Here is a 261,707-nt window from a genome sequence, read left to right as displayed (position 1 = left end):
GGCCTCTCTATCGCAGGTAATTTCGAGTAGCAAGGGAAAGGAAAGGAAAGGAAAGGAAAGGGAAGGGAAGGGAAGTTCAGGCTTCCCTAGGGACAAAATGGTAAGCTCACACCCTATTAGGGGTATATTTGTCATTTTAAGGTATCAAAGGCCAGCCAACACATCAGCAACTAACGAGAATGCTTTAACGGATGCGGGCTGAGTGTAACAAGTACCCTAAACTCAGGGGTGCTGGTTGTATATTTTCAAAACACTAGGAGTCACTCTGTATTTAGGATAAACCTCAGAGGGTCACAATGTAATTTTCCCTTTTAATAATCCATATCCAGATTTCCTCAAGGCACTTGAGTTATCAGAAGAAAAAAAATTCAACTTGTTATGGAAGAGTTTAGGACAATAATATAGGATCCGAAGAAGTACCCCGCGTGCTTAAGCTCAGTGCTTCCCTCACATAAGAGGAATTTGGGCCGTTAATTGAACTATTAAAAGAATATAAATAAGTGTTCCCATGGTCGTATGACGACATGCTCAATATTAGAACCAAAATAGTGCAACATCGATTGCCATTATATCCTGGGGCTAAGCCCATAAAACAGAAATTAAGGCGCATAAGACCCAAATGGACATTAAAATCAAAGAAGAGGTCACCAAGAAACTCGACACTGGTTTCTTGGAGGTTATAGAGTACCCGAAATGGTTGGTTAACATAGTTCCTGCACTAAAGAAAGACGAAAAAGTGAGGATGTGTAAGGACTTTATGGATTTAAACAAAGCGAGTCTAAAAGATGACTTTCCTTTACCCCACATAAACATCTTGGTAGATAACACTGCAAGGCATGCCCTCTTGTCTTTCATGAATGGATTTCCATGATACAACCAAATAAAAATGGCTCTTGAATACAAGGAAAAACGTCCTTTATCACTCAATGGGTAACCAACTACTACAAGGTTATGCCCTTCGTCTTGAAGAATGTCGAGGCAACCTACCAAAGGGTAATCACTACTCATTATCATTCTCTACGACATTATACACAATGAGGTGGAATTATATGTGAGTGATATGATTTTCAAGTCTATGGATAGAAAAGGTCACCCAATAGCCTTGAGAACACTCTTTGAAATAATAAAGAAATATAAAGTATTAGGATTCATAGATAGCCAGAGGGGAATAAAATTTAATCCCTCTAAAATAAAGACAATAATGGAAATGCCTCCACCCAAAACTAAGAAAGAAATCAAAGGCTTACTAGGAAGGATTCAAGACATTATCTGATTTATAGCTCAGTTAATCATGGTATGCGAACCTGTCTTTAAGCTCTTTAAGATGGATCGACCCAAACAGTAGAATGATCAGTGCCAAGAGGCTTTTTATAAGATACAAGAATACCTAACCAATCCGCCTATCTTAGCATTGCCAATTGCAGGATAACCCCTGTTATTATATCTGTCAGTGACAAAGAATGCAATGGGAGCTATGATGGCACAATACTACTCAAACGAAAAGAAAGAAGCCATAAAATTATTTGAATAAAAAGTTTATAAATTATAAAATCAAGTATTTAACGATTTAGAAGACATGTGCCACATTGATGTGTGCCGTAACACGGCTACAGTATAATATGCTCGCTTATTTAGTGATCATAATCTCAAGGATGGGTCCCATGATGCATTTGTTCGAAAAACCTGCCTTGATCGAAAAGTTAGCAAGATGGTTTTTGCTCCTATCAAAGTTTGACATCAAATATATAACACAAAATTAAATAAAAGGATGAGGAATTGTTGTTCATCTATCGGTCCATCCTACCGTAAAAACAAGGTCTCTAGAAGATGTTTTTCTAGATAAAGGCATCATGACCTTGGAAGTGGTAGAAGATAAGTAATAGTTACTCTTTGATGGCGCAACCAACCACAAAGGATGTAGAGCAGGAATCCTACTGATGGCACCCTGATGGGTCTCACATCCCCTTTGCATTCAAACTGAATTTCGAATGCACTAACAACATGATTGAGTACGAAATATGTGCCATCGATCTAAAAGTTACAATCTTTAATTATATGTCAATTATAAGGAAGGTGGAAGACCAAATATGAGAAGTTGATACCATATCAGGAATACATAGAAAATTTGATCACACACTTCCAATAAATTTCATATGATTATCTCTAGAGAGATAAAAACCGGTTCACCGATGTGTTCGCATCTGTGGTGAAAGCTCATCAGAAACCCAGGTCCAACCTTTCATGATTAAAACAAAAGAAGCACCGGCATATCATTCAATATGTGCCCTAACAGCTAATGGACGAACATGGTGTGCAAACATTGTTGAATTTATTTGGGATAACCGATATCCTTAAGAAGCCACTAACAAGGAAAAGTGATTCTTAAGGAGATACATTATCCAATTTATCTCTAGTATTAAGTCTAAGAGATTGTTCCTTCAGTTGACTTCTCAAATTTTTTTTTTCTAACTCTAGCCTGGTGTTAATCTCACTATGCTTGCTCAGCTGGTCTTCAAGAGCTTCAAATCCATGAATGTCACATCTAGTATCTATCACCTGTAGGGTACAAGACATCTCAAATTCTAATAGTTGTGCTCTGGTGGAGTACTCTTCTTCAAGCTTGTAATGCATATCATCCCTTCTGATGATCTAAGTCAAGTTCCTCATAAACTTGAACTCCCTCTGTTGAGTTCTTATAACCATATATCCCATCTTCGGCATCTCTGAGATCAATGTTGCATTTTCTTGACTTTCTTTCTTCAAAATTTCAAGTCCATAAGAGTTGACAACAACTCCCCTTCCAAGTTAATTACGCCCTTAGCTTCTTCATCCTCAAACTCTGTAGAACCATCTATAATTTGGCGTTCTGTTACATCATAAACCATGAATGTTGGTTCAATAACCTCTGTACCTGACTGACTGCAAGATCACTCCTCAGATATACTGATACTTATCCAGAGCTAAATTATCACATACTAACTAATCACTGACACTACTGTCAACACTTTGCTCATCCCCATAATGTCTGCAAATATTTTTCTAGATCTCTTTGGATGAGCTACATGATTTGACTCTGTGGTCTCACTATCTGCAAGTCTAGACAAGATGATGTTCTTGGCTTTGGAATCAATCTTTAATTTCTTCTTTGATGTTCCACATCCCTTGACAATAGCCTGCCAAATATTGAACCCTGAATCCTACAATTAAGCATGCATTTTGATCCTCCAAAAAGAAGATTTGGACCCTTTTAGAATGGGTACTCTAGTAGAAGAGTTACCAAGAAATCCACTAGCTTCCATCTGTCAGTCTCTCAGTTCAAAAACCCGTAGTTGTTAAGCTTAGTTCCAAGGAAACCTTGGTGCTCTTTTACCACTTGATATTCTAAGGTTGACATTGAGAGGGGGGAGGGGAGGGTGAATCAGGCTCACAAAAAATCTTCCAAATTTATTCCTAATACACCATGCAATACACCCTAGGTATTCCGAACACTGATGGCACTATCTCAATTAATGCTTACGCCATGATACTCACAGCACAATCTTGTTGATAATTTCACTGACAATAATGTCTCACTTTCGGCACACATATAGATGTACATACACAAATACTGACTTACTGGATCCCCCAAGCTTATCAGTCCCACATACTGTCTCAAACACACAATCATATAGACTTCTACCTCGCTACCACAAAGTGGCCAAGTCTACCAGATAGCGCATACTCATCCGATCATCATACATAACACTCCAAAATGTGAAAACAAATACAAATCATAGAGACACAAGATATACATAGTTTGACAGTGTGCCTACATCCCCAGAGTAATGCCTTTACTAGGCTCAATCCACTTGTGATTTGTAACCACAACAATGGCTCAAGAACACTCTATATTGCTTCAACTCTTGCCTAAATAAGAGCAAGGGTTACAACTCCGAATGGTGTGTTTTAGCCACAACAATGGCTTAGGAGCTACATCTCTTGCTTCAACCCTTGATGATCACAAAGCCCAGGACAACAATCCCAAACCCCTAGACAAGTCCAAACTTGCTAGGTTTACAATTTTTGTGAAACCCGGTCAAATTTTCGAATAAATTTGAACTTTTGAAATCTGTGTGATTTCAGGTTCTGGTTCAATATTTGGCCATGCTAGCCTCTAAGTTGTGGGCCGTCTTGATTAAGAAATTCAGACCTATCTCATGACTCGTCTGTAAAGGCATTCCGATCAGCCAACTACCGTGGCCTTAAATGAGTCTGAGGTGTCTAGCGGAAGACAACACATAAGCTTGGCATGCTGGATTGATGGCCTGCGAAGCCTCTCTCTGTCTTAGGCCGAATCCCAGGTAAGAATCCCATTTTACATGTATGTATGTTGTATTTTTAATTAATTAGTGTATTAGGGGCAGAATAGTAATTTTTTCCTTGTGGGACCTTGCACCAGAGCTACTTGTGTCGGGTCTGCTGGCTGGACAGGCTGCAGGACCTCCCCCTTAATTAAACTCAATGTAAGTATAATTTAAAATATATTTATATAACGTTTTGTACGATCAAATAGGGTTAGAAGGGTATTTTAGTAAAATTGTCACTGTGGGACCCAGTTCCCCAGTGGGGAATGCTGTTCCAGACAATTACCCATGTTCGGATGACCTTTAATGTCGCCCGCATCAAGTTATGGATAGAATAGACCAATAAATACGAATTCGATTTATAAACTATTTTAGAAATTAGTTTAAATCTAATTTCATCAAAAGACATTTACCCCTTAGTGCTTAAGTAGTTAGATAAATATCAAAAGCCTTTCCAATTGATCACTATTCACAAGTCTAAGGGAGCTAAAAAATTCGTTCCAGCTTGGGAGAGAAGGAAAGAAAGAAGAAAAGAGAAGAGAAAAAGAGAGGAAAAAAGGAAGCTTACCTTAGGGCTTGTCTTCAACACTTGGAGCTGAACCAAGAATCTCCATTAGAAAGTCGCCGCACTCTAAATCTGTTCTTATAATCGAGGTAAGCCTTGGATACTTGTCGTCTTCCTCTTTATTTCCCTTCTTCTCCATCTCTAGTTCACCTATTAAGAATTTCTGCCATTAAAGCTTGGAGACCAAGCTTGGGTTTGTGAAATTGAGCATAATTAGACTAATTTGAAACAGTTTTTGACTCTCTAAGACCTGAAATTTGGAAAATTACCAAGTCTGAAAGTTGTATTGCTGTTCTTGATGGCAATTTATAAACCCTAAACTAATTAATTAGGTTTAATTGAATAATTACCAAAATTATGAAGTTATTTATGAAATTGAACTCCCATATAGGTAGACCCACCTTTATATAATGTTAAAACACTTAGTTTCTTCCTTGCATGTGAAGATCTACCCAAAAATAGCAAAAACCCCAAATTCGGACATACTCCCGGATGGAATTGCAGGTCCATGGGCGGTTGACCGGCCCTGTTGGAGTCTGCATCCGGCTGGTCCTTTTTGGTGCCCTTGCTGCCCTGTTATGTTGGGAATTGTCCTGACTTCAAATTAGACCTAATATATATTGTGTTGTTATGATATTAGGGTCTGTTTCTCTGCTGTCCTTGTGTGCTTTGCTGACCTATTGGAGAATTACTTAGTTGAATTAGACTTCGATCTAGGTAAGGGGATTCGACCTTAATTTTCTGCATGTTTATCACATTAATTTCAACTTTATGTTGAATGCCATGCTCATGCATCATTACCTCTATACTTGGAGCATGTAGTTTTTTAGCTTTTATTTAATGCATTAGACTGCATGTGAAATAGGTTGCACAAAGACATACTGCATTGCATTTGCATTAATTATTTATATGATGTGAATTTATGATGATGGAATTCGGTAATTTATAACTCAGATCATGGTTGCCTCATCATGTTTAGACTGCACTGAGCTAGGATGATATTCATTACCTACGATCGCCCCTTACCAACAGGGGAAAGGTGTTGGACAACCCGTGGCGAGAGACCGATGTGTTAGTTCCGGATGCCATCTTCTCGTCCCCATGTTAGCGGGTCCCTAATTCCGCTGTGGGAATAAACAGCAGGGTTGGTCATTTGGGGGTCTGTCGGGTCCGATGTGTTAGTTCCGAATCGGCGGGTCCTCACCGTGGTAGAATGGTTTCGCTGATGATCGAAGGGTTAGTTCCGGGACCGAAGTTAGCATCTACCACTAGTAGTAGTACTTATACCCCATGAGACTTAGTATCTGTGCTAGGAACATGTTAGTTTAGCACATGCATCATGGATTTATTGTGTTTGTATGCTTGTAACCCCCTTACTGGGCTCAGTTGAGAGCTCACCCCTGTGGATATCCTTATTTTTCAGGTGATTTAGTTACTTCTAATGTTGGATTTGCGGCGCTGGAGTTTGAAGTGCACGATACTTCGTGCGCACGTGATGATTGGGCAACCTCCTGATCTTGGCTTGATAGTCCAGGCTACCTCCCCACTCTTTCATGCTTTATAAATGCTTTATATAGTTATAGAATAGTTTCTTGTATACTTTTACTCTGTGCTACCTTTGAGAACTGTATAGTTGTATCACAAGCCTTATCATTTATATAAATGAAATATCATTTAGACTTCTCTTACTAATGATGTTATCTCTATTAATTAAATTGTTTTCGCTGCCTCTGATTACTGTATCTGTGAACAATGATTGTGAATAGGGTACTGCACTTGTGATCCTTGGGGATTGGTTGGATGTCAGAGACATCCCGCCACACTTGGCCCTTAATAACCGGGCCGGGGTGTGACAATTTTAGATCAAAAAATAACAATTCGCCCAAATACATTGATGGTCTAGGTTTTTCAACATTCAACACAACCTAGAACAATAAATTTTGGGATTTACGAATGCGAATTACCTCAACCTGTGTAATCTCATTGATGAATGCTTGCCTCGATGTGTAGAAATAAAACCGAATGCGCTACGAGTAATAATGCAATCATCTCAAACATCAGACCCATAACCACCATAAATTAAGGTTTTACAAATTTGGAATGCCTTACCCTGTGTATTCCCACCATGTACTTCCTCTTCGATGGGCAAACAATACCTTGCGTACATAACATCAAAGTACATACCATAAAGATCAAAGCATCTTTAATAGCAAGAAAGGGGATCTTTTGCTTACTGGAACTTCATTCTCATTGCATATCCACATTTTGGCTCATTTTTTGAGAATTATGCAAAAAAAAAAAACAAACAAATTGCTACCAATTTGGACTTAATACAAGCTTAAAAACCATACTTGAAGTTGACAATCGAAATAGGGGCAAAAGTACATTTTTCCAAATTTTTCATGACTTTTTCCCAAGCAGTGATGTGACAGTTTGGCATGTAACAAACTTGACGGCTTCAATAATAGTCGTCCGATTGAAGATTCCACACATGGGTCAATTTAGATCCGTCCAATCTTTATAATTGTGTGATAGAAACACATGCTTCACCAGAGCGAGTTATTTGTAATCTTTGTAAGGTACATGGTACACGTGTGATACATCCTATCAGGGTCCCACAACGACAGCGTTCTGGGAATTTCAATCATTGGTCAAACTATGGGTGAGACAATGACTGTCCGATCATTTTCAGTCCGTCAACACGGGAGTTGGGAAGCTAGAGACCAAGTAAATGGAATCTTTATCCATGATCATCCGATCAGAATCCCAAATGGCGGGACAATCCTTAGTTGTTTGATCGTCTTCTTCATGTTGTGTGACATTTGGATGCACAGGATTACTCTCGATCGGTATCAAACCAAGGCATACAATGTGTTCGCATAACATCGAAAACTCCTCATACAACAACTTGATTGTGATAACATCGAAAACTCCTCATACAACAACTTGATTGTGCACATCGCAGTGTATAGATTCACGCCGAACCAACAGAAAGGCTCGTGATGGGATGTTTATCGTCAGCCGAGTCTGCGCATATGCATGCCTCACTCTCAGTGTTGGTGCTATGGTTGAGGGCATCTCTCCTCACCCTTCTTCTCTATGGAACATGAATGAGAGAGAGAGAGAGAGAGAGAGAGAGAGAGAGAGAGAGAGAGAGAGAGAGAGAGAGAGAGAGAGAGAGAGAGATTAGATTTCTAGAGATTTATAGAGATATTGGTAACATAGTCTTAAGTATCAAATATGGAAAGAATGAGAACTAGGATGAAGAAGATATGAATAGATCAAGTAAACTGATACTTGACTAAAAAACCAAGGATCCTCCCAACCTTAAAAGCAAGGAAGAAACAATGAAAAAAAGGAGAGAATCAGAGGAGAGAGATGAAGTGAGAGATAGATTTTGATTAAGAAGAAATCAAATTAGAGGGATGTGTCACCCAAATTAGAATAAATGGTCTCCTACAAGAAGGAACCAACAATCTAAACTAAGAAATTTCTATTAATTCAACTCTAATCGTGGGGAAGAGGGAGTAGGTACATACTTTTATCTATTTGCGAAACAAAAATCAACTCAGCGGAGACCATCAAATGCATTCCCTTGTTGTAGACGGGGCGAGGTCGACTAATAAGAAACTTGATCAGGTCGACTGGGGGGAGGCCAAGGAGAGATTTGATGAAGAGACTGATAAGATTTGAATGGAGGTGATTGGATTTGGAGGCCACAAGGGAGAAGAAAGAGGGCCAATAGGATGGTAAACCAGAAGCTACCATCGCTGCAGATTTCTAGGGTAGAAAATGCACCTCTCTTCTCCATCCTGTCCCTCTGCTCCAACTCGTCTCCATCTCCTCACCCATCCGCTATTTATCGTCTCACTTTCCTTTTGAAAGACTCTTCACAGAGCCAAGCCAAACAAACACTGGGAAAATCTAAATTTCTCGTAACTTTATTTTTCTGTTATTCACCCCTACCAACATGTGGGACTCAGCCTAACAACTATTCCACCCCTTTCTCCCCTTTATCCAAATGGGCCATTAGAGAGTAGGGTATGGACACTACTAACTACTAAGCCTTATAGAAGGTATTATTTTATTGCATTTTCGAAATTCCAGTAAGTTTAACGGCTATATGTTTTCAAATTACCACGTGGAAATCTATCATTCGGTTGGCGCTTTCTTGCAAATTCGGAATGGCAAATTTGAAAAACGTAATTAGTTTCCCGCGACTGACATCGTCATTACATACGGTACGATCCGTCTCCAAGCCAGCGTCTCGTACGCGTACGTGCTGCTCACATGCACACTGTAGATAATCTAATGTGAGTATCTCTTTTTCTCTGACCCTTAGATCTAAAGATCCTCTTCCCATTGGCTGTTACTGCTGCAGCTCCATTGGCCACAGTGAGCCGTCAGCCTTCGTGCGTTCAATTTTCAAGAAGTAGGAAAGAAGAAACAAAAAATTTGTTGGTCGAAGAATAAACAATTAAATAAAGAAAAGGAAAACAAAAAATTTTCCCAACAAAAGGGAAAGTCTCATTTGCCAGTTACTGAACCGAAATACCCCTATGCATTATTTATATTTCATAACGGCTGATGGTAGAGTTTTACGGGGACGTGTGTCGGTAAAAAGAAAAAAGTAGGTGGCTTTTTTAGTCAATTCGGCTCTGGCTTTTCTTATTGTTTTCTTCCTTAGAAAATAATTTACGGTTTTTGCCCCTTGAAGCCGCTTATCTCCTCTTTCCGTTCCCCTCTCTCGCATCTCTTCGCAATTCCTTCAAGGAAACTGGTGACTTTAGCGTCTATTCCTCAGCGATCTTAATCGTTTTCCCTTCTGTCGATCAAAAGATTCATGCGTAACGTTGATTTTCCCTCACCCGGATCTGTTGCAGAGGATCTTTGATTTTGGGGTATCGATTTCAAGACATTGAGATCGAAAGCCAAAGAGTCTACTATTGAAGTTTCCCTGTCGAATTACGTTTCTGGTCGACGAAAAAGGGTTTCTTTCTCTCGTTTTTTAGGGTTTGTGGATTGCAGAAGCCCCTTTTTGGCCCTGTAGATGTATATTGGGTAGCAGATCTATCGATTATTGAGCCAGATGGCTAACGGCACGGATGCAGAGCAATTCGTGTTGTTGTCCGGGGTTCGAACTGGTCTTAAACGCGAATTCGCTTTCGCCTTGAAGGTTCAATCCGAGCTGTCTGGTTCACTTGGTCGGACTAGAGCGAGAAAGTTTCAAAATAGCCCCACTGCTAATGCAGTTTCCGAGAATTCAAACAACAAGAGATTTAAGAATTCGCATGCGAAGAAGGAATCAAAGGATGATGCTGCAAAGCCTCAAATTGAAGAGGAACAGAAGAGAGAGTTGGACAATTCCGTACCCGGGGAAGAGCCCGAGGTCGATCTGGCTAAAGTTTTGAGCGAAGAGGAGCGGAAGAACGACGGCCCAGAGGAATCCAAGAACGATCAGGTTGAATTTCCAAGCGAGAGGGAGAAGATTGAGATTTTGAAACCTCTGAAAGAGGAAGGGAGTAGCATGGAATTCCCAATGCTGATTGACGACGGAATAAAAAATCAGCGTGCATTGCTAGAGAAGCCACTCAGGCGATTTACTCGTTCGGCATTGAAAGCTAAGGCAAAGCCGGTGGAGGTCTTAGAGACGACAAATGGTGGGTCTGTTGCGTCGGAAGATCTCAAGGAGAGAAAGAGTAATGAGCCAAAAGAGGAGCCAATGAGTGAATCGGTCAAATCTCCGAGCAAGGAGAATCACCAGAGTGATCTGGTGAGACCGGCGACACCTGCAAGAGAAGTGAAGGCCGTGGGAGAGGTTTTGTCGGAACGTAATACGGACCAGAAGAGATCAGACGTAGAGGAGCAGCCAAAGAGTGATCCTACAAGACCTCAAACGGAGGAAGGGACTTGCGCGGAATCCCCAATGGTGATTGATAGTTGTAGCGAGGTACCGAATGTCTCGCTGGAGAGGCCACCGAGGCGGTTTACTCGCTCAGCCTTAAAGCCAAAGGTAGAACCAATGGAGGTTTCCGCCTCTGCAGGTGGTGATTCTGTCGTACCAGAAGATGCCAAGGATGAAACATCAAAGAAAGGTGGTTCTGTCATATCAGATGATGCCAAGACTATTGCTATTGTAGGAGGGGAGGGCAAAATTACTGATGTTGTCAGCCCATTGACAGCATCACTCAAGAAGAAGTTAGAAATGAAAATGTCGAAAAAGATTGCCCTGACCAAATTCCCGTCAAAGGTCAGGGAACTCCTCGACACTGGTATGCTCGATGGACTGGCTGTCAAGTACCTCCTTCGGGGGAATAAGGTAAGTTTTGCACGTCCCTCTCTCAATTTTCTCACTCTCCATTGCCCCATCTTTCCACATGTATCAAAGTTATGGCATATATTGACTTGTTTGATGGAAATTGATTGTAGAGAGGTATTCGGGGAGTGATTAAAGACGCTGGAATTTTGTGTTCTTGTGATTCCTGCAAGGAGCGCAAGGTTAGCATACTTCTATATGGAATTTTATATTAGTTTGGTAACTTTGTTTTGGTGTAGCTTTTAGGAGTCAATGACGTATGTTTCTGTATATCAATTTATGTAGGTTATTACTCCTCTCCAGTTTGAGCAGCATGCTGGTAGTTTAAATAAGCGTCCGGCTGATTATATTTACTTGGAGAATGGGAACAGCCTCCGTGATGTAATGAATGCATGCAAGGATGCTCCCTTGGACGCGTTGGAAGCAACAATTCAAAGAGCAATTGGTTCGTCGCCTGTAAAAGATGCTACTGTATGTCAGAAAGATGCTGCCATATGTCAGAATTGCAAAAGTGAGCTTTGCACTCATACTTTGGATGTATTAAGATGGTGGGGGGGGGGTGCGGTTGAGATTAAATGTTAGGATAAGTTCCAGTAGTCTATTGAGTTGATTTTCTTCTAAATGTAATACTCTTGGTGTTTAATGTTCTCTAGGACCTTTTACTCCATCACGCACTAGGAGGTCAATGTTTTTATGCAGTTCATGCATAGTGGCACAGGAATGTCAAGAAAGTTCACCTTGTATGACTGGTGGTACTGCTAGGTATGCTCTTGCAGCCTAAGTGTCATATCCTGTACATGTGGTACCATCTTGGTTCCCCCCCCCCTCTCAAAGATCTCTTCCATTAAGGTGAAAATATGATAGAATTATATTTTGGTTCTTGCTGTTTCATTTTAGTTATATTAGTTATTGTTGATCCTTTGACGAGTAATTCTTTCTTTCTGAAGTCTTGTTTTCTTTCTTCTAATAGCCTATTTGAAATCAATGACGATCCCCATGGTTTGACCCCTTGTCCAGTAAAATTCGATGTGAAGTGTTAAAATCTTTCAAATGAGATGTATATCTATTTTAACTATTCCCTTTAATTATTATCTAGGTTCACGAAAAGTAGTTGATGGAGTTTGGTATTTGATAAAGTTTAGTAGAATAAAATGTGCTTTAGAATAAGTTCCTGTTGTATGGTTTCAATTTTGGATTATCTATTCATTTGATAACCTAGATGAGTCACTGGCTATATAGTTGGATTCTTTTTAGGAAGCTTGATACCAAGCCACCGAAATATGCCCACATTAAGTATTTTAATTACGTGCATCATTTTCACAGTTTCTTATACTATTTTCTATATCATTTTTATCTCTAATCACCTTGTGTATGGATTGCTTCAGGTCATCAAAGCCGTTGCTAACTCCAAAATCTTCTAACAGTGCTTCAAGGCCTATGTTATCACCAAAATCAAATAGCAGTAAAGGGAAGATAACAAGAAAGTTGGTATTTTGTTCCTGTGAATTTATATACGCTGTCGTCCATTTGTTTCATGTGTTCTTGTTCTGTTTTAGTAAGTCACTAAACAGCGTCAAACTATTATGTCTTTATTTCAGAGACTTGAGATTGCATAAGTTGGTCTTTGAGGAAGGTGGTTTACCCGAGGGAACTGAAGTGGCTTATTATGCACGCGGACAGGTTTTTGCAACTTCTGCAAATAAATCTAATTTTATTTATTTTTTTACTTGTAGATTCTCTTTTGGTGATGAATATTTCCCTGTTGTTGGACAGAAATTGCTTGAGGGTTATAAAAAGGGTTTTGGAATATTCTGTTGTTGTTGCAACAGTGAGGTACTTTATTTAATTCCTATACAATTTTATTTCATAGATATCCTAGTGATGTTAATGACATTTTTGGTTTTCTCAAGAGCAGGTCAGTCCATCGCAGTTTGAAGCACATGCTGGTTGGGCTTCTCGTCGGAAACCGTGAGTAATATTAGCAAAACTTTTTTCTGAACTCTAATTCTATCTGAGTCAGCATTTCCACTTTAACTTGGGTTTACGTTTTGACAGCTACCTACACATTTTCACATCTAATGGGGTGTCACTTCATGAATTGTCGATTTCTCTTTCGAAAGGTCGGAAACTTTCTTCTAAAGATAATGATGACCTCTGCACCATCTGCGCAGATGGTGGGGATCTTCTGCTTTGTGATGGATGTCCCAGGGCCTTTCACAAAGGTGAACTTTACTCTTTGTGGATTACTAATCTTGTATTTACCTTTTTTTATTGTTTCATAAACGAGGCCCTATTTGTTAAATGAATGTATGTGATAGTTCTCAGATATTGTGAGCTTTATAAAGGGGAAAATGAGGTAAATAAGGTTCTTAGTTTGTTGCTGTAATTCTGTTGTTACAAGTTAGAAGGTTTTGAGGAAACTGGGTCCATTATTTCATAGCACTTTTGGTGACCTGCTTCCAAAGTTTAGGATCTCCAATCTATATCATTCTCAGAATGTAGATACACTGTTTCCTAAAAGGTAACAACACCATAATGCAAGCTCGACCTCGAACCAGGGAAACCAGCGGGAGATTGATTGCAGCAGGGTCAATACAATAAAAGAAAAAAGTTGAATAACTGAAACTCTTTTTTTGTTATTGCTATTTTCTGTTTACATATGAAAGAAGAACACCAAAGGATAGGAAAGAAGAAGAAAGGGATATAGAAGGGGGGATGGGGTCGGCTCTTTCATCCTCTCATCCTCTCACCCATGGTCTCTCACCATTGCCGCGTCTCACAGCTTCATCCATAGTTCTTTTCTCTTCAATTTCTGTCCCTTTTCTACTCGGCCACATACTTATTTATAATAAAACCTAAGACAATTTCTAGGAATAAAATAAAATCCTAATACAACTTAATCAAATAACAAATAAGGAATCCTAAAATAGAAACTACCCATTATATAAAAGAAACCTTATAAAATAGAAACTTCTCTAGTCTAATGAAATCCCCTACGCAAGACATAAATACTTACTGAAACCTAGGACTAAAAAGGCTGTGTAAATCCTCAAAGGCTTCTCCACTCAATGGCCATGGGGCCCTCCAGATCTGAAGAATATTTTCCAAAGGATATTCCACTCAGTCACCTACTTTCCCAGAAAATAGTCAATACGCAAGACTGGAATTGTTTCCTAAATTATCTCCAAATTCTTCACCAGACTAGCTGGCTGTGGGGTCCACGAGATCTGGAGAATATCTTCTTAAATTCTTCTCTTGCAAGCTGTCCATAGGGCCCCTTCTGCTGGTCGATATCTCATAACGTGCTGGAAATAACTGCTTGATTCCAATTAAATATCCCAAATATAACTGATTGACTCTTACTTTATTTCTGGAAATAAGTCCCCTTTATGCTGCTGGACGATAACCTCTTAAAATCTGGAGAATCCTCCACAAAATATGCTGGATCGATGGAGGGAAATCAACTGGACAGATGGCCTTCTTAGCTGGTTCGATGAAGACAAAAATCTGGGCAGATTTCTGCCATTGATCGACATCACACCCACACTGAAGGACTTCAATTTGTGTGCTAGTTTAAGTGGTCGCCGTTTTCTGCTTCTTTTGTAGTCCCGTTTGTGCATCTTTATTTTTGGGAGACTAGTTTGTCTCTTTCTTTAAGTCTGTATTAAGCTTTAGATGATCCAACTTGGCTTTCTGTTTGGATTGCCAATTGGCTCAGGAAAACTTGAATGTTAGCTTTGCTTAAATTTACTAAGTTGAACAAGTGGGATGGACCAAATGTATGAAAAATATATCAGAAGCAGATAAACCAGAACCACAAGTTTGGAGAAGAATAAGAAGAAAGAGAAGGGGAAGAGTGAAAAGAAGATGCGAGCCTGGAAGAAAACTGCTCACGGTTAGGCAGTATATGCCCTAACTGTGAGCAATATGACATTTATAATAGAGAAAGGAAATAACTACAAGTATATTCCTTGTCCATAAAACAATACATATAATGGCCTATGATCCAATACAAATAAGCCCATATACCCAAACTCTAACGTCCCGAACCCAAACAGGATTCTAGGCACTGCTCTCGCAAGCGCCGACCCAGAAGGTTACAATCTTACATTAATAAGAATAAATAAATCCCAGTCTCGCTTACACCGTTGCGGAATTTATTTACTACTATAAGCCTCCACACCTGACTAATCATCTGAAAAACATCAACATATTTAGGGTGAGCTTTTACGCCCAGTGAGGTACACAATCTTATACACATAAGCATTCAAAAGAACAATAAAGGGAATGGAGACATAAATGGCACCCCATAAAACTTCACTCTGTATTTAATTAGATCAGGTCTTGGCCACTTGGTGAACTATCATAGTGCACAAACAGATGAGGGTGGTAGTCGACTACATACATTCCTAGGCACTTTGGCCTGGCATTATAGATGCGCTCTACTTCCATGTGTCCAGGCACCATGACCCTAAGGGAGGACCCCTCGTCTATTCTGTTTCTCTTTTAAGACCCTCATCCAGTACATAACCCCCTACTGGAAAGGGGTGGTAGCCACAAGGGTATTTTAAAAATTACCATAAACCACCAAGCATATATACTTCTTTTTCATTCACATTCTTCTTTTCTTTTTCTTTCATTCCATATTCATTCGTTACTTGCACATGACATATATATAAAATCATTCTCATACATAGATCAACACATAGTACAAATCAGAATTTCATTCCACATTTATTTGTCACATGCATCTTATCATTTCATCTTAACATTTCATAGTAACACATTAATCAATATACATGTACTATCATGTTAAGCATCCAGTTTAGATGGAACATAATATCACTCGTTAACATACAACATTCAATCATTTCACCACATATCATTTATATATCGCAACACTATATAATGTAGAAGAGGTTCAGCTAAGAACCACTCTACAGTAGCATCGATAAACCCATAAACCCAAAACTGAAACAAGAGGCAGAATTAGAAAGTATATGAAATCAACCAAACCAGCCAAATGAATTCCCCCAGCTTTGCATCGAATGATGCTTGTATAGGGTAGAAACACTGCTGAAGGTTTCAATTGATTCTGATGGTTGAACTGGAAGATAAGACAGCAACTCCCAAAATAGAGACTAATTCTCTGCAGGTCAAACCAGCCATGTGATGGTGATCAAACTTGGATTGGGTGTAGGATCCATGGAGAGGGGGCTCTGCTGCAAGTGCAAGTTTGATGAAGTTCTGATGGGTAGAAGTGAAGTTATGGGGGTGGAATGAAAATAGAAGGTGCAGCCAAAAGAGTTACAAAGATGCAGCAACAGCCCCAGTCGAAGGCACACCCAGTAGCAGCAATCACAATGAGGAAAGGATGTCTCCAGCAACAGCAGCACCACCCGATTGGTTTTCTGGATGGTTGGCCAATCTCAATATCACAGCAGTACTCAGAGATAGATGGAGAGACAGACAAGATGGAGAAATAGGTCTAGAAGGTTGGGGGATAGATGGATTAGGCTCTCTCAGCCAGGCTCCTTCAGCCCTATAAGTCAATCACTCAACTTGAGAAGAAATCACTCTTGCAGCAAAACAAAGCAATATTTTCATTCATCATAATCAAATCGTGGGGGGCTTCTAAAAGCCATTACAAATATAGAGTGGGCAAAACTTGCTCCTCAAGAAAGAAGAAAATAAAAACTTAACTAATTAACTTCAATCTAAAAAAATAGAAACTTTCCTAATTAACTTGACTGAAATAAAATAGTAACTAGAATTGACACGAAAATAGAAATTACTATACTAATTGATTCTAAAGCGCCTTCAAATCTCTTCAACTGAATCATTTGGATCCCAATTTAGATGGCTTAATAGGTGCAGCCGAACTCCTTGGTTGTGGTTCCCACCCTTTAAGTTGTCTCCATCGGTTCCGTTTAAAAGACTTTGAGACATTGACAAAACTGCCCCCACGGTTTCTTCTAGTAATTATCTCACCAAGGCAAATTAAGGGGCCTTGACACTGTTCACGTGAACAGTGTTTGGCCTCTTCTTCTTCAGGTTTTGATCTACATCACTATACTTAGACATGATTTACTCACCTTATAATCAACTTCTCTGTTTCTTCTTAATTCATGGTAACCTCTTGAAGTTTAATGGTTCAGCAACTTGAATCGCTCTCCTCTTCTTCAATTCTCTGCAGCCCTTCTTAATTCAGTAAAACAAGATCTCAAATACTCGATTCCATCCAGCTTTAGTTGTGGAACACCTAACATATATAGCAGTCGTAGATGCCAGTAACTATAGAGAGGACTTCATTCCGGTAGCAATACGAACACAAGCACACTAATCTCCCCCTCACGTGTAGCACTACATGTGGACAAATAATGCCAGGGGAGAACACCAAAGGATAATTCATCATCATATGGCAGCAATAACCAGCATCATGAAAGATCAGCTGCAGTTGAACCCCACACCAAAAATAATGGTAGCAAATAAAATCCCAGATAAGCCAGATTTACACAAATCGGAACAAATAATCTCCAATAACAACAACAACAAAAGGATGGCTTCACAAGGAAAGAACCAACATTCAGTATGATACAATGTGTAGCATCTACTTAAGAGCAACAACAACAACACCACTCCATGAAAGTTCCAATCTTCAAAAATTGCAACCCCAAACTGATGCGATCTAGGGGTCCAATACTCTAAATTGGGTGCTATGGGCGCACATATGGCAATAGAAACTCAATTATATTGAAGGAACGGCAATTTCATAATTTATTCCAAGTGTACCAAATAGGGTGGCAGACTCGTAAATAACAGGCTCTTAGAGGTCCATTTATGTAAATAAAAGGAGGGAGGATAAATGTGAAATGAACAATTAAAGCAAGGGTAATTCTGGAATTGAAATAAAATAAAGGACAACGTAGAAAAATGAAAGAAGGGAAGGGCAGTTAAATAATCGAATGGTTAGCACTGAACTCAGGGACTGGCGGTAGGATGAAAAACAGTTCTAGTTGCAGGGAAATTTCTCACAATTGAAAGTGGTCACCATCAATAGGACAGTAGTCACCATCAACACTGAAAACCCGAGTTCTTCTTATGTTACCAACTAGGGTTTCATGGTAAAGACGGGAAGCAATAGGAGCCTGCATGATAACACTTCTGTTTCTGGGCCTTGTTTCTATTACAGAAATGACTTTTTGTATTTCTGTTACTGAGACAAATTTCTGGGCAAAAAATTGCGTTTGCTAACGCATAATAATTTATGTTTCTTGGTCCGAAAAGAAACAGAAACGTGTTTGTTATGTACAATCAATTCTGTTTCTGGACCTTCTATAAGATTTCAAAAAGACCATTGAATTACCAAAAAAATTGGTGGAGGTAGTGGCGGTGGTGGTGGAAGTTGCATTGGAGGTTGTGTTTTATTTTGAACATGAAATTACTGCTTTGCCCATCAAATTGACCATGTGCTCAATGAAGAGCAACTCCCCCCTTAGTTTTTCCTTTTATTTCAGGGACAGAGAAGCTTAAAATTGGAGTTTTTTTTCTTTCTATTTCTCCGCAACTTTTTTGTCCCGGTTCATTCCCAGGAACAAAAAAATGAACCGGTGTTAAAAAACGGATTTCTCTTATTTTTTTGTTCCCAGGAACAAAAAAACAGAGAAATAGAGAAACAGAAGTGTTATCATGCAGGCCCTAGGTGGCTGTGAACCACAAGAAGAAAACTTAAGAAGATACTCTCAAAACAGGTAGGAAAAAGGTAGCAATCACTGATTAAACCTGTTCTGATACCATGAAACAATATCTAAAGAAGATAAACCAGAACCGTAGGTTTGGAGAAGAAGAAGAAAGTGAAGTGGACGAAGAAGAGAGAAAAGAAGTTGGGAGCCCTAGGGAGAAAACTGGCTCATGGTTAGGCAGTACACCGTAACCGTGAGCAATAGGACATTTATAATAGAGAAAGGAAACAATTACAAGTATGCCCCTGGTCTATAAACCAATTGATATAACCAATACATATAAGGCCATATACCCAAATTATCCTCTACAGTAGTACAAAACAGAAGAATCGCAACAGTATTCCATAAATTTCTCAGCAAAGTCATAAGGAGACTGATTAGGGTCTGTTGTGAATTATAGGTTTAGATAGGAAGTGCAAGTGTAGTGTTGGTATTAAAAAAAATAAAAAATGAAAATTTCCTATGTAGGTTCTTGATTGCTGTGAAATTTTGGGCCTTCGTCTGGCCTTAATCCTATGTAGGTTCTTTAAAGGTTCTCTAACTGTTTTGTTTATGATTGTATTTTAGACAAATTTTTTTTATTGGCTTGGGTTGCTTATTCTGTTAAAGTTGCTTCGTAGCTGATATTGTGGATTGTGGCTACTTGATTCATCAAATACTGACCTGGAGTATAAACCTTGCATCTTATAATAATTGAACTATGGCCAGTGTTTATGAGTGGTCATGTTGTTTTTTTCCTGTCCTTTCGCTTACGAATGCTTTTAATGTGTTTTCCATAATGGCCTTTTGCAGATTGTGTGTCTCTGTCAAGCATCCCTCGTGGTAATTGGTACTGTAAATATTGCCAAAATATGTTCCAAAAAGAAAAGTTTGTTCAGCATAACATGAATGCTATGGCCGCTGGAAGGGTTTTAGGAGTTGATCCTATTGAGCAAATATCCCAGAGATGCATACGAATTGTCAATACCTCAGAAGCTGATGTTGGTGGATGTTCCTTATGCCGGTGAGCTAAACTATGTTATTAAGAAGAGTGCTCTACTTGTTCTGTCATAACGCTTCGAAGATTTAATATTACAATTAATAATTGATAATGGTTCTGGCTAGCTTAGTTGAATGAAACCCTAAGTTTGAGAGAAAGGAATGACCTCTACAAAAAGATTTTACAGTTGAAGTTATGTATGCTGGAGAGCTTTGGAGAAACTGGATCCAGTGCTTTAATATGGCCCATTGGACCGTACAATCTAAATGAACAAATCCCTGACCTGGATGATCCATTTCACCCAGTGGTAAAGTCTTGAGCTGATGGACAGGCTGTTCTAACTTATCAGAATGTCCCGACTGGTAAAGTGGGAAAAGTCTGACTGCTAGGCCAAGCTCGAAACTGAAATGTTTCGACAGAAACCTAAATTTCGGTTGAAACATGTATTTTTTTTGTTTCGATGATTGGTTTTGGGGGCCGAATCGCAAAATTAGGTCCTGAAACTTGTAGGACATCCTAATTTAGGCCCTCTAAACATAGTGGAACTCTTAGATTTTAAAAAATCACATCCAAATGGTAGTTTGGCTTCAAACCCTAAGTTGGTAGTGTATGCTGTTACATTCTCTAATATGGGCTGTTCCACTCATTGTTTAGTAGTCGGAACACATATAATTCAAGTAAAACAAGTTAAATATGTATTAGGAATGATTCAATTTCAAATTCTAATCCATTTCTTGAAACATGGATCATACATGGTTTGTTACAAAGAGTCAAATATATCCAAGTCAACAATAGTACAATACAAACAACGAGTCACCCCTATGCTCACCTAGAATCCTAGACTTCTAGTATTGAAACAAGTGCCGGGCTGGATGAAAATCACTAGAATGTTGCTGATTCTGAATCAAGTTTTCCTCTGATTGAATCACAATAGCTGGCCATGTCATAGTATGGCGGAAGAACGCTTAAAGTAGTCCACAACAGCCCTATAAATTGGAATCATTAATGATTAATGTATTGGAGGTAACCTAAACTAGTATATATATCTATATATATATATCCAAACTGTAAGGAACTTGATTGGGAGCCATTGGCTTTCAACATGGCAACATTGAATCCTAAAGTTGTTACGAAGGGATATTGGATGGTGCATGTGGAACCAGAACCGGCATCGGCATGTATGGCTGAGGACCGGGAACTCGAAGATGCTGTCCACAAAATCTGACTCAATGTGTGCTGACCCTTGTGCTCAGAGGCAGAGGATAATGAAGATGATGAGCTAAACTGCCCAAACCTAACATACCTAGTAATGTAGTTCTAGATAGGGTAAAGCCCTACTAGAAGCCAATTAAACCAGGACCAATAACATGGAACTAAGGGGCTGTTGGTTCTGCAGTTTCAGTAGGACAGAATTTAAGTTTTAGGTCAAATCTAGGGCTTAGGTTAGGTTAATGGAAGGGGGGCTTAGGGGGTATGGTTAGGCAGGTTTATAGGACTCTAATAATGTAAGTATTATAGAAGTTTAAGTGTTTTGAAAATTCTGTAAAACTGGGCAGTAAGTCAGGATCAACTGTGGGTTTTGGGGAAATTAATGAAGGATGAGGGGATTAGGGTTTTGATGGACAAATATGGCTGAGCAGCAAGATCTAGAGTTTAATGGAATTAGGGTTTAATGGAATTCAAGCAAAAATAAAGGGAGATCAATTGGGGAAGGGAGTAGAGGATTAGAAGAAGAAATTAATGAACAAGTTGCAGCAGAAATCCACTAACAGCAGCTTGGACAGAAGTGAAGGATAGAACCACCTTCGAATTGGGATCCTCCCGGCCGTCACGGCGCAAGGAGTCGATTGGATTCCACCAATCCCTTTCCACCTTGATAGAACCACAAGGATGCACACTCACAAGGAGCACAGGAGCAGCAACAATGACAGCCAACAAGCAAAAGTTTTTTTTATTAATCAAATTCGTATTCAAGGCTTTGCCCCCTTACAACCTTTTATAAAAGACTCAAAAATAGACTTCTACTTTAAAAAGGAAAGGCTTAACCCAATCCCTTAACTTATTAGGTAACTTAAACTGACTAGGAAACTAAAATACTAAAAGAAATAGACTCAAAATCTGGCTGGACTTGTAGAATCCTAATCCAGCCCAACTTACATATAACCCAACCCTAGACTTATTTCTAAAGAAATAAGCCCATTTCTGTGATGAATCTGCATCACCTAATATAGTCAAAACCAATGCTCCCCGTGCCATATCCATATGATGGTGCACGCCACTGCCCCCAACATAGCACTCTCCTCCATACTTAGGCCTCTAAGAGCGTTAGTCAAGCTCATGATATTGATGTCCATGGACTCCATGCTATCATGTTGCTCCTCAGGTGGTGGTATGAATCGACGTTGTGGTCATCTTGAGTGTAGCCTGCATGTGTGGGGGCATGCCATAGTTGTCATGGCGTCGCCATATTGCCGCCATGGCGTCATATCGCTGGAGAAGTGGGCATATTGACCATCGATATGGATGATGTAAGAATATCGACCGATATGGCCTCCATGTTGTCGCCATGGAGCCGCCTTGGACGCCATACCACGACATATGGCCATATCGGGCGACATGGTTGTTTCAAATTATAAAACTTAATTTTTTAACAATAATTTTTTTTAACCATTTTTTATTTTAATGCTTTTTCCTTAACATAAAAAAAAATAAAAAAACATCAAACAGAAAACACTAATACACTATTGGCTAATACACAAACACATATTCACATCAGCATTTTTTTTTTATTTTTTATTTATTTAGATGGGTTGTTTATTAGCTTTATTCACTCAATATAAATTACGTTCTTGTAATTGTTTTTTTGTTTTGTTACTTTTGTACTCACTTTCATATGAATCATATCTCAACTCTCATGATTTTTCAACTTTATTATCAGCAAGACTATTGCTATCAATTATTTGATAATCCATGATTTCTTATACACTAATGGATATTACACTTTCATGAGTTAAACCATAGTAGATTAGTAGTACACTTTCATGTTAATTTTTGATGTTATAGGGTATATATTATAGCATACTAAATGACATTTAAAATGGAGAAAATAAAAAATAAAACATGGTCGATATGATCGCCATGGCGGGGAACATGTCGATATATCGACATGACACCCCTCCACCGACTTGGATCGCCGTGACGACGTGACTCATCCTGTGTGGCATGAGTGAATTGAGTCTCACCTATGTAGCACACTGACACTCTAGATCCGGCTCTCGCTCCCGATAGTGGTACCCCTCGTGCATGCCCCCATCACCATTCCCATCAGACGGGGATGGTGCGCGAGTTTGGCCACTAGATTCCTTCTTCACTGCTAGGCTGCCTCTCGAAAGGTCGGGGTGTTTGTGAAATGAACACGGCCCTCTCGAGATACTCGTCCATATTAGTACCCATTTGGGGTTAGATCTACCATCAGCCTGATCCATAACAGGGTCACCTCCATCCTTGACCCACGGGTATAGGGGATCCTCATCATCTGAGTCAATTTGGAAAATGTTGGTAAGTTTGATCAGATCTTTATCATCATCATCCATGCCTTGGTGTATGTGTTGGATCCTTATTCTCATGTTATAATGCACATATACTACATACTAACTTCTCTAGTTGTTGTGACACAATCAATTTTGCCTCTTGGAGGGGTGAGTGAGAATGTACTCCAGTTACGCTCGCATCCAGAGGTGGAACAAGTTTGGGAGAGCATGTTGATTGCTATCTTTTTCAAGTTAGGTGCATCTCTCCCATAGAGCACCCACCATTCACTTGCATTAGAATATTAAGATTATTCATGTTGAGTGATTGTACTTGGTACATAAGTATAGGAATTCAATGGAGACAAGATAGCGAATAATGTAGTAGACTTATTAGGTTCTGTGTTTTCTCTAGCAGACTTTCCTGCTGCACAACTGAAACTCCCAAGAGCATCCCTGGAGGTCTTTACCTATACTCATTTCAAACTTGCCTCACATCAGTACAAAATCTAATAACTACATTCCTTATAAATACTGGAAAAATTAGGTACTATTCTTACCTCATTATTGCATTTCACCTATATGCTTGCATTAGGCTTCAACTTTTTTTTTAACCCGAACCTTACCCGGGACCCGGGCCAGCCCCTAGCATTTTATTTCAAAATCAAATGAAATAATAAAGAATACATGGGGGGGACATACCACCTTACCTCAATCCAAAGAGGGAAGACACTCAAGACTTCACAAAACCAAACCCTACAAAAAGTATCAACACTAAGTGTGCTATTGCTTGAGGATGGGCAGCCCAACCCTATCCTCCCTAAGAATCCCCTGGAAAGTCCCCGAAGGGAGGGAACCATGCTGAAACTTCGCCGACGAAACTGTTTCACAAGCAAGATTTGCCAGTCAATCCGCTGCCCTGTTACTTTCACGAAAAGCAAAGGACAGCAAGGCCCTGGTAGAAGACATATGATCCATGATCTCCTGGAGCCAGTACCAACCCTTCCACATCCCACACCTCTTTCTGTTCACCATTCTGACCGTAGTCTCAGAATCTGAGTTAACCACTAGGTCCCTGAGACCAAGCTCCTGACAAAGAGCCAAACCATCCCTCAATGCTCTTAACTCCACAATCGAGTTAGTGCAAAGGCCATAATAGTTAGAGAAGACAGCAATAATCACACCGGGGTCCTTAATGACACCTCCACCCCCGCCATGACTTGGGTTGCCTCTACATGCACCATCCACATTCAGCTTTACTGTAACAAAAGTGGGGGGGGGGGGGCACCAATACACTGGTGTAGGCCGTGGTAGCCTAGGGGCTGGAGCCTGAAGCCCAAGGCATTGAAGAATCAAAATGTCCCTTGCCGATCCCCCCTTGCCTACCTTGGTAGGGAGTGGTGCCTCCTTAACCCAGGTCCTAACCTGCTCAACAATTGTTCCAGCGGTGCGCCGTCGCTTCCCATGCCTTCTGTTGTTCCTCTCTTTCCAAAGCTCCCAAAAAATAAAGGAAGGTAGAATTCCTGTGATGTAGGCACTAAGACTTCTGCAATTCGCTGAACTGTGCCATTGCGTAAGTCTTCCTCTGATGTCCTGAGTGGGAACGGAGTCAATGACAAAAATGCTAGCAAAATGATCCCAAACCTTGGTAGCTGTACCACCAGTCACCAGGCAGGGATCAGAAGTTTCCCTCCAAGGGCTCCCACAACAATTGCATTTCGAGGCTAAAGGGATTCCCACCAGCATAAGGGAGTCGTCAGTGGGAATCTTCCCATTGAGAAGCTGCCAAGAGAAGAAAGCCACCTTCAAGGGGACCGATTGGTTCCATATCCACCTGGAGTAAGGGGTCACAGGAGAGACACTCCTCACCTCATTCCATGCAGACTTAGTTGTGAAACAACCATTACTAGAAGGAGTCCATGCCAACACATCATTCCTTGCCAAGAGGGCAAAGCTTGCCAGCGTTTCCCTGATAGCAGCCTAGTCAATGTGTACCACAATGTCTTGACTCCACAGCCCATTTGCATCCACGACATCCCTGACCCGTAGGTCTACATCCACAAGAAGCCCATTGTCAACATGATCAATCAGCGGGCCTGCACTTGTCCAATTATCTAACTAGAAGAAGACATCCCCAAAGCCCAACAACCACCTTGACCTGTCAAGCAGAAAACCTTTATGGCCCAGAGTACTGCGCCAAGACTTTGACCCAGCACCATGAGACTCTACCAGAGAAATGTGGAGATTTTTAAAGAATTTTGCCCTGAAAAAATCACTCCACAGAGACCGCTCAGAGAGCACCCTCTAAAGGCCTTTACGCCTGAGCGAGAGACCAACATCCTCCAGCCGCCTTATCCCCAGACCCCCTTCCTCCAGTGGCCTACAAATTTTCTCCCAACACACGCAATGTTTGCGCTTCCCCTACTCAGAATTTCCCCACAGAAAGTCAGCAAAGATCCCATAAAGCCTCTGAAGGACTGCCTTCCGAGGAACCAACGTTGCTAGAATGTGGATGGGAATGGAGGAGAGAACATGTCTCAGGAGTGTAACCCGGCCCCCAGAGGATAATAGTCTTCCCTTCAACCCCGCCACCTTGCTTCTTATTTTCTCAACAATGCCGTCAAAGAAACAAATCTTCATCCTCCCAACATACAGAGGGGCTCCCAAATAGGTAATTGGAAGAGACTTCCCAGGGAACCCCGTAACCGCCCCCACCATCTGAAATCTCGCCAAGTAGGCCTTTTCTCCCATCACATAGCAACTTTTTTGCTTATTTACCAACCGCCCCGAGGAAGCTTCATATCTACCAAGAAACCCCATAATCTGCCCGAGTGAGCTCTTCAAACCCCTGGTGAAGATAATAGTGTCATTAGCGATCAGGTTGTGCGAAATCCCAGGGCACCCCCTAAGCGGCCGGAAGTAAGGCGCATGCCCCTCCACAAAAAGGGACTTGATGCCCCTGCTCAGCACTTCCTCGGCCAAGATAAATAAAGCTGGAGACAAAGGATCCCCCTGCCTCACCCCCTTGGATGACTTGAAAAAGCAGGACTGACTACCACCCATCACAATTGAGAACCAGCAGTTCTCCACCGTCTTCCGGACAAGAGCAATCCAGGCCTCACTAAATCCATAACTGGACAAGACAAGCCATAAGAAACTCCACTCTAACCGATCATATGCTTTTGCCATATCGATCTTTAGAATCACATTCCCCCCCCCTTGTCTTCCGGTTCAAGTCAAGAGTAACTTCCTGCACAATAGAGATTATATCTTGGATGCTCCTTCCCTGCATAAAAGCTCCTTGTTCCTCCCCCACTAAAGATGGGAGTAACCCTGCCAATTTGGAAACAAAGATCTTGGCAATAATCTTGTAAGAGAAATTACAGAGGCTAATAGGGCGGAAATCAGCCATTACCTCCGGGTTTTCTTTCTTGGGAATAAGCACCAGGTTGGCCGAAGTGAAGCTTCTGGGAAGGTCCCCACCCTAAAAAAAGTCCACCACGGCAGCCCAAACATCAAGGCACACCACCTCCTAATAGGCCATGAAGAAGTACCCCGAAAAGCCATTAGGGCCCAGCGCACTATCACATGATAAGGAGAAAACCGCCCCCTTCACCTCCTCCAAGGTGGGTGCAAGAAGAAGAGCCGCATTGTCAGTCTCGGTCACAACCGTGGGAATCAAAGCCAGCAAGCTCTCGTCAACCAAACACCCTTGAGAGGTAAAGATCCCCGCAAAATGGCTCACCGCCTCAGCCTGTACCCTTGCAGGGTCAGAAATCCACTCACCATCTTCCCCTCTGATTTTAGAGACAGCAGCCTGCCTTCGCCTGATGTTCACCATGGAGTGGAAAAACTTTGTGTTTCGATCCCCTTCCCTCAACCAAGTAACTTTGGATTTCTGTTTCCGGAAAATTTCCTCCTGAAGCAGTACCCCTTGCAGATCATTCCTTGCCTCCGAAAACCCCACCCTCGCCTCATCACTGGCCCTCAAATCAAAAGCCACCTCCGTCCTGGACACTGAGTCCTCCGCATCTCTAACTTTTTGATGCACATTGCCAAAGACCTCCCTGTTCCACCTACGAAGCTCGCCACGAAGCCTTTTAAGCTTCAAGAATAAAACCATAAGGGGGGACCCACCCACTGATGCAGCCCATTGACCTTTGATGAAGTCGAGAAAATCTGGATGCAATAACCACATCTGCTGGAATTTAAAGGCTGAAAATCCCCGAGTGGTAGAGGTGGAGAAGGAGAGCCAAAGTGGAGCGTGGTCAGAACAAGTACGGTTAAGGGCATTAGGCTTCAACTTGGCCACCACATTTTCCTCTAAATCAGTGATTCATCCATTGCAAGTCAACGCTTGTAGTGATACTTGGGATTGAGATAGTATACTAAGTATTACATAAATAACTTGTCAATACTATGAATATGTAAATGGAATGTAAATTAACTTAAGTACCTTGACTAAACATAGAAAATGCACCAGCTCTATGTGTTGTTTGCATGAAGTGCTTCTCCCATCGGTTCACAACAATTTTCAGGTGAGCCTTCCCACCTCGAGGTAACGCTTCTCTCATACATTCCTTCACCATCTCCATGGCTGCATACAGATGTGGCAAGGTAGCCTTCTTCTCAAAGTCTACCATCCTCAGTACTTTTACATTGGCTCCAATATAAGGGCCTTCTTCAGGTCCTATCAGAACTGGTCACTAGAGATGGTATTGGTAGTTTGTGCTTGTTAGAGTTATTAGAATGGTTGTATAAGGGTTGTTCTGTCATTGTCTTATTATTAGACATGGTGAAGTTGTATTTCTGTTATTGCTTTTTATTTCTATTTACCTTCCTAGGGAGGTCTATGTAATTCTTAGAAATGATTAATGAAGTGAATATGTGTGTTGAGAATCACTCAACATACATAAACTATTATTCTCCCAATCTCTTCTCCTTTTCTTCTCCTTCTTTGTTGCTGTAAATTACTTCTCCCGTACTAGAATCTGTCCTCTTTTAAGTTCAAACTTGGTATCAAAGCCAGTTTCTCTGGTTTGAGAGTCGGCTTCTCAGTTTTATCTTGCACCTCTCTTTGGAACCCTAAAAGGATAGAGGGTTCCATTAGAGGCTGTACAATGTGAAGTAATACATCTCCTAGAGTTCCATTCTTGAACCAACATATGAATTTTGAAGCTGGAGATGCTGCTGCAGAAGTTTGAAGCCCTAAACTTTGCTCCTCAAGTTACTGCCAGCACCTCCACATTTCTCTTGGTTTCTTCCTGCTCCCTCAACCATTTGGGATGAGGTTTGCTGCATTTGGATCGCCTAGGGGGTATCCTCTCATACCCCCTAGCACTCGGTTGAAGTAGGTCACAGTTTTGAGGAACATAGCTCGATTTTCTGCTGCTCCAACAGTACCGTCTGCTCTGCTGCTTGTTTGCTCTCTTCGTTGTTGGCAGCCAACACATTGGGTGTTTATGAGGTTCTATAATGGAAGGTTTGCATTGTTTACATCTTGTTGCATTTGAAGGTTATTAGTGAAGCTTTTTTTTGGAAGTTTTTTTTTATGATTATGTGATGGATGACTACTAGAATGATGTTGAGATGCACCCAAGGTGTTTGATTTGAGTTCTCCTTAAGGATTTACCTCCTTTTTGCTGCTGGAACTGCTTGGGCAGTGTATTGTTCTCTTTGTTTGCTGGATTTCTTGCTTGTTTGTGGGTAGAGGTTACTCCCCAGTTGTGTAAGACACCAATCTGTTTTGTTGAGTATTTTGGTACCATGTCTACTATGTCTGGGGCTGATTATGAGGTCAGTGGACCAATTTTGGCAAGTGGTCTCCTCACTATGGCTTCCATTGACAATCCCAACACCCAAATATCTGTTGTGAAATTGGATAATAACAACTACTTGGATTGGTCCCGTTCTGTGAAGATGTCCCTGCGTAGTAGGGGAAAATTGGGGTATATTACTGGCTCTATTAAGGAGCCTGCTACTACTGATCCAGGATACCTGAAGTGGGAGACTGAGAACTCCACAATTATGACTTGGTTGGTTTTCTCAATGAAACCTAAGATCAGTAGGAGATTTATGGACAAGGAGACTACCAAGGATATGTGGGACAGTGTTGCCCGGACCTTTGATTGAGTTAGTGACTATGCAAAGGAGTACCAAATCCACCAAAAGGTCACCAATATGAAGCAGGGTGATAGGAGCATCTTTGAATACTACAACACTGTTATCAGCCTGTGGCAGGAATATGATCACTACAGGTATCTTCAATTATCCAACTCTGAGGATGAATCCTAGGTTTACAAGAATCAAGAAGTTGAAAGGTTCTTTTCTCTACTTGGTGGGCTCAATCTAGAGTATGAGCCCATTTGTCTACAGATCCTAGGGAGGTCTCCCTTTCCATCCTTGGATGAAGTATGTAGTTGCAAAGTGAGGAAACCAGGAGAACAACTATGGATGTTGCACCATCAACAGAGAGATCTGTTATTGTTTCTAGTTCCCATAGAGACTGGAAAAGTGGGGGGAAAGGCCAAGGGCCAACTTGTGGAGATCACCGTGAGAGATTTAAATGTGATCACTGTGGAAAGCTGGGACACACCAAGGACATGTGTTGGGATCTTCATGGGCAACCCCCTAGTATGCGTGGTGGTTCATCTAGTACCCATGGAGGCAAGTGAGGGGGGGGGGGCTAGGGCTCACTCTATGACATCTAAGTCTGAGACATCCAGATCCCAGCTTGCTTCTGATTCCCTTTCACAGGATGATATTGCAGCCCTCCGCTAGCTGATGTCTCACCTTTGAGGGTTAGCTATTGGTCAACTACTTCTGCCTCAGCTCTACAGGTCTCTTTTGCTCCTTTTACTGCACCCACCTGACTTATTGACTCTGGAGCCTCTGATCACATGACTGGTATGTCACAGTATTACGATTCCTACTCCATTTGCTCTGGCTGGGACAAGGTAAGGGTTGCTGATGGTTCCCTTTCTTCTGTCTCTGGTAAGGGTAATGTGAGAGTTACTCTTTCTATTTCCCTCGAGTCTGTGCTACTAACCTATTATCCGTGAGTCACCTAACCAAATCCTTAAATTGTTGTGTCACTTTCTTTCCTTCCTATTGTCTTTTTCAGGATTTGGAGACAAAGAGGGCTATTGGCAGTGGGATTGAAAAAGGAGGACTCCACCTTCTTGAACCAAGGTTACCTGATCAATCTATTGCTGCAACTTATATTTATGGTCGGGGTGACCGTAGTACTTTGGAATCTGTAATGCTTTGGCATCAACGTTTGAGTCATCCCTCTTTTGTTGTTATGAGGAGACAGTTACTCCACTTTTACTTCTTTTCCTTCTTCTTATGTTTTTCAGTGTGAATCTTGTATTTTTGCTAAACATTGTTACACATCTTATCCTTTCGTGGTAATAAATCTACTGCACCTTTTTCTCTTGTTCATACTGATGTTTGGGGGCCTTCTCCTACTACTTCTTTATTTGGATTTCGTTACTTTGTTTCATTTGTGGATGACTATTCTAGGTCTACTTGTACTGTTTTGTTGAAACAAAAGAGTGATGTTTGTGACGCTTTCAAGGATTTTTATCAATTTATCAGTACTCAGTTTGGTACTCGAATCCAAATTGTTAGGTCTGATAAGGGGGGGTGAGTACATGTATGGGGGGCTCCAACAGTTCTTTACTGTTAATGGCATCATCCATCAATTGGCATGTGTTGATACCCCTCAACAAAATGGGGTGGCTGAGAGAAAAAACCGTCACTTGTTAGAAATCACTATGGGTCTTTTCTTTGGTATGCATGTGCCTAAGACTTTCTGGTTTGATGCATTTTTTACCGCTGCCATTCTTTTTAACCGGATGCCAACTCCACTCCTTGGCTCCAAGTCTCCTCGGGCTCTTCTTTCTCCTCAATCCTCAGTCTTCTCCTTGCTTCCAAAATTCTTTGGTTGTGTTTGTTATGTTCATGTCAACAAATCAGCCCGCACCAAGCTTGATCCCAGAGCTCTCAAGTGCATCTTCTTGGGCTACTCTGATTCAACTAAAGGGTTTAAGTGCTACCATCCTCCTTCCCGAAGGCGACTTCTCTCCAAAGATGTCACCTTCTTTGAATCTATTCCTTAATTTTCTTTTCCTTAGCATCCTCTTCAAGGGGAGAGTACTAGAAGTGAACAGGATGCTGATGCCATTCCTTTTCTATCTCCCTTGCCTACCTCTACTTCCCCATTCCTATTTGATATTGGAAAATACAAAGAAGTGGATGTTGTTGATGCTAATGGTGTTGTTGATATTGATGCTAGTAGTGGTGGTGGTGCTAGCAGGAAAAAAATAATACAAGGGAATAAGATTCAAAGATGTTGTATTCACAAGAGGTGAATGCTTGTTGAAGGGAAAAGGAAAGCAACCCTGGTATGCGTTGAAGGGACAGCAACCCTGCCAAAACCCTTCTTTGGATCCACATCCTCAGTTTCATCCTCCTCAGTCAGGTAATACTTCTCCTTTTGAATTAGATCTTCCTATTGCCATGAGAAAGGGGAAGAGAGCCTGTACTAACCCTAAGCCCAGTTTGTTTCCTATGACTCTATTTCTCCTACATGTATTGTCTTTTCCTCTACCCTTGAGTCTTCTTCCATTCCCAAAAATATCACAGAGGTCTTATCCGATCCAAAATGGATGCAAGCAATGTCTGAGGAAATGGTGGCTCTGGAAAAGAACAATACTTGGACACTAGTTGATCTTCCCAGGGGGAGAACTCCAGTTGGATGCAGATGGGTTTATACCATCAAGTATAAATCCGATGGTACAGTGGAAAGATACAAAGCTAGGCTGGTTGCAAAAGGGTATAGTCAAGTGTATGGCATTAACTACCAGGAGACTTTTGCTCCTGTAGCCAAGCATAACTCAATCAGGGTTCTTCGTTCAGTGGCAGCCGATAAAGATTGGCCAATGTACCAATTAAATGTGAAAATGCATTTCTTCATGGAGATTTAGCAGAAGAAGTGTACATGCAGCCTCCACTTGGTTTTAAGTGTCCCTCAGTTGAAGGGAAAGTGTGTCTCTTGAAGAATGCTCTTTATGGCCTCAAACAGTCTCTTAAGGCTTGGTTTGAGAGCTTTAGACAAGCCATCCTGAAGAATGGTTATTATCAGAGTCAAGCTGACCACACCTTGTTTATCAGAAGAGGTTATGGTACAGTTACATTTCTCATTGTTTATGTTGATGACATTGTGGTAACTGGGAATGATGTTACTGAGATAAATAGATTGAAGTCTTATCTGGCTAAACAGTTTGATATCAAATACCTTGGACTCTTGAAATACTTCTTGGGTATTGAAGTATCTAGATCAAGGAAAGGAATCAACATCTGCCAAAGGAAATCTGTCTTGGATCTTTTGAAAGAGACAGGCATGATGGGGTGCAAACTAGCAACCTCCCCCATTGATACGAATTATAAGCTTGGTGATGAATGTGGTTCTTCTCTTATAGATGCCAGCAAGGACCAAAGATTAGTTGGGAAACTAATCTGTCTCTCCTTGACTCGACCAGACATCTCTTATGCAGTTGGAGTGGTGAATCTGTTCATGCATGGTCCTAGGAGTGGACATTTGGATGCAGTGTATCGCATCATTAGATATTTGAAATCCTGTCCAAGAAAAGGTCTTCTATTTGCCAGGCATGACCATTTGCAGATTGAAGGCTACGCAGATGCTGATTGGGCTGGTTCAGTCTCTGACAGGGGATCTACTTCTGGGTGGTAATCTAGTTACCTGGAGGAGCAAGAAACAACCAGTTGTAGCTAGATCTAGTGCAGAGGCTGAGTTTAGGGCCATAGCTCATGGAGTGTGTGAGCTTATATGGCTAAAGACACTACTTCAAGACTTGAGTTTGAAACTGAAGGGCCAATGAGACTTTATTGTGACAACAAAGCTGCTATAAGCATTGCCATAATCCGGTTCAGCATGATCGAACCAAACATATTGAGGTTGATCGACACTTTATCAAAGAAAAGTTGGATTCTGGGTGCATTTGTACTCCCTTTGTGAAGACAGGTGATCAAGTAGCAGATATCTTCACCAAGGGTCTCATTCCTAGTCTATTTAGTACCATAGATCTCGCCGAGTTTCTCGGTTTTTGGAAAAGCCGAGACGAGACTGCCTGCGAGTCTCAAAAGTGCAATATCTCGGTGAGATCTCGGATCTCGGTTTCGACCCTTTTTTTCCCCCACCTACCACTTAAATACCTTACCTAACTTGCCAAAACTCGACATATCTCGGCAAGATCTCGGGTTGACCCAAAGTTGAGGCTTCGAGTTGGGGAAAAAAAAATTCACCAACTCGGCGAGATCTCGCTGAGATCTCGACTCGTCTCGGTTTTTCCAAGAGCCGAGTTGGTACCGAGACCCGAGTTTTAGTACCTTGTTTAGTACCTTATTATGCAAGCTGGGAATGTATGACATTTATTCTCCAGCTTGAGGGGGAGTGTTAGAGTTATTAGAATGGTTGTATAAGGGTTGTTCTGTCATCGTCTTATTATTAGACATGGCTAAGTTGTATTTCTGTTATTTCTTCTTATTTCTGTTTACCTCCCTAGGGAGGTCTATGTAATTCTTAGAAATGATTAATGAAGTGAATATGTGTGTTGAGAATCACTCAACACACATAATCAATTATTCTCCTCATCTCTTCTCCTCTTCTTCTCCTTCTTTGTTGCTGTAAAATTGCTTCTCCCTTACTAGAATCGATGCTCTTTTAAGTTCAAACTGTGCTACCTTACACTGGCGAATCTGATCCCTTGAAGCAAATCATTCTTTTGAAGTGAACATGGACCTCAGACCAACCATCTTTGCCTTAAAACTCTTCAATGCAATATAGTTGGTGGCAAATCAAGTAATGCTAGGCCTCACCTAATCTCCATCACCTTCTCCCTCAACATCTATAAAGCATATCCATGGTTGTAGACAAATGTGGTCACTTGTCTTGCTCGCTCGACTGCACCCGCTACCATGGATTTTTTGCTTATTTCCTCAATGATGAGGCCAATGTAGTGGGCTGCACATGGTGTCTAAAACCGGTGGATTTTCCTACTATGCCTATTCATCAATTTCTCACATGCCTTCTTAAAGTGCGCTTGTTGTCCGTCACCACTTGGACAACGTTCTGTGGCCCTACATTGCCCACAACATCCTTCAGCAACTTGTAGATATACTTTACATCAATTTTATCCTTGATGCATCCACAAACTTTAAAAAGATAGTCTTACTATCACAATAGACCATGAAGTTGATGATGGACTATCTAGTGGGTCTAGTCCAACCATTACACATCATACATTACAGTCACTCCATAGTTCTCTCGTGTCCCCTTCAATGTGTCAATGTAATCGTCCAGCTCTTGCTTTTGTTGGGGCAAATAAAGATTCATCAATTACCATGGAGTGGGCCCTTTTACTCCTGGGCCAGCGTTCGCTGCAGTGTCAAGCATAGCGGTCCCAGAGCAGCATTGGCTAGGATGCTATTAAAGAAGAACAACTTCGGAACAACATCACCAATTTTCCCTTTCCAACCACTCCAAACTTGCTTTATAGTTCTGTCTGGTATCTTGAGTCTTGTATATTAGAGGATCTTGTTGAAGCACCTCAATGGGATCTTCTAAAATGCAAATCCCCCTGCCTTTGGTGCAGCTGCTCTAGAGCCAGAGGAACCAACTCCTTTCCCCATTTTTGCACCCCTAACCCTTTCCATCTGATGTGAGAATCGGCTCGCTGTCTAAGCCTGCTGGAACTATCGCCTCTTTGTTTCTATCTCAAAATCAGTAGGCATGTAGTCACTGCCAATCATCAGTCAGCCCTTGCTGCTGGTGGGTGTCCCTCTAACACTGCCTCATCAAACTCGTCTCTTGCCTTTTGCATTTCGGCCTTGTTCTGTCTTCCTCCCTTTAAGAACTTAGCCATGGCCTGCTGTACCTCATGAGGAACCTTGGTGCACTTGGCCGTATTCCTGTGGCCAAGGTTTAAAGTATTAGTATCGGGTATCGTATCAGAAAGGTGATTTTAAGAGACTTATCGTATTTGAGAGATGCAAGATACGCTAAAGATACACATGGAAATTCTTAGGATACATGTGAAATACAATTTTGAAGCACAAAACACTATAAATAAGTAATATGTAAAATATATCATCTATAAAGAGGAGAACAAAGTATGACAAGACAAGTGCATTCAATTGATTATGTTTAAAGGATGAGGTTTCTTACATCTACTAAAACACAAAATTGTCAGTTTCTAGTTTGGTGAAGATTTAGGGTGTAGATGCACACATCATTGCAAAAAACGAACCTAGTTTGATGGAATCATTCAGGTTGTTTTTCACTAGACTATTGATTCTACGACGCTAAAAATAATATTTGAGCAAAAAAATTCAAAGTATTGATAAAAATTGTTTTTGCGCAAATCTGGTTTGGATTTTTGATTGTAGGTTGTTTAATCACCAATTGATGGTGAAATCAATACTTCTAAAGTTGCTTTTGCCAGTAAAAGCAAGGAATCAAGTTGATTTTGCCAAAACAAAATTGACTTAGAATGCCTTATAGAAGCTCTCGGTAAGTGTTTTGCAATCATTGATTGTGTTATATAGTTTATGAGAGAGGTTTCAAGCATATCAATAAATATCAATCATATTGGGTGACTTATTGACCCAATCAACCGGTATCGTATCAGTAGCTTAAAAGATACGATATGTATTGGTTAGTATCGGCGGATACGTTAGGATACTTAAAACCTTGCCTGTAGCTACCGGCTAGATGCCACTTCAGTCTAGTTGGCCCCTCCTGAATTTATTATCTTGTGACAATAATTACACTGAGATTTTTTTTGTCATTTCCTATAGGCACTCCATGCCTACATGCTATATCTCCAGATCCACTCTCAGCCATGGTGCAATCTTCTTACTTCTTATACTGTTGCATAAAAAAAATGCATACATTACTATCTATTCTACATCATTTCAAACTCCAAAACAATTATATAGCTATTTCCTGTTTTCCCCTAACTCATATTTTTTTCTTAATTAAAAACAATTTATATTTTTGTTAGAAATAATTATCAAAACTAATAATGGAATGAGACATGAATCATCATTTTCAGTTGTAAATGCAGCAACAGTACTTCCATTAATTTTTAAAAATTTCAAACCAAAGCAGCAAAGTTTCCCTATTTCTCTGAAATATATGTACTTTTTTAAAATAAATTTTTAAATCAGAAATTAAAATAATTAGTTTCCGCACAGAAGAAAAAAATCCGATTCTGTGAGGCTGTAGATTGGCCAATGGATTCTAACAAATATAAACTCCAAACACCAAGTATTAACCCATTTTTTTTTCTTCTTAAAAATCAATCTTTTAATTAAAATATTTAAAAAGCAGAAAATGAAATCCTGCTCCATGAAGTCATAGATCGGGCTACAATGTTTAAGATATAAAAAATTGAATGGTAACCACCTAGCTTTTGGGAAAAGTGATATACCTCCAACTTTGGATCTTACACAAATCTTCCAACAACGCAGCAAATCGTCACTTCCATGGCATTCCTCTATTGCCAAGCACCGGTTACAAGCTTGTACAGTGGTGATTTGACCAAAAGAGCAAGAAAAAAAAGGAGTTTCCAAGGTTTTCTGGTGGAACTTCGACCAATTTCCTACAAAATTTTGAATTTATAATAAAGGTTTGAAACAGTTTCGACTGAAATTATTCATAAGACCGAAATTTCGGTCGAAACATTGTAAGACTTGTATATCGCATGCCATTTTGTTTCGGGACTTGTCGAACCAAAATTTCTTGCCGAAATTTTGCGAATTTTCACAGAACTTCGAACCATGATTGGGTCATATTATATGTTCAAAAAAATGTTAATGAAGACAAGAACCTATAGAGATTTGAACTCAGGACGGTTAGCATGTTGTGCTGAATCCTTACCTGTCACTGCAGTTCTTTTATTGTGCATAACTCATTAAATGAAGACAAGAACCTATTGAAATTTGAACCCAGGACAGTTAGCATGGTGTACTGAAGCCTTACCTGTCACTGCTGTTCTTTTATCGTGCATAACTCATTACATTTGGATTAGACTGATGACTGTTTCAACAGAATGTTGGAGCATTCAGTGTGGGGTTAAAACATTATGATTTGACAATTTATCTGTGACCCGAAAATGGTACAAGTTTTTGTCCCTCCACCCAGCGGGAAAAAGGGCAAGAGGTGAAAAACAATATTGCGTAGGGCTTGAGTAGGTGTGATTGGCTTAGTCATCTGGCTTCACTTTGGTTGATGTTTGGGGAGATTCTGTGTTTGTGTCCTACTAGCATCCACAACATGAAATAATTTGCTTATTAAAAGGAAAAATGCAAAGATCAACCAAAGTGATTTGCTCATCTACAAGTTTATTGCAAAGATCTTAGCTAGAAGACTCAAGAGTGTTTGACAGGAAAAATCATTCGCCTTCTATTCTCTTGAAGATTGACATTCACAAGGCTTTTGACTCTCTCAGATAGGATTTTATTTCTCAAGTTATGCTCAAGATGGGGTTCCCTATGCCTTTTGTCAACTGGATTAGTCACTGCATTTCCTCTTCCAAGTTCTCTGTTCTCCTCAATGGCAGCCCGGCAGGTTACTTTGGTGCTACTATAGGCATTCGGCAGGGGTGCCCTTTATCTCCATACTTGTTTACCTTGGCCTTGGAAGTCCTCTCTAGGCATTTGCAGTCCTGTACTGATCAGCAGCTCATTACTCCTATGCCCAAGTGCAAAGCTTTAAAGCTTACCCACGTTGCTTTTGCAGTTGACTTGATGATTTTCTCCAAAGCCTCCATAGCCTCGCTCGAGTGTATGTTGCTTTGTCTTTGTCAATTCCATGCCACTTCAGGGCTCCGCATCAATCCTAACAAATCCTTCATCTACTTTGCTGGTATTCCAGAATTGGACAAAAGATAGTTTCCGACAGTTCGGGATTCCTTGAAGGCCATCTGCCAGTCAAGTATCTGGGCCTCCCTTTGATCCCAGCCAGGCTCTCTGCTCATCACTGCACTCCCATGTTGGATCTCATCAGGAAAAGGCTTCAGTTATGGAAAGCCAAGCTCCTTTCCTATGCCGGTAGACCGGTCCTCATCAGATCTGTCCTAGAAGCTTCCTACATCTACTGGTCCGGCATCTATGGGCTGCCGGAAGCAACCATCAAGTCCCTGGAATCCTTGTTAGCTGCTTACCTCTGGAAAGGCTCTGACACGCCTAGGTTTCTCCACCCTCTCAAATGGGCTTTAGTCTGCCTCCCAAAAAAGGAGGGTGGTTTGGGTATCAGAAGGATCAAAGAAGCCAATCGGGCTGGTATTATCAAGCTCATTTAGAAGATAGCCTCTAAGAAAAAGAGCATTTGGGTTGACTGGGCTTACTCGAGACTCCTCCGGCAAGACTCTATTTGGACTGTTACTGTCTCCTCTGAGCTTCTTGGGTTTGGCATAAGATCTTGGAAGCTCGTCATCTTGTTCAAAGTCACATCCACAATCACATAGGTGATGGGCTCTCCACCTTGTCACCCCAAGGGTTATCTATGCTTCGGGTCTTCATAGGAAGGCTCGGGTGGCTGATATTCTCCATCTTGATGATTGGGCTCCCCCCCCCCAACCTCCTCTCCGCAGTTATCTCTTATCTGGAGTGAGCTTCAGTTTATTAGCAGAAGGTTGCCATCTAGGGGAGATAGTGTCTCTTGGAATGCGAACAGCTCTCCTACATTCTCCTCCAAAGGAGCTTGGAACCTTATCCGGCAGAAAGGTCCGATGGCTATTTGGAGGAAGCTTCTGTGGTTCAGGCATCACATTCCTAGGCACTGCTTCACTGCTTGGAGGGTCTTCACCGAATGTCTTCCTACGCAAGCCTTCCTTCGCAGGCGGCACATCCAGGTGTCCAGTTCTTGCTGCCTTTGTTGGAGCAACTCGGAAGACTTGGCTCATCTATTCTTTGATTGTCCTGTCTCCAAGGCCATATGGAAAGGCATCCTCTCCAAATGCTGGCCTGCCTAAAGAAGGATTCTCAGTTTCTCTAGAGAATGGATTTGGGTTGACATGACCTATGGAGGAACTTCTTTGTGTGATTCTGTGGGAAAGATGGCTTTCTGTGCTGCTCTTAGTCACATTTGGATGGAGAGGAATATTAGGAAATGGACCTCCAAATTGCGTACCTTTCAGCAGATTTGGGATTCCATTTCCTTTGAAATCTCCTCAAAGTTGCTGTATGCCCCTCCCTCTTTTTGTAAGGACACCCCAAGGAATAGGCTTATTGTTGTCTCCTGGGGTCTCTCTAATGTTTCTCTCTCTTCTAGCTCCTGTTAGCTATTGCTCTCCTAGCCGTGGGCTCTTGTATTTCCCCTTTGGGGGCCCCTTTCTTTTTCTCTAGTAATTATATTCTTTATTCACCCAAAAAAAAAAGAAGGAAAAATGCTTAGGTCTTGGGTGTCACAGGATCCATAACAGTCTATGGCACTTCTTTTGGAGCAATTGTCTCATTTATAGATGATTGGGAGGACATTGGTTTGCTGAGTCAAAAAACAAGTGTGATAATGTCTTTTTTCAATTACTTTCATGTGAAATTGGTCTTGCATCTGTGTTAGTAATTATCATCATTTGATTTTACCCCTTTTGAGGTTTTTTCTTTAATGCGCTTTCTATTCTGTGATCTGTAGAGGCCATGGATTTAGCAAATCAAGATTTGGTCCACGGACAGTTCTACTATGTGATCAGGTATATGTTTCATGTGCATATAAGCCTAAATGTCTTCCTTTGTCTACTATGGTCTGAATTTCATGGTTCTTGTGCTTCTTTTTCTCCCGATTTATCCATTATATGTTGTCGGTCATGACCTACTTCCCCCTCCCCCCCTTTTTTTCCTTCTTCATCCAAGACTTCTCCTGTTCTCTTTTCTGTTCCTTTTTGATTTGTCTTCTTTATTACTAAAAGTGATGTATATTTATTATTCAGTGTGAGAAGGAATTCCATGTTGGCTGTTTGAGGGATCACAAAATGGCAGATCTAAAGGTTGGCTCATGAATTATCTGTTAGCTTCTTTCCAGACGGACTATATATCATCCATTTATGTTGTGTATATGCAATTTCTTTCCCTGGATTGAAATACTTATATCATATATAACAGGAATTACCCAAGGGGAAGTGGTTTTGCTGCATGGATTGCAATAGGATAAATTCTGCTTTGCAAAAGTTGCTTGTTTGTGGGCCAGAGAAGCTGCCACACCCTCTTTCAAATATTATAAAGAAGAAGCATGAGGAAAAAGGTTCAGATGATACTGATCTTGATGTAAGATGGAGGCTTCTCAGTGGGAAGATTGCTTGTCCTGAGACTAAACTGTTGCTCTCCAAGGCTGTGGCTATCTTTCATGTAAGTAGTTGTCATTTGTGTATCAACATACTTTGGTTTTCAGCAGTTGGCTGCTATAGTTCCACCTCTAGAAAAGTAATAATAGGTTTATCTATAATGACTGACTACACTAAGCTGAAGTTAATCCTTGCCTAATCCAGGTAGTTGTGATTTGTATTTCATTGTGGTTTTTCTTTATTTTCTGACCGCAGGATATTAAAATTTCACCTGCTGATGGTCTATATTTTTTTTCCCCTTAGGACCGATTTGATCCTATTGTTGATTCAACAACAGGTCGTGATCTTATACCACCGATGGTTTATGGGTGAGCAGAATTCCTATCATATCTTCTAGTTTCTTGTGTTAAGCCCTCCACCTCCTCCTTGATCTCTATATTTCATTTGCTCTATTTTCCATCGATTTCATAGATACACACATTAATGTGGCCTTGGGCTAGACATAAAAAAATACTTTTGTAGATTTGGTATTGTGTTAAAGAGCTTTTGGCTGCCTAGCCCATTTTCTGCCTCATGGACTGGACTGGCCATTTGGTTATGCTGACTGTTGGATAGGAGAGGAATCTACCAGATAGGCCATGTGTCAAATTTGGTGGCCTATCTCAACCCGATGGTCCACCATTTATGGGAATTTTCCTCTTTTTTTTCAACAATCCCTGTTGAAAAGCCAAGCTGCTGGATCCGCACTCCCTTAAACATCAGAATCTAATAGTCATAGAATAATTAGTGCATGTCACCTTTTGAAAAACTCCGCAAGTTATCTTATGCTTATTTTTCTTTTATATGTTGCGATTATTATTTGTTTATTTATTTTTTCATTTGTTGCATGTTTTTGATAGGAGGAATATAAGGGATCAAGAATTTGGAGGGATGTATTGTGCAGTATTAACAGTGAAGTAAGAGAACAATCTTAAACTCCAACCTAAGCACTAGTTCACTTAACAGTTACCTTATATGGGCTCTGTTTCTGCTTTTGCAGTTCATCTGTTGTGTCAGCTGGAATTCTTCGGATTTTTGGAACAGAAGTTGCAGAACTTCCGTTAGTTGCCACAAAAAGTGATAATCAAGGACAGGTGAGGGTGTTCTGTTGCAGTGATATGCGAGGTTTTAAGTATCGGTGTATATCATCATACTGTATTGGCCGATATGTATCGGTATCGATAGGATACCCTCCCATGTATGTCCATGCTTTCCCCTCCGGTGGTCCACACACCCTTCTTTTGGTGGTCCTTAATATTTCAACACGTGCTCGTCCAGAATGTTTTTTAGATGAGCACATCCAGAAAAACCGATTTTGTGATTGAATCTAAACCTAAGTAAAATTTTAATTGGTAAAGAGGTGAAATGAAAAAGAAAATTCTCAATGGGATGGTTGGTTAGATGTTAAGTTGATATAGAGTCGTGGTATGAGAAAAATTTGGAGACCCTAGCACAGAGAAAGTAAGAATTGAGCATTTCAGTTTTATCTTGTAGATAATGCAATTTAGTCATATTAGGTATTATTATTACCCTCTGCAAAAGCCAGGGGTAAGGCTGCACACATTATGACCCTCCCTAGACTCTGCAGTGGCGGGAGCCTCGTGCACTGGGTACGTCCTTTTTTTTTTAGGTATTATTATTACCCATTGAGGAAGGAAAAAGTGGAGCCACAAAAATTTGCAGTACTACTAGACACATGGAAATTGATTTTCAATGTAAAATGTGTTGTATGTAAATTTTATTTTATTTCACTTTATATATAATTGAACAGAGCCTTAATTTCACAGAGCTGTTTATTTATCTTTTTTGTTTTGGGGGAGGGGTGTTTGCTGGCAGCTGAATTTTTTCACCTCATTTGGTATCGTCACATGTGAATATTTTTAGGTGTGTTTTTTAACTTTGGATTCTGTATATTGAACAAAAGCCTTGTCCCAAATAGGGGGTCTGTTACTTTAAGCTTTGGATAGGTGTGTTTTAACTTGGATTCTGTATATTGAACTCAACAAAAGCCTTGTTCCAAAGAGGGGAGGTGGGAGGGGGTCTGTTACCTTAAGCTTTGGATAGGTTCATTTCTTTGGTTACAAAGAACTCTAATTATATGGTGCTTTTTCTCTTGGTGTAGGGTTACTTCCAGTCCTTGTTCTCTTGCATTGAAAGGCTTCTGGGGTTCTTACATGTAAAGAAGTTAGTGCTCCCGGCAGCTGATGAGGCTGAATCCATTTGGACGAAAAAGTTTGATTTCACAAAGATAGCCCCAGATGAGGTGAGTGGGTAGTTTATGTTTAGTGAACAGGAACTAAGTTGTTTAGTGGAGAATAATATATCAACTCTTACTGTGCAGCTGAGCAAGCTGAGGAGAGAGTGCCAGATGATGACCTTTCAGGGTACTTCGATGCTACAAAAGCCAGTCCCCAAATGTCGAGTTGTTGGCTCCTCATCTGAGGACAGCTGATAGTATATCCCAGGCTGGGAACAAAGATACGTCTGCCTTCTGTTTTCCTTTGCTAATATGAAGTGCCTTGTACAGGGAGGGATATATAATTTTGTTGGTGTACATATAGGAATGGGACTCACTCCCCCGAAGAATTTTTGCTTTTTTTTTCTCTTTCTGTTTATTTGGTTGTAGAAACAAAAGGAATGAAAATAGAGATGGATGGAGTCTGTTGGTAGGTGAGGTAGGAGATTGTTAGCATCAAAGATCTGATCTTTTTGAACTGAGGGGATGTGAAAATGCCGCATCTTTTTGTATATTGTGGGAACTTTAGCCCCTCCTTTTACCCTGTTAATCTCTATTGAAGCAAATGTTTCTTTTCTTCATATAACACCCCCAGGTTGTAATGATATATCCTCCCAGTTATTTTCATGCACTTAAGTTGTTTCAGTCCTTAAATTTTGAATGTTTTGTTTTGCCAAATGGGTAACTTTATTTGGGCTAAAACTTGTCAGAATTACTCACTTGACAATGGTTTCTTTAGCCCAACCAAGAAAAACCTACTCCATTTTGTTTGACATCTGATTGAACAATCAGGTATCGAATAGTGACTGTCATCTACATCCAATAGGGTTAAAGAACTCAGAATCACCATCGGTCTAGTCCAATTCCATCGCTGACTACCCTTGATTTGCAGAGATGCAAACTCATCTGCTGACATCTTTAATAACACCATCACCACTATTCTCTCTCTATCTCTCTCTCCACAACCACAATCCTGATTGCAACCATCTCTTGCGAACCCATCTGCATACATCTATATAGAACACCATCATTGCCATTGGGGCTCTGCTACTCTCTTCGACCTCTAGAGAACGGGACACACTCACTCTCTTCACCATCTTTGTGACCCTATTTGCACCATCTCTAGCAATCCTTTCTGTGAATATCTTTGCTTATCACATAACCACTTTTGTGGCTCCGCTGCCCTCTCTCTCCCCAATCTCTGCAAAGAGCTGACCCCCTTTCTTCCACTCCTTGCAAAGATTTTTCCAGTCACCAACAATGATGATTCACTATCGCAAGGATCATTCCCTTACACTTACTCCCAGTGTCAACAGCGATGAGGACGAAGATTTCATGGTTAAGTTGCAAGAATTGGGTGAATTAGGATGATCCTTATCGGCCTGGATCGTATTGCCCCATCCACCCATATGCCCAAGAAATTGGCCAGACTGATTCCAAATCGAATATGTTGATTGGTATCTGAAGTTTGAAACCATGGAACTTACCCAAGCAAAAACTGAAACGCCCTCATGGGCTCATGGCAAGATAGAAACTTTGGAAGAAATGATTGGGAGAGAAGATAACAGGAGGGAGATTCAAAATTTGAAAATCAAACCAACGGCATTTTCTTTCAAATAGTACCCTTTGCATTATCCATGGCCAATGAGAGAGTACCACGCGTCTTAAAAGAATTAAACGTTATTAACGAATTAATAAAGTTTATCTATATAATAATCACACCCTCAGGCCACAAGTCTTTAACCTCAAACCTAACAAAATCCGCAAAAAGGTAAACGCATACGCAGGTCTCAGATTTTTCCCGCTCTCTCCGCCAGGTACTCTGACTTCATCTCTTTCTGCCTCTTCGTCTTCTTCGCTCTTTTTTTTTCCCTTTCCTTTTCTTAATTCGATAATCAGAGGACACCCATCAGTCTTTCATACATCTGTGATGGTGTTTTGTTCTTTTCTCTGAAGGTCATTGACGAAATCGAAGAGAGAACTTCCTTTTCTCTTCAATCTGCAAGCCATCGCAGTAGAGCTGCATCAAGAATAGGCAGATGGGTCAGATCCAGTACTCCGAGAAATATTTCGATGATGATTACGAATTCAGGTAGTACTGAAATTCCCCTCTCCGAGATAATTGCAAGAAATTAAAGATGTGGAATTCCATTTTCCCATTTTGGAACCCTATTTACGCCTCTTCCGATTGCGTTTTCTGCAGGCATGTCGTTCTCCCTCCTGAAGTGGCCAAACTGCTTCCCAAAAATCGTCTTCTCTCGGAAGTAAGTGAAAGAACAACCTCCTGCATCCGGAGTTGATTCTTTGTAGATTAAACGAAATAAGGGAAAGAAAACCTAAATATCTGTATTCTGCTTTTCTGTTTTGTTGGGGTATTTCAGAATGAGTGGCGAGCGATCGGGGTTCAGCAGAGCCGTGGATGGGTTCATTACGCGATCCACCGCCCTGAGCCTCACATTATGCTCTTCAGGAGGCCCATCAACTATCAGCAGCAGCAGGAGAACCAAGCTCAGTAACAGAAGAGCGCCAAGTGAACAGAATTTTACTCTAAATTCTCAAGATGCAGTTCTTTCTTGATTGCCTCTCAATATTTTCATCTAGAAAATGAAGAATACAGGGTTAGGATTTCTAACCCGTGACAAGTATCGTTCTCATGTTATAGTTTTGGATGGCAATGTAATTAAGACCCGTCGTTGGTTTCGTGTTGGGATTCAAGATCTTACTTGACATTGTCGCTACTATAACCCGTTAGGGTTTTCTACTTCGTTCGTTTAATCATGTGGGGTTGGTGTGGAGTTATAGTCTCTGAGAATGTTAAAGTTTTGGAATTGATTGCTTGTGTATTTCGTATATTTTTGTGTGGTTTCAAATTCTTTTCTGTATGTGGATCAGAAGATTAGGGTTTTATCTTTATCCTGGTTTTCTTCTGTTTTTCTTGTTGAGGATATACACAAACGAGGAAAAAATGGCGAATTGTCAATATTTACTAAAATTTTAAAAGCGTTGTTCACATAACAAGAAATTTAGCTCCTTCTATAACGAAAACGTTGCAGGTAAAACACACAGGAAAGCTACAAGAAACTAATGAAGATGTCGGCAGAATTCAAACCTAAACATAAGAAACAGAGAATTGTTATAAGCACACACAGACTACTGCCATAATTCGCTCAATCGTGAAGTGAGGAGTCAATCGCATCCAAAATCAACTTAGTTTGCTCCTGCACCAACTTAGCTCGCTCTTCCATAACCTTTACCTCTGCAATATGCTGCAACCGCCACTCCTCATTCAAACGTCTCAAAACCGAGCCGTCCAGAGAGCGTAGCCCCTCCCTGAGGACCGCATCCCAGGGTAAACGAGATACTTCTTGCATTAAGAAGGGAAAATTCTCCAAGGCCAACCCAGCAACAGCAACAGCAACAGCAACAGTAATAGTTTCTCCTCCATTTTCAGCGGGTGAAGCATTAGCCGTCATTTTCGCTTTCCCAGTCTCCGAGGTATGGTGGACCTGCGTTTCCCCTTGTCTATTTTCGATGGGCGAAGCTTGAGATCCTCCGGTTTTCACTTTCCTTTTCTCCTTAACGGCGATCAGGGGATCTTTAGCAGGAGAAGCGCTGGAATCGCTGCGGTGTGCAGATTCCTCATCTCCGTTGCCCCATATCTTTTGGGATAGATGGAAGACCTCCCAATCGTGGGTAGTTTTAGGGGTCTTGTCGTTGTTGATTTGTTTGGCATACTTGCGTCGCAGCTTACTGAGTTTATCGGTCAATTGCTTGTTTGTGAATAGACCTCTGAAAGAGTCCCCGACTTTGTCGAAGATCTGAGCAGCGGTGTTGGCAGGCGAAGGCGAGGCGTGGGCGGTTTTGCTGATGTCGAGGAAGGCATTCAGGAGTTTGATTTCGTCTTCTTCTGAGAACAATCGTTTGAACAGCTGTTGGTTCTTAGGCGCTACTGCACGCAGATCTTCCCGCGGTTCAGTTACTCTCTTCCGCCGCTTTTCGCCTGAATCTCTACTGCCGGAATTTTTCTTCTCCTTCGACGATGAAGATGGGACAGTGGAAGGCGTTGACATGGGAAAAATCGAAAAAGACACGCCACCGATAATGATGCACACACACACAAGACACTCCAATTCACCAAGTCACTGGAAGCTTGTGTGGTTGGGCCAGCCTTTAATTAACCCCCCCCCCCCCCCCCCGCGCCCCCTCTCCCAAATCAACCGAAAAAACCAGGTCTGATGAGTGCGTAGTAGCGCAGACCTCTAATAGAGGAATTTTTATCCTCTCAATTACACTGTTTGGGTGGGGTCTATCCTCTTTAGTAAAGGAACTTGAGGAAGTGAAGCATATAAAAATACTCGGCGAACCTTTTGAATCACTCCTTCCGCACTATGTTTTTCCTTACTCTATCTCTCTTCCCACGATTTGGACTTGGGATCTTCTCGGATTAGAAGAAAACCTAAAACTCCTCAAATTACCACCGCGTTGCCATCCTTAATAAGGAAGACGGCCTTCAATCTTGAAGTGAAACTTACTTTGAAACATTTTTCGTTCTTTCTATCTCTCTGTACCTCCAACCTCAGTCTGATGGAATCACCATTAGTTCATTTCTATTCAAGGAGTTGAGTTTAGATGGATCCATCATTCTTGCTAATGCTGACAAACCACCTCCATCTCCTCTCGGACTCATATGCACCAAGCGGCAGTACCACCACCTCCCCAACAACAAACCTCTCATCCATCTATGCCGTCCCTCTCCTCTTCTTCACCATTGCCTCGTTCCTCTCCTACACCGCATCCCTCTACTCCATCTCCTCCGCTTCCTCTTCCTCTACCTCTAGTAACAACAAAAACGATCATGAATGATCGCCCCACTCCCACCTCCTCTCCCCTTTCAACTTACTATAAAAATATGTCACTCTCCTTTCTAGTTTATTTTGTCGATCAATTGCATCTTAAACTCGTCAACAACGGATCCAATTTTTTCTTCCTCATCTCTTTTAATCCTTTTTCTTCATTAAAAGGAAAAGACGAAAAGAGCTGAGAGGAAATGGGATTATGTAGCCATCTGAACGACGTCTCCTCGGATTCGATCTTGATACTTGTGTTGGTAATCGTGGCAAACTGGTTGGGCTTGTTAGAATAAATCGATCCGAATAGGGACAAAATCCCAAAAATCAGGACCTCCATAGGGCGTTCAAGAACGCAATCAAATAAATAATAGAAAATAGAGATAGAACTACTGATCTTGTTTCGCATCCATAGTGATGATGATTGCAGCGGAAAAGAAAGAACAAAGATCTAGGTGCTTCCCCTCTAATCCCAAAGTAACTGGCTTGATGAGAATACCGTATGCGCAGGGACGATGAACACTGAATATCTCCCTCTCTTTCCAGAATGCGCTCCTCAATAGTGATTGAGAATAATTAGTTGTTATGGGTAGAGGGGGCACCTAGCTCTCCTTATATAGTAATCCTTATAGGGTTTGACTCATCACAGTCCTAATAGGTATCTATCTGGCCCACACTAAGCCAGTCTACATTAGACTTATAATATAACTTAATGACTCCACTTTATTAGACCAAAACCCTAACTAGTTTGGTTTAGGGATTTAATTATGTCCATATGAAATTTTATTAGAACTAAAATTCTAACATTCTCCCACTTGGACTTACATTAAATTCCTTATTTTTAAAAGGATTTAAAAATAGTTTTGACTAAAACAAATCACAGGCTAACAACTCTTTAAGAAAACTTTATGTGCACAATTTTTAAAATAAATTGGTCTAGAGGTCATATTAGAAAGTCAATCTTATCCCATAGAGTTTTAGATACCGAATCATGGCGGTAACTGCATCTATGATCAAGCGATACAGAGCATTCCATGGTCACGAGAGCCCTCAACTCTACTAATATGGATGTAATGTGGTAGTGTGGCAATACTCACATAGTGATTCCTTATGTATTATCAATTTGTCAGTCTAAAATTGCTCTTCTTTAAGTGGCACAGACTCACTAGAGAAATAATCTTTATGATTCTAACGAATCTGTATGTCTCATCTTGAATAACTCGAGTTTTACTTTATGTGTTGCAAGACATGCCTTTAGGTTAATAACTTAATGTCCCGGCCTTGCTTAAGGTTAACACATTCCTTAAGTCTTTAAAACTAGATATATATATATATATCATGTCAATAAATGAAACACCCAAGTGTTCAAAAGAATTTTGCATACAATGACAACTGATACATATAAGTCAAGATTTACCACACGGTAAAAATTATAGATGAAAATAAACTTCATTTTACAATGGAGCAAAACAACTCCCACTAACCAACCGCATCCCATGATGCACCTAAACCCATGCTTATGACATGTCTTTCAAAACACAAGGGCGAAGACCTTAGGTTAGGGGATCTATAACCATATCATCTGTACCAATATGCTCCACTGCAATGTCACCTTTCTTTACTGTCTCCTTTATGGTCAAACACTTGACCTTCATGTCCTTAGACCCTCTAAGTTCTTTATTGTTGTTTATAAACAACACAGCAAAATTGTTATTACTATATATCTGGATGGGTCTATCCACAAAATCTAAAATGGTCAACTACTTTATGAGATTCCTGAGTCAAATAACCTGAGTAGCAGCCCCATGGCATGCTACAAACTTTACCTGTATAGTCAATGTGGTTACCAATGTCTGTTTTGTACTGTTCCATAATACTATCCTTCCTACCATCAGAAAAACATAACCAGATGTGGATCTCCTATCATTCTCACAGCTAGCAAGGTCAGAATCTATATGACCCACTAGCTTGAGTTCAGGAATGTGTCTTTATGTTACATATAATCTTTTGTCCCCTTCAAGTACCGTAATACTTTCTTGGCAGCAATCCAGTGGCTAAGACCAGGATCTGACTGATATCTGTCAAGAAGACCGGTCACAAAGGTAATATCCGGTCTGGTACAGACCTGAGCATACATGATACTACCTAGTGCGCTAGCATAAGGCACCTCATTATGTCATCCTTCTCAGCTTCATTTTTCGGGCACTGTGTCGAGCTCAGTTTGAGAACAGGAACATTCCCAGATTTGCAATCCAGCATACTGAACCTCTCTTGAATACTATCAACATAAGTCCTCTGAGAAAAACTTAGTAAACTGCGAGAACGATCCCTATGGATCTCAATGCCAAGGACAAAAGAAACCTTACCAAGGTCTTTCATGTAAAATTTCCTAGATAATAGTTGCTTTCATTTATACAACATCCCTAGGTCACCTCTAGCAAACAGGATGTCATCCATATAAAATATGAGAAAACAGAAGAATTTACTCCCACTGACCTTGTGATATATACACTGATCCGCTTTATTTTCCACAAAATCGAATGAAGTCACAACACTATCGAACTTCAAATACCACTGCCTGAAAGCTTGTTTGAGACCGTAAATAGACTTCTTGAGTCCACGCAAGATAGTCTGAACCATCCACCGCAAGACCCTCAGGTTTAATTCAACAAGCTCCCAAACATCATTATGTTTCATCGATTCCACCTCATCTCTCATTACATCTAACCACAAATCTAACTGAGAACTAGAAACAATGCCTGAATAAGTAACTGGATCAACCACACAACCATTGTCGTAGTCATGTTCTCTCAGATAGACCTCATAGATAGATGCAATTTTTGAATTTCTCCCCTTGATGGATTTTCGTGATGGTGCTACCACTGCCTCACCCTGAATCTGAAAAATCTCATCTGGAACTGCATCAATGATAGGATCCTCAATCGCATCCTGATTGAGAGGAATCTCATCAGGTGCTACATGAATGTCAAAGACCGTTATCAATATCAGGCTCCTGAACTTCAGCAAGTGTAACTAATGGCGTAGTATGCCCCACATCCGTCTGAATAGGTAGAAGAACATGTACCGATGTACCAACCATGTCACTATCTCGAACAGTCTGAGAACAATCATTCCTTTTGGCCACATCAAATTCCAGAAACTTCGTTGCCTATAAGTCCATAATTCTAGCATCTCCGTAGGAGTTATAATTCTAGTGGACCCACAGGGGCAGTGGATGCTCCAGCTCCCGCCACGACTGGAGGAGAGCCAAATTGGTGGTGGGGACGAAACTTTGTTGCTATTCGAGTTGTAAGAATATTCTTGCTACCCGGTTCTCAGCCAAAGAAATAGAATCTATAAGGGTATTTTGAAAATATTAAAACCTAGGAGGGTATTTGTGAACCAAAAGGGAAAGTGGATTATTCTTTTTGTTTGGCTGTAAGCCCAGGTTGCAGGAACATTCTTGCAACCTGTTAACATTCCTGCAACCTGTTGGGTTTGGTGGCTTTTATCTAGATCGGGTGGTTCAATTGTCTAGTTTGAGTTGTCCATTTAAATGAGAGGTGAAGTCTTCAAGAAGGTGGAGTCTTCCAAGTAAATGGAAGGGTAGACTGTGAAGCCTTCAACAAGGTTGGGTATTCTAAGAGAGTGAAAGAGGTAAAGTCTTCCAAGTGTTTTGAGTTTTCCAAGGAGATGAAGTCCTCAAGAAAGTGAAATCTTACAAATAAGTGGAAGAGTACAGTCTCCAACAAGATTGGTTCTTCCAAGGGAATGAAAGTGGATTGATGGTTAAAGAGCAAGGTATAGAAGAGAGATAGTGGTTGTTTCTAAGGAGAGAGAAAGCAACAAGGTAGAAGAAGAGTGAATTCTTTAAAAAGGAAAGAGGTGTTTACCAAAGAGAATTAATGTTGATCCAAGTGAAGAGCCAAGATGTGAGGATCCAAGTGAGAATCCAAGGGGTACAAAGTGAGAGCCACATGTGTACAAGGACTAAACAAGTAGCCAAGGTGAAGGTATGTAGAATGAATGGGAGATGAGAGAACGGTCTACATGGGGGCTTAGGTTTGGGTGTCAAATCGCAAGAATTGTACTAATTCTCTTCTCTTGATTCATAGTGGAAGTTTGATCTCACTCCGTGGACATACGTGGTTTTGCCAAACCACATAAATCTCTTGCTTCTTTCTTTATGTATGTGCTTGTTTTCTTTTTGTCTTTTTGATCTTGCACATACCGTTTTGTGCGTTGCTCACATCGCAAAGAGAATGTTGGAAATGTTGTTTTTCCAACTCCAACACAACCTGGATATATAGCAACAAAAATTTTCTAATGGACAAAGTATCATCCTTGTACAAGGATGTGAGCCACACTACTACACTCACACTCAGCAGTCATGGTTAGCCATTAGCCTACTGAGATATGATGTAATAAATAGCATAGTTGGAAAACTAGGTTTTTCGACTCGACTCGTCCTTCTCAAAACTTGGTGATTTAAACGAGTCAAACCTGATCATGGCAGACATGTTTTTTTTTTCCTTTGTATATACTATATACATTAAAATCCAGTAAGGGACCATTAAGGGAAACTAAACTGAAACAGACCAACCCAATAGCTGTTGGTTTCAATTTGGATTTTAAAGACCGATGAATCCGACCATTTGTCACTCCCTTTTTCTGTTGTACAAATCATCGTAAGGGTCCGGCTAACTCGAATTTTATATATAAAAAAGGGAAGTAGGTTTCTGTCCGGACACTCCCATGAGATATAGACATATGGGAGTGTTGGCGTAGGCCACACTCCTAGACGGAGTTCTTTTTCCCATCAAAAAAGTATTGAATAAGAATTCTTATTTCGATCAACACTAGATCTGAATGAAATGAAAAGAAATCAAACACAAAACAACCCCACTTGGTTCTGTTCACTTGAATTGGCCTTCTTTAATCCTATTCCAACTGTTCAAATCATCGTACAAGGTACATTGGATTTGGATCAAGATAAACAGTTGGTACAAGTTAGAGCTCTTGATCCAAGAATAGTACCACATGGTTCACTGGATCAGTATAAGAATTTAAAAAAAAATTAATCTAAAAAGAAAAAATCCAATCTGATTGTATCTTCCAAAAAAAAAGAAAAAGAAAAAAAAAGAACGGATTTACATGGTATGATCTAATCTAGAATATTGGTGCATCACCACATGAGCCTCCTTCATGGACCTTGTTCCAACCTATACAAGTCATCCTACAGGGTCCCCCTGGATGAAGATCAAAATAAAAAAAAACCTAATGATTTACTGTAGGTGTAGACACTGACTTTTATTTGCCCAATGAATCTGCTAGTTATAATTCAAACCCAATTTTCTCCTAGAAGTTTCCTTGCTGAAAATGATTATTTTGCCCTTAGACGAATTGGATGTCCGAACCTTATTAGAATGGGCTAAAACTATTAGAAAACTACATTTTATTATTTTAAGGAAAAATCTAGACCTTTGTACGAAGACGACACTATTTGTCTATCCCCTACTTTTGAGCATTGTTTTGATTTTATTCTTGTCCAAATTTGTGGTTAATCACTGCGTCACTAGATATTATTCTGAAAGACCTTTGCAATAATATATGGATAGTCAAACTCTGATGGTTGAGTTGTAAGATATCGCCATCCAAATTTTGCTAGACAAAATCAGGGTTTACTGGGCCTCTGCTTACCTTTTTGGACCAAGGGAAGGCTGCCACATGACAACCCCTTGCAGTTCCAAGGGGAGACCTGGTGGCATTTCCATGCCTCCATTTTGGAGACTCCAATGCTCCTTGGGTCTCCTATAAAAGGAGACCCTCCCCTCATTTTCTCACCAATTTACTCACCTCTCTTCCTCTCTCTTGACCCTCGAAAATTCAAAATTTCCAAAATACCCATGAAATGCCCTATCAGGAGAGGAAGAAGATGATAGGGTTTTTGGAAAGAGCACTAGATAGGTAAGCGAAAGGCACACATAGGTATGATCATTTTTTACTAGATAGTTTTGTTGAAGGAGAAAGATGAATAAAATGACCATATTTGCTGATTATGGCTCTAAGTATAGCTCTAAGTATATCAGGCATACCCAGCCTAATTAAAGTTAAAGAAGTATGGTCTTTCACAATGGCCATAATTGAGGGCGTTTCTTAAGTCGGGAGAGGAGAACATAAAACCTCCATCATTTGTCATACCACACCAGAGATTGTTGATAATCCTAAGAAGTATCCATTTTTTTTAAGGTAAGATTAGAGTCATTAGACTGTATTAGAATTATTACATAGTTGGAACAGTTTTGGCTAAGTTGTGTGTCTTTAATTTGGTAAACTTCTTTGGATTTTATTAGGATTGTACCGGTGCTATCGCTTGCATATATATATATATATATATATATATTGATGTCTCAATACCTGTTTTCAAACAAATACCTTATAGAGGAAGAAAAAGAGACATAACACAGAATGTCATGTGTGTATGCATGTTTACATGATATGAAATTCACATTTGTGTATAGCAGTTGGGAGGGCTCCGCAAATCATTATTGGGTATTTGCAGCGGCACTAGCAAATCTAACTTTACACTTTCCTCCTCCTCTAGGTATACTATCTACTTTTTAATCTTTGTAATTGATTTGTTTTATCAATATATATATGCAAGTATTATGTTGTAGACTCTGGATATCTATCTGCAACTAGGTTTTTGACGTCATTTAAAAGACAATGTTTTCATCTACAAGATTATAGAGGTAGGGGTAGACAAGCAAAGACCACTATGGAACTATTCAACCATAGATACTCATCGGTTAGGAATGTTATAAAACGGAGTTTTGGGGCGTTGAAAAAATATTTTTTTATACTGAGCAAAATGCCATGTTTTCCACTTAGAATTCAAAGCTACATTGTCATTACTTATTGTGCTATTCGCTACGAACAAATTGTTGACACAAATTTTGCCTGGTATAGTTGAAGATAGGATTGAAAACTGTTTGATGATGACGATGATCACCCCATCAGATGTACAATTTGATAGAAGTAACCAATGTGATAGGGCAAGAGAGATTGATGTCCTTGGAAAGAATATTGCATACAATGTGGCACGCCCCAAATTTGATTCTTAACTAGTAATGAGAAATTTGATATCTAAGTACATTTTTTTGATATGAAAATATTTTATGTATGTTTTTATTTTTTTATGAAAAAGAAAACTATATATAAAATTAAAGATTGAAATGTATTATATTATTATTTGTATGCTGACATTATTTTGGATATAAAACTATTATTGTTATTTTGAACTTTATTAATATTACAAACATTAAGAAATTCATGACCTATGTGTTCCTTTGGATAAGACGAGATGGTTTTAAAGATTGCCTATATGAAACACAACTACGGCAGTGATTTTATAATGCCCCTCAAATGAAGATATCTAAACTCATTCATGTGAGTTGACTACCATAAACCCGATGAGTCTTCCTCCACTCTTGTTCATGATATTGCTCCTAAGCACCTAAGGACAACTGACCCCAATATCTGGTGTTTAATATCACAACATTCAGTCTTGTGGCTTATGACGTATCTATCGTTGACTTGCTTTTACAAGGATAAAGAAATAGGTAATACATTTTTTTTTTTTGTTATGAGAAAGTTGGAAGTTTAGAAACTTGATCAATATTATAACAAGTTAACTCAACATCAATTCTACCAAAACAAAAAAAAAAAAAAGAAACTCAACATCAATGGACTTTTATCTTTCTTATGTGGCTAAAATATATGCTTTCAAACATATATGTCATGAAAATTATTTATAAGATGACATTTTATGAAATTTGATACAAACAAAAGAAATACTTATGTTAAGAGCATTTCATACATATTTCTGTTTTGTAATAGCGATTGAAATAATTTAATTCTTTTTACAATTTTACCATACATCATTTGTTGACACACAAGCACATGAACACAAAAAACTATTTTTGACTTGGAAACAATATTTTGAAATAGAAACGTTGCCATTAGATGGCTCAATTTCCATTTCGGCAATATTTTTCATATTCTATACAAATTTATGAAATCTTCATTAAAAGTACCCAGTTTGAACCAAAATCTCAATTCATACTACATTAAAAACACACAAAACTATTTTTGACTGGACAAATTTCACGGACATCTCTGGTAAGTATTCAATATATCAAGGATTTGTCAAACTTTGAAAAATTATCACCGACACCCCTTATTTTATGATTTTATTTCAACTTAGTCCACTCCGTTAGATCTGTACAGTTAAATTGTGTTAACTCTTTTATAATGACAAAATTACCCTTACCACATGGTGAACTTTCCATAACACCCTTAAGAATAAAACCCCAATACAAATCATTCTCTTCATCTTCTTCAATCTAACGGTGGGGGTTATTCTTCTTCTTCTTTCTCCTCTTGCAACCCCTTTCCTGCAACTCCACCCCCACGGCCCACCCTGCTCCTTCAACTTTACCCTTCTCACTCACCTCAACTTCCACTCCCAACCCTACCCCAATCACCACCACCGTCGCCGTCACAACTGCCTCACCCCTGCAACCCGCCCCGCCCCGCCCTGCCCTGCCTCGATCCCATAAAAAACAATCCTAATTTCTATGCTTCCTCCCTAGAAACAGTCGAACAGCCGAGCCTTGATCCTACCGATTAAACAAAGGTCACTGCAATTCAACCTATGAATTCCTTCCCCAACCTGTTTAGAAATCTCAAAAGGAAGAATAAACTACCTGATATTCTCAAAATCCTCTTTCAACAGTTACCCTATGTGGAAAGTGCTTCTCCTCAAAATCGAAAAACTCAATGTCTCCCATGTAAACTTGCAATACTTAATTACTTTCAGTAGGAACATATTTCGTTCTTCAATGTGGAATTATCATTGCTAACAAGTAATAAGCAACAACTACACCAATTTCTTTCTCTATTGTAAGAGGGCATAAAAAACATAAAGCAAAGAGAATTGCAGGAATTGGTGGAGAGAGAGATATCAATTCCCAGAACTCCTAAGGCAAAGCTAAGTTGATTAATCTAACTGGAAGTTGTCTACAACTTCACCATCTCGAATGCTCGAGATATCCTGTGGATTACAAACCCCTTTGACAAGACATCATCTAGCACAGTGATTTTTACATTGTTAATGGCCAAAATCCATGTGCAATCAAAACCTTTCGTAATTTCAAGATCATGACCGGGAACCAGTGTCATCAAGGACGCTTTCTCAGGTAGAGAAGCCAGTTCTCAATACTTAATTAGTTGAGGTGAGATATAGACCTTCATAATTGTTCCAGTAACGACAAAGATGATGCCAAACAACTCAATTCCAGTAGAACGAAGAGTGTCACAAAACACAAATCACTGTACTCTTGAAGAATCCCATCAAAAACTGTTTGCAATCCGATCGCAAAAGAAATAAACCCATTGGAGCCGAATAGTCGAATTGGGATTGCAGATATTTGGTTCGATAGGACTCCTTTCCAGCTCAATGTTCTCTAGAGTAATTTAAACGAAGGGCCCAAAAACTCCGTGAATTGACAACTGGCCTTAAACGAAGATATCCGGCTGAGTGATCAAGACCCGATTAATTTCGATCTTTCCTTCTCCAACATTCACCTTTAGTATTTTTTCTCCTTTTCCATTTCTACTGGTCACCCATGAAAACGAGGAATAGATGGGGTGGCAAACAAGATGGGTCGAAGGAGGGCAGGGGTGAAGCGGGGGTGGCGATGACGGTGGTGGTGATTGGGGTAGGGTTGGGAGTGGAAGTTGAGGTGAGGTGAGAAGGGTAAATTTGAAAATTAATTCATTTTAGGACACCTCAAATGTAATTTACATTTATTTAAATAAGTGGGTAAAATAGATATTTCAATTTTGATTGCTAATTGTGCTTATCGTCAAAGGGAAGGTTGCCATTTTGATCAAGTTTGGCACGTCCATGACATATTAAATACTTCGAGGGGTGTCCGTGAAATTTGCCCTTTTTGACTTATTTTGGAATAGAAACGTTGCCATTAGGTGACCCAGTTTCCATTTCAGCAATATTTTTCATATTCTATACAAATTTATGAAATCTTCATTAAAACTTAAAAGTACCCGGTTTGAACCATAATCTGCTGAACTATACTTCATACTACATTAAAAAACATAAAGAAACTGATGAAATCAGACAGTTCAATAATCCCCCAGGGTTCTTATCACCCCTAACACATTAAATTTTTTCATTGTTTGCTCAAACCTACCAGAGCAATCTTCAGAATGATGCAATTATCATTAAACGTTAGACAGAGAATGAACTCAAATCTTCTTCACATCCTAACAGATCCAGTTCTCAAAAATTATGGAACTCAAATTAAATTGTTAATTAAAAAAAAAATCTAAAATTTAGACGGATGACAACATAGCGAATTCCACAAGCAGCTGGTGAGCACTATATATACATTCCTATAGTGGTATACAACAATGTAATTACAAAATCTTGAATATATGGAACGTTGAAATAATTAAATGAAAGGAAGAACTAACATTCAGTTTGAAGACGAGGTATTTAACTACACGAGAAGCTTTTTTTTTTTTTTTTTTTTTCCTGAAAGCGGGTTGAAATGTTTTTTCTGAAGTTCTAGTATATACAGTCTCGGAACAATATACAACATTTCAAAACCATTATACAACATTACGATTACAGAATCTAGAAAAGATAATGAACAAGAATTACACAAATACACATTATTTCCCTCCTTAAATGCGAAAGTACAAACTATGAACAATGATACAAAAAATCTGAACCGGATCCCTGAGGATGTCGCATAATTTTGTTGCACCCGCAGGTTAACACAAGAAAAAAATCATCACTATTCTATAATTGCCTTTTCAGAAACTTGTGACAATTGTATGCTTTCTTTTTCCCGTGTCTTGGATTGCATAATTGACCTTTTAATTGACTAGGAATCCTGACTCCTCCGAATTGAGTCAACACGATCAAATTGTGATGCCCTCCATGAAACTAAATTAGTGCATTTCAGCAACATGCCTAGGGCAGAGGAGCAAGTTGCACGAACAACTGTATCAGGCGACCGACTCATTTTACCTACCAGCATTCCAAACACCTGAAGAGAAGACTTGATTAATGACTCTATTTTAGCTGGAATTCAGAAATAATGCCATTGGTTATTGGCGAAAGTATTTTGCCCCTAGGATAAAAAGAGAATCTCTTCATCTACAGTAATATGATGCTATGATTGGACTCCTAAAACAGTAAGTCTCTATTATTAATTCCCACCCCCTACTAAGATCTGAATTTCCTGGTTTCAATCAAAGGGTCAGATCTCGTGGCTGAAGAGATTTCCTCACCATGGATGAATGAATACACCATCCTTGGTTATTTATAGTTACAAGAGCAGCATTTCCAAGCAGGTCCCATTTCTGCCAAGTGGCATGTGGATGGATTTGTAGCTTTGTAGACAAGTGGACCTCAAGGTCCCCTGCTCACAAGTCAATTTGGCCAAATCGAAGTTGGCTAAGTGGCAAAAATAAAAAAAAAGACTGCAAAATTAAAGACTACAAAGAGGGTGCACAGAAAAGCATGGATGACTCCACATACAGGGATGCATGGCCACACGGGTATTTGATTGAATGAGTCTGAAACATGATATATGGCTAGTCCAGACCAGTTCCTATGTATCACACGGTCAGAATTGCCAGATCACTTCCATGTGGTAGAAATAGGCGGGCCCACTAGTAAAACTTTCAGCTATAGTTACTGCAAATCTGAAGAAGTTCAAATTTAGAGACCTGTGTACAGAATGGAGCTAAAATGCGCTGATCATCTGAAAGTGACAGCATGCTGCAAGAGAAGTAAATGGCGTTTGCTTGGATAATTGGCCAAGGAGCATCAAAAGCCTGCATAGGTATCATCAAACAATTCAGAATACTGTCAAATTTCAATCCCACTGTTTGTGCACACTATATTGTTCAATACAGTGGAATGTGGGAAGAGGGGGCCTTGGTGCAATGGTAAGGTTGCTCCATTGTGACCAAGTGGTCACGGGTTTGAGTCTGGAAACAGCATCTCTGCAAAAGCAGGGGTATGGCTGCGTACATTATGACCCTCCCCAGACCCCGCGGTGGTGGGAGCCTCGTGCATTGGGTACGTCCTTTTTATACAGTGGAATGTGGGACCCAGTCCACAAAGTTAGAAAGAGTGCTTGCAATGTACAAGGCTGTTATTCTTCTGAGTTCTGAAAAGGAATTAACAATAGACAAACCTGGACTAGTGATGTCATGTAAGCATCAGTTCTTGAGGGGAAATTTTGACAGAGTTGCCTGGTGATATCCCTAACAAAGTCCTCATAATCGCTTCTGAGAAAACACAAAGAAACTTCAATGCGATTCTTCCACAGTAAAAGCATAATGTTGGAATAACACTGAAACAGTGGATTATGGATTTGCTAATACGCACCGGTGGTCAGAATTGAAGTAGTGTGTGCTGAATAGGGCAGCCATGCTTTCTACTTCCATTAAGGGCACCATCTGTCTAAGAGTGCACTATTGCAGAAACATAAACAGAGTATTAAAGGGTTTCAAACACAGAACTCATGAAAATAAGCAATGAACATGAAGGAGAAGATCATCTTACCCGGCAAGCCTGCTGGACACTAAAATCGTCATCATGAACATGAAGAATCAGGCGCGGGAGGGTTGCATGCACCTGATGATTTACAATTAACAAGCCATTAGTTTTCTCAGACCATTAAGAGTGTAGGAAGATATCCAAGAAACCTTAGAATGGACAAATTACTAAGTCATGAACAAAGTGAACACTCAGCACATCAAGGCTTGGGGCGGGCAGTGAAGAAGCATTGGTCTCTGACGCTTATGTAGGTCCCATATTATATGCTATTCACCAACAACAGTTGACAGGCCTATAGAGGGGTAAATGACAAGTCGGAGACAGAAGGATGTTTCAGAATCAATTAGGTAGTCAGATGAACATTAAATTTGAAAGCGCATATGGGTTTTTATCCCATCAGACCATTGGACCACCGGCTGCCAACCCGGAGTGGTCCAATTTTGATTCATTTTCCCAAAAAAAAAAACAAAGGGGTTAAACTTCCTTATCAAATCTGTTGTGAGTTGATATACATTGTTGTGACAGCTCGGGGTTTTGGGATAGTATTAGAGCCAGGAGGTCGGGTGTTCGATCCCTGGTAAGTGCGAAGGGTTTGTGTATGTGTTTATGTGCCCCTTTGGTGACACGTTATGGTGCAATCACATGTTGGTGTGACGTGCAGACCTGTGTGTGAGTGGACCTATACGTGCGGGGGCATGGTGGTGTGTGTCGATATACATTGTTGTGTCCCTTACTTAGTAGCTCGAGCTTTTGGGATAAGCGGTTGTAACAAAATCATTTATGTTATCTATGCAAGAAGAGGAAACTTAGTTTACCGAATTCTATCAAGAGTATCTTCATTTTCTTTGCGTAGCAAAAGAGAAACAAATAACCAGTCCACACAAGCTTGAAGAAGAGAGGGAGACAAGAAGAAAGAGAGAGAGACGAAATAACCAGTCTAAATTCACAGCTAAGGAAATAAGTACACAAACTGAATTAAGACGAGCAACCAGAGAGAAAGTCTAAAAGTAATTTACACCAAAGGTCTGAGTATAACCCTTTGCAATTAAACGGGCTTTAAGCCGTTCAACTAAGCCATTTGGATTGTACTAAATGGTGTACACCCCGCGAGACTGCACAAGATCCTTCACCAGGGTCCATGTTTGGTGCGAAATCAAGGCATCCATTTTTGTTTCCATAGCCACTTTCCACCCAGGATGAGATAAAGTGTTATGATAAGTTTTAGGAATAGAGTTGGTAGATAATGAGAAGGCAAAGTTATGTAATGGAGATGGAAGGTGAGTTTTCTTGACACATGTTGCTTGCACACCTCCCATTCCTACTCTCGTGCCTTTTTAACGTTGCTCTAGTTGCTACATCATTGAAAGTGTATCAACGATGTAAGAAGACAGTGCAGTCTACTTCACAGCCCACCACACGATCTGAACCTCTAGTTGAAGCTTCTACTTCGTCCCCATCTCCTAATGACTTACCGACTGCTCTTTGCAAAGGTACCTGTTCTTGCACTCAAGACTTCCATGACTGCTTATTATGGAGATGGAAAGATAAGCAGTCATGGAAGTCTTAAGTGCAAGAACGGGTGCCTTTGCAAAGAGCAGCCGGTAAGTCATTAGGAGATGGGGACGAAGTAGAAGCTTCAACTGGAGGTTCAGATCGTGTGGTGGGCTGTGAAGTAGACTGCACTGTCTTCTTACGCCATTGATACACTTTCAATGATGTAGCAATTGGAGCAACGTTAAAAAGGCACGAGAGTAGGAATGGGAGGTGTGCAAGCAACATCGGTGTCAAGGGAAGAGATAGTTGAAGGAGAAGAAAAATATGGAGTATTTTCAAAAAATGTAGCATCGGCATTGACAAACTACCGATGAGTAAGGGGATCATAACATTTGTACCTTTCTAAGTTCTTAAGTAGCCACACAAAAAAAACACATTTGTGATAGCCCTAGGAGACAATTTATCAACCTGAGGTTGCAAATTAGGAACAAAGCACACACATCCAAAAACTTGAGGCGACAAAGAAAACAAAGGTAATTTTGGAAACCAATTAGAAAAAGGTGAACGGTTAGCTAAGACAGAAGAGGGCATTCGGTTAATCAAATAACGAGCGGTGAGCTCAACATCAAAACAAAAATGTTTGGGAACATGCATATGAATTAAGAGAGAACGAGCAATCTCCAATAAATATCTATTCTTCCATTTAGTAACCCCATTTTGTTGGGGGTGTATAAGAACAACTCGTTTGATGAATCATACCATGAGCAAAGCAAAAGACCGAGATCTCATGTTGAGTATATTCAAGAGCGTTATTAAACCGAACAACTTTAATAGATTCATCAAATTTAGTCTTTCATTATAAAATCTTTATAAACAGAAAGAAACTCTGAAACGATCTTTCAGCAAATACACCTAAGTCTTTCAACGATCTTTATTTCGCAAGGCTTTTGACTCCCTGAAATGGGATTTTATTATCAATGTGATGATTAAGATGGGGTTTCCTCCGGCTTTTGTTCATTGGATTCATGCTTGCATCTCCACTACAAGACTCTCTGTTCTAGTAAATGGCAGTCCGGCAGGCTACTTCTCAACTTCTAAGGGAATTAGACAAGGGTGCCCTCTTTCTCCCTATATTCTCACTTTGGCTTTAGAAGTTCTTTCGAGGGATATTCAAATTTGCATGGATCAGAACCTCATTTCTCCCATCCCCAAGGGCAAAGCTCTCAAGCTCTCCCATTTAGCTTTTGCGGGCGACCTAATGATCTTCTCCAAAGCTTCCATCAGCTCCTTTGAAACCATCATGTCTTGTTTGCCGCACTTCCAATTAATCTCGGGTCTATGCATAAACCCATCAAAGTCTCTTCTCTTCCTTGCTGGGGTTTCTGATTTGGATAGAGCTGCTCTTATTGAGAAAGTGGGATTTACTGTTGGCCAGTTCCCTGTCAAATATTTGGGTCTTCCTCTGATTCTTGGTAGGTTCTCTGCGCATCACTGCACCCCTATGTTCGATCTCATCAGGAAGCGTCTTCAGCTCTGGAAAGGAAAACTTCTCTCTTATGTGGGTCGTTTGGTTCTCATCAAATCAGTGTTGGAATCCTCTTATATTTTCTGATCTGGTATCTATAGGTTGCCTCACTCTACTATCAAGGCTATGGAATCCCTAATGGCCTCTTTTCTTTGGAAGGGCATGGACTCCTCCAGATTCCTTCACCCTATTAGTTGGGCTTCAGTTTGTCTCCCAAAAAAAGAGGGTGGCTTGGGTATTCGAAGAATCAAAGAGGTTAATTTAGCTGGCATTATCAAGCTGATCTGGAAGATTGTCTCTAAAAAGAGAAGTATTTGGGTTGACTGGATCTACTCGAGGCACCTGCAACAAGATTATTTCTTGGACTGTTTCTCCATCCTCTGATGCTTCTTAGGTATGGCACAAGATTTTAGCTGCTCACTCCCTAGTTCAGGGATCTATCTGCTCCCGCATTGGGGATGGCACCTCTACTTCCCTTTGGCTGGATTATTGGCACCCTATGGGCATCCTTCTCCACCTTGTCAACCCCAGAGCTATATACAGATCGGGCCTTTCTAGACAGTCGAAGGTTGCTACTATCCTTGGCATCAATGGTTGGACTCCGCCGCCTTCCTCCCATCAGTCGCTTATCAGCATTTGGTTAGCTCTTCCTTCCATCATTAGAAGCCCATCTGGGAGAGGTGATTGTGTATTTTGGGTGCATTCCTCTTCGGGTTCCTTTATTGCTAAAGCTGCCTGGGATCGCATCCGCTCCAAAAATCCTTTGGTCCCCTGGAGAAATCTTCTATGGTTCAAGCATCACATCCCCCGGCACTACTTCACAGCCTGGAGAGCGCTCTCCAATTGTCTTCCAACGCAGTCCTTCCTCCGTTATCGTCAGATTGATGTCCCCCCTTCATGCTGCCTTTGTTGGAACAATGTTGAACATACTGACCATCTTTTCTTTGCGTGTCCTTTCTCTTCGGCTATCTGGAAGGGAGTCTTAGCTAAATGTTGGCCTAGAAGTCGAAGAATTCTTCCCTTCAGTAGAGAGTGGCTTTGGATTGATATGACTTTTACTGTTTCTTCTATTTGCGACACTGTTGGAAAGTTAGCTTTTTGTGCGACCATCAACTACATCTAGATGGAGCGTAACCTAAGGAAATGGACCTCCAAATCACGAACTCATTAGCAGATTTGGGACTCCATTTCCTTTGAGATCAATGCTAGGCTTTCTTCGGCTCCCCCCTCTTTTTGTAATGACTCCCCAAGGAATAGGCTTATTGTTGTCTCCTGGGGTCTCTCATCCAACTCCCTCCGATCCTCCTCCTCTTGAGGATTTGGCTCTTCTTCTCTGTTCCTCTTTGCTCCCTAAGGGAGCTGCTGTTTTTTTTTTTTTTCTCTCTTTGGTAATGAATTTTTTTATTCACCCAAAAAAAAACAAATACACCCAAGTCAACCGGAATGATTGTTCACAAAAGTAACAAAATAAGAAAAACCTAACCTACTTTTGAAATGATAAGGACCCCAACTATAATAATGAACTAAAGAAAATCTAGAGGGACTTCTAGACACACTATGAGAAGGAAAAAATGACCGATGATGCTTCCCAGGTTCACACGCCTTACATTCAAGCCGAGATACCGATTTGCAGCTAGGAACTATATGCTGAAGTTTGGATAATGATAGATGTCCCAACCAAAAGCGCCATTGAGTAGGGGAAAGGTCACCAGAAGTAGTGGTAGTAGTAGAAGAAGGTCCACTGCAATTCAGATAGTGGAGTCTAGCTTGCTCAAGTCCGCCACCAATCGTCCTCCTTGTCTAAAGGTCCTAAAATCCATAATAAGGATAGAAGATAGCGGAACAATTAATAGATTTAGTCAATGGACTGACTAATAAAAGACTTAAAGGTAATTGCGGTACATAAAGGACAGAGGACAAAGTCATGGATGGAGTAGGAGAAACTGTACCATGACCAATCACATGGGTAGAGGACCCATTAACAAGAATTACAGGTGAAGGATTATGAGTGTTGGATAAAGAAGAAAACAATTCTGGCTTACTAGTCATATGGGTAGAAGCACCAAAATCAATTATCCAAGGAGTGGAGGATGTGGTAGTAAGAAATGTTGATATACTTGTGTGTACCAGAGTGGTTATAGAGGAGGAAGCAACGGTGGATGTTTGAAAAGTTTGGAGAAGTTTAAGTAGTTGATTGTAGTTAGAGACTCATAGCTTGATAAAGAAACTCCAGATCAGGATGCAATAATGGTGTTGCCAGAAGACACGTTCTCAGTATTACCATCAGACACAAGGATATTAGCTAATTGTTGAGCCCACTCTGGTCTACCATATTTAGCCCAACATGTATTAATTGTATGGTTGGACTTGCCACAAATGGAACACTATCTAGAGGATCAATCAACCTATTGTCCACCTGTACTGCGACCACCATGGCCACAACCTCCCCATGAACCACACCCTCTCCCAAAAAAGGTAGAACTTCGGCCACGACCAGCAACAAATGCAGAACTGTCCTTAGAAGAGGGTGAGGGGTCAGCTTTGGAAAGAGTACCAATACGATGAAGATGGGCACTAGTCTCATTGAGTGAAGGCACCTTCTCCCCAACAAGCAACTGGCTCTTAATAGACTAATAATCTGAATTCAATCTGGTCATAAACTTTGCAACTTGAAATTCCTCCCGCTGAATTTTCAACTGTTACAGATTAGTAGTAAGAGGTTGATGAATATTGACCTCCTCATACATACCTTTAAAGGCACTGAATTACATTCAAAGACTTGTCCCCCTGCTTGAAGTTAAAAATTTTGATGTATATAGATCATAAATAGGGACATATTCTTCTCTTGGGAGAAGTTTTGCTTCAAGTCATCCCAAACCCCTTTTGCAGTGGTGTGGAACATGACATTTGCTACAATAGCTGGATCCATACTATTACACAACCATATGAGAATGGTGTCATTCTCACACATTCACTCCTCATAGGTTTTGACATTAGAAGGTTCTTTGAAATCAGCAGAAGGAGGTTCGGATTGGAGGTACTTCAATTTCCCTTTAGCATTAATGTAAACCTTAATTGCCTGATCCATAACAGATAATTAGCATCTCCATTGAGTTTGATAGTGGTGATATGGACATTAACATTGTCCGAGGTAGATTTGGGATCAGCCATCATGCAAAACGGGAAAAACAAGTTCATGAATCAATACCAATGCTGGCCAGCAAACATGCCTTGTAAACAAATGGGAGATATGTAGCATAGTAGTAGGGGATACAAACCCCACAAGGATGCACTTGGTCTGATAAGAACTCACAAAATAGCAGCACAACAATAGAAAGGATAACCTCGAAAACCCAGAATTTGGGTGATAAATAATAGCAGCAAGATCTGGTCTCAGATGAACACCAAATTAGGATTGAAGGACCCACCATAGATGGGGAACAATGCTAAAATTTGAGATAGATCTGATGGTCAGATCTATTATTTCAGAAATCGTTGCTGTGAAGAAACAGAATAAAACAGAGTATCACACAGCAATATGGAGAAAATTGATTACCAAAAATCAGGAGTTCTGATTGGCTCCAAAACTGGATCGAGTAGCCTTACCAGTTGGGCGAACAAACCTCCAAAACATGAGAGGGATCTGCTGGCTGGATGTAAAGTAGGGAAGATGACTATACTGCCAGAAAAAAATTCCAGAATATGATGCCGCCAGCTTTTAGAAATATAAATATTGATTCCAGTCGATGAATAACCCGATGGAGGGCAAGATCAAAGTAGTATATGCAAAGAGACCCTAATTTATCTTTATTTAATCATCAACTAGGGCCTTAGATAGAATGTAGGCAGCATAGGTTGCTGCAACCACAAGAATAAACCTTTAAAAGACTTGTCAAACTAGAGTTGAAGCAATGGGACTGATTACAATCGCTCTGATACCATGTAGCAAAAGAGAAACGAATAACCAGTCCACACAAGCTTGAAGAAGAGAGGGGGAGAAAAAGATAGAGAAAGAGACGATGGAAGACAGGAACAGAAGATGTATGCTGAACCACGATAGATTCAGTCTACCCAATCGTGGTGCCATGCCTTTATTTATAATATCAGGCTATCAGCTATTAGACTCTTAGTAGGAAACTTACTAAGATTCAATATCTAATTACAAGCAATACAAGGAAACAAACTAACAATAAAAGACTAAGCTCTATGACCAAACATACATCACGACAGGGACACTCCCCCTATCGTGACTAAATATAAAGAAACTAAGTACTGCAGGACAGTAATACTCATGTGGTACGGATCTTAACACTTCTATAAAAGCAACAAAAAAATTTCATGGAGTAGATATCAAGGAATTCAATAACGGAAGACAAAACCGGATTAAGAGCAGAAAGAAGCAAATAAAAGCAACAAAATAAGATAGTGTACCAAAATTTGAAAATGGATATTGAAGTAGCATAACTTAAGTTTTCTGGACTCTGGAGTGTTTTTTTAATTCCACAGATGAAAAAATGAAAAAAGGCATAGCCAAAATTATTTTGGAAAGCCCTGCGTTCAGTTTATTGTCTACTAAAAAATGAGTATCCGGGTGGATATGTTATACCTGATCAATAAAAGATTCATGTTGTGCACCAACTCCATAGTTGCACAGTGCTCCAAATGCTGCAAATGCATTGGCTCGCATCTTCCCGTTCATGCTTATCTGTTCATGAAACGAGATAATAAATTTATCCAAAATTCATCTTGATATGCTTACAAGCATTCATCGCTTTTACAACTTGCATCAAATAATGAAATGTCTGATCTACATTAAGGGTATTGCCAATTTTATTTAGAAAACTTCAATGTTTCATATATTTCTTGTTACTACCTGCTTTTCATAAGTCATCTATATAGTTTCTAACGTAAATCAGCTTAGTCCTAGTACGTTATTGCATCCATGTTTCAGGTTTTCTTTCTGAAACCCCAAGCCCTAAATTCTTTACAGATAGATTCCCAGCCTCCACTATAAGAAGGTTGAGCAAGAGCAATTTCACTAGGCTGTTCCTTCCTTTCCAGATGTTCTGAAGATTTACACTTGCAATTAAAGCCTACAACAATCTTCCTCTTTCTACTTCTGTTCTAGACTTAATAAGTAATGCAGTCAAGACTGCCTGATTGGGTACAGAAAGACCTTATGTTGGGCCATGGACAGGTTCTATGGGTCTTGGATTACTTGTTTATGAAGTTAATCTTGTAACAAGCCTATATTATAAGTCCATAAGGTGGGGGTGAGGTCTGACATGGGAATCTTAGTAAAAGGTGTTAATTTCTAAGTTATAAGGGTTTGAATTAGACTAGGATACTTATTTTTTTTGGGTGAATAACTAATTCATTGCCAATGAGAAAGAAAACAACAGGGACTCCTCAAGAAGAGGGGAGAAGTGATCAAAGAGAAAATACAATTTCAAAGCACTGCCTTTACAGGAGGGAGGAGGCATTTGCTTGTAAAATAGAGGGGGAAAGGCCGAGAGAATTAACAACCCATCTATTTCTGGGGGTGTCTGCACATCTGGAGGGGGCAGCATCAATCTTGGATTTTGACATAAAAAAGAATGGAACCCCAAATCTGCTCAAAGGATCTGGACTTGGGGGACCATCTGGGGAGATTGCACTTGAACGAGAAATGACAGATTGTGGCTCTGAAAGCAACAAGCTTACCCATTGCATCACAACAAGATTTGCCACCAAAGGATATGTCCACCCAGATTCTCTATAAGAGTGATTAGGAAGGAGTCCTTTTATGAATCAGATAAGTCATTTCCAAAGGTTACAAATATGTACTTAAACCCCCCCCCAAAAAAAAAAAGAAAAGAGACTTGCTTAGTAGAATTGAGTGTTTTTTAATATTATTTTTAGATTGTGCTACTGAGCCATGGCTGTGGTTGTGCGGATTGGCTGGATCCATTTCTAGTTGATTTTCTTCTTCTTTCTCAATTCTGGGTTTACTCTGAAACCAGTTGCTTTCTTTCCTTACTTTCTTCTTCTATTTTTCTCTCCTCTTGGAGAGACAATAAGCAGAAATGGGGAATGCAGTGGATTGGCTGGATCCGGTTCTATTTTTCTCTCCTCCTGGCTCTGATTATCATGATAGAACCACTTATCCCAAAATCTCGAGCTTTTAAGGGTGGGCCACAACAATGTATATCAACACAATTTACGTGAGACAACTGCAATAGTCCTCACTCCTCATTGTGGCTTGTTTATTTTTTTGGTGTGATGATTATTGAATACTGCCATTATCATGGTACAAGGTCTTGGCGAGATCAAATCTCAGTCGAGATCTTGTGACTATCTAGGTCTCGGTTCGACTCAGTCGAATGACTTGAACCAGACCAAACCTAACTAATATAAATACACTCTCTTGCTGAGATTCGATCCCAACTCGCAATTTCGCTCTGTCTCGCCTCTCTTGGTCTGCAGTGAAGGGAAAACACATAGAAGAAGGTTGTTTGGTGTTTTTTTTTTTTTTTTGTGGCAATTCTCACCTTCAACTGAAGATTAAATCTTGTCAATTCAAGATTGAGGCTTCAACATAGAAAGAGGGAGTTGCATTGCATCTCAAGAACACTTTTAGGTAAAAATTACTTCTCAAAAACAATTTTTTTCATAGAAACATGATCAATGCTTGTTTGTTGACTATGTAGTTATTATATATGATACAATGTCCACCGATCTATGAATTGACAGAGGCCGAATTATTTTTCTTCTTTTAAATTATTTATTTATTTTTCTGTAAATAAAATGATTTTCTTACCAAAAAAAATTTTGAAAAAACATATTTGAAAAAATATGGTTTATACTCATTGTTTGGAACTCAATTTAATATATGTTGGACACCGTTGGCCGATCTACGGTCTCATGGTGTCATTTTTTTTAGTTAGTAAATTATTTATTTAATTTCTGAAATTTAAATATATTTTAACAAATTATAGACAAAATCCACAAAAATAGTGAAAAATATCTGTTTTGTTTTGAAAATTATTTAAAATTAATAAAAGCGCATTGTTAATGCATTTTAATATGGAAAGTGATGATTCTTGTTTCAACCATTATAATTTTGTATTACTTATGGTATATAAAAAAAGTATAGAAATCATTTTGAATTAAGAAAAAAATACAAGAGGTAAGGGGAAAATAGGAAATAGCATTAATTTAGGACTTCGAAATGATGTTGAATAGCTAATAATACATGCATTTGTTGATGTAATAGTGTGCCAAGGTTTAAAATTGCTGCACAATGGCTGAAGGTGGAGGTAGAGATATAGCATGGGTGCATGGAGAGCCAATGTCAAATGACAAGAAAAAGTCAAGATGTAACTACTGTAGAAAAATTCTAAATTCTGGAAGGGCAACCAGATTAAAGCAACATTTGGCGGGTGGGTACAAGGACGTGGCCAAATGCACACAAGTTCCTTATGAGGTGCAACAAAGCATGTCTAAACACTTAAAAGAGAGGAAGATTAAAAAAGGCAGAAAAGCAAAGGGCAGAGGAAGAGTTTCATGAGGCACTTAAAGAGACACCCACAACCACAAGATGATTACATGCCTAGGCGGAAGGATTTTGAGACACAGGCAGAGTGGAGTCAGTACTAGAAAGTCTTGGCTGAGAGCCGGATGATAGCCGAGATGGGAAGGATTAGGGTTACAGAGATGTGTAGAAGAATAGGTGGCTTTGGTTCTAGACCAGCTGGATCAGATGCACGACTGGCAGGGGAGAGGAGGAAGAAGCAGAGATAGGGGGATTTACCTTTCAGGAGAACCCAGAGTTTAAGGGGAGCTGCACCCTCATCCCATCCCCATCCCCACCCCATCCTTCGATGCTGATGATCCCATTGAGATTCTTTCATAGGATCCCCTTATATATAGTTAGCAGAACACCAAACAAAGAACTATAAAACAAGTATGGGGTGGTTGGAAACCAAAAGTTGGTGATGCCATGTCCAAGTTCTTTTTCTATCATAGTATCATCCTAGCTAATGCTGCTCAGGGGGCATATTACCAGGCTATGATTGACACTGCTGGGAAGGTTGGCCCAGGAGTGAAGGGGCCCACTCTATGGGAATGGTATTTGCCCAAACAAAAACAGGAGCTTGAAGAATATATCAACTCATTAAAGCTGAAATTGGAGAACTATGGAGTCACTATTATGTGTGATGGTTGGACTGGACCCACTAGACAGTCCATCATCAATTTCATAGTCTATTGTAATGGCAAGACCATCTTCTTAAAGTCAATGGATGCATCCAAGGAGAGAAAGGATGCATTGTACATATACAAGTTGTTGAAAGAAGTTGTGAAAGAAGTAGGGCCACAAAACGTTGTCCAAATAGTGACGGACAACGGGATTAATTTTAAGAATGCAGGAGAGAAATTGATGAATAGAAAAAGCAAGAGTATGCATCTTTTCTGGACTCCATGTGTAGTCCATTGTGTTGATCTCATGCTTAAAAACATGAGTAAGAAATCCTTGGTAGCAGGTGTGGTCGAGCGAGCAAGACATGTGACCACATTTGTGTATAACCATGGATACTCTTTACAATTATTGAGGGAGAAATATGGAGGGGATTTGGTGAAGGCCCGGTATTACTCGATTTGCCACCAACTACATTGCATTGCAAAGCTTTCAGGATAAGATGGTCGGCCTGAGACCTATGTTTGCTAGCGAGGAGTGGTTTGGTTGGAGAGAGTCGGGTTCACCAGGGGATAGGGCAGCACAGACTACCATCTCTAGTGACCAATTCTGGCATGAATTGAAGAGGGTCATTCTTATATTGGATCCAGTAGTAAGGGTCCTTAAGATGGTAGACACAGAGAAGAAGCCGACCTTGCCACATGTGTATGCTGCAATGCAACTAATGAAAGAAAGAGTGAGAGCAGCAATACCTAGAGGTGGGAAGCAGTATATCAAAATCATTGGGGACCTATGGGAGAAGCACTTGTCCCATCCACTATATATAGCTGGTGAGTTTTATACTTTTATATGTTTAGTCCAAGATATTTAATTTACATTAGATTTGCAATTTTACATATTCATAAACACCGACAAATTATTTATGGAATTTTCAACATACTATCTAAATCCAAGGTATCAGTACAAGTATAACCTTAGGCTTGATGATGCACTGATAGAAGCAATGGAGTTAGTGGTGGCAAAGTTGGTCCCGAAGGACTTTAGGGATGCAGTTGGTAGTTTTGGTTGTGTAGTGATCGGGCCATATTTATGCATAAAAGTGTTATTTAATATATGTTTTTAATTGGACATTCATAGTTAAATTGAATTCACTTGGTTATTTTCTATGATTGTAGGATTCAAATAAGTGAGCTAGAATTTTGAAGATAAATTGAATATTATTTTGAGTGCATAAAAGATATTCATCGAGCTGCATGGAATTTCGGTGTTCACTATGGTGCAGAGAAGATTGTGTGAAGGGCAAAAGTGGATTTTCCAAGAGGAGAGTATTGGGCGGTTTCTAGAAAAAGGGCAGCAAATCACATTTCAAAGGGGGGAGCCATGTGCTGCCTACGTATCTCTCCCATCACTCCTAAATCTCTCCAAAAGTATCTCTCTCCCATCTCCCCACAACTCTCTATGTCTTCTCTCAAATCTCTCTCTCTTCCCTCCACGGTTCCCCATCTCTCCTAAAATATCTCTCTTTCCTAAAATCCCTCCCTCCTAAACCCTCTCTCGTTCTATCTTTCCTAAATTCCTCCTAAAATCTCTCTCCCGTCTCATAAAAACCCCTCCACGATTTTCACTAAAAGAGAACTCTCTCTCTCCCAACTTTCCCAAAAAATCCCAATTTTCCTAAAATCTCTCGTCTGTTTTCTCTCTCACGGATCTCTGCCCCCATGCGCTCCAAAAATCCTATTTCTCTAAAAAAATCTCTCTCGATTTTCTCTCCATCTCTCTCACGCTCTCTTTGGATTATATTATTTATTTTTTTATCTCTCTCCAGCATCCACGATCGAGCATATAGTAGCCCCTTCCATCATTCCATAATTCTTCTTCTCTTCCCAATCCCTTTCTCCTCCACGGGTTTTTCTGGACAGCATTGCGTAGAGATCAGCACCATTGCTTCATTGCTGCCTCACCGTTGCAGCACTCCATCAATCCTGCATCACCATTCACTTGCGTATCACGTTCCATGGGAAGATCGTCTTCACTGTTACGTCATGTTGAATAGCACCATGAGTGGCTAAGTTTTCTACTGTCTTTAGGTGTAGATGAAACGTTGATTCTTTTTAATTAAATTTCTGGTTTTAGTACACTTGATTGCTTGATGTTAAGACTTCTATTTTGTGAATGGAACTTTATTGTTAAATCTAGTTTAGGGAATTTGTCTCTGTTATTCAGATTTTCTATTCAAGTAATTGTTTTTCCTGTGATTGTGATTGTACTGATGACATTCTATAATTGACCGAACTAAGTGTGCTAAGCGAAAGTGAAAGACGATAGTGATCGGCAAGATAGATTATAACTATGATGAATTGCAATTATTTTTCTGTGGTGTCATTAGGCTTGTAGTTGTAATGAACCGAAGTGTGCGCCAGAAATTAATTAATGGATCAATGTGGATTCGAAACATGAAGACAATTCTTCCTAATAGATTTTATTCCTTCATTATTTTCCAATTCTTTGCTTTCTTTTAATTTAATTTTTGAAACTCTAAATAGTGTTGCATCTTAGTCTTCTAGTTCCCTGTGGATACGATCCCTTCTTACCACTGTCCTAGTAGTAGTAATAGGATTAATTAATATTTATTTTTGATCTAATAACGACACGATCATGTAGCCGCAGTGGATAGTAGACAAATCGCAGACCCTGGTAGGTCCACTACATTATTTGTCATCTTGTCTCCATTTAAATCATGTACCTATAAATAATCTTAATATTCTAAACTTCTAATGCAAGCGAATATGGTGGGTCCTTTATGGGGAAGATGCACCTCACTTAAGAACATGGTTCGAGAACTCGGTTTCGGTACTGGTTTCGCTGAGCCAAAAAAACCGAGTTGGACCGAGATCTCGGCGAGTTGGTGTACCTTTTTTTTTTTGGGGAACTCGGTTGATGGTTTCGGTAGATTTTTTTTACCTAGTTTGGTCATGAAATTTGGTATACAACCTATTTTGGGCCATTTAAACACAATGGCACTATCAAATTTTGAAAAATCTTCTTTCTATAGTGATCGGCAAGATAGATTATAACTAGGATGAAATAAAATTCTATAACTAACCGAATTAAATGTGCTAAACGCAATGGCCATATAAAATTCTTCTTTCTATTGCTCCTGGCTGGTCTTTCCTCTCAAATTACTCCCATCATCAAAATGGCCGAATATGGCTTCTTTGGGACCCTTCAAAAATCTCTTAATTTGTTCATCTTTCCTTCTCAGACTGCCTGGGCCACCTCTCCTACTTCACTGTGGTTTATGCTCACAATAGCCATTCTGAGGATCCCCCTTTGGACTGACCTTCGTTCTATGGCTAGCCAATATGGGTCTCACCCTTGGGGCTTGGGTGGTGATTTTAATGTGATCAGATTCAGCAATGAAAAGCTGGGAGGTGTCCAATTGGATTTGGAAGCAATAAATTCTTTCAACGAGTGTATTGAGGATATGGGTGTGAATGATCTCAGATGAACTGGATTTCCCCTAACTTGGTGCAACAAAAGGGTTGGTTCTTACCGGATTTCTTGTAAGCTTGATAGGGTGATGGTTAATGAGGAATGGCTTTCAGCCTTCCCTTCTTCTCATGTTACTTTTGACAACCCGAACATATCAGACCACTCCCCCATTTGCCTTGCTATTCAGCCCTTCCCTTCTTTTGGCTCTAAACCCTTCAAATATTTTGACATGTGGTCCTCTCACTCCTCCTTTTTATCCCCAGTGAAAGAAGCTTGGGAAAAACCTGTCTCTGCTTTTTCTACCCCTCTCATTGCCTTCTCTAGAAAGCTCAGAAATGTAGGCTGCCCTCAAAGATTGGAATACCATTACTTTTGGCAACATATCCCAGCAGGTTTTGGATTGTAAGGATAGACTTGGCTATATTCAATTTCGGTTGCAATCTGACCATTGCAATAGTGCTTTAGCAGATGAAGAAAAAGTGACTTCTCTTGAGCTCGCTTCCTTACTTGCTCGTGAAGAGAGTTTCCTAAAGCAGAAATCTAGAATCAAGTGGTTAGAGCAGGGTGACTCCAATTCTGCCTATTTCAACAGATCTCTGAAAGCCAGAGTCAATGCCAACTCCATTGTTCAGCTTACAACCCAGGATGGTTCTATTGTCTCCTCAGTTAAAGATATTAAAGGCTTGGCAGTTCAACATTTCAAGGGAATCTTCAGCAGCTCTCAGATGGTCTCTTCCTCCATCCCGAATGACTTGCTCAACAAGTTCATTCCTTCGGCTCTCCTTGACTCTTTGAGCTCCATTCCCAAACAAGATGAGATTGTGGCTGCCATTCACTCTCTCAAGGTGACTGGAGCCCCGGGACCTGATGGGTTTAGTATGGGTTTCTTCTTAGCTGCCTGGGACATCATCAAATTGGATCTTATTGCTTCCATTGTTAGCTTCTTCTTCAACCCTTATCAGGTCAAAGGAATCAATCACGCTTTTCTTTGTCTCATACCCAAAAACGATGGTGCGTCTGCTATGAATGACTTCAGGCCCATTGCTCTTTGCAATCTTCTGTACAAATTCATTGCCAAGATTCTTGCTAGAAGGCTTAATAGTGTTGTGGACCTCCTTGTCAGTGACAACCAATCAGCTTTCATTCCAGGAAGACACATCTCGGACAACATTCTTCTTTGTCATGACATTGTCAGAGGGTTTGATAGGAAAAATCATTCCCCTGCTGTCCTCCTGAAGATTGACATCCATTGATCCACAAGGCCTTTGATTCTTTAAGGTGGGACTTTATTAGTCAGGTGATGACCAAGATGGGATTCCCTTTGATCTTTGTCAACTGGGTTCAGGCTTGCATCTCGTCCCAAAGTTTTCAGTGCTAGTTAATGGTAGCCCGGCTGGTTACTTTGGAGCTTCTGTGGGAATCAGGCAAGGCTGCCCTCTCTCTCCCTACTTGTTCACTTTGGCCTTGGAAGCTCTCTTCAGGGAAATTCAAATTTGCACAGATCAACAGCTTATTGCTCCTTTGCCTAAGTGTAAAGCTCTCAAGCTTACTCACTTGGCCTTTGTGGATGACCTGATGATCTTCTCAAAGGCTTCCATTGCCTCTCTTGAATCTATTATGCTGTGTCTGCAGCACTTCCATGAGTTATCGGGCCTCTGCATCAACCCATTAAAGTCTCTCCTGTTCTTTGTTGGGGTGTCGGAGTTGGACAAGGCTACTTTTCTTGAGAAATCTGGCTTCCAAGAAGGTCAATTACCTGTTAAGTATTTGGGGCTTCCTCTGATCCCTGCTAGGCTTTCAGCCTACCACTGCACTCCGATGCTTAATCTCATTCGGAAAAGGCTTCAGTTATGGAAAGGCAAGCTTCTCTCTTTTATGCAGGCAGGTTGGTTCTTATCAGATCAGTCTTGAAATCTTCATACATCTACTGGTCCGGCATCTATGGGCTGCCTCAAGCTACTATTAAGTCCTTGGAATCTCTATTGGCTTCATTTCTTTGGAAGGGTAATGATTCTTCCAGGTTCCTTCATCCCCTTCACTGGGCTGCTGTGTGTCTGCCGAAGAAAGAAGGTGGCTTCGGCATTTGAAGAATCAAAGATGTAAACTCGGCTGGTATCTTCAAGCTAATGGAAGATTGCTTCAAAGCATAAAAATATATGGGTTGATTGGATCTACTCGGGCCCCCTCCGGCAGGATTCCATCTGGACAGCTTCCCCTTTGTCTGATTCTTCTTGGGTCTGGCGCAAAATCTTAAGCTCCCGTCACTTAGTCATTCATGCCATCAAATCTCAAATTAGGGATGGTCTCTCTTGTTAGAGTTGATAGTAGATATGTATTAGGGATTCAGGGGTAGTTCAGGAACTAGACTTTGGACTAGTTACCTTATTATGTATTTTAACCTTCTTATGTCTTTTTACCTTTTACCTCCCTAGGGAGGTGGATGTAATACCTTTAGTAATTCTATTTGAGTAATATAGATGTGTTGGAGAAGTCTCTCCAACACACAACTTTCCCACCGTAATACACTCTTCTTCCTTCTCTTGTCTCCTTCTTGCTCCTCCTTGTCTAACATCTTCCTCCTTTCTCACTTGCTTCCTTAACCTGAAACTCAACTTGGTATCAGAGCAGGTTGGTTTGAGAGTCGTATTTAGCCTCTTTTCTCTATTCTTTTTCTTCTCTTTGGAATCCTAGGATTCAAAGGGTTTCAAGGAGAAGTCACCAATGTAAAAAAATCTGGTATAGGAGTATGAAATAGGTTGGAAATAACCCACTCAGATGTTTGAAGATGTTCTTTGAGCTTTGTTGAAGCTCTTGTGAAGTTTTGAAGCCATTCCATCAACTCCAACAGTTACCGCCAGCCTCAACTTGGAGTTCCTGGTTCTCTCTCTCTCGGCCTGTGTTTCAGCCTTGGAATGGCTCAATAGGATCGCCCAAGGGTGCTCTTTTCATCCCATCTGTTCTCCTTTGCAGCTTTACAGCCCTGTTTGAGCATTGCTCTTTTTCGTGGGATCTCTGTTCCTGCCCAGGTAATATCGTGACTGCAGTTTCTCTGTTCCTCTTGCATTTGGACTGCTATGTGTTACTGCCTTTGTTGAGAAATGCTTAGCACCAGCCTGTGTGAGGTGCTTAAGCTTGTTTCAGTTGTGTTATCCCTTGGTGGATGCTAGGGTGAAGCCCTTTTCTTGTGTTTTACTTGCTGGATTTTTCTTCTGCCTCTCTGAAATTCTTATTTGGGTAGAGTGTGTACTCCCCACTTGAATCGATAGTCTAAGGTATTGTCACAATGGGTGATTCTGAGACTTCTGGACTTGGTGTGGCTGATTCACAGCCTGTTTCTGTTCCCACAGCCCCTCAATTGGTCTATGAAAGCACACATTTCCAGATTTCCTTTGTGAAACTTGATGGCACCAATTACTTGGACTGGTCGCATTCCGTGAAGCTTTCCCTTAGGAGCAAAGGGAAACTTGGGTACATCACAGGTGCTATCAAGGCCCCAGAGCCGAGTGCGCCTACTTATGAGAAATGGGAAACTGAAAACTCTACAGTCATGACATGGTTGATCTTCTCTATGAAGCCCGAGATTGGGAGAAGATTTATAAGAAAGGAGACTGCCAAGGCCATCTGGGACAGCGTCTCTCAGACCTTTGACAGAGTGGGTGACTCTGCCAAGGTCTATCAGCTTCACCAAAAGATTCACTCCATGAGGCAAGGGGACAGAACTATCTCTGAGTACTACAATGCCTTGCTTAGTCTTTTGGAGGAATATGACCACTACAGAGATCTCCATTTGACCAACCCAGAGGATGAAGCAAAGGTGTATCAGACTCTTGAAAAGGAGCGGGTCTTCTCTTTACTTGGTGGTCTGAACCCTGACTATGAGTCCATCAAACTACAACTTTTAGGCCGATCTCCTCTTCCATCTCTTAGTGAGGTCTGCAGTAACCTACAGAGTGAGGAGACTCGGCGTGTTACTATGGACCCAACACCAGCATCACCTCATGAAAGGTCAGCTCTCAACTCCAGTTCCTTCCGAGACACCCTTGGAGGTGGTACAGGCCAAGGGCCCAACCGTGAGGCAGCCAGTGCAGTGGAGACAGTTGGTACCAGTGGAGTTGGGAGAGACAGGTTTAAATGTGATCACTGTGGGAGAACTGGGCACACCAAGGATAGGTGTTGGTCTCTTCATGGTCGTCCTCCTAGCACACGTAGTCGTGGTGGTCGTAGAGGGGGAGCTCGGGCTCACTCTGTGATGACTGAGGCAAATGCTACACAGGATGATCCTGCTTTGGTTGATACAGTTTGCCGGATTATATCCTAGTTGAGCACGTCTCCTACATCTACCGTGGCCAGCTCATCTTCGTCCTTAGCCTTGCAGGTCTCCACTACAGCTTCTACTGTAGCCCAGTCTTGGGTTATTGACTTTGGTGCCACTGACCACATGACTGGTACGTCCTATAATTATGATTCCTATACCATTTGTTCTGGTAAGGATAAAGTTAAGATAGCTGATGGATCCCTTTCCTCTATATCTGGTAAAGGTAGTATCCCTGTTACCTCATCTCTCTCTCTTACTTCAGTTCTTCATGTTCCTAACCTTGCTGTTAACCTTTTATTTGTGAGTCACTTGACTAAATCTCTCAACTGTTGTGTCACCTTCTTTCCTTCTCACTGTCTTTTTCAGGATTTGGTGGCTAAGAGGATTATTGGTAGTGGACGTGAGGAGAAAGTTTGAAACCCGCAAAAAAAAAAAAAAAAAAAAAAAAAAAAAAAGAACTTTTGGAACCCGATTGATTTCAGATTTTGGTTCAATATTTCCTATGTTAACCTCAAGCTATGGGCAGCATCACATCTTTTTCCTGTGCTTGGCATGCTGGTTTGATGGCCTGCAAAGCCTCTCTCTGTCTTAGGCCGAATCCCAGGTAAGAATCCCATTTTATATGTATATATGTTGTATTTTTAATTAATTAGTGTATTAGGGGCAGAATAGTAATTTTTACCTTGTGGGACCCCGCACCAGAGCTACCTGTGTCGGGTCTGCTGGCTGGACAAGCTGCAGGACCTCCCCCTTAATTAAACTCAATGTAAGTATAAATTAAAATATATTTATATAATGTATTGTACTACCAAATAGAGTTAGAAGGGTATTTTAGTAAAATTGCCTCTGTGGGACCCAGTTCCCCAGTGGAGAATGTAATTCCGGACAGTTACCCGTATCCGGATCATCCCTGATGTCGCATGACATCATTCTGTAGCTGGAATAAGGTAATAAATACAAAAGAATCAATTTTAGAAATAATTTATAACCAAATGACCATTCTGCCCCTTAGTGGTTAAGTATCCTATATATATATAACTTCTCTTAAGTTATTTACAAACCACATTACAACTTAGAGAAGCTGAAAAATCCGTTCCAGCTTAGAGAAGGAAGAAAGAAAAGGTAAAAGAGAAGAGAAGAAGAGGTATTAGAGGCTGTTCTTGAAGGCTTACCACCTACAACTGAACTTGAACTTGAATCTCCATTAGAAGTGATTCCAGCATCTGTTTTGCCTCTAATTTCTGGTAAGCCCTAAAAACTCTTGCTGTTTCTTTCTCTTTCTCCTCTTAATTTACTGGATTTCAATCCAAGTATACCTGAAATAAAAATTCTGCCATTAAAGCTCTAAGTTTGAGCTCAAGTAATAAGAATCTTACCCAATTGCTTGCTGTCCTAATGCTATTTAGGCTCAATTATGCCTGAATTTCCATGGCAGTACCTCTAATAAGCCCAATTTCTGTCCCCAATGACTAGTCCATGAACCCTAGATAAGAAATTTAGGTTTAATTAAAAAAAATTCCTAAATTAACTAACTAATTATGAAATTGGAACCCAAAATAGACTGACCCACCTTGAAATGGTATTAAAACACCAAATTTGACCCATGCATGTCAAGATCTGGCCATTTCAAGCAAAAACCCCAAATTCGGACAACGACTGGATGTCAAGCGAGCCTAGGGGCGATCGACCGGCTCACCGGAAGTCTGCATCCGGCTGCCCCTTTTGTGTGATTGTTGGATTGATTCCTTAGGGTTTGACCTAGACTATTACCCTCACTGATATATGATGTTTATTTAAGACTGTTTTACTCCATTTTTGGTGAGGATTACTCGGCCTTTTGGGTTTCTAACTGACTAGGTTTATCGACTATCTCAGGTAAGGGGATTCGACCTTAATTTCCTGCGTGTTTATCACATTAATTTCAACTTTATGCTGAATGCCATGCTCATGCATCATTACCTCTATACCTGGAGCATGTAGTTTTCTAGCTTTTATTTAATGCATTAGACTGCATTTAAATAGGTTGCACAAAAACATATTGCATTGCATTTGCATTGATTATTTATATGATGTGAATTTATGACGATGGAATTCGGTAATTTAGAACTCAGATCATGCTTGCCTCATCTTGTTTAGACTGCACTGAGCTAGGTTGATATTCATTACCTAGAACTGCGCCCCTTACCAACAGGGGGAAAGGTGTTGGACAACCCGTGGCAGAGATCGATGTGTTAGTTCCGGGATGCCATCTTCTGTCCCATGTTAGCGGGTCCCTAATTCTGTTGTGGGAATAAACAGGCAGGGTTGGTCATTTGGGGGTCTGTCGGGGTCTGATGTGTTAGTTCCGGAACTGGGCTAGTCAATCAAGTACAAATCTGACGGCAGTGTTGAGAGATACAAAACAAGGTTAGTGGCTAAAGGATACAGTCAAGTTTATGGAATTGACTATCAGGAGACATTTGCTCCTGTGGCCAAACACAACTTGATCAGAGTTCTTTTGTCATTGGCTGCCAATAAAGATTGGCCATTATATCAATTGGATGTGAAGAATGCCTTTCTCCAAGGCGACTTGGAAGAGGAAGTGTACATGCAAACTCCACCAGGCTTCAAAATGCCCTCAGCTGAAGGGAAAGTGTGCCTCCTCAAGAAGGCACTATATGGTTACAAACAGTCACCAAAGGCAAGGTTTGAGCGCTTTTGGCAGGCCATTCTGAAGAATGGATATTCCCAGAGCCAAGCTGATCACACTCTCTTTACCAAGCGAGGCCATAGTACCATTACAGCCCTCATTGTCTACGTTGATGATATTGTGGTCACAGGAGATGATATAGTTGAGATAGGTAACCTGAAGAGTTACTTGGCACAACAGTTTGAGATTAAAGATTTGGGCCCCTTGAAGTATTTCTTAGGAATTGAAGCATCAAGGACCAAGAAAGGAATCAATATATGTCAACGGAAGTTTGTTCTTGACTTGCTGACAGAGACAGGAATGTTGGGCTGCAAACCAGCCAATTCCCCTATTAAACAAAATCACAAACTAGGAGAAGATTGTGGTCCTTCCCTTGTTGATGCGGGAAAGTACCAAAGGCTAGTGGGGAAGCTTATCTATCTTGCCATGACACGTCCAGATATCTCTTATGCAGTGGGCGTGGTGAGCTAATTCATGCATGCTCCCAAGAGTGGCCACTTGGACGCCGTGTATCGTATTCTTAGATATTTGAAGTCTTCCCTAGGGAAAGGACTGCTATATGCCAGACACAACCACTTGAAAGTGGAAGGTTTCACAGATGCTGATTGGGCTGGCTCCATTATAGACAGGAGATCCACCTCCGACTATTGTACCTTTGTGGGGGGTAATTTGGTTACATGGAGGAGCAAAAAACAGCATGTTGTAGCTAGATCTAACGCAGAGGCAGAATTTAGAGCTATGGCATATGGAGTATGTGAACTCATATGGTTAAAAAGACTTGTTCAGGAATTGGGATTTGACACTGGAGGCCCTATGAGACTCTATTGTGACAACAAGGCTGCCATCAGTATTGCCCACAATCCTGTTCAACATGACCGAACTAAGCACATAGAGGTTGATAGACACTTCATCAAGTAGAAGATAGACTCTGGCTGCATTTGTACTTCTTTTGTGAAGACCGGTGATCAGCTGGCAGATATCCTCACCAAAGCTCTTGCCTCTCCTCAGTTTAGTACCCTTCTAAGCAAGCTGGGAATGCATGATATATATTCTTCAGCTTGAGGGGGAGTGTTAGAGTTGATAGTAGATATGTATCAGGGGTAGTTTAGGAACTAGACTTTGGACTAGTTGCCTTATTATGTATTTTAAACTTCTTATGTCTTTTTACCTTTTACCTCCCTAGGGAGGTGGATGTAATACCTTTAGTAATTCTATTTGAGTAATATAGATGTGTTGGAGAAGTCTCTCCAACACACAACTTTCCCACCGTAATACACTCTTCTTCCTTCTCTTATCTCCTTCTTGCTCCTCCTTCTCTAACATCTTCCTCCTTTCTCACTTGCTTCCTTAACCTGAAACTCAACTTCTCTTCCTATCTTTAGCTGGATCATTGGCACCCAAAGGGGATCCTCCTTCCCTTGATCACCCCTCGGATCATTTATGCTTCTGGTCTTCACAGGCTTTTTTTAGTAGCTGACATCTTGGATCAGTCTGGCTGGACTCCTCCTCCTACCTCCTCTCTAGATCTTGCCCTCATCTGGAATGACCTCCCCTCCATCCATAGAAGGCCTTTGGGCAGAGGTGACTGTGTAAATTGGTTGGCAAACAATACATCTCTCTTCTCCTCAAAATCAGCTTGGGATCTCATTCGGCCAAAGGGTCCTTTAGTCCCCTGGAGAAAGCTTCTTTGGTTTAAGCATCACATCCCTAAGCACTGCTTCACGACTTGGAGGATCTTCAACAACTGTCTTCCAACTCAGGCCTTCCTTCTTCATTGCCAGATTCTTGCCTCCCCCTCTTGCTGCCTATGCTGGAACAATGTGGAAGACACTGATCACCTATTCTTTGAGTGCCCTATTGCGGCAACAATCTGGAAAGGCATCTTGCTCAAATGTTGGCCAGCCTCTAGAAGAATCTTACCTTTCTCCCGTGAACGGATTTGGATTGACAGGACCTTTGCTCTCTATTTGTGACACTGTAGGAAAGCTTGCTTTTTGTTCAACCATGAATCATATTTGGATGGAGCGTAATATCAGGAAATGAACCTCCAACTCTAGGACATATCAGCAGATTTGGGATTCCATTTCCTTTGAAATTAAGGCAAAGCTATCGTTAGCTCCTCCCTCCTTCTGTCCTGACACCCCAAGGAACAGGCTTATTATTGTCTCGGGGGGGCTCTCTTCTGTCTCTCTTGTTTCTCATAGCTGCGGTTTTGGCCTCTTATTTTTTGTTTTGTTGCTCTCCTTCGGGGGCCCTGTATTCTTTTTTTCCTCTTTGGTAATGAATTTCTTATTCACCCAAAAAAATTTTTTTTTTTTTTTGAAAAATCAGAGTCCAAATAGGAGTTTAAAACCAAGATAGATACTTATGTAAGGAAAGACACTTATTTATGCCTAATATCATTTATGTAAATGTTTTTCATTTACTTAGGATATTTTTTATAAATAAGCAAATACCCCCCTATTTGAATCCAATAAAAATAGTTAAAAAATAAATTCCAAACGGATAAAAAGTCAAACCCCAAAGTCAAGAATAAAAACTAGATTTTCGGCGGTAGGTGCAAATTTTCAACTTTCTAATGCTGGGGTTTTTCTCAAATCTAAAAATTCCATAAATCTTAATATGGTAAAACATTGCTAAAAACCAAAAGTGCGGAAAAATATTCATTGTCCAAAAAAATATTTTCATATTGAAGGAGTTATGTACCGGTAAAACTTAATTTGGTGTGCGCAAATGCTATCAAAATCACTCTGAATGAAAATGTTTTTTTGGATATCAAAACAACTGAAATATTTTACCGCATTTTTGGTTTTTAGCAATGTTTTACCATATTAAGATTTATGAAATTTTTTAGATTTGAGAAAAACCCCAGCATTAGAAAGTTGAAAATTGCACCTACCACCAAAAATCCAGTTTTTGTTCTTGACCTGGAGGGTTGACTTTTTATCCTTTTAGAATTTGATTTTTTAACTATTTTTATTGGATTCAAATAGGGGGGAATTTGCTTATTTATGAATAATATCCTAAGTAAATGATATTAGGCATAAATAAGTGCTTGTCCTGGCATAAGTAAGTGTTTGTCGTGCTTTATGGCATAAATAAGTATCTGTATACCAAAGTTTGCATAAATGTGTGTCTGTATCATAGTTGGAAAACCAGGTTTTGACTCGGGCAAGTCACCCGAGTCGAGTCAAAAAATGGGAAAACCTGGTCATGAGTCATGTAGACTCGTTCAATCCAAAAAATGACTAGGCTCGGTCGGTGTCTGTCTGAATCGCTTGTGACTCGGTGTTTTTTACCGAGTCAAATAAACTTGACTGAGTTTAGTTAATCTTTAACTTCTCTCACAAAAACTAGTTCAGAGATCCTCATTGAACCTAACTTGCTCAGATCGCTCTGTGAAGCGTTGCTGCTTCTTTTTTTTCTTCTCTTACTCTCTCACTGTCTTAGAATCAAAACCAAAAATAAGTAGGATAAAAGGATAGAATGGGGGTGTTTCAGCTACAAAGTACAAAGCCTTGTTGATGGCTCTCATGGCTGTCGTTCTTATCATCTTATATGTCATTGAAGACGCCATTGTTGTTGATCTCCGGCCCCAAGTCCTGCTTCACCTCAGCACCCATAAAGAATAACAGAAAAACAACCTAATCGTTCTCCAGTCATCTCGTGAATCTCTCCCTCTTCCCCTACATCTTTCTCCCTCTATCGTCTTCTTCCTTAAATCCTTTCTCTGAGTCTCTCCATGAGTCTTTGCATCTGCTAGCATTAACGTTGGCCATTGGGAATCGTGAGATGGACAAATAGAGACATTGAGGGAGCATCTATGGCTGAGAGCATGAACTGCATGTTTTCAGATTTTTGGCTCGTAGAGTAGCCTTTGAGCTCCTTGAAGAAAGAGAAGGATGATTTTTTTGGGAAATGAAATGAAGGGCGATTAAAATATTCAATATATATTTGATTTAAAGCTGTGAAGTATTCGTGGACTTCAAAAGATAGAACATTAGGCCAATTCTCTTATTTTTTTTGGTAAAGAACGATTAGGCCTGTTCAACTTCTCGTGTGTGAGACTTGAACTGAAAAAAATTGAATGCAGACTTGTAGAGGAGCGTTGGATTTTGGATAGTATTTAAAATTTTGGGTTATCATATAATTAACTATATAAGAAGTCAAGGTCATTCCCATTATGTATTTTGATACGACTCGGCTTGACCAGGTTTGACTCGCCCGAGTCACCAGGTTTTGAAAAAAGCGAGTCGCGTCGAAAAACCTGGTTTTCCAACTATGGTCTGTATACCAAGATTTCCCACCGAGATGACCAAGACCATCGAGATCTCGTCCGAGACATTGCATTTTTCCATTTCACCTTCAATCTCATCTCGGTTTTTAAAAAAATTGAGATATTACCAAGATCTCGCCGAGATCTTGGTGAGTTCTTGAACTATGCTTAAGAAGGATAGCAATCAAGGTGCTTTCTCAAACTTGTTCCGCCTCCGGATGCGAGCGCAATTGGAGTACATTCTCACTCATCCACAACAAGAGGCGGAACTGATTGGGTTACAAACAATTGGAGCAGTTGGCGTTTGTGCATTACAACATGAGATTGAGGATGCAACACATACGCCAAGATATGGAGGGTGAAAAGGTGCCAATCAAGCTTGCCAATGTTTTCCAAATCGACTCAGATGATGAGGATGATCCCTTATACCAGTGGGTGAGGGATCGAGGTCAGCCAGTTATGGATCAGGTTGGGGGTAGGCCCAACCCCGAGACAGCTACTTAGATGGGTACTGACGTGGATGAGTGTATGTCATCTCACGAGGGCTGTCTGCATTCATAGACACCCCGACCTTTCAAGTCTTAGGCTGGTGGGGTTGATGAGAACCCTGAGTTGTCAGGTTCGGGTACTAGCAGTGATGATGATGATGGTGATGGTGATTGTGGTAATGGCGATGATAGTGATGATGGTGATGGGGATGATGGGGGTATGCACAAGAGGTATCACTACTAGGAGCCGGAACCGGAGCTTGAGCACGAGCTTGTGCACTTCACAGGAGGGACTCAGTACACTCATGAGTCATGCTACTCAGGATGAGGACCATGGTAGACTTGCCTACAGGAAAGGCTCACGTCGCCGATTCACACCATCAACTAGGGAGCAACAAGATAGCATGGAGAGGTTCACGATCAAGAGCTTTACTGACAATATTGGAGGCTTGAGTATGGAGAGTGGTATTCATTATGGGGAGCAGTGGCGTGCACCACCATCCATATATGGCAATGGGGAGCATCGGTTTTGAGTATAGTCACTGTACTGGGTATGGTTAGTTTGGGACCTATGGGCAAGCCGACTTTTCATCATCATTACCCTTTGCGTATGAGTATGAAGGTCAGTCACACACTGAGTCAGGTTTTGTGGAAAGCATCTTTGGGGTCCTGGCCCCCTAGCCATACATATCGGTGCCGGTTCGGGTTCCACGGGCACCATTTAGTAGCGTGGCTCTCGATCGAGTTTCTTGCGTTTCGGAGATATATAGCCCAGATTAGGGTTCCTCTAGTACACTGATGATTCAATTTATAGGGCTGTTGTGGACGACTTCGAGCGTTACTTGCAGCATAAGACGTCATGGCCAGCCTTTGTGCTTCAATCAGAGTAGAGCTTAATTCGACAACAACAACAACATAGTCGTTTTGATCATCCGGGCCGACACCCGTTTTAGTACTAGCTACTTTCAAATGGTAGGACTTGTTACACACTTACACTTGTACTTGTTTAACCTATGTCTCTTTCCAAGTGTCTAACAATTATTAACAAACCGTCGAACCATCACCATGTATGATTATGAATATGATGCCTAATGCTTAAATGATTTATGCTTTGATGTTTTTTAATTCCTAATGCTTATTTGAGTTGTTTTACACCTCTACTTTAATTATATGCATTCTAAATATTGTGTGGAATAGCTTTAGGGTAGACCTCATGTATGCTGTGACTACCAATCTAGGGACCGAAGTCAAAGTACCATTTTGGGTTTGAATTTGCAAAAACTAATGTTTCCAAATTTGTTTAGAAAGCCTAAAATAGGATGGATGTCAAGTTTTAGGACCTATCTTGCCCATATGGCCACCGTAGCCCACCACCGAATCAAGACGGTAAAAAATACACCATCTCGCCGAGATCTCAGCAGAACTTGGTTTCGTGGCCTGGCGAAACCAGGGGCAAAATCGAGTCCTAAAACCTTGGACATTATTGAGGTCACATACATGTTGGCAATTGGCATGGTTCTAAATCTTGGTAAAAAATTGTGGTTTCGACTAAGACAACTCGGTTTTGACTTGTACGAGACGAAACCAAGGGTCGAAACTGGTATGTACTAGGTTTTGACCTTGTTTCAACAGGTTTCACAAGTTTTGACACTTGGGTTTCGATCGGGACCTTCTTGTTTCACATGTTTTGACACTGCCAAGGGGAATTATCACTTGATTTCTTCCTAATTTTTGGCATTCTTCCACTCATTCTTCCATTAGTCATTGTAATTTCTCTTTTAAGATTATCGCTAAAATTATATCTACTAGATTAGCTGCTCTTTTACCTTCCTTGATTGTGGAGGAATTGGGGGCTTTTGTTCAAGGCAGATGCATTCATGACAACATAGCTATTGTCCAAGAAGTGGTGCAGGATTTAAACAGAAAACTAGAGGTAACGTGATCCTTAAGCTGGATATGGCAAAGGCTTATGACAGACTGGAATGGAATCTTCTCTATTTGGTGCTGTCAAAATTTGGCTTTGCAGACGCCTGGATTGAGTTAATTACAAAGACCATGGAAAACTGTTGGTTTTCAATAATTTTGGGAGGTGGTCCAACTGGCTTCTTCAAGTTTACTAGGGGGTTGCTTCAAGGTGACCCTCTTCTCCTGCTTTATTCATTATAGCGGAAGAGGTCCTTAGTAGAGGAATTAAAATCTTTTTGTGGAATGTTGATCGGGCTGCCTACTTTCAACTTCCTAGAGGATGCCCGGGCATTTCTCATTCCTTGTTCGCAGATGATACCATTATGTTCACCAAGGGATTGAAAACTCCTTGAAGCAAATTTTGGGTTTTATTGGCAGATATGAAGGCTTTTCTGGGCAGCTGGTTAACAAACAGAAAAGTTGCTTCGTAATGAGTGATAAGGCGCCTGAGGAGATCTCTTGGATGGGGATTTTAATGTGATCAGATACAGCTTTGAAAAGCAAGGAGGAGATCACTTGGATTTGGAAGCAATAAACTCCTTAAATGAGTGTATTGAGGATATTGGTGTGAATGACCTTAGATGGTCTGGTCTCCCCCTAACTTGAAGCAACAAAAGGCCTGGAATTCATCGCATCTCTTGTAAACTTGATAGGGTGTTGGTCAATGAAGAATGGCTTTCAGCTTTTCCTTCTTCTCATGCTTCCTTTGCCAACCCGGACATATCTGACCACTCCCCCATCCACCTTGTTATTCAGCCCCTCACTTCCTTTGGCCCTAAACACTTCAAATATTTTGACATGTGGTCCTCCCATCCCTCCTTTCTATCCACAGTGCAAGAAGCTTGGGACAAGCCTGTCTTTGCTTTCTCTACCCCTCTCGTTGCCTTCTCCAAAAAGCTCCGTAATGTCAAGGCTGCCCTCAAAGATTGGAACAACATCACCTTTGGCAACATTTCCCAGCAGGTTTTGGATTGTAAGGATAGACTTGGATCTATCCAAGTTCGGTTGCAGTTTGACAATTTGAACAGTGCTTTAGCAGAAGAGGAGAAAGTGATTTCTTTTGAGCTCTCCTCCTTGCTTGCCCGTGAGGAAAGTTTCTTGAAGCAAAAATCTAGAAGCAAGTGGTTAGACCTGGGGGACTCCAATTGAGCTCTATTCCTAAAGAAGATGAGATTGTGGCAGCCATCCATTCTCTCAAGGTATTCGGTGATTTAAAGTATCGACCGATACGATACGATATGGACCGATACGTATCGGTATCAGTCGATACCGATACGTATTTATTTTTTTAGAAACTAGTACATCTCGATTGGTATCGTATTGTATCGGCCGATACAGACCGATATGATACGATACGATACGATACGATACGATCGATACGGACTGATACATATCAATATGTCCAAGGGTTCTATGGGTGGTTTAATACGTATCGATATGTATCGGCCGATACAGCTCGATACATACCGATACGTACCGATACATTCCAATACATTCCATAAAAAAGCCATTTTCACTCATAGACTCTATACAACTCCTATTCGAACAGAAAAATGAAGGAAAACTCTCAAGCAAGAGACTAAAATCTTGCATTTAATCTTGGTTTTTCACACTTTTGGACTCAAAACTGAATCAAGGAGTGCTACAACATCATCCAATATTCTTCATGGCTATAGACGATTACAACATCTAAGAAACCTCATCTTTTAAAACAATTTCAATTTAATGCACTTGTTTAGTTAGACATTATTATCCATTTTAGTGTTTATGCATGACATCTGTTGTATATTGCTTATTTATATTGTTTTTTGTTCCAAAAGTGAATTTCCATGTGTAGCTTGACCATTTCTATGCGTATCTGTTGTGGTTGATACGTATCTCCGATACGATACGAAAAGATATGATACGTCTCTTAAAATCACCCGACCGATACGATACTCGATACCGATACTTTAAACCTTGTCTGGTGCTCCTGGTCCGGATGGTTTTAGTATGGGCTTCTTTTTAGTTGCCTGGGACATTATTAAGCTGGATCTTGTTGCTGCCATTGAAAGCTTCTTCTACAACCCTAATCAAGTCAAAGGTATCAATCACACTTTTCTTTGCATCATTCCCAAAAAGGAGGGTGCTTCTGCCATGAATGACTTCAGACCCATTGCTCTTTGTAATCTACTGTACAAGTTCATTGCCAAGATCCTGGCTCGAAGACTTAAAAGTGTTGTGGATCAACTTGTTAGTGATAACCAATCGCCCTTCATTCCTGGAAGAAACATTGCTGACAACATTCTTCTTTGTAATGACATTGTCAGAGGCTTTGATAGGAAAAATCATTCCCCTGCTGTCCTTCTCAAGATTGACATCAACAAGGCTTTTGATTCTCTAAGGTGGGATTTTATTGGCCAAGTGATGACCAAGATGGGTTTCCCTTTGATTTTTGTCAACTGGATTTAGGCCTGCATCTCTTCCCCAAAGTTTTCAGTGTTAGATAATGGCAGCCCGGCAGGCTACTTTGGTGCTACTGTGGGAATTCGGCAAGGATGCCCCCTTTTCCCTTACTTGTTCACTTTGGCCTTGGAAGTCCTCTCCAGGAAAATTCAAATTTGCACTAATCGGCAGCTTATTACTCCCTTGCCAAAGTGTAAAGCCCTCAAGCTAACTCACTTGGCTTTTGCTGACGACCTAATGATTTTCTCTAAGGCTTCCATTTCCTCCCTCGAGGCTACTATGTACTGTCTTCAGCACTTCCATGAGCTCTCGAGCCTTCGCATTAACCCTACTAAGTCTCTTATGTTCTTTGCTGGGGTTTCTGAGTTGGACAAAATTGCTTTCCTTGACAAATCTGGTTTCCAAGAGGGCTCATTACCTGTCAAGTACTTGGGGCTCCCTTTGATTCCTGCTAGGCTCTCTACCCATCACTGTACCCTGATGCTTGATCTCATTAGGAAACGGCTTCAGTTATGGAAAGATAAGCTTCTCTCTGATGCTGGCAGGTTGGTGCTTATCAGATCAGTGTTGGAATCTTCTTATATCTATTGGTTTTGCATTTATGGTCTTCCTCAAGCTACTATCAAATCATTGGAATCTCTCTTAGCTTCCTTTCTTTGGAAGGGTAATGATTCTCCAAAATTTCTTCATCCTCTAAGCTGGGCTGCTGTGTGTTTGCCTAAGAAGGAAGGTGGCTTGGGCATTAGAAGAATCAAAGAAGTGAACTCGGCTGGAATCATCGAGCTAATTTGGAAGATTGTTTCTAAAAAGAAAAGCATCTGGGTTGATTGGATTTACTCGAGCCTTCTTCGTCAGGATTCCATCTGGAAGGCCTCAGCTTCAACTGATTCTTCTTGGGTTTGGCACAAGATCTTAGACTCCCGACACTTGGTGCTTCATGCCATTCATTCTCATATTGGGGATGGCCTCTCTTCCTTCCTTTGGTTGGACCACTGGCACCCAAGGGGGATTCTCCCCCACTTGATCACTCCCCGAACCATATATGCTTCGGGCCTCCACAGACTATCCTTGGTGGCTGACATATTAGATCCGAATGGCTGGTCCCCCCCTGTTACCTCCTCTTCGGAGCTTAACCTCATCTGGAATGATCTTCCTCCTATCCCCAGAAGTCTTTTGAGAAGAGGCAACTGTGTCACTTGGAAATCAGGCAATTCAAGCTCCTCCTCAAAATCTGCTTGGGATCTCGCCCGTCTCAAAGGTCCTTTGGTCCCTTGGAGAAAGCTTCTTTGGTTCAAGTACCACATTCCTAGGCACTGGTTCACGACTTGGAGGATCTTCACTAATTGCCTTCCAACTTAGGCATTCCTTCGTCATCGCCAGATTGCAGTGACCCCCTCTTGCTGTCTTTGCTGGAACAATGTGGAAGACATTGACCATCTCTTCTTTGAATGCCCTGCTGCGACAGCAATTTGGAAAGGTATTCTAATCAAGTGCTGGCCAGCCCCTAGAAGAATTCTCCCTTTCTCTCGGGAATGGATTTGGATTGATATGACCTTTGCCGGCTCCTCTATCTGTGCTACAATCAGAAAGCTAGCTTTTTGTGTAACTCTCAACCATATTTGGATGGAGCACAATATCAGAAAATGGACCTCCAACTCTAGGTCTTCTTAGCAGATTTGGGATTCCATTTCGTTTGAAATTAAGGCGAAACTATCGTCTGCTCCTCCCTCTTCTTGTCCTGACACCCAAAGGAACAGACTCATTGTTGTCTCCTGGGGTCTCTCCTCCGTCTCTCTTGTTTCTCATAGTTGAGGCTTTGGCTTCTATTTTTTTGTTTTGTTGCTCCTCTTTGGAGGCCCTGTAATTCTTTATCTCTTTGGTAATGAATTTCTTATTCACCCAAAAAAAAAAGGCACCTGAGTCTAGGGCTCGCATGGTAGGAATCACTACAGGTTTTACCAGGAAATTTCTCTCGTTGATCTATCTGGGGGCGCTTCTTTATACGGGAAGGTTAAAGATTTGTTTCTTTGATGATCTTTTGGGGAAAATCAGAAATATGGTTGCGGGTTGGAAGGGGAGACTCTTTTCTGCAGGGGGCTGGGTAACTCTTCTAAAACATGTGCTTGCTTCTATGCCAATCCATGTTCTTGCACTTTGGATCTGCTAAAGGCGGTTATTGGAAAATTTTATGGAATCTGTTCTGATATTCTTTGGGGAAGCTCGGAATGGGGCAAAAGGCGCCACTGTGTGGGCTGGAAAGAGGTGTGTAGGCCTTTAAAGGAAGGAGGGCTGGGCATTAGACTTTTGGAAGATGTTAGCCTCTCCCTGAGGTTAAAGGGCCCATGGTGTATTCTATCTGAAAAGTCCTTGTGGGGTGCTTTTTTCAAAGCAAAATTCTTTAAAAATACTCATGTGGTGTTTGCTAAGCCAAGTAGAATGGGGTTGAAATCTTGGAGAAGCACTTTGGCCTATAAGGATTTCATTCTGGCCAGATCCAGGTGGCTGATTGGTTCAGGTAATGTGGTGTTTGCTAAGCCAAATAGAATGGGGTCGAAATCTTGGAGAAGCACTTTGGCCTATAAGGATTTCATTCTGGCCAGATCCAGGTGGCTGATTGGTTTGTTACTTTTTGGCTTGACAACTGGCTAGGGGTCAGCCGCCTCATCGACTTTGTGGATAATGCCCTTCAGGTAGACCTTTCGTTGTGTGTGGGATGTCGTTAATGAAGATGGTATGTGTGATCCAGATGTGTTAAATCAAGTTGATTCGACTGAGGTGAGGGTCAGCATCACCAATGGAAACTATGCTATTACCAATAAGAACGACAAGTTGATTTGGATTCCTTCCGGTGTTGGGCAGTTCACCACTAAATCTGCCTGAAAAGAAGTGAGGCAACAAGCACCTTTGGTTCCCTATGCTAAATGGATTTGGAACCAATCCCTTCCCATGAAGGTGGATTTTTTTACTTGGCATCTCCTCAACGGAAATCTCCCCACAGATGACTCTCTAATGTCCATTGGCATACCCCTGGCATCCAAATGTTTTTGTTGCGGGGACCCAAAGAGGGATACAACAACCCACTGCCTAGTAGCGGGAGGGACTGCATTAAAGGTATGGCTTTACTTTTCGAAATTATTTGATGTGGATTTAATTCAAACCCAGGAGGCGAGGAGCAGAATTTTGTTCTGGCAGAATTTAGCTAGCTCTAAAAGCCTATGTGACGTCATTACTGGCTTGTTACCTTCTCTTATTGTTTGGGAGCTTTGGCGTGAAAGAAAAAACAGAAGGCATGGCGAGGCCTATCGCACTGCGGGAACAATGATAGGAAAAATCAAGGAGTGGGTGAGCAGCATTCCATATCCTTCTAAGTTTAAGAAAACGGCAACCGCTAGAGAAGTTTTAATTTTAAGTGGCTTTGCTTTAAAAGCTACCATTCCTAAGAAGAAAATCCCCATCCTAGTTTATTGGTGCCCGCCTTTTGTATTTGTCAAACAAAATGTGGATGGTGCTTGCAAAAGTATTCCAAGCTTTGGTGGTAGAGGAGGAATCATTAGAAACAAGGATGGTGTCGTTCTGGAAGCTTTCTCTAATTTCTATGGGGAATGCATTAATTCGATGGCAGAACTAAGAGCATTGAGGGATGGGTTGAAAATGGGCTCGGACCTGGGCTTTACAGATTTTATGGTTAACTCAGACTCGGCCACAACAGTAAGAATGGTTAACCAGAAAAAGTGCAACCTTTGGAAGGGGTGGTACTGGTTCCAGGAAATCATGATGCTATGTAATTCCACTAGGCTAGCAATATCTTTTGCATTTCGGGAAAGTAATAGAGCGGCAGTTTGGCTTGCTAATTTTGCCTGCAAGACGGCTTCCAACAATGTCTTCCACTTTGGGGTTGATCCCCCAGGGGCCTCTGACGAATTCTTTGGGAGGACAAAACTGGTTTACCAGTTCTCAGGAAATAGGGTTACTTTTCTTTTTCGGTTTTCTGATGCAAGAGACTTGGGTTTTTTTTTTTTTTGTGAGTGGTTGAGAGCTTGTTTCTCTTGTGGGTTGGGGTACGGCGGCTGTCCCCCCCTTGTTCTTGCCATTTATTTCCACTTTGATTAATAAAAGCTTTGGGCCCTCCCCCGGGTCCCAGATAATCTTCGGGGTAAAAAAAAAAAAACTTCTACAGCTTGTATTTGCGTGATTGGAGCATGAAAGTAATGGTTTTTTTCCCTCAAATTTAATTTTTGAAAGAATTAGCACATAGACATAGTCTTGGGCACAAAATATGTCATGGGATACATAAGCGTTGCTTATAGAGGAGCGACAATGACATCTTCAGTCATACACAGCTCGTGGAATGGACCCACCAAGAAACTCCACGTGGAAATTGAGTGGTGAGAGTTGTATGCTTGTATTTCCCTAACCTAATGTATATTTTGATTGTTTTAATTGCATATTTACACTACCAATAGCTAAATTATAGGTAGACTGAGTGTTTATAATATGACTAGTGTACAACAACATTCAACGTACACTAGTAAACTTGGGTCCAAAGTCCAAACCACAAGTGCCATTTTTGGGTTTTTTTTTTTTTTTTTGGTGAAACTAATTCATGCAATAGGTGTAAAATGTTAAAAATAGGCAGCACAAAAAAAAAGGGTAAAATAACATTTTTCTACACCTCAAAATCTAGGATTTGACTTTCGCCCAGAAAATACCAGGTTTCGACCTAGTTTCGGTTGAAACTCTGTGATATCTCGGTTTCAAACCTGGTGGTTCGACGTGCCTCAAAACCAAGATTTAGAACCTTGCATGTTGGAGATGTCTAGGATTATTGATAATTGTCTCCATTTGGTTACTATTCATGGTATTGTCATGGTTGGCAGGAGAAAAATAGAAAGGAAGCCATAGAAGTTATAGCAGTCCTCTGTTTATGTTAGGCATGTGAGAAAGCCATCCCAATAGGCATGCACATTTTCGTTTTAGGCTGGGTAGGTAAAAATGGTGTTTTCTGGTCCGTAGTAAAGCCTATGTTGTATATTTCAATGAAATAACAGGCTAAAGCATTGAAGTTTCTGTTCATTTGCAAACATAGAACAGGGAAAACTTAGATGACCAATGACAGAGGAAAGGAATAAACAATTGAAAATACCAATTCAAAAGTTTCAGTGGATGCCGCAAGGTCGAAAAACTTACTTGAAGATTACGCAGTCGTACTGAAAGATTAAGCAAAACGGGATCCACAGCATCTTTAGGAGATGATTCAAGAAACTATGACCCAAAAATAAAAAAGAGAGGAGTGAAGAGTGCTATAGGAATTCAAATAATAGAACTAAATCTTATGGAGAAAAATAATTCACCGAGGTCAGACAAACAAAACAAAAACTCACTGTAAGCAAGCAGAGTACTGCAGTTAATTGAACTGATTCAACTGGATCTTCCAGTAGAGCTACAATTACACCAAGAACTTGAGTAGCATATTGAAGAATATGAATAGATGGGATCTGCAAGTTCAGATGCATCAAATGGTTATCCCTTATAAAAAAAAAAGAAGCATTAATGAACAAAGCAAACCAATTTTCAGATGAATGAGTAATATATGAATGACACAGATGTATGATGACACAAAATATATGAAAATGGTTTCAGAATAACAAACTGATTTGACTTTTAACGGTTCTAGGAATATGGCAACCTTGAAGTCAGATGAGTTTCTGTAAGAAGTAAGAACGGTGAACACAGATATATGGCAAGTACTACTACCATTTAAACCAACTTCTTCTATTGCATGCTCATTCAATGTAGTAACTGAACACTTTAATCCCTCTTAGGTGTATATAAATCAAATTTTAACATTTATATGTGTTAACAAAACAGTTTGGGGAATAATGCTTGAATGATCTTAGACAGACCCCAAGCCTTTATTTATAATAAAGAGATCAAAATTACATGGACAGAATTGTCCCTAATAGAGCCGACATGGCTGCACATAAGATAAAACATAGTAAAAAGTCCAGAATACCCCCCACTGTATTCTGGCCCATACATTCCAATACTCCCCCTCAAGTTGATGCATATATGTCATGCATGCCCAACTTGACTAAAATAGGTTGAAACACTTTGCCACTCAGTCCCTTAGTGAACACATCGGCTAACTGGTCAGCAGACTTCACAAATGGGACACAGATGAGTCCAGCTTCGAGCTTCTCCTTGATGAAATATCGGTCAACCTCCACATGCTTAGTACGATCATGCTGGATAGGATTATGAGTGATGCTAATGGCTGCTTTATTATCATAATATAGCATCATGGGAAGATGGACAGCAACACCAATATCCTGGAACAATCCTCTAAGCCACAAAATTTCACAGATTCCTTGTGCCATGGCACGGAACTCTGCTTCAGCACTGGACCTTGCCACAACACTTTTTTTCTTGCTACGCCACGTGACAAGGTTGCCACCCACAAAGGAACAATATCCAGAAATGGATTTTCTATCAGTAGAGCGAGCCCAGTCGGCATCAGTATAAGCTTCAACTTTTAGATGACCACTGGGAGATAAAAGTATCCTTTTTCCTGGAGCAGACTTCAAATATGGCAAGATGCGAAGAACTGCTTCCATGTGAGAGGAATAAGGATCATGCATAAACTGGCTTATCAAGCTCACGGCAATGGCTATGTCTGGTCGTGTATGACAGAGATAGATCAACTTGCCCACTAATCTCTGATAACGGCCTTTGTCAATAGGTTCACCTTCTTTCTCCCTAAGTCTTACAGTAGCTTCCATGGGAGTATCTGATGGATGACACCCTAACATTCCAGTCTCAGACAATAGATCTATATTTTCTTTGAGAAAGAAAGATTCCTTTTGAAGATCGAGCAACCTCTATCCCTAGAAAATATTTTAGAGTTTTAGATCCTTTATTTCAAACTCACGGCCAAGGAATAGCTCCAATTTGTGGATCTCATCACCATCATTGTCGGTCACTACAATATCATCAACATAGACTATGAGGATAGTTACCTTATCACCAACTTGTTCGATGATCAAGGTATGATCAATATTGCTTTGCTTGTATCCCACTGAAAGCATAGCTGTGTGAAATCTACCGAACCAAGCTCTAGGTGACTGCTTCAATCCATAGAGAGCATGCTTCAGTTTACAGACCTTGCCCTTGGTAGCATCACCTGAAAAACTTGAAGGAATGTCCATATATACCTCTTCCTCCATTTCTCTATGGAGGAAGGCATTCTTCACATCCAACTGCTGAAGATCCCATCCAAGGTTCACAACACAAGACAGCAATACCCTTACAGTGTTGAGTTTTGCTACTGGTGCGAAGGTCTCCTGGTAGTCAACTCTATATGTCTGTGTAAAGCCCTTTGCAACCAGACGTACCTTGTACCGATCCATTGTTCCATCTGCCTTCTGTTTGACTACAAACACCCATTTACATCCCACTGGTTTTTTCCCTGAAGGAAGAGCCACAAGATCCCACGTATTATTTTTGTTCAATGCTCTCATTTCTTCCAACATTGCTGCCTTCCACTTTCCATCTGTAGATGCTTCCTGCCAATTCTTAGGAACGGAAACAGAAGAAAGAGAGGATACAAATGCACGAAAAGAAGGAGAAAGAGAGCTATAAGAAACAAAATGAGAAATGGGATGCAGAGTACAAGTCCTAGTACCTTTGCGGCGAGCAATAGGTAGGTCGGAAGAGGAAGGCTTATCAGGAGGAGGAGGATTTGGATCCTGAGTCGACAATTGGATAGGTGTTGGTGCTACAGTGGACTGAAGCTGCCCTTTGATGGAACATCTCTTTTTATAAGTGAGAATGTTGGAGTTTTCACTGGCCTTCTAAAATTTACTAATGGTTCTCTGTACTGGATTCAGCTCCCTCTGAATAGGAACATCACCACCACTTGTTTCCATGATCTCCTCCTGTAAAGGATTCCCTTCGGGTGAAGGGTCAGCAGTCAAAGGAGGCTGGGCAGCAGTCAGAGGAGGTTGGGCAGCAACTATAGGTGATAAAAGAAGGAGAAACTCAAGAGAAGGAACTATATCTTCACTAGAATTCTCCCCCTGAAGAGGTGGGGAAGAATAATAGGAAAGGTTTTCATGAAAAATTACATCCATACTGACCATAGTACGACGGGAAGGAGGATGGAAACACTTATAACCTTTCTGGGTAGGAGAATAACCCAAAAATATGCACCGTAACCCACAGGATTCAGGTTTGCTAGGAGATTTTGAATCCCTAGCATAACAGACACAACCAAACACTTTGGAAGTAACTACAAAGGAGGAATCCCCAAGTAAAACTTCAGCTAGGCTACGGGAATCAAGAACCCGAGAAGGTAACCTATTAATGAGATAAGATGCGGATAGGACAGCATCACCTCAATATTGGGATGGAACATGCTGAGAAACATCAATGCTCGTGCCACTTCCAACAAGTGGCGGTTCTTTCTTTCAGCCACACCATTTTGGGCTGGGGCATCGACACAACTAGTCTGGTGTATAATCCCATTATCAACAAAGTACTTTTGAAATTGAGATTCCTTATACTCAGTCCCATTGTCACTCCTCAAAATTTTAAGAGTAGCCTGGAACTGAGTTTGGATCATCTTATGAAAATGCTAAAAACATGCAAAAACCTCATTTTTTGTGTGCATAAGATATACCCAAGTGTTTCTAGAATGACAGTCAATAAAGGAGACAAACCAACGATAGCCAGAAAGAGAAGTTCTACGACTAGGCCCCCAAACATCAGAATGCACCAAATGAAGACAAGAAGAACTTTTATTTGATAGAGAATAAGTTGAACATGTCAGTTTGACCAGAACACAAGCCTAAAAAAAAAAAAATCATCCTAATTACATTTGGTGACCAAAGCAGGAAATAAATGTGCTAAAATTCCTAATGGAGGGTTACCTAATCTAGAGTGTCATTGGTAAAGTGCAGAAGAGACCAAGGAGTTCTGGGGTGGAGAAGGTAATGGCGGAGAGAGACGGCCATCATCAAGTAGGTACAGTTCACCGTGTACTTTACCCAATCCAATTGTCTGCCTAGATGCCAGATCTTGAAAAACACAATGTGAAGGAAAAAAAGTTACTTTGCAGTTAAGATCACGGGTAATACTACTAATTGAAAGAAGATTAGTAGTAAAATTAAGAATGTGCAAAACAGAAGACAAAGGAAGGGAGGAAGTGCAGTTGATGATTCCTTTTCCAGATATGGAAGAAAGGGAACCATCAGCTACTTTGACCTTGTCTTTCCCAGAAACTGGAGAATATCTATGGAATACGCTAGAGGAACCAGTCATGTGATCTGTACCTCTAGAATCAATTATCCAAGGATGGGAAGCTACAAAAGCACAATGACCACCAAATGGGATACCTGACCGGGCAAAGTTTGAACCTGAAGGAGCAGTGGAATTGGCAGTAGCAGCGGATGTAGTAGAGGCAGCAGTAGTGGAAGTCCTTAGCACACGTAGGAAGGCCTGTAAATCATCCTGGGATAGACCAATGTCTATAGCCAGGGCTGTAGTAACAGATTCAGAATGGTTTGCTTTGTTTTTTGGCTTCTTCTTGGCGGCCCGATTGGCTTCAAAGTCAGCAGGTTTCCCATGAAGTTTCCAACATTTGTCCTTGGTGTGGTAAGGTTTGTGACAATGCTCACAAGTAATAGTGCCAGGAGTAGAACTACCAACAGAGAGAGTGCCAACAGGTGCAGTAGGAGCCGGGGCAGCAGTCTGGAGGGCTGACCTTTCAGTAACAGGAGGGTGTAACATAGCAGCCCTACGGGGTTCTTCAAAGGAGACCAGGGCATAGGACTTTCAAGTGTGGGAAAAGGAGAATGGCCCAACACTTGAATACAAATTTGGTCATACTCAACACTCAACCCGGCCAAGAAGTATTAGACCCTGATTTTGTCGACATGTTTCTTATAGGCAGCTATGATAGCAGCTGTGTCAGGGTGGTAATTAGAAAAGTGGTCCAACTGTTGCCAGAAGCTGCGCAAAGTAGCATAATATTTAGAGACTGACAAGTCCCCCTGAGTAGTATGAAGGACCTTCTTTCTGAGTTCATAAACCTGAGCATCATTACCAAGCTGCCCGTATGTTTCCTTACAAGCCGACCAAATCTGAGAAGCTGTATCAAGGAGAAGAAACCCATGTGCAAGGTCTGAAGTCATAGAACCAATCAAATATGACATGAGAACTCCATTGTTGGCAAGCCATCGAGTTTGGGCAACACCAGGTGCATCCAGCATAGTACTGGTGCCATTAATATGGCCAATGAGGCCACGGCCAGCAATGGCAAAGGAGGCAGACCGAGACCACAATAGGTAGTTTGTGCCATCTAGTTTGATGGGATTTGGAGGAAAACAGTGGTATTCTGATTTACCAAGGCCATCATGATCAGAAGTTGCAGTGGAAGTAACAGAGTCACCCATTATTGCAGAGAGGGGCTGCTGTGAAGAGAAACCCAACTAAAACTCCAATATAATGGCTGAAAGCAAGGTCGAGTAACCCTCTTGGAAGGGGAAAACACCTCCAGAAAAACAGCAACAATGAATAACCCTATCCCAAATATCGATGGTGTCAGGGTTTTGAAAAAAACCCAGAAAGTTGAGATCGATGTCGGGGATGTGCTTCCACATAAAATCCTGTAGGTAAAGTTGGATACGGCCTGGCCAGGAATCAATAGAGGACTCCCCTGGTGGTAGAAACTTGAAAAAAAAAATTGCAGCAATAAGCAGCCCTCAACCCAAAATCGATAATTGTAAGGGTTTTGGAAAACCCTGAACAAGGAAATCGATTGGGAGTAGGGGTCTTCAACCAAGTGATAGAGGGTGGATAGATGCTAGGAAGGGTGCAGATGAAGCTTCAATAAGGGGAAAACAGCCTGCAATAGTGGTAGGGGCCGATCTCCAAAAATTCTGGAATGCTTCAATACGGCAAAGGTAGACCCAACAGCTATCGAGCAAAGCTTAATACATGAAAAAAGGAGAAAGAGGTAGGGAGGAGGGCAGCAACTAGATCATACGATCACCTCATTAGTGCTGCCCTTGGGAAAGGATGAGAACCAAAGAGAAAGTGCGGAGACAAAAACCGATGGAAAGAGAGGAAAAAAAAATCAATGGGAGGGTGGGGGGTTTTGAAAACCTTGATCAAAGAAAGAGTTGGCTCTACATGGACAGAATTGTCCCTAATAGAGCCGACATGGCTGTACATAAGATAAAACATAGTAAAAAGTCCAGAATAACCCCATGGTATTCTGGCCCATTCAATCCAACAATATGATATCCATGATATAAGTTGGTCATGGAAAATGGTTGTTAATGGTCTGACCCAGTTCAGAGGCTCAACTGGCTGGGTTGGATGAGCCAGTGACCTGTCAATGAGTTTAGGATAAAAATTAGTTCGGGGTTGATCCATCCACTTTCAGGACCGGGTGATGGGTCAACTGGTCCAAGCCACTGACTCGGGCTGGGACTCAAAACTCTGTTTGACACCAGGTCTAAAGCCCTGCAGAATAATGATGAATACCAGTTCCCAAATAAATTCCTTTAGGACCAGCCAATAAAGTATTGCGATGAACCAGTGGCTAGGCTGGAAAATACCAAAAAAGGAAGGAGTTTGGCACATGGTTGGCAAGGCAACCCAAGGCGGTGGAGGGGTGTGTAAGCGCTTAGGCGACAAGGCACCTGCCTAGGCGATCAAGGCGCCCAAGTGTTATTTTTTTAATTTCCCCTCTTATGTAACATTATTTAGTATGCTAGAATATGTACCTTACATCATCAAAAATCAACATTAAGCCACACTAAGTCATCGAAAATCAACATCAAGCCACATCAAGTCAAAAAAAATCAACATAGAAATAGAAGACAGTAGAATTGAAGAAGCAAGCTATTGGAAGTTTAAAATAGTCAAAACATACATTTTATTTATATGTTCTTGGAATTGGTCATTTTCAGGGATACATAGTCTCACATTTGGTTTATACTGTTCTTAGAAAATATGATCTTTTCAATAGGTAATTAACCTGCTCTCGAATGATTTTATTTTTACATGAGACTTTTTGTTTTAGGTAGACCACAAAACCAGCTTTCTAACAAATCCAAGATTGCTTATATCTGATTTATATTGAAGGAGTTATGTTCTGGTCAAACTTTATTTGGTGTGCACGAATGCTGTCAAAATCGCTCTGAATGAAAATATTTTTTTTATAAATATCAAAACAAATGAATATGTTAACAGATTTATTTAGAGTAAGGCTTGAATGATTAATGATCACCCCAAGCTCTTTATTTATATCCTTGAGAATAGAGGACAGAAATACAAATAAGCAATATGGGACTAAAGCCCACATAACAGAAACATAAAAGAAACAAAAAGAGGGTCCAAAATACCCCTACGGTTCTAATCGTTCTAACACTTCCCCTCAAGTTGGAGAAAATATGTCAATCATGCCCAACTTGACTAGATTAGGATGGAACAATTTCCCAGACAACCCCTTGGTGAAAATATCAGCAACCTGATCAATAGATTTCACAAAGGGAACACAAATCAATCCGTCTTCCAACTTCTCCTTGATAAAATGCATGTCCACTTCAACATGCTTGGTACAATCATGCTGTACTGGATTGTGAGCAATGCTGATTGCAACTTTGCTGTCACAGTAAAACATCATAGGAAGATGAATAGGAACACCAAGTTCTTGCAGCAAGCCTTTCAGCCAAAGTAACTCACAAATGCCCTGTGCCATAGCACGACACGCTGCTTCAGCACTAGAACAAGACACCACATTCTGCTTCTTGCTACTCCAAGTAACAAGATTGCCCCCTACAAAAAGAACAATACCCAAAGATAGATTTCCGATCTGCAGAACCAGCCCAATCAGCATCAGTATATGCCTCTACTCGTAGGTGACCATGAGGAGACAAAAGAATGCCTTTTCCAGGAGCTGACTTCAAGTAGTGAAGAATCCAAAGAACAGCCTCCATATGAGAAGAATAAGGGTCATGCATAAACCGACTCATAGTACTCACAGCAACAGCAATGTCTGGATGTGTGTGTGAGAGATAAATCAACTTCCCCACTAATCTTTGGTACCGGCATTTATCAACAGGTTCACCCTCCTTTTCTTTGAGACGAACAGTAGCCTCCACAGGAGTATCTGAAGGGTGACATCCTAACAAACCAGTTTCAGACAACAAGTCTAGGACATACTTCCTTTGGGAGAGAAAGATGCCTTTCGAAGATCCGGCAACCTCAATCCCTAGATCTTTAATCACAAACTCCTGCCCAAGAAACTTCTTCAACCGGTTGATCTCATCACCATCATTGCCAATAACCACAATGTCATCCTCATAGACTATAAGAACAGGTTTTTTCCAGCCCTCTTTATAAAGAGAGTGTGATCAGCATTACTCTGCTTATAGCCCACAGAAATCATGGCCTTGTGAAACCAACCAAACCAAGCTCTAGGTGACTGCTTCAGCCCATAAAGTGCTCGCTTTAATTTGCACACTTTACCTCGATTACTATCACAAGAAAACCCTGGTGGAATATCCACATACACCTCCTCACCAAGTTCTCCATTTAGGAAGGCATTCTTCACATCCAGCTGTTGCAGATCCCATCCAAGATTGACTGCACAAGATAGCAAAACCCGAACTATATTCAACTTTGCAACAACAGCAAAGGTTTCCTGGTAGTCAATCCCATATGTCTGAGTGAAACCTCTTGCAACCAGACGTGCCTTATATCGATCTACAGTGCCACCAACCTTCTGTTTGACCACAAACACCCATTTACATCCCACTGATTTTTTCCCTGGACGAAGATCTACAAGATCCCAAGTATCATTTTTTTTAAGGCTCTGATTTCTTCCAACATAGCTGCCTTCCACTTTCCATCTGCATAAGCTTCCTGCCAATTTTTAGAAACAGAAACAGAAGAAAGAAAAGACACAAATGCATGAAAAGATGGAGAAAGAGAACTATAAGAAATAACGCGAGAAATGGGATGCCAGGTGCAAGTCCTAGTACCTTTGCGATGAGCAATAGGTAGTTCGGAAGGAGAAGTCTCACCAGGAGGAGGAGGATGAGGATCTGGATCCTGAGCCGGCAATTAGATAGGTATTAGTGCCACAGTGGATTGATGCTGTCCCCTTTTGGAGCATCTCTTTTGGTAGGTGATAACAATCGAGTTGTCAATTCTCTTCTGAAATTCACTGATGGTCTTCTGGATTGGAGTCAACTCCCCCTGACTAGGAACATGACCATCATTATTTTCTACAAGCTCCCTTTGTAAAGGAATCCCTGCGGAAGAAAGGGCAACAGCCAAAATGGGCTCCAAAGTAGGCTGGACCGCAGCCAAAATAGGCTCCAAAGGAGGTTGGGCAGCAGCCAAGATAGGCTCCAAAGTAGATGGGAGAGGAGGAGCCTCAAGGGGAGGAAGCACAAACACATCTTCACTAGAACCAAAATTCTCCCCCTGAAGATGTGGGAATGGATAGCAGGAAAGACGTTCATGAAAAACGACATCCATACTGACCAGAGTACGACGGGAAGGGGGATGTTAACACTTATAACCTTTCTCGGTTGGAGAGTAACCCAAGAAAACACACCGCAACCCATGAGAGTTAAGTTTACCATGAGATTTCGTGTCTCTGGCACAACACACACAACCAAATACCTTGGGAGGAACCATAAAGGTGGAATTCCCATGTAAAAGTTCGGCCGGACTGCGGGAGTCAAGAACACGAGAAGGCAACCGATTAATAAGATAGGTTGCAGTGAGGATAACATACACCTTACATTGGGAGGGAAACATGGTGTGAAAACATCAACGCCCTGGTCACTTCCAATAAATGTTGGTTCTTCCTTTCAGCCACACCATTTTGGGCTGGGGAATCGACACAACTAGTCTGGTGAATAATCCCATTATCAGCCAAATATTTCTGAAATTGATTTTCCTTATACTTAGTGCCATTATCACTTCTCAAAACCTTGAGATTAGCCTGGAACTGAGTTTCGATCATTTTATGGAAATGCTGAAAACAGGAAAAAATTTGGCTCTTGGTGTGCATAAGATAAACCCATGTATGCCTAAAATGACAATCAATAAAAGAAACAAACCAACGATGACCACAAAGGGAAGTTTTACGACTAAGGCCCCAAACATCAGAATGCACCAATTGAAAAAGTGAAGAACTCTTTTTATTTGAAATCGAATAAGTAGAACATGTCTGTTTGGCCAGAACACAAGAGCCTCATAAAAAAAAAATGGTCTTATCACATGTTTTGACTAAAGTAGGAAATAAAGATGCTAATATTCCTAATGGAGGATGATCTAATCTAGAGTGCCACTGATGTGGAGATGGTAACGGGGGTGGAGTGAGACGACCATCATCAAGCAGGTACAAGCAAGCACCATGCACCTTACCCAATCCAATCATCTTCCCAGAGGCCAGATCCTGAAACACCCAATGGGAAAGCAAAAAGTCACTTTACAGTTAAGATCACGAGTAAGACTACTAATGGAAAGAAGGTTAGTTGTAAAATTGGGAATATGCAAAACTGAAGACAAAGTAAGGGAGGAAGTGCAGTTGATGATTCCTTTTCTAGATATGGAGGAAAGAGAACCATCAGCTACTTTGACCTTGTCTTTCCCAGAAGTGGGAGAATACCAATGGAACAGGCTAGAGGAACCGGTCATGTGATCCGTAGCCCCAGAATCTATGATCCAAGGATTGGAAGCTACAGAAGCACAATGACCACCAAATGGAATACCTGACCGGGCAAAGTGTGAACCTAAAGGAGCAGAAGAGGTGGCAGGAGCTGATGTAGTAGAGGCAGCAGCTGCGGAAGACCTTAGCATTCGTAGGAAAGCCTGTAGATCATCCTGGGATAGACCAGTGTCAGTAGCCGGGGCTGTAGGAACAGATTCAGAGTGGTTTGCCTTATTTATTGTCTTCTTCTTGGCAGCCCGTTTAGCCTCAAAGTCAGCTGGTTTCCTGTGAAGCTTCCAGCACTTCTCTTTGGTGTGGTAAGGCTTGTGACAATACTCACAAGTAACAATCCCTGTAGTAGAATCACCAAGAGAAACAAGTCCAACAGGTGCAGGGGTAGCCTGGGCAGCAGACTGGAGGGCTAATCTGTTAGTAACAGGAGGACGAAGCATCAGAGGAGACCAAAGCATATGATTGTTCAAGTGTAGGAAGAGGGGAATGACCCAATACTTGAACATGAATCTGTTCATACTCCATGTTCAAACCAGCCAAGAAATCATACACCCTGGTTTTGTCCAGATGCTTCTTATATGCAGTGATATCAGCAGTTGTAGTGGGATGATAATCAGAAAAATGGTCCAGTTGCTACCAGAGACTGCACAAAGTAGCATAGTATTTGGAGACAGATAACTCCCCTTGAGTAGTATTATTGGCCTTCTTCCGAAGTTCATACACTTGTGCAACATTACCAAGCTGGCCATGTCTCCTTGCAAGCAGACCAAATCTGATGGGCTGTATTAAGGAGAAGAAAACCATTGGCAAGGTCTGATTGCATTGAGCCAATCAAATAGGACATAAGTATACCATTGTTGGAGATCCATCTAGTCAAGAGAGTGCCAGAAGCAGTCGGCATGGTGATAGTACCATCAATATGGCCAGTAACCCCGCGGCCAGCAATAGCAAAGTATGCCGAACGAGACCAAATCAAATAATTGCTCCCATCCAGTTTGATAGGATTAGGGAGGAGATCACGGTTGTCATTCCTACCAAGCTCATCAGCAGCAGAGGTGCCAGTAGAGACTTCAGAGTCACCCATAATGCAGCCAAAAAATCCAAATCGCAGAGGAGGGCTGTGGTGATAAGAAACCCAAGAAATCCTTCAAACTAAAGACTCAAAATTGGAGGAGAATCCCCTTTCAAGGTCACAATATGTCTCCAAAAATCAGCAGTAGCAGACAAGTGTAGCCCCTAGATCAATTTTTGCAGGGTTATGAAAAAAACCCTGTTTGGCTGAAATCGATATAGGGAAGAATAGGTCCAAAAACTAAATTGGAGTCAAATCTATCTTTCTAAGTGGAGAACCAGCCTTCAAAAAATAAGCACCAACAGAGGCTCAAAACCCTGAGATCGATTTTTTCAGGGTTTTGTTGAGATCGATGTAGGGAGAGAAGCCTACAAAAAGACACTGGATTGAGCTGAAACTTGGCTCGAGTGTGGGGTCTAGAAGAGACTGAGCACTCCTCCAAATATCAGCCCTAACAGAGCACAACAGCTCCTAGATCGATATTTGTCTGGGTTTTGTTGAAATCGATCTATGAGGTCTTCAAGGCAGATCTGAGATAGAAAAAGTATTCAACAAAGGAACCTGCTGCAGTTCTTGATCTTAAATAAGGGAGATTGGTTCCTTATACTTGAGGTGGAATCAATCAAATATGTGAAGCTTCAAATATCGCAGCCAAGGTGTTGTTGATATTGAACAGATTTATTTAACCATGGAATGAGGTGAGAAAGGGCAGCAGCCGGATCTATGGATCACCTCATCAGTGCTGCCCTATTGAAGAATAGAAAACAAAAGAAGAAAAGAGAGAAGAGAAGAGGAGATTGAGAGAGAGAGAGAGAGAAGAAGAAGCTGAAATTAGGAGGTAGAGGACCCTAATTCAAAACCTGCTCGGATGCCATATTAACAGATTTAGAATTAGAGTAAGGCTTGGATGATTAATGATCACCCCAAGCTCTTTATTTATATCCTTGAGAATAGAGGACAAAAATACAAATAAGCAATGTGGGACTAAAGCCCACATAACAGAAAAATAAATGAAACAAAAAGAGGGTCCAAAATACCCCTACGGTTCTAACAGTTCTAACAAAATATTTTACCACACTTCTGGTTTTTAGCAATGTTTTACTACATTAAGATTTATGGAATTTTTAGATTTGAGAAAAAAAACTCAGCATTAGAAAGTTGAAAATTTCACCGACCGCCAAAAATTGAGTGTGTTCTTGAACTGAGGGGGGGGGGGGGTTTGACTTTTTATACTCTTGGAATTTGATTTTTTAACTATTTTTATTGAATTCAAATAGGGGGTATTTGCTTATTTATGAACAATATCTAAAGTAAAATGTTACTTAAATGATATTTGGCATAAATAAGTGTCAGAACCTGGTTCATTACCAATTAAACCAGTGCAAGGCGCCCTACAATAAGGCGGCAGCCGCCTAGGCACCTAGAAATCCGCTCGGACGCCTAGGCGACGTCTTGACAATATGGTTTGGCATTCCTCATTCTAGGTAATTAAACAATCGAATTATTAGACATGGTTTTGTACCACATGCATCCTTAAATTCCCCCTTACAAGTAACAGAATTAAAATTTCTCTGGCCAAAACATCCTTGATATTTGCTAATTTGATGAGTAATAAAAGGGAAAAACTACTTTTCTAGTTGTTTGAGTTGGTTTCTTCCTTTTCCATCAATGTAGTATTGAGCCTCTCATATATATATATTTTTTATTTTAAACCATATTGGAGATACACTTAAGAGGCCAGGAGGAGAGCTAGATCATTTGCCTACCCTCACCAGACCACTCCTTGGGAGCAATGATTCTTCGTATAGACTCGGCCTAAGATCTGTGATTACGGAAGAATGTTTTTTGGTTCAAAACAATAAAATTCATCATAGGAACTGCATTTGATACCAAGTTGAGAGGAAGAGAGAAAAAAGAGAATGATTTGGCTTGTCTATGAGACAAAGGCCACCACTTTATTTAAAATCTTAAGAATATTACAAATATGGTATGATTGCACAATCACACAATTAACACATTAAACATGTGCACAATGAATCTAGATACTCCAATGTACCTAGTTACATTCAAGGAACTAAAACTCGTCTCGAGTATAGGTTTCAACCTGGCCAAATAGCGAGTTGGGGTATTTTTTTTTTTTCAATTAGATGGCTGGTTTTGGTGGGTTTTAGACCTAGTTTGGTCATGAAAGTTGGTATACAGCCTATTTTGGGCCATTTAAATACAATGGCACTATCAGATTTTGCAAAAATCAAACTCTAAATAGGAGTTTCACTAGTGGAAAACTAGGATAAACACTTATTTATGCCTAATATCATTTAATCATTTACTTAAGACATTATTCATAAATAAGCAAATATCCCCCTTTTTTTTGTTCTTTTTTTTATTATCAAAGTATCCCCCTATTTGAATTAAATAAAAATAGTTAAAAAAATCAAATTCCAAAAGGATAAAAAGTCAGCCCTCCCATTCAAGAACAAAAACTAGATTTTCGGCGGTAGGTGCAATTTTCAAATTTTTAATGTTGGGGTTTTTCTCAAATCTAAAAATTCCATAAATCTTAATACGATCAAACATTGCTAAAAACCAAAAGTGCGGTAAAATATTCATTTGTTTTGATGTCCAAAAAAATATTTTCATTCAGAGTGATTTTGATAGCATTCGCGCACACCAAATTAAGTTTGACCGGTGCGTAACTCCTTCAATATAAATCAGATTAAGCAATCTTGGACTTGTTGGAAAGCTTTCAACAAAGTTCGACACCGAATTCTTGATCATTGGGAGGCCCGTGACAACTATGATGAGTAATTACTCATAAGCCAAGGGACTTCTTGTAATATTCTAAACTTTATCTTTTATAAATAAGATGCTATGCTGATCGATTAGTAAATTCACAACCCTAGTCAATCAGCCTGTTTTCTCTCTCTCCCATCTCTTCCTCTTTCGGTTCCACTCTCTCCTTTTCTATCTTCTTCTTCTTCTTCACCTGTTCTGTGCAAGGACTGATTACTACTGTTCTGATTTATTCTGATTTACTAACAGTTGTCAAGGTGACTGGGTGATCCAAGGCATTGGAGGGGAACTAGATGCCTAGGTGACCAAGAAGGACCATAGGCAACCCAAGAAGGCATCCAGCAATAGGGGCTTGGACACCTAGGCACCGCCTAGACAATGCCTCGACAACTATGATTATTAGCAGTAACAGACTTTGGTGAAAGTAGCAAATCTGAAACTGATATAAGTAGAACAGTATAGCGGCAGGCTTTCAATAGGGTTTAGATCTGACCTGCAGCTTGATTGAGAGGTAAAAATATATAGAGAAATAGAAAGATAAATAGATTAGGAATCCACCAAAGCCTACAAAGAGTATCCACTCTTCAACTTCAAAGACACCTAGAATCCACCAGGTAACATTGTACAACAGCAAAGTTTTGGAATTTATGTGCTTGAATGGCTGACTATATATATATATATATATATATATAGAGAGAGAGAGAGAGAGAGAGAGAGAGAGTCTCAAAATATTACCCCTAACATTACTAGAAATAGCCTAAACCAACTTGTAATCAAACTAGTTAGTTGATTGACCAATAAAAGACTTAACCCCTCCAATTCTAAGTAGGAGTAAGCTAACTAATAAAGAAATCTTGCATTCCTAACTACAACCCTTATTTTAGGCCCATTAAAGTAGCATATTACATAGAAAACCCGTTGAACCAAGGCCCAACATTTATAGAACCAAACCCAAAGCTTATTTTCACTAAATAAGCCCACTTATGAGATTAATCTACAAACATTGCTATGATTTCCCATCTGATAAAACCATTCTCCTACAGCAATATCAAGAATCTACCTGACCAAACTTTGAAAAACTTGGTGAGTGACATACCCTCCCTCGTGACTCTTGAGTCTTATATACCTTCCCTTCTGACTCCTTTCCATTACAGTTGAAACTACATCCCTTTGATCCTTCAAACTATATCTAATGTTGGATTATATGGGACAGAATACCGTGGGGGTATTCTGCACTTTTTAGTCTTTTATTATACCTTTTATTATGTACAGCCGACTCTATATTAGGGTCGGTTATGTTAGGGGCAAATCTGTCCATGTAACTTTGATTGATTATTATAAATACGAAGCTTGGGATCAGTCATTGATCATCCAAGCATTACACTCTAATTCTAATCTGTTAACATCTGAGCATTACACTAGATTGGAAAGTGTTTTCAAGAAGTTGCACTGTGCCCCTATTCCACTTGATTTCAAGAATATCTGTACTTCCTGATCATCCGTTCTCTCAATAAAAACCTGGAGAAAACCCGGACTATTGTGCATTGCAATTTTTACTCTCTTGAGCTCCCTTCTCTGAACTGTGCTTCTACTTTTCCATCTGTCCTTCAACAGAACAGGTTTTTCATCGAAGAACAAAATGCATGTAATGTCAATCTGTAAGGACTTATAAAGTTATAAGAAACAACAAACAATAATATTAACTTCATGGAAAAAAAGAACATAACAAAATCTAAACGTCAAGTAATTGGAAGAGGAGATCACAAATAATTTCAGAAAATTCTGTTTAATTGAAAATTGGAACATAGTAATTCAGCCATGAAAAAGCAAATACGAAGGATGTACAATAGTCAAAGACCTGCACTAGCCCTCTCAGACAAAGGCGTCGAACGGTAGGTGACTCATCTGAAACATGTCGACACATTGCCTCGACTATCTGTTCCAACAAGTAACCAACCCCATCACTGCACAGACCAGAACCATTCATCATCAACTGAAATGCCAGTGCAAGAGCCCAACACGAATCTAAAGCACTATCTAATATGAAACCTCAATATTTGAATCATCTTACAAGAATGATATGCATTAGAAAGTAAATACAAGTGAGCTTCACAGATGTTAATTAATAGTACACTAAATCAGGATGACTTACCAAATGGAAATTACTCAAATATGAAAAAATGGAATGTTGTAAAAGAAACCAAGTTCATTATTGTGAAGCAAACCTGATCCGCTTCAAAGATATCTTGTAGTAGCGAGGGATCCTCTCTCTCTCTCTCTCTCTATAGTTTCTACTTTAACAACCTACAATCTGTGCTACTGTGTGAGGCTACAGAGACAACCTTGAGTGTCATCTGAGTTGCTGTTGATCCATTAAGGTTTGATCCATTGATAACTCTTAGGAGGCTACTGGTAGAAGTCTGTTCACATCCTGCAGCACTTGAAGGGTTTCTGGCAGCAAACTTCAGACTACATTATCTTTTCATATGTCCATCGTTTGAACTTTGAAGACCTCCTTTTGGTATTCTGTTGACCATATTCCTGCCTCCATTCAACAGTGAATTAAAGCCCATCCAATGGCTAGAAATCGGTGCATTAGTAAGTTGCCAAATCGGAGTGAGTTTTTAGTTTTGATTCATATTCATTACGGGTAATCTAGCCATCAACTGTGGCTAAGTTCTTGAAGAGTTCAAGTCATCCTTATCCCCTACACTCGAGAGAAATTTGAGGCCCATCAGTGGTGGCCTTGGGTCGTTACTGCTGCTCTCCTTTACTTACTATTTTTGGGTTAGCTTGTAACTTCCATTCTGTCCCGTTAGACTACTTTGAATCTGACATATGGTCATGCTACTATTGAGTGGATGATCTGTTGTAGATTTTCTGGTGAGCTACTGTGTTGATGAGAAGCGACAGCTAGGTTACTAATTCTGAAACCTAGTTACTATTTTGGTGATTTTATAATATCTCTCCATCTACCGTTGGATTGAGATCAACTTTTGGGGTATTTAGGGAGACCTATTATTACTGTTAATCTAGGTGTTCAAGCTGCTTATTTTGTGAGCCCTCCGATCTGTTGATAGGATTCTGATTTCTATAGTAATGATTGAATTCATCAGTAATATACACAGCATAAAAATAGCAGCAAGTACTGAAAGTGCATATAATTAAGACCTACCCATAATGGACAAATTCAGATAGTGCTGCAGCTGCAGCTTCCCTTTGAAGTTTTTGGTGTTGAGTCAAGGCTCTGGTCAGAATCATACATATTGTTGGAACCTGGACAATAAAATTATAAATAATCGTGAAATTACAGGAAAGCACTTTACACTCTAAATTTCTGTTCTACAATCATCCTCATTTAATTCCAAATTTTCCCTTACCTTTTAAACTTATTTACCCAATTGACCCAAAGCCCTTTTGTTCCTTCCAAAGGGATTCAAAGCTGTTCCCAGTATTTACAGAATATAAGAAAATGCACTACTAGAGAGTGAGAGCAATTATCAACTCACAACCACATGGTTGATGCACCTCCAATGGTCTGGAACTTCATCAAGAAGTTTGATCAAGTAAAGCAGTCCATATGGTTTCATTTCAGTCTATCCTCACGGGTATTTGGGATATGTTGGTTACATTTTGGTCCAATGATTTTAATCTTTGTGCAGTCAGTTCTTTTACTACCCAACAATGGTTACCATGGGCTTCCTAATCCAAGCTGCGTCTCTCCTACTCATAGTTGTCAAGGTGACGACATGCCTTGTTGATACTTCATGAGTTTATGTTGATTGCTTTGTTTTTTGATGAATATGCTTATATGATATCCTATGTTTTCTTATATTAGCCATTACTAGCATAATTACATCATATTGCATTGTTATGGCTTCTATGTAATCATAGTTGTCAAGGCGTCGCCTAGGCGTCCATGCGGATTTTTGGGGGCCTAGGCGACTGCCACCTTAGTGTTATTGAACGAGCGGATTTTTGGGGGCCTAGGCAACTACCGCCATATTGTTATCGACCCAGGTTTGGCCTTATTTATGCCAAATATCAGTTAGGTAACTTAAGATATTATTCATAAATAGGCAAATACTCCCCAATTTGAATCCAATAAAAATAGTTAAAAAATCAAATTTCAAAACGATAAAAAGTCAACCCCCCCAGTTCAAGAACAAAAACTGAATTTTTGGTGAAATTTTCAACTTTCTAATGCTAGGGTTTTTTCTCGAATCTAAAAATTTCATAAATCTTAACATGGTAAAACATTGCTTAAAACCAAAAGTGCTGTAAAATATTCATTTTTATATATAAAAAAATATTTTCATTCAAAGCGATTTTGACAGCATTCGCTCACATTAAATAAGGTTTGACCGGAACATAACTCCTTCAATATAAATCAGATTTACGCAATCTTGGATATGTTGGAAAGCTGGTTTTGTGCTCTACCTAATACAAAAAGTCTCAAGTAAAAATAAAATCATTTGACCAGTCAAACTTCTCAGAGAACAAAAATATTTCTCTAAATCGAGAGCAGTTTAATTACTTATAGATAAGATCATATTTTCTAAGAACAGTATAAACTAAATGTGAGACTAGGTATACCAGGACAATGACCAATTCCAAGAACAGTATAAACCAAATGTATGTTTTGATTGTTTTAAACCTCCAATAACCTGCTTCTTCAGTTCTGATGTCTTGTAGTTCTATGTTGATTTTTTATGACTTCTTGTTGCTTAGTATTGATTTTTTATGACTTGATGTGACTTAATGTTGATTTTTGATGACTTGATGTGACTTAATGATGATTTTTTTATGACTTGATGTGGCTTAATGTTTATTTTTTATGATATAAGGTATATATTGTAGCATACTAAATAATGTTAAAAAAGAGGGGAAATAAAAAATAACACTTGGGTGCCTTGGTCGCCTAACCGCTTAGGCACCCCTCTACCGCTTTGTGTCGCCTTGCCGCCTTGACAACTATGTAACATATAAACATAATTGTAAAAAATTATAATTGCTATATTACATATAGTCATTAATGCATGCCTAGGGCACCTAGGTGATGCCTCAGTGGGCGGCTTGTCGCGTAGCCGCTCCTCCAATACCCTGGGTTGCCTAGTAGCCTTGACAACTATGCTCCTACTCCATAGTATTTTCTTCTGTTTTCAAAAGGACTGCAGCTTCAATGGTCCCTCTGAAACATTCCAATTACTCTAGACATGAATTTCCTTCTTCACTATCTTGGTTAAAAAAAAATGTGGTTGTCTGAATATCTTCGAGCCTTTATCTTGTCATTATGTTTATAATATTTTAGTTAAATAATCATCAGCCAGGATAATGGTCAGGAGTCCATAAAAGCTACCCTCAGCGACCAAAGCATATTGTGTTACTACCTCTTTAGGTCTCTTTATAGAGATGCAAGCAGCCAAATCTCCAATAAGATTGATCCACCTCTCATTTTCTCTTTGTTCTCCATCTCTAACCAAGATCTGCACATAGAATCATTGAAATTTTCACCCTTGCAGATCTTCAACGGTCCACAGGATTACAACTGTCTACAGATTATGGTACCTTTCCCATTTCGAGATCCCCAACACATTCACAGAATGCCTGGAATGCTGTTAGAAGGCTCCTGTAACAAAGGAAGAAGAAAAAGCACCAAAGATAACTTCCATAATTAAACAAAGTTATCTAATGTACATAAAAAATAGAATAATAGATAAATGGGTGGCAGGTTATGTACCGTAGAGGTTCTTGCTGACCAGATGCAGCTAGACCATGGCAACTTCCTAAATGTAGTGTAAGAGCAGAGAGAACAGCCGCATAACTTTGTTCCACTGCTTTCTTCCCAATCTTACCACCACCTCTGTGACACATATATAAGCAAGGTTGCTATGGGCTACAAAAGAAAATAGGATGTTTTGAAATTGGTGCTAAGGATTGCCAACATAAAATTGTAAAAAATATAGACCTGAACATAGCAGTCAGAGCAAGAACAGCTGCTTGGACTATTTCATCCTTGATGTGACTCTCAAAGACATGACTAGAATTGTCTCTTCTCTCTGAATCACCTTTAATAATCAGAGTCTGGTTAAGTACAGACACCAGATGATCCAGGAACAGCACGGAAAGTACTGTATGCTGGGAAAAAGCCTGTCAGAAGAAAACCAATGGTTGGGATTCATAGTGAAGACAAATCTAAAGCAGGAAATCTGCAATGAGTTAAGCCAAGGAGAAACAGAAAAAATGAAAAGGCAAATACAAGAACACACATGCCATTTATTTATTAGAGAAAATCTCATCAGAAAATCAAAATATCAGAAGGTGAGCATGAATAGACACGCACATAAGCCCATGCACAAATGTGCAGTCAACATGAAGAAAGGCTGAGCAGGGTGTTTTTTTTTTTCTTTTGGGTGAATAAAGAATTCATTACCAAAAGAAGAAAGGGATACAAGGAGCCCCTATAAAAGAAGAAAAAGAAGAAACATTACAGAAGAACAATCTAAGGCAAAGCAAAACCCAGCCATCAAGAAGGAGGGACAGAGGGCTGCAGTAAGGATATGGGCAAGCCCTAGGATGCAACAATAAATAAGTCTGTTCATTTGGGAATCAGTTACAGTACGAATGGAGACCAAAGATGGCTTGCTACTGACATCAAAAGAGATGGACTTCCAAATCTGCCCAAAGGATCTAGAAAAGGCGGGCCATCTTCTGAGATTACGCTCCATCCAAATATGATTGATGGTGGCACCAAAGGCAAGCTTACCGACAACGTCACAGATAGACTTGCCGGCGTAATCATACCCAACCAGATCTATTCTCTCGCAAATGGAAGAACTCTTCTTCTTGGACAACACTTGTATAGGAGCCCTTTCAAACTGCAAAGGAGAAGGGAGTAAAGGGACAAGCAAAGAAGAGGTGATCGACATCTTCCATAGCATCCAATAGAGGCAGTAGAAGGGGGAAACGGGAATCTGGCTATGAGAAATGACTGCGTTGGGAGGCAATTGGAGAGGGCTCGCCAAACAGTGAAACTGTGACGGAGAATGTTACCCTTGAACCAGACAACCTTGTGCTAGGGGAGACAAGGGGCCACGAACTCTGATGAAGTCCCAAGCTGAAAAGAGCTAAAAAGGCTAACAGAAGAGTCTGACCATACAACAATGTCTTCCCTACCACGAGGTCGTCAGGGAATGGAAGGCAAGACATTCCAGACGGCGGATAATAGGGGAGAGAAGGAAGGGGGAGGGCCCAATCATCTTGCTGAATGATGTCTGTAACTGGGGACTGTTTACTAATACCTGAGTTGTAGATGGCTCAAGCACCGACTATGTGGAGGACGCCCAAAGGGTGACAGTTGCCGAGCCAAAGGAAGGTAGAAACACTATCATCAATATGGAAGCTTGATGGGTGACTAAGGCTGAAAAGGTCAGTTGTTGAGATAAAGTTGGAGCAGGTTTAATACATGAATCTGGTGAATTCTATATGGAAGCTTGATGGATGACTAAAAACTACAAGCCTATTCAGGATTGAAAAAGAATATTTTGTTAATTCTGAAGGAGATATAGCATGATTTGGCTCTTCAAAATTAAAATAAAAATGGGAAAAAGTACACTGCCTGGTTGTATGGCCCCTGCGCCCAGACACAGCCCCCCTGAAATGACCGCCCCGCCCCCTACAAAAAAAAAAAATTCCCCCTCAGTTGATGCCCCTGCACGTCCCCTCATTGGCCCCCACACTAGTGCAGGGGCCACACAACCAGGTAGCGTTCTTCTTCCCATAAAAAATTGACAAACCTTAATGATGCTTAAAGAAACCAAGAATTAACCCTTTATTTAAACAGATGATAATGATGCAGATGATCTGTTAGTGGAATAAAGATCGAGAGAAAGCATAGACTCATGATGGCTACAGAGCATGGAATCAAGATATTTTCCCAAAAACATACAATTGTGGTCTAGCTTTTTCAGGGCCAAACTTGCCCATACTCATTCAGATTTGGTGTCACTAGAAGCGCAGTAAGAATTTGCTTTTTTCTATTGGAATGAACTAAGAAGTTTAAAATACTTAAAAAATTGATTTGCTTTTGAAAAAATCATGAAAACAAAATGATAATTCTCTTATAGGGAACCATTTTTTCAAGATTTTTGTATTTTGAAAGCTTTAGAGTACCCAGTGCACAAGGCTCCTGCCACTGCGGGGTCTGGGGACAGTCATAATGTACGCAGCCTTACCTCTGCTTTCGCAGAGAGGCTGTTTCCTGATATTTTGAAAGCTTTAGAATCCTCAAATAAAAACTATGCTGCCTTTTGGAATCCAGATAATCATCAAGAATATTAGGATGGTTTGAATTAGCACCAGCAGGACTTTGTTTCCTTAAAAGAACACTGCATCATGACGATTTGAGTAATTTCTAAAGCATCTTTTCTTTGCATTACAAAATGAAATATTTCCAATCCATTAGTTGCCTAGGAACACCGTAATGTAACTAATATCCACTGTTAGTTATTATAACCAAGAGATGACGTATACCGGTCCAACTGGCTGCAAATCTCATGGCAAACCTTAGATTTTCTAGGTAAAAAAGATATCAAATCTGTATTATTCCAGTTACTTTGCCTTTTCTACAAGTGACTGATATATAAAGTTTAGAAAATGAATAACTGACTAAGCAAAGAGCATAGCCATACGGTACTGAGCACAAATAACAAGACATACAGTATTGCACAATGAAAAGGTCTCCTTCACAATGTATGCTCTAAAATCATATTGAAGCATTCCAGAAAATGAAGTAGATAAAACCTTGCAATAATAAGAACATAAAGTAATTGCTTTGTTAAGCACTATAGAAGAACCTTCAAAGAAAATTTCCAAGCATAACCTAAACATTCCATTTCCATAAATTGTTTTTTCTTAATAAAAGGATGAGACTCACATAGAAGACATCCTGAATAGGCCAGCCACCACGCAACCTCGATATGTCCTTTGTAACTATATCCCTACCCGCAGCAGCCAATAATTCATTGAAGACAACTTTTGAGTTTGTGTTCTCAGCCAGACAAGATATCTTCTTACGGTTAATGAAAAACTTTATATATGGAAAAAATGCAGATGGATTAATTTGCGCCAGTGACTGATGACATCAAACTCCAAGTGAACAAGGTTTTATGCTGTTCTAAATGCCACTTTCAGTGTAAAACTTGATTTGAAAACATACAATTCAAGCAATGGAAATATTACAAAAATTTTCCAAAGGACAAAAGAAAATGAACACTAAATGGAAATATGGAATAAAACTCAAATTGTAGGAAATAACGAAACATGCACAAACACATTCGCAAAACTTATTATTACTACTATTAAAGTTGATTATGCAGCAGTAAAGAAGAAAGAAGCATGTTATCACTCTTACTAGAATGGTGCACCTAAGCAAATCCTCTTTCTATGTGCTGGTTCCTGGTGGTCCACTAACCTTGTTACATTTTTCTTCTTTTTTTTTTTTAATATTTGTGGATGCTTAATTTTTTTGGCCCAGTTGATGTTAGTAGGGGTAAAATTATTTTTCTTTTTTTCCTTTTTTTGTAAAATGAAGCTTTGATCATCCTGCGACAATTCTAACTCTTATTTTTCTAATAGATGTTATTCTTTGACTATAAAAAACAAAAAAAGAAGGCTTAACTTCATTTCAGTTGTCATTGGAAGAATTACTTTTTCTGGGTGATTCGGTTTTGAGGAGTTATTCTAAGGTTACTTCTCTCTTAAGAACAGCAAAGAACTCTTCCGGGGATTCAGCTACCCTAGATATCAAATATCAGACCCGTCCTCCTTTGATCTGTTTCCAGCTCCAATTGGATCTCCATAGTTTTCTGTCATGTGGTTTTATTAGAATGCAGCTGTCATTTTATTCCTCAGAATGATTGTTAGCACCAAATTTTGGTACCAGAGCAGGTTCAGATCTGATGTCAATGGCAGGATGAAGGGAATTTGGTTGAGGCAGGAAAGTCAATGTCTTTCATTCTCAAGGGAAAGCTCAGTAGAGAGGACTCAGAGGAGAATACTAAACAACACTGAATGTCGATGGGATTAAAGATTGTAAAAGCACAACATCATCTGCATGAATGTTAGTTGTGCTGCAAAATGTATAATGTGACTATGATGCAAGGAGCAGTGAGAAGAACATCATTACGAAGGTTGGAAAGTCCTATATATTTTCCACACAGACACCATGTATTCATTTCGGTCGAAAAGAATTGAACTTATGTCAGAATAAATGGTTGGAAATTAGTTGATAAGCCTTAATGTTTGAAAATACAGATCATTGAAATAGAAAGGGAAGAGGGGAATTGCTAGTATGATGTGTTCATTTTACTATGGCAACTGGGGTTCCACCTCTGTGGTGGGACCAATAATAACACAGGGGTTGGATCCCAGAAGGTGTATTACAAAGCACACATTGTATTACCATGTGCTAGTAGCCTAGTACAACGCGTGATTTTTACAATAACAGACGGGATATGACCTATATGGTGAACAAGTCAATGAAGGAGTGGGATCACAGCCGATGTATTATAAAGCACAAATTGTATTAGCATTTTCTAGGGAAGAGTCCAATTATGATCAGCCAAATAGTAGAGACTTGAGATGGGGCACTCAATTTGACGTTTGTCCAATTTAGAGGGGATACCCTATCTATCCAATAGTCAGAACAATCAAATCATCTGTCCATTTGGACAAGGCCACAATAATAATAATAATAATAATAACAATAATGATGATGATGATGAACAACAATGACAGAGTAATGGTGACGCCATGACTGTGGTGGTGGTGATGACGATGACCAAAGACATTTTGCTTGTCCGGTTGATATATCTACCACGTGGCAGTTCTGTTGCTACTCAAACTTTCTGTTGGTACTCGCATGTCAAGCTTCAGTCCATTAGGACTCAGGCAAGTGTCATTATAAATATTTGAAAATCGATGGGGAAGTACATTTATAATAAAATATTCAAACTACCAAAAATAGAAAAGTAAGAGTTAAATACAAAAGCGAACAGTTGAGATGGGCCAATATTGAGAGCACACTACCTACAAACAGTCTGAATGACTAAACCACCCCTCCATGTAGCAGAAATAGCAGCTAAATAAAGAGAATTTTTCCTAGCATGACTACGACAATGACAACGATGCTGATTCTGATGACAATACAAATAATATGAAAAACCCAACGTCCAATCTCATGCAAATAAAATTGAATAAACTTAAAAAAAAAAAAAAAAACAAAATGTCAGTAACAAAATTGACCAGAAAAAGATACAGCACCCAGAATCTCCTGACGTAAGGGTTTATCAGGTACAACCACTGTCGCAGAGAGCAAAGACTGTGTTGTCCTGTATGTACAAATATGACTGGTATTAGAATTTACTAAGATAACATTTTCTATAAAAAGGTAGAAGATATGCTTTATCAGAGAAACCTTGAAACATCAGTTTCATTCAACTCATTTCCCCTCTTTGTAACAAACTCAATAACAGCTTGAATGGCACCTTCAGCTGACTGTTTGATCTTATCGCATATAGCAGTAGTGCAACCATGCAAAGTGGCAACAAGCTGCACCAAAATTCATTGAAACAACATAAGAAGCTACGTATTTAAATTATTTTAAATTCACAACTTTGGCTATTAGTGTATCTTTACCTCATCCTTTGTTAGCAAAGTACAAACAGAGGAAACAACCCTATTAAAGACCTCTGATTGATCAATGGAAGCATCCTGAAGATAGAAAGTACAAAGATAATAAATAAAAAGACAAATAGAAAATATCCCCCACCCACTTCAAAAATCAAAGTCAAAAATCAAAATAATAATAATAACATAAAAAAAAATGATATCCTCAAACTCGCTCACACTCTTCAAAATGGCAATGACATCCTCAAGGGAGGATAAAGAACTGTATGAAATCTCTATATCTGTGCTGATAGCTGATCCCGCTGGCCGTGGAAGAGAAAGAGATATACTGAAGAAGAGATCAAGAATCTACAGGAATCTCACATGACCAAGATTGTGTCAAAAAATTAACAGAAACATGATACAGCATAAACTATTTTTGTTTACCAAAATGATTATTTTTAACATGTAACATAACCTTTTGAGGCACAGATAACTGCTCATCAATTACCAACCTGGGCTGAAACCTTTTGAACTTCAGAATTGAAATCAGCACAACGTGGAAGATAAACCATGACCCTCTCCCCCAGGCATAAGGAATCTCGACTTGGTAGAACAAATGCAGCTGGAAATCAAAGTTGAAACAAAACATTTTAGATAAGGACACAACAAATACACAATTTGTCTTGCAAGGAAAAAATGATTACATGGCAGGTTGGAAAAATTCCCATGCAGCACTCGATCAATTTGCTTGCTGTGTATGGAACTTCCATGGCTCCCAAGGCCAGAGTATCCACTGGAACAAAGTATTCGGAACTTGAGAAGCATTTCATACACTGCAATACAAGCTCTCCTTCTTTGATGCTCCACTGAAGAGGAAACATATTGATCAATTTGCCTCAGAATGTGTAATAGCTGCTCTGCACGACTCCTTCCATCTTCTCCACTAGTATGAAAGAAAATTGTTTAATCAGGAACTAAAGGATAATACAAATAAGTAATATTAATGTTGTATACATCATGATAGTCAATTTTGTATACATCATTACAGTCAAATTCTACACAACAAAGACATATAATATGATTTGCAACGACAACTATGATTTTTTGCCTAACTTTCTGCAGAACCTCCAAAAAACCCTAAAGCTTTTCTTCTTGCTGAAAACCTTTGGCCGCCGCTTTGAAGCACAGTTCAAAAACTCGCGAAATCTCGGTAGAGATTTCGAATATTTCGAAAATCTTGACCACCAGGGCGAAACGAAATGGTACCTCGAATCAAAAAAATACCAAATCTCGGTCGAGATTTATCTCGTGATATCTCAAGATATTGCTACATCTCGCGAGATATCGAGATTCAAATCACTTAATCGAGATATTGTTTCTTCTGTTTTCTTCATTCTTCAAACTCTCTTTGCTGATTTGTGTACCGACCTTTAAATCTACGCCGGAACCACTTGGAGAACACAAGATTCAAACTTCTTAGCACATCTATGAATCCTTTCCACTATTTCAAGTAAAACCATTTTCTCTAAAATTGTTTTTTTTTTATGAAAAATGGATGATCAATACATGTTTGTTTGTGATGAAATTAATATAAGTCAGACACCGGAGGCCGATCTACAATTGTTTTTTTTTATGAAAAATGGATGATCAATACATGTTTGTTTGTGATGAAATTTGTGTCGAAATTTGTTTTGGTATATATATTATTTTTTTATTTTTCTGCTTCAAAATTTTGATTTTCCTACAACAAAAATCTAAAAATAATTGGGGTTATGTACATTGTATGGTGATCAATTAAATATATGTTAGACACCATTGGCCGATCTATGGCCTCACGGTGTCGAAAATATTTTCTGCCAATAATTAATTATTTTAATTTTTGAAAATTATGAAAATTATTTAAAAATTCAAAAAAAAGGAAAAAATAGGGGAAAATATGAGGTTTTTGTTTTAAAATTAATGAAATATATGAAAGTAAATTCTACATGTATTTTAATTGCTGCCCATTGTATATCACTTCGGTTTTGTTGTGCTAGGCCAATATTTATTTGAAAAATATTTTAAAAAATTGTTTTTAAATATGAGAAAAATATGAGGGTTATGGGAAAAATACTAAATAGCTATATACTTGTTTTAGTGCTCTCAAACTAAAGTAATTGATGTGCTTCAGTGATTAATGAATTGTCTTTTATTCATGCAACAGTAAACAAGTCCGATTATGGCGGACCATGATAGAAGACATAGCCAGAGGCAGGGGGCAATGGCAGGGGGAGTAGAGCCAGACGGCCCAGGCCCAGGGGGAGCAGAGACCACCCAGGCACACTAGGGGTAACATTGCATGGTTGCACGACACTCCAATTGATGGGGATAAAAGAAAAACACAATGCAATTACTGTCACCAGAAGTTTTTGGGAGGTGGGGCCACTAGACTCAAACAACATCTGGCTGGAAATTCTCCTGAAGTGGTCTCATGTCATATGGTCCCTGTTGAGGTATCTAGGGCCGTCAGTGAGTACATGAAGGGAGGGAGTAAGAGGAAAGCTGAGAGGGAGAAGGCAAGGGTAGACCTTGAGGATGCAGTGAGGAGTACATCGGGAGGCTACGATGATGTTGCTTATGATGATGATGATGGTGATAGTGATGATCTTGTCTATGTTCCTGATGATATAGAGACTGAGCAAGAGGCTAGGGATTGGAGATGGGCGACAGGGTTGAGCAGAGGCACTTATTACGAGGAGCAAGAGAGACAGAGAGTAGGTGGTAGTGGAGGAGCTGGTACCTCTAGAGCAGGTGCTTGTGGTAGTGGAGGAGCAAGTGGTAGGCAGCCTGGGGTTCCTAATCCCTTTAGGAAATCACAGAGTACGAGGGAAGCTCTGCCTCCACCTCCAGCAGTACCACCACGAGTTGACCCCGCACTCCAACAAGCACCTAGTGTTTATAGAAAGAAAGGCAACAAGCAACCAAAAATCAAGGGAGCATGGAAAAATCTGAAGGGGATGGTGAAGGAATCTATAGCTAAGTGGATGTTATACAATACCATCTCAGCAAACACTGCACAAGGCCCCTTTTATCAGACTATGATAGATTCCATTGCTGAGGCTGGCCCAGGGTATAAGGGGCCCACCCCACACTGAGATCACGAATGTGTATTTGCCCTAACAAAAGAGAGAGCTTCAAGAATATATCAATGAAATGAGGGGGATGTGGGAGAACTATGGGGTGACCATAATGTGTGATGGTTGGACTGGTCCTACAAGAAAGTCCATCAACTTTATGGTGTATTGTGATGGGAGGACAGTCTTTCTCAAGTCTGTAGATGCATCCAAGGAGAAAAAGGATGCAAAGTATATCTACAAACTATTGAAGGACGTGGTAGATGATGTAAGAGTGGGGAATGTTGTCCAGATTGTAACGGACAACGGAAGCAACTACAAGAAGGCCGGTGAGAACTTGATGTATAACTGTAAATATCGACTGTTTTGGACTCCTTGTGCTGCCCATTGTATAGACCTCATGTTAAAGGATATGGGAAAGATCAAATTGGTACAACATGTTGTGGAAAAGGCAAGACAAATGACCAACTTTGTCTACAACCATGGGTTTGCATTAAACCTCTTGAGGGAGAAGTGTGGGGGTGACTTAGTGAGACCGGGCATAACTAGATTCTCCACCAACTACATTACACTCAAGAGTATTGACACGAAGAAGTCCGGACTTAGATCTATGTTTGCTTCTGAAAACTGGTTTAACTGGAATGGGTCCAATACCCATGGTGGTAAGGAAGCACAAGTTACCATTGCATCAGATGACTTTTGGTCAAAGTTGCATAAAGTGGTACAACTTTTGGACCCAGTGGTCAAGGTTTTGCACATAGTTGATTCTGCTCTCAAGAGACCAACCATGCCACATCTATATGCTATCATAAACTTGATGAATGATGGTGTTTACAATGCGAATCAACGAGGTAGCAAACACTTTCTCAAAATTATCAAGGAGCGCTGAAAAAATCAACTTATGCATCCACTGCATAAGGCCGGTGAGTATAATCTTTTTTTTATGCAATTACATCTTTTAAAGTTAATTTGAAAGATATATCACTAACTATTAAGGCATTGACAATATGTAATGTCAATTTTCAGCATACTATTTGAACCCCAAGTACCAATACAATCATAGGCTTGGGTTGAATAGTAGTATTATTAAAGCTTGCCAAGTTAGAGCCTAATAGTAAAGTACAAGCTATATGCAACAATGAGGTGAATCTTATAATTCATTTGGAATTACCTCAGTAAATACTAAATAATAATGAGTCATTACTAATCTATTAAAAATTTTCCAAATGATTATAGTTGAAGACTTTTAGGGATGCATTGGGGAGTTTTGGAACCGATGCTGCAGAGCAAGGACGGACACGCGGTGATGCTGGTACTCATTAGTCATTAGTCATTAGTCAATTCAATATCTTATTCTTCTACCATTGTATCTATTGAAACTTTTGAAATCAATATAACATGTCTCTTTTGTTGTAATGCAGCTGAATGGTAGGTGTTGTATAGGGATTCGGCAGAGAATTTGAGGAAAATAGCAATCAAGGTTCTCTCTTAGACATGTTCCGCATCTGGCTGTGAACGGAATTGGAGTACATTTTCTCTCATCCACTCCAAGAGGAGAAATAGATTGAGTTCCGAACGTCTATCTGACTTGGTATATGTGCATTACAATTTGAGGTTGAAGATGCAACACATACGCATTGGACAAGAGGGTATTAGGGAAAATATTGATCTCGCCAATATTTTCCAGGCGGAGTTAGATGATGAAGATCCTATTGTTGATTGGTGAGGGATAGAGCTGAGGCAGTGTTAGATCAGCCTGGAGGTAGGCCTAACCCCATGATAGCCGAACATATAGAAGCTGATGTGGATGAGTTCATGGCTGAAGAGGGTGAGGTACATACACGGGACGCGTCACCCATACCGTTTCAGCCAACTGGTGGCAATATTGATGACGAGGAAGAATGGTTTGTGTCCTCCAGTGGTGGTGCTGGGACTCAGACTCAGGCTCAGACTCAGACTCAGACTTGTATAGATGATAATGGTGTTGATGGTAGTGATGGTGGAGATGATGAGGATGGAGGTGATGGTGGTTAAGCATATGAGTGAACCTGAGTCCCGTATGTGGTAGGAGAGCAGCAAGAGCCGGTCCGATTCACCGGAGAAACACAGTTTGATCATGCCACACAAGATACAGACCACGGTGCACGTGCCCCCACACCGGCCACCTCGGCCTACTCGAGACAGCGTCGTGGCCAGTCCCATCCTCATGGTACTACTAGGCAGGCTGATCTTATGGACATTGGTACCTTATCTAATTCTGTTGGTGGATTGAGTATTGGCGATAGGGACAGCAGATCGAGTGGGCATTTCCGTGCCCCATCTTTTCAGATAAAGAGCAGTCCATCTCTAGTACAGTTCATCTAATTCACATCCATATGGCCAAGGGCAGTTGACTTGGTCGTTTCACGGAGGTTGTACTTGAATTTGGAATGTTATGGTGTAATAGTGACTAGTCTGAATATCAAAAGCTTATTACGCGGAATCCCATTTTTTTGGAATGAGTTGAGGGGATGGGCATTATTGGTGGAGAAGAAGCAATAAATTGGGGTTTATCAGGACCAATGCTACGAGCTTCCGGAATCCAATGGGATCTTCGTAAAGTTGATCATTATGAATGTTACGACGAATTTGATTGGTAAATTCAATGGCAAAAAGGAGATTCATTAGCTCGTTATTTAGTACGAATTAATGAAATGAAGGAATCCATAAAAATTATTCAACAGGCTCTAGAAGGAATTCCGGGAGGACCCTATGAAAATTTAGAAGTCCATCATTCATGGACGTTGATAAGATCCTTCCATTTAGCAGCACCTTAGGATGGCACTGGACTCTCGCCATCTAGGGTGCAGTACTCCACCGCTTCGCCTAGCAGCACGACGCTTGTTTTTCTCTCCCACAATGATAATGTTGGTATTACTAGTTTGAAATCTTTTCTTCAACAGAAGTTTCAAACTAAGAATTTGGGAAAGTTGAAATATTTTTTGGGTATTGAGGTAGTTCAGTCTCAAAAGGGAGTTTCTATTTCACAAAGAAAATATGTTCTTAATTTACTTACAGAGACAGGAATGTTGGGGGCAAAACCACTTGATACACTTATGGACCCCAACTTGAAGCTTACTGCAGATGAGGGAGATGTCCTTGATGATCCTGAGATGTACAGAAGACATGTTGGCAAACTGAATTATTTAACAGTTACTCGGAACTCGGTACCAACTCGACCCTTGGAAAAACCGAGTCGAGTCGATCGAGATCTCGCCGAGTTGGTGCATTTTTTTTTTTTTTCGATTGAAGCCTCAACTCGGTGGGTTTTAGACCTAGTTTAGGTCTGAAACTAGGTATTCAGCCTATTTTAGGCCATTTAAATACAATGGCACTATCAAAATTTGCAAAAACAAAGTCCAAATAGGAGTTTCACTTAGTGGGAAAGGAGGACAAACAGTTACTTATGCCACAAACCAAGACAGACACAGGACAAACACACTTATTTATGTCTAATATCATTTAAAGTAAATGCTTTCTTAAGATATTATTCATCAATAAGCAAATACCCCCCTATTTGAATCCAATAAAAATAGTTAAAAAATAAAATTCAAACGAAAAAAAAGTCAACCCCCAGTTCAAGAATAAAAACTGAATTTTTGGCGATAGGTGCAATTTTCAACTTTCTAATGCTGGGGTTTTTCTTAAATCTAAAAATTCCATAAATCATAATATGGTAAAACATTGCTAAAAACCAAAAGTGCGGTAACATATTCATTTGTTTTGATGTCCAAAAAAATATTTTCATATAGAGCGATTTTGACAGCATTCACACACACCAAAGTAAGTTTGACCGGTACATAACTCCTTCAATATAAATCAGATTTAAGCAATCTTGGACTTGTTGGAAAGCTTTGTTTTAAGTAAATGAAATACAAATACAAAAACATTTACTAAAATGATATTAGGCATAAATAAGTGTGTCTTGGTTCCTAGCATAAATAAGTGTCTGCATACCAAGCTTTACATAGATAGGTGTCTGTATACCAAGATTTTCCACCAAGATCTCGATCGAATTGTTGCACTTTTTCAACTCATATGCCAACTCGTCTCGGTTTCTCAAAAAACCGAGAAACTCGTCAAGATCTTGCCGAGATCTCGCAAGTTCTCGAACTATGCATGTGAATTAATATGGACAAGGCAACTTCTAAAAGAGTTGGAGTTCCAAAATCCGTCTCCGATGGGTTTGTGGTGTGGTAACCAGGCAGCAGTGCACATTGCCTCCACTCCTATGTTCCATGGAAGGACTAAACACATTGAGATAGATTGTCATTTTGTTCGTGAAAAGATTCAAGAAGGGTTAATCTCTATTCAACATGTTCGAATTGGGGAACAGCTACCTGATATGTTCACAAAGTCTTTGGGGAATGGGCGGATCAATTATATCTGTAACAAGTTGGGCATTCTTGACATCTATGCTCCAGCTTGAGGGGGAGTGTTAGAATAAAAGCAGAGAAAGGGGCTCTGGGGATTAGCGTGATACTCCTAATATCAGATTTATTTTATTCTTAATTTTCTTTCCTGGTTTGCCCTTTACCCTATTGTGCTGTACCCTTTTTAATTATTCTATCGTAATAGAATCGTGTGCAGCCTAGTGTGGCTTAAGACTGCAAGTCTGCAACTCTCTTCTTCTTCTTCTTTCATCTACTGAAACTAACAATTATGAAAATGTTCTGTTTATTATTCAAATGTACACTTGCATGTATAGTAGCATGATCACCTCATTGGGCTTTCAGCTCACCCATTTATATGTTGATATTTTTCAGATGAGGAAACAGGAGAGCCTGAGGGCCTCAAAGACATCTGGTGGTGTTGTAAAGTAATATTTTGAATATTAGAAATAGATTTTTGTATGTACATAAATATATATACTTGCCATCAATGTACAAATAACTCTTGTAATGAAACTTAAGTTGTATGCTTCCGCTGTGTTATATCACTTATATGTGAGTCTAGGATATTTTCTGTTACTTTTATATGTTATATTTGTGAACTTCTGGGTCTGCACTCGCGAGGGCAGTGCCTTGAACCCTGTCCGGGTCTGGGATGTTATATATGGGAACAGTGGGCTCTTCCAAACAAATAAGACAGGAAACATTAGCTAGAAAAAGTTAAGGGAAGCTTACATAATAGGATTTAATACTAATAAAGTACCTTGTCAGAAGAATTGCACATAATAGAGTTATGAGGTTGTTTATAAGTGGGTCGATGATGTCTGAAGGATCGTTTGGCAACCCAAAGAAACCCAATGTGGCCTGTCAAGGAGTTGAGAAATTATTGGCAAGATTAAACATTAAAAACTTAAGGAACAAATTTACCAGTTAATGACACCTCATAATAACTACTCAGATTATACCTTCATAACATGATTCCTTGTTTCTATTGTCAGCTTTGGCTCCACAGAAACCAAAGTAGTGCATGCACTTAAAGCAAAGCTCTGCACAGTCATAAACAAACAGGACAAAACTAAAGTCCGAAGACACTGCTTTTGCACATAATCTTATACAAATCATTTGAAAGAAATAAAAGGAGACTTCTTTTTTTTTTTTGTGAAAGAGAAAAATTCCTGCCAAAAAATAGATGTAATTGAACCATAACCATTGCAGTGAAGCATATTACTACAAAATATTATACTATTAAAAAAAAAAGAACCTGAGTACGGAGAAATTCATTAGAATTGGCATATCCATCACCATCATCATCCTCATCGTCTCGACCCATCAAAGTCAGTATGTAATCAAGCAGTTGGTCTCTTCTTTTTAATGGGAACGACACACCATTTTCAGCAGCATTACTGACAGCTTGACCTGAATTTTTTTTTGGGGGGGGGGGGGGAGGGGGGGTGTGAATACAAAGAAGAAAGGAATTTATTAGAACTAAATAAAAATGGAAGGGGACAAAGGGAGAGGAGGGAAAAACACTTAATGCATCGGTTTTGAGTGTGATGTTTTAATTGAGGACTCAATTTGAGTGAGTTGTGGGATATTTAGTTTGGATGCCAAAGGAGTTTAAAGCATCGGTTTTGAGTGTGATGTTTGAATTGAGGACTGGATTTGAGTGAATTGTGGATGTTTAGTTTGGATGTCATTGGAGTTTAAAGTTACAGAAAATGGGGGCAGGAGGTGAGAACTGGGTCTTTAAGAATTACTTGCAAGAAATTCCAAGAGAAAAGACAATTATACTGCTTCTCATTTCTTTTTATACAATTTCATTATTACTATTACTACTACTATTACTATAACTATTTTACTATTACTATTACTATTACTATTATACTCTTTCACTCTTTAGTGGATTCAGTGTTTATTAGATAAATGCAAAATGATTTACATCAGGGTCTTAATCTATCAAACACCCCCAGTATCAGGAAGAGTGCATCGGCTAGATAGTTGTCAAAAGGCCTAAGCGCCTAGTTGGTGTCACCTTGATTTTTCCCTCCTCCAACGCCCAGGATCACCTAGATGCTGTGACAATTATGATCAGATTTGGAATTGTGGCTTGTAGGTCTGAATTCTGAACACAACTTAGTTTCAGCCATCATTGTCAACTTTAAGCTTAGAGAGCTATTTCTTGAACCTTTAGCTGTTGCCAATATGAGGACCTTGGGTATATGTCTTGCAAACCTTTTCTTCAGTTATTTCGACATGTTAACACTTGTTCAAAGTTAGTTAAAACTGAAAAAGGGTGTCCCCTAAATGCCTTCAAAAATATTTCTGGAAATTTGCATATTAAAGGCAAAAGGGAAAAACTTGCAGCAGTGTACCAAATGTCATTCTCAGTATGCTACTATGCTGTCTGAGTCTTGTAAATACCTAACAAATCAATAGCTGTAATAACAGCTTGCTTTGCTGTATGGTGGCGCACATGCAGAAGGCGTGAAAGCATATTAGTCCCCTGCAAGCACAAGTAGTAGGGAAGTAATTGACATGATCTGAGACTAATTATTCAACAAACATGAATAGAAAACAGAGCATGAAGACAAGAATTAACAGTTCAATATGTTCCATATTGTACCATATTATAAAATTATCTATGAATTAAATCCATTCTATTAGCATGAACAAAATCAGCATATACAAATGTTGCAAAGCAACTCAGTCTAAATTTTAAAGAATAGAAAGAATTGTTTTACCAATTGAAGCCCAAAATCACATTAAAGTAAGGCATAGATTAATTGGCTATGTCTGAAATGGGATTATTAATTTATCAAGTTTCCCACAGTACCGAAAAGGGGCACCCGTCCAACTTAAGAAAGGTAATTCTGGCAAATTAGCTTGGGGGAATTTGCCTTTAATAGAGAATAACTGAAAAAATATGGAACAAACACCTAAATTGGATTCTTGCAAATGCAAAGTAACATCTGAAATGGAATTAATGCCTTGAAAGGTATAATGATGGTGTTAGAAGAATGTTGAAACGTATGATGATGGTGTTACTCATGAAGCTGTGGCTCATTAATTTCTGAACACGGAGCAAACCACCAGAGCAAAGAACCAAGTTTTTTTTTGGGGGTGAATAAAAAATTCATTACCAAAAAGAGAAAAAAAACAGGGAACCCCCCCAAATTAGAGGGGGCAGATAACAAGACAAAACAGATAGAAATAAAATACAAAGAGCTCACCCCTTAAGGGTGGGGGAGCAGTACGATGGAGCAGGGAGATCATAGGAAACAGCAGTATGCATGTTCCTTGGGGAGCTAGCACATCTAGAAGAGATCCTCACAACTTTACTTTTGACATAAAAACTATGGAGTCCCAGATCTGGAGGAAGGTTTTAGACTTAGGGAACCATTTGCTGATGTTGCGTTCCATCCAAATATGGAAGATGGCCACTCCAAAATCTAGCAAAGAACCAAGTTAATATGAAATGGTTACTGGCATTTGGATTTTGGAATCACATTCCAAGAGTAGTCATCTACATTTGCCACCTCTGGCGAATTGTGTGGAAAGCACATCATGATGGATGAGAAAACCTTGTGCTCATATGGTACTCCCCCTCACTTTGGGAGCTTTTCTGATATCGAAATGGATATACTCAGTGTGGAGGGAGAGCAATGTCCAGAGATGGATTGCAAAGAAGGAAAGAGTACATGCCGTAGATGAAATCCAATTTACAGTCTCATGAAGTTGGTATGACAAGAGATGTTCAGATAATGACGTGTGTCAGGGAAGGCCCAGCATTAGGACATTTCCACTTCAAGTTGTTGCTCAAATTGTGATGGAGGGGATTATGATTGGCCTTTTCTGAAAGTCAGGGACATAGGAAACAATTTCAAGAAGATGTGCAGAAAGGAAAATAAGTAGAAAGATTTTTAAAAACAGGGCAGCTTAGTCATTCAATTCTGATTCTTTAAGTCCCATTCCTTCGGGTTAGAATAGATTTTATCCCCAGCTCTTGTCCAAGTCAGATTGAAGAGCTAAGGTGTAGACAGCTCTCTCCAAGATGGACAAGAATTTCTGCTGCCCACTATTACTGATTTACATATCTTCTTCCATTTCTTTTTCCCAGTCAAAACCAGCCTTTTTAAACAGTTCCCAGACAGTTTAAGTCAAAGAACCAAGTTTCAGGTGCTGACTGTAACTCGCAGCTCAATTTGGATCTCCGCCAGTGCTGAAAATGGGTTTTTTGTTTTCTGTTTGAACCTTATTCCTAGTCTTATTATGTTTATTTGCTGAGAATTTCAGCAAGTACTTGGAGTCCTAGTTGTTTCTTCAGATTAAGTTCGAGTTCTAAGAGGAATTTTCAAAATTTTCAGGTGTATAAATAGGACCAAAACATGGCCTGTTACTGACTTACTGTACAGTGTCACAGATTTCTCTCCAAATAAATTATTTTATTTGAACCTTTTAGCCATTTTTCTTCTTCTCTTTACTGGTTCTCAGATTATAAACCTTTAACTGCAGTTTTTTCTAGGTTGAACTGAATCAATCAAATAGTTTGGAGGCTCGCTGTGTCTGGAACCAATTTAACTACATTTAACCCTAGTTTCCTTATGTCTTGGTCCAATGATAATGGTCTGATTACTAGGCCCAACATATCAGACAGAATCCTTAGAACTGGCCAAATTTCAAATTGGAGACCAGGCCCTTGTCTCATATATTTGCCCAAGTACAGATCTCATCAAGATCAGATATTATATTACAGACAAAGTGAGCATCAGTCCAATCTGTGGGCGGTGAGTATGATGAGTGGTTCGCAGAAATTTCAGAAAAGAAAGAAGGAAGAACAATCTAATCAAGAACTCTAGCCCTTGTAGAATTGAACATTGACATAGGACAGAAAATGGGCCAATCGATTCAGACAAGATCTTATCTGAAAATCGACTGCATGAGAATCCCCTATCTACTACTCCCTTGGTATGGAGAAGGATATGATATATCAGGTAACTGAAATAACAATTGTAATCATTATCTAAAAAATGTAATCATCATCTTGAAGGTATTTTGGGTTTGGATGAGGCCCCTTAAAGCAAAGCAAAGCCAAAAAAAACCATCATAACTTACATGAAACAAAGCCTAAAAGCTCAAAAGGTAACTACTGTCAGTTACATAATCATAATGAGGGTAATTTAGCATTTGAATTGAAGACTCAAGCAGTGTCAGCAAGTGAGAAACTTGGTATTGTTTTCCTTGGATGTGCAGATTAAAAAAGAAGTCTTTACATAAGCCAAAGTAAGAAATAGATGTCATGGATATTGCTTTATTTCATCAGAACTCAAGTACTAGTACATTGTTGGCATCATAGGGTCTGGCTTTCCATTCAAACAAGATATTTCTTGAAAAGAGAATTAAGGGACAAAGTCAAAAGATCTCCACCTTCTCTTAGTTTCCTTCCCATAGAATTCTAGCTACTTTCTATCATTAGCATACTGATATGATGGCCATGCCGGTGTTGGGAGGTCAAGCCTCTCACGTATTAGTAGAGGGCCACTCTGAAATGGGGATTTTGTATGAGTTGGTTGTTTGGGTTCTAGGAGTGGAGCTCTTTGAGTCCCTTCTTTTATTCCACTTTGTCCAGTTTCAATAAATTTGTTTCCCTGCCTATCAGAAAAGCAAGCCATATTTTTTATTCTACCCAAATAGGGCATGCCAGATATTCTTTTCACTACTGTTCATATACAAGACATCACCATGGACACACAAAGAAAAGTAATGACACAGGTATTTATTTAGCCTTGAAATTTTCATGTGACTTGTGAGAGGTGATATTTGAGCTGTTTTATGTGGTTTATGGTTGGAAGTGGTGCCAAAGGTCTCGTGTTGTGGTATTGCAATTATGACTACCCCAAATTTTTAAAGCTACGAGTACGTTCTTTAAAGTAATTTAAATACACTGCTGATCAAGAAGAGGAAAGGATACAGTGACAAATAAATAATAAATTAAGAAATATGTCAAGGCCTCAAGGATGCTTTGAGGTTAATGAAGAAAGAAATTCAAGAACTACAACATCATACCACAAGTGCCTCTATTCTTGCTTGAATAACAGTCGAAGGAGCATATCGTGCTGCATATCCATACATTAAAGCTAAGGCAGCATGAATGTCATCAGCATCTTCCACTTTATCAGAGAAAAAGGACAACAATCTGCAAACATGAGTCTCTAAACTGTTAAAACAACTCATACTGTTTCTCAAGGACTTGTTTCCTTATAAGATTGTAACTCTCTTTTAGTGGTTAATAAATACACAGTGGAACACGGAAGATGATTATCGGCTCTGTTTTTCTCTTAGCAGAGTCTCCCTCTTCTACCTCAGTTCTCTTCCCATTTCATGTGATTACTGGTTGTTTAAGTCTCTGACATTGTTACACATTTCATTGCATATAACTAATTTAGTACAGAGTTGTAGAAAAACTGAAAATACGTTATGAACCAAATGGATGAATACCGAGGCACACATGCAGGATTTATTCACTAGCCAATCAGAGAAGAATATATACTTATACTAAAAATTACGAAAATTAATTCCCATTATATGAATTTGTAGTAACCTTTGAAGGAAATTTTGTCCAACATTGTCAAGAATGTCTTTCAGTTTTTCCAATACAGTATCCAAGTGTGAAGCAGCAACCTGAAAGAAAATTGAAAATTTTGAATCATAAAAATAGCTAGTGCTGTGACAAGGAGTAAACAACCTCAACAAAGACAAACAGCAACATACCAATCCCATGCCTTTTGCTAAACCAAGTCTATTTGTAGGCACTGCAATATTTGCTTGCTTGTACATCAAGTCAATTTTCTCACGAACATAAGCTCTATCATCAACTTTCTGAAGAAGCATACCTAGGCATCTGCATCAAAAACATGGACTTAAACGTACGGTGAGTTGTTCCACTTCCAACAATTTCAAAGGGCTACACAGAAAATATATAGGAGGAAAAAAAAAAAAAAGAGGTGCTAGTACAAATATTTTGTTTATTTTTTAATTCATGTATTTAACAATTTAAATAGACAACCATATATTGGAGCTCAAAAATAAAGAAAAACGCCAAACTCCCAAGAAAAAAAGAAAGATATTAAAGAAGAGAAAAGACTAAAGTCTTGTGGCCATACTCCACCCAAGAAATACCAAGGGACACCAGGGGAAAAAAAAAACCAACCAAAAGAATAAATTAACCACCAGACCTAAACACATCAACACATTATAGCAACCCTATAACCCTGCAGCAAGCATCCATCCTCCGATTTCCATCCAGTTCCAACAAGTTGCAGAATATTCGCCCATCATACTTTGTCCTACTCTATATTGGGGGGAGATGAGGTGTGAATCAGGAGGCTTGAACCCAAGACCTCCTGGTAGCAATGGGCTTCCACGCACAACATGCACTCTTCCTTATTTTTCTCACTGCTGTTGGTTATATTTATTTTATCTCCATTACAATATCCAATGGTCAAATTGCCACATTAGTCTTCCAGTCCAGATGATAAAATGAGGTCTGCCATCCACCAATTTCATACATAGCACAACATCGATGGAAACTTTTGCATAATCATATATTTCCAAGACCAAATAAAACAGGGAGCAACAAAATTCAACCAATATAAACATATATTTTATTGGAAAAGGAATTTCAACACTCCATCAGCAAAACCCAAATTCTGCAGACTTTAACAATTTAAGGAAAAGGGGAACAATTCAAAATGGTTCACAAAGTGATTAAAAACTCAATCAGGAAGAAGCGTAAAAGCAATACCAAGTAGTACCTATGAAGTAGTGCCGAATGCTCATCATCAGATATATAAAGTTCATATTGTTCGGAAAAAGCATTTCCTAAAGAAATCACCCACACAGTATCCTGAATGACATCCAAAGTTTCTGCAAGAAACTGTCGTCAAAATAAATTAGAACCAAATATTAATGCCTCAAGAGAAAAATATTATCAAGATAAAGTTCAAAGAATTCTATCTGCACTGCAAGGTTTCTCTGTCCAATACTGTAAATAATAAAAAAGAGAAAAGAAGGAGAAGAGAAGAGAGGTGGCTGTAACTTTGGGAGTCACAACCTCGTATTGAGACTGCCCACTTCATTCAATATATATACAACTAAACAATACACTGACTAAGAAAGAACTAACCAACAAAATAAATAAGAAAAGGACAAAACAGTCCCTGGGGGAAATCATGACTTGCACCTAGCGCTAGCCATAGTCCGAAATCTCGCGAGATCTCGCCGAGATTCTCGGTTTTTTAGAAATCCGAGTCGAGATGGAAGGGGAAACATAAAAGTGCAAGATCTCGCCAAGATCTCGTCTTGAAAAAGCTTCAAAAACAAGTGAAAAAACAGGAGGAAAAATGCAAAATCTCGGCGAGATCTCGGGTCGAAAAGTGGATCTCAGGTATGGGCAGATTTGACCCAAATGACTTGTTTTAAGTCTTAAAACAAGTCTGTTTTTGCCTATTCTGTCGACAGAGAGCTCTCCAACACTCTCTTCTTCTCTCTAACTCTCTTCTTCTCTCTTCTTCTCTCAATCTTCTCTTCCCATGTTCATTTTTTGGTTGGATTGAAACATTTGGAAGCTGAATTTGGGGGTAGAGTGAAGATTGCAGCTCAATTTTGGAGGATTGCTCAAGTTTGTGAAGGTTTTTTGAAAGGTAAACCCATTTTCCCTAAACCTATTTTTTTGAAAAAAATTTGATGAAATCTTGGTAGATGGGTGTGATTTTGACTTATGTTATACAAGTTTGGCCGATCTATCACTTGATGTAGGCCGAATTTTTTTTGGGTTATTAAATTATTTATTATAATTTCTGGGAAAAAAAAATGATTTTTTTTCGAAAAAAAAATTAAAAAAAATAGGATAAATACTTATTGTTTGGATGTGATCTTGATGTATGTTAGACTAGTTTGCATGCTCTACAGCCTCATAGAGTCATTTTTTTTTTTCACCCATTAAAAAAAATATTTTATTTTTTAGATTTAATAATTATATTATTTAAATAGTTAAAAAATATATAAAATTAAGGAAAAATACCTGTTTTTGTTGGAAAATTATGCACAACAGTTGTACATAATGTCCAACTTCAAATGATGTCAAATACATCATTATGTTATAATATTTATATTTGAAGGTATAATTATTTTTAATAAAAATTATAAATATTATTTTTAATTAATAAAGAAATACTAGGGTTAGGGAATAAATAAGAGATAGGTATTTGATTGTTCTAGTAGCTTCATATTATGTGTAATAGTTATAAATACAATACTTTAAGTGTTTATTACCTTACTTTAAGTCTGTAATAGTTACTAATACATGTTTTTTTATGTAACAGTGTAAAAAATCAGAAAAGGGTTACACAATGGGGGATATAGCATGGTTACATTAAGTCCCAATGTCTGAGGACAAAAAGAAGTCAAAGTGTAACTACTGTGGGAAGATTCTAAATTCTGGAGGAGCAACTAAGTTAAAGGAACATTTGTCTGGTCTGGGTAAGAATGTTGCCAAATGCCAAAATGTTCCGAACCAAGTGGAACTGGCAATGGCACAAAATTTAAGAGGAGTACGGACAAAGAAAGCTGAGAGGGAGAGACAACAAATAGCTTTCGATGAGGCAGTGCTAGAGAGGCCTGGTGTAGACATCCTTGGGGGAGTAGGAGATGATACTGAATATAGGCCTATACCTGGTGAGTTCCAATCAGAGGCTAAATGGAGGATTTACCAGCAGACTTTGGCAGCGAGTAGGCAAAGTTTTCATTTTGACAATATCAGAGCATATGAGCAAGCAAGAGGAGCTGGTGGCTCTGGCTCAGCTGCACCAGTGCAAGATGATGACAGGAGGAGATGCACCGGCACAAGAGATATCCCACGGCCCCAAGCCCGACCACGAGCACGATCCCCAGATACCATTCTTGAGTAGGATCTATCTATCTTTAGGCAACAAGATGCCTTCCAGCCAACCATCCCACAAGTGTTTCGTGGTAAACAAGAGGATGCACGGAAAGCCTTCAGCAAGTTCATGCTATACAATGGCATTCCAGCTAATGTAGCACAAGGAACCTATTATAATGCATTCCTTGATGCTGCAGGGAGGGCTGGCCCAGGATGGAAGGGGCTTACACCATATGAGTTGTATAATGTGTATTTGCCTAAAGAGGTAGAGGAGCTGAAAGAGTACATAGAGGGTCTGAAGCCATTGTGGGACACATATGGGGTTACTCTTATGGCTGATGGTTGGACTGGACCTACTAGACAGTCCATTATAAATTTCATGGTGAGTTGTAATGGGAAGACTGTCTTCTTGAAGTCTGTTGATGCATCAAAGAATGTCAAGGATGCATCATACTTGTACAAGCTACTGAAGCAAGTGGTCGAGGAAGATATAGGAGCAAAGAACGTTATCCAAATTGTGATGGATAATGGTTCTAATTTTAAGAAGGCTGGAGAGAAACTGATGAACAAGAAGAGTAAGAGGATCCGCCTCTTTTGGACTCCATGTGCAGCCCATTCTATTGATCTAATGCTGAAGGACATGGGGAAAAAAGCTTTGGTGGCTGCTGTGGTCAATAGGGCAAGGCAAGTGACCACCTTTGTGTATAACCATGGTTATGCTTTAGCCTTGATCAGGGAGAAATGCAAGGGGGATTTAGTGAGGGCAGGTGTCACTAGATTTGCCACCAATTACATTGCATTGAAGAGCATCCAGTCAAAGGTGGTAGGTCTGAGATCAATGTTTGCAAGTGACCAATGGTTTACTTGGCCAGGCTCTAGCACACAAGAAGGGCAGGCAGCACAAGAGATCATTGCAAGTAATGGATTTTGGAATGACTTGTATAAAGTTGTTGCCATATTAGAACCAGTGGTGGCAGTACTAAGGATGGTTGACACTAAGAAGAAGCCTACCTTGCCCCACATATATGCTGCCCTGCAAAAGCTGAAGGAAATAGTCCGAGCTGTAATACCCCGAAGTGCTCGCTCATACATTAACATCCTTGATGAGCGATGGGAGAAGCACTTGAGTCATCCCTTGCATAAAGCTGGTGAGTTCAACACTTCAACATCTATACACTTTATGTGAGTTTTACATTTACATATTCAAACCTCTAAAGTATTAAGTCACTAACAACTTATATTTGTGGTTTCCCCTTTACTAGCATACTATTTGAATCTAAAGTACCAATACTCGCATAATCTTGGGCTGGACACGGATTTGTTACTGGCAGTTGAAGCTGTTATTGAGAAGTTGGAGGTCAATCCCAAGACACAATCTGACTGCAATGATGAGGTGAGACTATGGGACTTTGGTATTTTGCTAGTCAGTAAAGGAATGTAATTACTAAATAGCAAATACTGATGCCTCTAACACTGTTTCAAATTTCAAATGTAAATAGATCAAGGCCTTCAGAGAGGCCTCAGCAAGTTTCGGTCAAAAATCTGCAGTGGAGGGTAGATAGGTTGTGTACCAATTTTCAGACCCAACAGAGCCCTAAAACCCACCGAGATGGGCCTCCGAGTCAAAAAAAAAAAAATTGCAAAAACTTGCCGAGATCTCGGCCCAACTCGGTTTTTTCGTGGGCCAAGTTGGCTCCGAGACCCGAGTTTTCGGACCATGGCACTAGCCACAATTTCCCTCCCCCTCAAGCTGGAGCATCGATGTTAACCATGCCCAGCTTGTTACAAATATAATCAACTCGACCACTCCCAAGAGACTTAGTAAAGACATCTGCAAGTTGTTCTCCTGTGCGAACATGACTTGTAGAAATAATTCCCTGCTGTAGCTTTTCTTGAACAAAGTGACAGTCGACTTCAATATGTTTCATTCTCTCATGGAAAACTGGATTCGATGCAATATGAATAGCAGCTTCGTTATCACACCACAACTGCATAGGAGACACACTCAAACCCAAGTTCAGTCAACAACTGCCTTACCCATATCAATTCACAGGTGACATGTGCCATGGCTCAATACTTAGCCTCTGCACTAGATCTGGCCATAACAGTTTGTTTCTTGCTCTTCCAATACACAAAGTTCCCTCGTAAAAAAGTGAAGTAACCAGTAGTTGATCGCCTATCAATAGGAGATCTAGCCCAATCAGCATCACAAATATAGTTATCAAGGCGGCAAAGCGACCATGGCATTGCAGAGGGTCTAAAATCAAGGCGACACCAACAAAGTGGCAAGGCGCCCACCCAGGCGACTAAGGCGACCAAGGAACCTAGACGCCTTAATAACTATGATCACAAAAACCTTCAGTATGTCCATGTCCATGATTAGAGTATACTAGACCACGGCCTAGATCCTTCTTGAGATATCTCAAAATACTAACAATAGCATCCCAGTGAGATGTACGAGGAGAGGACACACTGATAGGAAAAGCTATATCAGGTCGAGTCACAATCAAGTTATTTAATTTTTCAACCAACCTCTGATACTTCACAAGATCATCTAGAATATCACCACTTTCAGCTGCAAGCTTCATTGGGATCCATGGGAGGATCCAAAAGCTTGGATCTTAACATCCCTGTTTTTGTAAGCAAATCCAGAACATACTTTTGCTGTGAGAGCGAAATTCCTTTTCTTGACAGAGCAACTTCAATTCCCAAAAAATACTTCAATCTTCCCAAATCCTTAGTTTAAAACTTCTATTGCAAGTGTGTTTTCAAACTTTGGATACCTTCAACATCATCTCCAGTGATGACAATATCATCAACATAAACAATAAAAAATATCCTCCCTACACTAAATCGTCGATAAAATATCGAGTAATCACTGTCACACCGAGACAATCCCAACTCAAGAACAAATTCAGTAAATCGGCCAAACCATGCCTGAGGAGATTGCTTCAAACCACATAGAGACTTCTTAAGCTTGCACACCATACCAAGCTCCCCCTGAGCAACAAACCTGGAGGTTGCTCGATATAGAACTCTTCATGGAGATCACCATGAAGGAAAGCATTCATAACATCAAGTTGGTACAACGGCCAATGATGAATGGCAGCAAGGGAATCCAAAACATGAATAGAGGCAAGTTTGACAACAAGAGAGAAGATATCCAGATAGTCAACACCATAAACCTCAGCATAGCCCTTAGCAACCAAATGGACCTTCATAAGCAAGAGAGCCATCGAGGTTAACTTTGACAACATATACCCAACAGCAACCAATAGCAGACTTTCCCGAAGGTAAGGGAACAAGATCCAGAGTCTGATTTTCCTCTAAGGCCAATAATTCTTCCTCCATAGCCGTCCTCTAGCCAGGACTAGACAATGTGTCTGCAACAAACTTAGGAACAGGATGACAAGAATAGTAGAAAAGCAAGAATGAAAAATAGGGGACAAACAAGAATAAGACACAAAATTAGAAATGGGGTGTTGAGTGCAACGCCGAACACCCTTATGCTTAGCAATAGAAAAATCAAGATCAGAAGCAATAATACTTAACTCAGGATTTGCAGACGAAGAGCAAGAGGCAAGTGGTGGAAAGACAGGGGTTGTTGAACCTTCCCGAGAGCAACAAATATAAACCTGTCAAACCACTGGTGGAGAACGGGGCGGTGACGGTGCTGCAGCTTGCGAAGCCTGCAGAGCAGAACGGTGCACAACATAGATGGGGAGATCATCATCCAGTTCAGACACAACAAACGAATCATCCGGATAGGATGTGGATTCAAAGAAAGATAAATCAGCAGTAACAAAATATTTTTACAATGTAGGAGAAAACACCGATATCCTTTCTGGGTACGTGAGTAACCAAGAAAGATAAATTTAAGAGCTCTGGGATCCAACTTCGACAAACCTGGACGATGATCACGAATAAAATGCACCAAAAAATATGAGAAGAAATAATGGATCAGAGAGAAATTACAAGGAATGAGGAATACCACCAAGTAAAACCGAAGAAGGCATGCGATTGATAAGGTAGCATGCCGTCAAAACAGCAAAAGCCCAAAAGTACTTGACCACCTATATTTCAAATAGAAGGGACCAAGCAACATCCATTAAATGTCTATTTTTCTATTCAGCAACACTGCTTTGTTGAGGGGTGTCTAAACAAGAGGATTAATGAATAATACCATAGGCAGTAATACACTGAGAAAATGGGGAAGAAAAATATTCTTTTGCATCATCACTACGTAAGATTTTGATAGAAAAATGAAACTGATTTTGAATTTCAGCAACAAAAGCATAGGATAGAAAACAATTCTGAACGAATTTGCATTAAATAAATCCAAGTGACTCTTGAATAATCATCAAAAAAATTAACAAAGTTATTTAAATCCCAACTTAGATGTAACAGGATAAGGACCCCATACATTAGTATGAACTAAAGCAAAAGGGTGCGCAAACCGTTTATTGACACGAGGGGAATAACTCACACAATGAAGTTTCCCAAACTGACACGACTCACAATCTAAACTAGAAAGAGAACAAAAACTAGGAACTAACTTTTGCAGACTCTGTAAAAACGGATGACCTAGGCGGCAGTGAATCTGATGAGGAGACAAAACATTGGAACATGCAACAGAAGGAAAATCATCTTCAAGAAGATACAGCCCCCCCCCCCCCCTGATTCATCACCTCTATCAATCATCTTCTTCGTCGTAAGATCCTGAAAAACACAAGAATCAGGATAAAACGTTATGGAACAGTTATAGGCACATGTAAGCTTTCTTACAGATAAGAGATTAAAGGGAAATTGAGGTGAAGGTAGGACAGATGATAACGACAGCGAAGAAGTAGGATAAACAGTGCCAGTGCCAGTGCCAGTTCCAGTGACCTTTGCTAAAGAACCATTGGCCAAAGTGCCACTGGAAGAAGATTCCCAGAAAGAGGAAAAAATACCTGAAACACCAGACATGTGATTTGCAGCACCTGAATCAATGATCCAAGGATGAGAAGTAGAGAGACATGTAGTGGCATTAGCTGTCTGAACAAAGTAGCAGTGGAAGGCGGAGCAGGCTGAGAAATATGAAATTGGTTATACCGTGTAAATTCTTCATTGGTCATCATGACCATCTTACTCTCAGATTGTCCAGGCTGGTTGGAAGTCTTAGTACTTGCTGCCGAATTAGCAAACTGCTTCTGAGGAGGTTTTGCCATGAAGTTTCCAACAAAAACGTTGGATTATCCTGGTTTGCCACAATGGTGGCATGTCCATACTGGTCCTGAACCATCTGAAGCAGTGGAGTTACCAGTAGAGTGCCTTGTGCCAGTCCCACTGTCAGTGCTACGTGCATTACCACAATTGGTAATCTGAGAAACAAAAGCATAGTTGTCCGCTAGTGTAGGATCATGAGAACTCTCTCTAGAGACCCATAAGACACGGGAAAAGGTATCTACAAGGGAGGCTACCTTGTCGCCTCCAAGAATCTGAAAACAAACAGAATCATACTTTGTTCCAAGACCACCCAGAAAGCCCATAACTACGAATTGTTCGGATTGATTCTACATCTTCTACACATCACTACTAATAGAAGTAGATAATTTAATTCTTCATACATCCTCTTAAAATCAGCAAAGTACTAAGTCAGAGGGCGACCCTTCCGATCAACCTGATAAAACTCTTGGCACAACTCTTAGATACGAGAAAGATTATTCTAGCCAGAATAAAGGACATTCAAATACTACCACAATTACTTGACAATGTCGATGTGGGTAACAATATCAACAACAGAATTATCCATTGAATTCAAAAGCTGCCCAAGAATTCGGGCATCAACACTATCCATGTAGCATCTTCAGCAGGTTTCACCGTGCTTAAATGATCTTGTTGTTCACGACCAGTCAAAACCAATTGCACAATTTTCTTCCATTGTTGAAAGTTGGCAGCCCCTGCAAGTTTCTTCTCAGTGATCCAATGAGAGGATGATGATACAACCTCAGTCACCACATTCTTTGTCTCAGCCATTGAAATAAGGAAATCACCAAGCAAGCAACAAATCTGACCAAATATCAATCCATAAAACCCAGACAAAAAATCGACTTTCCAAAATCCTGATGGAAATTGACTTCTCCAAAACCCTGACAAAGGGAAATCGATACACAGTTGATGATCCAAACAGTAGCACCGAGCACCAGCAGCACCTTCAAAAAATCGATCTAATTGATTTCCAAACTTCAAAAAAAGAAAACCGATCGATCAATGGCACATATGTCTTGAATTGATCCTTCCAAAAAACTGATTGATCATCATCTTGAAATAATCAATCAATCCTTCATTGCATTCGAACAAAAAACCAGCAAACCAGGGGGTGAAACCACCCCCTCTAAGTGTAAGCACGACCTCTGAGTGAAACCAGTAACAACCAAAGAAGAAAAAGGGTAATTACGCTGAGAGAAGTGAAATCAAATTTGATTCGGTGTTCAAGGATCGAGCTTTGATACCATGTAAATAATAAAAAAGAGAAAAGAAGAAGGAAGAGAAGAAAGGTGGCTGTAACTTTGGGAGTCACAACCTTGTATTGAGACTGCCCACTTCATTCAATATATATATAGAGCTAACCAATACAATGACTAAGAAAGAACTAACCAACAAAATAATAAAAAAGGACAAAACAGTCCCTGGGGGAAAACGTGACTTGCGCCTAGCGCTAGCCACGATTTCCCTCCCCCTTATTCAATTACTTATAACAAATACATTTCCAATCAGGCTCTGCAGTAACACTGAAGAAGAACATAAAAAATATAGAACTAAGTACAGCATCAACCAGTAAAACAAGAACAGATGCAAACATAAAGAAAAACAGGCTTTAGGTGGCAATGCATCCAGTGAACATGTTTCTGGACAAACTCAAGCTTAGGCCATTGAAGCATGATAACATATCATGTCCATTTCTGACACCTCTGGCTTTCAGGTAAACCATGACTATAACCTGTGCAAACCTAACAAGTGGTTTCAGAAACTGGACACAACATCAACCATGTTGGGACCTGAACAACTCATTAAATTCAGTGGAAGTGGGAAAAATCAGAGATTGATATGGTGTAGATTTGGGTAGGGACTGGGAAGAAGGGGGAAAGCCTGTTTTAAGGAAGATGGAGTGGCTTAGGCTGGAGAAAGACAAGGGTTTGTGATCTTGCGGCAGGTAGCTCTGGATAGCTTCCTGTTGCTATTCCATTTCCTTTTACCTTCACTTTTAATGTTTCCAACAAAAAAAATCCTTGGCACGGCAGTAGTGTTTAGTGGCACTGAGTCGCTTTTTGCCGTCAAGTGGCAAGGGTTCTGCTGCCAGTTGGTCTCCCCTAGAGGTTGAACTGTTTTAAGGGTACTGGAGTCTCGATCAGGCGTGCAATATTTTCTATTGCTTTATTATCCTTTTTCTTTTGGGCAGGGTGGGGTGAGGGCCTTTACTTGTATATCTGTTTTGTCTTCAAATAAACCTTTTCTGTTGTCTCTCATAATAAAATAAATATAATATATTGAACTATTTAATTCAATAAAGCTGGTTTGACCCAATAGTACACATGTTCACGTTCTACCTGTGGACCAAATTCAAGATAGACTAGCCAATATGGAGGAACCACAGCTAAAGGGCTGAACAAAAACCAGTACAACCATGTAAAGAGCATGCAACTTCATCATCCGAACCAAACTACAACCGTGGCCCAACCACAGCTACACCTCAAAAGAAATTCCCTAAGATATAATCAATATTTAAGAAATATGGTGCCGAAATAAAACACAGTAACTTATAGAATTAATTCCATAAAATACTCTTAACAAAATCAAAATCAGTTCTCGTCAATCAAAGTATTCATAATCAAAAGAATATCATAAATTAATAAGTCCCAAACCCAGTAGTAGATCTTACATGTATGACCATGTTGTCCCAAGTTTCTTGACATGAAGGATCCTGCTTTAGGTCTTCAGCATCACTGACATATGCCTTCATTTTGGGAATCTAGAACTTACCAAAAAAAGGATCCAATAATATTTCCAAAGCATAGACACAATAAATATTATGAAAATACTGTACAGAAAAACATATAACACAATGAAATGTGACATAAGTCACATAACCATGAAAGACAATGTTGAAAGAAATTTAACAATCAGGAAATATGCAACCAAAGGAATTAAAATGCCTTTTGTATCCAATATAAACTTACCAGAACAACAACTGAAGCACTCAGAGTACAACTGTTCTTAATAGCTTTTTAAAGTAAAATTGCGCTGCCATTAGTCATTATAATTTTCTTAACAACTTTTAAAGTAGAAGTGGACTATCTTCAATCAATATATAAAAAATTGAGTCCACCTTTCAAAACCTCTTAAGTAGCTATTCAAATCAACAACAGCACTCCCCAGAAACCAGCAAGAGCCATAGTCCAAAATTTCGGCGAAATAATTTTAATAATTTCGCTAGTTTCGACATGCCCAAGATGAAACAGGAGGCGAAACCCAAAAGCAGCATAATTTCGGTCCCAAAATCCACTGTTTTGTCGAAATTTTGACCATTTCAGTCATTTTAGCCATTTACCTCCAGTATGTAGATGAGGCCATTTACAGGGCAATTGTGGAGGACTATGAGCGTTTCTTCTCACACGCTATGACGTGGCATACATTTGTCATGCAGTCGGAGGAAAATGCACGTCATCGAACCATGAGCGGACTCAATCCAGCACAATCGTATTAGCAACCAATATTGTTTTGTTAGGAGACGAAGCCACCCCCTGCTACGACTGCTACTGAATATCCGAAATGGGTATCTGAAAATGCCCCAGTAATTTGTTGGCTGTAGAACAGTATCGAACCTTCTGTGGCTTCCAATGTGATGTTTCATACCACAGCTAAGGGTGTCTGGGATGGCCTCAAAGAAGAGGCTTATTCTCAGGATAAGAGCATGTCCAGGGTATATGACTTACATGAAAAGTTCTTTTCATTCAAGCAGAACGATCCCTCTATCAGTGACTACTATGGTGCCTTGAAAGGCATGTGGGAATGTATACCAGCCTCTCTCTCCAGTGATATTCATAGTTGTCGCGGCATCTAGGCGACCCAAGGCATTGGAGAGGGTCCAAAATCAAGGGGACACCAACGAGGCGCCCAAGTCGACCAAGGCGCCAGGACGCCTAGGCAATGCCTTGACAACTATGCTGATATTAAAGTTCTTAAATCTCTACGGGCAGAGTTCTTGGTGGCCAAGTTTTTTATCTGGGATGAATTCTGAACTGCAAGAAGTGAAAAGCCAACTTCTGGCCGGTGAAAAGATACCTTTCATGAATGAGGCATTTTGTCGGCTCCAACATATCGTATCATGTCTCCCTCCTTCACCAAATCTGCCTCGACATCCTCTGCTAATAATTCTGCCCTTATCTCAAATAGTGGGGTGGCTGAGGCACTTGTTTCATGGGAAAAGGTCATGGTTCATGGGGAGGTTGAGGCCATGGCAGTGAACGAGGCTGAGAACAGCCCGTAGATCCCAGTATCCGTCAGTGCACTCATTGTGGTAAGATGAATCATACAATTGATACATGTTGGATGAGGCATGGTAGACCTCAATGGACTCCCATCACTGTCTACTACTGTAACTACTACATCTGATCATAATTCTATGGTGCCCTCATCCTCGGACACCAGTCAAGCTTCTAAATCTGGAGGTAGCTAATTAGTTACACCGTTACGCAATGAACTCAACCAGTTAAGTGTATTCAACAGATTGAGAAATCTGCCTCTACATCCACAACTACCAGTGCTCATTCAGGTACAGGCGCACTTTTTGCCTCTACTTCCTCTACACCATGGGTCATTGACTCTACTGCCACTTTTAATATGACTGGCAAGTTCCATGTACTTTCTTCACTTCAGAAAATTAATCATCCTTCTAAAGTCATACTTGCTGAGGGCTCGTCTACTCAGGTATCCGCTGTTGGTTGTGTTAGTTTGTCTTCTTTCCCAATGTTGAAATATGTTCCTCATGTTCCTAACTTCCTTTTAAGTCTTATGTCAGTTAGTTAGCTGACTAAATCCATTAACTGCTCAGTAATATTTTATCCTACCTGCTGTGTTTTTCAAGATCTCCAAACAAGGAAAACGATTGGTGGAGGGTGTGAGAAGGATGGCCTCTATTACCTCAACAACGTTGATCCTACCATTGCTTCTACAGCTTCTACAGTGTCTTCCCCTCTCCAGTGGCATTACTGGTTGGGACATCTTTCTATTCCCAAACTTCAGCGTACGGTTCCCAATTGCAAGCATATCTCTCGACTTGAGTGTGACGTATGCGAGCGTTGAAAGAATCACCGTACTTCGCTCCCTTCTCGTGATGTCTCTTGGAGTTCCTTTTTATTTTCTTTATTTCATTCTGATGTTTAGGGTTTATGTCGTGTCAAGAGTCAGGATTTTTCTACTTTGTTACCTTAGCTGATGATCACTCTCAAATGACTTAAGTATATCATTTAAAGGATCGATCAGATTTTTTGCCCATTTTTAAACAGTTTTATCATGAAATGTAGACTCAGTTTGGTGTCCATTAAAGTCTTCTACTCTAACACTGCTTTTGAATATACTCAATGAAAAATAAATGAGTTTAATTTAAATTGTGGGATATGATATATCAAACCAGATGTGCACATGCTCCTCAGCAGAATGGTATGGCTGAGAGGAAAAACCGGCATTTTCTAGAAGTTGCTCGATCCCTTATGTTTCACATGCATGTTCCCAAGCTTTATTCGAGTGATGTTGTTTTGATTACTTACTATTTGATTAATCGCACACCCTCTGCTATCCTTTACAATTTATCTCCCTTTTCTGTGATTTTTTCCCAATCTTCCTTGATTGGTTTACCAACACGGGTGTTTGGTTGTACACATTTTGTTCACATAGTTCGCCCTGGTCTTGATAAATATTCTGCGTTTGCTACCAAGTGTGTGTTCCTCGGGTATGCTCGTACTCAAAAAGGATACAGCAGTTATGATCCCATTATGCATCACCATTTTGTTAGTATAGATGTTGCTTTTTTTTTTAAGATACACCATATTTCCTGCTCTCATTCCTCTTACTGGCTCCACCATTACTCCTACAGTCCTACTACTTCCCCCACCTAAGCAATTGCAGGTCTACAAGCGACGAAATAAGGCAATCTACAATTCTGGCTGATCCGTTGATACTGTCTTCTACTACATCAGAGCCTTTGCTTGGGGATTCTATCTCCAATGACTTGCCAGTCGCTCTTTGAAAAGGTATGAAAACTTGTATGGTTGTACCCATAAGTCCAATCTTGTTGTCCTATATCTAAAATTGTTTCAGTTTCTCACCTTCCACTTTTACTTCGTACCCTTGCCTAATCTTTATCTATTGTGTCTGTACCTGCTAAGTAACAGGAAGCCTTATTACATCCTGGTTGGAAGAACGCTACGCATGTAGAGATGGATGCCTTATTAGATCATAAGACAAGGTCTCTTACTGACTTCCCCAAAGTAAGGAATTTTGTGCAGTGACGATGGGTGTACACTGTCAAGTATCTCCCAGATGGTTTTGTTGAGCGGCTGAAGGAGCTTGGTTATACTCAGACATACGGCGTTGATATTTTGAAACCTTCTCTCCCACAACTTGGCTAAACTCTGTTAGTGTTCTGATCTCCTTGGCTTTTAATCTTGTCTGGCCTTTGTTTCAATTTGATATCAAAAATGCCTTTTTTATATGGTGATCTCGAAGAGTTGTATATGGAGCAACCTCCTAGGTATGTTGCTTAGGGGGAGAATGCATCCAAGGTTTGCCGTCTTCACAAGGCTATTTATGGGTTGAAACCATAGTTGTCAATTGTCATGGCATCATGGCGATCCAAGTCAGTGGAGGGGTGTCTAATCGATATATTGAATGTCGCCCGCCATGGCGATCATGTCGACCATGGCAGAATTGTAATTAAATCCAAAGTTGAATGGCAAAGTTGAATGGCAAAGTTGAATGGCAAACTAGTAGATAAATCAAGATTTATAAGAGCAATGGCAGAATTGTAACTAATCTGAAGTTGTAAAGGAGTGGCAGAACTGTAATTAATGGAAATCAATTTAATAAAGAAAATAAACCAGGAAGTGGGATAGCACGTTTGATGGGTAAAGGGTATACTTGGAACAAAATGGAAAATAATAGATGGTGGGAATAAAAGTAAAAGAAAAGAGTAATGTTGGGAACTAAGGAAAATGGGTTTAATAGATAAGAAATCGAGAAACACAAAACAAAGGAATTCAGTCTTCTTCAACCTCACGACTCCTCAGCCAAAGAAGGAACCATAACCCAATGGCAGAATGGAAGTTATTTCGAAGGTGGACCTTCATCGCATAGTTATCAAGGCATCTAGGCGCCTTGCCACCATGGCGGTGTAGCCTTGAATTTTGACCCTCTAAAATGCCATGGTCGCCTTCCCGCCTTGATAACTATGCTTCCTCGAAAGAAACCAATCGATACGAAGCTTCAGGCAAGAGTCGCCACAACCTGTTCTCTTAAGGGCACCAAGAATCTAATTGAAAGAACCTGCACCCAAGAGATCGATGGAACGGAACCAAATCTGATGGTAGTAATGGAGGTGCAGGTCTGATGTGCGATGTAGCCTCAATGTTGAAAGGGGCTGAGTCAAAGGTTTGGAAGGATGAATCGCCCAGACCTACGAGAAATAGCCCCAAAATTCTACTGGCAACTGAATGGTGAGAGCAAGGCTAAAATAGGAGATTTAGGGAAACAGGGACGCCATGGTGTTGGTCGATATGCCCATTTCTCCAGTGCCAGGACGCCATGGCGACGCCATGACAACTATGGTTGAAACAGTTACCTCATGCTTTGTTTAACAAATTCAGCAGAGTCATTGGTAGTTATGGATTCACATAGTGCTTCTGTGATCATTCTGATTTTGTTCGTCAACATGGGCCCAAGATGGTTACCATGGTTGTGTACGTAGACGATATCATCATTTCTACTGATGACTCCACTGGAATTGAGGATTGTCAAGGCATATCTGCATCGACATTTTCAGATGAAAGTTTTGGGAATACTCAGATATTTCTTAGGTATCGAAGTTGTTCTTAGTACTAAAGGAATCAGTTTATTGCAGAGGAAGTATGTGTTTGATTATCTATCTGAGAGTGGGATGTTAGGTTCCAAACCTGTGGATACTCCTATGGATCCTTATTTGAAGCTAGGAGCATGTGATGATAAGGACTTTGCAGATAAACATCAGTACAGGTGTCTTGTGGGAAGACTTACCTACCTAACTGTTACTTGTCCTGATATTTTATTTGTTCTAGGTGTTATTAGCCAGTTTATGTAAAACCCTAAGCAGGCCCATTGGGATGTCGCTTTTTGTATTTTGAGGTATCTTAAAGGCAATCCTGGGAAAGGTCTAATTTATTGACATCATGGTCATACTAGTATTACAGGCATAGTTCAAAATCTCATTTCCTTTCTGTTGAAATTTCGAATATTTCAAGTATTTCGGTCGAGTCGAAACAAAATGCAACATCGAATTGAAAAAAGGCAATATTTCAAAATTTTCGAAAATTTCGGTCATCCCGTTTCAGAAATTGTGGAAATCTCGGTACTTTTGGTGATCTCGTTTCAGAAATTTCGGAATCTCGGTCATTTTGGCATTTTACACCCACAAATGGCCAAGAAAAACTCATAAAAAAAAATACCATAATTTCGACCAAATTTTGGTATCTCAAAAATTTCGGTCAAACCGAAGCACCAAAACGAAACGAGATTTTAAACCTTGATTACAGGTTACTCTGATAATGACTGGGTTGGTACTAAAGGTGATCGTAGATCCACTACAGGGTATTGTATGTTTGTTGGTGGAAACCTTGTTACATGGAGTAAGAAACAGACTACAATGGCTTGGTGAAGTGCAAAGGCTGAATACAGAACTATAGCGCATACGGCAGTTGAAATGAAGCGGTTGAAGTCCATTATTCAGGAGTTGGGTTTCCCAGTTATTAGACCTATGGAGATGTATTGTGAATTTGTGATAATCAAGCTGCGATTTATATTGCTAGTAATCCAGTTATCCATGAGAAAACTAAGCATATTGAAGTCGACTATCACTTTGTAAGGAATTCTGTTATGCAAAAACTAATCTCTACTCCGTTTGTCAACTCAGGTGATCAACTTGGTGATTCGTTTACTAAGGCATTGTTTAGGCCAGCTTTTCTTAGTGGCTGTTCCATGTTGGGTGTGGGAGATATATATACTCCAGCCTGAGTGGGGTGATAAAGTGTAAACACGATAGAGGGAGTCCCCCAAGTGTGTGTGTGTGTATGTTGTTGGGAGGGGTGATAAAGTGTAAACATGATAGAGGGAGTCCTCCTACCGTGTGTGTGTGTGTGTGTGTGTGTGTGTGTGTGTGGATTTTGTGTTTTTTAGTTGTTTACTTTAAGTTTTGAGTTGTAGAGTATTGTTTGTTTTGGACTCTTAGGGTATGTACGGCAACCATTCTGTTTCAAAAAATTGGTTCAGAGTCAGAATCAATTTTTTCTATTTCTGGATTTTTGGAGTAATTATGTACCAACAAATGCTGTATGGTAAAAAAATGTTTCTGCTATTACAGAGAAACATAAAGATGTATGGACTGCTCTCCTCTGTACTAGCCCAGTCCATCACAGAAGAACTGCAACCAGACGAAGCTGAAGACATCGACGATGACGACGAGCTCCCCGTCTTCAACAGACTCTTCTTCATCTTCTTCCCCTCGAACCCGTTCATCACAAACCCACACAGCTGCTGTTGCTGTTGTGGCAACATTAGCATCCCATCCTCCAATTCCTCCATTTTCTCGAACCTGAACATGAACGCGGCATGCCCATTCTCAGAATCATTGAACAACCAGTTGTAAATGTCCCAAGACACCTGAATAGGGACCCCATCCACTTCAATCCTCTCATTTCTTCTGAACTTCTACTTCAATCGCTTCACCTGCAAAACCCTCTTCCTATCGACGCTGAAACAGAGCCTGGGCTCATCCCCTGAACCCACTCTGCAATCAATGGAGATATCTTTGGTCTTAGCCCCCAAATCTAGCTTTTATAGTCTAATACTTGTTGCCCACAACATGTAAAGAACGAATCCCAATCCAACAACAAAGAGAGAGAGAGAGAGAGAGAGAGAGAGAGAGGGAGAGGGAGAACGTAGTAGTCTATTCATGATTCTCAGGTTCGGAGATTCTGTAATGACTAAGGAGTTTGACCATTCGAAATGTAATCACAGGAAGAAGCAAACACCGGGATTGCAGGTAGTAGTAACATTTAATAAAAGTGAAACCCTAATTCTATTTCTAAAGTTCTTCCTCTGAGTTAGAATTTTTTTTTTTTTTTAAAGGAAGAAATCAGTCACAGAAATAGAAACCTTACAAACGGAAGTGTATTCAAATTAGAACAAACTAAAGTAGAATTAAGCATCTATGGTGTCGATTAATATCTTCGTTCCATTATTGAAGTAGCTACGCAAAAGTCAGGATTTATAGATTCAGTTCTAATGAGCGGAAGCTCTGCCATTGGTCATCATCTTCTTGAACTCCTCAAAGTTAACTTTGCCATCACCATCAGCATCCACCGAGCTAATCATCTTGGAGCAGTCATGGAGGGAACACTTCTCCCCCAAATTGTTCAACGCCATGTGAAGCTTTGTAACCGATATCAATCCATTCTTGTCCCGATCGTACCTATTAAAAGCATCTTTCAATTCCTTCATTCCACCGGTGCTCGCATCTCCATTCTTACCTCCACGGTGGAAATCAGCGAACTCTTGGAGATTGATGAAGCCATCACCATCAGTATCAATCGAACCCATCATCCATTTGATCTCTTCTGGCGAAGTCTCAGGGCCAAGGGCGTTGGGAACATTGCCGAGTTCAGTGGAAGAGATCTTCCTGTCACCATTAGCATCAAATCGCTTGAAAAGCTTCTCAAGCTCCTCCATGTCATCAAGATAAACAGAAGATTTGAGGCTAGGGTTTTCAGAACTCATGGCAAATACTTTTTCGTCACAATGTTAAGAAAGGGTTTGCAGAGACCATCTCCTATGATCATCCAGCAGGAAGATATGTTCTGCGTGAGAGAGAGCACAGGGGACAGAACAAGGGGTAGAGGCCTTACCTGAGTCGTCGGTCTTTGCTCGACGGCTGGAGTTCTAGAAATCTGGAATGTGGAGGGGACGAGATGCTTGTAGCGGCGGCAGGAGAGTCTCAAAATAACGTTTGAGTGCAATGTTATGTTTTGATGGAAATTTCCAAAAATGCCCCTCGTTAACTTAAGTCGACCTTGTTTCCGCGATTTTTTGTAGAATTGATTCTCAAATCTGAGAAACACCAAAATTTCTCAAAACCTTGCCAGAATCTATTATATCACCCGGTCCGTTTCAAAAAATCACAGAAACAGACCGGACAACCCATACATAATCTGTTTCAATTCTGCCCCCAGAATCAATTTTTTGGAAGGTTACCATACAGATCCTTAGTAGTATCCTACTAAGAGTGATTCTGGTTTTGTTATAAATGAGTTGCTGGTCAACGATTGGAATTATCTCATCCCACCGTGTTCAGTCTTTTCTCTCCATTTTCAATCGCCTTCTCCTTCTTTCTCTTCTCTCCTTCTCTTTTCAGTCTCAGTGAGTGCTGATTGCAGATTTCTCTGCTGCTACATCTCTTTTTCACTCCTCGTGTCTGTTGGAACAGTGGATGGGAACTTCTGTGTGCCCTATTTCAGTGGTGAGTCGCTGTCAGTGGAAGTGTTTTTGGTAGGAGACTAGAATGCATATTTGTAGAGGAGATCAAATGGAGAGGAGCATGACAGAGGTCTGTTCAGGTTTGCTCCTCTTTTGAGGATCTGAGCTGTGCCCTATTGTATGTGTATCTACTTCAAATCTGTCAACAAAATTTTCTGTTATCTATTACCAAAGGAAGCATCTACTTCAAATCTGTCAACAAAATTTTCTGTTATCTATTACCAAAGGAAAAAAAATTCACAACAAGGGGCATCCACAAGAAACCACGAATCATCCATTAAATTGAAGTAAAAATTTCTTACATCAAGATACATACCTCATCTTGCCAAAATAAACCAATATTTGTTGGAAACAGAGGTGCCAAGTAACACAAGACCTGAAAGGGAAAACAAAAGAAATAAGAAAAGAATTTCTTTTTACCAAAGTCAGTTCAATCCAAATGATGACAACAACAGAAGAAAAAGTAACAATAAAAAAAAATTAAAAAAGCGATTAAAGGCACATATCTCTCTTATATACAAAATACTAAAAAAAGAAAGAAAACAAATTTATATTCATTTTTGAGATTAGGGGCATCACCTTATCCAATGATCGAAGTGATCAGAGTGACAAAATTTCTATTATATCGGATGGGGGACAAAGGAAGAAGATGTACTGACAAGATACGACTGACTTATATAAAAATATAAATAGGTGCTGCTTTTAAGGCTGCTTAGGTAGGCCGGCCGGCCTACCAACATAGCTACGTCTGATGGGACAGAACGATTTACCGATGAAAAGCTCCTTTGGTTACGCAGCTTTATAGCGAGAAGTACTCAAGGTCAAGCGGATAGAGGAGTTTCGGGAAGGAAGTAGTTTCAAGCTCTTTCAAACCTAAGCAAGCAACCAACCAACCTAATAAAGGGGCTTGGCTCTCAAGCTTGTATAGTTAAGGCTTAGCGCCCTTACTAGTCAAGGTTTTCTTCGTTTAGTCAAGCAGTTTATCAAAGATAATTCCTTCTGTTGCTAGCCGAGTGAGGTAGATCAGAGAATTCCTTTCCATACGCTAGACAGGTACTTTCGGTAGTTACAGGAAGGGACTATAAATTGGGTACCTACAATTTATTACTACCAATATAAGTCACATGCACTAAATTGGTTTTAATGGAACTGTGTCCTATTTAAGAAGGTATCACAGAATTGAAAGAATAAAAGCACTCATATGCTTTTTTTTCCTTTTCCAAGATAGGTCCAGAATAAATTGTTACAATAAATAAAGAGAGGGTAGAACATTGACAGAGTTACAGACAAAAAAATAACACTTACACTAGATAATTGGTCCTATTAGAACAACAAACAGCTTATAGACAAAATAGTTAATTGGCCCCAAGTTATAAGAGGGAACAGCGAATTTTATCTGCTTGCAATGCTAGCATGAAATAGATTGGTGACACTGAACTACTGAAGACTGAACGAAAAATAAATAAAATGAATGACAATCCAGTACATTGACAATATTAGACAGTTTCCATCACTCTTTCATATGCATGATGTAAAATAGATATAAAGTTAACAAGCATTAAAAGGTGGTGACCGTCAAAATCTGAGTTGGCAACTGCTCCCTTGCAAGTGGATCATGCAAAAGCACCACCAACCGCGCAAGAAGTTCCTGATATTACAAGGACCAGACATCTAAGTAGGAACTGAAACCTCAAGCAAAAAACAAGATACAGCATATGAACCAACTAAGCTCCTACCTCAGGGTTTGGAATGTCGGATCGAGCTCTGTATTCAGTCAGTATTGAATTTGATGATCTATGCCTGCATAGTTCTGAGATACATCTACAAACCTACAAAGGCAGGATAATTAGATTTGGAAAAGGATAACATAGACATGAAATAGAAACAATCCACCAATTTTTTGGTCAAAGAGTTGATCTCTGAAACTTCGGATGACAAACTAAAAAAATAATAATTATAATACAAATCATCTTACCGTGGCAGCTGCAATAGTATACCTCCGTGGAATAATCATCTTCAACAGAAAAGGCCAAAGAATATGCTGTAGAAATTTTAGATTTCAAATATTAGGTTTTATTTAGTCACTTAGACTGATTCTGGACTACTATTAACAAACTACATAAAAGTTACAAGCAGAGGCATGCCAATGCTACTGAAGGTTTGAAGCAAGTAAAGGAAAGGAACACGTATGCACATTATTAATGGGCAAACTAAGCAGCAGTCATGGTGAAGGGGAAAGGCTGATGCATTGCTCGTTCCTACTCTAAGCAAGAAACTTTGGCATTCACCATATATGTACACCCCAGAAATGAGAATTTCATTTAGGAAAATGCTTAATGCATCCAGAAAGCTCAGAAACTGGTGTACCTCCATTTCAGGAATGGTAATAGTTATCAAAAGAAGACCCTTCTCACAAGTTTCCCTCAACTCCAGTGGACAAACAGCTCCAATTTTCACCTGAGGAGAAGATTAATTAGTATTACATGGTTAGTTGGATGTGGCAAAGGCCAGGCAGTCCCGCCAATTCTAAGATAGAGACTGGAGATTGGAGAAGCAATATTCAATATTTTTAGGCCAGGCAGGCCCAGAAACATTTTTTAGACAACTTTCAGCAAGAACAGTGCTACACTAGACCTCAGCCCAAGCACAGCCTTACCAATCACCTCAGAAAATACAAGATAAAAACACTGGATCAACCATAAAAGTAATAGCAATGCAGCATCAACAAGTCACAACCAAAACCAACTGTCATATAAGTAACAGAATAGATTTCCTTAGCCAAAAAGTATTTTAGCAGAACAAAATCACAAGCCAAAGACAACCAACCCCCAGCCACAACACATAGGGACAAACAAAATCAAGGACCAGCCTCAATCGAACAACCCCCTGCCCCTGATCAAGCAGGCACCAAGTCACATTGCTTCGCCCAAACGCACAAAGAATGGTACATGGTTTCTCTATAACAAGCTCAGTCCAGTATAATTGTGATAACATTTAAAGTCCCATGCAAACCTCCAGTCTTTTGTATTGGAATGGATAAAACGTAGCAGTTGATCGAAAGACTTCCTTGGAGCTCGTGACATTGTTCAGCTCCTCATCTGATATAGCACAGTGGCGCACAAGATATTCAACGAACAACTCGCCAGAAGGACCAATCAGATAACAGTGAGAAGCCATAACCACAATCAACTAACAAAAAGAAGCATTACAAAACTATATTAGTAAGAAATATTGAAGGGGAGAAAAAAGGAGGCTTTTATCTTCGATGATAATTAAAAAAAAAAAAATAAAAAAAAAACAGCCAGGAATATCATTACATAACACCGAGATAGTGAGATACAACATAAAGCAACACTATAAAATGACCAAACTGAGTCTGTGTAGCAATTACTCTTCTATGTAATAACAGATTTTGTATATTAACAAAGATTTTGGGTATGCCAGTAAAAGAAATATTTTACAGATTACCTTCACCAGGGAAAATATCAAGAATAAAATATCAGTATTCATCGCACTAAAATTGTCACCAGGAATAGAACTCACCCCAGCACCTGTCAGCCGTATTTCAAGGGATAGGGTTTGGGAACTGGACCACTCTCAGATGATACCGATCCACATCGGTAGAGATAGTGTGATCCACAGACAAGATCAGGAGATCCAAGGCAGATCAACCCAATGTATGATTCAAAGATCAGCAATCCCAAACTGGTGCATAGCTCACGGAGAAAAGGCGACCCAAGGCGGTGACCAGGCGCCATGTCGCCTAGCGAGCGCCTAGGCATGCAAATACAAAAGGAAGGGGTTACCATCACGATTCAAGAAGTCGGTGGAGTCTGTCAAAATATATCGAAATATTTCGGTGTCGACCTTTCAAAATGAAACCCTGGTCGACCCTGCAGGCATGCAAGACTTCCACTGAAACTTTAAAGTTCTGGTGAGATTTCAGCGATTCGGTATTGTTTAACCGAAACGATACAAAGCAAGTATTTAAATACCAAATTTCAATCGAAATGGGTCACTGTTTCAACCCATTTCGACAGAACTCTAACAAGGTTTCTACTCCAACCACTACATTTTAACATTTAACAATATTAAATTATTTTTCTCCATTTTGTAACCAAGGTTTTCGTATCCGATGAAGTATCCTTTCGTTCCGCCATCATATATCCTAAGCATTTTCATATGTTTCTTGATCATTTCCTTACGTATCTTGCATCTCTCTAATATGATACGATACATCTCTTAAAATCACCCTTTCGATACGATACACGATACCGATATTTTCAACCTTGGTCCTAGGAGGGGTGAATTAGGAGACGGTACTACCTTCGGCTAGTCCTTAAAATGCACACTTACTTTGAGATCATTGCACAAGAATTGGAAGATTTCAATTTCATTTGTTAGCATCTAATGATCAACAAATCCTATAAAATTATGAGTATTTTCTTAAACTACGACAAAGGATAAATGCAGGATTTAAAGTATTGGTCAGTATCGTATCATATCATATAAGCCAATACATATCAGTATCGAAACAATACAGACCAATAAATCACTTTTTTTAATAAAATGTATCGAATCGTATCAAATTGTATCGGCCAATACAATACACAATACGATCGAGAACATTGGTACGATCGATTAATGGGTTTGTAGGTGTATGATTTAAAGTATTGGTCTGTATTGTATCCTATCGGCCGATACGTATCGATATCGATATCGGTATCGGTCGGTACCGATACTAATCCTTTTTTTTTAGAAAATAGTACTATCTTGACTAGTATCGTATTGTATCAGCCGATACGGCCCGATACAATATGATACGTACCAATACTTCCGATACGTATGCCAAAGGGTTTTGTGAGACTATCAATACGTATAAGTATGTATCGATCGATATGGCTCGATACAGACCGATACAGTCGACACTAACCAATTCACGTCGATACGGCCATTAAAGGCCCATGTGACTCAGACTATGATTTTGTTTTTTGGATCAGAGATTGAAGGAGATTTCACAGAAAAAGTAGGTTTCAGAAAAACTAGATCTGTGTTTAAATCAAGGCTTGTAATCCTATTTTTTGCTATAAATCAATAGATTTAGGTAAAACTAAGTTAGTTGATGCATCAAACTTGATCATTTGCAAGGATTTATACTCAAATTGATGAAAGTCTCTTGTCTCATTATACGCAGTTCTCCATTTTAGTGTTTATGTATGATAATATGATATATGTTATATATTGCTTATTTATATTCTTTTCTGCTCCAAAAATGTATTTCCATGTGTATTTTGACCATTTCCGTGCATATCTATAGCGTACAACATGATATATCTCTTAAAATCACCCTTCCGATACGATTCCCGATAACAATACTTTAAACCTTGTGTGGGTGCATTAATATGTATTGATACATACTGATACCGATACCATAGATACAGCTCCACATTCCATAAAAAGTCCGTTTTCACTAACAGACTCGATACAATTGCTATTCTGGCGGAAAAATGAAGGAAAACTCTCAACTGAGATCTGAAATCTTGCAATTAATCTTGGTTTTTCACACCTTTGGAGTTGGGGCTTCCAATCAACACTCAAAAACAAATCAAGGAGTGCTACAACATCATCTTTTGCATCATCCAACAATCTTCATGGCTATAGACTATTACAACATGAAAGAAACCTCATCTTTTATAACAATTTCAATTTAATGAACTTGTCTGGTTACATATTATTCTCCACTTAAGTGTTTATGCATGATACTTATTATATTGTTTTTTGTTCCAAAAATGTATTCAATACGTTTCTCCGATACGATAGATACATCTCTTAAAATCACCCGACTGATATAACATGCGATACCATCATACCGATACTTTAAACCTTGAATAAATGTTTATTAAAGAAAATTTTACAACTTCGGATTCCATTGGGTAATCATGTGCACAAAGAAGTGACATCCCCATTAATCTTTTTAAGCTTTTAAAAGGAATTCAAAAAATATGCAATAATGTATTAAACAACCTAATATAGCTTACTTTATGCTAGAATCATGTATTATAGGATTTCATCTGGAATGCTAGTTCATAGAGTCATCAAATGATCAACAGATGGAAAACTTTAGGCTGATTAGGAGGACTCTTACACTTGCAGTCATGGAGTTGAGCAGAAAACAAAAAAGGAACTATCACGATCTTGACTTCTTTTGCTCCTCCATTCCAAGGGAGTTCAATGTTATATTCATAGTTGTCAAGGCGACACCTAGGCGTCCAGGCGGATTTCTAGGTGCCTAAATGGCAGCCGCCTTATTATAGGGCGCCTTGCACTGGTTTAATTGGTATAGAACCAGGTTCTGACACTAATTTATGCCAAATATTAGTTAAATAAATGAACATTTACTTAAGAAATTATTCATAAATAAGCAAATACCCCCTATTTAAATCCAATAAAAATAGTTAAAAAATCAAATTCCAAAATGATAAAAAGTTAACCCCCCCAGTTCAAGAACAAAAACTCAATTTTTTGCGGAAGGTGAAATTTTCAACTTTCTAATGTTGGGTTTTCTCAATTCTATAAATCTTAATTTGGTAAAACGTTGTTAAACACCAAAAGTGTGGTAAAATTTGCATTTGTTTTGATATTTAAAAAAATATTTTCATTCAAAGCGATTTTGACAGCATTCGCGCACACCAAATAAGGTTTGACCGGAACATAACTCCTTCAATATAATTCAGATTTAAGCAATCTTGGATTTGTTGGAAAGCTGGTTTGTGCTCTACTTAATACAAAAAGCCTCGTGTAAAAATAAAATCATTTGATCAATCAAATTTCTTAGAGAACAAAAACAATTCTCTAAATCGAGAGCAGATTAATTACTTATAGATAAGATCATATTTTCTAAGAACAGTATAAACCAAATGTCAGACTAGGTATGCCTGAGAAAGACCAATTCCAAGTGTGGTAGAATGGAATCCTAAGTCTGATCAGCAGTGAAGAAAGCTTCTTTGGTTCAAGGCTTCTTTGGTTCAAGCACCACGTCCCTAGGCACTGCTTCACTGTTTGGAGGATCTTCACCAACTGTCTCCCAACTCAAGCCTTTCTTCTACATCGCCACATCCCTGTCTCTCCCTCTTGTTGCCTCTGCTGGAACAATAAGGAAGACACTGATCACCTCTTCTTTGAGTGCCCCACTGCTGCAGCGATCTGGAAAGGCATCTTGCTTAAATGTTGGCCTACCACGAGAAGAATTCTGCCTTTCTCCAAAGAATGGATTTGGATCGACATAACTTTTGCTGGCCGCTCTTTATGCGATACTGTTGGAAAGCTTGCTTTTTGTGCCACCGTGAACCACATTTGGATGGAGCGCAATATTAGGAAATGGACCCCCAATTCTAGATCTTACCAGCAGATTTGGGATTCCATTTCCTTTGATATAAAGGCGAAGTTATCGTCAGCTCCTCCTTCTTTTTGCCCTGACACCCCAAGGAACAGGCTCATTGTTGTCTCCTGGGGTCTCTCCTCTGTCTCCCTTGTTTCCCCTAACCCGCAAAACTGAGGCTTGGGGTCATTATTTTTTGTTTTGTTGCTCCCCTTTGAGGGCACTGTAATTCTTTTTTCCTCCTTGGTAATGAATTTCTTATTCACCCAAAAAAAAAAAAGAACAACGAAGAACAAGAAGGTGGAGAAGAGAAGAGAAGAAGAGAAGAAGAGAAAGATCGATTGAGAGGGTAAAACTCCCTCACGGTTTCTTTTACAGGGCAAACCGCGAGGGGGAAATCTTATTTATAATATCAGAATTAATAAATTACAAACTCCCCAAAATACCCTTAAGACAATGGAATATACTAGAAACATAAATAAGACTAAAACACCCCCAGAAACCCTATAAACTCTAATCGACAACTCTTAACACTCCCCCTCAAGCTAGAGCGTAGACATCACCAAGATCTAGCTTGGAACAACCACTCAAGAACTGAGGTCAAAATAAAGCCTTCGTAAACATATCTCCAAGCTGAAACTAGGAACGAACAAAAGGGGTAGTAATTAGCTTCTTCTAAACAGCATCTCGAACAAAATGACAGTCAACTTCAATGTGCTTGGTCCGTTCATGAAAAACGGGGTTGTTGGCAATATAGATGGCATCTTGGCTATCACAGATTCACAGTACATCTCCATGGGCTGATCACTAGAAGAACCAAGCTCACGAGCAAAAGAACGAACCCACATCAATTCTGTAGTTGTAAGAGCCATAGCTCTGTACTCAGCCTCAGCACTGGAACGAGCAACAGTGGTCTGTTCCTTGCTCTTCCAAGTGGCCGAATTACCTCCAAAGAAAGTACAATAACCTGTAGTCAATCTTCTATCGCCATCAGAACCAGCCCATTCAGCATCAGAGAACCCAACAATGCTGGTATGACCATGGCGACAATAAACAGCCCCTTACCTGGAGCGCCCTTGAAGTAGCATAAAATGCGACAAGCAGCATCCCAATGTACTTGCTTAGGTGTCTGCATGAACTAACTAACAACACCCACAGCAAAGGAAATATCGGGACGAGTAACTGTAAGGTAGATAAGTTTACCGACCAGGCGTCGATACTAATGTGGGTTACTAAATTCCTTGTCATCAGAAGTACCAAACTTGACATGGGGATCCATAGGAGTATCAATAGGTTTGCAACTCAACATTCCTGTCTCATCAAGTAAATCAAGAACATACTTCCTCTGGGACGGGCTAAGACCTCGAGAACTGCGAACAACCTCAATACCAAGAAAGTACCTGAGGCTACCCAAATCCTTGATCTGGAAGTTATCATGCAAATACGTCTTCACCTGTGCAATCCCAGAAGCATCATTACCAGTAACAATAATGTCATCAACATAGACTGCTAAGATGACCACGTTAGACCCCTGACGTCTAACAAAGATAGAGTGATCAGAATAGCACTGAGAAAACCCACAACCAGCCACAACATTGCTGAATTTATCAAACCACGCACGGGAAGATTGTTTCAGTCCATAAATGGCCTTATGAAGGCGACAAACCCGGACACTATCCTCCCCCTGAGCAACATAACCAGGAGGTTGCTCCATGTACCCCTCCTCCTGTAGATCACCATATAAGAAGGCATTCTTCACATCCATCTGAAAGAGAGGCCAATCAAGATTGACCGCCAAGGAAAGCAAAATACGAACAGAATTCACTCTCGCAATAGGAGAGAAGGTCTCGAAGTAGTCGACCCCATAGGTTTGTGTAAACCCATTGGCAACCAAACGAGCCTTGAGCCGCTCCAAAGTGCCATCGGGATTGTACATAACCGTGTACACCCAACGCCCGCCATCGGGATTGTACATAACCGTGTACACCCAACGACACTTAACAAGATCTTTACCAGGCGGTAGATCAACCAATGACCAAGTCTTACGAGAGACCAAGGCATCCATTTCCACATCCATAGCATGTTTCCACCCAGGGTGGGATAAGGCAATCGTATAAGAGATGGGAATAAAGGTAGAATGTAAAGCAGCAACAAAAACACAATGATGGAGTGGGAGATGAGAAACAGAAACAAAATTGGCCAATGGATAAAGAGGGTTCTGAGTGCAAGTGTAAGTACCTTTTCTCTTTGCAATAGGGAGATCATCAATGTCTAAAATTGGATCTGCAAGCAAGGTGTCAGCTGGTGGCGATGGAGGGGCAGCCACAATAGGTTGAGGTGGCAGCGGCGGCAGCTTCTGTTTGGTACGGCATGTGTAGACCTGCACCTGTGTGGGACCAAGATTTGCAACCAACGGGATAGGAGGAGGAACAGGTTCAACAACAACACGACCAACCCCACCAATATCAACAACAAGATCAACACTAAGGGAAGAACCAGCAAAATACGGAGAGTTTTCGAAGAAGGTAACATCAGCGGAAACAAACTGTTGGCGAGAGATGGGATCAAAACACCTAGAACCCTTCTGGGTACGAGAATAACCAAGAAACAAACATTTGAAAGCCCTAGGAGATAGTTTATCAAGACCAGAGCGAAGCACATGAACAAAACATTGACAACCAAAGACACGAGGGGGGAGAGAGAAAACAGCTCGATCAAGAAAAACAATATTAAATGGAATTTGATTATTAAGAACAAAGGAAGGCATACGATTAATCAAGAAACAAGCAATTAATATTGCATCAGCCCAATAGAGTTTAGGAACATTCATATGAAACATTAAGGACTTAGTAATGTCTAACAAATGGCGGTTTTTGTGCTCTGCCACACCATTTTGCTGTGGTGTGTAAGAGCAACTAGTTTGGTGAAGGATGCCATTGTGCGAACAAAAAGAGGAAACCTCACGTTGAATTATCTCAAGGGCATTGTCAGTACGTAGAATTTTTAAATGAACACCAAATTGAACACGAATTTCATTATAAAATTGTTTGAAAATAGAAACAAATTCAAATCGATCCTTCAAGAGGTACAGCCATGTCATACGAGAATGATCATCAATAAAGCTAACAAAATAATAAAAACCTAACCAACTCTTGACCCTACAAGGACCCCAAATATCAGAATGGACTAACTGAAACAAAGAAGTACTCCTAGACTCTGGACTCAAAGGAAAAACAGTACGATGATGCTTGCCAAGCTCATAACCTTCACACTCAATGCGGGAGACAGATTTGCAACTAGGAACAAGATGGCACAGCTTGGATAAGGAAGGATGTCCCAACCGATAGTGCCAATGTAAAGGAGAAATGCCAAAAGAAGTAGCAACCGCTGCCGTAGAAGTAGATGCCAAATCAAAGTAATAGAGGCCACCCTTCTCATGTCTACCACCAATCGTCGTCTTTGTTGCCAGATCCTAAAACACACAATGAGAAGGATGAAAGATTATAGAACAATTAAAGTCTTAGTTAATTGACTAACAGGTAGAAGATTAAGAGGAAGCTTAGGTACATGAAGGACATTAGATAGAGAAAGATCAGAAGATAGGGGGATATCCCCATGACCAGTAATAGGTATAAAAGACCCATCGGCAATAGAGATCCGAGATGGAACAGCGGACTGTGTAAAAGATGAAAATAAATTGGGCTTACCAGTCATGTGAGAAGAGGAACCGGAGTCAATGACCCACGGAGAGGATGAGGAGGCAAGACATGCAGTAGTTGTACCTGAGTGGGCAAGAACAGCTGTAGATGTAGAGGAGGCTCCCTCAAGTTGCTGAACTCGTTGTAAATGGTACTAAATCTCGTTTCGCTTCGATGTTTCGGTCTGACCGAAATTTCGACATCGAAATATGGTATTTTTCTGTGGGTGTAAAATGCCAAAAATGACCGAGATTTCCGAAATTTTCGAAACGAGATTACCGAAATTACCAAGATTTCCGAAATTTCCGAAACGAGATGACCGAAATTTCCCAAATTTCATCGAAATATTCGAAATATTGCATTTTTTCATATTGGACTTGTGTTTCGTTTCGGACAGGTTGAGATACTCGAAATATTCGATATCTCGACCAAAATTTCGCCAGTTTTAGTACTATTACTTGTAATAGTTGAGAAACCAGGTCATTAGAGGAACTACCACCATCAGTGGAAGACCCATGAGTAGTGTCAGGAAGATGCACAGGATCAGCCGCTCCATCAGAGATTGCCCATTGTGGTTTGCCATGTTTCAGCCAACATTTTTCAATAGTGTGGTTACAACGACCACAATGAGAGCATCATCGAGAGCCACCACCACCAGAAGATGAACCAGCATGATTGGAAACAGCCCCACGACCACGACCAGATCCAGCACGACCTCGAGAAGAGGTACCACCACCACGACCACACCCTCCAATAGAGATAAAGAGGGCAGAATTATCCTTGGAGATAGGAGCTGGATCAGATTTCACCACCGAAGGAGAAACAACTCTCTGGATTCGACAATATGCTTCATTCATAGATGGGATCTTCTCACCAGCCAATAATTGGCTTTTGACAGATTGAAGATCAGGATCCAATCCAGAGAGAAACTTAGCAACCAGAAACTCAGATCATTGGGATTTAATCACAGAGGCATCAGTAGAGATAGGCTGGTACACATTGAGTTCTTCCCACATCCCCTTCAGTGAACTGTAATATTCGCAAAGGGACTTTCCTTCTTGCTTAAAAGAGAAAAAATTTCTTATACAGATCATAATTTGAGACAGATTGGTATCATGAGAATAGTTTTCCTTGAGTTTTTTCCAAACACCCTTGGCAGTTTTATGAAACATGACATTAGAGGCTATGGATGGTTCCATGCTATTCCAAAGCCAACAAAGAAGGGTTGCATTTTCAGCCTTCCAATCGACATATTTGTCATTAGTAGGAGCTGGCAGTGTCATAGTGAGATAAGACATCTTCCGGCGAGCAGTAACATAGACTTCAAAGGCTTGAGACCAAAGAAGGTAGTTGGAGGCACCATTCAACTTGATGGTAGTGATCTGAATATTAAAGTTGTCCGTGGGAGGCTTAGAGTCAGCCATGAGAGCAAATAATATTGTCAAAAATACCTGGGATAGGTAGAGGCAGAGACAGCCAACAATAAGGAAGACAAGCCAAAAAATCGACTTCAGCCCAAACCCAGATTAGGGTAAAAGCGACAACTTCAGGAAAGAGGCTGAACAGCCCAATATACAATCAATTGTTGGTGTAGACAATGACCAAATAATGAGGAATAAAGGTCCCCAAACCAGCAGCCATGTCAAGAAGAAATCCCAGAAGAAAAAAAAACTCGATTCTCACAAGGTTTTGAGAAATTGATTTCTCAGATGAAGACAAACATCACTTCAATCAGCAGAAATCTCGAACAGCACCAGGCACAAGGACAAACACGATCAATCTTCAGCATATCAAGGATCCCTAGTCCTTCAATAGGGTATGACTAGGGTTCAGACAAGAATATATAGCATCTGAATGCTGCATACCACGATAAGAGAGCAAGAGGAAGGAGAAGCCTTCAAAACAGCAACAAAAGGAAGAACTGTTGATCAGAATTACTGCTCTGATACCATGTGGCAGAATGGAATCCTAAGTCTGATCAGCAGTGAAGAACAAAGAAGAAGAAGAAGAAGGTGGAGAAGAGAAGAGAAGAAGAGAGATATCGATTGAGAGGGTAAACTCCCTCACGGTTTCTTTTACAGGGCAAACCATGAGGGTGCAATCTTATTTATAACATCAGAATTAATGAATTACAAGTAAACTCCCCAAAATACGCTTAAGACAATGGAATATAGTAGAAACACAAATAAGACTAAAACACCCCCAGAAACCCTGTAAACTCTAATCGACAACTCTTAACACCAAGAACATATAAACCAAATGTACGTTTTGATTGTTTCAAACTTCCAATAGCTTGCTTCTTTAGTTCTGCTGTCTACTATTTCTATGCTGATTTTTTATGACTTGATGTGGCTAAATATTTATTTTTTGATGACTTGATGTGACTTAATGTTGATTTTTGATAACTTGATCTGGCTTAATATTGATTTTTTATGATACAAGGTACATATTGTAGCATACTAAATAATGTTAGAAAAGAGGGGAAATAAAAAAAATAACACTTGGGCCGCTTGATCGCCTAGGTGGGTGCCTTGCTGCCTAAGCGCTTAGACTCCCCTCTACCACCTTGCCGCCTTGACAACTATGGTTATAATATTCTCGTTTTCAATTAAATTGGTGTTTTCTAAGCTTCAGTCATTCTTGTAAAGTTTCGGTTTCACTCAGATCCTAGTACAAAGTTGAAGCCACTTTGAAGCCTTGATGGATTCCTTTCAACTTTCTGTAAATTGGTAATTCTTTGCCCCTTCAAATTCTTTTACCCATGCATTTTTTCACTTCAAAATCAAAAGAAAACGAGAGAGTGACAGTCCATATTCATGTACAAGTCCAATTATTGCACCCAAAGTTGGGAAACAAATGAAGAATACTGCAGATTTTATAAACAGACTCAATAGCTGCAGAACATAGTACCTCTGCAAGTGCCTTGCGAACACCTAAGTTCTGCTCATCTAGCAGCAACTTTACAGCTTCAACAAGTAGAGGTCTTTTACCATGCCAAGCTTCAGACAACCTCCGAAAAGTATCACGAACAGAAAGAAAAAAAAAAAAAAAAAGGCATGTCAGGTCAGATTGTGTACGAGCAACTAAAGGATTAAATGGTGGAAGAGAAATTAACCTTGGCAGGAGATGCTTCAGTACACTAAGTGCCCCAATTATAAGTGATTCTTCCTTTAATCTGCATTTCTGGAAACAGGTAACACACCCAAAAAAAAAAGATGAATAAAAATTAACAGAACAAAAGGGAACAAAACCTTTCTTAGACTAAAAATTAAAACACGACAAATAATGCTGTCAACAAGTAACAGAGCGTGGAAAGCTATACTGGACACCATTACTCACATTCAGAAGGAACATAAAAAGATCCTCTGGATATACCAGCCCAACTGTCAGGAAGCAATGCTGAACTTCATTGTATGTCTGCAATGTAAACGATAACGGTGATAACAGAAGTGGAGGAGCAAACCTATAAACCCATAAAACATTCTTAATGTTCTAACTTACTTACATAATTGGAGGACAAGTTAACTATTATTTCCCTCCTCTATGTTTCTATTTCTTTTTTCCGTATATGACTATATAAGAAAGGCAGAAAACCCCAAAAGCAGGCTCTCTATAACCGGTAGTTAGACAGAAAAACAAACTCACTAACCAGAGGTATCTACGTTAATAAAAATCAGCCTTGATTTCAAGCAAAAAAAATCCTCTTCACCAAATGCTCCAAGTAATAGCCAGAGGGACCAGCTACCCACTTCAATGAACTTAATTCTTCCGTCTCCTTTACATCAGGTTCATTAGTTACAACTTTCAAGGATCCTAAAGGGCCAACACCCAGTACTGGTCCAGCTTATGCAGGGTCCTAGACAAAAACTGATTTTGACTTCATTTGTTAGCTCAGGGAATCAACATGGCAATATATTCAATAAGGCGTTGTTTCGTCCTGAGTTTCTTAGTGGTTGTTCCAAAGCTGGGTATGGGATATATTTATATATACACACACTCCAGCATGGAAGGGAGGGTTAAAGTGTGTATCATGGGTTATGTTCCATGCGTGTTCCACGGGACAATGTACCATGGAATAATAGTTAGTAGTTGAGTTATAATCAGTTTGTAATGTCTCTTAGTAGGGTTCAAAACATGGAAACAGCCTCTCCGCGAAGCGGGGGTAAGGCTGCACATTTGCCCCTCCCAGACACCACAGTAGCGGGAGCCTCGTGCATTGGGATGCTCTTTTTTGTTTTTTGTTTTTTGTTTTTTTTTTGTATTGGACTCTTAGTAGGATTCCTACCAAGAAGTTGGTCACTCGTTAATACGAAGGAGAGAGCTAGTCCACAACAAAAGTATCAACCCTATCCTGTTCTAGGTCACACTCTCTCGGTTTCTCCCTTCTTCCCTTTATTTCTTTTTCTTCTTCTCTTCTTTGCTGATCTTCTAAGCTTTGACAGCAATACAAGTATCATCCCACCCATATATTTGACAGTGCCAGGCACTTTTCAAAAGCTTTTCTGCACCTTTTCTTCTAATTCCCGACAAACCACAAACATACCATCTTCCAAGAGACATGTCACTTGAGCATAGAGGAATAGATCCCCTGAAAAGCTAAAACCCCAACCTTCGAACACATACTACCAGATTCCCTAAAGAAATTAAAGAAGTCAAAAGAATATGCTGGGCCATCCTATAATGGAAAATAAGAGATAATTCCAGAGTTTATGAGAACGAAACATTCATCCACTCCTCTATTACACAAAGTCCTTGTCCTTCAGAATGATGGAGCATCAGACTACAGTCCCATCTCTTAAATCCAAAGAAGTGATACATACAGAAACAAAACAATAAATTTGAAAATTACTCAAATAACCTCCTCTTCAGCACGAACCAGCAGGCAGCATCCCACATTTGGACCCACTTCAAACATCAAAACTTTTTTTGATTCCTTAGAATCTTTTTTTCCCCCTCCAGGGGGTATCAAGATACCACTGTGCTGAGATATCTTATCTGTTTCTCCAGGAAAATGGATATCTCCAGAAAATATTTTCAGTTCAATCCTTTTTTTTCTCTCCACTCGGACCAATCTGCCTACTCGGCTTCTTGTATTTAAAGTGACCTTTTTCTTTTCTTTTCTTTTTTTTCAAAAGCAAATACATACACTAAGAAAATGGGATAATACAAAAGGATTCAGGAGGCGGTGAGAGATGAATTATAGCAATTGAGTAATGACCTGAGAATCAACAAACATAAAGCAAGCCAACCCACAATCCATATCAAAGAAAATATGAACAAAACACTGCTCCAATAACCCCTTGAGGATAAGCCACAGTTTGATGCTGGAAATACAGTCCTCGAATACTTTTCCCTATATACTCCTCCCTATAAACACCAAGGCAAGAACTTAGCTAGAGTAAAACAAAACATGCCAACCCAACAACTAGAACTGATTGCCACCACCCCTCCAAGGGCCACCCATACGTCCGCCACCCACACGTCCCCGGCCACGACCATAACCCCTGCCTCCACCTCTGCCTCTTTCGTATAGAGCACCACGATAGCCCCAATTCAGGGCCCTCTCTAAAAGAGTTGCAGCAGCTGGAGACTTCAATTCCAATGTTCAAGCAGCCAAACTCTCCTTTGTTTATACATATATAAAGCAACCAGTTCACTCGTGTGTTCCTCTAGAAGCAGCCAGTGGCCACTTCTCCCTTTTATTCTTCCATTCCCCAAACTTTTTCCTCACCTGGTGTTGTCATATCCAAGCACATGCCAAACAAGTAATAGATAGTATTACGTACTAAGGGTTCTTGGTCCATGTTGAGTTATGTAACCTGATAAGGGTATTTTGGGTTTTTTCTTTGTTTATTCCCTGTTATAAGCATAGTCGGCTATACAGGGACAGTATTGTAATTCTGCCTTATAAGTGATGTTATAAATGAAGGGGTTGAGTGTGAAGATCAATTCACCCGCTAAGGGTATTTTGGGTTTTTTCTTTGTTTATTCCCTGTTATAAGCATAGTCGGCTATACAGGGACAGTATTGTAATTCTGCCTTATAAGTGATGTTATAAATGAAGGGGCTGAGTGTGAAGATCAATTCACTAAAGCCATTTCATATTTCTTCTCCTCTCTTCTAACATGGTATCAGAGCAGGCAGGGGGGGTCACGATATCAAGTCCCTCTGGGAGTGGGCAGGTGTTGAAATTATTTATCCACCTATGTCCCCCTTTGGATAGTCCGTTGTGTCAAAGCTCCTGTATGATATACATATTGTTTCCTCCCTTTCCTACAAGGTCGGCCTTTTAGAGGAAGCGGTTCCAACAGTCCATGCACTCAAGTTACATCCATTTTGAATAAGTATCAATTTATCCATATGAAGGCGGACCTCGGGACAACAGTAAGATTTCTCCATTGCAACCTTGTGGTCGTAGGTTTAGGAAACAGCCTCTATGCAAAGCAGAGGTAAGACTGCATACATTATGACCCTCCCCAGACCCCGCAATGGCAGGAGCCTCGTGCACTGGTTATGCTCTTTTATCAATTTATCCATATATTGAATGAACAAACTTAGCATACTACAGGCTCTCGCTTGTTTCTTCCCTTTCTCCCTGTTGCTCCCTCCCTCTCTTCTTCCCGCTTCTTCTGCCTCATCTACCCCACCTATGAACCCCATATCAAAGAGAACAACCTAATTACTATGAGAGCTCCTCTTTGATCTTTGGTGCGAAAGGCGTTCTTTGCAGTTTGCAAGCACGTCATCTCACTCCTGATCAACCATTACTAAAGCTCAACCCGGTACGCGAGCAATAACAGTCTGACCAAGACAAGCGGAAAAGAGTAGTGCCCGAAACACTAGTCTATGCTTCTTCCAAAGCATACGACTTTCTGGATGTATATGATGATATCTAGACAGATAGATCCTATATGAATCGTATGATGAAGTACCACATTTGTGGATATATAGGAATCCAAATCTGCACCTTTCCCAGCAATCTATTAGGTAAGGGAAAAAATCAATAGTGCATAAATTAGGAGGATTAGAATCAAATTAATATTAACATTTGGATGAGTTTGGCATTTTGGCGAAATTTCTTTTAAAGATCTGCTGACAATAGTGAAAAAAGAGAATGCTTCTTTATTAGATAAAGTTCTATGAGTCTTTCGGTGATCAAGATCTCAACCCAAAGGCTAAAACAAATGTGTTCATCAACAAAGTCTTATGTTACGGATATTCATGGTTATTAGTTAATATTTGGGAAAATTACACTGCGACCCCTGAGGTTTGTCCTAAATACAGAGTGACCCCCTGTGTTTCTAAATTATATAGCTGCACCCTCTGAGTGGACGGTGTTAAATAATAAAATGTAAAATACCAACTTAGCCCTCATCTAATATCATTCACCAAAAACTGTTAAATAATACAATGTAAAATGCCAACGTTGCCCTCTTCTAGGATCATAAACCAAAAACCAAGGCGGCTCAGCTCTTCATCCTCTTTCCTCTCTAACCCTTTCTTCTTCTTCTTCTTCTTCTTGATTTTGTTTCTGTTTCATTCTATTCATCTTTCACAAGCACATTCAGCTCTTCATCCTCTTTCCTCTCTAACCCTTTCTTCTTGTTCACTGAACCTCTATGAACACAAGTCAACATCTTCAACCCCATACTTAAAGCACCCATACCTCAACACTTTTATCTCCCTCAACTCGAAACAGTGATCTAACGAGAAACCAAAATCAAAATCTGCATATTCATCTTCCTTTTCATGTAGGGAAAGGAATTGCAAATGTAAAGCTAAATGCAGCTTACACAGCTCTCCAGGCATGGAAATCTGCAATAACTGATGACCCATTGGGCATCTTAAGCTCATGCGTAGGTTCCAATGTCTGTTCTTACAGAGGCATTTTCTGTTTGAGCACTCAATATGGAGAAATATCTGGTTCCTCCGGCAACCTTGTTGTGGGAGGGATAGATCTGAACCAGACCAATCTTCAAGGCTCTCTAGTGAAATAACTCTCTCCTCTCAGACCTCACTCTCATTCACCTCAATAGCGACCGATTTTCAGGCACTGTTCCTAATACTTTTAAAGATCTCTCAGCTCTAACTGAGCTAGACCTCAGTAACAATCTCCTCTCGAGCCCTTTCACTGGAAGAAGGTAACTCATTCCCCAATGATCCAAAACACAAAACAAGCACACGTACATTGAACGTCATGGATTCATGAACCCAAACAGTTTGTAGTCCAAAAGACCAATTATATATGTTTATATGTTCAATGATTCTGGTTAACCTCAAAGAAACGAAAACAGATAAAAACCACGGGAACCCATTACAGAAATATCCTTTTAACACTCAAAAAAACAAAAAATAAAATCTTTAAGCAAATCTAGAGAGAGAGAGAGTTGAGTTAAAATCTTGGGAGGCTTTCCTCAGATACACCGGTGGCCAAAAGTCTTTTTCCTTCTGATTTGTTGATTTGTCTCATATATAGATACAATGGATTCGTCCCACCTAATCTGATATTATGATATACTTAAAGCCTTTGATTCTATATCTAACAAGGGTGGGTTATTAATCTATAACACTCCTATTCTGGATGCTCACCCAACAAATTCGCAGGACCCATTCCTGAATATCTCTTCAGCAAGAACCTGGACGCAATTTTCCTCAACAACAACCAATTCGAAGGGCAAATCCCTCTCAATTCGGGGAACTCACCAGCTTCTGTGATCAATTTAGCAAACAACAAGTTCAGTGGCGACATTTCATTTAAGGTTTTGTTCGAATGCGATCAAGGCATTTGCCTTCTTGAGCCAAATCAAGGCTTTCTCGAGATCTGTTCTTTCAAATCCGAGGCATAATCATGAAAATGCAGAAGAGCAATCGAACAAAATACGTTATTTTTATGATCTTCCTTGTCTACTCAGAATGCGGCTATTAGGGCTGCTCCTCATCTTTCCGGCAGATTTCAATCCCTAAACATGTTCGACCCACTTCAGGATACTAGGATTTTGGAATAGAGTGAGAAGAGAAGGAAACTTAGTAGTAGCAAGAGAGATGAAGTGAGAGAATGAAGATTGATTGAAACGATAGGTAGCGATGAACCCAACCAGAACCCTACACCCTCTTTCTGATTCGAGTAACAGAGGAAGGGAGTGGGAAGAGGGGAAAAGTTAGGGATGCCCTATGGGCAAAATGGTAAGCTCACACCATAGAAGGGGTATATTAGCCATTTGAAGACAAACTTAACCAACACCGTCACAGCTAACTAACGGAGTGGGGCTGACTGTAATAACTAACCTAAACTCAGGGGGTGTGGCTGTATAATTTAGAAAGGGTGGCAGTGTAATTTTCCCTGATATTTATTACAGTTAGCACTTAAGCAGCCTCTAATAACAGCTATCCCTAATGGGTTGTGGTGCTTAGATGTGGGCAATGGGTTTATGCAAGTAGCATTCTTTCGGTATGGAGGGTACCCAATTGAAGAATATAGACAGGAATTAAGTGCAACTTTATAGTGCTAAAAACCTTGTAGCTACTACCCTTGGCACTGGAGGGGTGCCCACTGTCTTTTAGTATTGATAGTGTGTTGACATGGTTTGAAAGACAACTATCAGAACAACCAGATCTCCCCCCAACCTACATTATTTGTATTATTTTTTCCTGTCTAGATTGTCTAATTCAGTGGTCAGGGATCACCCAATCCACAACATTTTTTTTTTCCTGTCTAGATTGTCCAATCAAGTGGTCTTGGATCACCAAAACCATATCACTAATTTTTTGTTCCTGTCTAGATTGTTTAATCCAGTGGTCTTGGTGCGCCCAAACAACACCAGTATTGCCAGGGAATAATCGAGACTACAACATCAATATTCAAAACTTGGTGTATGGTGAAGTAGCCAAAGTTGTCAAGGCATTGCCCAGGTGACTGCCTTGGCATCCAAGCGCCTTGACAACTAGTGTCGCCTTGGTCGCCTAGGCAGGAGTTTTGATCAACTTGGTCGCCTTGCTGGTGTTGCCATGCGTCCAAGCCCCCCACCACCACCTTGGTTCGCCTAGACGTCGTCACAACTATGGAAGTAGCAGCCAGTAGGTGTTGCTGAATATTGTTTTTGTTGCATAAAGCTGCCTTAGGAGTTTGTTTGATTCCCTCTTGTGTGTGGTTAATTGTAGGAAGCTGTTATTAGAGCACAAGGGATATCAGAAATAAGCCAATTTAGAGTGTCTCTTCTTCCTCGACTCCTAGTGAGAGTTCAAGTGGTAATCTTAACCTACAAATGCCTACAGTAAAGTTGGATTCCTCTGACTACTTAGAGTGGGCACAATCTACACAACTGTTAGTTGTTGGAACAGCAACACAGACAATGCTAATCACCAAAGCCCTACTAAATTTTGAAAGAAAACATACAGGTACGAATAACAAAGTTTACCTAACCAAAAAGTGATACAAGAATAACAGCAGACAACTTCCCATCAGAATAAAAACAAAAATACAATACGCTTTATAAAAATTGAAAAGATTTGATAGTCATAATGGAAGCAAAACCTTCAGTCCCACAGAGAAATCTGAATGCTCATTGTTGTCATTACTAATGCACACCACAGAGAGAAGTGTGGACAAGATAATTGTAAGTTCCTGTTAGCCAAAACATAGAAAATACATCACAAAAGCTCACCCAGAATTCAACTCAGAAAATCTACTCAATGATAATTGATAACCAATACTTGCTAAGCATGAGTTTCAACATCAAGGATCATATGGCTCATGGCCATGCCTATCAAATAAATTCTTCTAATCAAACAATAAACTAACAGTAACATACTATAATGACATATTCACAATTTCCAAACAGCTTGAATTTGTTTTTTACTTGCAAAAATACCAAGTTTTCGGTCGTATGGAAACCAAAAAAGAAAGCATCAACCAAAAGCTTCTAAATGCTCTCAAGCTTATAATGGATGGTAGGTCTCTTGGAAATCCAGGGCCGGTGTGTATTAGCGGCGTGTCCAGAGATCATGAAGGTGTGGCTATAAATCTAATGGCTTTCTCATGACCAATTGGCACGGCAGATCCTATCACTTCAGAGCTTAGGGCAATTATTCAGGGCTTGGGGATTGCTTTAGACCATGACTGGAGGGATATTACCGTAGAGAAAGATTCCAAGTTAGTCATTCAGTGGCTCCAGTCTACTCTTGGGAATCCATGGAGGTACCTACTGTTGCAGTTTCAGACCAGGAACAACCAATGAGAAAAGAACAAACTAGATGATAAAGAAAAGAAGAAGAAACTATGGCAGTAGAGTACCGTCGAGAGAGATTAAGAGAGAAAAAGAGGAGAAGAGACTGCCTATAGAATTGAAAAATCTGTCTATTGGCAGTCCTCCCATATATTTATAATAGGGTAAGCAATATTACAAGCCAAAAGGACAAGTATATTAGTATACTGTTGGAATATGTAATCCAGAATACCGTGGGGATATTATGGTCCTTTTGGGCTTGCTTAGTTGTTAAGTTATTAGGATTAGATTGCTGCTCTTATTGAGCCAGCTAGTTAGGGGTATTTTTGTCTATTTATGTCCCTTTGTAATATTTCCCTCCATTATAAATAGAGGGGCTTACCTATCAACAAACTCAAGCATTCAAGTTGTTGGAATATGTACTCCAGAATACCGTGGGGGTATTCTGGTCCTTTTGGGGTAGTTTTTATGTCATTAAGTGTAAGTCGGCTAAGTGGGTTTTAGTCCCACATCGCCTATTTTAGTCTCTTGTAACTTTCCCCTCTATCATAAATAGAGGGGCTTACCTATCAATGAAGATAAGCAATTATTCTCTCATTCTCTCTTTTCTAGCCCACGATTCTACCAACATGGTATCAGATTTAGTCTGATCTAGATTAGAAAAAGAGAAAGAAAACCCTAATCCATCTCTTCAATCGACTTCTCCCTTCTTCTCCCTTTCCCGGCTTCTCCTTCTTCTGTTCTTCTTCCTCTCAACCTTGTAAAGGGGCAGCACTAATGAGGTAAACACAGCATATCAATGATTTAGTTGTTGCCCCCCTCCCTTTCTACCTTTTTTTATTAAAAAATTCTGTTCGAAATCTGCTGGAGCCATACCTGCGATATTGGAGCTGTCCAGAATTTTTGGAGATCTAATTTCTACCTAATGAAGACTGATGGCCTCCTATGCAGCCTTTTCCAGCACTCTTCTACCCTATTCCATAGTCTTCCTTCCCTTTCTTTCTTTCTCTCCATCTTTTATTAACTTTTCCAGCCTCCATACACAAATCGATCTCAACTTGTCAGGGTTTTGAGAAAAACCCTGACTCCAATCGATTTTGAGGTTTCCCTTTTCAGATGCAGCTGATCTTTTGGGGGTGATTCTCTACTACTACAAGCCCTACTCGACCTAAGTTTGGACACTTTCTGATGGCTAGATTTGTTTTTACAGCAAAACCTTCTCAACCTGCTATTTTTGGTTACCTGTTAAAACCCTGACTCAAATAGAAATTAGGGTTACAGGTTTCGGTTTTTGCTGATTTTTGGAGGGATGATTACTCCAACTATAAGGACCACTCGACCTCAGTATTAGCCTCTTTCCAAGTGTTTGAAGACCACTAACCCCAATCGATCCTCCTTTTTTAGGGTTTTACAAAACCTTGACACACCGATTTTAGGGTTAGGGTTGCTTGCTACTGTTGGAGTTTTTTGGAGGTGTTTCTACCATCAAGAGGGACATTCTACTTCAACTATTCATGACTTGAAGAAGTCCTATTATACAAGATAGCTACTGCCCTTTTTTTTTTCAATTTTTGGAGTTTCTCCCACTTGAAGATCAAGTCTCAATCACCAAGGAGATTGGTTATTCGAACTGGAGATCCATTCCCACAGTTGTGGTCAGCATCTATTACCAAAAGACATCACCTTTGACAGGTCATCATCACTTTGGTTGAAGCCCCCTTCCCTACAATATATCTTCACTTTCAGGGTATTTTATAAAACCCTAACTATAATCGATCTAAGGGTTAGGGCGGTCCTCTCACTGATTTTTCTAGGAGAGTTTAATAACCATCAGAGGAGTATTCAACCCATATTTCAGCATCATTCATCAGTTATTTTTTGGAAAAAATTCAGGTTCATTCTTATGGCTCGGTTTCTCCAATTATCAACCTATTTTTTTTACTTGTTCCTGTGTGGCTGGCTGCTTCGACTACCTATGGATCTGTCGGATTCTTTATCTTATATTTGCTGGTTCTATTGAGCTTTACTACATATTTCTGGTTTTATTAATTGGCTTCTGTAAGGAAGACTGGTTGACATGTTACTGCTGCCTTTATGTGGACTACTGCTGCCCTATTATTGAGACTGAGTATCCTACTATTGGAGATCGAATTTCTTTCATTATTGAAGACTCGAATCTACTACCCTGGAGATCAGCTTATTTGGGATTGCAACAGTGTGTTCCAAGGTTATTGGTTGCAACTACGAACCTATTCAGTTATGTGAAGCTTTTCTGGTTCATATCCGGCTCACTTTGAGAGCTTGATCCTAGCATTGTTCAAAAATTCAGATCTGATCTAAGTTTTTTTGTTGAAGCTTCTTACATCCACTGTTGTCCAAATATCTTCGTCAGTTCTATTTAGCATGTGGGAATTTATAGTTTGGAATTTTGCACATTGGTGCTTCCTTGTGTGAAGATCAATCAAGTTTTTGCAAAATGGTGTCTTCTCCTTCTACAAATTAGACCTGCTTTTTATAATTCAGATCTGCTTATTGGAGATTGGCGTTTTGGAATTAGTTTGATCGATCGAAAGAAGGTTGTAGATTACTGTGTTGCTTTGTCCATGGTTCATTATCCCACTGCTTCTTTTCACTTCACCACCACCCAAAACATACTTTTGGCATATACCAATAACCACCTTGGAAGTTAATGGTATTCTCTAATTTGCCATTTCTTCCTTTTCCATTACCCTTAGTACCTCTTGGAAAATTCTGGAATATTATGTTTTTGCCCTATCTCTTACATCATCTCTTTTATGTCCACGTGTACTACACGTAAGGGGGGGATTATGTATAGTATACCTGCAGCCATTGCAGAAAGCAGAACTTGCAGGAACACTTGGTGCAAAACATAGAAGATCAGAGTTTTCACCATTGCCAATGGGTATCTACTTTGTTATTGGGTTGAGTTTGCCGTAAGGGGGAGATTGGTATTAAAGAATTGAAGATGTTTGGTTATTGCCTGCCTATATGAGGTTCTACAGTTGGGTTGATTTTTTTCCGCTGCTTGATCGTTTCTGCTACTTGATTCATCTTCTCGCTACCCTAGTTACTTATCTTCAAGATTATCATTCAGAGATTCATCACTGGACAGCAATAGAAGATTGGGGAAAGCTGCCTTTTTAGGAAGACATTCCAGTCCCGGTTTGCTGATCAAGTCTGCCCAAGTTTTGAAGATCTTTGTTTAAGTTCTTGAAGGTTTATTTGGGAGCTGCATTCGTCTTGAAGCTGGATTCTGCTACAACTTATTTTTCTCATTTTGATTCAAGTTGGGCATTAGTACCTTGTATGCGCCAACTTGAGGGGGCGTGTTAGCATTATTATGGAGTTCTTTTTTTCTTTAGTTCAAGCTGGATCTTCTTTCTTTAATTATTTGTATAATCCAGCTTAAGGGGGGGTGTTGGAATATGTACTCCAGAATACCCCCACGGTATTCTGGTCCTTTTGGGGTAGTTTTTATGTTATTAAGTGTAAGTCGGATAAGTGGGTTTTAGTCCCACATCGCCTATTTTAGTCTCTTGTAACTTTCCCCTCTATTATAAATAAAGGGGCTTACCTATCAATGAAGATAAGCAATTATTCTCTCATTCTCTCTTTTCTAGCCCATGATTCTGCCAACACAAGCATTACAACTTCCATCTTCTGTTCTCTCTTTTCTCCTCTCTAAAGTTACTGGTTACAAGTCCTAGGTTTTCTACATGGTATCAGAGCTAGGCAACCAATGACTGATTCTCTTCCCGATTTGCAGTTTTGAGAGTCGTTTAAGGTTCTGGTTTGAAGAAGGAACCCCTAGTTCATAGAAGAAGAGGAACTAGGGTTTCGTACGGTTTCGACGAAGGTTTAAGTATTTGTATCTACTACTCATAAAGATTAATGAATCATAACTGAATCGATTCATCTTTTTCGTGTCTTGACTGTGGTTTGAATCGAAATTTATTTCTGGTTTGGTGGTCTATTTTCTTCAAGTCTGGGTTTCTACTGTCTTTGGCCGTACCCTTTGTTTTCCTTTCTTTTAATGTCATTGCTGCTTCCATCGACCAAGAGTTTTTCTGATCGACATAGAAGCAGGTTTCCGCTGGTTTGAGGTGTTAAAAGATTTTTGTTGTGTGGTTCGATTGCCTCGATTGATGGAGTTAATGGTGACTGGTGTCTTCTTGGTATCGATCTGTTCCGCCTACGGTAACTTATGGTCGATCTGTTTCAGGGTTATAAAACCCTAGCGGCTTGTTCTTAGTTTCTTCGCCTATTGGGTTGGTCCTCTGTTGATGCAGTTATCAAAGGAGACTGGAAGCCCATCTTTGCTATCGATTATTGCTGCTGAAATTCCAGATTACTGACTGCAATCAAATCTGGCCCACTTGACTGCAATCAAAGCAGGCCTTACTTCTACCGCCAGGCCTGTTTTCAGAACTGTTTACTCCTTGTTCATATTGGAGAGTCAACCTTCTAGTTGGTGTGGGTATAAGGGTCCGTCCTGAGTTACGAACTCATCCCTAAAATTCAGTCCAAATAAGATTTGTTTTGAAGGAGTTCTTTCAATTGGGGTCGACATGGGTTACCGCTGGACTGAGTTCTTCTCCCATCGTGAGGTTGAAGAAGACCTTCCCACGATTTCTCTTCATCATTATTTACTTTATTATGAGTTTCCATTAATACCCCTCCCTACTCCTCTAATCCATCCCTTGTCCAAATTTTATCATACCTTCCCAGTTTACCCTTTTGCCTAGTTGGGTTTATAAATGGGTTTCAATTTAATTTACAATTCTGCCATTCCCCTTTGTGTTTTTGAAATATTTACACTTCTTCCATTAACCCCTTGTTATTGCCTATTTGGGTTGATCCATGTCAAACCCTGTTCAGTAATTTTAATTCCCATTATGTCCCATTGCTTTTTCAATTACCCATATCCCTCTTAAAAATTCTGGTTATTTACCAGTTTGCCACTACTACTTAAATTTGATCTATTTGTTAATTGGGTGAGCCCCTAAGCGATCCGAGTCGGTTTTTCGGAACCTCAGATCTACATTGCTTGTTATTTACCCATAACACCTCTTGGAAATTTTTGGTAAATTACCATTTTGCCATTCTTTCCTTTTTACCCATAGCACCTTTTGAAAATTCTGGAAAATTACACTTTTGCCATTATCCCTTACATCATCTCCATTATTTGTCCACGTGTACTACTACACGTGAGGGGGAGATTGTGTACAATTACATTGCAGAACTTGCAGAACATTGCAGACATTACAAAACTTGCAAAACCTTGCAGCCATTGCAGAACATTTGTGCAAAACATTGAAGATCAGTTTTTTCCACCATTGCCATTGAGTATCTTTAGTTATTGGGTTAAATTTGCCGTGAGTGGGAGATTGAAGCATTGAAGATATTTTGGGATCTTATTTAGATGCCTATTTGAGGATCTACAGTTGGGTTGATTCAGATTTTTCCGATGTTTGCTGCCCTATTTGTTTATCTTCAAGATTTTATGTCACTGTGACAATCCAAGATTCATCACTAGACAGCTATTAAAATCGATGAAAGCTGCCTTTTTTGGAAGATTGTGTCTGCCTTTGTTAAGATCGTTGCTTCTCTCTATTTTGAAAAACGATTCTTCCCAAGCTTTGCAGAACAAATTTGTCCCGGTTTGCTGATCAAGTCTGTTCGAGTTTTGAATATCAACTATTTCCAGTTCTTGAAGATTTATTATGTCAAAGATTATTTGGGAGCTTCATCCATCAGCTAGTGTGTCAAGCTGGACTCTGCTGCAACTCAGTTTCTTCCCATTTTGTTCAAGTTGGGCATTAGCGCCTTATATGCGCCAACTTGAGGGGGAGTGTTAGAATATTGGAGTTTTTTTCTTATTAGTTCAAGCTGGATCTTCTTTCTTTACTTATTTGTATAATCCAACTTGAGGGGGAGTGTTGGAATATATAATCCAGAATACCGTGGGGGTATTCTGGTCCTTTTGGGCTTGCTTAGTTGTTAAGTTGTTAGGATTAGATTGCTGCTCTTATTGAGCCAGCTAGTTAGGGGTATTTTTGTCTATTTATGTCCCTTTGTAACATTTCCCTCTATTATAAATAGAGGGGCTTACCTATCCATAAACTCAAGCATTCAAGCATTACAACTTCCATCTTCTATTCTCTCTTTTCTCCTCTCTAAAGTTACTGGTTACAGGTCCTAGGTTTTCTACATATACCCTTGTGCAACTTGCGGTAGGTTAAAACCAAACAATAAAATAAATCTACCACAGGGTATGGCAAGTATACCCCTGCGGTAGAACATAACACATCTTACACCTACATCTCATCAAGAAGCCTATAGCCCTTGCTAGGGGGGATTTCTCTTTTCTTGGCAGTAGGGGTCGGCCAACTGTATTGCATATGAGCTGGCTAGGGGGGAAAGGGTAGGGAGACTCCAAGTTAGTCATTCAGTGGCTCTAGTCTAATCTTGGGGATCCATGTAGCTACCAACATCTACATGGGGTAAAACATAACACATCTTAACACCTACATCTCATCAAGAAGCCTAGAGCCCTTGCTAGGAGGATTTCTCTTTTCTTGGCAGTAGGGGTCAGCCAACTGTATTGCATATGAGCTGGCTAGGGGGAAAAGGGTAGGGAGACTCCAAGTTAGTCATTCTGTGGCTCTAGTCTAATCTTGGGGATCCTTGTAGCTACCTCTCATCAAGAAGACCAGAGCCCTTGCTAAGTGGGGGATTTCTCTTTTCTTGGCAGTTGAGGCCAGCAAATGTATTGCAGATGAGCTAGCAAGGGGAGAACAGGCAGACACTCTTTGTATTTTGGGTCTATCTTACAGAGTAATCCTTTTAGGGTGTTCGACCTTCGGCCTTGTTGTTGTTGCTGTTGTTGTTATTGTACTTTCTGTTGGGTGGGGACCTCAAACCTCTCTTGTTGCAGTTGTTGTTGTTGTACTACTATTTTCCCTCCTTTTCTGATAAAATGGTTATTTACCATTTTTTTTTTAAAAAAAAACTTTGAATGCAATGAGGACATAATCAAACACTCAGTCACCCCCTACACAAGAGAATGTCTCAATATGTCATTTAGCAATCAGAAATGGTGCTCGGCTCCTAGTAAAAATGAGAAAAAAAATAGGACAGGTCAAAACAAAGCTACCATAAGGCATAACATAAGAGGCATGCTCCAATCTACCAAAAGAATTATATTAAGATTAAAAGGCATAAGAGAACAATACAATCTAGTGGAACTAGTGCACCATGAAATGGAGAGTAGAACCATGGTGGAGCCAGCAGGGAAAATACATAAAGAAAATCAAAAACAAAGCAGGCCACTTCTAGTGCCCAGCACACCTCTCAACATACATTACCCTGCCACCCCTTCAATCTAACTGAAATACCCAAAACCAATTCCAACCCCCCCCCCCCAAAAAAAAAAAAAATTCCCTTACAATCACCTCTTTTGCTGAGCAGAAAGTGGGGGATGTAGAATTTGACAGAATAAAAGTGAAGGACTAGCTTGTGTTTCTCCTTCAAGTCCTTCAACCCATTCCCCTGCAACATTCCCAAACAGATGATTCTCTTGGTCCCCTCAGTTTTATATGCCAAAGAGTCACAGCTAAGGGTATTTCCTTTAGGTTTCAACCATTCTCAACATCCTTCCAGCCATCCTCACAACAATCATGTGCGTCAATTGCAATGACTCAAAACCAGAAATAACTGTGCCAAGCATTTTCCTTAAAACGGATAACTCTGTCAGTCCTTCCCCCTGCTGCAGCTCCAACCATCTCAAAAATTTGATTGCAAACTCTCAGCCCCCAGGAATATTATTTCCACCACTTAGCTAATATCATACAAACATTTAGTCTTCTCTTGAAAGCTAGAGAGAAGCTTCCCAGAATTATCATCCCCTCCCACCATTTTTCCCTTTACTAAGAACACTCAACTTTGCCACAATTTTTTACTCTTAGCCTGGATTAGGGTAAACCCTGTTTCCAAGTCGGAGTTAGTTCTACAAGGTCAACCTTCCAACAACATCCATCCCTAACCAACTTACTAGTCCTCTAATCATATTTGCCTTTTAATCAGCAGAGAAAAGTAGATTATAATGTAAAATAAAATAAAACAATGAAATTAATAAGAAGGGTTTTTGCTCAAAAAGAAGCCAAACTCATAGTCCCATGCACTCCTGGATTTTTAATGGTCTTTCCTGCCAACTGCCCAACTTGGATTGGGCTGAAACTTGACATGGGGGAAGGAGAGCTTGGAGTCAAACTGTCCACAAAATTCGGGCCCTGTCAACCACAATCTATTCCCAGGGAACTGGCCACACATTTATGCAATGATCAATGACAAGCAGGGCTTCCAATACTAATCCAGTTATGCAATTCATTTTTACTGCCATGGAACATCCAGGTAAGATTCTGAAAGGGTGCATATTACCTCAAATTCAAGCAAAGGAGGACCAGTTTCTGACAGTAAAGAAGCATTGAGGAGATTATGTAGACTACATGTTGCCAAAAAGGCAATATCTTGATCTTTCTTATACCTGATAGAACAGAGATGAACTTTACTGGTTTGTCCTTATTTCAATATACATTCATAGCAATGCAAAAAACTAGTCAATCAAACTACTGAGAAATAAGCAGGATTTCTGGTACTATCCTATGCATTTACAAGAGCAGGAACCATCACATGGTAGGAATCTTACAATTCCAGTATAGTTGGGACAATTCTTGGTATAGCTGCCTTTAATTGCGATCTGGTAAGAAGACCAACCATCTGACCCAATGCCTCGACAGAAGATACACGTACCTATTAAGAGCAAGAATAATCAAATTCTACATCAATGTACTGTCTATGTATGCAAGACAGAAGAAATCATGCCAATGCTGCAAGGTCACAAAATCTTGCCAAAACTATTTTGGCAAATTTAAGAAAAACAATTAAGAGATTATAAACTGTATTTGGTACATAGTAAGTTCTCCCTGCTAACTGCTGACTGCTCTGGACCTTTTTCAATTTCTCCATTCTTTTGGGATAAGCAACAAATGAACTTATCAGAAGAGACAAAAGAAACATAGATAAAGGGAACAGAATCCCTGGAGCAAGTAAGGACAAAAGACAAGGAAAAGCTAAAAACAACACAGGAGAAAACCAGCAACTACCAAAAACACCACCAGGACTGCTTAATGACAGAAAAAAAGATGGATCAAATTCTATGGAGCCTTGAGTAATAGTGATAATTTATCAACGATTAAACAACTGGGATCCATTTGTTTACGATACAAACTAAAAGACAACAAACAAATCATCTCCCCGTACAAACTCCAATAAAGCAACATCCCAAAAAGAGACGAGGAAAGTAAAAGGCCAAGAGAGGCTTCAAGCTCTTCTATGATACCTAGCTGTCATGTTTTTCTCTGGCCATTTCAGCAATTTCAGCTCCTTGCAATAGGTCCTTCAACACACCTACCTCTGAATTAGGATCCAGCCTGTCCTAATGCCCAGGCTCCTAATACATTGGTCGAGTACTCTTCATTCCCAGGATTAACGAGCCAAATCTTTGCTAACAGGAACAACACCTGCTACAGCCTCCTTGATAGATGGGCTAATGCAGTGCTAATCTCGAACCAGTGAGATCCAGAGGGAGATAAGCTTGCAACAGGATCACACATAAGGAATAAAACAAGATTTCCAAAGAATTTTAATAACAAAGAATCAAGGGATCAGATTCAAGAATAATTCTGGTCAAAGGCGCTAATTGGATAGGAGAGATAATATCAGAAATCAGGCTAGATCCAATAATCAGAATCTTAGGATCTAAAGATTCCTACTTAAAGAAAGAATTCCCAAATCTGAGAATCAATAGAAGGTTTAGACAAACCAGATTAAAGAATGATTTCGGTACCAATCGTTTAAATTGAAATCAGACTTGTAGTAGGAAAACAGGAAATAAGTTTCAAGTTTGAATTTTAAAACTGTAAGAAGATTAAAAACAGAAATCAATTGCAAAGCATGGAAGCAGAATTGAAATCCAATGGTTAGATTTTAAGTTTCAGAAAATTCCTAGTTGGAATAGAAATTCAAGAAACCAGAAAAAAAAAAAAAAAAAGGATTTTATGCTAAGAACAGAATCGGAACTAGAAATTGATATTAAGAGAGGAGAGAATTTTAGAAACTAACCTTGTTATCAATGGAGAAGAACAGAGGAGAAGAAATCAGATATGACCGTATGGGATACCAATCCTGTATGCCAAGCTCAACAGCTCCGAACTTAATAAAAACTCATTCTTCACTCAAATCATCTCCAATCAATGGGGGTGTATTACATATCTAAAATTCCTAAACTAACTTATAAAAGGACTCCTAATCACTCTCTTATACTGACTTAAAGTAAATAGATTTAAAACAAAATTCTTAAAAGCTATTAAGTATCCTAATCAAACTGAAACACGTAACTTAACTACTTATCCCGTATACTAACTTTACCCCCACTTTATGGGCTTATAAATTAAGCTCATTACATCAATAAACTCAAAATAACAAGCCCAAGGCCAATCAAACCCAACCATGGTCCAAAATAAAGTCTTCTGAGGCCCAATTGGCCCTATTGGACACCCTTAACTACATCATGGGTGCTCTTGAGATACATTGAGGCTCTCTCAGGAAAACCAAACAGAATTTTATCAGCACAGAAGATGGGACACAGTTAAAACTTCCCTTTCCTGTGAATTCTTGATCACCCCCTTCCAAAACCACTTCCAAAAGTATTAATTAACAAATAAATTAGGGAAAATGCCTTTACACGACAACCATAGTTCTAAAACTCGACGAGATCTCAGACGAAATCTCGAGACGAGATCTCTTACGAAATCTCAAATCGACATTGTTTCGAGAAACTCGACTGAAATTTAGGTGAAATTTCAGTAAAGTGCCGAAATCTCACTGAAATGGTACAAACCACCTTATAATAGGCAGCAACTCGAACCGTTCTTCGAAATTTCATAGAAAACTCGACAATTTCATGGTTTTGGACATAGAGAAGGGGAAAAAGCTTGGATCGTGATATTTTTGCCACATCATCACTCAATACTATTGGGGGTTGCCACATCACTATGAAGAGATCAATTGCTGCTTACTATGGAAGATTTGGCTAAATTCAACTATTTCGGGTAAAGTTTATTTTGGGTGAATAAAAATTTCATTACTAAAAAGCAGCCCTCAAATAGGAGGAAAGAAACAAGAAACAAGAACCAGCAGAACAGGCTCAAACAGCGGAGCCCACTGGCATAAGTGTGATAGAAGAACGGCCCCAGGATACAACAATGAGCCTGTTCCTTGGGGTGTCAATACAAGTAGAGGGAGCAGCTAAACTAATTTTAGTTTTGATTTCGAAGGAGATGGAATCCCAAATCTGGTTGGTAGATCAATATTTGGAGGTCCATTTCCGAAGACTTCGCTCCATCCAAATGTGGTTGATAGCCGCCGAGAAAGCCATTCTCCCAATCATATCACAAAGAGTAGAGGCACCAAAAGTCATATCAACCCAAATCCAGTCACGACCAAAAGGAAGGATCCTCCTGTTTCTCGGCCAGCATTTGGAAAGGATACCCTTCCATATAGAGCGGGTGAAGGGGCAGCCAAAGAAGAGATGATTTGTGTCTTCAATTCCATTCCAACAAAGGCCACAGTTGGGGGAGACCATGATGTGCCGGTGTCTGAGAAAAGCTTGCGTTGGGAGGCAGTTGGAGAAGACTCTCCAGACCGTGAAGCTGTGCCGAGGAATGTGGTGCTTGTACCAGACAAGTTTCGTCCAAGGAACAAGCGGGAGGCTAGTTCTAATAAGGTCCCAAGCTGATTTAGTGCTGAACTTTCCGGAATTGCTAGGTATCCAAGAGACACAGTCATCCCCATTGAAAGGTCTTCTGGAAACTGAAGGAAGAAGAGCCCAGATAGAAGTGAGGGTAGGGGTAGTGGAGTCAGGGGGATCCCAACCATCATCATTTAGAATATCAGCCACCAAGGCATTTCTAGGCAGTCCTGAGTCATATATCATTCTAGGGGTGACTTGGTGGAGCAGAATGCCCATAGGGTGCTAGTGATCCAACCAGAGCAGGGTGGAGTTCCCATTACCAATGTGAGAGTGTATAGATCCAAGAATCAAAGCTCTATTCTCAAGAATCTTGCGCCAGGTCCAAAAAGCATCTGAAGTTATGTGGACAGACCAGATAGAGTCAGATCGGAGAAGACCTGAATATATCCAATCCACCCAAATACTTTTGGCCTTAGACACAATCTTCCAAAGAAGTTTGATAATGCCAGCAGAATTCACATCTTTGATCCTTCTAATTCCCAATCCTCCTTCCTCTAAAGGATGACAAACCAAGTTCCAACTGATAGGCCAGAGGAATCGTGTAGCATCAGTGCCTTTCCAAAGGAAAGAAGACATGAGGGACTCCAAAGTCTAAATGGTGGACTGGGGCAGGCCATAGATACCAGACCAGTAGATGTAGGAGGCTTGGAGAACAGACCTGACAAGTACCAAGCGGCCTGCATAGGAGAGAAGCTTGCCCTTCCAAAGTTGAAGCCGCTTCCTGATAAGATCCAGCATAGGAGTGCAATGATGAGCCGATAATCTTGCCGGGATCAAAGGAAGGCCCAAATATTTCACTGGGAACTGACCAATACTGAAGCCACATGTATCCTTCAAAGTAGCCTTGATATCATCTGGGACCCCAGCTAGGAAGAGAAGGGACTTGAGGGGATTGATGTGAAGCCCTGATAAAGCTTGAAAGTGCTGCAAACAGTTCATGATGGACTCAAAAGAGGTGATGGATGCCTTGGAGAAGATCATGAGATCATCAGCAAAAGCCAGATGGGAAAGCTTGAGGGCTTTGCATTTGGGAATGGGAGAAATGAGATTCTGATCAGTACATAGCTGAATTTCCCTGGATAGGAATTCCAGAGCTAAGGTGAAGAGGTAGGGAGAAAGAGGACAGCCTTGTCGTACCCCTACAGTGGAGCCAAAATAGCCTGTTGGGCTGCCATTAATAAGAACTTAGAACTTAGGAGTGGAGATGCAGCAATGAATCCAATGAATGAAAGCTGCTGGAAACCTCATTTTGTTCAAGACTTTTGCTATAAAATCCCATCTCAAAGAGTCGAAGGCTTTGTGTATGTCAATCTTCATAAGAGCAGCCAGGGAATGGTTTTTCCTATCAAATCCTCTGACAATCTCATTACATAGGAGAATATTGTCACAAATACTTCTACCCGGGATGAAGGCAGACTGATTCTCACTGACTAATAGATCCAACACTTTCTTGAGCCTGGAAGCAAGGATCTTAGCTATGAATTTGTAGATCAGGTTGCAAAGGGCAATGGGCCTGAAATCAGTCATCACAGAGGCTCCTTCCTTCTTTGGAATGAGGCAAAGAAAAGTGTGATTCACCTCAGTGATCTGGCAGGGGTTGAAGAAAAAACTAGTGATTGCTTTGATAAGATCATCCTTGATGATACCCCAAGCTGCTAAGAAAACCCCCATGCTGAATCCATCTGGTCCGGGAGCTCGGTTCAGCTTGGTGGAGTGAATTGCAGCAATAATTTCCTCCTCATTTGGAATGGCACTAAAAGACTGAATGAGATCACTTGGGATGAACTTGTTGAGCACATTATCAGGGATATGATCAGCTTCATCCAAAGGACCCGAGAAGAGATTCTTGAAGTAGTTCACAGCCATATCTTTGATGCCATTCACAGTAGTAACTGGAGAGCCATCAAGAGCAACAAGCCGAATTATGCAGTTGTGATTGGTTCTTGATTTCAAGGATCGATGAAAATAAGCTGAATTGGAATCCCCAAGTTCAAGCCACTTGATCCTGGACTTTTGCTTCAGGAAACTTTCTTCTTGGTTGAGGAGCAGAGATAATTCAAGGGCAGCAGCTTTCTCATCAGTAGCCAATTGGGTATTGAGATTGTCCAGTTGGATTTGAAGTTGAATATTTGCAAGCTTATCCTAACAGTCCTTTACATTTTGGGAGACATTTCCAAAGGTGCTGAAATTCCAGGTTTTGAGAGCAGTTTTCACATTCCTGAGCTTCCTAGCCAAGGCTAGAAGGGGGGAGGAGAAAGCTTGGACAGGCTTGTCCCAAGCATCCTTGACTGTGGTCAGAAAGGAGGGGTGGTTAGACCACATGTCAAAGTATTTAAAAGGTTTGGGGCCAAAGGAGTTATAAGGCTGAATGGATAGAGCTATGGGGCTGTGATCAGATATACCAAGGGGGTCAAAATTGGCAGAGGAAGGAAAGGAATTCAGCCAAGATTCATTTACTAAAATCCGATCCAACTTGCAGGCTATTTTAGCAGGACCAGCCCTTTTATTGCTCCAGGAGAAAGGGGGACCCATCCATCTGAGATCATCCAAACTCAAGACATCTATGCAATCGTTGAAAGCAGCCATTGAGTCAAGGTCCAAGTGGTCACCTCCCTAATTTTCATAACCATATCTGATGACATTAAATTCACCACCAATACCCCAGGGGAGAGAGTCAGTGTGGCCAGCAAGGTTGCGAAGGTCTGACCAAAGATCATGTCTCAGCACAGGACAGTTGAAAGCATAGGTAACAGTGAAGAAAAAGGAGAATTGGTTTAAGCTGTCAGAGAAGCTTAGATGGATGAATTGGGCTGAAGAGAAGACCAGAGAAATTTTGATTTTAGAGGGATCCCAGAGTATCCAAATACGGCCATCAGGATGGCAGGAGTAGTTGGATAGAAAGGACCAGCCAGGGGCAATGGAATTTGAAATTCTAGCAGCATTTGGTTCTTTGACATGAGTCTCAAGCAAGCAGCAAAAAGTGGCATGGAGATGTCAAATATGGGAGCGAACAGCAGCGTGTTTACAAGGGGAATTCAGACCCCGAGTGTTCCACAAGATGCCAAGATTCATTGAGTAGGATTTGAGGATTGCAACTCAGTCCCAGTGAGTCGGGACAAAACACTAGCATTGCGAGAAGCAGATGAGCTGCGATGCCCACAGTTATAAGAGGAGGCAAGGGTTTTCGATTTTGCAGAGACCAAAGGAACAGGGGAGATACAGGTATTAGCGCCAAGAAGGGGCTCGGGTTGGGACGAAGGAGGAGAGAAGGAGTTAGCAATGGGTGCTGGATCAGGTAAACGGTTACCCAACCCGGAAAGGTTAGGTGAAGAGTTGGGCGAGTGAGAGGGGTGGGGCCCAGAGAGGGACGACTTTTTTCGTTTTTTCTCTTTCTCTTTCTTGTCCTTTTTGGATTTGCTTTTTTTAGTGGGGGGCATAATGGGTAATTCAGTGATGGGTGGAGGAGAAAGAGACAAAGGAGAGGTTGGGTCTATCAAAGGTGAAGAAAGAGGATTAACATTGGAAAGGGAAATATCGGGAAGCGAAGACGGGAGGGTGCGGGGTTGGCTCAGAGGGATGATCAAATTTTCAGTAGGGTGCGAAGTGGTAGTTGGCTCACGAGAGGGATGATTCATGCCCAAATTTCTTGCGAGAATAAACATTGGGGAGGCTTCCAATCGAAATGAACTTCCTGTTCGAGAGTATGATCGTCCCCATCGTTCACAGTGATAAACGTTGGCAGAGGTTCATCAGCAGAAACTTCAATGCAAATGCGAGCGTATGCCAATCGCAGCTTCCTTATAGTTCGCATATCAGAGAACAAAGGTTTCCCCAGCACCAAACCAACAGCACTAAGTCCTTCAATGCACCAGAAGTGAAGAGGGAGCCCAGGGAGCGACACCCAAAGAGGGATGGAGGAGAGGTCAACACTACGGAGCTGCAAGTGACGATGCCACTGGCGCAGAAAGATTGGCTTCCTTCCTACTTGCCATGGCCCACCCTCAAGAACATGATTTTTGTCATATCCGTCAGAGAACTTGAAAATGAAAAATCCGTTATCTAGCAGGTAGACATCAAGAGAGCCAAGGGTTTTCCATTGCCTGGAAAGGGAGGATTTGACAATGTGAAAGGAGGGTCTGGATCCTAGGAAGTGGCCCACTAAGCAGGATTCCCAGATTTTAGCTTCATCGTCTAAGATATCAGGGGAGCAAACGGCACGTTTGGAAGATCCCACAACTAAAGGAGCTAGAAAATGTAGAGGGAGACCTTCAGTCGAGGGGGAGGAGCTGTTAGGGGTAGAGAAGAGGGAGTTCCAACGGGGTGATTCAGGAGGAAGGTCAAGGCCAGAGGGAGGGTCGGGGATTGGGGGGAGAGAAGGGGAAGACATTCTGTCCGCTATCTTGTCATTCCAAGACTTGATTATGCTACTTCTTAGTTGTTTTCGGGTAAAGTTACTATTCCCAAAAACTATTTTTTGAAAAAAATATGACAAATACTTGTGGAGTGGTGGTATGGAGGCAGATTTGTATATGTCAAACACTAGAGGCCAATCTACAACCTCACGGTGTCGAAATTAAGGGTTCGACGTTTACTGCCAATCATGTCTCATAGCACTCAAACAATGTGTAGAATAGGCCATATAACATTAAGGGTTCAACGTTTACTTCCAACCACGGGTGCAAATCCAAAAAACCAAATTGAATGCTTTTTTTTACAATTTGAAGATTTAAATATGTTTATTAAGCCTAAAACAAGCTTCCCTTAAAGTTTCGGAGCCCACTAGGGCCATTTGCCCACCGAAACATCAAACTGAAACCAAACAAAAAATACAATAACTCGCCAAGATCTTGGTCGTCCTGACCTGGTTGAGACGAGTTTTTGAACCTTGACAACAACGCTTTGGAATGGCTTCCGCAATGGTCCACCATTTTGAGCCACAAGGTTAGATGATCTTGTGATTACAACCGTTGAATTAGAAACACACTAAATTTTACACTCAAATTCAATCAATGCCCTCCAATGTATGTCCATGCACACCTATACTCAGACCACTACACTCTCCCAAAGTCTAGATTTCCAAATCTTTATTCTGTCACTTGGCAAACTCTGTTTGTTTTGAAACTTCACATGTGAGCAAGGGACCAAGGGATCTAGCTGTCCACGAAATTTGGGACCCATCTAACTTGCCACATGGCAGATTTTTAGGGATGTTTATGAAAAGCTTCCTAAATGTACCGTGTAGGGAAAATGTGACCATAAAGTAATTGTAGATCAGCTATACTGCTTGAGTAATGGCTGATTGCATCTTATTGGAGAAAAACTATTGTCATATCGGTTCAAGGGTAGAATTGTCCTAAGGGTATTTTTGTCCTTGTACCCATTCCAGAATGTTCTTCTCTTCATTATAAATAAAGATGGTTGCAGTCACTCTGACTCGAGCCAGTATTCACGGAATTCAACATGGTATCAGAGCCAAAAATACCAAAAATATTGCGGGGATATGGGAATTAAGTTCTCTCTCTCTCTCTCTCTCTCTCTCTCTCTCTCTCTCTCCCTCCCCTACCTAAGGACAGCCACCACTTAAGGCTTACCCCTTCCTTACCGTTAATTTTTACCCACCCTTGGTGGTGAGTTGACTCCCACCGAGGGTTTTTTACCTTCCCTCCTTAAGTTCTGAATTTTTGGAGGATTTATTTCTGCGTTTTTTTATACCAGCCACTATGCCTGAATTTCTGAGATCTCTTCTGCTTCCTCTGGTTCTGATGGTTCGTCATAACGTGACTTCATTCCGTTTCCGGTGAATCCCATCAAGTTGAATGGCAGCAATTATCTTTTATGGTCTCGCTCTTGCTTATTTGCAATTGGTTCCCATGGTCTCTCTGGCTACATCACGGGCACTTAGGTCAGGCCTATTGAGGCTGGTTCTGCACAAGATAGATGGATGAATTTCAATTTCTTGGTTATGTCCTATCTGGTTAATTCCATGGACCAAGAAATTGTCGGGCATTATCTCCTCCTTGATTCGGCTGCAAAAATTTGGAAAACAGCCAAGGACACCTATTCTTAGGTTGGGAATGCTGCACAATGTTATGAACTCCATCACAAGATTCATTCTACCAAGCAGTTGGAGTTGCCCCTTTCTCAGTATTACAATACCATGTGTACCATGTGTACCATGTGGCAGCAGTTGGATTTTTTGGGCACCTTCACTACCACCTGTGATGTTGATGCCACGGCCTTCCGGAAATGGGAGGATGGTTTACATGTCTTTGATTTTTTGGCTGGCCTCAATATTGAGTTTGATCAGATTCGGACCACATTTTGAATCAGGACCCACTTCCAACTCTGGAGCAAGCCTATGCAATCCTTTTGGTTGAGGACAGTCGACGTACAGCCATGGTTCATCCTGTTACTCAGGAACGATCGGCCCTTATTTCTGGTTCCAAATCGCCTGTGGAAATTCTTCCCGTTCTGCTAGTACTGATCGGACATCTGGTGATCGCCCTCCCATTAAATGCAATCACTGTGGGAATGAATGGCACACCAAGGACCGATGTTGAAAGCTTCATGATCGCCCTGCAGGTACTCGTGGGCGTGGGAAGGGTGGTTCCAATCGGTCCAGTAGCACCCGTGCTCATCAAGCAACTACTGAAGAACAACCTGATCAATCTCTTTCCCAGGTTGTGGTTGAACTGCAAAATCTACAGGATATGGCGAATCGCTTGGACACATCTTCTTCGGCGTCTGTATCTCCTTCCATGGCTGCCTCGGCTCTACCTCTGCCTACCAATCTCAATACACCTTCTTCCACAAGTATTTCATTTGGTGGGAACTGCACCTCGGTCATGCACGATTCTTGGGTAATTGACTCAGGGGCAACCGACCATATGACAGGTTCTTCATCTCTTTTTTCCAAATATTTCCGTTTTATCTGGTCATAATAAGGTTCGTGTTGCTGATGGGTCTCTTTCTCCTATCTCAGGGAAGGGATCTATGCAGTGCACTTCTTCTCTTAGCCTTTTATCTGTGTTGCATGTTCCTAAGTTTACTACTAATTTGCTTTCCATTAGTAGCCTAACCAAGGATTTAAACTACAAAGTAACCTTTTTCCCAACCCATTGTTTGTTTCAGGACTTGGCAACGGACAGTACGATTGCATGTGGTAAATTGGTTGGTGGTCTGTACGTGCTTGATAGTTCCCGGGTAGCTTTGACATCTCAGCTTGCTTCTTCTGATTTTGATTCTGCACTATTTGAGTTGAATAATTGGCATCGTCGTTTGGGCCATCCACCGATCTGATTTATTTCCTAGTTTAGTGAAACGGTATAATAAACATAATTTTTCCTATGATGCTTTTACTTTGGCACAGCAAACTAGAAGCATTTTTCCTATTTCTGATAATCGAAGTTTGAGTCCTTTTGGTTTGATACATTCTGATGTGTGAGGCCCTACCCGATGTGTTTCTACCTCTGAGTTTCGATGGTTTGTCACTTTCATTGACTATTTTAGCCGGACCCCTTGGGTGTATTTGATGCATAGTAAAAGTGACGTCTTCACCTGTTTCACTCTATTTCATAAAATGGTCCAGACCCAGTTCGACGCTAAAATGAAGATTCTCCAATCAGATAATGGAAAAGAGTATATCGATGGTGCCTTTCGCTCATATTTGGACAGCCATGGAATCATACATCAGACTTCTAGTGTTGACACTCCTACTCAAAATGGAGTAGTTGAACACAAGAACCGACATCTATTGGAGGTTGCTCGTTCTCTTATGTTTACTATGGCTGTTCCTCCTCGTTTCTAGGGTGATGCTGTCCTTACAGCTATTTATCTTATCAATCGGCTTCCCTCCCAAGTCTTAGGTAGCCGCTGCCCTTTGGAAATTCTGTTTGGGAAATCCACTTTTGTTGTGCCTCCCAAGGTCTTTGGTTGTGTCGTGTTTGCCAGGAATCACCATGTACACGGCAAGTTTGATCCCAAAGGACTACGATGCATTTTTCACGGTTATTCTACTACCCAGAAGGGGTATAAATACTATCATCCTCCCACACGAAAGGTGTTTGTCACTATGAATGTGGTGTTCCGAGAGTCTAAGGCTTACTTTAATCAGCCGGTACCTCTACAGGGGGAGATTCTAAGTGGTGAAGTGGTCCCGCTGATTGCTCCTCTGGACATTGAGATACCTATTATAGAGGATGTTTCTGTTGAACTAGAAGATGGAGTTACAAGTCAGGAACAACAAGTGGGACAGACTGAGCAGCAGCAAACGGTCCAGAGGGAGAATAATGTGAAGACTTACTCTCGGAGAACTGATTTTCCTTTTCATGGCCCTCGATACAAAGAGACCACCACCACCGATCCTACACAATCGGCATCTGTTCCTGCTCCAAGTCTTGCTCCTAGTCATATTTTTGGTAAGCTTCCTCCTGACCCCAGTCTTGATTTACCCATTGCTATTCGAAAACCAAAGAGGAGTTGTACACAGTACCCTATTTCCAACTTTGTGTCATACAACTCTCTAACTCCTGCTTTCCATGCCTTCATAGCTTCTTTATCCTCTGTTTCCATCCCTAACAATTGGCAGGAAGCAATAGCCGAACAGAAATTGAAGGATGCGATGAATGAAGAAATGCTTGCCCTTCAGAATAATCAGACCTGGGATTTGGTGAATCCTCCACTAGGAAAAAAACCTGTTGGTTGTAAATGGATCTTTGTTGTGAAGCACAAGGTTGATGGCTCAGTGGAAAGATACAAAGCAAGACTAGTTGCCAAAGGGTTTACTCAAACCTAAGGAATTGACTATCAAGAGACCTTTGCCCCTGTATCAAAGATGAATACTGTGCAGGTTATCATTTCTTGTACCGTGAATCAAGGTTGTGAACTCCAACAACTTGATGTGAAGAATGCCTTCCTGCATGGAGACTTGGAAGAAGATGTTTACATGGAGATACCTCCTGGTTTTACTTCTTCAGAGACTCAGGGAAAGGTGTGTAAGTTGAAGAAGGCTCTGTATGGTCTGAAGCAGTCACCAAGGGCTTGGTTTGGCCGATTCCATAAGGCTATGATTTCTTATAGGTATAAACAAAGCAATGTTGATCATACATTGTTTGATAAAAGGATAGGACAACAAGTGACAATTTTGATTGTCTATGTTGATGACATAGTAATCACTAGCAGTGATGCACAGGAAATACAGAAGCTAAAAACTTATTTGGGCACCGAATTTGAAGTCAAGGACTAGGGTAGGTTAAGGTCTTTCTTAGGAATTGAGGTTGCCTATTCAGCTAAGGGCGTATCTCTCTCTCAAAGAAAAAATACCCTAGATTTATTGAGTGAAACAGGATGCTTGGGTGTAAACCAACAGATACCCCTCTTGAGCCCAACACACACTAGAAGAGTAAGGAAGGTGACCCAGTGGATAAGGGTAGCTATCAGAGGTTAGTTGGCCGATTGATATACCTCTCACATACTCGACCAAATATCACATTTGTTGTGAGTGTTGTAAGTCAATACATGCATGATCCTCACTCTTCTCACTTGGAGGCAGCATACAGAATACTTCGCTACCTCAAGTCATCTCCTGGAAAAGGAGTCTTGTATTCTCCACATAGCTATCTCCGGATAGAAGCATACACTGATGCAGATTGGGCTGGCAGTCCTAATGACAGGAAGTCAACATCCGGGTATTACACATTTGTTGGAGGAAACCTAACTACTTGGAGAAGCAAAAAACAAGTTGTTGTAGCTCGATCGAGTGCTGAAGCTCAATTTAGAGCTATGGCACAGGGTATTTGTGAACTTCTCTGGCTCAAGGGGCTTCTTCAAGATTTGGGTATGAATGTTGATCTTCCAATGTGGCTCTACTGTGATAGCAAATCGGAAATCAGCATTGCTCACAACCCGGTCCAACATGATTGTACCAAACATGTTGAGATTGACCGGCATTTTATCAAAGAGAAATTGGAACAAGGAATTATTTGTATTCCGTTTATCCAGTCTAGTGAACAGCTGGCTGATATCCTTACCAAAGGAATCAGTAATAAGTTATTTTATCCCATAATTAGCAAGTTGGGCATGTTTGATATGTATGCTCCAACTTGAGGGGGAGAGTTGTAATATAGGTTCAAGGGTAGAATTGTCCTAAGGGTATTTTTGTCCTTGTACCCATTCCAGAATGTTCTTCTCTTCATTATAAATAAAGATGGCTGTAGTCACTCTGACTCAAGCCATATTCATGGAATTCAACAAAAACAAAGAGCAAAAAATATTTGATCTATATGCATCATCATAAGTGTAGGAAAAGGTGGGTTTCTTTCTAATTAAAAAAAAAATGAGTAAAAGTCTAAAAGAGATGGCATTATAATCATAGTTGTCAAGGCGCCGCCTAGGCGTCCAGGCGCTTTGGTCGATTTGGGCATCTTGGTCGCCTAGGTGGTCACCTTTGACGGCTTGGCCGCCTGTTTGGTGTCGCCTTAACTTTTTACCCTCCACTGTCTTGGGTCGCCTAACCGCTGTGACAACTATGATTATAATTGACAAGGGCCAAATGTCAAAACCAGCCCAAAGGTGACAAAAAAGAAAGGAAAAAGAAGATACAAAGCAAAGACAGGAGATGGGGCGCACCCCCGCAACAGACTCAAATGTCAATACCAACCAAGAAGACTAAATACCAAGCAATAGCAAGCACACCATCAAACCGCAAATCAAGACTAAAAGCCCAAATACAACCAATCTCCAGCCACATGTATGCAATGTACACGGCCAAAAACTCTTCATACAATTCTGGAGAAGCCAACAATTAATTTTCCACTGTTCCCTCCCTCAATCTAAACAACCTTTCTCATTTGTTGAATTGCCTAGGCGCATACTAATGGTTGCAATTAACCCATGAGTCAGAATTAAATACCTGCCCGTGGTCCTTAAAACTTGCCCTTAGTTTTGGAAGAAATACAAAGAAAGAGCTGTAACCTGGAGCAAGCTCTGCTTTGTAGAGTACCAGTAGATAATGAAAAGAATGCAGGTTGAATCCCCTTCCCGTGGACCCAAGTATGGGCCACTACCAGGGGCCAGACATGGTGTTGGGCTGTCTAACGCCATTGTGCGTTTGCAAAAGCAGCATGCCTTGTAACACTAAGTGTCGCCTAGGCTTCTGAATTGGTCCATGGTCTGCTTTGGGTATTGGGCGGGTGACTTATTGTGTAACATTTTTTTTGTATAAATTGATTCTATTTCTAACATTTCTATTGGTTTATGTACAGGTTCTAATTGAGGTGCGAAGCATGGAATCAATAAGTTAAAAAAATCCAAGACCCTAACCTAAATGGAGTTTTTTTATTTTTTTTTATGAATAAAAATTCATTACCTAAATCGAATTTGATTTCCTTCTCATTGGTTCTTCTCCTACTCGGCTCCAAACACACTATACGAAAGAGAAAACTGAAGTCTGAAACCCTATGTGGCATCCTCCCTTTACCGGTGGCACACTTCCCTTTCCGGTACCACCAACTTTGATGGCACCATCTCCGACTGCAGTAGCACCCTTACTGGTTCCTGCTTCTATTTTTTTCCCCTCTTTCCAAAAATGGCTGCCACAAAAATGGACCGTTTCTTTTTGTTTATTTATCTATTTTACTCAACAGTACCCTTTACTGATTTCAGAAATTACATGAAGAAAGCAACAAATTACTTCTTTGTGTGAAACCAAGAGGAAAATTGTGCCAAGAGATGAATCAAAAGAGTAGGAAAAGTAAATAAAAAAAAAGGTACATGATCAAAATTAAAAGTTAGGCATTGATCAGACACATGGGTTCAAGTCTTTGGAAACAGCCTCTCCGCAAAGTGGGGGTAAGGCTGTGTACATTATGACCCTCCTCAGACCCCGCAGTGGTGGGAGCCTCGACATTGTTAGCTTTCCAACAAGTCCAAGATTGCTAAAATCTGATTTATATTGAAAGAGTTATGTACCGGTCAAACTTAATTCGGTGTGCGTGAATGCTGTCAAAATCGCTCTGAATGAAAATAAATTTTTGGACATCAAAACAAATAAATATTTTACCGCACTTTTGGTTTTTAGCAATGTTTTACCATATTAAGATTTATGGAATTTTTAGATTTGAGAAAAACCCCAGCATTCGAAAGTTGAAAATTGCACCTACCGTCGAAAATCTAGTTTTTGTTCTTGAATTGGAGGGTTGACTTTTTTTCCTTTTGGAATTTGATTTTTTAACTATTTTTATTGCATTCAAATAGGGGGGTATTTGCTTATTTATGAATAATATCTTAAGTAAATGAAATACAAATACAAATACATTTGCTTAAATGATATTAGGCATAAATAAGTGTCTGTCTTGTCTGTCTTGGTTCCTAGCATAGATAGGTGTCTGTATACCAAGATTTTCCAGTAAGATCTCGATATCTGGCACTCATATAAAGGACCTAGATGGGCATTTCCCTATGTCAAACCGAGATCTCGGCGAGATATTGTACTTTTGTGACTCGACCCCCATCTCGTCTCGGGATTTCCAAAAACCGAGAAACTCAGCGAGATCTCGCGAGTTCTCGAACTATGAAAAGGGGTATCAGATATTTAAGTCAATCCTGTTTCTCAATGATAGACGTCAATTTCATAATAACTGATGCTCTGTTCTTTTTTCATTTTAACTAAAAGTAGCAAGTGGAAAGAAAAGGTAGAAATGAGATGCTTTTTTCAGAACATATGTAGAAATCAGATACAGAAAATGAATTGAAACCTGGTGCATTTCTTCAGACCATTTCTGAAAAAAGCATTTTATCACCTCAAATAAAAAAAATGACCTGGGGAATGCATGAAACAGTTACCCAAACCAGTAGGTCCTTTGGTGAATCCCACATTAGCCCCAAAACGTTGGTCTCTAACTAGAAAAGTAAATGCTTGAGCTTGAGAATCTTCTGGGCCAGTGGGCCCGTCAAACCCACTGGGATAAGCACATTGAACCAGATGAAACAACAAGCAATGAAACCAAAGACAGATAAAGCCTTTGAACTATAAGACAAGTAAGCTTTAACTTTGATTCTTTCTTGTAATCAAATGTTCAATACATTAAAGTCTGAATTCTGAAAGCGTTTTCAAACTTTATTAGCTTATTTGTTGTTTTGCAATTTGCATTCTCACTGGCTACAAATTGTAGTGAGGCAAATAGAGTGATAATTAAATGAAAAGGCAGCAACCATCACATTCTTAAGTGAACTTAGATGAAAACTAAATGAATACTTTATGCTTTTCTTGAGAAGGTTTGATTAAAACACCGTGCACTAATTTGTCAAAGAATCTTATGAACCCTTTTGCGTACATAAGACATACTCACATACATAATAAATTGCCAAATATTTTTTTTGGGTGAATAAGAATTTCATTACCAAAAAGGAAGGGAAAACAAGGGCCCCGAGAGGAAGAAAGAAAAATAAAGAGCCAGGCCCTAGAAGCTAGGGACCAGCAGTAGCAACAAAAGAAACATTTGAGAGACCCCAGGAATCAACAATGAACCTGTTCCTTAGGGAATCATTACATCTAGAAGGAGGAGCTAGCGATAACTTTGCTTTAATTTCAAAGGAAATGGAATCCCAAATCTTCTAATAAGAGCGAGAGTTGGAGGTCCATTTCCTGATATTCCGCTCCATCCAAATGAGATTGAGAGTTGTACAAAAAGCTAATTTGCCGACAGAGTCGCAAATAGAATGGCCGGCGAAGGTCATGTCAATCCAGATCCATTCCCTTGAGAAAGGGAGAATCCTTCTGTGAGCAGGCCAGCACTTGGACAAGATTCCTTTCCAGATGGCAGCAGTAGTAGGGCAGTCAAAGAAGATATGATCCAAATCTTCAATACCATTCCAACAGAGACAGCAAGCCGTAGAGACTGGGATCTGTCTGGACCGAAGAAAAGACTGGGTAGGCAAGCAGTTGTTAAAGATTCTCCAGGCTGTGAAGCAGTGACGAGGGATGTGATGCTTGAACCAAAGAAGCTTGCGCCACGGGGCCAACTGTCCATGCAGCCGAATAAGATTCCAGGCAGCCTTGGAAGAGAAGGAGCAAGAACTGTTTGTCTTCCAAGTAACACTGTCGCCTCTGGAAGCAGGCCTTCTGGGAATAGAATGGAGCTCGTTCCAGATAAGGCCAAGGGAGGTAGAGGAAGAGGGCGGAGGAGCCCAGCCAGCTTGGTCAATGATATCAGCCACTAAGGAAAGCCTGTTGAGACCTGAAGCATAAATGGTTCTCAAGGTGACCAAGGGTAAGAGAATTCCCAAGGGGTGCCAGTGGTCCAACCACAAATAAGAAGAAAAGCCATCACCAATGCTGGAACGAATGACATGGAGAACCAGATGGCGGCTAGCAAGGATCTTGCGCCAAACCCAAGAGGCATCAGAAGAGGCTGAAGCAGTACAGATAGAGTCTTGGCGGAGCAGACCTGAATATAACCAGTCGTCAACCCAAATACTTTTCTGCTTGGAGGCTATCTTCCAAATGAGCTTGATGATACCTGCTGAATTCACTTCAGTTATTCTACGGATACCAAGACCTCCTCCTTTTTTAGGGAGGCAGACAGCTACCCAGCTGATAGGATGGAGGTATCTAGTAGATTCATTGCCCTTCCAAAGAAAAGAGGCCATGAGAGACTCCAGAGATTTGATGACTGATTGGGGGAGCCCAAAAATGCAAGACCAATACATATAGGACGATTCCAGGACTGATTCGATGAGAACCAGTCTGCCAGCATAAGATAGTAGCTTGCCCTTCCAAAGCTGGAGCCTCTTCCTAATAAGATCAAGCATAAGGGTGCAGTGGTGGGCTGAAAGCCTAGCCGGAATCAGAGGGAGACCCAGGTATTTGACTGGAAGATGGCCTTCTAGGAAACCAGATTTCTCCAGGAAGGCAGATTTGTCTTAACTCTGGCACCCCCGCAAAGAACAACAGAGACTTGGCCGGATTGATGCGCAACCCTGAGAGCTCATGGAAATGTTGAAGACAAAGCAAAATAGACTCAAGCGAGCTGATCGAGGCCTTGGAGAAAAACATCAAGTCATCAGCAAAGGCCAAATGAGTAAGCTTGAGGGCTTTGCACTTGGGCATCGGAGATATAAGCATCTGATCAGTGCAAATCTGGATATCTCTGGAGAGAACTTCCAAGGCCAAACTAAATAAATAAGGTGAGAGCGGACAGCCTTACCGAATTCCCGCCGAAGCGCCAAAGTAGCCAGCCGAGCTGCCATTCACCGGAACTGAGAACATAGGGGTGTTGATGCAAGAGGTGATCCAGTTGACAAAGGCCAGAGGAAACCCCATCTTCATCAAAACATGAGCTATAAAATCCCACCTGAGAGAGTCAAAAGCCTTATGAATGTCGATCTTCATAAGGATAGAGGGGGCATGGTTTTTCCTGTCAAAACCTCTCACAATGTCATGGCACAAAAGGATGTTGTCCGCAATATTTCTTCCAGGAATAAAGGCTGACTGGTTGTCGCTAACTAGTGGATCCACAACACTTTTTAATTGGCGAGCAAGGACCTTGGCTATAAACTTGTAGAGCAGGTTGCAAAGAGCTATAGGCCTGAAATCATTCATGACATTTGCCCATCCTTTTTAGGGATGAGACAAAGGAAAGTGTGATTGAAGCTCTTGATCTGACTGGGGTTGAAGAAGAAGCTCATAATGGCACCAATGAGATCAGATTTGATGATGTCCCAATAGGCAAGAAAGAAGCCCATGCTAAATCCATCAGGGCCCGGAGCCGCATTCACCTTGAGGGAGTGAACTGCTGTTATAATTTCCTCTTCAATGAGGATGGCACACAGAGAGGCATGCAGCTCGGGGGCAACAAACTTGTTGAGCAGATTGTCGGGAATGGGAGGATGGTTCACCTGTTGGTTGGTGAAAATGTCCTTAAAGTGCTGAACAGCCAAGTCTTTGATGCCATCCACAGAAGTGATAAGGGACCATCCGGGCTAGAGAGCTGAGAAATAGAATTTGCATTGACTCTAGCTTTCACAGATCGATGGAAGTAGGCAGTGTTCGAGTCACCTAGATCCAACCACTTGATTCTAGACTTTTGCTTGAGAAAACTTTCTTCCCTAGCAAGCAGGGTAGTAAGCTCAATAGAAGTTTCTTTTTCTTCTACAGCAAGAGGAGCATTGTGAAGATCAGATTGTAACCGAAGCTGTATAGAGGCCAACTTGTCTTTGCAATCAGCCACCTGGAGAGAAATGTTTCCAAAGATATTGTGATTCCAAACCTTGAGAGCAGCCTTTACATTCTTGAGCTTTTGGAGAAAGCAAGAAGGGGGTTGGAGAAGGAAAATACAGGCTTGTTCCAAGCTTCAAGGACCAGAGGCATGAAAGAAGGGTGAGAGGACCACATGTCAAAATATTTGAATGGTTTAGGGCCAAAAGAGGAGAAGGGCTGGATGGTTAGGGATAGAGGAGAGTGGTCAGAGAGGCCCGGGTTGTCAAAATAAGCATGAGAGGAGGGGAAAGAAGTCAGCCATTCTTCATTTACTAGGACCCTGTCTAGCTTACAAGCTATATGGTTGGAACCAGCTCTTTTATTGGACCAAGTATGAGGAAAACCTGCCCAACAGAGATTATTTGCCCCCAAGTCTTCAATACATTCATTGAATGAATCCACAGCATCCAAATCCACAGGACCCCCCCCCTTGCTTTTCATTGCTGTAACGAATGACATTGAAGTCCCCTCCCAAGCCCCAAGGAAGATTGGCAGTGAGGGAGGCAATGGAACGAAGATCAGCCCATAAAGGGGCACGAAGGCCAGGGCAATTGTGGGCATAGACCACAGTGAAGAAGAAGGAAAAGCAGCCTTGGCAGTCTGAGAAGGAGGAGTGCAAGAATCGAGACGAGGAGGCAGAAAGGGAGACAAATTTTGCTGGGTCCCAGATGATCCAAATTCTGCCATTGGGGTGGGAGAAATAATTGGAGATCAAGGACCAGCCAGGGGCGATGGAGGAGAGGATTTTAAGGGAATTTTGTTCTTTAATATGGGTTTCAAGAAGACAACAGAAGCAAGAGCGAGAGGTGCGAATGCGAGAATGAACGGCAACTTGTTTCGAGGGGGAATTCAACCCTCGAGTGTTCCAAATGGTGCCAAGAATCCTGGAGGGAGGGGAAGAAGGGGCAACAAGGACTCAAGCAGGCGAGTCAGAACAGAGCGAGATCGAGTTTCGCTGTGGTGACGACGATTATAGGATCTGCCAAGGGGGGAGACAGAGGTGAGAAGGAGGTGAGGTTGTCTGGTAACAGAGGGAGTCGAGGAAGAGAGGATGACGGGCGAAGAAGAAGATGATGTAGTCGGGTTAAAAGCTTGACCCGCCCCAGATCCATCAGAGGGGATCTGGGAAAAATGGGTGAAGAAAAAGGACCCACCAAAGAAACCGGGTTACCCAAGAGTGAACCGGAAAAGGGCCCAGCCAGTAAAGAGGAGAGCTTTAGAAGGTGGGGGTGGGGGGCCCACAGGGTCAACATCATCAGGCCGGGGACAAGAGGCAGGTAAAAAGGAGCTTTTGGCTGCACAAGATAGAGAGGGGAACGACGCAACGTCACGAGAGGCCAAAGGGAGATTTCCCAAAGAAGGAGACTCCGACAGGGGGCAAAGGGGATCTGCAACTCGTCCGGAGCTAGGAGAAGAAACCTCAACTGAAACCACATCTGTCATCTTTGACCTGCTTCGAGGAGCAATCTCAAAAAGAGGTTTTTCAGGACACGAGACAATCTCCTAGTCGTCGTCAGTCTCCAACAGGCTGAAGCGATTCTGAGGATCTCTTTCAGGCAGGGGCTTCGACAGTGACAGGGCTTTGGTGGGCAGGTTTGTAGTCTGCACCAGAGGTTGGTAGTTCCGGCGCCGATGCCTGGTTCTCGGCCGGCCTCGAGAAAATGATTTGCGGCGGAGAAGACGCTGAGCAATGTCAACGACGGCAGTACCTAAGTCCAGAGTAGCTCCAACTTGAGAGGCATGAGTATTCAAAGAGTTTTTCGCGGCATCAGATCCTTCAGCAACCACTCCAGGACCTTGGTTTTCAACAGCCACTCCAGCCTCATTCGAGTCCATGCCTACCGGAGCACAGTGGAGAGAGTCATGACCAAACACCTTGCAGACTGAGCACTGAGGAGATTTCCAATCATAATGGACTTCTTGCTCAAAGGAGAAGTCCTCTCCTTCATGGACAGTGATGAAGGCAGGAAGAAAGTCGTGAGCAGATACCTCGACACAGATTCTCGCATAAGCCAGACGGTCCTTACGCTTGGTTCTCGCATCGGAGAACAGAGGCTTTCCAAGGACAGAGCCAATGTGACTGAGCCCGTCAGTACACCAGAAATGAATGGGCAACCCAGGTAGGGAAATCCATAGAGGAATGGATGAGAAGTCCACTTTCCTAAGCTGCAGCTGCCTATGCCATTGTCGAAGAAAAATGGGCTTCTTCCCCACAAGCCAGGGACCACCTTCAAGGGCGTGAGATTTGTCAAGAGAGGAGGAGAATTTGAAAATAAAAAATCCATTGTCAAGTAGAAAGGTGTCCAAGGAACCCTAAGGACGCCATTGCTTGGACAGAGAAGACTTGACGACAAGGAAGGGTGGTCGCAAGCCCAAGAAGTTTCTGACCAGACAGTTCTCCCAAAGAAGAGCTTCTTCGGCTAGCAACTCAGCAGGACACAAGGCCACCTTCGAGGAACCCACTGAAAAGGGGGCAACAAAATGCAGAGGAAGCCCATCAGAACCAGCAGGAGAGCCAGAGGAGAACAGAGAGGACCAAGCAAGGGGAGTCGGCAGAGAAGGGGGAGGGGAGGTCAAGTAGAAAGGTGTCCAAGGAACCCTAAGGACGCCATTGCTTGGACAGAGAAGACTTGACGACAAGGAAGGGTGGTCGCAAGCCCAAGAAGTTTCTGACCAGACAGTTCTCCCAAAGAAGAGCTTCTTCGGCTAGCAACTCAGCAGGACACAAGGCCACCTTCGAGGAACCCACTGAAGAGGGGGCAACAAAACGCAGAGGAAGCCCATCAGAACCAGCAGGAGAGCCAGAGGAGAACAGAGAGGACCAAGCAAGGGGAGTCGGCAGAGAAGGGGGAGGGGAGGCAGCAGGGGCACGGGATGGCATGCTTCGGGACGAGAGTGACAAGCCAGGGAATGGGGGATCAGGCCTGCCAGAGGCACCGGCAGGGAGAGAGGGAGAGCATCAGAAAATTCTGCTTCAAGTTGCTCCGAGTTTCACCTCTAGTAGTTTGTTAAATCTTTTGTTTGTTATATCAAGGTGTAAATTGCCAAATATTGATACATGGTAATTTAAGAAGTGCATTTCCTGTAGAGAGAAGGTGGTATCACTGAAATGCATAAACATAAAATACACAAATACTTGAAAAGCAATGCCATCAAAATTATGCAACAAAGCATGAAGTCAGAGGAATAGGAGAGATAAAAGAATTTTATTTCCAGACCTTCAAATCCCGGGAATTTGCCCAAACCCTCAATATAAGTTCAAAAGCAGAATTCAGAAATGACCTGCACTAAATAAAGCTTTGGCTCAGGGAGAAAGCAGTTGTATAGACATAATTAAGCCTCCAAATGTCAGAACCAGAAAAAGACATTACCAAACATTACTCACATGACGTTGCTATCAAGAAGTGGATGAGAAGGAAAATCCCCAATATACTGCCACACAGCCTGGCACCAGCATTTAAATGCTGCAACATACAAAGAATGACTACATGTTCACTGACTACTGAAGACAGAAAGGAATCCAAGATGCCAAGATTAGAACAGGTTCACAAGGAAAATAGAATCACACAGAATACTTTAATAGAAACTGTCTCCAACAAATATTAACCAGAATTAATGAGCAACAATAAAACAAGGGTAGCATCTAGCGAACAGATGCTACCGATGCATATGTCATGAGGAATCTGCAGATCGATTAGCATGCATTCCACCTGTTTTTGGATTTTCAAGAAGCTGTTGACCGCCTAATAGTCTCTTCAGGGAAAGAGCTAAGGTATTATGGATAGATAAGACTTCTTTCCCTTCCAGACGGAGGTTTTTGCTTTCAGATTGATGTAAGATTGATATTGGTTTAAGCTTTATGATGCATAGTATTTGCATAGTTTATATGGGTTTTTGCAGGATTATGATTTCGTATCATTTGCAGGATTACATATAGGGAAAATCTTGCTGCAACCAAGGTTGATGAAAAAGTAGTAACCTTAATTTTTTGCACTTTTTAGTATGACACTTTTCTTCGATGAGGGTAAATCTTGTCATTTCACATGTGTACGCGAAAAATGTACAAGATAATGACAGCTTTTAATAATCACATAATGATGTCATTTTCAAATTATTTTGAAAGCCCTTTTTACACCTACCATAAATAACTTTTGGTAATTAGACAAGAGGCAATCAAAAGAAGGTTACAATTTCTTACTTCACCACTTAGGTGATAACAATATGCACCCATATGTGTGTGTGTGTGTATATATATATATATATATATACACATAGAGAGAGAGATAGAGAGAACGAAAATCAAGAATAGTGCATGAACTTGACAACAAACCAAAAAGCTAATAGCACAAAAACTATACCATGTGCAAAAATCGGCTGCTGAGCAACTTTCACATTTCCAAGAATAGGCAAGACTCGTGAAAGTACACCTTTTAATCGTGGGGCAAACTGCAAAGCTTCAAAAGAATGAACAAACACAGAAGACTGAAGTTTTAGCTCCAAAATCACCACCTGAAATAACATTCAAAGCATGTCACGATGAAGGATGCAGATGCTTAACCTTGAGCTGAAGCAAAGTCTGCAAGTATTTGAACCATGGCTGGTAGAGCTGAATTAGGCCCGGACAGGTGAAGAAAAATCTCTTCCATCATCTGAACAATTAAGAGGAAAGAAGATCCATAGAATAATTAGCAAAAAGTTGACTGCAAAAGGACTCAAACAAGACCCATGAAGCACACAACACAACTATAGGAGAAGAAAGAAACAAGCAACAATCGATAAGAGAGTTTTACCAGGACTGAGTTTTCATTTGAAATTATGGAAATAAAGAAAAGAAAAATATATACTCAAAAAAGAGGAGGAATCTAAACTTTGCAGCAACAAATGTAAATGGGCAAGATAATATGAACATAGAAGGACAATCAAACAAATATCTGAAAAAGCTCACATTCACTGCTAGAATCAACATTAGATAAAAGCTTTGTAAGGGATTCTGAACATAAATTGCGTTGAGTAGATCAGACCATAGTTGTCAAGGCGTCGCCTAGGCGTCCAGACGGTTTTGTAGGGGTCTAAGTGACTGTCGCCTTATTGCAAGGCGCCGTGCACTGGTTTTATTGGTATGGAACCCGGTTTTGGCCCTTATTTATGCCAAATATCATTTAAGTAAATGAATTTATTTGTTATTTCATTTACTTAAGATATTATTCATAAATATGCAAATACGCCCCTATTTAAATCCAATAAAAATAGTTGAACAATCAAATTTCAAAAGGATAAAAAGTCAACCCCCAGTTCAAGAACAAAAATTGGATTTTCGACAGTAGGTGAAATCTTCAACTTTCTAATGCTGGGGTTTTTCTCAAATCTAAAAATTCTATAAATCTTAATATGGTAAAACATTGTTAAAAATCAAAAGTGCGGTAATATTCATTTTGATATCTAAAAATTTTTTTTCATTCAGAACGATTTTGACAGCATTCGCATACCAAAAAAAGGTTTGACCGGAACATAACTTCTTCAATATAAATCAGATTTAAGCAATTTTTGGAAAGCTGGTTTTGTGTTCTACCTCATACTAAAATCATTTGACTAATCAAACTTCTTAGAGAACAAGAACATTTCTCTAAATCGAGAGCAATTTAATTACTTATAGATAAGATCATATTTTCTAAGAACAATATAAAGTAAATGTGAGACTAGTATAAACCAAATGTATGTTTGATTGTTTCAAACTTCCAATAGCTTGCTTCTTCAGTTCTGCTGTCTTCTAGTTCTGTTGATTTTTTATTACTTGATGTGACTTAATGTTGATTTCTGATGACTTGAGGTGGTATAATGTTGATTTTTTATGATATAAGATATATATTGTAGCATACTAAAATATTATAGTATACTAAATAATGTTAGAAAAGGGGAGAAATAAAAAATAACACTTGGGGCGCCTTGGTCGCCTAAGTGGGCGCCTTGTCGCCTAAGCACTTAGAATCATGGGAGGACACTATGACTGAAGTGCCATCTGGCTGGTAGCTATAGGGATGTGGCGAAATGCACCAGAGTCCCTAGTGAGGTACAAAAGGCTATGGCTAACATCATGAAGGGGAGGAAGGCAAAGGAGATTGGAAAAGCAAATGGCAAGGGAAGAGTTTGACGAGGAATTTCTATAGAGTCAACCCACCAACAAGGGCTGGCTCTGATGACTCTGATCGTGATTATATACCTGCTGATGCGGAGACAGAGGCAGAGAGGAGCATAATCGTCAAGGCGTCCAGGCACCTTGGTCGTCTAGGTGGTGCCTTGTTGGTGTCGCTTAATTTTGGACCCTCTCCAACGCCTTGGGTCACTTAGACACCGTGACAACTATGGAGAAGAGACAGATACAGCAAGCTCAGTCAATGAACCGAGTGACATACTTGATGGAGCAGGTTAGGGTTTCAAAGATGTGGGAAAGGAGCTGGTTCCTCAGGCTCTAGAGTAACTGCACCAGAGGTATGTGGTAGTGGTAGAGATGAGGGGAGGGGGAAGAAGCAAAGGCAGAATGAGTTGCCTTCCCGAAGATCACAGAGTGTAAGGGCAGCCCCAGCACCAATAGTAGATGGTGAGGGATCCTATTGAGATCCTTTAGCGGGATCCTACCATATATAGTACTCAGGATTCCAGACAGAGAAAGCTAAGACACGCCTGGTCTGATTAGAACATGGTTGTCATAGAGACAAGGTGATCCACGGTGGTGGCGGAGGGAAAACAAACCAAGGCAACACCAACAAGGCACATACGCCTTGTTGAAATGGCGTCACCTAGGCGACTAATGTGCCCTTCCTACAAAGGGCGTCTAGACGCCTAAGCGATGCCTTGACAACTATGGATTGGAAAGGTAAAGTGGATAACGCCATTTTTATTATAGCATTCCAGCAAATGGCATTGAGGGACCATACTACCAAAGCATGCTCAACTCTGTGGGGAAGGTTGGCCCAAGAGTGAAGGGGCCCTTTGCATATGAACTAATGAATTTTTACTTGCCCCACCAAAACAAGAGCTAGAGGAGTACATTGATATACTTTAAGGGGGCATGGGAAAACTATGGAGTGGCTGTGATGTGTGATGGTTGGACTGGACCCACTAGACAATCCATCATCAACTTCATGGTCTATTGTGATGGTAGGACTGCATTCCTGAAGTTTGTGGATGCATCCACGGAGAAGAAGGATGCAAAGTATATATATAAGTTGTTGAAGGATGTAGTACTAGAGGTGGGGGTACAAAACATTGTCCAAGTGGTGACAGACAACCGCAGCAACTTTAAAAAGTCTGGGGAAAGATTGATGCACAACAACAGGTACCACATATTTAGGACACCATGTGCAGCCCAATGCATTGACTCCATGCTAAAGGGACATGGTGAAGAGATCCTTGGTACAAGGTGTGGTCGAGAGGGCAAGAAAAGGGACCACATTTGTCTACAACCATGGACATGCTTTACAGATGCTAAGAGACAAGTGCGGTGGAGATTTGGTGAGACCTGGCATTACTCAATTCACCACCAACTACATTGCCCTGAAGAGCTTTGAAGTGGAGATGGTTGGACTATGGTCGATGTTTGCTTCAAAGGGTTGGTTTAATTGAAAGGAGTAGGGTTCACCATAGGTTAGGGTAACACAGGCGACCATATCTAGTGACCAATTATGGTAGAACCTAAAGAAGGTCATTCTTATACTAGAGCCAGTGGTTAAGGTATTGAGGATGATCGACTCTGAGAAGAAGCCTACCTTGACACACCTGTACGCAGCCATTGAGATGATGAAGGACCATGTGCAAACAGCGATACCACGTGGTGGCAGTTCATACCAGATGACTGTTGAGGATCGCTGGGAGAAGCACTCGATGCATCCACTTCATAAGGTTGATGAGTTTTATCTTTTTATTTTAAGCTACCTAAGTCAATTTATGTTCCACTTAAATCTTTATAAGCATAGATAAAGATACCGTAGGGATTCATCCTCTCCATAACTTATGCTTGTTGCAACATACTCAAAAAACTAAATGCCACAAAGCTTCGTGAACTTAGTCTTCGTCACAAAGGAACAACTCATGCTACATGGTAGAGTTGGATGAACATAGGTGGGTCCATGTGATATCAGGTTTTAGCGTGAAGCATGGGAAGTCAAACAATTAATCTAAAGTTTCATAAATTTACAAAAAAAAAAAGCCATTTCAATATAGTGGGATTTAGGGCTTTTAAGATGTGTTATTACGAGTCACGAGGTACTTCTGGTATTCTGATACTTCAGTTTAATCAGGGGTGTTTATCTAATTTATTCTTATTACAGAAATTTATAAACCATGTTACTTGAACACAGCATTTTGCCCTGGAGCACCCTTGTCTACATAACAAGACATGGGCGCGGATATGGTATATGACTCGGACACTGCTGCTGATCGTAGGACATGACTGGGCTTAAGACAGTGGAGGAAGAAAAGTAGAGGTAACAGTCCACTAATCAACACCTGACAGCTGGCTATAGAATGACGAGGAGAAGCATTAAGAGAAGAAGAAGAAGAAGAAGAAGATCAGTATACCTGTGCATAAAGGAGTAAGAGAAATGGAGATAAATGGTGGGTGGGAAGGAAAGCCCTAAGCCCCATTGTGGCTTGTTTGCTAATGTAAGGCCAGGTCTGGAGCAAACCCAACCCCAGTCAGGATCACAAATAGCACCAATATAGATACTGATTTCAGGATATGTAGGGATACTAGCAGTAGGTAAAATAGGTGTTTCAACCCTTACAATCTTCCCCAATAATCAACAGACAACCCAGCCCCAAGCAGACAATTGGCAGCAGCCTATACACCTCAGCCGCAGGTCTAGGGATAGGGCTTTTATAACCAGAAACCCAAGTGAATCAGGAAACAAATCAGCACTTAGAGGATTGGAGAAATATTGCCTTTGAATATAGGGTCCAGTGGTGGGAGTGGGACTCAAACCCCAAAAGTTCAGCTCAAACAGGTGGCTAGGAACTGAAACATGCCAAGGTCATGAAAATAGAAACTAAACCTTGAAAACAGCAGCTCAGTGTATACAAGTCACACCAGCCAGCAGAAGTATCTCTAAGCATAGTATTACATCTCATTTTGGAAGGCCATTTCGGCCAGACCGAAATTTCATCAAAATATTGCATTTTTTCTATGAGTTTTGCTTGGTCATTTGTGGGTGTAAAATGCCAAAATGACCGAAATACCGAAACAAAATGGCCGAAATAACTGAAATTTCAATGAAACAGTGCATTTTTTATACCGAAATTTCTGAAATTTCCGAAATATTGCATGTTTTTCAATTCGAAGTTGCATTTCATTTCGACTGGACCGAAATACTCAAAATATTTGAAATTTCGACCGAAACGAAACGAAACGAAATTTTGAACTATGTCTCTAAGCAGGGTCGAGTGGCCCTCCTGGGAGGGGAAATATAATCCCAAAGTTTCAGCAACAAAGTTCCTCTGGTTGCAGAGATATGGTGGCCCCCAAATCTGGAAGGAAGTTCTTAGCTCTGGAATCCGCAGGGTTGATCTCAGACCTCTGTAGTCAGCAACTCAAAGCAACACTTGTGAGGATTTTAGGGATGAAGAACAACACTCAGACAAGGCTCGGTTGCTCTGTCTGGTCTCAGAAAACAAAACAGAGAAAGAAGGAAGGAAGAGAGATCGAGTGGAAGATAAGGAAAAGAAGGGAAAAGGGATAATGAAGGGGCCTCTCACCCTAGCTCTCTCTCACAGAGAAACTGATTCTCTCAGCTAAGCAACAAGCTTAATTTCTTTCTTCAATTCGTTGGGGCAATAGGAGCCCCTCTTCTTTATTTATAATCAACTCATCAGTAGTGACAAAATTAGCAACTCCCATTGGTGTGGGAAGATTGCTTGGCTGCCCATACCATAGTTTAAAAACTCATCTCAACTAGGATGAGAAAACCGAAATGTCGAGATCTCGTCTGCGAGACGGTGCATTTTTTTGGGAAGGGTTTCGGGTTGATGTTCCGATGGGCAACTGGTCATAGTTGGCTCTGAAATTTTAGCGGAAGCTTGTTTTAGGCTTAATAAACATATTTAAATCTTCAAATTGTACAAAAAAACACTCAATTTGGTGTTTTGGATTTGCACCATTGGTTGGCAGTAAACGTCGAACCCTTATATAATATAGCCTATTCTACACATTGTTTGAATGCTATGAGACATAATTCGCAAATAAGACAAGTAAATTATGCAATAATGAATGAAGACACATAATATTGAATAATTATTTAAGAAATAATTAAAGACTTAAAGTAGAAACTACAAAGTACAGTGAACAATGCATAATACATAGACGCCCAACCCAAGTACAGTGAACAATACATATGTCATAGACACCCTAGTCAAGATCTCGGAAAACTAGATCGAAATCTCGGAAAACTCAATCGAAACAACGCTGGTTTGATATTTCGTATGCAGTTTCGTCTCGACCAGGTCGAGATCTTGACGAATTTTTGAACTATGGACAATAGGCCCAATACGACTGGGAAAAAAAAAACTAACTCCTAAAATTTGAACCTTGTTAGGCGGGAATCGGAGGATAGTCAACTAGACGCATCAGCTGCAGGAGGGGTCAAAAGTGGCCACAACCCCCTTGTCCTATGTTTTATTGAATCGAGGCACCCATCTTCAATCGACCAATAATGCAGGTGGGGGAACCACTCGTACTAGCATTAGCCCTAGTACGAGTTAGAGTGGCCAGGGTTTTTGCCTTGTTGGTTTCCATGCAGCAGGAAGGTTGATAACACATGCCAAGCGATCTCAATCCTCCACGCTATAATGCAACACATGAGAAGGCTGTGGTACTCGAGGACTCTACGAGCGCCTATCTCAAGTGAAGTATGCATCAGATCTCATTTCTCAGGCTGGTTGGATGGACAACAAAACTGTGGCTTTTGCTGTCATAGTAGGGGTCATCGCTCAATGTATCGCCTTGGGAGTAACTAGCTGGAAAATAGAGACTCTAACAACCTAGCTATTGACTCAATAGCCATACAAGAAAATAGAAACTAAGAAAGGAAATAGCAATTAAAGAAATGATATTGGCAGAATATAATATTCCACTCCAGCTGTCCATATGGGGCCCATACCACCATTCACGTGAACAGTAATATAAATAGTGACTCGGGTACTGTTCATGTGAATAGTATCATGAACAGTGAGTTTTATTGAATTCAAGTTTGCTCCTTTTCTTCTTCATGCATCGATCTATATCAATTGCTACTCACACTTAAAGTTAAAGGAAAAATAATAATATTCTACGTTTCGTTCCTACTGTTGTTATGATTTATATGCAAGTCCTTACAGGTTTACAAATTATATCAAGAACCATAACTAGAAAATTTTACTTTACATTCCTTAAGAATTGTGAATCACATTTGCGTAAAACTTATATTTTGGCTGATTCCCCGCACCTGAACCCATTTTTGGACACATCCAGTATCCTAAATTTTAAGAGTTAGGTGGATCTGACTCTTGGCACATACTCATACCTGATCGCCGTACCTGAACCCATGCAACATAGCATAAAAATAAGATGAGGGGTATCGATTAGGGTAATCTATCTCTCTCTCTCACTTCTTCTTATTCTCTTTATGTCTGGTTACTGTTAGTGTCATTTCTGATCTGGCAACACGGGCATTCTTGTTCTATTTGAACTCAATTCAAAGGCACTTCCCCCTCTATGTGAAGAAGATACTTGACCAAACAGATGGGTGTTGGGTCCTTTATCCCAGGAACTGCCCATGTCTGCCACGTAACAAGTTGTGACAGAAGACAAAGTTCTCAAACCACTAATCAGTTTCAAAGGGAGGGATTTCATATAAACCGCTTTCAGAAATTGGACCATTTGTCAAGACTCAAGAGGAGGTGGGTTTTGATATTTTCAAAGGGGCTTGTCCCATCGAAGGATTTCAAGTACGACAACCGAGCATAATGCATGACCACCGTACATGAAACCTTTTGCCTAATTTAGTTACCTTTTTTCTCTGAACAAAAATAAAATCTTAGTATGGAATCCTTATCAGTTATCAACTAAGCAACAAGTCAAAAAGTTTTCATATAGACAAACTTACCAAGTCGGGCAAATGAGAGCCTATTGAAACAAGTAGACCTGCCGCAGCTCTCTGCCAATCAGCATTAAGTTCCTACACAAAAGGTGAATTAGAAAGTACGAGAAAGAGCAAAGGATCCCCATCCAGACTGTGCAATTAAATTCCTAACAACAAAATATGATAAACCAAGATATCTTCCATTCTAACATGGAAGAGTTTGCATGTGCATTCTGAAAAAGCATTCTTCAATTATCACTTTTTTCTAGAATAGAGCAACTATAATTTATTGAAACTGTACCCCATAGTTAAATCAAACTATCAAAGGCAAAGTGCACCATAGTTCAAAATTTCAGCAAAACTTCGCCGAGAGTTCAGTTTTTCGCTAATTTCGATAAGCCCGAAACAAAATGCTAGGCAAAATACCATCATAATCAACAAGTAGATAGCAGAAAGCCCTAGTTTATCTTTATGTCGTCATTAACTAGGACTTTTAACAAAATATAGGCAGCATAGGTTGCTGCAACCAGAAACAGAAACCAGTCCTTGAATGGTGTTAGAGAACCAGAATCCTGCAATCAGACTTGAAGAAAATAGAAGAGAAGAGAAGAGAAGAAGGAGAGCCTGCGATAAAGGTTTTCTGTCTTCTACCGTGGCTGCCTCCCCCTTAGTATATTAATAATGAATTAATAATCAAAAGTACAGAAACATCCCTGTACTTAAACTAATAAAAATAAAGCCTAAAACAGAATATAAAAAGAGTAATAAGGGCAGAGGACAATTCTACCCCTAATACACACCCAAAAACCCGGGGAAGCAAGATAAAAATCCGTAAGGTAGGAAATAAAATAGAGAATGGAGACTTGTAAGGGCTGAGGATAATTCCGCCCCTAATGCACACCCAAAAATCTGGGGAAGCAAGCTAAAAATCGGTAAGGTAGGAAATAAAATAGAGAACGAAGACTTGTCGGCAAGAAGAGAGGACGCAATACGATTAATCAAATAGCAAGCAGTTAAAACAGTGTCACACCAAAAATGCTCGGGAACATGCATATGGATCATAATGGCACGAGCCACTTCTAGTACATGTCGATTTTTACGTTCCGCTACAGTGCTACCCTATTTTGTTGTGGAGTATACTAGTCTGGTGAATCATGCCATTAGAGGTGCAAAAATCAGAAATTTTAATTTGAACATACTCCAAAGCATTGTCAGAGCGAAAAATTTGAACAGGTAAAGCCAAATTGAGTCTTTATTTCATTGATAAAATTCTTCATTACAGATAAAAACTCTAAATGATCCTTCAAAAGGTACAACCAAGTAAAACAAGAATAATTGTCCACAAATGTGACAAAGTAACGAAAACCATGCCTATTACTTACCCGACAAGGACCCCAAACATCAGAATGAACTAAGAAAAATGAACTAAGAATATGGGAGATGGTTCACAAAAGAAAGGAAGCACGACGGTGCTTTCCCAACTCACAACCCTCGCACTCTAATCTAACAAAAGACTTAAACTGCAGAAACAAAAGTTTTAACCTTGAGAAAGACAAATGACCTAATCGACAATGCCACTGAAAGGCAGACACCCCATCAACAGTTGTAGTAGCAGTGGAAGCAGTAGGGGCAGCACTAAAGAGGTAATACAGTCCATCTTTTTCATGCCCTCCACCAATCGTCTTCCTTGGGTGAAGATCCCGAATAACACAGTATGAAAGAAAGAAAGTTACTGAACAGTTGAGAGGCTTAGTTAACTAACTAACAAATAAGAGGCAAATAGGAAATTTTGGAACATTTAACACAGAGGAGAGATTGAGAGAGGAGTTAATGAAAACTGACAAACTGTACCATGACCAATGACTAGTATAGGGGTACCAATCAGCAAGAATAACAGGTAAAGTGTGAGAATTAGGGGAAAGAGAACTAAAAACAGAAGACTTACCAATCATATGAGTAGAGGCAGCTGAATCAATGATCCAGGGTGTAGAAGTAGTAGTAAGGAAAGCCGGTGTACCTGCATGGGCCAAAGTAGCAGCAGAAGAAGATGCCCCAGTGGATGTAGAAGTGGATGTCTCAAGACTCTGTAAATGACGCATCAATTGTTGAACTCATCACGAAGGTTGGAGGAAGAACCATCACTAGTAGGTGGACCAGATTTAGAGTCAATGGGAGGTACTGTTTCAGAACCATCATCAAAGTATGCATGATTTGCCAACTGTTTAGCCCATTCGGGTTTGCCATGCTTGGCCCAGCAAGTATCAATGGTATGATTGGGCTTGCCACAATAGGAGCACTGTCTAGGAGGACGATCACCTTGCTGGCCAGCATTACTACGCCCTCCTGAACCATGGCCTCCACCAAAAGAACGACCACGGCCATGGCCATGGCTAGCATTAAAGGTAGAATTATCCTTAAATAAGGATTCAGATTTTGCAAGAGGAACCATGCGCTGCAGTCTGAAGAAAATGTCATTGAGAGTAGGGACAGTCTCCCCAGCTAACAAGTGGCCCTTTACGGCCTTCAGAGTAGGATTCAAACCAGCAAGGACGAAAGATACATAGAACTCATTCCGTTGAGACTGGAGTTTCTCAACATCAGTAATAATAGGCTGAAATACATTCAGCTCCTCAATCATGCCCTTAAAGATATTGTAGTATTCTTGTAGAGACTGTCTGATTGCCGAAAAGAGAACAACTTCTCATACAGGTCATATATACGAGTCATATTCTTCTCCTGAGAATACATCTCCTTTTTTTTTGGGTAGAAAGAATACATCTCCTTGAGGTCATCCCACATACCCTTGGCTGTGTGTGAAACATGACGTTGGCAGCCACATCTAGCTCCATACTATTCCACAACCAGATCTGCAAAACAACATTATCCTGGACCCACTCATTGTAGTCCTTAGAATCAAAAGCAGGAGGAACAGAAGTAATGTAACAAAGCTTGTCTTTGGCAATAATATAAACACGAACAGCTTGAGCCCATAACAAGTAAGTAGAGCTACCTTTCAATTTAGTAGAAGTAATCTGAACATTAACTGTATCGGTGGTAGGCTTGACCTCAGTCATAGTAAGTGAAATTGCCAAAAAATAAATTTAACCACAACCACAATCACCAACAACAGCAAAAACGATACAAGACAGGGTTGTGCAAAAGCCCGAATTTGATGAAGGACCAGAAAATTCAGCAGAGACGGTCAAGAGAGCAAGTAATGAATCCAAACCAACAAAAATAATCACCAGTGGGGAGAGCAATCAGACATCCCAAAGCATAACCCAAAATAACACTGTAGACACCTGATTTTTGTCACCCCTCCCTGGCGATGATGACACACGGAGTACCGGCGACCTCTGTCTCAGATACCAAGAAATAATAAAATAAAAAAATAGACTGCCTAAACCCCGGCCCATTGAGGTTGTGGCCTGGCAGGGGCAAAATAGGATATCACAAAAAAGGAGAGAAGAAGAAGAAATAAACTTTAAGAGGGGGAGGGTTAAAAGGTAAAAATAGAAAAGAAAGAAGGAGAGAGAATGTGTGTACTTGGCCCATGGAAAAGCCCATTGGTGCCAAGTCCATACAGAGATGCCACATGGCATCTAAAGGCAATTAAAAAGAAAGAGGTGGGTAAAATGGGGAAAGCTTCTAAAAGAAGATATCTAAAACCTAAGAGGGGTAAAATGGGAAAGTAAAAGAAGAAAGAAGATCTAGACCTAGGTTGGAAAAGGGGTAAAACAGTAAAAGCCTAAACCCTAGATAGGGGCTTTAAAAAGAAAAGAAGGGAATGTTTGAAAGGGGGGAGCAGCCGTCATTCTCTAGGGGGGGAGAGAGAAAAACAGCAAGGCAAAAAAAAAAAAAAGAATTCGAAAAGAGAAGGGTCTCGTCATTGGAAAGGACGGAGAGGAAGGAGGGAAAACCAGAGAGAGTGAGAAAAGGAAAAAACAGAGAGCAAAATGGAAGGAACAGAGAGCAGAAAAACGGAGAGAATAGAGAGAAAAAAAGAGAGGAGACACAGTGTAGCAGAAAAACAGAGAGCAAAAAGGAAGGAACAGAGAGCAGAAAAACGGAGAGAATAGAGAGAGATAGAGAGGGAAAGATAGAGAGCAAAACAGAGTGAAAAAGGAGGAGGGAATGAAAAGGATCTGAGACAGTGAAGTCGTGGACTTCTCTGAGCCGGAGAGGAATCCAGCCCACTGTTGTTGCATCATCTTCATCTCTTTCCACCCTTTTTCTTTCATTTCTTTTCACACCTAAAACCTTACCGCCCCATCTTCTTTTGTAATCTTCCATTAAACCTTTCCTTTTTATTCTTCCTCCATTTCATCTCCACCTCCGATCACATTAGAACTAGCGAATACTTGATTGGGGAGGGAATCTGCAACAGCCATGGGGATTCGGCCAAAGCTCAATCTCACTGGTGCATGAGCAAGTGCAATTGTGGAGCCTCTGCTGCTGCGATTTTAATTTTCCTTATTCTATTCTTGCTTTGTTTATTCTCTTTAATGGGTTGTAATTAAAATCCCTCCCCCTTGTTTGATTTGGCTTTTTTTTGTTATCAATCGTAATAACTCCCTTCCCCCATTTTATTTCCCCAATTTGTAATAATCCCCACCCTCTCTGGTTTGTGATCATTACCAACTGCCGATTGCATTGGGAGCTCCAAGAAGACCCCAGGTGAATCCCTATTCCCAATTCCTTTTGCTTACTTTCTTTAGATATATGTGAATTGCCATGCCCTCACCCCTGTTAGCCTCTTGCTATATCTATTTTCAGTTTTGAGCCATAATCCCCTGCTTCTAGTTCTCTCTGCTGTGTATGATATTTGCTGCCATGTTCCATGAGTTCATGCTGTAATATGTGGGATTGTGTTCATTGGTTGGTGGAATTTATTTTTGAAAAGTCACATGATGCATGACCCCATCCCCATAATTCTTAGTTTTGTTGTGTTGATCGGTTGCCGATTGGATTGCTTTGTGTCAAGTTTAATTTTGATGGATAAAGGAAATTCTGCTATAATCATTCTCTTCCCTGTTGATTCTTTGTGCCATTTTGAGTCTTGAGTTGGGGTTATTTTAGTTGTCCGACTGGTTTACCGGTCTATGGCTTTGAGTTTTATGAGCTAATTCTTGAATTAGACCGTGTTTGTGGGTTGGGCTTTCTTGATTGCTGAATCATTTAATTAAATGGGATTAAATCAGAGTATATAGGATTTGGACGTGATCCCTTTCATGATTTGGGTTCAAGGGTTGCAATGACTCAACCATTTGTCCATCCAATATTCGTTTGGATTTCTTTGAGCTGAGCTCGGGTCATTGCAGCACCCGGATCCATGAATTGTAAGAGAATTTAAATGAGATTTAGTTGAGTTGTGGGTTTGGGCCATATTCCTAATTTGGGCCCATTTTGATTGGAAGCCAATTGACCTTGACTTGGGTTTGGGCATTGACCCATTAACCTGATGTGGATCGAGTGGAGAGTTTGGGCCCATGAGTGCATTTTAGTTCACCATTTAGGATTAAATAAATCCTCCCCAAATTCAAATCAATTTCGGATTGGGTTCAAGGGATTCCAAATGAATTTCTAAAACCTATCTTGGGTAGAATTAGAACGTGTGCGAAGGAGTGAGAATGCCCATGAGTGTCAATGGTCAAAAGAAGGATGATCGGCTCTGAGCCGGGTGGACTGGGTGCCTAACACCTTCCCAGTCCGTAACCTGACACTTACCCGATGATCTGGGTAGACCCCGACCTTATCCATTGAGTTAGTTAGTCTCTCCCCAGCTTCCTACTGACCCGTTTACCCTCTTAGGAGGGATCAGGGTCATTGCTTTAGGGTTCACCGGTGAGATCTGGTTCGCACATCGAGAACCAATCCCCTGTCGGGCGGAATTTGGATTTTTCGGAATCCATGGTTCTTACAAACACCAACCTCATAATATTGATTGGTCAGCATTTTGAGAAAAACACCAAAAATCGATGAACCTGTAGTAGAAGCTCCTCAATCTTCAGCAGGTGTAGTAGGCATCAACAATAAGAAGAGTTGATCCACGAAACATTAGAATGTAGTCATCAACCGTCCAACAACCAAAGAAATTGATTTTATAGAACAGTCAGGGTTTTCATGAAAATCGAATCCAGGGTTTTGAGAGGACAATCTTCAATCTCCAGGCATTGGAACTGTAGTAGATAGATAGATAGCATTTCATAAATAAGATAAGAAGTGCTCACTTCATGGTAGAGGCAGCAATAAGTGGCTGCACACCCACTGGAGATAAAACCGAGAAGAAGACCAGCAGAGAGGGAAGGAAAAAGACCAGGTCTGATTACAGAAGCTCTGATACCATGTTAGAGAACAAGAATCCTGTAATCAAACTTGAAGAAAATAGAAGAAAAGAAGAGAAGAGAAGAAGGAGAGCTGCAATCCCAATGGGGGAGACAGCCTGCAGTAAAGGTTTTCGGTCTTCAATCTTGGCTGCCTCCCCCTTAATATATTAATGATGAATTAATAATCAAAAGTACAGAAATACCCCTGTACTTAAAACTGATACAAATAAAGCCTAAAACAGAATATAAAAAGAAATAATAAGGGCAGAGGACAATTCTGCCCCTAATACTCAAAACTTCAACAAATGGACTATCAAAACAAAGTGTGATCGAAATGGATAACTGATTATTAGTGCTCTAATACCATGCGACAATATAGAGAGTAACAACCAGTCAATATAAGAGATTGAAGGAGAGAAGAAGAAGACGATGGGGGGAGAAGAGAGCCACGATAGATTCAATGAATTCTATCGTGGGCTATCAAGCTTTATTTATACTTTGTGAATCATAGTCAAAACAGGAAATAAATCCTAGTCTTAATCTAAAACTTAGACTACAAGACTAGTTGCCTACCTAACTAGGGCTGTAAACGGATCGGATTCGGCTCGGATAGTGCTATATCCGCATCCGCATCCGATTAGCTATCGGACGGATTCGGATAGTGCTAAACGGATACGGATCGGATATTTTATCCGTTTACATGTAAATATAGCTTTTCGGATAGCTATAGCCTATCCGTATCCGCATCCGTTTAGCTTTCGGACGGATTAGGATAGTGCTAAACGGATACGAACACGGATACGGAAACGGATTTCGGCTATTCATTTACACCCCTATACCTAACACAACTACTTAACATACAAGACATAAAAGTAAAAACAAACAAAGAAACCTAATATACTACGATAGGAACACTTCCACGGGACAACTTCTAACAGGCTTGTTTATTCAAGAGGGATTATGTCGTAATGCCATAAATACCCTAATGCTTCTTGTTAAATCCAAGTTTGTCCCTACTTAATAAATAGTAATCCCCTTCGTGTCCCCACTTCTTTAACATATCAATTACCCCCTCTAATACCTTGGTTAATTACAATTCTGCCACCAGCCCATTTGCTACACATGGTATATTTACATTTTTGCGATTATCTTCCTACTATTGGCTACTTGGTACTTGGGTGCATAGTTCAAAATCTCGCAAAATCTCGATCGAGATTTCGAGAATTTCGACCCCCTCGAAACGAAATGGCCCCTTGAATCAAAAAAATACAAAATTTCGATCGAAATTCTCGAGATTTCAAGATATTTCGAGATTTTTTCAAAATCTCAAAAAAATCTCGGGAAATTGCTTTATATAAAATACCATGTTTCGACAGTCTCGGTCAAAATTTCGACCGAGACTGGGAAACAAAGAGCATTTTTCCTCCTTTGGCACTTTTGTTTGGTTTTTGAAGGTTTTTGTTCATTTCTTCTTCAATCTTCCACTTCCCACTTGAATCCTTGCCGCATCTACGCCGGAATCACTTGGAGAACAAACTTCTTAGCACATCTGTGAAGCCTTTCTACTATTCCAGGTAAAACTATATTCTCAAAATTGATTTTTTTTAGGGAAATGCATGATCAACATGTTTGTTTGTGATGAAATAAATATATGTTAGACACCGGAAGCCGATCTACGACTTCACGGTGTCGAAATTTTTTTTTGGTGTATATATTATTTATTTATTTTTCTACTTCAAAAATTGGATTTATTTACAACAAAAATCAAAAAATAATAGGGGTTATGTATATTGTATGGTGATGAATTAAATATATGTTAGACACCATTGGCCGATCTATGGCCTCATGGTGTCAAAAATATTTTTCTGCCAATAATTAATTATTTTAATTTTTGAAAATTATAAAAAATATTTAAAAAATTCAAAAAAATAGCAAAAAATAAGAAAAAATATGAGGTTTTTGTTTTAAAATTACTGAAAAATATAAAAGTAAATTGTAAATACTTCTTATTTGCTGCCCATTTACATATCTTTTCGATTTTGGTTGTGCTAGGCCAATATTTATTTGAAAAATATTTTTAAAAATTGTTTTTAAATATGAGAAAAATATGAGGGTTAGGGAAAAAATACTAAATAGTTATATACTTATATACTTGTGTTAGTGCTCTTAAATCTTAATTCTTAAACATTTAAACTAAAATAATTGATATGCTTCAGTGATTAATGAATTGTCTTTTATTCATGCAACAGTAAACTAGTCCGATTATGGCGAACCGTGGTAAACGACAGAGCCAGAGGCAAGAGGGGCAGAGGCAGCCGGCCCAGACCCAGGGGGAGGGAAGCACACCCAGGCGCACTAGGGGTGGCATTGCATGGTTGCATGGCACTCCAATTAATGGGGATAAAAGAAAATCCCAATGCAACTATTGTCACATGCAGTTTTTGGGAGGTGATGCCACTAGACTCAAACAACATCTAGCTGGGAATTCTCCTGAAGTGGTCGCATGTCATATGGTCCCTGTGGAGGTATCTAGGGTTGTTATTGATTACATGAAGGGAGGGAGTAAGAGGACGGCTCAGAGGGAGAAGGCAAAAGTAGATCTTGAGGAAGCAGTGAGGTGTACAACGGGAGGCCAATCAAGCCATCGTGATGATGATGATGATGATAGTGATGATGTCTATGTTCCTGATGATATAGAGACTGAGCGAGAGGCTAGGGATTGGAGACGAGCACAGATAATGAGCAGAGCCAGTTATCATGAGGATTAGGAGAGAGTCGAGAGACAGAGAGTAGGTGGCAGTGGAGGAGCTGGTGCTAGTGGTAGTGGAGGAGCAGGTACAAGTGGAGGAGGTGGGTTGCCTAATCCCTTTAGGAGATCACTGAGTACGAGGGCAGCTCCCCCTCCACCTCAACCACCACAAGATGACCCAGTACTTCACCAAGCACCTGGTGTTTATAGAAAGAAAGGCAACAAACAACCAAAAATCAAGGGAGCATGGAAAAATCAAAGGGGATGGTGAAGGAATCTATAGCTAATTGGATGTTATACCATACCATCCCGGAAACACAAAGACAAGGCCCCTTTTATCAGACTATGATAGATTCCATTGCTGAGGCTGGCCCAGGGTATAAGGGGCCCACCCCATATGAGATTATGAATGTGTATTTGCCCCAGCAGAAAAGAGAGCTTGAAGACTACATCAATGAAATGAGGGGGTTGTGGGAGAACTATGGGGTGACCATAATGTGTGATGGTTGGACTGGTCCTACAAGAAAGTCCATCATCAACTTTATGGTGTATTGTGATGAGATGACAGTCTTTCTGAAGTCTGTTGATGCATCCAAGGAGAAAAAGGATGCAAAGTATATCTACAAATTGCTGAAGGAAGTGGTAGAAGATTTCGGAGTGGGGAACATTGTCCAAATTGTAACGGACAACGGAAGCAACTACAAGAGTACCGGTGAGAGGTTGATGCAAAACAATAAGTACCAGTTGTTTTGGACTCCATGTGCTGCCCATTGTATAGACCTCATGTTGAAGGACATGGGAAAGATCAAATTGGTACAACATGTTGTGGAAGAGGCAAGGCAAATGACCAACTTTGTCTACAACCATGGGTTTGCACTAAACCTCTTGAGGGAGAAGTGTGGGGGTGACTTAGTGAGGCCAGGCATAACTAGATTCGCCACCAACTACATTGCACTCAAGAGTATAGAGACCAAGAAGTCTCGGATGAGATCAATGTTTGCTTCAAGACCGGTTCAACTGAATGGGTCCAATACCTATGGTGGTAGGGAAGCACAAGCTACAATTTCATCGAGATGACTTTTGGTCTAAGTTGCATAAAGTGGTACAACTCTGGACCGGTGGTCAAGGTTTTGCATATAGTTGATTCTCGCTCTCAAGGGACCAACCATGCCACATCTATATGCTGCCATAGACTTGATGAATGAATGTGTTTATAATGCAAATCCACGAGGTACCAAACACTTTCTCAAAATTATCAAGGAGCGCTGGGAAAATCAACTTATGCATCCACTGCATAAGGCTGGTGAGTGTACACTCTTTGTTTTTTATGCAATTACATCTTTTAAAGTTAATTTGAAGGATATATTACTAACTAGTCAATATGTATTGTCAATTTCAGCATATTATTTGAACCCCAAGTACCAATACAGTCATAGGCTTGGGTTGAATAATAGTCTTATTGACGCAGTCATAGAAGTAGTTGCCTAGTTGGAGTCGAATAGTAAATTACAGGCGATATGCAATAATGAGGTGAGTCTTATAAGTTATAATTCATTTGGAATTACTCAATTCAATACTAAATAGTAATGAGTCATTACTAATTTTAAATATTTTCCAAATGATTATAGTTGAAGACTTTTAGGGATGCATTGGGAAGTTTTGGAACCGAAGCTGCAGAGCAAGGCCGGACACGCGGTGATGCCGGTACTCATTAGTCATTACTTCATTAGTCATTACTCAATTCAATATCTTATTCTTTTGAAATGAAGGTGACATGTTTCTTTTGTTGTAATGCAGCTGAATGGTAGGTGTTGTATGGGGGTTCGGCAAACAATTTAAGAAAAATAGCAATCAAGGTTCTCTCCTAGACATATTCAGCATCTAGCTGTGAACGGAATTGGAGTACATTTTCTCTCATCCACTCCAAGAGGACAAATAGATTGGGTTCTGAACGTCTCTCTGACTTAATGTATGTGCATTATAATTTGAGGTTGAAGATGCAACGCATACGCATGGGACAAGAGGATATCAGGGAAAATATCGATCTCGCCAACATTTTCCAGGTCGAGTCAGATGATGAAGATCCTATTGTTGATTGGGTGAGGGATAGAGGTGAGCCAGTGTTAGATCAGCCTGGAGGTAGACCTGACCCCATGATAGCTGAACACATAGAAGCTGATGTGGATGACTTCATAGTTGCAGAGGGTGAGGTACATGCACGGGACGCGTCACCCATACCGTTCCAGCCTACTGGTGGTGTTGATGAGGAGGATGAAGATTGGTCTATGTCATCTGGTGGAGATGGTGGTGGTGGAGATGGTGATGATAGAGGTGATGATAGAGGTGATGATGAAGGTAATGATGGACGTGATGATGATGGTGATGGTGGTCAAGCATATGAGGGAACTCGAGTCCCGTTTGTGGTACAAGAGCAGCAAGAGGCAATCCATGCCCCCACCGACCCCACACCAGCCACACGGCCCACATCGTCCACCTCGACCTACTCGAGAAAGTAGCGTGGCCAGTCCCGTCCTGGTGGTCATGGTAGTGGTACTAGTAGGCAGGCTGAACTTATGGACATTGATGCCCTATCTGACTCTGTTGGTGGACTGAGTATTGGCGATAGAGACAGTAGATTGAGTGGGCATTTCCATGCCCCATCTTTTCATGTAGACAGCAGTCCATCTCCAGCACAATCAGAGCATAGTTCATCTCATTCACATCCATATGGCGAAGGGCATTCTGGGCAGTATCCTTGGGGGCAGCAGCCTATATCTTCTCCATCCATTCCCAATTTTGAGTACGACTCCAACTCACAAGGATATAGTGGATCGTCTTTTGTGGATGACTTCTTTTCCTACACTGGCTACCCAACCCACCAGCCGCAGCCGTACAACCCGTACATGCTCCTAGAGCCGTCATATGACTCATATCATAGTGGATCAGTGGGTAGTACTTCTTCACAGTTTGGTGACCTATATCCTAGGATAGGTTACCTTCAGCATGTTGATGATGCAGTTTACATGGCCACTGTGGATGACGACACTCGCTTCTTCTCCCAGACTATGACATGGCATGCATTTGTCCTACAGTCGGAGAGCAATACACGTCGGCTTCAGCGGACCATGAGTGGAGTTGATCCTGGACGGCGGAGTAGTTATTATTAGCAAATTTGTAAACATTTGAGATGAATGATGACTAGTTGACTACTTGACTTGTAGCCTTGTAGGGGACAATTGGGGATATTGACATATTGTGATTTGGAATGTTTGATATCATCTTCTTAAATCTTAACTCTTAAGTTGTTATTTGTTAACTTGGTATTGACTTGATGTCTTATGTACTTAATATTATGATTTATGACTTAACTTATGAGTCATTATGTTTCCAACTTAGTTCCAAGTCAATTTACTTGTTTAATGTACAATATGTATGTGTAAATGTGTAATTAACTAAGTTATACATTAGGGTTCGACCGTACGTTGCCAATCAATGGTGCACATCCAAAACACCATTTTGGGTGACTATTTTTGCAATTTGAACATTTAAATGTGTTTATATAGCCTAAAAAAGGGTTTCCATGAAGTTTCAGGCCTTAACTTGGCCTAAAACCCACCGAAATGACCTATCGAAACATACCAGAAAAAATATAATATTTCGGTTAGCCCGAAATACCGAAACGAAACGAGTTCTTGAACTATGCTTGGGTGGGCCCATGGCAAACCCAATAGGGTTTTGTGACCCGGGTTCTGCATCACCCAGCCCCCCCCCCCCAAGGGAATTTCAAGTCTGGGTGCCTAGACAACTTGGTGACCAGTCATTTTGGACCTCAAAAACCACCTTGTTGCCTAGGCAACACCTTGACAACATCTAACAGTCCAGCTTAGAAATTCCGGGGTTAGATGACACCTTGACCAGTCATCTGGAACCTGGACTATTAGATGGTTATACCAATCCCTATCAGAAGGGATTGGACAAACCAAAAGTTGATTGGCTGATCCAGTGAGGAAAAGCCCAATGTTGCTATTGGATGGGCCAATTCACCATGCATGAGAGAATGATCCTCCACATAAGAGAATTAGCAAGGAAAGTTCTAACGAATCATGGTCATATCAGAACAGTGCACCGTGAAAGAATGACAAACCAGATTTAAATAATTTTGAATCGGGGAAATTTCAGTAATACAATTGGTCAATGGGATTTATTTTGTACAAAAAAAAATAAAAAATCTGCCGCTGCTTGGGTAATTTTTAGACGTAGGTTTCTATTTCCTAAAGCCTAGCCTAGTTTCTATTTTTTATAAGCCCAGCCTAGGAATTAGTAAGTTAGGTTTTGGCTGCACCTTGCTATAAGATAGAACATCTAGCCAGCAAGGAAGGAGCATATTCTAAGGACAATGGCTGACACCAGTTAGTCTGATACTACACTTTGTGACCCTCATGAAGGAGCCTCTGAAGGGTCCAGGCTGATTATTACTTAATATTTCCATCGCTGAAGAAAGCCACAACATCTAGTTGATTAGTCAAGTCTACAAAACAACAACAACAACAAAAACAAACTCAGCCTTATCCCAACTTAATGGGGTCGGCTACATGGATCCAAACATAACGAAGTATGGAAAACAAAGTTCAAACCAAAAAGGGAAAGAAAAGATGGGAAAAGAGATGAGGAATAAGGAAAGAAAAAGACAAATGAAAAATGGGAAACAAATAGGAAAATGATAGATGAAAGATAATAAGAAGAAAGAGGCACAGCCCAACATGTCAGGAGAAACTCAGCTAGATGGGGTCTGCTACATGGATCCTTGCCCTCCAATAGGCTCTGTCCAAGGTCATACTTGGTACAAGACCTAGGCTATGCATATCCTTCCTCAGCACTTCGCCTAGGTCATTTTAGGTCTGCCCCTAGCTCTTTTAGCTCCTTCAATCGGAATCATATCACTCCTCCTTATTGCGGCATCCCTAGGCCTCCGGTGAATATGAACAAACCACCTTAAACGACTCTCTCGGAGCTTTTCATTGATCGGGGCAACTCCCAAGTCCGCTCTTATATGTTCATTCCGTATTTTATCCTTCCTTGCTTTTCCACACATCCATCTTAAGCCTTAACATTCTCATCTCTGCTACACAAAGTTTATCAATATGACGCATTTTAACTGCCCAACATTCTGCCCCATACATCATGGCCGGTCGTACAACAATCCTATAGAACTTTCCTTTAAGCTTTAAAGAAATACGTCTGTCGCACAGCACTCCGGACGCACCTCTCCATTTCAACCATCCCACTTTAATTCTCTGTGAAACATCATCCTCTATATCACCTTCTTTATTTATGATTAACCCTAGATATCTAAACTAGTCACTTTGAGGTATCTTTCTTTCCTCAATTCGCACCATCTCATAATCCATCATAGTGTGAAATTACACATCATATACTCCGTCTTCGTTCTACTAATCTTAAAGCCTCTTGTTTCCAAGGTTGGTCTCCAAAGCTCTAACTTAGAGTTAATCCCTTCTTTTGTCTCATCTACCAGAACGATATCATCAGCAAAGAGCATACACCAAGGGACCTCGTCTTGAATGCTCGAGGTTAGATCGTCCATAATAAAAGTAGCAAAGGAGGCTGCAGAGGGTGCTATAGTGATGCAACACAAAAATAACTAGAAATTACAGAAGAATTCTATTGACAAAAATAAGAAACCAAATACAAGATAACAAAGGCCAAAGAGAACCACAGCCTCATTTTTTTTTTATTTTTTTTTTTTTTTCCTGAGTTATGAACATATGGATGGAGAAGGAGTTGTGTTTGGATCTGTTGAGTGATACTCTACTAGTGATAGTGAAAGAGGTGGTATGGGTTAGTAGTGGAAGTAGTGATGTGTTCTTGAGTACCACTTTGGAAGTTGTAACTACTGCACAGATAGAGCAAACTTTCATCCACCTATGCATGGCGTGTCTACGGTTCAATCAGTTTGATACAGACTGATACCACTGGTAAAGTTTTCAAAACCATGTTACCCCTGCATCTTGTAACATTTGTGAGGAAATTATAGGATATAGCACTTGTCAGCAGTATCATAACAATATCTAAAATACTTGATTCCAAACCATCCAGTACCATATTTGTCCACTCCAATTGACTTCAGCTTCGACTATCAGTAAGAAATGCTTTAAGAACTCACTTCGACATGCATATCAACACAGTAACAGACCTAAAATTTCAGTAGAAAAAGTAGCAGGCGTCTATTAGCCTCAGTGTTAGACCTAAGAATTCCTAAATTAGTTAGCAAATCTTCCTCAGAAAAAATGGAATGTATTTACTGGAATGGCCAATCTTAACATTTTTGGAAGGTGGATGAGTGGATAATCCGAAATACAATTCAAACAGCAGATCAACCTGAGATCTACAATTGAGAAGTTGAATGATGCCAGAAGCCATTGAAGTTGCCAGAATCCCAGCAGCAATCACTGTAGGTAAGTTCCCTCTCCCCCTCAGCCCCTTCTCTTTCCATAATTTTGATAGTCTTTCTCTTTTCAAATTTCATGTGATTATGTCAAGTCCCTAACATGGTCACGACAGGGATAGGAAAGTCCAGATGCTGAACACAGAACCTGGACAAATTATGGCTAGTTCCATTTTAGTGAACATTACTGACAACAGCCAATAAATTAGTATTCCAATTTCCAACAGGAAACTCTAAATTCTTCCCCTTAACTTCTCAAACCCCTAATCCAATCACGAAGAGCAGGGCGGGGGGGGGAGGGCCCTCTTCATGAAAAGAAGTGTAAATATAGGTCAGTTGTAGATGGGGAAGTCACTTCTTAAACATATATTACATGTCATAGACAACAGATTACTGCCAACAACTCCCCCCCCCCCCCCCCCCAAAAAAAAAGTTAATTAGTAAGGTACCTTGGACGAGATCATTTCTGTAGTGGCAATCTTGGCGAGCTTTGACATGAAAGGAGGATCTATGTCTTTGTTGTCCAAAGCACGTATTGCAAATGCCATCACTTGAAAAACTCCAGCCATGTTCCCAAAACGCTATTATCGTTCACAAATGCCATAAAAAATTGAGTAAATAAATGAAAATGTATATACGCAAGTTAGAACCCCCAAAACAAAGGCGGACAGGGAGAGTACCCGACGTCCTCCTCGAGAAACAGCATAACAACAGTCAAGAACTAAAAGCGGATTCCTACAAAATGCGAACTGATTAGGGTTTCGAAAGAGGCAAATTCCTTGGAGATGTAGAGACGAAGGGAAGAGAAGAGAAGAAATAATGGTTGAGAGGGCCTCATTATTACAGGGCGGCAATCTCCTTAAGAGCAGCCGTGGAGGCTTCCCTGACGACAGAAGATTCATCCGCGAGCGAAGAGACAAGCACCTGCAGGGCTTCTGTAAACAGAGATAGAAAGGCAAATAAGTATCAGTTAGAGAAGACAAAGAAACAAGGAATTGAACAGCTTTGGTCAATCAATCTTTCTTTCTCTCGCTTCTGTAAATCTCTGCAACTAGAGATAAGAGGCACCTGGGGCCGGGAGGGTGCTTCCAGAACTTGAAGAAGCCATTAGTCGACGAACAAGTTGAGAGAAAACAAGAGACGAGGAGGTGGAAGAAACAGGAAAAAGAAGAAAGAGATCAAAACGGAGGGAACATGACAGTTTGACACCGCAGACTGCCTTGTGTCCTGTACTCCTAACCAGTTATTGACTTTAAAAAGGTATTTTTTGTATATAATAATAATAAACAGACAGATTAATTTTTTTGGGGAAGTGTGACTGAGTAAGGGATGGATGTTCCATGATCTATTTATATTTCGTTTACCAAAAAAAATGATTATATTTCGTTTAAAAAAATGATATATTTATATTTCTATTGAGGTTTATTATAAAATGGCAGCCATCCGCCTATCCATGCATCTAATTCCTTCCGTGACCCAATTACGAATTACCTAACCAATTAATTCCCTGACTCTTTGTTAGCAAACGTATTCCCCCGTGTTCTTTTTCTTTTTACTGTTTTAAATACGTTTTGCCCGTATGTTTGTAATGTAAAATAGAAAAAGCAAATGGCAAGCATTTTCGTTTTAAACATGTTTCTATTTTTAGGACGTTTTTTAAGACATTGGACTTGTTAAAAAATGGCTTACTTAACTGCCCATAATTTTCTCTCTTGAATTCTGATCGGCCTGATTCTTTTGCCGACGTAAAGATAACTCGAAGGGCTACATTTTTCATGGTATCACCTTCAACTCAAGGTCAACACACAGACACTGAAATTAGAAGCATGTAGTTCAAATAAAAATTCCTCAATTTATATGAGAATAGTGCCTTTTTTTGGCTCCGTTCTTTTTTAAATATATACATTTAAAACGCGTACCATCCGTTTTCTTTTTTTTTTTTACCGTTTTATTTGACCGCCCAATTGTAATTTTTTATCGTTTAAAACCCGTACAGTAAGACTCCTTTTTTGTCGTTCCCATTTTTGCTAACTATGCCCCAACTCGCACTCAGGTACTTTGTCGTTCATAATCTTGGATTAAAGTATCGGCATCTGTACAAAGATATAGATTGGTAGCAGTGTCGGTTAATTAAAAAGTGTTTTTTGAAAACCGATCACTTTGTAATAGTGGGTGCTTTAATAGAACACCCATTTAAATGCATTTGCTTTAAATGACGGATTCAGATCCTCTACTGCCAAGCTGCCTGGCAGGACTCTACTGCCAAGACACAGTAAGGCAGGGAATGACCGCCTTACCCCTGCCTAAGCGCCTTGCCCGACTGGGGGTAAGGCGGTCATTCCCCGCCTTGTTGTGTCTTGGCAGTAGGGTCCTGCTGGGCAGCTCGGCAGTAGAGGATCCAAATTGTTAAATGACCATTGTATGCAAAGCAGGGATTCAGGTATCAGTATAATTGATACAGTCCATGCATATCAGTATTGGAAGTGATCGATACTGATGCAAAATCGATACATCATGCATTACCATAGTTGGAAAACCAGATTTTCTAACTCGACTCAACTCGCCTTTATAAAACTTGGTGACCCGGCTTGGTTAAACCTAGTCAAATCAAGTTATGTTTTATTATTATTATTATTAAAATATATAAAACTATAAAGAGAGGAAGGTGAAAGATCTTATAGATAGATGGATCAATCATTACTATGCATTGGATGGTGAAGACTACAATGTGAAGAGAGAGAGAGAGAGAGATGGCTTTTTTTTCATTTATATACAGAGTTATAAATGCTACATGGAAGTTTCCAAGAATAGAAACTGTGAGAGAAAGAGAGAGAGAGGGATCCAAATTTTTAAAGTTTTGAAAAGACCGTTGAAGGTTTGTGGAGAAAAGAAGAAAAGAATGGTTTGTTTATCTTTATTGTTTTACACATTTAGTTTTACATTTATTAGTTGGTGCTTATTATATTTATTGACAAAACTCACCTAGTTAACCGTGATTTGGGTTAAAAAATCAAGTCTTACTTGACTCGGGTGAGTTAATATCGAATCGCATCATTTTTCACCCTTACCAAGTCTACATGACTATTGACTAGGTTTCTTAAAATTTTGACTCAACTTGGGTGACTTAGTCGAATCAAAACCTGGTTTTCCAACTATGGTCAATCCAAATACATATCAATATCACCAGTAACCAATACAATGCCAGTTCAACCCAAAATAAAAAAATATCAATGCCAATTCAATGAAGTAAAACCATGACTGCAAAACTAGTCTCCTTAGAGAGAATGTACAAGATAGATGTGTGCTTGTTAAGGGGTAAAAAAACATAAGATTTAGTTTTGTAGATCGAGCCCTTAGAGCTAGCTTATGGGCTATAGCAAATAGATCTCTGTCTTGTTTTAGAATACGCACTTTAGAGAAATATTTAATTACAAACCTATTGTACCCAAAAAAAAATTACAAACCTAATTTCCAAGTGGAGAATATAAATATTCCATGGCCATTAACATTTCCTTCCTCTAATCATAAAATCAGATTTTGGCAATCAGTCCAAATATCTACTGTCGTGGCACCTAAATCCCCTAATATTTGCAAATCTTGGTATACAACCCTTGCTTCGGATTCCTATGCATTTTTGACAAAACCAAAATCCATAACAACACCAACAAACATCTTATTACAAGTAATAATTGATGCTCATCCAACCACATTAATCCCTTTAACAAAGCTCCCATTTACAAAGTATAGTATACTACCCAAGAAATGATTTATGGGTCAATCACCCCGGATTCGTAGAAACCAAGATCAACCTCAGTTTGAAATCTGTGGATTCAGCCGATCTGATCCCAATTCTTGGAACATATATTCCATTTGCCTTTATGCTAACGGTGCAGTTGTTTAAAATGATCGTATTGAATTTTGAGATTTTCATTTTTTCAACTATGGCACACTAGGCGGTGCACCACACTTAAGAATCCAAACATAAAAACATGGACGTCTTTTTATTATCTCAAGTGTGGTGTCTTTGAGTCGTTATCGTCTACGGCTCCTTGATCGGTGCAGTTTCCTAGTTCCTCTCACAAGAGGGGGGTGGGACTCACCTAGAGCACCTGACCGAACAGTCTGCCCAGATGCGGTCCACCCTCCTCTTGTGAGAGGAACCAAGGAACCGCACCAATTAATACAGGAAAAAAATTCGATTCCTTTTTATCCTCTCATGAGTTAACGGTTGGATTCCAGTACACCACACTTGAGAGGATAAATTTCCCGAATTTTGCCGCGCAAACCCCCAAGTTCGCCAAAAAAATCCCTTTAGTATGCCATAACTGAAACCACCCGATTAGTACTCATTTCCTATCCCCGCCAAAAGAGAGTGGATTAATTCTGTTCTCGGATCATTGAGGTCTCATTCGAAAAAGCAAAAGCAGAGGTTTTCTGGTACTCTTTTGTTTTTTTTTTGGGGTGTAAATCTCTCATCTCTATGAGTTATTGACATGGGTTCAATCAAAAAGAACTATCTCCGCCATGTAAATGAGACCCATGATGAATTTTCTTCTTCCCTTCCTCCTTCGAGCTTCGAAACCCTAGTGGGTGTCCTGAAAAATCCATAACTGCCCATTTTGGCCTTTCCCCCCCCCCCCCCCTGAATTTCTTCGATGCGGTTTCAGATCTTCATGAATATTTTCCTGTCTGGACCAGCTACACTTAGACAAATCTAGGTTATAGGCAAAATTTGTAGATGAATCGTCTGGAAGAAGTGTTTAAGTTAGTGTTTTGTTAGTTGTAGCATGAGATTCTCGCTTTTGTCTCTGATTTGGACAAATCTATTCGATTCAGGCCTGTTTTGTTGCACTGGGAACTAGAATGGATCTTGTTGGGGTGAATTGTATGGTTTTATCTAGAATTATGGCCTTCATCAGTACCATTTGTTATGAACAGAGTTACGTATATAAAAAATAAAAAATTAGCCCAAGCAGATTAAAGAGTAGTACTAAGTGGAACATGGGTGTTTTTCTTTTGCCTTCTAGATTTTATTTGTTCCAATTCTAGCTTCTGTGGTGAATTTGAATTTTTGAAGTGTTGTAGTGCAGTTCTTTTCTCTAATTGTCGTGGTTTTTCTCGCTCTTTAATTTGGTTTCCATTGCAAATTCATGTTACTTTTATAATGCAAGTAATCTGAATTTTGCAGGTTCCGAAGTCAGTGCCTCTGAGAAGTTTGTCTTACTTGCTGGTCCATTTGTCTATGGACCCATCACAGTATTCCCCAAAATTTGGAGCTTCAAATGATTCTGATTGGGAAAGCCATCAGTCCAACTTCAATCTACCGTTTACTGATATTTGTACTCTTTCCAATTTTCTCTTCAATGAACTTTTTAGTAAGTTTGAACAGTTATTCTCTGGATCTGAAAGAGCTAGGTTGCAGTTGGATATTTTGGTCCATCTGGAAGACTTGACTCTGCTGTTGAGATTTTGTTTGGGCATGCTGCGGTTGCTAGAATTTAACCAAGGTTTTCTTTTGGAAAAGTGCAAGATTCTTATTGCAATACTTGGCAAATTATGTTCTTCGGATTTAATGTTGCATATTTCATACCTGGGGGATAATGAGAAACACGCATTGAGGTTCAGAAGATCATTTTCACGTCAATGTTTTTATGCTAATGATAGAGGCTTCACCACATATGTTGAGGAGTACAATGCTTCCATGTGTATTGTTGAAGAAGCTGGTTCACCAATTCCTTTTCTTTGCTCACTGCTAGAGGTAGTCTTGTTGTTTACCACTGTACTATTTTTTTTAATTTTATGTTTTGATCAGCACTTATGTCAACCTTCGAAGATTCAATCATCATTTCTAAAGATAAAAGATATAACTGAAGTATAGATTTAATTCACAGGTAGGCATCATGTATCTTGATTGAGAAAATCTTAGATAACCATCGGTAAACTATGACTGTCTTCCAGCAGTTCTATAGTTAATGTGACACAAATGGATAGCCACCATGGTTGTGGTCTCCTTGGAGAGGCCCCTCTATTACACTCATGATGTTATGATTCTTTTTGAATAAAACTGAAATTTGTTGGTTTTTAAACAGAATTTTGAGATCCAGAGGAAGAATTTCTTCAAAATCATTATCCTTGTTCAGTTTCTATGTTTTCTTGCTGCCCTCCTTTTTCTCTGCCTTCCAACTCTTCTGTGTCTTGATTAGAACTCTTAACATTATAGGTTTGGGGTCAGATGAAACCTCAAAGTTCCAAAACCTAAGCTGAAATTTAAAACTAGAAATATACTGTGTGTCATATTTCCCACCCATAAATAGAATGAAAAATAAAATTTTAGTGTTGGGTTGACTTTTCACATTATTGATTGGATCAAATTCCCTTGGCCCTTCATTAATGCCACTGGCATACATTTATTCTGATGTTGTGCTCTGGTCTTATCTAAATGTTTTGTCATTTTCGATGTTCGAACAAGTTAACTCTTCTGAAATCTTGATCATATGTTTTGGTTTTCAATGTTTTTTTAAGATTGAGCTGAGGCACTTGTACGGAATTTCATTGTAGAAATGGAAAAATTAAAGTGAGATTTTTGTTCAGGTCTTTGCAGATGAGCTTTTATTGCATAGAGATTTGCGACAGTATTTTATGATAGCAGATTCTGTTTCTTCTACAAGTGAAAAGCTATTTATGTGCCACAGCAGTCACGGTGATAGTGACGATGTGCTGGAGGTAATCTCTGCTCACTTTCTGCTATCATTTTCTGATGAACAAGCTTCTGGCAAGTTACATAATGCCTCTCTCTGGTGGCACACCGAGGACTTGAGGACTTCCAAACTAAGCTTGACTGCATCTCTTGCATTGCTTGGCTCCCCTGTAATCTCTTCTGCACCAAAAATGATCCAAGCACATCTAATTTTCATGGTTTCTAGGGCTATTGGTATTGATATAATTCCCCAGAATAAAAGATTAGATCTCAGTATTATGAATTGTTACATATCAGCATTAGAAAGAGCAATCATTCTGTACACTCAAAGCATATCTAGTTTACAAGTTGGTGATGATCTTATTGGATATTACACTGGGACATTTTCTTCTGTTCGACCGACGATATGGAAGAGAGGATGGCATCCATCATTTGAATTTTATATTCGACCAGTCACATATAATAAAGTTAATCAGAAAATTACTGAATTGGCCTGTTCCCAACCTTCATGTGTTTGTGATCTCAACTCCAGAAAGAAGTCTGACTTACTGAATGCCTCTATTTCGTACATGAAGGATAATCAATCTGTTCTTGACAAGTCATCGAGAGAAGAGATACTGTCAATTTTAAATTGCATAATGTCAAGAATTCTTTCTCATGGATTCCAAGGTACTACTACTCACAAACGTGGGTATCTAGGTTTCGAAGAATTTCATCTTCTTGCTTCAATACTGAAGTTACTTAGCAATTCACTGCTGCAAACTGTTTGGTTTATGAGGCAAAATGGGAGTTCAGAATCCCATAAAACTTTGAAAAATTACTCATGTTGTAAGGAGCATGAATTTATAATAGGCATTATTGGCTGCTTTCAACAGTGCTGTGTTAGTCAGCCTGTGCAAAAACTCTTTCCTGAAACAATGGGATCTTGCCAAAGTAGACATAAGGAGTCCAAGCTGATGTTTATGCACTTTGTGGGCTTGTTACTATTCAGCTTTGACAGGGAGCTTGAGTTCTTATGGAAAGGATGCATATTCATTATGATGACACTGATGAATCTATTCCTTTTTGAAGAGGGGAGTTTAGATGCATTGAAGGAATTGCTTGGATTGGGAAATAAATCTCTCTCTTCCAGATCTTCTATAGATAAAGTCTCACAGGTGATTTTCCTTCAGTATGGAATTGATCGTTTTATGGTATAGTTCTTTTGCTCTGTCGATATAAATTCTACTATCTATGTTGTGTTTAAACATATTTGCCAATGTGCAGGTTCAGGTCTTTAGATATTCTAACCTGACAGTTGCATCAGAATTTCAGAAGATTCAGATGCTGCACTTGAGGTATGCAATCCAATATAAAATGTTAGAAGACAAACTTGGTGCCTAATTAGCCTCAGCTGAAAATGTTGTCGAACATTGTTACTCGTATCAAGGATGCTTAAGTCTTTAAGAAAATGTGTTAGAGCATGTCTGCATGGGTTACTTGCATTTTGAACTAGCTCATACCTTGACCTTAGGGTATCTTTAACAATACCTAAAGAGTAGTAAAGGGAAAAGTGGGGGTGGGGGGAGAGAATTATACCTAAGGAGAAGGGAAACTAACTCAAGGTTTGATGTAGATGTACCCAGTCATATTTGTGGAAACCCCACTAAAGTTGTGTATGGTCAAAGCATCTCCCCACCTCTTTTGCCGTGCACTGTCCTTTAATTTTGCTTTTTTTTTTGCAGCAAAGATTCTCTATCAAGATACGAAGTGGGGAAACAAGATAGCCTATCAGAAACCTCAGCAAGTACTCTGCTCCAAGGTGCAAGGGAAAGTGTAGAAGGCATAGTGGAAAAGACCTGTAATGGGGAGATCTTTATGAAATCTACACCAGAATTCCATTGGAAAGCTTCTGATATTAATGATTTGTCTGATTTTATTGAATGCAAGCAGGGAAAGGATTATTCTAAGTGGTTGAAGGGTCGAGAAAAGTACCGCAAGTGGAAATGTGGAAAAACAGTAGTTGTAAGGCGGGAACGGAAGAAATCATTTAGGTTTCTTTTAGGTGACTAGAAATTAGTATTCCCTACCCCTTCTTGATTTCCTTTATTATTTTTTTTCCCCATTTGTACAGAAATTTTGTATAGTAACCATAGCCCTTTGTCATAATTTTGTGTAATAATCATATCCCTTTGTCATAACTTGGGAACCTCTTAAAATTTTTCCCATGCTTATCAATTGTCAAATAGAGCTGTCAATGAGCTGGGCCTGGTTTGGTTAAGCTTGTCTAGTTAATGTAGCTTAAACCAAGCTTTGGTAGGAGGCAAATATCAGCTCTTCCCTTCATTTAATATATCTTGTGCATGTATCATATCTAATGTTTTAATTAGGCAACCCTAAAACATTCGGTTAGTTCTTTAGTTTTGAACAAAGATAAGCTCATATGGCTAGTCCAGAAATCTATCAGCCCAACTAGATATGCTTATCTGGCTAGCCCTTATCTGCTACTTGGCATGTTTGATGGGGCCAAATTTTGTAGATAGATAGTGTAATGTTCTGCATTTCAAGTATAATACTTTAATATTGATTTAGATCATTTGTTATTAGTTTAGTATCTATTGAATTGTTTTATTCATTTATGATGAATAGTGCAAGCATGAGGTGACATGCTTATATTAATCTTAGTGATTAAATATTAATTAATATTTGATTAATAGGATTAATTAAGTTAATCTTATTATTAAGGAGATTAATGAGGGATTAGAGGTCGCATAACATGATTGGCCCATGTGTTCTACTTTAGGGTTGCCACATGGTGCATGGAGAGGATGAGGTGGGGGCATGGTTAGTAGCCACATGGCATAAGGGTGAGGTGTAAGCAAGGATCAACCACTTTGTTTGGTCAAGTCTAACCATTTGCATGGGCAAGATGGTGGTGGCAAATGGAGTTACACTCACATGGTTTTGAGGAGGTGGTGGTGCCCTCGGGAGACCATATGCATGCCTAGTAGGAGGTGGTTGATATGTGGCAGCCACAAGGAGAAGGAGGATGAGATGGCAATTGTTTAATGTAGGATGAGCCACATAGCACAAGAAGCTGGAGGTGATTGGAAGGGCTTTGACCAAGTTATTATCCTAAGTCAGCCTGGGTTCATATGGTGGAAACATTTTTGTGATGTTGGTTTGCTCTGCTTTGCTGAAATTCCTGTTGGCTTAGAGAAAAGAAAAGAATAAAAGAAGAAAGAAAGAAAGAGGGTAAAGGGATTGGGGATTGATGACTACTGAATTGAAAGTGTAAAAAAAAAAAAGGCTGATGAAACTTAGTAGTTGGAACCATAGAAACTGAAGAGAAATATTGAAAGAAAAGCAAAGATTAGAAAGAAGAGCAGTAAGCTTGGAGGATTGTTGTGTTACCAAGTCAATTATTAAAAAGAAGGGAAAGAGGAATAGAGAAAGGGAAAAGAATTCAAAATTTAAGTGGGGAGCATATCTGATTTTCCAAGGTGTTTTTGATTAAAGGTGAGAGATTCATATAAGTAATGTTATATGTGTTTTTATTGTAGGTTGGATATTATTATGAGATATGTGAGGGACTCATATATATATGGTTGTATGTATTTGTTTATTGGTATGATTGATTACTGCTTATTTATATTGCTAGTATGAGTAGAATGATGTGAGGAGTTCATGTGTATTAAACTATGTATTGCTATCTATATAATGTTAAGAATGTGAGGAATCATGTACTGTATTGTTACAGATTATTGATTGTATGAATCATGATATAATGAGTATGTGAATAGAACATGTTTGTTGATATGTGATAATTATATAGTAGTATATGTATGAATATATTATGTTAAGAAATGAATATTGATATGTATTTGAAACCAAAAATGAATGAATAAATGTAAGGAATGAACACGAACAAGTGAATGACAAGAATGTAATATGATATATTTGTATGAAATAAAATAAGAATGACAATGAAATGAATACAGAACCCTTGTGACTGCCATTTGTTTCCAGTAGGGGATAAGTACTAGATGAGGGAAGATGTAATACGTAACACGTGATACGACTGGTTATAATCCTCCCCAATGCTCTGGTGACTGGAACAAGGAGTAAACCATTAACCAAAGATTAAGACTGATATTTATACAAGTGATTTACCAGTGCATAGTCCTCCTCAGTGCTACGGTGACTGGAACAAGGGAGTAGATGGTGTACCTAGGGGAATCATCGATCACATTCACATAGTTTCTCCCCAATTCTTCGGTGATTGGATTATGGAGTAGAATATACGATTGTGGGTGACCGGCAGAACCTCAGATTATTGTGCATAGTGGCAGTACACTATGATGACCAAACCTAGTTTTGTTGAAACATATATGTATTGTTGTATACCTGTATGATGTGTATAGTAAAGGTTATGTGGGTGTGAGAGAAGCATACTAATACTGTTGTATGAAGTGTATCATTGTGTTTTTAACATGTTTCAGTTTATTTGTATGAATGTGAAGCAGCCATATGTATATTGTTGAATAAGTTTATTTATTGGTTGGGCTACAAGTATTGCTATATACATGCATGAGTTGATTGATAAATGAGAACATGAATAAGAGTTTTGAAATGAGCATTGTTTATGAATGCATATTGGTAGACAAATATAAGAGCATAGTTGAATGAATGCTACATTGAAATATGTATCTGTGTGGGATGAAAAGATATGTATATGGATTACAAAAGAAAAATGCCACATACATGATGTAAAGTATGTGATGTTAATGAAAGAAAAGTAAACAATGTACAAGAGATGTGATGAACAAGAATGAAAGTAATGAGAAGTCTTATATGTAAGAGAAAGAGATGGTTCTAGTAGGGATCTCTCTCCCAGTTAGCGACGGTGATACGAAACGGCATGATAAATGGTTTATAGAGACACGAATGACAGCTGCGGATCACGGCATGTCCTCATTAATATGATGTGTTTTATGGCAGTTCACAAATGATGACTAGACTTGTGTTTTGAAATGCCTTATTATAAAATGCTTGTTTTCCAGATATGAAAATGCCTAATTGTATTTGTACATTGGTATGAAAGCACATGAACACTTGAATGTATTGTAACATGATTTCTTCATTGAGTTGTTGGCTCATCCCTATTATAAATATTCTTTTCAAATGTTCAGGGGAGAGGTGTGTACAACTCAAGACTCTTTGGATTGTGAGGATACATAGTACACCAACTTAAGGAATAGGATTGAGAGAAGTGTTTGTGAACAGTAGGAGTTATGATGTGAGAAAGACAAAGAACATGTTTTCCAATAATGTTTAAATTCACAGAGCTTTGTAATACTTGTTCAATTGCCACCAGTGTTATATATATGTCATGTATTAGTCTTAATCCCAACTCCAGTAGTGTTAAGTCTTCCGTTGTGTATGTATGAATTCTATGGGAGTTGGATTATTTATACAAATGTGAAAGGTGATTTCTGATTAATGCCCGTGAGGGCATACTTTTTACTTGTCCAGGTTTGGGATCATTACAGATAGACCCCAAGATTCCCAACCCACTTTTCAAGTTTCATTCCATTTGCTACAACAAAATCTAACTTTAGAGGCGCTCATGAAATGCCTCTAAAGCTTAAATTAGGGGTGCAAGTTTGGCCTTGTGAGCCTGGAACCACCCTAAACTCGAATAAGGCTTGGACTAAAATTTTCAACCCTAAGGGTGGGTTAGAGTTGGATTTTTCAGGCCCGCCAAGCTAGGGTTGAGTACTCGGGTTGAACTCCGCCCGACCCAGCCTGAGCTTGGCTTTGTTTTAGGTTATATTGTAAATTCACTAAATGGATTTGTGTATCTTTTTTTTTCTTCTAATCTTTTAATAGTCAGGTGAATTAACTTGAGATAAGGGTAATTCTAACTATGAATCAGGAAGAAGATAGAGAATTTAGGAAACTAATTGGAAGTAATGAGAGTTAGGCACAACAAGATGGGGTCAAGGCCATCTTGATCGGCCCAATTAGAGTTAATCAGGATGGGTGGACTGAGCCCGGTAGGGTTGTGCTTGGGTTGAGGTTTTTAGGCCTTGAGTTAGGGACAGGATAGGCCTGGGTTAAGCTAAAGGGATCCAGGATTGGGCTAGGGTTTCAAAAAGTCAGGCCCAACGCGGCACTATTGTAGCCCTAACTTAAATAAACGCTTTTAATACTCTTAGGGGCGTTTTCTACAAATGCTGCATAAATACCTCCATATGTCATGTCACTAATCATTAGAGGCATTTCAACTTTCAAGCAAACACCCTTGTTTGTGTCCTTTAGAAGTGATTTTCAGTGGTGTTTGTGAAATGCCTTAGCATCACACCATTACGACCTAATGGTCATGGGTTCGAGTCAGGAAACAGTATCTCCGCAAAGCAAGGTTAAGGGTGCCTACATTATGACCCTCCCCAGACCCTGCAATGGAGGGTGCCTTGTACACTAGGTATGCCTTTTTTTTTTTTGTGAAAATCCTCTAAAGTGTTCTCCTACCACAGTTAATATCGAATTGAGTACCAAAAAAGATCTTTTAGATACCCTTTACGTTAATATTAGAGGCAATTTACTATTGTCCCTAAAACTTTTTTTCTCTTATCATTTAGGGCCAGTTGACTACCATTGTTAAAAGATATTGAATTTTTTAACCTCTTTTTTCCCCCCTATTCTCTATAAGACTACATATACTTACATAACTTTAAACATATGCCAAGAGTTTCTTCATTTCAATCCAAAATAAATCATACAATCAAACGGTATCTCCTCTTTCATCTCTGATGGCACCTCCACCTCTCTCTGGCTCGATCCTTGGCACCGCTTAGGTATCCTCTTTAATCTTCTTGGTCCCAGGGCTATTTATTCATCTGGCCTCCCCAAGGCCACCCCTGTCTCCTCTCTCATCTCCTCTGGTTCTTGGACCCCCCCACCCATCCCTCAACCCAAACATTATCTCTCAGATATGGACAATTCTTCCCCCGCTGTCTCATAACCCCTCACCCCGTGCGGATAAGGTCACCTGGCTACCCTCCCCCATTGGCACCTTCTCCTCCTCTTCTGCCAGGCACCTTTCCAGAGACCCCTGTCCCTCTGTCCCCTCGCACAACTTAGTTTGGTTCAAAGGCCACATTCCCCGTCATAACCTAATTGTTTGGAGAGCCCTAAGACTTTGCCTGTCCACTCAAGCCTTCCTTATCCACCGCACCATCCCAGCCCCCCCCTCCTGCCACCTTTGTTGGATTGGCCGTGAAGATATCCCCCATCTCTTCTTTGACTGCAACTTTACCTCCACCATTTGAAAAATAGCTTAATCCTCCATCTGGCCGAGTAGCAGAAGGTTTAGAAGCTTTGATCGTGAATGGCAATGGTTGCTCAAAACCTTCTCTAGGAACTCTACTTGTGACACTATAGGGAAGTTTGTTTTTAGCGCCGCTATTTACCATATCTGGATGGAGAGGAACCTCAGGAGATGGACTTCCAACTCTAGATCGTTTGATGTGATTTGGAAAGCCATCTCCTTCGATGTGTCCACCAAGCTCAGTAGTATTCGCCAGAGACCCTTCTCGGACAGCCACAGAAACAAGCATATTTTGACTTTTTGGGGCCTTGATTCTGCCCTTTTGTGATCCTCCTCCTCTACGTAGGCTGGTCGATCACCTCCCCCACCTTTTCATTTATTTTTATTTTTATTTTTCCTTTTCTCACCCCCTCTCTCTTTTCCCTCCTTCCCTTTCTTGTATATTGTTTCTCTGGTTCGCTCTTCCCTGCCCCCTCTCGGGGTTCGGTAATATAATTATTTACCAAAAATAAAAAAATAAAAAAAATCGTACAATCAAACGATTACAATTTAAAAAAAAAAAGAGCATCCTTATAATAAATGTATCAAGAGCATCTTTGTATAAGATTTCCTTAAAAAGGAATAAAATCCATCTCTCAATATTGTCCATTTTAATGGATTGGATCTCTACATCTATAAAGATAGACCAATAAGGTCAATAATCATTAAAAACATAAACAATCTATCAGATTTAGCGTTACCCAGAGGTCCTGATACACATCTACAAATCTGTTTTATTTTTCAAACTCAAATTCAATTCTCTCATCATGGAGACTACCGGACGTCCAAGTTTATATAGTAACCTTACCTGAACAATGAATCTTCACACAAACCCTTCATTTTTCCTAATCCAATGGATTCATATTATTGCAAGCTTGCTCCTCTGCTGCAGGATTCCACCATGGATCCTACTCATGTCAAAGACAAAGAAACCATTAAAGAAATGAATTCTTTTCTCTTTTTTTTTTTTTTGTTCTGAAATTAGAAATCATCTTTGTATAATCTGAGAGTGCAAGGGGTAACAACACCCCAGTTTCAATGACATCAACAACACCTGAAAATTAAAAAGGGGATTAATTGTAAATCCTCCCAAAATGTAGAAAGAAAGTGCAAATGAACTCAACCAACGGGAGTGAAGATCAAGACTTGCCATGAATGTTAGCCCTTCAGCTTACTTACACTCGCACATTTGAGTGGTGAATATATACAGAGTAGTAGACATGTAAATGAAAAATACAATGTTTCTATGATGGTTTTAGGTACAAATAGTTGAAATATGAAGAAATCAAAATCGTTAATTTGTGCTAAAAGACATGAAGATTCATGGGAAGTATCCATAATGTGTATCTACTAAGATGGTCACATGGGAGTTGAATTAAAGCATGAGTTTGAAGAGAATCCATACCAAATACTTATAATTAATGAAAACCAATGGTTGGATCAATCAACGTTTTGGAAAACAAAGACAAAATCTATAGATTTTTACCATCTTCTCGTTGGTCTCATTGAACTCCTTCAAAACCTTCTCCCTTTGCTTCTACCCCACATTTCCATTAAACCTTAAGAAATGAAGTTTTATCGTCTCCAGAGAGATCTGTGATGGATCAAAAAATTGAAGTCCAGTGGCTATATATAATGCTCTTTTCACCAGAAATGGATACAATCTCCAGTCAATCAAGGAGCTTCAAAACCTTGCATGATTCCTTTGAGTGCTCAATATCAATCCAGAATTGGTTGTCCAATGTGCATGTTATAAGTTCATTCTGCAACGATGTCCTACAAATTTGGGCAGAAAGACCACCTGCTGGGGTTGGCCAGCTTTTGAGCAGACACTCCCCACACATCCGGTGTGCACATGGAGTGAGTACATGATCAACTGGAAACTCTAGGCATATTGGGCACTCGGTGCTTTTGCCCTGACGGATATCCTCCATGACCTCTTCTACCTAAGCTCGAATTGTCACTATCTGATTCAGGTTGAATTGATTAGAGTTGGCTTTAAGGGACTGCCTTGCAAGCTTGTCCAATTCTGCATACCGTTCTGTTTTGGCATCACATCAGCTAAAATTTTTTCACAACAAAAAGAATCAAGAGGAAAAGGCCAAATGATTGATTATGACAAAGACATACTTCGAAAGGTTTTAAGATTTGAATCACCTCATGACAAGAAATGGGTGGTTGCAACACTGCCTCAATCAGAGTAGAAGCCTAAGAGTCCAGAATATTTGCATTATTGAAGGTGGGCCTTGGTGCAACAGTACAGTTGCTCCATTGTGACCAAGTGGTCACGGGTTTGAGTCTGGAAACAGCCTCTCTGCGAAAGCAGGGTAAGGCTGCATACATTATGACCCTCCCCAGACTCTGCAGTGGCGGAAGCCTCGTGCACTGGGTACGCCCTTTTTGTGGAACACCTTGCCTTGTGCCACTAACTTGTCAAGCTGGACCTGATTCCACCACCCACAACTCCACCATAAATTGTAAACTTCAAATAGTAAGAAACTCAAGTAAGTTGACCTAAATATAAAGTTGAGCAATTAAGAAACATCTACTAAATAAGTGGCATGGTTATCTTTCTTCCAATTTCCATTAATAATGTCTATGTAGAAGATAAACAGAAGGTAAGTACCACGTTGCACTTCCATTGCAAATTTACCTTTGATCTCTTGAAGAGGGCATCATACAAATTCCATAGCAAATTTACCTTTGATCTCTTGAAGAGGGCATCATACAAATCCCATTCAACTTCCGATTGTACGCACTCAGATTTTTCTGATCAATAATGTGGTGCTATGGATCAGACTGTGGGTTCAATCCTGCATATCTGTGTGAACCAGATATTAAATTTTGACTAAGAATTCCCAACCAATCACAAAAGTAAGATTGTCTATGACTTCATATCAGAAACTAAGAGCTAAACAAACCTGATTATAGAATACAGTAAAGCAGTATAAATATTCAGTATATAACAACGGAAACAGAGAACCCAAGTACTGACCTGCTTGTATATTTGCATATATAAACCTCTGAATATAATGAAGAAAATCCCAAACACGCTAAATAAAGAAGAAAGAACTCAGGAATCCACTTGACATAGAGAGAACCAACCCCTCAATAGCATAGCTCTTTCTTTCCCGGGTCTCCTTTCGAAGGCCTTTCTTCGAAAGCTTAATCCGAAAGGGCCTGCCCCCACAAGACTTGTTCTACAAACGTAGTTTAGAAAGAGTCAAAAAATAAGGACAGCAAAGAAGAAGGCGAATGTTATGATGGTTATCCTCCTGATTACGGATCAAGGTAGCTTGTCTGCCAGGGGCAAGTGAAAACATTATGCAACAAATTGTTGATCCAGAGGGTGCTTTTAACTTGATGATTTCCACAACCCTCATAAGGACGGGAAAGGGATAATCATGAAGAGGAACGGTTCATTAGGGCCGGGAGAGTGTACAGATATAGGCTTTCATTCGATGTTGAAACTTTTTCTTGATTCCCACCCTGTATGACCGTGAAAGCTGTAGGTAGGGAGATGGCAGGCCATCCATCGAATCCATGGCTACTCGCTTACTCCTATGGTCCCCTCTCCCAAGCGTTATGTCTAACTAATTTTTATTTGTCAGGATGAGATATGGATTTAGGAATTTAGTTTACACCTAGTATTTGTATTTTGTTGTATTTTGGAAATGTCTTATGTTACCATCGATGCTTTTATTAATTCTTGTTGGCTTCAATTCTAATATTGTTCATCAACATAGAACAAAATTCAAGATATTTCTAATGGCACAAGCAGTAGTTGATTTCTGAGACAGAAAATTTCAATCTCAAGTAAATGTCTCATCTTTCAACTGGGTTTTTACTGTTCGTACCTCCAATCATTTGGTTCTCTTTTTAGAGTTTGTAATGTAACTAGATTCATTTTAGCATCCAAGGATTGAGTCAATCATTCCATATTTGTATTATTCTCAAGTTATAAATAAAGGCAAGGTCTCTGTCTCATTGACAAGCCAAATCATTCTCTCCTCCTCTTCTCTCAACTACAACTACTAGATGAAAATTTCCAACTTGAACAGAAAAGCACCATGAAAAAAACTAGAATTTAATTTGCACAAAGTGCCGGACTTAGGAAGCCCAAACAAAGCTTAAATTTAAAATGCAAATATTTTGAAATGAACACGGAGAATCAAGAAGAACTGAAGACACAACAAGAGAGAGAGAGAGAGTATTGATCAATTTTCTGAAAATATAGATTTTTTCAAGTACTCAGGGTGGAGTGCACCTGTTACCCTATCAGGATTTCTAATGCATACCATGCCCAGTTGCACCATGACTTAACATGCAAGAAGCACAAAAGGATGTAGAGGTCTTCCAGCATCCATTAATAAGAGGAAGTATCTATAAGAATAAGAAATAGTGCATATACAGCTTGTTAATTCTTCGACAAGTTCAATAATCAGAAATAACTAATCCATGAAATCATGAACTATGTTGTTACCTAACTATCCTAACATTTACAGCATTAGTCTTTCTAAACGAAGATAAAAATCAAAATAAAATCAAAGAAAAAATTTCATCCTACATGTAAAATATTAATTCCGAAACTATCCTTGGCAGTTTTACTAACTATTCTCCCAGGATGTAAAGCAGTTTAGAATCAGGTAAAGAATAATGCAATGAATAGAGGTAACACAAACCCAGAGAGGAGTTCCTGCAAGCCACCACCTGCAATTTGGGGATAACGTGAAAGCTGCTTGAGCAACAATGGTCCTTGACAATTTAATAGTGTGTGCTTCAAGCACCACCTTGAACCACTCTACTCTGTGGAGAATGCTTACTTGTGGATCCTGTTATCAGAACATAAATTTTGTTAAAATGAATAAAAGAATTCCATAAAAGAATATAGACAAGGAGGGATACCCTTGTTTTGGCCTTATTTTGAGAGCTCTTGATTTTTTTCAACTTCTCAGTATCATCCGCTTAACCCGTGATGGGATTTTGACTGACGGGGATACCCTTGACTCGCTTTGCAAGTATAAGAGTGATTGTCATCACAGTCTTCCCAAGCCCCATAGCATCTGCTAAAATCTATAAAAAGATACTCCTTGTGACAAAGAAGTTCAGCACTGGAAATAGTTACATTTCTTTCAAGCAAAGCTCCACACTGAGATGGCCTATGGGTTCAAAAGAAACTCACTCCTCCGGTCATCTGAGTTGCCCTGGGGAATTGAGCAGTTACTTCCTCTGAGAAGTTATATTAACACACATCGAAGGAGCTCCCCTGGTCAATAGCATACTTGATCAATACCAACTATACTAACTTCATAAAAGATTCATGCCTAAAGACTGCACATTAAAGTTTGGTTATGTTCTTTGTGTAATTGCATACTTGCCACAGATACGATAAGCACCAGCGTGGATGTAGTGTTTTTGCGGCCTCCTCGTCATCTAAGGCCTTCTCCGAGGTATATTGACTTGTTGAGTGGTGAACAGAGCATATATATAATTTAAGACCAATGAGTTTAGTCATGGTTCCTGAATTCAGTTTGTTCTTTAATGGATTGATGGAGCTGAATCAATTGAACAAACTTATTGAGCAGCCACATAAAAAATTTTCAACGTTATCATTCATTAGATTTTGTCTCATTACTAGACATGGAAAAAGTAAGAAAAGGTTACAACACAACAAAGAATAGAAGACCTTGCCTACTAGAAATCCGTTAACAGTTCAACACCCCCCCCGCCCCCCCCAAAAAAAACCCGTTAACAATATCAATAACTGTTAAAAATTTCAAGAATTAAAAACCAATCGCAGCCCAATTGATCTCTTTTCTTTACAGGTACTGCTTCTTGCAAACAGAAATAACAGCTCCAACCTCAAATAAGAAATTAAGTCAATAAATCAATCTCAACATTCTCAACAACAGAAAATATACATAACAGATAGATTGAAAGCACTCAAGTAGTAAACCATAACAAAGGGAAAAAAAATTAATTACCGAGAAAAACCATAACAAATGCACCTCAAAGGAAAAAAGGAACAAAGAGACAGAAACTATACCAATGAGAGTGAGATTGTTGTGACTGGAGAAACTGAAAACAACCATGAAAAAGACAAGAGGGAAAAAGAAAATGACACAAACTAGAGGGGAAGAATGGAGGCAGCCAATAGTAGTTGCCTATCACATCGGATGTCCATGGCTAAAGAGCTCTTCCATTTCATCAAAGTTTAAAATATCTGAGGGCTTTCCATGGGTTTAAATAATAGAATATGGATAAAAATTATCTTTTAGATCTCATTTGGAAAAAAATTACAAAATCAAGTGCAAGAGAACTAGCCCAATGTAACGCCCCAAAACCCGAACGATCGGATTTCGAGTTGTTAATTCAAATCAACCTGCTAATCCTCAAAGCAACACAATGATCACCTAAGATAAAATTTGATCTGGACAGTCATTAAATTTAAAACCGAAATAAATATCCGAGTCCCCCACAGGAGAAACATAACCAATGTTCCAAAACCAAATAAACTGAAATAGGGATTAAAGTTCAACATAGACTATCCAACTCAAGGAACATAAAGTACTACTCTGAAGATAAACACAAAGAAAAAGATTTCTCTTGGGCAAGCTCTTCCAAATCACTCACGCTCAAAACCACTCTTCCCCAAGATTCTCTGGCTATATCTACATCCTCATCTCAAGCTTGGCCAAAGCCCTCATCTGCAAAACATCACATTCTGCCTGAGTTTTGGAACTCAATAGGCCACCTTATAAAGAAAAGAAATGCTTGAGAAGATATGATATCAGTGGTACAAGGACTAGCTGAGTAACAAAATGCAATGTATGCAAGTGCAAATTTTTACATCTATAAATTTTCAAAATACAATACTCATGAATTACATTTTAAAATCCAAATCAAATTCGAAATGACAACATTACTAAATTTCGTATAGCCTGTCTATCAAAGGGGCAAATAGCCATTGAAAGTATCCCACGACAAAATGTGACTTCTCATTTCAAAGCGAGGTGATTACATGGGAAACTTTTCTTACATACTTATAGAGACGGGTAAAAATCACCAAAATAACTAGTGGTACAAGTATAGCACACTAGACTATTTTACTAATACGGCAAGAATACTAATGCCGGCCTATTCCTGTTCCTTACCCGTCATAAGGTGGTATAGGACTTGCAAAACAATTTAGTTTCAAAATCAAAGGGCTTTCACCTCCCATACTGTCGTATGGGGTTTCTAGTGAGAAGCAACAAAAGGGACTCTACCGGTAGGACCATAATCCATCTTTTTGGGCAGCCACCCCCAAGGACTAATAAATCAGCCCCACTTTCGGCTCAAATGTATTATCAAAACATAATAGAGTAAAACATTGAAAGTTCTTTAGACTAGTCACGTAAGAATGGACCCCAAAACAGGGTTAAAACAATATATCGGTGTACTGAACTGATTCATGAAATAAAACCCAAGCAGAATTTTTAATGTACATAAGAGCATGTGAACCAAAACAGAATCATAACACTACATAACATGGCATAGACCAAAAACAGAGTTTAAATACAACTGCAGAAATTTAATGAATAAAACCAAAACAGAATTTAAAACGCAACTGCAGAATTTATTTATTTTTTAATGGATGAAACTTCAAAACAGATTTTAAATTACCACTGCAGAATTTTAATGGATGGAACTCCAAAACAGATTTTAAATTACAATTGCAGAATTTTAATGGATGTAATTCCAAAACAGAAATTAAATCAGAACTGCAGAATTTTAATGAATAAAATTCCAAAACAGAAATTAAATTGCATATCATGGATTCCCTAAACAGAATTTAATTTACATGTCATGCATTCAAATAAATGAACATGGATTCCCAAATCAAAGTTTTCCTCCATATATCCCTAACCTTTGAAGGATTCTTAAACACCTTATACACTAATCCATGACAAAGAAAGAACATAGAATAAGGAACCTACCTCCAACCAAGCCAACGTCCTCACTCCTCTCCTCAGCCGTGATTGTTCTTAGCCCTTCTCTTCTCCTTTTCCAATCTTCTTTGGCTCCTCTTGTGCTGGAAGTCCTCAGGCCAAGATGGGATGATAAAAGATTTACTCTCCTCTGTATATAAGACCCAAAACCCCATCAGAAATAGGGAGGAAATCAATCACGATTCCTTCCCCCCTTTCCCTCTTTCCCTTTTTTTTTTTTTCCCTTTCCTTATCTTTTCTTTCCAAAAGAAAAACTTCAAATAATTTCTATTCAATGGGAGTACTGATGATTGTATGGCAATACATGGACTCCGCTGAAAATTGAAATGAAGGGGTGCATGGACATGAAAGGGAGGGTATTGGTATTGGATTGAACTTGTGTAGAATTTTTAACTTATGCCCGCCCGCCCAATCCAGGTATTGGATTGAACTTGTGTAGAATTTTTAACTTATGCCCGCCCGCCCAATCTAGACATTGCTCTTTCTATCCAATCCAATGGTTGGAATCACCAAGTCATTCAGCCATGTCACATAATTACATAAGCCAACAAGATAAGCTTATTTTTGTTTGGCTGTAGCATTTCCAAATCAGCCACAGATCCAATAAACAAGCCCCCTAAAACCCCCCACATGCACAGCCTACTAAAGCAAACTATTAATGAACCAAGCCTATGCATGGCATTTCAACTGTTGGAACCCTGTGATCTGGGTAAGGCTTGCTTGGGTTAGCGCAGCTTGATTGCAACCTAAGCTGTAGTCTTCCACTGCTTGTAGTGCAGATGGTTGCTTCATGATGGGGCATTAGCAGCCTTTCCGATCGAACAGAAAAGATTATCGAGGTCGTAGTTCTTCTTAGCAAAAGTGATAATATCATATCTGATCATTTTTAGTTCTTAAAAGATGATTATATCATATCTGATAATTGTATTTAGAAAAGATGAAAAAATCATATCTGATAATGCAGTCAATGGTTTTGAAGCGAGGACAAGAAAATTTCTATGGTAATTCAAATCTGACTCCGATCCCAGTGTAATTGCACACTTTTTTTTTTTATTATTATGAAGAACAATATATATATATATAAAAATTAAGGAGTACATAAAGTATGCTCTCAATAAAACTTCGTGAGAGCTTAAAAGTCCGAGCCAAAAAGCATAGTCATGAGCCAAATATACATGGGTACGATCAACCTTCTTAATAATTACAGAATCAAAGCTATTAAGTAGTTTCTGGATATCCAATAACAACAACAAACTCAGCCTTATCCCAACTGAATGGGGTCGGCTACATGGATCCTTTTCAAAAGAGAGTTGTTAGAAAAGAGCGAAATGAGAGAAGGAAAGAAAAGAAAGTAGGGGGAAAGAGGAACAGCCCAAGAAGCCAGGAAATTCTCAGCTAGATCGGGTTGGCAACATGGACCCATGCCCTCCAATAGGTTCTATCCGAAGTCATACTTGGTACAGTACCCAGACTACTCATGTCATTCCTCACAACCTCTCCTATGGTCATTTTTGGCCTGCCCTAGCTCTTCTAGCTCCTTCAATCTGGATCAGATCACTCCTCCGCATTGAGGCATCCTCAGGCCACTGTTGAACATGGCCATATCATCTCAAACGACATTCTCGAAGCTTGTCATTGATCGGGCCAACTCTCAAATCAGCTCTTATACGATCATTCCTTAGTTTATCCTTCCTAGTTTTTCCGCACATCCATCTTAACATCCTCATCTCTGCTACGCATAGCTTCTCTATATGACACTTTTTAACTGCCCAACACTCCGCCCCATACATCATAGCCGGTCGAACAACAATCCTATAGAACTTTCCTTTAAGCTTTAAAGGAATACATCGGTTACACACTACTCCAGTCGCGCTTCTCCACTTCAACCATCCCACTTTAATTCTATGTGAAACATCATCATCTATGTCACCTTCCTTGTTTATGACTGACCCCAGATATCTAAAATAGTCACTTTGCGGTATCTCTCTCTCCTCAATTTTCACCATGCCATTTTCCATCGTAGTGTGACTAAAATTACACCTCATATACTCCGTCTTTGATCTACTAATCTTGAAGCCTCTTGTTTCCAGGGTTGATCTCCACAACTCTAACTTATCATTTATCCCTGCTTTTATCTCATCCACCAAAACGATATCATTAGCAAAGAGCATACACCACGAGACCTCATCTTGAATGCTCTTGGTTAACTCATCCATAATAAGTGCAAACAGACAAGGGCTTAAGGCTGATCCTTGATGTAATCCAATCGTAATTGGGAATTCTCTGCCCTAGTCTTCGACAGATCTCACACTAGTCACCACGCCCTTAAACATATCTTTAATAACATCTATATATTTACAGGACACCCCTCTTCATAAGGACTTGCCGGATTAAGTCTCTAGAGACTCTGTCGTAGGCTTTTTCCAGATCAATAAAGACCAAATGAAGATCCTTCTTACTAGCTCTACATCTTTCCACGAGCCTCCTCAAAAGGTAAATAGCTTCTATTATGGATCTTCCTGGCATAAAACTGTTAGCAAGACAGGAATTGAGAGAATGGCTTAAGTGAGTAGTGACTCTCCTCAGCCCCTCAATATATATTTCATTAATTAGGACAGAATTACAAGTATACCCTCCATAGCCAACTATGATAGCTAAGGAGAGAAATAAAGAAACAAAATAACAAAGGAAATGCCCAAAGTACCCTTATCAGGTTACAAAACTTAATACTCCCCCTCAAGTTGGTGCGTATATATCATGCATGCCCAACTTGACTAAACTAGGATGAAACAACTTTCCACTTAGCCCTTTAGTGAAGACTTCTGCAAGTTGATCTCCTGACTTCACAAAGGGTATACAGATCTACCCACTTTCTAACTTTTCTTTGATGAAGTGTTAGTCGATCTCCACATGCTTAGTACGATCGTGTTGCACTGAATTGTGAGCAATGTTGATTGCCGCTTTGTTGTCACAGTACAACATCATTAAAAGATGAACATAACCACCAATATCCTAGAGCAAACTCTAAAGCCATAATAGTTCACATATGCCTTGGGCTATGGTGCGGAATTCTGCTTCAGCACTGGACCTAGCCACCACATTTTGCTTTTTACTTCGCCATGTGACAAGGTTACATCCGACAAAGGTACAACAGCCTAAAGTGGACTTTCTATCAGGGTTACCACCCCAGTCAGCATTTGTGTAAGCCTCAATGTGGAGATAAGAGAATCCCCTTCCCTAGAGCTGACTTCAAATAGTGGAGAATACAAAGAACAACAGCCATATGGGTGGAGTAGGGATCATGCATGAATTAATTGACCAACCTAACAGCAAATGCAATGTCTGGTCTCGTGTAGGAGAGATAGATCAGTTTTCCCACCAACCTTTGATAGCGCCCCTTATCAACTAGATCACCATCCTTCTCTTGTAGTTGAGTAATAGCCTCCAAAGGGGTGTCACATGGGTAACATCCTAACAAACTAGTCTCTGAAAGTAAGTCTAGAACATATTTCCTTTGGGAGAGGAAGATGCTTTTGGGAGAACGAGCAACTTCAATCTCAAGAAAGTACTTAAGTTGTCCTAGGTCCTTGATTTCGAATTCTCGGCTCAAGAATGTCTTTAGGTGAGAGACTTCCTCTGCATCATTGCCAGTCACCACTGTGTCATCCATGGTACTAAATCTCGTTTCGTTTCGGTGTTTCGGTTTGACCGAAATTTTTGAGATACCGAAATTTCGTCGAAATCTCGGTCGAAATATGGTATTTTTCTGTGGGTGTAAAATGCCAAAAATGTCCGAGATTTCCGAAATTTTCGAAACGAGATGACCGAAATTACCGAGATTTCCGAAATTTCCGAAACGAGATGATCGAAATTTCCGAAATATTCGAAATATTGCATTTTTTCATTTCGGACTTGCGTTTCGTTTTGAACAGGTCGAGATACTCGAAATATTCGATATCTCGACCGAAATTTCGCGAGTTTTAGTACTATGGTGTCATCGACATAGACTATGAGAAGAGTAACCTTATCTCCATTCCGCTTGATGAACAAAGTGTGATCAGCATTGCTCTGTTTGTATCCTACAGAGATCATTGCTTTATGGAACCTGCCAAACCAAGCCGAGGAGATTGTTTCAGCCCATAGAATGCCCTCTTCAGCCTGCAAGCCTTCCCATGAGTCTTGTCACAAGAAAAACCTGGAGGGACCTCCCTATAGACTTCCTCCTCCAACTCTCCATGAAGGATTGCATTTTTCACATCCAATTGTTGCAAATCCCAGCCAAGATTGACAGGATATGATAGCAAAACCCGAACGGTGTTCAACTTTGCCACTGGGGCAAATGTCTCTTGATAATCAATGTCATAAGACTAGGTAAGGCCCTTGGCCACCAGCCTGGCCTTATATCTGTCCATTGTTCCATCAGGCTTCTGCTTGACAACAAATACCCATTTGCAACCCACTGTTTTCTTGCCCGAAGGAAGAACCACCAGCTCCCATGTTTCATTTTTGG

At 40.1% G+C, this 261,707-nt stretch overlaps 6 protein-coding genes and 2 long non-coding RNA genes across 13 annotated transcripts; 4 read left to right on the top strand and 4 right to left on the bottom strand.

Moving 5' to 3' along the window:
- Positions 1-9,589: 9,589 nt before the first annotated feature.
- LOC122654750 (remodeling and spacing factor 1-like) lies at positions 9,590-43,699 on the top strand. The gene is made up of 18 exons (XM_043848986.1): positions 9,590-11,227; positions 11,338-11,406; positions 11,510-11,735; positions 11,878-11,986; positions 12,610-12,708; positions 12,823-12,904; positions 12,998-13,057; positions 13,140-13,192; positions 13,280-13,446; positions 19,759-19,969; positions 40,193-40,250; positions 40,488-40,544; positions 40,660-40,902; positions 41,142-41,206; positions 41,738-41,794; positions 41,878-41,971; positions 43,000-43,140; positions 43,219-43,699. The coding sequence occupies exons 1-18, from the start codon at positions 9,998-10,000 to the stop codon at positions 43,327-43,329; spliced, it is 3,132 nt and encodes a 1,043-aa protein (XP_043704921.1). The 5' UTR covers positions 9,590-9,997; the 3' UTR covers positions 43,330-43,699.
- On the bottom strand, positions 41,524-47,214 carry LOC122654751 (probable transcription factor At3g04930). Its single transcript, XM_043848987.1, has 2 exons — positions 46,261-47,214; positions 41,524-41,534 (listed from the first exon to the last, which is right to left on the bottom strand). Exon 1 carries the CDS (start codon positions 47,181-47,183, stop codon positions 46,281-46,283), a length of 903 nt encoding a protein of 300 aa, XP_043704922.1. The 5' UTR covers positions 47,184-47,214; the 3' UTR covers positions 41,524-41,534; positions 46,261-46,280.
- LOC122654752 (cyclin-dependent kinases regulatory subunit 1) lies at positions 45,063-45,814 on the top strand. The gene is made up of 3 exons (XM_043848988.1): positions 45,063-45,205; positions 45,317-45,377; positions 45,495-45,814. Exons 1-3 carry the CDS (start codon positions 45,153-45,155, stop codon positions 45,627-45,629), a joined length of 249 nt encoding a protein of 82 aa, XP_043704923.1. The 5' UTR covers positions 45,063-45,152; the 3' UTR covers positions 45,630-45,814.
- An 11,588-nt stretch (positions 47,215-58,802) lies between the features above and the next one.
- LOC122653750 (protein SHOOT GRAVITROPISM 6) lies at positions 58,803-236,350 on the bottom strand. 3 transcript variants are annotated; one of them, XM_043847686.1, is made up of 52 exons: positions 236,227-236,350; positions 236,003-236,093; positions 235,839-235,893; positions 235,608-235,739; positions 219,645-219,716; positions 212,072-212,162; positions 211,872-211,967; positions 210,899-210,977; positions 210,732-210,795; positions 188,094-188,197; positions 187,826-187,931; positions 178,675-178,764; positions 171,483-171,560; positions 171,259-171,326; positions 171,054-171,153; positions 160,080-160,256; positions 159,435-159,524; positions 159,043-159,108; positions 158,804-158,896; positions 158,641-158,715; positions 157,384-157,443; positions 148,171-148,260; positions 138,124-138,245; positions 137,081-137,210; positions 136,911-136,990; positions 136,376-136,505; positions 132,734-132,815; positions 131,574-131,728; positions 131,278-131,358; positions 131,076-131,176; positions 123,474-123,712; positions 123,282-123,391; positions 123,007-123,135; positions 122,797-122,871; positions 122,576-122,709; positions 122,417-122,489; positions 120,035-120,166; positions 117,068-117,249; positions 116,840-116,962; positions 116,668-116,728; positions 116,490-116,585; positions 114,275-114,375; positions 112,958-113,063; positions 96,868-96,981; positions 96,674-96,748; positions 68,247-68,345; positions 60,628-60,699; positions 60,451-60,536; positions 60,257-60,350; positions 59,784-59,891; positions 58,948-59,098; positions 58,803-58,886 (listed from the first exon to the last, which is right to left on the bottom strand). In XM_043847686.1, the coding sequence occupies exons 1-52, from the start codon at positions 236,264-236,266 to the stop codon at positions 58,849-58,851; spliced, it is 5,196 nt and encodes a 1,731-aa protein (XP_043703621.1). In that variant the 5' UTR covers positions 236,267-236,350; the 3' UTR covers positions 58,803-58,848. The 3 variants fall into 3 exon arrangements, with proteins under 3 accessions (XP_043703621.1, XP_043703622.1, XP_043703623.1); XM_043847687.1 differs by having other exon boundaries at positions 59,784-59,898; positions 60,264-60,350; XM_043847688.1 differs by having other exon boundaries at positions 58,841-58,863; positions 58,932-59,098.
- LOC122653754 lies at positions 154,937-179,057 on the top strand. The gene is made up of 3 exons (XR_006331850.1): positions 154,937-155,071; positions 170,666-170,669; positions 179,047-179,057. It is a non-coding gene; the product is annotated as an uncharacterized LOC122653754 (long non-coding RNA).
- On the bottom strand, positions 155,755-156,322 carry LOC122653751 (calcium-binding allergen Ole e 8-like). The gene has a single exon (XM_043847689.1). It carries the CDS (start codon positions 156,309-156,311, stop codon positions 155,817-155,819), a length of 495 nt encoding a protein of 164 aa, XP_043703624.1. The 5' UTR covers positions 156,312-156,322; the 3' UTR covers positions 155,755-155,816.
- On the bottom strand, positions 202,475-202,704 carry LOC122653752. The gene is made up of 2 exons (XR_006331849.1): positions 202,624-202,704; positions 202,475-202,577 (listed from the first exon to the last, which is right to left on the bottom strand). It is a non-coding gene; the product is annotated as an uncharacterized LOC122653752 (long non-coding RNA).
- Positions 236,351-240,143: 3,793 nt separating the features above from the next.
- LOC122653580 lies at positions 240,144-244,003 on the top strand. Of its 4 annotated transcripts, none has more exons than XM_043847465.1 (4): positions 240,144-240,916; positions 241,750-243,012; positions 243,128-243,192; positions 243,580-244,003. In XM_043847465.1, the coding sequence occupies exons 1-4, from the start codon at positions 240,401-240,403 to the stop codon at positions 243,905-243,907; spliced, it is 2,172 nt and encodes a 723-aa protein (XP_043703400.1). In that variant the 5' UTR covers positions 240,144-240,400; the 3' UTR covers positions 243,908-244,003. The 4 variants fall into 4 exon arrangements, with proteins under 4 accessions (XP_043703400.1, XP_043703401.1, XP_043703399.1 ...); XM_043847466.1 differs by having other exon boundaries at positions 240,145-240,916; positions 243,583-244,003; XM_043847464.1 differs by having other exon boundaries at positions 240,145-240,916; positions 243,122-243,192; positions 243,583-244,003.
- Positions 244,004-261,707: the final 17,704 nt, after the last annotated feature.

The sequence above is a fragment of the Telopea speciosissima genome, chromosome 3, assembly GCF_018873765.1.
Source record: "Telopea speciosissima isolate NSW1024214 ecotype Mountain lineage chromosome 3, Tspe_v1, whole genome shotgun sequence".
In the NCBI taxonomy this organism is placed as follows: Eukaryota; Viridiplantae; Streptophyta; class Magnoliopsida; order Proteales; family Proteaceae; genus Telopea; species Telopea speciosissima.
Note: the sequence above shows the minus strand (reverse complement) of the source record. Positions and strands in the feature narration are given on the sequence as shown.

Bases quoted from the DNA above. Each gene is read 5' to 3' on its own strand.
- LOC122654752 (XM_043848988.1), top strand. From the start codon at position 45,153: ATGGGTCAGATCCAGTACTCCGAGAAATATTTCGATGATGATTACGAA. The intron at 45,206-45,316 runs GTAGTACTGAAA...CGTTTTCTGCAG, and splicing joins GATGATGATTACGAATTCAG to GCATGTCGTTCTCCCTCCTG. The intron at 45,378-45,494 runs GTAAGTGAAAGA...GGGGTATTTCAG, and splicing joins AAAATCGTCTTCTCTCGGAA to AATGAGTGGCGAGCGATCGG.
- LOC122654750 (XM_043848986.1), top strand. From the start codon at position 9,998: ATGGCTAACGGCACGGATGCAGAGCAATTCGTGTTGTTGTCCGGGGTT. The intron at 11,987-12,609 runs GTATGCTCTTGC...GGATTGCTTCAG, and splicing joins ATGACTGGTGGTACTGCTAG to GTCATCAAAGCCGTTGCTAA. The intron at 41,795-41,877 runs GTAAGAGAACAA...CTGCTTTTGCAG, and splicing joins TGTGCAGTATTAACAGTGAA to TTCATCTGTTGTGTCAGCTG.
- LOC122653750 (XM_043847686.1), bottom strand. From the start codon at position 236,266: ATGGCTTCTTCAAGTTCTGGAAGCACCCTCCCGGCCCCAG. The intron at 158,897-159,042 runs GTAAGATGATTT...CTGCCTTTGTAG, and splicing joins ATACTATTGCAGCTGCCACG to GTTTGTAGATGTATCTCAGA. The intron at 131,177-131,277 runs GTATAATCTGAG...ACTCCTTGACAG, and splicing joins CAAGGAATCATGTTATGAAG to GCCACATTGGGTTTCTTTGG.
- LOC122654751 (XM_043848987.1), bottom strand. From the start codon at position 47,183: ATGTCAACGCCTTCCACTGTCCCATCTTCATCGTCGAAGGAGAAGAAA.
- LOC122653580 (XM_043847463.1), top strand. From the start codon at position 240,401: ATGGACCCATCACAGTATTCCCCAAAATTTGGAGCTTCAAATGATTCT. The intron at 240,917-241,749 runs GTAGTCTTGTTG...ATTTTTGTTCAG, and splicing joins TTCTTTGCTCACTGCTAGAG to GTCTTTGCAGATGAGCTTTT. The intron at 243,013-243,121 runs GTGATTTTCCTT...GCCAATGTGCAG, and splicing joins CTATAGATAAAGTCTCACAG to GTTCAGGTCTTTAGATATTC.
- LOC122653751 (XM_043847689.1), bottom strand. From the start codon at position 156,311: ATGAGTTCTGAAAACCCTAGCCTCAAATCTTCTGTTTATCTTGATGAC.